Below are 230,729 nucleotides of genomic sequence, written 5' to 3'. Positions count from 1 at the left end.
GCACCCACACCTGATAGCAGCACAGCAAAGCCTCCCTTCACAGCCACATTCCCACTGACCCATCGCTGCTGAATGCAGATAAAACACTGCAGAACAAGGAGGGGGAAATCAGGTTTCTTCTGGGTTATTCACATCAGTAAAAGAGCAAAAAAGACACAAGGGAAGAGGAAGGAATTCTCTGACCCAGGCACATCTCTGCCCCCCAAAAAATCAGAGTTATGCCAAAGCTGCCTGCCTGGCACTGCACAGCCTCTGCTCCTCTCCATTGCCCGTGATGTTAGCAGGAGTTAACATCCCTTAACTCACAGCTTTCCACATTCTGACTTTACATCTAACGTTAATGTTATTTAAACGTCACCTTTTTTTTTTTTCCTCTCTGTGAATTTCGTGATGAGTTTCTTATTTCCCACCATTTTTTAAAGGAATAGTTTATTAAGAAAAGCTGAGTGCACCCCCAGCCCGTCTCCTGGAACAGCACTGATGAATAAAAACCCCCCTCACAGGAGACAGTTTTATTCTGTTGATCGGAAGTCTGCCAGCCCAATTTATGATTGGACATAAGATCTCCAAATCTGGATTTATGTGTTGTAGTATAACGACAGGTCAATGAGATTAAAACTATGTTCATGAGAGAGCTGTGAGGCAATTTGAGTTTCATGGTTCTGTGGTGATTGGGCATTCAGTCTAAGAAAACCTGCCTTAATAAAACACTCCCAGGCCTGGGAACAATCTGCACATTATTCATTATTGCAGCCTCCCCAGCACCCCCTCACCATAAAGGCAGAGCAGGGAGAGCAGCTCTCCCCCTCCTCCCGTGCAGATGAAGCCATCAGGGAGATGGTGCCACTGATAACAAATGGGCTGAATTAACAATAGGAACACTTTTCTTCCTTATCATATGGTTCACATAATCAAAACAGGGCAGGGGAGTGGGAGGGGAGAGGAGAGGAGAGGAAAAGTCTCAGCCTCTCAAAAGTCTCCTCCTCCAGCTGAAAAATACAGGGAGGAAAGGCAGCAGCTCCTGATCCCATCCAGAGAACTCCCCTGCCTTCAAGTTCCTGTTTATTGAAGAAGCATCACCCTGCAGACCTTGGGCTGAGAGGAGCCTTAGCAGGTCCCTGGAATTGCACAGGTCACCTGGACAGAGCAAACCTCAGGTCACTCACCTGGAGAGAGCAAACTTCAGGTCACCTGGACAGGGCAAACCTGTGGAGTCAGAGCCAGTCCCAGAGCCAAACATCCCAGGCTGGGGCTGTCAAATGGGGTTTTTCTCTTCAGGACGTTTCATTCTTCATCAATGCTTCTTTTCTTCACCAGCCTAATAGAGATTTGAACTGAAAAGAGATCACAGGGTGCAGTGTGCTGGCAGGAAAGTGCTCCATGCTTTGCTCCCATGTGGGCTCTGTCTAAATAAAGCAGCTCCTCGTGCTCCTTTCCCCAGGCGAGTACAAGGGCCAAATTCCCCTTGGCCTGAGGATCCCCGATCCCAGCACACCTGGTAACTGCTGAAGGTGCTCAGCACTTCTGAATATCGAGCACAAACACTGAAAACCCAGAGCAGGAGCACAAGGGATGCAAGAGCAGCAGCCCAAGGACAAAGGAAGGACGTGGAGAAAAGAGCCTGGGAAAGGACAGGGCCCAGAGGAGGCACTGGGGGCTGATATTTGTGCTGTTCTTTGACTGTTCCAGTCGTTCTGCACCAAAGCAGGGAGCCCTGAGCACCTCCAGAGCTGCTGCTGAAGGGGCCAGAAATGTTTGTGGAGCAAACCCATCTGAGCTAGGCACAGAGATTCCAGGACGCTCCTGTTCCATCCTTGTTTCAGCTGCTCTGCTGTCAGGCAGGGCACGGGGCCAGTGCAAGCTCCCAGTGCCTCAGCTCCAGGGGGGGACTGGCTGCAGAATCCACACAAATAAAAGGAGAAGGGAAAAGCGCCGGCAGCACCAATCTGATTACAGAGTCATTTATTTTCTGGTCGTTAATAATTTGTGCAATAAAAGATTGCGTGCCTTTCTGAGTTAGTAGGAGTTATTGGCATGAATTTCCCTCCACACTGGTGTGAGTCTGTGCTTGGAACATAAATTATTAGTTTCTTATCGCACTCCTCCTCATTTTTCATGCTGCCACAGCCAGATCGCCAGGAGCCAACCCCTCAGCCTCGCTCTTATTTTATGTTGCACGGCAAAGGCAGCAAAGACTGCTTTTCCATCTTTAATTACCCAGCTCCCTCCTGCCTCCCTCCCTCCCTCCCAGTGCCCCCACCTGGGCTGGGCTGTGGCTCCTGTGACATTTGCCACGAGGTTTTTTTGGTACAAATTCCCTTCTTTTTTTTTTTTTTTTTTTTTTTTTATGACAGCAGCCAGAGCAAGGCAATGACAGCCCCAGCACCCTGCCAGCTCCTGTCACGGAGCTGCTTGGAAGCAAATTGCATGTGTGGATCTGTGAGGATAAAAGGAGGCTGGAACTCAGACCATCCTGGAAAGAGGAGGAGGGAAGTCCTGGCAGGGAGTCAGGCCCTACACAAGATGGTTGTGGCTCCAGGGGAAGATTGAGAAGTTTGAGGCCAGGCTGGAGCTGTGGCAATGCTTGGGCTTTCTCTTCCTGAGCAGGTGAATGGTCAGAACCCTGCCCTGTAAAACACACACTTCACATCTCCAGAGTATTTGAAGTTCAGCGAGGGAAACACACAAACAATTAAAACTCGTTGAAAAACCTGCTTGTCCCCCTGACCCACAGCACTGAAATGCTGATTAATGATGCTGATTAATGATGCTGATTGCCCTGTGAGGTGCAGCAGCTTGCACAGAAACCACCCCAAAACCTTTGCCACACGTCAGCCTCGCCGTGCTCTCCCCTCAATGTCCCCTCCGGGAACATCTGCACCCACATCTGCCTCCCTTGGAGGGAGCCCTGGCAGACTGGGGTGACAGAGCACATCTGCAGCTGCAGGGCAGGCCAGGAGAAGGAAGCAGGAGCTGCAGCTTTGCCTGCCCTGCCTTCAAAGAGGAAGCTGAGGGAGCAGCACCATTCCCTGGACCCACTTTCCCCAGCTCTGCCACTCCAGGCACTCTCTGCTCGTGGCCAAAGCCCTGGGAATGCTCAGGGCACCCCTGGCCACAAATGGCACAAGGAACGTTCCCCATTCCGAGGGGATTTACAAACACAAATTCCCAGGACTGAGATCGTGGCTGGAAGCAGACACTGAAGGAAAGGTTGAGCAGGAAGGGACCTGGCAGCAGAAAGACCCAGGAGGAAATGGAACCACCAGGCTCAAACCCAGATCAGCTGAGAAGGGACCCGAGATCAGCATTTAGAACATTGGTCCCAAAATCAGACAAAATTTATTCTAACTCCTTGGGATGGGCAAATGCCTGTCCTTGGAAAGGAAAATACAGAAAAGAAAAAAGGAAACAAACTTAACTGAAATCTTAGGCTTTCATCAGGCCCCCAGATGAAACATTTGATGCATTGGAGGACAGTCCCCAAACACATCTTCACTCTTCCTGTGATCCAACAGTTCCAAGATATTTATCGCTGCTTTTTCCACTTCCCAGGAGAACTCTCTTTATCACAACCGATTCCACATTTGTTTTGCTGCCATCAACACCTGCCAGGGCCACGCTTTCTACAGAATGAGTTGGAATTGTGCCACGGGCAGGTTTTGTCAATCAGGGTCTCCACGTTGGGGATCCCCACCTGGGGGCAATTCCACACCCTCCCAACCCCTCCAGCCCATTCCTTACATTTGGTATTTGTCTCCAGCATTTCCCGAAGGGGAATTGTTCCCCCCATTTCTAAACATTTTCACGAAGCCCTTCCTGCAGAGCTGCCACCCCTTGGGGTAAAGGCTCTCTCTTAATCTCTGTGGCGACTGCACAACGAAAACAGGGGGAAGAAATAACTATAAAATCCATGCTATAGACACATAACATTTCCAGGTGTGTCTTTGGTAGGGTGTGGGAATCCACGGGGAGACAAAACAATACGGTATTGTACTTCCCGTGTGCGGCTCTGCATCACAGGGACTTTGTGAGTAATCCGATTATCTCCTCTCCGGAATCAAAACAGCGAGGGAGAGAGGTTTTTCCCTAATCCTAGCGCCATCTCTGGGAACGCTTCATCGTGCAGAATTACTTTCACAGCGGGGACGGGAATTAGGAGAGAATTTTCCTGTTTCCCGACATGAGCAGCTATGGTAGCTCTCGCCCCACCACGTTTCCCTCCCCACCCCCGGCCTGGGCGGCATCCCGGGGACAGGGCGGCATCCCGAAATCGGGGTGGCATCCCGGGGTCGGGACAGCATCGTGGGGACAGGGCGGCATCCCGGAGCCCCCTCGGAGCCATCCAGGGGTCGGGGCAGCATCCAGGAGCCCCCCCGGAGCCATCCCGGATTCCCCCCGGATCCTCCCCAGAGCCATCCCGGGGGCAGTGCAGCATCCCGGATCCCCCCCCCCGGATTCCCCCCGGAGCCATCCCAGAACCACCCTGGAGCCATCCCGGGGTCGGGGCAGCATCCAGGAGCCCCCCCGGATCCCCCCCGGAGCCATCCCGGATTCCCCCCCGGATTCCCCCCGGATCCATCCCGGATTCCCCCCGGATCCCCCCCGGAGCCATCCCGGAGCCGTCCCGGCGGGATGCGGGCCGGCCGGGCTGGCTCAGCCCCGGGGGCTCGGCCGGGGGCCGGCCCGGGCTGGCGCCTCTCGGTCCCCCCGGGCGCTGCCGCCGCCGCCGCCGCGGTCGGAGCGGCCCCGCCGGCGGAGCGGAGCCGCCGCCACGGCTCAATTAACGCGGCTGCGGCCCCGCCCGCCCCGCTGAGCTCCGCTCCAACGCCCCCGCCAGCCCCCAGGGGCCCGGGGGGACTGCGAAAACACAGCCGTGCCGAAATAACACGGCCCTGCCAAAAAAATACAGCTCTGCCGAAAAAACACGGCCGGCTGCGAGGCGGGCAGCACGGCGGGGTGCGAGAAAACGAGCACCGGGTACCGAACCCATCCTGGGGAAATGAGAACCGGGGACAGCCCGCATGGAACGGATCCATCCTGGGAAAAATGTGCCAGTCTGGAGAACCGGGCAGATCCCTCGGTACCGAACCCATCCTGGGGAAATGAGAACCGGGCACAGCCCCCGGTACCGAACCCATCCTGGGGAAATGAGAACCGGGTACAGCCCCGGGTACCGAACCCATCCTCGGGAAATGAGAACCGGGCACAGCCCGCATGGAACGGATCCATCCTGGGAAAAATGTTCCAGTCTGGAGAACCGGGCAGATCCCTCGGTACCGAACCAATCCTCGGAGAAATGAGAACCGAGCAAAGCCCCTCAGATACCGAACTCACCGTCAGGGAAATGTGCCAGTCTGGAGAACCGGGCACAGCCCCTCAGATACCGAACCCATCCTGGGGGAAATGGGCACCGGGCACAGCCCCCGGTACCGAACCCACTCTCGGGAAATGTTCCAGGCTGAAGAACAGAGCAAAGCCCCGCGGGTACCAAAGCCACCCTCAGGAAAAGTTTCCAGGAGAGCCCCAGGTAATTTTACCTGGGCACATCCCTGCCAAAGCAGCTGAATAAAAGGAGACAATGAGAGAAGTGTGGAGAATTTCAGTCCCAGAAGCCAGCAGGGAGCAAGAGTCCTGACAGCACTTCCAAAGTGTGGCCTTGCAGAGCTTTCTCAGCAGATTTGGGAGAGACAGGGGAGAAGAATTTGATTTTTATCAGGAAAGTTCTGTCAGTACAAGGCCTGAAAGGATGCAGCTCAGCCATCGTGATGGGCTCTTTCTCCAGTGCAGTTCTAGGCTTCAGTTACACTGGCAGAGTCACTGAGGAAAGCTCTTAAGTAAACAGGGTTGTTTTCTGATCTAAAAGGGAAATTAATTGTCTTAGAGGCATTTTTGTGGGCCCTCAGCAGACGTGATTTAACTAACATTATGTTGGTCATAGGTACAGAGAACTCAGCAGAAGTCTCTGTTCAAGCCTTTGTGCCATCTGTGCTTTGTTTCAGGCAAGAAAATCCTGAGGAACTTTTTTTTTTTTCTGATTCTAGAAAAATGCTGGGATGCAGCTCCCACTGGGAGAAAAATGGCAGAGCTCAGAGCCCTCAGGAACAATTGCTCCCTAAGAAACTCCACCAGGAATTATAACCTGGGGTGAAGGGGGTGGGAGGAGTGGGAGAGGCCCAAGATGATGTGAGAAATAATCTTTTAAAGAGAGAGATGGGAAGCAGAGAGTGGCTCCTCAGATGAGTTCTGAATTCAAGTCTCGGCATTTTCAGTGCCACGTTATAAACCCTTGAAACACGAAATTTAAGGATGTTTTATCAATTAGAGGGACTACCCTTTGTGCTCATCATTTTTACAGGATTGCAAATGCTTCTAATCCCTTCTCCTGGAGTCTCAGAGGAAAATCCCTGAGGATTTCATCTGCTCACCATTCCTTCTTGGAAAACCCAAATTTCAAAGTTAATGCTGTCATTTCGATGTCTTTTGGTACCTCCTGTCCACCAAACCACCGAGTTATTCTTTCCTATTTGTCCAAGGCTGTGGCATCAATAAGAACTGAAATGTCATTGTCTGTGGGGACATTTCCTTGCCACCAAACAAACCCTGGGAAATTCCCTCCAGGAAAACCTCACAGGGCAGGTTTCCCCCAGTGTTTACCCAGAATATTTACTGAGGCAGTGTTTAAGAAAGGCCTGTTATTCTGCACGGGGCAGGGCCACATCTCCACTTCCCAATCCCACAAACCCAGAGCAGCAGGAGTTTAGGGAATATTTCACTCAGCTGCAGCCCCAGAGCTGCAAGGGCTCCCCAGGATTTGAATTCCTCCTCCACTTTTGTGCAGGCAGAAAATGGAAATGAAGGAACTGCTCTACTGCTTTGGCAGGCAATTCAGCTTTTTTTTTTTTTTTTTTTTCTTTTTTTCTTGCATCCCAACAATTAATTTGCATTATTACAACTGCAGGAAAAGCTGCAGTTGCAAATCCCTGCTGCTGTGGGGAAGCTGGGGAGGACTCTGGCCTGGGGCAAGGCTCTGTTCTAACCTGGCCTGGAGTCTCACAGCACAGCCAGGGTGTGAGAGGAGCTCCAGAGCTGCTGCCTCCTCCCTGCCCCTGCACAGAGAAACAAGAGGAGAAAAAAAAAAAAATTCTTTGCATGGGATCTCCTCCCCATTGCAGCTGTATGGGGTTAAGATTCCAGCCCAGGGCCCCATAAGGGATTGTGTGGGGTTCCCCCAGAGCTGCTTTCCTGGCAGGGCTGCACTCAGGTTCCCTGCACAGGGACAGAAATGAGGGGGGGAAAAGCCTTTACAGGAAAGGGATGAGTGTGTAGGCTCCTCATCAGTAATTCCATTAGGGATTATTAAATCTCCTACCCCTAAATAAGGTCAGAGGGTTGTTTTTTTTTTCTGTTCCCAGTGTATCCCTCTGCTGCAGGCAGCAGCACAAAGGTTCTTTGGGTGTTACCTGAATTTCCTTTCTTTTCAGCAAAGCAGCTCCTCAAAATAAAGCAAATTCCCAACTTTGTGTTCTGCAAAGCACCAGAGCGTGAAGTGATCAGGAGGAAAGCTGGAATTTCGTGTATGCAGTAATAGACACTGCAGCAGGTGCATAATGGGATTGTGAGCTGGAGTCAATGCTGCAAACAGCAAACAGGGTTTGGGGGTGAAATCTGGAATTCTTCAGCAAAGGAGAAGTTTCTTTTTTTTTAATTTTCCCTGCCAGTGGCACTGCCCAGACCTGTGTTCCAAAGGAAATACCACACACTCCCAAATGGATCTGGCCTCCCAAATTCACTGCCTCTCTCCAGTTTTCCACTCTGAGTTTTGAATTTATTTTTTTTTTTTTGTATGCACCAAGGGTGCTTCCACAGAGAGAAACCCCCTCCCAGGGAAATGGGGGTGTTATTGCTGTTCCCTGGGGTTTGTTGTGGCAGAACAGCTTTGGGTGGTGCAGGTGGACACCGTGCTCTGAAAATAACCCAGCTGGTACCAGCTCTGCCCTGCCACATCCCAAACAGGTAATTCTGAGAATTTCAGCTTCACCATCTGCCCCTCTGACAGCCAAATTCAGTTCCTGGGCACATTAAGAGTTATCCCATATGTTGAGGGATACCAGATCAATTTAAGGTGTGATTTTAAGCGACTGAGAAAGAATTCTCATTTCAAACCAGGCTCTTTCCAGTTTGACTTCTATCAGAGTTCCAAATGAAACTGGGAGAGGAAGCTGGCACACCTCCACTTCCAAATGGACTTTGCCTCATTCATTTAATTACTGAGCCAGTCACAAAGCCAGGGCAGTGCAGAACTCGGGTTTTTCAGGCTAAAACCCAGAGGTTTAACACAAACCCCCAGTGAACACCAGGGCATTCCCTGCCCCTCCTTTATCCCAACCATGAGGAGCACTCACAAAGCTCAGCTCCCAGGCTGGAAAACAGAGAATATTTCTGCTGCTGCCAGCTCTGCCAGGAGCAGTGCTGGCATTCCGTGCACCCCATCCCCTCCCAGGAAGGAAAACAAGCTGAGCATTCCCATCCCTGGAGCTGGGGTGAAATGTCAGCCTCAGCAAGGGCACAGCAAGGATGCTCCATGCCCAGCACGCCTCCCAAGAAGGAGAGAGGCAATGCAGGAAGGGAGGAAAGGGGACAGGGAAGCAAATAAATAAGGACAATGCACAATTTATGAAGACAAGAAGGTAGTAAGTGCTACTCACCCGGAGTGTAAATTGGTATTGATGTCACAGCACAGCCCAGCCAAAAAATAATGATGATGATAATTTAGGGCTTGCACTATATCTCACTCAAGGCACAGTCCTACCCAACAGCAACTCTCACCCTGCCACTTTCCTCCCCTTCCCTATTCATTGGTGTCCTCCTAAATCAAATACACTCGATGTTGATTTGATTATATTTCCTTCCTTTCTTTCCCATCCATTGCTCACTCCTCTCCGTGGGTGTCTCAGGGATGTTCTGGTCCCCAGCAGGGGCAGAGGAACAAACCTGTCCTGAGGCCAGAGCAGAGAGGATGCTCAGGCTGGGGAGGATTCCTCCCTCATCTTTCATCTCTCCTCGTTCCTGCCTCAGCTCCTGGCTCCCCTCTCCTGCCTGCCCAGGTTTATGGCCCTGCCTGACTTCCCTCCTGTAACATTTTACTGCTCTCTTATGGGCCCTCGGGGGCCTCATTTCCACAAGTGCTGTTTTTGCTGTAGTTAAGCCTAATTCACTGGGCTCCAGTTTGCTCTCAGCTCCCAGGCTCCCTTCTCCTGCACAGAATGTTTCCTGCAGATTCCTGGAGATTTTAATATTATTAATTTTTTAAGTATAACCCTCTTTTAGGTGTTTCAAAGCCTGAATTAAATCCTCCCCCTCCATACAGCACGAGTTTTCCTGTTTCTCCTGGGTGTCCCTGGCCCCCCATAAGGGCTGGGGGACCTGGAGAAGGGATCTGGGATCTGCTCTCATCATCCATTTGCTGTTGTGTGGGAATGGCAGAGCAGTCCTGGGAGCCAGGTGAGTCCCTGTGTGTGCCTCCAGTGCAGCTCCTCAAATGTTTGGCTGTATTCTTTCTTTTTTTTTTTTTTTTTTTCTTTTTTACATTTATTTTCACTTTTTTTTCATTAGGGAATTAATATTTTCTTTGTCATTTACACTTATTTCTTCCCTAAAGCCCTGTGTGGGTTCTCTGTGACAATTAGAGACCCTCCTGTCCAGACACAGCTAAGCACACACAGATAATACAAATTAATAAATGATTCATTTCAATAAATCCCCCTAACCAAGGCTCACTTTCCAGTTCTGCTTTCTCCCACTGCTCCAGCTCCACCTGGGGCTGGGATTTATTTTGTTCATGGACCAGTTTTCACACCAAACCACAACCCATGTCCTTCTCTACTGTGCCTGAGCCCAAAGCACAGAGTCACCTGAGGAGGGGCAGAGGGGACACAAATAACCTGGCCACAGCCAGGGCACACGTGGGGCTGTGGTGCTGGGGAAGATGAAAATGGAAAACCTTAGAAATGTGATTGCCTGGCAAAAGATTTTGAGGAAATGGAAACTATGAGGGAGATTGAAATGAAAGCCATCTTTGAGATACCAAACCTCAGTTACTGAACTAGAAAACAAGAGTATGGCCAGCATAAAATAATCCCCTCTGGATTGAACAATCCCCTCTGCCTGCACACAGGTCCAAAGGGCAGAGAAGACCCTACCAGCTTGGTAAAGAGGGTCCAAAGGGCAGTTTTTAGGGTTTAAAGAGTAACACAGTCTGGTAATGTAATGATTCTTACAGGCTGTGTGTAAATGCTATGGGATTTGTATCTTGTATTAGATTGGTGAGTGAAAATTAGAATATTCAGCACAGGAGAAGATTGATTGTATTGTAACAGCAACCTCGCCCTCTCACCACTCTTTCCCCTCTGATGCTCTTACTTTCACTCTTACTTCTCACCTCTCACCCCTTGTTCTCTCTTTACTTTTTTCCTCTTGCCCTCCTGCTCTCACAGCCTGCTCTGAGCTGGGGCTGGCAGCTCCAGGCAGGGCCCTTTCACCCAGGCCCTTGGCAATAAAGCACAAATTCCAAAACCTGGCTTTAGAGATCTCTCCTATGGAATAAAGCACAAATTCCAAAACCTGGCTTTAAAAATCTCTCCTATGGAATAAAGCACAAATTCCAAAACCTGGTTTTAGAAATCTCTCCATCAGTCCCAACAGTCCAGACCAGCAGCTCCTCCACTGTGGAGAGCAAAGTTTTCCTCTGTGGGGTGACCTGGCTGGGGTTTGTGCCCAAAAGAAAATGCCTGAAGAAATCAAGAGAGTTCCAGACTCTGTTTAACTCTGCTCCAGTAAACTGTTGAGCATCAGCTTAATCCCAAATAGCTCCATAACAGTGCCAATTACCTGGGAAAGGAAACATGAATTTGTAAATAATGCTGTCTCCTGCCATTCTCTGGTATTTTACAGGATCAGGAGCTTATTGCCAGCGTTTATTAGATTTGCCAGCCTATTGCAAGAGATAAATAGGTGTTTGTAGCTTCCCCCTATTTTCTCTGAGAGATAAATTGTGGCACAGAGAAATTAAATGAGCTGCCCGAGGTCATACAATGAACAGTTTGGGAACTGCATCACTGGACCAAATCTTTTCTCCTCATTTCTGTGTTTCTGAAAGGCAAACCCCTCAGGAATTGGGCACACACTGCCAAATGATCTCCCAAAATTACCAGTACTGGCACAGCTCCACTCCTACAGAAGCTGGGAGCAGAATCAGACCAATTGTTATCTTAAGTGGTAACAAACAAAACTAAACCCAGAAATGAAAAACCAATATCAAGCATCTGGGGGTCGGAGCAGAGGAGGAGCTCAGGGTGCTGAGATCCTGATCTGGGCAAGGGGGCTGCACAGAAATAACATCCCTTGGGTCCACCTTGTTTTTATCCTTTTTTTACTAAAAAAGGTTTTTATTCTTTTTTACTAAATCGTCTCCTTTGGCAACAATGGCCACCAGCAGCCCTCAGAGCCAGCTCCAGCTGGTGCAGGCAGGAGGGGACCAACCCAGCAGAAATTCCTGCAAAGCTGCCACAGAAACCACACCGAGTGTATTTACAGTTCAAAACGATGCCACTGCACGTTCCTGCTCAGTGGGGAAAACTCCAGCTCCTGACTCCTTCATCGAAGGCTGCCAGGTGCTCTGGTGGCAGCTCCCGGTGGGATCTGGGCACTCAGATCCAGCTCCAGAGCTCCAGAGCATCAATTGCAGGCAGAGCCCTGTCCTGCCATGCAGCCAGCACTGCTGCAGGTGGGTAAACCCCACCCAGCCGGAGCCCAGCACCCAAACCCCCGTGCTTCCACACTTTTTTTTTTTTTTCCTTGGAAAAAGTGGGATTTGTTCCATCATTCCTGCAGGCAGCAAGCACGCCAGGCATTGCACAACACTGTGGGGACTGGGATTGGTACAAGTGACTGCCCCTCTCCTCGGGGAGCTCAGCTCACTGACTCCACCAGACCTATTTATGTGAGCAATAATTACTGCTCTGAAGGAGGGATTAAATCTCCAGCTATTAGACTCTAAAGTAAAAGCCCAAATGACAGACACTAATCTCTTCAGGGTATAAAAGTAGTTTTTAGCTGTGCATTAACTGGCTGTGTGGCATCACCCACAGTCCCTGTTCTGTGCTCAGTGTGTGCCCTGTGTGCTGCCAGAGCCCAGCCAGCAGCCCCAGGGACAGCAGGAGCCATCCCATTATCCCATCATCCCATTTATCCCATCCCATCCCATCCCATCCCATCCCATCCCATCCCATCCCATCCCATCCCTGCCATGGGGACACCTCCCACTCTTCCTGGTGCTCCAGTCCCAAAAGATTTGGAGTCAAAGGGACCTGAAGTCCCATCCCATTATCCCATCCCATCCCAATCCCAACCCATTGTTCCCATCCCATCCCATCCCATCCCATTTATCCCATCCCATCCCATCCCATCCCAATCCCATCCCATTTATCCCATCCCATTTATCCCATTCCATCCCATTTATCCCATCCCTTTTTTCCATCTTCTCCCAAGCCAGATCACCCCTCCCTGATGGGAGAAAGGCAATGAGGGAACTCACCCCTGCCTGGTGTCTCAGGGGGATTTGTTGATATCTTATTCCTGCAAAACTGATCAAGAAGTTGAGCAGTTCCTGGCTGTGAAATAAGGAGGAAGAGGAGGGGTTTGTGCAGTGCTGGTGCTGGCTGAGGAGCTGGGCATCTTCCATGGATCTGTGTCTGCAGCAGCAGCTCCAGGTGACAATTCCTGAGGTTCAGTATTGAAAATTGAGCTGCAGAAAGAATCAGTGCCAGGTACCCGACTGCTGCAACCCTGAATCCTGCCCCAGGAGCTTCAGCTGGGAGGGAGGATTTCCCTGCCCTGCCTTTTCAATATTCCAATATTCCAAGGCCCTTTTATTCCAGGCTGTTCCCACCAAATTCCTTCCCAGACATAAACAACTTAATTTGTCCTTGCTCAAACACCAGTGAGGAGAATTGAGCTGTGCTGGAGGCAGATTTATCACAGGGAATCTCTTGCCACCAGCACCTGAGCTGAGCAATTATATTTTTAATAATAACTTACACATAATGGCTCAATAGGCAGAATTGAGCATTGATGTTTTTCCATGCCAACCTGCAAATTACTGCATTATGACCCTCACACCGTGTCTCCAATTTTTTATGATCAGACTTTTCCCCCCTCTTTGCCACACTCTGCTGATGCAGATGGGGATTCAGGAGGGCTGGGTGAGCTTTTAACCACGCTATTGATGAAAATATTTCTGATTGCCTATTAATAGAACCTCTCTGCTGCCTCCTCCCCAAAGGCTGGTTGCTGCTGGTGCTAACATGACAACACTCAAAACTCAGTGATTACTTGAAAATTACAGGTTTGGATGAGAACTCTGTTTCACTCAAGGATGTTTCACACCACAATGATTTAAAAAGAGCTGGGGTTTGTGACTGATCAGTGCTCTTAATTTTCCACTTATTTTGCAGCTGCCTCTTGGAATAATTGGGGGTTGCAGGGCAGGCACATGGAGAAGGAGGGGATAAACCCCACCTGGCCTTGGTAGCAGAGACTAAATTAAACAGAAAGAAAGGAGAGAGAGAGAGAGAAAAGAAGCAAGAAAAGGAAAAACACTGAGATTAACTTTGGCCCCCATAAAGGAGCAGCTTTAGGAACCCTCGACTTCCATCTGTGTCAGGAATGAGCTGCACCTTCTGACCCACTGTTGGTATTTTTCATTCTGGAGAAGTTAACAACAAAACCAAAATAAAGCCCCCTCTGGCATTCTCAGCTCAGCTTCAAGGAATGGGATCCAGACAAACCGCTGGAGGGAAGGAAGGCTTTTGGATTCTGCATTTTATTTTATTAGGTGCAAGTGAGTTATTTTGATTATGTTGGCAAGAAGTGGGAAGAAAAAATCCTTATGGCAGCAGCTCTGTCCCCTCTCTACCCACATGTGCACCCCAGCACCACAGCCACAGGATCTGGCCAGCAAAGGCTCACAGAGGCCAACCTCCACTGTGCATTTGGGAGGCAGAAAAACCTCTTTAATAAAAAAAAAAAAAAAAAAAAAATAAAATTTAAATCAAAGCATGAAGGCAGGGAAAGGAAGGGGAGGAGCAAATCCCCCCAGTTTGGGGCATTGCCCTCGGGGTTTGGCATGAATAAATGAATGAAGGAATGAAGGAATGAATGGCTGGCATTCTTTCCAGGCTGCCCCTGGAGCTCAGGGTGTGTGGTGGGGAGGGGAGTGATGGGCAGGGGGCTCCAGGGACATCAGAGCTGCTGCCCCCAGCCCGGCCCTGCCCTGCCAGGGGGACCTGGGCTCGTTCTGGGGCTGCCACTGGAGCTTGGGGTGAAGCCTGAGTGTAATTCCTCTGCTCATCACATCCCTGGTGCTCCTGCACCTTCCAGGGGGAGCAGGGAAATGGGAGCTCAGCCACCCCAGCACTTCCCAATGCGTGCAGCAGAGTTCGAGTCATTGAAATTTTAATTTCTGCAAAGATCTCGAAGATCTGCCTCACTGCCTGCATGGGAATGCTGCGTGCAGGAATATATCGATATCAAAGGCTGATCCCAATGGGAAGTGATTAAAATGGATGGAGAAGATCAGAGGCAGCCTTGCCAGGCTGAATGCCAGCAGCACCAAACACGGGAAGTTAAAAGTGATGCTTTGACTTCCCCATCCAAAGGGCATCCAGGGCCAGGGAGGATGGACACGCTGGTGCTGCCCACAAGGGTTTCCTGTCTTATTTTCCAAAGGATTTTAGAAGCTTTTTATTCCTTACATTCTCAAGACTGCTCTTACTTCAGGAACCACATCGGCAGCATCTCCCTCCTTTCCCTGACAGGGAAGCAGAAAAGAACAAAACCATTTCTCCACGGTGAAACCAGTGATTGGAAACTTTCAGGTAAGAACTCATCAGCATCTGCCTCCCCTCCCAGCAGCACTGAGACAGCTCAGATGGCTTTGGGACCTTGCAGAGAGCCAGAAACTCGGGGGACCCTTCCCTTCCCCGAGATCCTGTTCTTGATACAAACCTCGGCAGAGGAGCACAAAACCTGAGCCTAGAACGGGTATGGAAAAAACACAGCTTGGGGAGGAGAAGTGTCCCCACAGAACCCTCCAGAGGGTCCCAAATTCACATAACCAGCAGCCTGAAGGGTGGCTGTGAAGCAGGGCCCTGCCCCAGATGTTCAGCACATCAGGCAGGGCCTGCAGGCTCCCACCCAGAGCTCTGAGCACAGATCTTGTAGGAGCCTGACAGAGAGATGGAGATTTCAGCCAGCTCCTAAAATGCATATTGATATATCTATAGATACATATTAAAATATATATTTGTTGCATAGATGAAGTTCCAGCAGCTGAGGGCCGTGGCTGAGCCCAGAGCTGCTGGCTGTGGACAAGCTGTGAAGCCCAATGGGTGAAGCTGTGAAGCTGAAGCCCAATTCTATTCAAGTTACAATGCATTATAAACTTTTCATTACAGAGCATCTTAATAGATAGTTACCAATGAACATCAGACACAACACCTTTTACATTGACCTATAACCCATCCAAACTGCTAAAATTGCCATATGATGTCAGTGACTAGCCAATCATCAGAGTTAGTAGTCACATGTTAAACTTTGGGACTTGTTCTGCAGTGGAAATTTCTGAGATCTTTTCTCTACTTCCAACATTGGCTTTCTTGTTTGCCTGTGAAAATCCTTTTGTTTGGTAAAAACATCTTTTGTTTAAGGTGGATTTATCCTTTGCTCTAAGCCATAAAAGCCCCTTCCACCTCACTTTGCTCTTTGCCTTCTCATTACCCAGTCACACTGGCCCAGCAATTCTTTTCTTCTATATCCAAACTTGCTTTCATTCCTATAAAACCTTTTGTAGATCTGCAAAGCTCCTTTATTAAATTCTCATCCTTCCCAACAAGACCTGATCTCCCAGGCAGAGCTGTGAGCCCAGCCCAGCCCAGCCGAGCTGCAGGATGAGCCCCTGGAGCAGAGCAGAGCAGAGCAGAGCAGAGCCCCTTCACCTGGGCCAGCAGTGCAGAGGGAAGGCAGCAGGTTCTCAGCTCCCCTTGCTGGATGCTGGGAAGGGTTGCAGCAGGAGGAACAGCAATAGCTGGAATTCCTCAGGCTTCACCCGAGCCTACCTGCCCACAAAGAGAGGTTTGCGTTAAATATCCCTTGGCAGGTGGAATGGAGTGATGGAACAGGCACATCACACCTCCAGTGCATCCACAGCACAAACCTTCCCACCTTCAGCCCCGAGATCAGGGCGGATTTAACAAAGAGCTGAGCCTTTCCCTGCAGCGTCTGGGATCTGGGAGACTCCTCCAGAGCCTGACCCTTGGCTCTGAGCCCTGGCAGCAGAGCCGCCCCCACCTGATCTCACCTGTCGGGACAGGGAGCCGAGCACTCACCTGCTGTGTGAGCTCTGGGGCAAAGCATTGACCGGCAGGTGCAGGTCAGCGAGCTGGGCTGGAAAAGCACTCGGAATAAACCCCGACATTGCAGAGACTTTGGGAAACAGAGCAGGGATTTCCAAGGGACCGAAACTCCCAGCACTGCTGGGTGACTCAGGTGACAGAGGGACATCCCTGCAGCACTGCTGGGTGTCTCAGGTGACAAAGGGACACCCCTGCAGCACTGCTGGGTGTCTCGGAGCCTCTCGGGGCACAGGCTGTGCCCCCGGCTGGGCACAAAGGGTGAGGAGGTGACAGTGACACCCGGCTGCTCTCAGCACTGCGGCAGGAAATGGAAACATCGCTTTGGTGGCAGGAGGGGGGGACAGGGAGGGAGCTCCGGGTGTCCCCACCCTGAGCTGTGAACAGCTCACACCCTCCCTGCAGGGCTGCTGCTCAAAGCTCTGCTTTCTGGCTCGGGTGTAAACGAGCCATTAATTAATTAATTCCCTTCATTCCCTGAGTGGAGCCGCTCAGCCTTTGGCTCCCGTGCGCTCCCATCCTTTTCCACGATCTGGAGCTGCAGGAAGAGAACACAAAGTCCCAGCAAAGTTCCAGACCTGCCCTGTTTCACCTCCCTGGATGGTGCCTGAAAGCTCCCGGCTGGAGATTGACACCGCTGCTTCCTGCGGCTCCCCAAAATGAGCCGGACCGGCCGCGCTGAGCGACTCAGTCCTGGCCGACCTCGGAATGAACGCAGTGTCCGAGCATTGAACAGATCCCGTGTCCCACTGACATCACCCACGAGGCTGGGACATGACTGCACACCCGGAGCTGGCTGAAGGGATTTAATGAGTGTTTGCTTGGGTGTTTTAATGTCCATGCTCTCATCTTATTGCTCACAGCCATGCTTGGGTACATTTTAATTAGCTTATTACTTTTTATCTCAAAATACCTGCCTGAAAGAATAAAAATGTCTCAAAAACATGCACAAGCTTTTCAAAATCCCCAATGATTAAACTCCATGTTGCTCCCGAATTTTATGCTCGGGAATTTTATCGTGGTTATATTTCCTTTAGATTCATAGTTGCTTTCTGATCTGATTAATTCCCTTTCTTTCTTTCTGAATACTCAGGGAATCGTTGCATGTCCAAATGCTCTGGGTTCTTCCTGACAGCCACTGATTTATTTTGATCCCTGCCATTTATTACAGCAGAAAAGCTGAGAAAAGTGAGAGGGCTCCTCAGGTATGTTCAGCTGGGACTCCTGGCCATGCCCTGCACAGCCTGGCTGGGAAAATGGGGCTGTCCAAGGGCTAAAGCTGCAGAATTGCTCCCAGGACCGTGGCACAAGGAGCTCTGCTGGGCACTGGGAGGGACTGAGGGATACAGGGATGGGATCTGCAAACAGGATCTCCATCCCTCAGCAAAGCCATCCAAGCTGGACTCATTATATCCCCATCATATCCCATCATATCCCATCATATCCCCATCATATCCCATCTTCTCTGCCCCCGGGAAAGCCTGAAGACAGAAAACAAAACAAACCGATACAAAAAAAAAAAAAAAAAAAAAAAAAAAAAAAAAAAAAAAGAACAGAAAGGAACCAAGAAAGGCGTCAGCGACCACAAAAAGAGGAGCAGGAGGGTGGGGGAGCTCCTCGGTGACTCAGGGCTGTTTGAACTTGGAGCTCTCACATTCCTGACACAGGCCTTGGCTCCAGGGCTGAGAGCAGCTGCAGCCGTGTTTGGGTGGGATTGCTTCCACGCACGATTTCATCACAACCGCCCTGCTCTGTGCTGCCCCACCCTGATGTGATTCCCCATTCCAGCCCCGTTTCAGTGCAGCTGTGTCCCAGCAGGACCCCACACAAAATCCCTACAAAATCCCTACAAAATCCCTACAAAATCCCTTCTCCCACACGGGAGCAGCTCTCCCCACAGCTCCAGGGACAGTGGGGACGTGGGGAGGTGCAGCATGAGGATTCAGCCAGGATATCGAGAAATGCTTCCCAACAATTCCCAGCACTCGAATGAAGGAAAATCCAACTTCTCCATTAAATAAATGAGAGTTCATTCCAGGTAATGCCTATGGAACAAGTTGTGAACACCACGTCCTGTCAGTGCTTTTTGCTAATAGTGGCCAGCAATTAGCCCAAGCCATTCAGTCTGCATTTGGAGGTGGATTTTCCCTCGGGATCTGTATTTCTCAGGGATTACAGGCTGGGAGCCACACTCTGCCTCAGCATCAACCCCACAAGCAGCTCATGTGAGTGGCCCCAGGTCAGAAATGGGTAATTCAGGCACAGGGAGGAGAAACAAGAAGCCAACTCTGCTCCAGCAATGCTGCTCTGAGATGCTTCATCTCCCTCCTGAGCTCCTGCAGGGCTCATCCCTCCTGCCTAAGGCACAGGGAGGGTTAATCATTGAAGAATGGGATGCTCTAAGACAGTTCCCAAAGTCTGGTTAGCACTTTCTGTCCCTGGTGCCTTTAGGGAAAGCTGATAGAAGGAAATGTGGGGATGTCAGAGAGGAGAGAAGGGAGCACCCGAGGGAGCCCGGCAGTGTGGGGCAGTGAACCAGGAAAGGAAAGGAGCTCAGGGGGGCGTTTTGCAGGCTGCTGATCCTGGGGCTCCTGCCCTGCTCTGTTTTGCACTCACAGCCCCGACACTCTCGTTTTCAATCACAGACTTTGCCTCTTTCCCCCAGCCCTCCCTGGGGACCACTCTCAGCCAGGGCTGGGGCAGCCCCAGCTATCACCAAAGCAGACTTGTGGCTGCTGCCTGCCTTTCTCAGTATTTCCCTCCTTCAGAGGCATCCTCTGTTCAGAGAAACCCCCCGTGCCCTCCCACGCTCCTGCCACCACCATCTGCTTCTGCTTTGCACCATGACGTGCTTCCTCTGGGCTTCATTTGCTTTTTTTAGCCAAACCTGAGAGAGGCAGTGAAATCCCCTGTTTGCTTTGGGGATGAAGCTCCCACTCACCCCCCCCCAAACATTCTGCCTGCATCTGTTGGGGAGGTTTTATGTGGTGGGTTAGGGGAAGGTTGAGTTTTCATTTTGTTTTTGGTTTTTTTTTCCTCCCGTGAAGTTCATAAACGGGTTCCTCACAGCATGTGCTGAGATGATGAAAGGCTTTAGGAGGCTGTTGATTCTGACAGCCATTACCAGGTGGTGATCACAGGGGCTGAGAGGGAGGGAGGACAGGGACACAGAGCACCTGGCAGCCAGGTCACCCTGTGCCTCAGTGTCCCCAGGGGCCTGGCTTCTGGCAGGGCTTTGTACACCCAGCCCTCCAGGGATGCAAAATTCCCGTGCTGCTCACACCCTGAGCGCTCCGAGGCTGAAGGACACCCCGGGAGCGATGATCCCTTTTCTTTAGCAGAGGGATGAAGGAGAGTGAAGCCCCAGAGCCTGTCCCAGACTATGGCAGCGAACAGGACCCAGCCCTGCAGAGACCCCTCCCCTCGGGAGAAACCCTCACACAGCACAGGTGACTGCACCAGGAGCCACCTGCAGCAGCAGCAGCGATCCCGCAGGCACTGCCTTCCTGCAGGGGGAAATGCAGAATTCCTGCACGGGGAAATGCGGGATTCCTGCAGAAAGGGAAATGTGGGACTCCTGCAGATGGAAATACAGAATTCCTGCAGGGGGAAATTCGGGATTCCTGCAGATAGAAATACAGAATTCCTGCAGATGGAAATACAGAATTCCTGCAGGGGGAAATGCGGGATTCCTGCACGGGGAAATGCAGAATTCCTGCAGAAAGGGAAATGCGGGACTCCTGCAAAGAGGGATTCAGGATTCCTGCACGGGGAAATGCGGGATTCCTGCAGATGGAAATACAGAATTCCTGCAGATGGAAATACAGAATTCCTGCAGATGGAAATACAGAATTCCTGCAGCCTTCCTCACCTGGCGATTGGTTTCATCATTTCCAGCGAGCTTCTCAAACTTCACCTGGTCACAGCACCGTGCCAGGCGTGTGCCTGTGCTGCACAGCCCATTAATCCTCTTTGCTCCAGACTTGATTAAATTTAACATTAGGTTTGGATGAGTAATTTCATCCTGCGACACAATTCAAGGTGATAGATGAGACCACAAGCAGGTGATAACCCAGGCTTGTCCCTCCTGCCAAAGCAGAGCTGGCCAAGACAAGGAGATTTAGTGCTGCTCCAGAGTGGGGCTTCCACTGGGAAGGGCCAAGGAATGAGGATTTCAAGTGGCACGGGAGGCCTGGCAGGAGGAAGGGGCAGGGGCTGGGCTGGAAGGGTTGCAGAGACTCGGATGCTGTGAGAGAGGAGAAGTCAGCAAAGAGTTAAAATGTAAAAAGAAGGAGCAGGGAAGTCTGGAGGAGAGCCTGGAGAGAAGAGCAGGATGCACATATTGGGGATTCCAGTTCAGAGAGGCAGAATAATTCCCCCAGCAGCCAGGGTGGCTGCAGGGCAGGGCTCTGTGCAGGCTGAGGAGCTGCACGGGACAAGGGGTTAATGAGAAAGGACGAGAGAACAGCACAAATAAAATCAGAAATGACATTCTGGCCAACAGAGCATCTCCAGGCTGGGGAAAAACCCAGAGACCTCGCTGGGTTCTATTTTCTGTCCTGCCTGGGGATGAGCTCCGGGCTGAAACTTCACCTTTAATCTCATTTGAGCAGAGCTGCAGTGCCAGGGTTTATCCAAAAGGCTCTGGATGAACCCACAGACCCCAAACAAGGGCAGCAGCTCATCCTTGGGTGCAGCTCAGGCACCTGCCCACAACCCTTCCAAAGAGAAGTCGCTGATAGGAAATGCTCGATTCCATCTCCAGCTCTCCCAGAGAATTCCTGGGTGACCTCGGCAGGGTCCCGAATTGCTCTGTGCCTCAGTTCTCCACCCATAACAAAGAGATCATTAAATAGCCATGAAATCACAGTGAAAGTTAATTAATTCAGCGTTCACGAGGTCCTGGAACACGAAGGGGACGGCAGAGCACATCTGACCAGAAATGTCCCAGGCACAGGAGCTCGTCCATCCACACACACCAGGGCTCCCAGAGGCAGCAGCCACGTTAATTAACCCTGGGCCCAGGTAATTAGGTAATTAGCCTGGGTGAAGTTGCCTCTCTGTTTGGTCAGGATGAGCTCACTCGGAGGGAGATCCCTGCTGGAAAATGCAGATATTCCAGGGGCACCCAGAGCTGGCTCCAGCAGAGATTCCTGCTGCAGCTGCAGGGCAGAGCTTGGTTGCTCCTCTCCAAGAGAAATCTGCAGGGGTTTGTGTTCCTGGTTGGTGCAGGCACGGGGTATTCACTTATCCCAGTTCATAGGAATTAAAATTGTAGGAAAAAACACGGGAGTGTTGCAGAATTGATTCAAGGGGCACAACTTGGAGATGCAGTAACCACGGGACTGATTTTTTTTTTTTTTCTTTTAGGTCCTTTTAGATCCTTACTCATAAGAGAAAAGAGAAATGAAGAAAGGGGGTTGTTGTGAATTCAAAACCATCCCATTAATTACTGAGCCACTCTGGACACTGCAACAGGAGGCTGGGATTCCAGGGAGGTCGAATGAAATCAGGACAGTCCAGACCAAAAAAAACCAAAATTCCCTCAGCATCCTTGAGAAAGACAATTGTCCCCTTAATATGAAATTTGAAATGTAACCCGTGTCATTAGAGTTTCAAACAGGAAATTGGAGTTGCTAGGAAGGAAATATAAGAAGAAATGCACTTACAATAGAGGTTCTCTGAAGCCCAAAGGACACCTCAATAACAGCGAGGAGGGTGTGGGAAGGATTGGGAGCCCTGGGTGCCTCTAAAAGGAGTTTTAATAATCCAGCACTGCCCATCCAGGAAGGCTGCCCCAGGGGAAGCAGCTCCCTGCTGAACGAGGAGCTGCTTCAGATTCTGTAGGAACCACACAAACCCAAGAAATTCACCCTGGAATTTTCCAGAGGAGTGGATTCAACCCTTGCACACCCAACCAGAAGAGGTGAGGCTGCTCAGGGCAGTGTTTGGGCTTGGCTCACCTGCCTGGGCTTATGGGAGCTCAGTGGAATTCCAAAATCCCAATAATCAGGGAAGCAGCACTGGGCAGTGCTGGCAGGAGCAATGCCCCCAGTGAAGGGTGGGATGTGTCCTTTGTCTCCTTCCTCATTTTCTTCCCATGGACAGAGTTGTCCAGATGGAAGAGAATGGTGTGAATTCCACCTTCCCCGAGGGAAAACACACCTCAGCTGCTGTCAGCACTTGTGATTTATAACCAAAGCCTTTGGGTATTTAGTGGGTTTCTCAAAGCCTGCACTCCTGGAGTCAAGTGCTCGTGTCTGAGACCTGCATCTTCCTCACTCTCAAGGAGAGTCCCTGGCCTTTGAGTTTATAGAAAAAAAATTTGAAAGCTGAACTGTTAAATTGTCAAAGTAAAGGAGTAAAACAGCAGAACAACATAAACAAAGTGGAAGGAAACATTCCTCCAAATGTCTGGGTTTAATTTTCCTGACTTTCATGCCAACCTCCAGGTTTTGGGTGCCTGACTCCTGAATTTTGGAGCACTTCCAGTTGACAGCACAACAGCCTGGCATAGACATCAGTATAACCCAGTCCAGCAGCTGCCAAAAATGACAGGGAATATTCATATTCCTTTTCTTGCTTTTTCTGAAGAGCAGAAGGGAAAGACAAGAATAAAGAAATGGACTCCAGGGATGCAGGAAATGCAGGGGTTGAAGTGGGAACCTTCTCTCCAGGTGGAGGCTGCATGCTCCATCATTTGGTGCTGTAGAGCAGCATTTTGGAGGGCTGCACTGGCTGGGGGCTTTTTTTTTTTTTTTTTTTCAGAAGGAAATATTGACAGTGCCTGTCAGCAACTTCCCAGAGGGGTGCAGTGTCAGAGCACATTAGCCTATTGGAAACGAAAAACCAGATGCAGAGTCTGAGGCCTGGGAGCAGCAAAGCTTCAGCAGCAGCCCAGGCTCTGTGCATGCTAATTCACTTTAAAGGAACACTCCTCCTCTGCTTTTCAGCAAACAGATGTGGGTTTTTGGTTTTTTTCCCCTTTTAGCTCTTTGTAAGAGTAGTTTGGAAATAAATACACAGAGATTTTTTGGGCCAGATTCACCCTGTTCTTTAGATTACAAAGGACTGAGAAACATTGAAATGAAGGAAGTGCCTGACTCCTTTTGGCCTTAGGGGGTTGTTCAGCATGTAGGAATATTTCCACATTGCTGGCCCATCCTCTCATGTATCAGCCATATAGAGAAGTGTCTGGATTTTCCTCCAAAAGCAAAATCTGGGAGAAGTCCCAGAAGGCAGGAAAGGATCTGCAGTGTTTGCCACTCCTCCCATCACAGACAGGACATCACATCCCCTCAGTCTGACCAGGACTCACAGATAATCTGCATTTCTCACCCTGGAAGGGCCCCCTGGAACCGAGTTCCCCTAAATAAAGCCACAGAGAAGCTTCTCCTCAATTTCAGATTCTCCCCACCCAGCTTGTGCTGCTGTTTGACCTCACTCACACACAGCTCTCCTGGCCACGAGGTTTTCAAGGTGTTCAAATCCCTCCATCCTTGCAGCAACGTCCCACCCACTGCCCCCATTCCATCCTCAGCATTTTCCTGCACAAATCCGATTTCCCCACGGCCCAGCACTGCCAAGGAAGGAGGGTGGGGATGTTTTGCCAGCTTTGCTTCCTTCCCCTGTGCCTCCTGCTGCTCCTGCTGTCCTGCAGTGATGGATGGCTATTGGTTCTGGCTTCATCCCACAGAGAGATCTGTCACCTCATGCCAGGGAGAGGTGACAGCAAATCCATCAGCATGGAGACAACACTCACTGGCAGATTGCTTTCAAGGCCACTGGGGGCTGGATTCTTCTTTGCCTCCCACCTCCCTGGTTCCTCTCCTGCCCTGTTTTACTCAGGTCTCAGTAAATCTTCATTTGAACAAACCCACTTGACCCCTATGCACAATGTGGGTTGCACACCCAAGCTACACCAGCTTTGAATTAGTGTGTTACTGTCTTGCCTGAAAGGAAAAGAAACAAAAAGGGAAAGAAGGAGTTTTCCAGAGTCTGGGTTCAGATTCTACCCTGAGTCCCCAGGGTTTATCCAGTCCAAAGCATTGTTTGACCCAGAGGGGAGCTTTGGTCCAGTGGCAGCTTCTGCTCAGGGCAGTCTGAAGGATGGGAATGCAGAGCAGGCAGCAAAGGAGGACCCTGGAAATGAAAGCACAGCTGACAGAAATGCAGAGAAATGTTCCTCCATCCCACCCAGCACCTGCCTTGTTCAGCCTCTGGAACACTGCACTGAGTGCAGGACAGGAGCACCCCAGGGTTCAGCCTCTGCCTCCCTCTCTGCTGCTCTCACCTGAGCTCTGGCTGCCCCAGGCTTCCCCCCCAGCACAGGAATTTTATCCTCCTGGAGGTGCAAGACTTTATCAGCTGATTCTTGTTTGTGATCTCCCCACAGAAAGCCTTAACAAATCATTAATCCCAGCCTCATCCACTCCCCCCTCTCCCAAACCCCTTGAGGTGGTTATTGCCCGTGTGACAGTGGCACTGAGTGACAACCTGGCCTCTCCTGGCTCCCCTGGTGCAGGTGGGACCGAGCTTGTCCAAAATTCTGCACCCCTGAGGGCAGCCAGCAGCACCAGCATTAACGAAGAGCAGCTTTGCTCTGCCTGCTTGCAAAGGGAGGGACATCCCTGGTGACCTGGAACTGACAAAGTGGCACAGGGGACAGTCTGGAGGCAGCAGTGTCCCCTGGACACCAACAAACCCCTCCGGGTTTGACACTGGCAGAGGGTGAGTGCTGCAATGGGCACAGAGCATCCCCCTGCACATCTGCTCCCTGCACAGCTCCTGCCCTGCTCCCCGGGGATGTGGCTGGGCTGAAAACACCTCAGGGCAGCCCGGGGGAGCTGCAGAAAACCCTGCAGGCTCCAGGCCAGGGCCAGCACACGGAGAGGCTGCACAAGCCCGTGCTGGGTCATTTCTGGAGCTCTGCAGCTTCCAGCCACAGAACCTTGGAGCAGAACCCCAGAGCCTGCTGCTCCCTCCAAGGGGCTCTGCTGCAGCACTGCAAACTTCCTGCAAAGTCAACTGCTTTGGCATTTTAATATTTTAAGTGCTGACCTCTCATCGATTCTGCTCAGTCTTTTAAATCTTTAATTTACTTACTTCTTCGGGTTTTTAAACCTTGCCTGCAATTGCAGCTAATTAAAAAGCTCATTAGTTGGCATCCTGAGCTGATTCCCTGGGCTTTATGTACTGTGCAGTTTGCCTCCCGAGCTTGAACCATGGCTGGGACTGCTCAGCTTGTTTCCCACCTCCCCAGCTTTATGAGGTGTTCCATATTTTGGAAGCCTGTTCCCCTTTCCCCTGATTTTGTTTTAAAACCACCACTTGGTGCAGCCTGCAGGAAACTCAGAGCCATTCTGGCTGTGACACAGTAGCTGTGTCACAAATTTATTTATTTATAGCTGACCTTCCCCATCGTGCAGAGCCAAGGCCTCCCCAAAGTTGCAGCCCCTTTTAAAAGGGGAATTGTGTGCAGACAACAAACATCCCAAACAGATTCATTCCCATCCTTACATGCAGGGTTTGCCTTCAGCCCAAACGTGCTCTTTACATGCCCACTAGGAAATTCCATCCTCCTCAAAGACAAACACCCAGGGACTGACAAAATGATCTCACACACCCCATTCATAGACCCTACAATACAATTTCTAGAGTAAAACACCAAAATACATTTCTGAAGTAGACACGGGGTCACATTCATGTCTCCCATCCATAAAAGTTTCCTCCTAAACTCAGTTTAGGGATGGGAGCTTCAAAGCCATTAAACATTTTCCTGGAGTAGCACTGATAAAACCACAGCCTGGGCCAATTCTGGTGCAAATCTTGCCAGGAGATGTAAGATTTGGGAGCAGTCAAATTCACACCTTAAACTCTGATGTGTCCACTCAACACATCAGGGAACTTCTCCTCAAACCCACACTATTAACCCCATTTTTATCTGGAAGACACAAATGCAAATACCAATTTTCATTCCAGTCTGTGCTGCCATGGCCACGTCTCTCTGCCTGCCCTCACTTCCCCAAATCCCTGCTCCCTTTTTTCCCCCAGCCCTTTGCAGCTTGTCACAGCCAGCCTCTGTCAGGGCACTCTCATGGCAGCAGGGCCCCAAATGGAAGCTGGAATATGGAGCTGCTCCCTCACAAATTCCCCTTCTCCTCCCCTCCCTTTCCTTGTCACCATCTGCCTGCTCTGCCTTCCAGCAGCTCTGCTCCCTGCCTGGGGCAGCTCCTGCTTTTAGCTGTGCTGGGGAGCCCAAAACGTGGTTCCAGAGCCTGTTGCAGGCAAGGTTTGCACGATGAAGTCGCAGAGGAAGCCGTGATTACACAGCAGGGGTTTGGGGGCTGCCCCCAGCCCCAGGGATGTGTTCAAGCCCCGCTGGGAGGGTCCAGGCTCCTGCTGCCCCTGCCTGCCAGGAGAGCCAGCAGGGCTGGCAGGAGCAGGGAGCAGAGCTAGGCTGGGGCACAGACGGCTGGGATTGCCTTTGGCAGCAGCTCAGCCCTCGTGTTTTCATTCCACAAGGTCAAAAAACCAAAGCCTCCTCTGCTCTGGGGTTGGTCGTGCCTACAGAAACAGGAGAGGATTTCAGAGCTGGCAAACCCCAGGTTCCCCACACACCCCCCACACATCCCCTGCCTTCCCAGCTCGCTGCCTTGTGACCAGAAATATCTAAAATAGCCACCTTCTCCTTCCCTAATCCCTGCCTTGCTTTTAGCACTGGAAATAGAATAAAGTAAAGCCAAACAGACCAAGTCTATCCTCAGAGCAGCCCAGCATAGTCCAGCCAAGGATTCTGGCAATGGGAAAGGCAAGCCCAGACAGGCTGGAGCAAAGGGAGGGGATGCTCAGGTGAGACAACAGCCAGAGAACACAAAACTGCCCTCCAAAGGATGCCAGAATGGAAGTGGGCAGGCAGTGAACAGCAGCACCTGGATCACAGTGTAAACACCAGGAAATGTCAGAGTGGGGTTTGGTTCTAGAGGATCATGATGATCTAGAGGATCTCCTGCCTTGTGTGTCCTCTTAGCGACCCTACAACCCCACAGAGTCCAGCGTCCCACATCTTGGAGTGCCCTGGCAGAGCTCCCCTCACCTTCACCCATGCCCGGTTTTGGTACCTACAGGTGCCTCCCCCAGCCTGGTACCCCCTCTCTGAGGGTCCAAAGCAGGACAGGGCTGGTGCAAGGACACCCCTGGGGCTGCCTCCCCTTTGCTGCAGTTGGAGGTGCTGCTCTGGACTGAGAACCACAGGAAGAGAAGGAGTGCAGGAGCTGGGGGAGGGAGGGAGGGAGGGGAGGCTGGAGTCACGGAAAGCTGAGTGGATTCCCAGCAATGAAACGCAGGATCCGTCAGGAGACAAGGGAGGAAGCCAGGGTGGGAAGAGCAGAAAGCACAGCTCAGGGCTGAGCTGGCTCTGGCTGAGGGAGCCAGGGCAGCACATCAGGCTGGAAGCACATGATGTTTGTCAGAGCCTGGGCTGGAGCAGCAGAAGATGTTACGGGTCAGGACTGAGGTCTCTGGCAAAGCCCAGCAGCTCACCAGGGACACGAGTTAACCCAGGGCTCCTTCACGTGTTCTCTGGCCACAGCCACGCTGCTGAGCCTCTTGGTCCCCTCATCAGCAACAGCAGCCCTGTCTCTTGTTTTCCAGGAGAGAAAAAAAAAATCCCTGGAAACTCTTTCCCCTGTGGAAAGGAGAAGGAGGGGACCTCAGTGACCATCCCAGCACAGGGACACAGCTCTGCCTGCTGAGGCTGCTGGGGCCAGGGGACAGAGGGTCCAATTTCAGAGCCTGTCCCCACTTCGGCGCCTTCCAGGCTGCCCCAGGCGCAGTTCAGATTCCTGCGGGTGACACATGGCCCTGGAGCGTGGCCAGGGCACACAGGAGTGGCTCGGGGGGGAGCAGGTGCCACCATCCCTCCCCAGCCTCCTGCACACCCAGCCAGCCTTCCTAAAACAGAGCCCTCCTGCTTCCAAAAGCAGCTGGAGCCGGGGGGTCTTTCCAAATCTGTTTTATTGCCTGCAGAGGTCAGGGAGGGAGCTGCTCCCACTGCTGAGCTCTGGCACCTCAGCCTGTCTCTTCTGCTCCAGTAATTCCCAGCTGCTGGCACACGGACAGGGACAAGGCAGGGCAGCAGATGCTGGCTGGGTCACAGGGCAGGGAGGGGACAGCAGCTTCCAGCCCTGGGATCTGGGATCTGGTGTGTCAGGATGTAAAAATCAGGCTGCCCTTTATCCTAAGCCAGGACTCTCAGTGCCCCGAGATGCTCCAGCCTTGCTGTTCTAGACTTTGCTGCTTCAAAGCATGTCAGACTTTGGAACAGGCACTAAATCTGTCAGACAAGCAGTAAGGACAGGCAAAACCCAATCCAGGCCAGCCTGTACCATCCACAGGCTGTGCACTGGTCCTGGAAGGCTACAGAAAATCAACAGGGGCCAGCAAGAGGAGTGAACAAACAGCAGAGAAACCCCAAAACCTGAGAGCTGCCTCCTCCCCTGCCCCTTTAGCTGCACACTCTCAGTGATCCTCAGCCAGTACATTTATTCCTGCCTTTCCAGTGCAGTTCCCATTGCTGCTGTGTTAAAACACAGTTTATTTCTGGCTGGAGACCTCGGTGCAGCCTCCCCTCCTGGCCCTGCAGATGAGCCAGGGATGGGCTCTGCCCTCAGAGCAGAACAAGCCACACTCAGAAGGGGCAGGGGAGAGGCAAGAAGAGTTCTCAGAGGTTTGATGCCTCAAAGCATGGCTGGCCCTCGTGCTCAGCCCTTCTGGCAAGGCTGGGGGGAGTGAGTCACTGCCGGGGCTGGAGGGGCTCGGAGCTTCAGGCACCCCCTGGAATGGCCTGGAGCAGGGACAGCTCTGCCCAGGGAGCAGCCAGCACTCCGTTCCTGTTTGTGTCCCACATGAATCACTCCCAGCAGCTGTGGCTGTGGCTCACTGTGCTCCTCATGTGCTTTCTATTAGCTGGGAAAACAAGGCAGGCTGCTCCAGCCCCGGGACTTTGGTTTGTGGCAGTGGGGAGAGCAGAAGGGAGAGCCTGGGAATCCCAGCTGGGCTTTCCCCTGCACACAGGTGCTGTGGGTGGGAGTGGACACCCCTCCCAGGCTCCCTGGGGTGCCCTTGACCCCCCTTTCCACACCATTTTCTTCTCCATTCAGCTTTCCAAATACAACTCCTGGGCGTGTTCTGTAGTCAGACTGACTCCCACAGACACAGCTATTCCTCAAAAGCCAAACCCTTTGCCTGGCAGAGCAGGAGTATTTTATTCATTTCAAGGATTATTTTATTGAAGGCACAACCCAGAGGGAACCTTCCCATTCGAAAGCCACAGGAATTACCAACAGCACTGATGGGGGCAGAGCAGGGAGTGAGGATCCTCAGAAGAGCCTGGGGATAAAATCCCACCCAAATTCGATGGAAAATCCCAGCCCCTGAGTGACTCTGGGGAGCTGTGCCTCAGTTTCACCCCTCCTGCTCAGCTGGGGTCACCTGGGGGGACAGAGCAGCTCTAAAAGCTCTGTGGTGTGCTCAGAGGAAAGGAGCTCCAGACAAGCAGAAGTGTGGCTATTGATGGAGAGCACAAAGGGAGCAGCCCCCCCTCCTGCCTGGGTCACTCCCTGTTGGAAAAATGCTGGGCTTGTGCTTTCCACCTCAGCCAAAAATAATCAGCGAGCTGCAGGGGGTAGAGGGCCTGGGGAGGGAGAGAGAATTTCTCTTCTCAGGCTGCCAAAGTGGAGAGGCCGCAGCACATAATGAGAAATGCATTCCTTCCCCGTGCCTTCCCTCCTCCTGCAGCCACCTCTTCACAGAAAATCCGTGTGGGTCTGCTCCAAAAGCCACAGGAGTGTGCAGCCCAAGCCAGGGGTTCTCTGCTTCCCTTTGAGACGAGGAGTCTCCAGACTAAAATAGGATTTTTAGCTTTGTCCCCATCGCAGCCCAGCCTGGGGCAGTGGGGAGCAGGAGTGCCTGACAGACTCCCCGTGCTGGGGATAACTCGGGACACAATGAACAAAAGTTCATTGTCAGCACAGTCCCGGTGCTTTCACTGCTGAACAAAGCCCGGCTGAGTCAGAGCACAGCCAAGGTGTGGCCTTCAGCACATTCCTGCTTCCAGCCTCCCTTTTCCAGGAGATGTTCCCAGGGCTGCTGAGCTGGGTTTGCCTGGACCAGTGGAGTTTCCCCCTGCTGACCCTTGGCTGTGACCATCACCTTCCTCCTTTGGCTGTCACCATCACCTTCCTCCTTTGGCCGTGACCATCACCTTCCTCCTTTGGCTGTCACCATCACCTCCCTCCCTTGGCTGTCACCATCACCTTCCTCCCTTTGGCCGTGACCATCACCTTCCTCCCCGGGCTGCTCAGCAGAGGATGCTCAGGACAGAGGCGCAGAGCTCAGAATCGCTCTCTGCCTGCAGTCCTGGGCTGTCGAGGCTCGGGCTGGGCTGTCGGGCTGCAGGATGCGGGGCACAGGAAGCCTGAAGGGCTCGGGGTTAATTGTCGGTGCCAGCGCTGGCCCCGGGGAGTGGCGGCACAGCAGCCGAGCCCTTCCCCGGCGGCGGGCGAGCTTTGCCATTTCCTTGGCTCCAATTCTTGCTCCTGTTTCCCTCCTCAGCGTCTGCTGCGGCTCCAGCTGCCTCAGCAGGTACGGGCTCATTAAGGAGCAATTAGCTCGCAGCCTAATTGGGCAGCAGAATGGCTAATGAGCGCGGCCGTGGCTGTGTGTGCCCTCATTATGCCGCGCTCACCGGGGGTGATGCTGAACTCCTGTCCCATTTCCGTCAGCGCCGGCCTCAAAGCTGCCACTGCTCCCGAGCCGATGGCTTCTCCTCTCTCCTTCCTCTGGAAAAAGCCTGGAAAAGCTTCCCTCACCCCTGCCCTGCACTGTCACATCCTCCCCCTCTCCTCTGCCTCCTGCTCCTTCACTCAGGTCTCTCCCCTCTGTGTTCATGTTTGTGACTCACAAACCTTTCGCTCTTCACATAAATATTTATATTGTCACCTGCACAGCAGGCTGAGACCCCTGCAGAGGAACACGGGCTGTCTCACCTGCCTGAGGTGTGCAAACATCTCCAGCCCAGCACAGAACCCTCCAGAGGAATCCTGGCACCCAACCGGGCTCTGGTGGAAGGAGGGCAAGGTCAAATCAGTCACAAATCTTCAGGAGTCCTGAGTGAATTCCAGCTGCAAATCACACGAGCCTTTTTTGATGTGCTCTGCTTTAGGTTCTCAGTGCAGGAGTCACCAGTGGCAGGATTTTAACAGGGCACAGTTCAGTTAACCAGCACAGCTCTAGAATGTATTTTTTCCTTCCAGCATCTGGATTCAGAGACCTCTTGTGAAAAGTAGCACATGACCCTTAATGAGAGTCAGGGTTGGTTTTTTCCTTGTTTTGGCTTTTTAAAATATTATTTTGATTTTGAATTTTTTTTGTTTCTAGGTTAAGTCTTGTCCAGCTGCTGGACTCTGGATAATCCAAGTCATATTACCAAGAAATATTTCACAGCTCTACCTGCTGCAGCAAAGAACCGTGTTCCCTCCAGGATTGATTATTCCAACTTCCTGCTGCTCCTGATAAGCCTTTCCAGTGGCTGCTGCTGGTTTTAACCATGGCTTCTTCTGCCTCCAGGGTGCTTTCTTATATTAGATTATCTCAACATATCACACCCACTTTTTAGCCGCTTCACTGCCTCTCTGTTAAGCACCAAAATGATTTTTAACCACTCTTTTGCCCTAGAAGGATTTGTCTGACCTTGTTCTACTCCAGGAGCAGTTGCCCTCCTGGGTGCTCCGTGTTTTACACATCTGGAGAAAAGAAAGAATGGGTCAAAACCCCTTTTTTAAACACTGAGGGGTTTTGGTTTTTTTAGGCCAAAGCATCTCAACATTGCTTCATCCTTGCCTAAGCTGTTGGTAACCAGGCTAAAATCCAGCACACCTCTCATTTAGGACACAAGAGCAAACTGCTGCCACCATGGCTCCCCAAAATTATGTTAAAGCCCCTCGGAATCTTTTCCACTGAAGATCTCAGAGCATTTAACAACCCTTAGTGCAAACTTCATGGCAGCCTCAGGTCTGCAGAAGAGGAGCTGGGGCACTGAGAAAGGCTGAGCCAGCAGTGGCACAGAAACCTCCTCATAAAAACACTCTGTGCACTGAACCATCAGCAAACCTGCAGCCGAGGCTTTAAAGGGCTCCTTTAATGAATGGAACAAATGCTGGAGCACAAGGCAGTTTGGGAAGCTCCTCACGTCTCTTCCCCACCATGTGCTGAATCCCTTCCTGGCTATTGGGAAAAGAGAAGCACAGTCATGTGCATGGGATTGATTTCCCACAAGTCCAGGGCTGCATAATCCCAGGCATTCCAGTGGGGCAGGCAGCAAATGGATTATTGTGTGCATTTCTGGCAGCCTTGCCTTCACTCTGGGCTCCCCACAGCGTTTCCTTCTAAAAAAAAAACTCCTCCTGCACAGCCCTGTTTGGATCTGTGGGCTCACCCACCTACTCCTGCTAATATTTTATTTATTGCACCCTCACCCTGACAAGCGAGCTGCCTCCCCAGTGCTGCTGATCGGGCTGGGTGTCCCTCCAGGGGCTGGGTTTGGGTGTCCCTCCAGGGTCTGGGTGTCCCTCCAGGGTCTGGGTGTCTCTCCAGGGTCTGGGTGTCTCTCAGTGCCAGTCACAGGCAGCATTCCGTGCCCACCTGGGCTGCCCAGAGACCTCAGCATTGAACTGATGGGTTTTACCCACAAGTCCAGGTACCAGCAGAATCATTCCTGCATTTCACGGGATAACAACAGGCTGGCCAAGCCCATATATTGACATGGAAAAAGCAATACAAAGGAAGAGACCTGAGGGGAATTGTTCCTCTTCCCTCCCTCTGGTCTGATTCCAAACGCTGGTTACTGGCTCAGGTTGAACCTTGTTGATCTTGAATTCATCTCTCTGCCTTTCAAACTGGCCAGAAGTTTCCCCAGCTGAAATTGCAGACTTTGGGGTTCCTTTTCGGGCCAATTCGTGGCTGCTTCTCTTTTTTGTGTCTTTGAACCAAAGTGGAGATGAGGTGAAGCTGTGAATGTAGAAGGGGGAGCTAAACAATGTTTGGGGGCCTGGCAGGAAAAGTGAAATGAAAGGGCAGTTCTGGAAGCAAGAACGATGGAGTGCAGTCCAAGGAAATGTCTCCAGAAAATCAGCAGTAAATCTTGTTCACTGCATATAAGAAATCAATATTGCCATTGGATCAGGGACATCAGGAACTGCAGAAAGGAGTTTCAGAAAAGTGTTTACAGTACAGGAGAGCTCAGAAAAGTGAGCAGAGAGCTGCACTTCACCCAGTGAACTCAGTCATTACAAGGAATTAACAGCAGCCATTTCTCAGCCATTAAAAAAGACAAGAAGAGCTTGGCCATCCCTGCCTGTGGATACAGGCAAGGCAGCTCAGAGGAGGCCATTCTCTGATGTTTTTATATATGGATACACGAAGAGGATATTCGAGTAGGCTCATTTCCAGGGCAAGAAATACAATTTAACCAGAAGCTGTGCATGGAAGCCGGTGGCAGCTCAGGCAGAGCTCTGACACCTGGCTGGGGACAACGTGAAAGCCACAGGAGGTTCTCTCAGCAGTGCTGCCCCATTCCACATCCCTTTCATCTGGGCTCTGGGCTGATTTCAGCCTGGCTGGGATTCATTTGGTCACCACAGGCTTTACCAACACACTCAGCAGCTCCTGACACGGCCAGGGAACTTGGCTGAGCTGCCACCCACAGCTGCTGAGCACAGAGGGGCTGGAGGATTTGGGATGGTGTTTGCTGTGCCAACATCCAGGCTGGGGTTGGGACTGAAAGATCTCAGCAGGGAGTTGCTGGTGTTTGTGACCACATCAGGTCCCCACAGTGTCACCAGGGTGACGTGTTTGGGGCAGCACAAAGCCCCCACAGCCCTCTCTGAACTCTCCCGTCCTGTTCTTGCAATGCAGCAGAGCCCAGCCCTGCCTGCCCAACACTGACAAGGCCATTGATCACCTCAGCGTGACAAATGTCACCTCCAGGACAGGCACTGGCAGCCAATCTGGCAGCTGCCCTCTCAGGGGCTGGCACAGCCCAGCCAAGGAAAAAGAGACCCAGAAGAAAACTCCTTGTGCCACCTCCCAGCTGCTGGGCGGTGTGGAAGGACAGGGCTGCCCATAGCTGGGGTGGTTTTATTAAATATTATTGCGTGCCTTGTGTATTTTTCAAGTTCACGAGCGGAGGCCACCTAAAAGGAACAAACAGTGGCAGTGCAGCTGCCGGGTGTTTATATCCCTGTGTCCATAGAAGGCGTCCCAGGCTCTGCTCGGGGGGAGGGAGGGACAGGACAGCGCTGTCACACCGTGTCACACACGGCCACACAGCTGCCAGCAGCCCCCACCGCAATTCCCAGCCCCAATTCCCTCGGGATGGAAATGTGAACACACACACACACACACACACAGAGCAGAAACCCTCAAAGGTTCTGCCGGCCCCCCAGGCAAAGTCAGACAGAACTGGGACCATTCTGCACGGCCAGGTAAAGCCAAAAGGTGCCCACACCCAGGAGGGGGAAAAGAGGAGGAAGCAGATGGGAAGTTCTGGCGCAGGAATTTTTATTTACAAACCCAAAGAAGCCCAAGGAAAGCCGCAGCCCCGCAGCGCTGTGTGGGAGCAGGTGCCCCGATCCCAGCGGGCTCTCCCCCGCTATGAGGATCCCCGAATTTCTCTGTCTGTGGAAGTTTCTGCTTTCCTGGGGCTCCCGGGCAGGACTCGGCTGCTCCAGGCTTGAATTCCTTTTCCACGAGAATCTGCTGCCATCCTGTGGCAAATCCTGCGATGGCACCTGGGCCTTCACGGGCACAGGGACAGCCCTGGATAGCCCCGGAGATGGGAGGGAGCCCCTCAGTCCCCCATGGCCAGTGCCAGGGTCAGTGCCATGGTCAGTGTCCAGGTCAGTGCCCCATGGCCAGTGCCCCATGGTCAGTGCCCAGGTCAGTGCCCCATGGCCAGTGCCCCATGGCCAGTGCCCCATGGTCAGTGTCCAGGTCAGTGTCCAGGTCAGTGCTATGGTCAGTGCCGTGGTCAGTGCCCCATGGTCAATGCCCCATGGTCAGTGCCGTGGTCAGTGCCGTGGTCGGTGCCCCATGGTCAGTGCCCCATGGTCAGTGCCCAGGTCAGTGCCCCATGGTCAGTGCCCCATGGTCAGTGCCCAGGTCAGTGCCCACTCTCCAGTCACACCGGGAGTTGTTCAGCTCCAGCCTGCTCAATCCCTGGGGACCGTGTCCCCTGTCACTCCCTGTCCTTCCTCTCCTGCCTCTCTCCCCCAGGGTGGGCAGGGACTGTCCTTGCCCAGGGCCAGCTCCCAGTAGCCAGAGGCCTCCTAAAATCAGCTTTGCCAAGCCCCTGCAGCCCAGCTGGGCACAGGAATGCACGCCAGGGCCATCAGCCAACAGCTCGTGTTTACTTATTTGCACTCTTGTAAATAAAAATCAGCCAGACAAGCCCTGGGGGCCCGGGCAGACACGGAGTGCCTGTTCTGCAGTGCCCAGGGCTGGGTTTGGCACGGGCAAAAACGCACTGGGGATCTTGCAGGAGCACTGGCAGTGTGTTAGACTGCTGATTAGAAAGGAGGAATCCCACAGCAGGGCTCTGAGGACAGAGCCTGTTGAACATTCCTCAGCCACTCAAAGATGTCTTTGTGAGAGAGAGAGAGAGGCCGGATCCGTTACCGAGGCTCGGACAGAACAAGCGCTAATGGGAGAAGGACGAGCCCAGATCTTTGCTTTACAAATGTCACAGCGCAGGCTCGGCTGCCCCCCTGTGCTGTCCCCGAGAGCAGGAGTGTCACCGTGGCACAAAGGAGCTCTTGTCACACAGATCTCACCTGCAGGGGGGCTCCTGTGACGTGGCTCTCTCCACCTCTCCAGGTAAATCCAGCGGGGCTGGCACAGGTCAGGAGCAGGAGGGATCAGCCCTGGAGAGGCTCCAGCGTCCTCCCCCAGCTGCACAGCACGGAGCTACAGGAGAGAACAGAAGGTGTAAAATAACCCAGCAGCCAAGGTTCAAACCACACCGAAATTATGGCACTGCAATTGCAAATCCTGGAGCCATTAGGATTCGAGGCCCTCAAAACCCTTTATTAAGTTCTCTTCCAGCTCTATTGCATAAATAGTGGACATCCATCTGTTCGAAGCTCCTTTGAAAGAACAAAACTGTGATTTAGAGCCAGTAAGGAGCTTTCCCTCTGTTCTGCACACAGGGAAGCCAAGGTGCAGCAGCAGCAGCCCTGGGAGTGGTGACAGAACCCAAGTGCACCTGGACAGATTGGCAGAGGCATCGCCCAGCCCTGGGGGACAGATTTATCCCTCAATGGGCCATTAAGTAATTTGTCACGAATGCCAAACTGCTACTGGAGAGAAATAAAAGCCTGGAGTTTCCGGCAGGATTACACAGCCCAGCTCCACGGGCACAGCAGCTTGAATTGCCATCAACACCTGCCCGGGCCCGTTAGCCTCTGGCTGCCAGGACACATCCAGCTTACCCCAAACTGAAGCTCGAGTCAAAAGGAAATGAAATACTGGAATATAAAACCCCGCTCATGGGTGGTGCTGGCAGGAGATGCACAAGCAGTATTCACATTTTAATGTGGAATATAAAATATGTAAAAAAAGTTGTGTTTTGTAGTTTGGTGTGGCCTCTCTTACCTGCTCTCCCTTTTCAGCAGCAGGAGGGGTTAGAGGATGTCAAGCTGACTTTGTCCAAGATGCACAGGCTGCTGTTTGTGCACTCGGGTGACTCAGAAAATCTCTGTTTGTGTCCGGGACTTGGTGTTGAACTCCTTTACTCCTTTTGTCCCAGGCTCAGGGAGAAGCACCGGGAGCTCTGTCCTATTTCCTTGTGTCCCTCAATTGATGCACTTTGCTTCTTCCCACCCTCAAGACCCCAAATTTTAACTCCTCCCAACCAGACCTACACGGTTCCTCCTCCTTTACCTCCCACTTTCTCACTCCACCTGACACACCTGCTTGAAAAACAAACACGGTCCTGTCAGCCCAGAATAATACATTTCAAATAAGCATATAAAAGACCTTTCATTGACATGAATAAATTGATTGGGACCATTACTTTGTAGCTGCTTCGCACAGAAAAAAGCCTCTCAAAGGCAGCCCGAGGCAGGGCAGCAACATTTACATTTAGATGAAGGCATTTCTGTCACAACACCTCCCAACAGTTTCTGGCCCCGGGTACTGTCTCTAGAAGAAATCAGTGAAGCCAAGGAGCTTGGCTTTAAATAACATAAAAGGAAAAGGGGGAATTTGTTTCTGCAATCCACTGAACGTTGTAGTCTGGAATCACAGGATGTGCAGCAGAGGAATGTGAAAGCAGAGTGGTGACACCACAGTGTGTTCCTTCACTCCTGAGCGTCCTCTGGCACTTCTTCAAACACTGCTGCTGATGTGTTTTATTTAAAACACTGCTGCTGATGTGTTTTATTTAAAACGCTGCTGCTGATGTGTTTTATTTAAAACGCTGCTGCTGATGTGTTTTATTTAAAACGCTGCTGCTGATGTCCATTGTATTTGCCACTCCATAAAGAGCATTAAGCTGTGAAGGAATGAACTAGAGAGAAGGACAGAAGTGACAGGTGGATGACACTAAAACAATCCAAGTCAGAGGAAGGAAAATCCCACCAAGGGTGTTTTGAAGGCTCCAATTCAGCCACGTTTACCAGGGCAGGAGCAGCGGGGTCCTTGTAGCTGCCCAGAATTTGTAACTGGGGCTCTGCAAGGCCAGAGAAATCCCCATCCTCCAGATCTGACTCATAGTCTGTTCCAGCAGAACCAGGACCCCAGGCAAAGTGAAATACAACTCCACTGGCATCACACCGAGCTCTTTCCCAAGGCCAGCCCATCAATTTATCTGTAATTTCTCTCCCAAGCACTTGTTCCCCGGGCAGGGAGCTCAGCCTCACAAGCAGCACCTCTGCAGAGAACGATCCTTCCTGCTGACATTGCCACAGGTAAGGACACGGCACAAATATTTAAAGAGCTGACAAATGGTGGGATGGAATTGCAGCAGCATTCAGAAACTGGAAAGACACAACAAAGTCACCCAGAGTAAAAGAACAAGCAACAGGAGCAATCATTTCAATCTTTGCACATCTTTGACAGCTGCACCCCTGAGCTACCCAAGGGTGCCTTGGTGCTTGGGAAAGCACATTACTGCATTAATATTAATAAACAGCAAAGTCATTTGTGCTTACCATGAAGCTGGGCTTGCTTTAATGTCCTAAAATTTACAAACTCTGACTTTAAAACCCTGAAATAAAACAGCAATCAAACCCTGCCCTGGATGTGACTCCTACCTGCCACGTGGCCTCCACTCATTAAATGCTCTTTTTTATGGTGTCTTTTCCTGAGTCTTCCCCATGACTCATCTGACCAGAAAATGGACAGATCAATATTTATTGTGAAGATTCACCTGTGAGGCCTAAGGAAGACATGCTCATGGTGTGTCAGAAACCTGCTCTGCACCAACATTCAGGTGCCACAGGTGACCATTCTAGAATTCACTTTTGTGAAAACCTCTTTCATGCAGATTAATTTTTTTTTTTTTTTGCCAGATTCCTTCACTGGATATTTCTCTAGGGAGAAAGGGGGAAAGCATAGCTGAATTTGCAGGGGCCAAGTTACCACTTCTACAGAGATCAGCACTTGCAAAGAACAAAAAAAAATAACCTGGCTAAATTGTCCACATGGGATCTGTGGTTTGCATTATGTTGCTTTTTATCTTTTGCTCCGGTTTGGTTTTGCAAAGTCAACAGCAGGAAAAAAAAAAATCCAACTTTAATTAAAGAGGGACACGAGCAGATTGCAAAGGCTGGGCTTAGAAATGCAGGGTCCTCCCAAAGGCTCTCTCCTCCCTCAGATGCTGCTTCTGATGGCTGAGAAAGCACCCAAAGGACAGGGCAGCCTGAGCCCACTTGAGTCCCACACTGAGCACGAGGAATTAAAAAAGAAATGTCAAAATAAATAGCACAGGCTCGGAAAAAGCACTTTCAGAAGCTATTTCCAGCAGACAAGAGCTGACCTTCCTCTCATAAAATGCCACGGGGTATAAACAGAGCAGCCTGTGATGCCATTTGTCACGAAGCCCTGTCTGCCTGCCCCGGGCTCACTCCAACAACAGGACACTCCTCACCGTGCTCAGAGCCACAATTTCCCCGAGCTGCAGCCAAAACATCCATTTCTTTGATAGACGATGATCACAGGGCAGAAGCAGAGCAAGGAGGAGCCTTCCCACCTCCCTCCTGAGCAAAGGTTTGCTGTGCACGGCTCTCTGTGCCAGCCCGAGTTTGGGAGATGCTGATCCTCACCCAGTCCCGAGCACTCAGCAGTCACAGCCACCACAGGGCACACAAATGTCACTTGATGGAACTCAAAAGGCAAATTTCAGCCTTTCAGAAGGCAATGGGCACACAGTGGCATCTCCCTCTCTGCCATTACCCCTCTGGAAGGCTTCTCTTGCCAGCTCTGGGTCAGTTGTGTTCAAGTGGCACAAACAAAACATCCCTGAGGAAAAACAATTCCCAAAAATGAGGGAATACACGGTGTATTATACTGAAAACTGAGCAACAGAGCAGCAATGTGACACAAGGATGCAGAACTGGACATCACGTTGGTGTTTTTGTACTGTGCATTAAAAACAAAATTATCTCAAAGAGGGAGAATATAAAGGCAAGGAGAGACAGTTTTGAATTGAACCAGGCAAGGTGGCCAAGGCAGCACCCCACATGATCCCAGGTGAAAGCAGCTCCTCTCCCACTAACAACAATCAAGAGACACATTTCACTTGCAGGCAAAACCTGGCTGCTGTAGTGTAGCTTGGTTTTATTTATGTCCACAAATATTTCAAAAAAATTACAAAATACTCAAATGGAGAGAACACAGAAGTCACGATTTCTGGGTTTCTACTCTGTTTACACTGTGTTATCCCATGGCAAACTACTCATATATACATTAAGCTTCAAGATATATATAAATGTAGCAGTCAGAATGTACACTCTGCTTTAACGGTGCAGTGAAACAAGCTCAACCATGACGACATAGAACAAGAGAGACGTTTCAAAAACACTAAAGCAAAATTTAAAAATAAACTTTCGGAACAGAGGAAAAAGAAGAGAGATTTCTTGAAACAAAATCAAAAGGTCTGGGTTGTTTTTTTTTTTTTTTTAACATGGCATCGAACACCGAGATGGCTTCAGAAGCCACTGCAGGTAAAGTTGTAGTTAATCACTGGGCTAAAATAATTTCAGTGCTTATTTGCTGAATGATGTGAACAAAAAAGCTCCCATAAATTATCAGAATGCTCTTCTGGGAAAAATAAAAAAAAAATGAACAGCTTTAGCACAGACTGCAACTTCAGCTGAAAAACAAAGACCACAGAGAGGGCCACTGGAGGGAATTAGCTTTTCATTTTTCTGAAGAACTATGGCTGAACAACAGCAAGGGAAGGGTCAGAAGAAACAGCTGAAGTGGCTGAACTCTCCTCAACTCCCCAATTCCACATGGTAAAACAAAAGGAGGGGAGAGATTGAACTGAAATGTGCCTGATGAGACTTTTAAAGCAAACTGAGGCACCCTCTGCTGAGCAGGCCCATCCTCCTGGCTGCTCAGCTGTGAGCAAAAACCATCCCTGTTCCACAAGGAAACCTCCTCACCCCATCACTGCCCACACCCACGGAGCAGGACATCACCCCCCTGGATTCTGGACTGACTCGTGATTCCCCAACCTCAGAAAACACAACCTTCACCCAGAATTAAACACAGCACGGCTGACTGAACCCCCCAGCAGGGCTTCAGCACTGGCAAATCTGCAGTGGAGCACAGGAAAAAGGGAAAAATCTGCTGAAAAATCAAATCCCCCGCTCTCCCCTTGCCTTGGAGCAGCCAGAACATTTTGAACTGTGAATCGTCTGCCAGCAGCTCCGGGCTGAGCAGCAGGAGGTGGACGAGCACTGAGCCTGCAGCAGATTAACTACAACTTCAGTACAGTCCTAGGACACAACCATCACACTGAACAGGCTACAACAGCAGAGAGAGCACTCGTGAGTGGAGAGAGAGAGAGAATGGGGGAGTTGTGCACCAGCAGGAAAAAAAAAAATGACCAGCACGTTCAGATGTCCATTGGTCACGTCACCCTCTGCTCCAGCAAAGAAAAACTGTGGCAAAACTGGGGAACCAAACTTTCCAAATCTGCCTCGTAAGCAGAGGTGTGTCCATCAATGCTCACCGTGGATTCCTCTGCTCTCCCCAGGCTGGTGGGAAGGAGCAGACAGGAGTGACCCTGCAGGGAGGCACCCAATGTCACTGCCCATGGGTCCTGCTCATCCCACAGCCCTGAGGGACAACCACGAGCAGCAATTGAACAGTTTTTGCTTATAAAACCCCAAATTTAAACAGTCAAAGAGAAAAAACAGGCTGGTCTTTGCAACATGACTTAATGAACGACCAAGTTGCCAAGTCCACTTTTCTGAAGAACTTATCGAACAGGAGAAGCACGTCCCCACAGAGCTGTGGCTGCACTGGTCTGAGCCATGGAACAGCTTTAAAAAGAGATTTTTTTAAAGAACAGATTATTTCTCTGAACTTTCTGCCCAAAGTCTAAACCCAATGGAGCTAGATTAAGTTTCAAAAGGTCACAGGAACGAAGTGTTTTATGGCCACACTGAAAATGAACCGTTGAAGGTGGCATCAAAAGGGCCAGCGGGGTCCAAGGGACATCTGAGCTGCTGAGAAACCCAAATCAACAAAACCAGCTGCAGAACAGAGAGATGGAACACGAACAAAAACCCCCAAACAACCAAACCAACCAAAAAACCAAGAACAGAAACAGTCATTTGCAACATTATCCCTGCAAATCCCTTTAATGCTTATTGTTGATATCAAACCAAATTTCAAGCTTTTACCCATTTGAAATTATTGATACTCATCATTCCCTTTAATTAAAGGGATAATTATATATATATATTTTATTAAAAAATCAACTCTGTATTCTGTCAATACCAGGTAGGAATTCACAATTTGTGATGTTACTGAAAATCAAGATAAACGTTTCTGGAGTTTGTTTTGTTTTGTTTCTCCCCTCTACCCAAAAAAAGTTATTTACAGACTTAAAAAGCCATGCTGCAGAACTGAGCTCTCTTTAAAATTATGAAGATTTCCTACAATGTATTAAAATAAAAGTAGATTTTTTTATTATTATAGCACTTGGATTCAGAGCTTGTTATGTCACCTACTTGCAATCCTTGTTTTTTTTTTTTTTTAATTACCTATAGATGCATTGAGTGTCCCTTCACGCACAGTGACTTGTGTTGTGAACCTGATTCTAGCACCTACTGAAAACAAACTAGTAAGAAAAGAAAAGAAAAGGAAAAAAAAACCAACAAAAAAAAAAAAAACAAGATTGCAGGAAGTTCTCTGAATATTCCACACAGTCCTGTATTTCCAATAGGCTTCTGAATACGTTTTCATGCAGGGAGACCCACACCAGTCTTGAGAAATCTTCTCTACAAATGAACACTATGCTGATAAGTCTCTACTTGTTGGGTGGTTGCTTCTGTTTTAAATATATAAAGAAATCTTTATAAGATATTCTTTTCCTTTTGTAGCTCTTCTTGTATGTAAAAATGTTCCACTCCTTCCCAAGGACTGGGGTTTCCATAGCCAGCGTTACAAATAAATAATTTATTACAACTGTTTGTCGCCTTCTTTTTTCAGTCGACTGCAAAGAGAAAGAAAACTCATTTTAACACGACAGAAGAGGTGTCAGACACAGAAAAAAAAGCAGGGGCTGGAGGCTGTGAGCTCTGAGCACCACCCAGGGCACTGTCCCAGCACAGGGCATCCCCACACGTGGGCACGGTCACCAGGGCCAGCTGTGCAGATGGCACACGTGGCAGTGTCTGGTGTCACACAGGCAGCCCACAGAGCCCCTCCAGGGTCACCCCCACAGAGCATTCCCGGGAGAAACTGGGAATTCCTGCAGGCACTCTCAGCCTGCACTGCTGGACCCTGCTGGCACACACTGCAACTGCCCCCTGCCCTCAGTCACGCCTGAGGATTTAATGAATTCCTCCCCTGCTCTCCTCCACAAAACCCTGCCCACCCTCCTCTGCTCTTCTCAAGGAAGAGAAAGACATGTGGAAGCAGCAACTGCACTGAATATCCCAATGAAAACCCCAATCAGAGGGGATTCTGCCACAGGAGAGTCAACTACTCTCATCTTGTGCCAGAAATTTGGACCTCACTGCCCACCTGCCCAGACCAGCACCTGTAACTGCATCAGGGCTCAGTACACAGCAAGAGAGCCGAAAATTCAGAGGATAAAAGCAAGAACGTGGAGAAGTATGATGGAATTCCCAAAAGGCTTCTTTGCAGTCTCACCTGTAGTAATCTTCCTGACTGGGTAGGTGCCCACCGTGCATGTGAGGGTGCCCGTGCAGCCACTGCTGCTCCATTGCCAGTCTTTGCAGCTCTGCCGACTGGGCGTGCATGGCCTGCAGCTGGTGGGCTGCTGACATGGGAGGTGGAATGGCTCCAGGCAGATCCCGAGGGTAAGGAGTTCCTGGGGGACAGGGATCACTTTTACACTCTTTGTTCGCTTCTTGTTCATCCCAACAAACCATCACAACCACCCCAAGTCACAGCTCAGCTCCCCACAGTGAGAAATGCTGAAGGCCACAGGAAAAGATGGCATTTCAGATCAAAGCCAACCCTTGCAAAGGACCATAAAATGCTCTCACCAAAGACTGGATGTCGGAGCATTTCATGCTCGTGAGGTGGCTGCCCTAGCAATGGGTTGGGGATGGTCCCAGGTGGGTAGGGAAAACGCGCCAGGTGGGGTCCAGCTGCTAAAGGATCCACCAGTGGATGGACAGGTCCTGCTGAGCCTGGGAGAGAAGGAGACAAAGCGTCCATCAGCTGCCTGGGGACTGCAGAGAACCACCAGGAAAAGGAACACAGAGCCAGAACACTTCCCTCAGCTGCTGCACAAAATGTGGGGTCACTGTACCCTCTGTTCACGCCCACTCTAAGGAGACACTGGGGCTCTAACAGCCTTGAGCACCAGTGGGGCCACCTGGAGCAAGAACCACCCAAGAGCCCCTCAGCGTGTTTGCAGCTGGCAGAGCACAAAGCCAAATTACCTCTCCAACACACACAGAGACCTGGCAGTGAACTGACTTGGCTGTGTCTGCACCAGCCTCTCTCCGGACTGGGAGGGACAAGGCACAAATCATGTTTTAGTTCAGAACAAGCACCTGGGGAGCATCCACACTCACCTGCACAGAGGTGCTCAGTGACTGACTCACCTGGCAACAGAATCCTTGTACAGACACGGCCTACATCAAATTTCCTCTGCTGTCAGGGGGTTTGCAAACCTGCCTGCAACTGAGCCCATCTGTGCTTTCTGCAGTGAGCCTCAGCAGCTGCAGGAATGCTGATACATCCAGCACTGCCATCTTCTACCTGCAGCTCCCCAGCCCTCAAGACTCTCACAGCACCCTGCTGCTTTCCTTGCTGTACAATCTGGCCTCTGCAACAGCACTCACTCCCAACAGTGGGCCAGCACATTTCATGGACACTGCTCCAGGGCAAACAATGCTGCATTTGCTTGCACAAACACTGCATTAGTAGCTGGACACCCAGACCCTGCATTTTAAGTACTCTGACTTTCCACCCCACCTCAGTTGGCAGCTGCAGCACCTGGTGCCTGGCTTGCCACGTTCTCTCCAATCTGTCACCAGAAAATGTGAAAATTTCTGCTAAGTGCCTCATCTCCAAGACTCCGGACCTCTATAGCAGTAACCACGTATCGTGCTTCAGAAATGGGCAAGGCACAGATTCATTTCTGAGACTATTCATTATTACATTTTTACATTAAGGCGCTGCTCTAGGACAGCAGGACTTTAAAAAACCAACCCACAACAAACACAGCGAGAGTCTGAAGGAAGATCACTGTGATGTTACCATCCTGCGTCACTCCCACAAAAACTGCATTTCAGTTACCACAACCTCACACAGCACAGAACCACAACATGCACATGAAGAGAGGGATTTTGCTATTTTGAGTTCCAGGCTCAGAGAGGGCCCGTTCCGAGCCGCTCCCTACGGAAACTCCCGGGGCTCACCTTGGTGTAGGGGGTCCTGCTGGTGTAGGTGTAGATGTGAGTGTATGTGTGAGTGTTGGTGGTGGTGGGGGGTGACGTTGAACATCTGCAGCCGCGCCAGGGGGTCGTTGGTGAGCGAGGCCATGCGCTCGGCGTGGATGCGCTCGGCCGCCAGCCTGTCCGGGTAGCTCATCTCCGGCCGCAGCTGCGGCCCCGCCAGCGCCAGTCTCTCCCTCTCCAGAGGGTTCAGGCCCGGGTGGAAGGAGGCGAAGGGGTGAGGCCCCGCCGTGGGTGGGATAGTCAGTGCCCCGTGGCGGGCGAAATGCTCCATGGGGTTGGTGGCCGGGTGCAGCGCGTCCAGCTCCGGCGGCTTCACCTCGAAGCCGGGCTTCATGCGCTCGCGCAGCTCCCGCTCGCGGATCTCGCGCTCGCGGATCTCGCGCTCGCGCAGCTCCCGCTCGCGGATGGCGGGGTCCACGTTGTAGAGGCCGGGCATGTGGTAGGCCAGCAGCGGGTCCGTGGGGTTCAGGGGCACGAAGAACGGGTGGTTGCGGTTGGTCGGGGACATGACGTGCGGCCGCGCGTACTCGCTCAGCGTCCGTAGCGCCGGCGTGTCCGGCCCGATGTACGGGGGCACGGCCGCGATGGTGGTCGGGGGGGGCTCGAAGGATGGCCTCATGTGGGCTGGCCCGCTGAGCTGCGACTCGCCCAGGCGGCCCTCGTGGGAGGAGCTGGACACCTTCTGCTGCACACAACGGGAGAGAAGCTCAGGTCAGCACACAATGGCTGAGAGCACCTCACACACACACACACACAAACACCTCCCGTCTGTCCCCAGCCCCTTTTCCAGGAGACAGCACTCGTGTGCCTGCACAGCAGTGCAAGGGACACAAAGGCATTCAAGGGACACAAAGGCATTCACTGCATCTGCACTGTGCCCTCCTACTGCAAGGTAAATGCCAACACTTGGCCTAGTTCTGCCCAGCTGCTCTGGCTTCCCACAGAACCAGACCAGGGGCAGAAACTCTCCATTTGCTTTAAGAAGACAACCCCAGGCAGGTCAGGAGGCGCTCAGAGCGGGCTGGATTTCAGTCCGTACACACAGCTCCATGCTCAGAGACCCCTGACAGGATTAAACTGCTCCAGGGGATCTGCATTTTGCAGTAACCATCCAGGTCAGATCCAGCCATCAATTCCCTTCCCCAGCTCCCAGCCAGAACTGCACCTACCGCAGCTCTTTCCGCTTCTCTCTCACGCTCACGCTCCCTCTCTCTTTCCTTCTCTTTTTCTTTTTCTCTTTCCCTCTCTTCCCTGGCTTTCTGCTCCGCTTCCCTTTTGGCCTTTTCAATGGCCTCTTCTCTCTTCTTGGCCAGTTTGGATCCTGCCAGAGGCATGAAGTACAGGTCTGCCCTGGAGCACGAATTGTAGCCACGGTCCAGGTGCTTATAGAACCTGAAAGGAACAAAAGAGAAAGAGCTCAGCCCTGGGAAAGGTGCAATGGTGTGGGACTTGAGAGCTGTACGTCCAAACTAAAAAAATATCATTCTACGCTTGGACCAAACATTACCAGCTTCCCAGAAAGCCAGGAGAAAATTAAGTGTACCACAGAGAGTGGAGTATAAAAACAGGGAAAGCAGAGCACTGATAAAGCTCCGTACCTGGCTGACTGGCTGGCGTGACTGGGGATATCCACCACCGTGGGCTCTGGGGATGGGCTCCGGGGTGGGGGTGGAGGGCTCTCCGGCTCCTCAGCCTCATCTGGGACCTCCTCCTTGATCTGGATGGGTGGCAGCGTGCAGGCTGTCACCACGGGCACTGTCCCACTAGAAGCGGCTGACGTGGAGATGGGGGTCTGCAGAGGGATGCCAGGCACGGTGGGCGGCGTGGAAGTGGAGGGGCACGAAGGAGGCGTGATGGAAGGGGGACCCCCGGGCACAAAGGGGTGCTGAGAGAAGGGAGGCTGGGAGGAAACCTGATGGAGTCCAGAGGGGGGGTGAGCGGCAGGAGGAGGAAGGCTCTGGCTCTGGGTCAGAACGGGAGGCTGGGCTTGCGAGGACTGCAGCGGTTGGCTCTGAGGCATCAGCTGCAGGGGAGGAGGGTGTGCAGATGGAGGGTGGTGAGTGGAGAGCGAGCTCAGAGGCTTCAGAGCGGGCGGAGGAGGCAAGTTGGAGTTCATGGAGAAGGGAGACGGCCCAGAGAGATGGGGAGGGTGCTTGTGGGCTGGAGCCGTGGGCAGCTGCGGGATGGGGGTGGTCGGGGGAGGTTTGATGTGAGGCATGGCCATGGGGGCGGGGGGCAGCGGCTGCTCACGGGGAGGCTGCGCCGGCTGCAGCGAGGTGGAGCTGGGCAGGACGGGCTGCGTCACCTGCAGCCCCGAGTGCGAGTGGGACGGGGCTTGTGTCTGGAGGGGCACCTGAGACTGAGCTGCCGGGGCGGGCAGGGAGAAGGGCTGGGCAGGCCCGGCGTGGGGCAGCAGCGGCTGGGCCGGCAGGCTGTGAGGGGCGGGCTGGGCCTGGCCGTGCAGCGAGGGCTGAGCGTGGGGCTGCGCCGGGGCCGGCGGGGGCTGGCTCTGCGGCACGCTCAGCGGCTGCAGGGGAGGGTGAGGGGACGGGAGCCTCTGCGGGTGCAGCGCCGGGGCCTGCTGGATGTGCGAGTGGGGAGCGGGGGGCGCGGGGGGCTGCGCCTGCCCCGAGGGCTGCGACACCGGCGGGGACGCCTGGGCCGGGGCCGGGGCCGCGCTGGACGCGGGCGGCAGCGCCGGCAGCGGGGCCGGCACCGCAGCCGTGGGAGCGGCGGCCGGGGCAGAGCCGCTGCTCGGGGCCTGCAGCACCTGCGGCTGCGCCTGCAGCACTTGCTGCTGAGCAGAGGAATCCGAGTCGCTCTCATTGTCCTGGGGGCTGGGGATGCTGGGGGACGTGCTGCGGTTGTCCTGGTCGATGTCCTTGGGGTCGCTGCTCCCCTCGTCGTTGACGCTGCGGCTGTCGGAGCTCTCGCCTTCGCCCTCTCCCTCCGAGGGGGAGTTGGGCCTGCTGATCTCCTGTGGGGAGAGCAACGGTGACCACTGTGCCCGGGAAAGCACAGCAGGACATTGCCGGTGTGCCACGGCACGGGCGCTGTCACACGTGCTGTGCCGACACAGGCACGGTACCCTCTGAACATCACAGGAACACAAACACCCAAAGCAAGTGCAAAGCCAGCAGAACCAGGATCCTTCCACAGCGCCCAGGGGCAATAGGAACAAACTGAGATACAGGAGGGGTCCTGCTGAACATAGCAGAACACTTCTTCACTATGAGGGTGACCAGCAATGGAAAAGATTTGTCTTGTGACAACTCCACTGGTTGTCCTCCAACTTACCACAAAAGACAAAATACCCAAATTTAAATTCTAAAAAAATGAAGGAAAGGAGTTGAGGTCAATCCAGTGTACTCGTATATGGTTGATATTAATATTAAAACAAAGAAAAGCCCCAACTTCTGGACTTACCCCGTATCCCTGCACTGTTTGCAGCAGAAGGAACACATTATAACATTGGTCGCTTTCCAGCCACAGATTAAGCTACAATTTGCTGTGGCTTAAGCTGATTTAATGTTTCTCAGTTTGTTACCAGATTTGCACCCCCTCCCCACCTCAAACCATTCTCCTAAGAGGAAATACTCCTCTGTGGGACTCACTTGAGTTTTGGACTTTTTGGCATTGGACCTGTCAGGCTCCTCCGTGTCGGATGCTGCCTTTTCCCGCTGCCTCTTGGAGTTCTTGAGAGGAGAAGACACCTCTTCTTTTATCTTCTGCCACAAAGGAAGCAGAACACAACAGTTACCAGCGGTGCAAATGCAAAACTGAGTTTAGACCAGTGCCACCCTACTTAACACAAATTAAGGAGCAGCACAACTCGGGAGTTGACACAGTATTTAAGAGCAATCCAATACACATCAAACTAGCAGGAAAAAGGCAGAGTGCATAAAGCATTCCTCACATGAAGGGATATTTTTAACAGAGGTGGGCAGGACCAAATCCATCAGGAACTCAGAGCAGATCAACTGGCCCAGGTTACCCTTCTAACAGAGACCAGTTATGAAGTGGTGCAAGATGCAGCCAGAATTTCTGCAGGAGACAGGATAAGCCTCCTCCTGCTACATGAAAGTCTTGCTCTACTCTTGATATTTTGAGAGGAATATTTTTAGATCCCCTCAAATACAGGGCCAACAGTGAATAGCTATTCTGAGATTACTACCTTCTCCCATGGCCTGGAAAAGCTCTGTGTATCACGTAATTACCTAACTTTAAATTCTGCCAAGTTTTCAGTTTTATAATGTGAAAACTTGCTCCATACTCATTTTGACTTCTTTTTTGTAATATTTATTTTTAACTTGCTACTTCTCAATTCACACTGCTTAATGGTAAGCCTTCCCTGCTTCATGTGGCTTTGTTTCTTTAGAACTCTCTTGGAAAGGCACTTAATTCATCTGAACAGACTCAGCTGTCAGCTTGCTCTGAACAATCAAGCAAATACACCTCCAGAAAAACAGTAACAGAAGCAGACTCAATTACTAAATGCTCATACTCTTTTGTAAACAAAGATTAAGTACTACTTACAAAAAATCCCCAAAACTGTCTACTTGTCTTAAATACAGCATTTCTGTTCTGCATTACTCCCCTGAGCTTAATGCTTTCATTTGCATCCGAAATAGAGGGATTACTTTCTTGTGAGAGCACAAAGGTTATGTGGGGCCACTGGAGTGGTTTGGTCACCCCCATCCCTGCCTGGCCAGGCACGGAGCAGCTCTGAGCTGCTCCACACTCCAGCTCCACACTCACAGGGTGATCCCAGGTCATGCAGAGATTGCCTGGCCTCCTGTACCTGAACAGAGGGCAGGAGAGTCCAGAGGAAAGGGGAAAGGGAAGGGGAAAGGGGGTGGAGGAAAGGGAAGGGGAAGGGGAAAAGGGGAAGGGCTCACCTTGGTGGATTTCTTCACAGACTCGGCCTTGCTGTCGTTGCTGGAGGTGCTGGCGGCGCTGGGCGAGTTGCGGCCGCTGGAGCGCACGTCCTCGGCGATGGGGGAGGCGCGGCCATCGGGGCTGGCTGCCTGCTTCTTCCTGCCACTGCGTAGGGTCGACATCTGGGGCACAGAAACACAGCCAGCTCAGCCCCGGGCAGCCCCTCAGAGCGCTCTGCCTGGGCAGGGGCATGGAGGAAACACCCTGGGCAGAGCCTGGCAGCAGAAACCTGCAGCGTTTCACCTCGGTCCACTTCTGCCTCCACAGCTCAACTGGACTCACTTGGAAAAGGAGGGAAAGCCCTCATCTGTCTGCTCACCAGCATTAAGTGCTGATTATTTAATTAGCAGCGTCTGTTAGAAATGGCGTTTAGGAAGATGCTCCAATACACAGCACACACACAAGGGTGCATGAGGCAGGAGAGGACCCCCATGTTCCATTAAACATACTCCATCTGTTGGCAGTCAAGGCCAAGGTCTAAACCCTCAGTTCCAGCGTGCTCCTGCTATGCAGTAAGGGATCAGTAGAGGACATTTCAATAATTAATGCTGTTTCCCTGCCATTTTTGGCATTTTTCTGGAGGACTGGCTACCAAAAAAGCAATGGAGCCAACACTCCCAAAGAGTGGAGCCTCACAAGGTATTCAGAATCAATGGTCCCATCATTCTGTTCAGGGAGACAGAGAGGGGAGGGCAAGGAAAGAAATCTGTCTGCTGCTTTCTTTCAGCCAAACCCAACTCCAAAATAAATCACCCAGAGCTGCTGTCAGAGCCCTCACAAGTGCCACACTCCCAGGAAGGCTCCTGCTGCCCCACCTGAGTAACAACTCAGAGCACAGAGGCAAAGCACAGCTCTCTGTAGGGAAGAGACTTTAACTCCAGTAACATGAGGAGCCCACAAGAACAGCGTCTAATGTTTTTAAACTCCTCCCAAGGGCGTAGCTGTGACAGGATGCAGCTGGAAGGAGGACGTGCACTAGCACAGGATCTGTCATGCACTGCCAATGCCCCCTTACGATGACAACTCACTGCCAGTCATTACAGAGAAATAACACAGCTTGCAGGGACATCCCATCTCCTGTTTGCAGAGAAAGCCTCAGCAAAGCAGGAGCAGGCACAGCCCATGGCAAAGCAGCCAGGTCAGGGCTCTGGCTCCTTTCACCCTGCATTCCAGAGGGTGAAACCCACCGAGCCTCGACTCCGCCGTGTCCTCATGCTATGCTTCCCACTGAGGCCATCGTCTTCCTCTTTCACAGGCTTGAACATAAAGGGAGGGGGGTCCACGGGCTTCTCGATGGGTGGCAGCTCCCCGTACTTCTTGAAGTGGATGCGGCAGTCCGTGCACAGCAGGATGTTCTCCCGGCCGCCGTGGTGCCAGTCCTTGGAGGCTTGGGGCAGGGAAAGCAACAGCTCAGCAACTCACACAGCACCCCAGCCCCAGCACAAACACAGGGAATTGGTAAAAAAAGGGGTACAGCTTCAAAAACAGCTGCTTTTCTATGGGTAACGAAGTTGGAGAAGTTTCTGGAGAAGTCTGTCCCAGTGCACATCCTCAATATTCAATTTACAAACCGTGGTTGTTTGCTTAAGAAAGTACAGCTTTGAGGTACAGAAAAAAACCTTATCTGCTCTACCTGGGAGCTAACAAGCAGCTGTTGTTCTCCAAAGCTGTGGTTTCTGCAAGAGAAGTGAGCTCTGAACTTCTTATTTCCTTCCCCACTCTGGGGCTCCCCGTCCCATCTGCAAATGCCCCAACCTGAGGCGACCTTCAGGAACAGCCCCAGGAACGGGGCTGAGGCACAGGAGATTTGCTGCAGCATCAGGAGGTTTTGTGTGTGACAGCCACAGCCCAACACTGATTCATTATGTCACAAATTGATTACATAGATTATGGATTATGCAGATTTATTCCTGTCTGAATGTCTACCTCAGGGTTCTCCTTTGTCACCGCAGTATTAATTTGCAATGGCAAAGCCTGATTAACTCTGTTAGGAACGCTGCATATTTGAGCTGCTTCACCCCCACACTGCTGTGAACAGCTGCCCCAGCACAGGAGCTGCTCCTGCTGGCTGCACCCACGGCCCAGGCAGCAGCAGAGGGGAGAAACCAGCAGGGACTGGGACGTACTGGTGGTGAAGCAGTGGCGGCAGGCGTAGCCCTTCAGCTCCTGCTCGCTGTCCTCGCTGTCAAAGTCATCTTCACTGGCCGAGCTCAGGTCCACTGAGGGTGGGAGAAAGAGGAAAATGGAAAATAAACACTCAGCAGGGTTTTCTAATTCCTCCTACTTGGCTAAAAGAAGCATTAAGTAAAAGAGATCGTGCCTCCCCACGCCCACCCTGCCTTGCATTACCATTAATTCTGATTTTTCAAACTGACCAAAACCAGACCTCATCACTCTGCCAGGTTAAAGGAGGATTCCAGGAATGTGCCAACCTGGAACCTCTGATTCTTCTGGTTCATTTCCAGGTAAATTGTCATTCAAATACAATCCGTGGTGAGTTCAAGAGGCTGTGTTCCAAACCCACAGTTTTCAAGAGAAAAGGGGCTTATCTCTAGAATCTGGTCAAATTTAAAATCAAATATTCTATATTTAAAACCTACAAATCCCATGAACAGGTCCTGTAGTGGCTTTTCTGGTTTTTATTTTGTTACCCAGCAGCAGAGGTGTTTGTGGGTAGAGGAATCAATGCTTACATACAATGGACCTGTTGGAAAAATATTTTGTGATTCTTTTGGATGGGAAGCACTAAAGGATAACATCAACTTTCCTGTCCTTACTGCAGGGCTCCAAGTTACAACCTGTGGCAAACTCACACTGCAAAATGTCATGTTTTGAAGAAGAGACTATACAAAAGGTCCCCTTCCTTTGTGGTAAACTGGCTGATTACCCATCTGTGAGCTCAAAAGCAGCATCTAAACCACTGAAAATATGCAGACATCACAAAAACTGTATTTTACCTTCTTCTAAACACCTCAGGAATAAATATTTCCCTTTTGAGAGCACTGCATTTTTCTAGCCTCGCCACTATAAATTCACAACATAACAGGGCTATAATTTGGCACAAGCAGGAAGCCCTCTGGCTTCTTCTGTTCCAATCTTTAATTAGCAGAGAAGTCCTTGATACAGGAACAGTGTTTTTCTAAAGGCTCCAAGAGGATGTTTTGTACATGCAGGTTACAGTTTATGGATTAAAGCTCACAGATTCTCCAGCACTTGCCATCAGCATTTGTCAGCAACTCGTTACCCTTCAAATTAACACAGGGTTACATTTAATAGCTGCCACTGCTGTAATTCCTACATTAATACTTGCAGGTGTTCAAACCCTGACTGCAGAGCTGACCCCAGGCTAGCACTTGCTTTCTTTTGCTAAGTGAATTTTTATTTTCATCCTGCAGTCAGATCCATAAGGATGGGTCCTCCCAGCCACAGCTCTCTCATGCTGAGTATTTTGGACTGGGCTGTGGAGTCCAGACCCTTACAGAGATCAGCAGTAAATCCTACCAGCTCAGCAGGGAAAAGCTCCCAGCCCTTTCCTGCCCTCTCCCTTCTGCCCTGGACAGAATTCTGTGTCCTGCCTGCTCACCACATCCTCCACCTGCCCACGTTCATTTTTACATCTGCCAATCTGCCTTCCACAGCCCCTTTTCTCTGAGGCACGTGGGTTTAGAATGATTTAAATCTCCCAGGTTTAAACCTTTCCCCACGGCCAAAGGTTTCTATCCCTGCATGGTCCCTGTGCAGTGCAGCACAGCACTGCTCTGGGGAACTGCTCTTGCCTCTGACACTTCTGCTCCAGGCAGGGCCAGTGCTCCTCCAAGACTGCCTGAGACAGTGCTGGCTGCAGCACAAGGCAGGGGACACCCAGAAGGATGGAAGGGATTTCCTCCCAAAGCCAGGGAGAACCTCCTTCCTTCTTTCTGTGCTTCCCAATTCCCACTGCTGGAATAAGCCTGGAGAAAATACAACACAACACCAAGAAAAAGAGCAGGGAAATCCAACCCCAGGGCAGCATTTCCATCCTTACAGGATGCTTTCATGCTCAAGGACTGGGTGATCAAAGCCACCTCCCACATTCCAGCAGAAACGGAGCAGGGACAGAGAAGGAACTGCCCGAACTCCATTCCCTTGTGTCCCCTGCGAGGTGCAGCATCCCTGGTGCTGCCTGTCCTGAGCAGAGCCGTGCCCGGCGCGGGGCTGCACTCACAGAACTCGCTGGAAGGGGGCCGGGAGGGGGTGTTGACCGGGGTGGAGGCCGTGCGGGTTTTGATCCTGCGGAACACGGCCTGGCGCCGGTGCCGCCGGTGCGCTCGAGAGCTCGCTGCCTCGGGGGTCTTCTTCCAGTAGTAATAGAAGGTGATCAGCTCTCCCTGCAAACACACAACACGCGCTGTTAGACACCGTGCAAACATCACTTGTCAGCTGTCGGCCTCCCCTGCCTCTCTGGGGGCACGCAGGGATTTTTTCCAGGAAGAATCATGATGTGTTTCAGCTGGAAATAAAGAACTATTTAGGGTAAACACACAAAAAAAAAATATTATTTTTAAATTGCTGTTGCAGAGGAGGAAAACAAGTAAATAAATGCTTTTTTACTCCTTCCCTAGGAAAGAAAAAGGTTGGGAAGCACAAGGCTCCACCTGGAGCTTCAGAAGAGGGTGCCCTTGTGTCACTGTCAGCATCCCCTGCTGCCTCTGCCCCTCTGCTCTGCTGAGCTCTGACAACCACCCAAACCTGTCACAGCTCCTGCTGTGCATGGAGAGAACACAGCTACAGCCACCCAAACCTGTCACAGCTCCTGCTGTGCACACACAGAACACAGCTACAGCCACCCAAACCTGTCACAGCTCCTGCTGTGCACACACAGAACACAGCTACAGCCACCCAAACCTGTCACAGCTCCTGCTGTGCATGGAGAGAACACAGCTACAGCCACCCAAACCTGTCACAGCTCCTGCTGTGCACGGAGAGAACACAGCTACAGCCACCCAAACCTGCCACAGCTCCTGCTGTGCACACACAGAACACAGCTACAGCCACCCAAACCTGCCACAGCTCCTGCTCTGCCCAAACAGCCTCTGCCTTTTTGTCAACTACATTCCACAGACAGGTATTGTTGAATATTCCTGTGTAAGGAGCTGAAAGTTTGAGTAAAAACATGTTCAACAACAAGTCTATAACCAGAACACAACCCTACCACACTAAATCGTGTTTTAATTTGAATATATATACCCACATCTAAATTAATTAAGCAGTTAAAAGAGCACACCTAGAGAAATGAGTGATAATTTCACAGCATAATGAATCTGGCTTACATTCAGGAAGTGCAGCAGCTGCCATTCAAACCTCGGATGCAGTGCTGAACCAAAGAACAGCATGTGGTTTTAATCTCTTTTCTCTTACTTTGAAACCCCATCATTTCCTGGCGACTCGTCTGCCTCTAAGGTAAAAGGTGTTGTTGCTTTCAAGTTGCAAGAGAAAAACGGAGAAGTTCTAACCAGCCCCTTGAAAAAAATCAACATCAGAACAAACATACCTGAATTGCCCACAAAAAGGGTTTCTTTGAACTGTGTTTTATTGATCAAATAACCTCAGCCTGCTGTCTCCGTGGGGAAATCCTGCAGCCCCTGCTCCGGGCAGAGCAGGAGTTAACTCCAATAACGACCCTGCCTGAATCCAAACCCTCCCCAGGGCCCCAAACTAGCAATTACAGCCACAACCAATACCTGCACCACTGAAACACTCCGAAGACAAAGGGAGGATGTTGTTCTAGACATTAACCGCTGACATTTAAGACACTTAAGAATTTTACCAGTGCTTAATTCAAAAATAGAAACCCCAGAAGAAAGAACAGGACCACAACGGTGATTTCTGGCAACAGGCAGAACAGATCATTTTAAATCTGTGCTGCCACAGCCTGGGATGATGCTACTGATGATGGACCTGAACTATGTTTGTGTGTTATATATTAAAATAACGTATGTTCAGAGTGATGGTTGGTGAGGAGGAGCAAATGGGCAAAACGTTACCTACAATTCTTGATTCTGAAGGACAAAAGCCCTACTAAAATATTAAAAGTGTGTTTTCTGCAGAGAATCTGAACCTGGCTGCTGATGAGCACACAAACCACAGCAAACTGGGCAGAACAGGAGTTCTGAGCTCAGCACCCTGCTCTGCTCCCTGCACGTGTTTGCTTTAGAAACACCACTTCCCTGAGCCCATGAAGTGGGCTCAAAGTCCACCCAGGCCAGCTCTCTGTCCACTTGGGGATGTGCCTGTGCCAGGAGCCAGCCTGGGCTCTGCAGGGAGGCTTTTGCAATGCTCTGCACAGGCAGAAAGTCCCTGGCAAATGAAACCGGTCATTTTTTACCTATAAATTCATTTGTATCAAATCTGAGGTGTCAGCACCAAGCAGCAAGTCAGTAAATCCCATGTCTTTATGTCAGTGAATTAATGTGTCCTCTGACACATGGCAACAGCAGAGAACAAACCAATCTGTTCTCTTCCCACCATAAAATAGGGAATGGGAACCTATTAGAGCTCCATTTACACATTGCAAAGCCATCAGGTCCCAAGGGAAGTTTAACAACTTATACATGCAGATCATAAACCTAACTTTAAAAAAGAAATGGTGGGTATTTATAGAAAATGCCAACCCCATGACCACAATGCTTCCCCCCCCTGAGACTTGCTCAGAACTGCACACGGATAAAGATGAAGTCAAAGTCTATTTATTCAACAACCAGTTTTACCCCAGCTACGGTATCTGGACAGATTTAAAGGACTAAAGAATATTCTGTACTTCCAGTTCACGGTCAGACTGCACAAGTGCAGCACTCAGGGAAGGGCTGTGGGAAAAAGAGACAAATCAGAGGGGAGCACACCCAGCCTTACACAGGTACCCCAGTCAAGAATTCCATGGCAGATCTGCTCACCCTGGCTCCCCAGGACGCCACTGCCTGCCCGAGGGATAAACTGCTGGATGGCTCCAGCCTGGCAGGATCTCACCCACCATCCTGGTGCTGCATGGGTGGCACAAGCTGCAGCACAAAGGACTAAGTCAGGCAAGCTTTGGTTCCCCAAACAGGCAGCAAAAACAGCTTCCAGCCTCACTGCAAGGAAGTCAAATGAGCTTTAATCAAACATGCACAGAGTGTGCTGCTGAAAGCCAGGGCACATAAATTCAGGAACAAAAGCTGCTGCAGAAATCAATAGCCTCCTGAAACATTAACACAGGCCAGCATTGATCAAAGGCCCTGGGACAAAAGGCTGCCTTGCAAATTAGCTGCTGGTTTTGCTTGCAAGCAAACACAGAGGCATGAGCTGGGACATGAATGGCCTGTAATGATCATTTTGCTCCCGGTGATCTCACCTCACCTCACCACAAGGTCTCGCAGTCAGCACATCCCACATCCCCGGTGTGGAGCTGGGGAGGGCTGGGGCAGCTGCTCCAAAGCTTTTTTTTTGTGGCTACCAGACCATCCTCGGGGCCAGCCCTGCCCTGCCCGCCTGCAGACACCCTGTCCTTCTCCTCTGGGGGCTCTGTGTGAATTGCCACAACACCCAAAAAAGCCAAGTGAAAGCAGCCTGGGCCACCCCTGAGTGATGCCCCTCGAAGGAGATGTGATTTATTCCTTAATTAGCAAGGGTGGAACCCCCAGGGTGACCGCACTGTGCCACATCCACGGAAGATCTGTTCATGCCCTCCCAAAGCAACTCCAAGACCCAACTTTTCCTTTTCCACCGGTCAGGGGAGAAGATTCCTTTCCCTTCCAGGATTCTTCCCTTGCTTCACTCAATACACCACCACCTCTGTTCTCCTGCACACACAGCCCCGTGTTTCCCTGTTAACACCTGATTCACTGTCCCAAACACACCTAAAGCAAAATGAGAAGCATTATTCATCGGGCTTTTCTTCAGGCCACATTTCCCTGAGAACACCAACATTCCCAAGTTTCACAAGGCAGAGGGGATTATGCTCCTCACTAAAAACACCAGTTCAGCTTTCCCCAATTCTGAAATACACCCCCAGCTCACGACTCGAGTCTCCTGCCTCCTCCTACCCAAGGCCATTTCACCCCACGCTGTAAGTGCATATAAAAAAGTCACACTTCATCTCCTTTTAGCTCCATTCTGCAGATTATTTGTGCAGAGGAAGCTGTGGCTGACATCCCTCTTGCAGGAGCTCGCAGAGGGGAGGTTTCTCTGCAATTCCCAGCTCTCACCTGCCCAAGCCAGCCCTGCTGCTCCAGCAGGGGACTGTCCTTGCCAGGGGCACTTGTCCCACTCCTTTCACTCTCCCCTGGTGTTCTTCCAGCCCAATCCTTCCCCCAGGCACATCACCCCCACCGGAGCAGCCTCTCTACCTGCATGCCCTCAGCAAGCCCTGCTTTCCTACTTCTTATCAGCAGTTTTTAAATGTAAAATGCACAGCCTGAGCTGTGCCCCGTGTTGGTGTTTAGTCCTGCCCTGGGTAAACAAAGGATTAAGGCTGGGTGTGCATCCCTGGCCAGGAAGGTTCTGACAGCCCTGCAGAGCAGAGCTCCTGTGCAGGCCCATCACACACACACACACATCAACTTCCCTTCAAGTATCTGTTAGGGTATAACACAGTGAGCAAACACAATAATTGCTGTTTAATTTCCCCAGAGCCGAGCTCTGCCAGGGAAAAAAAAAAATATCATGGGGGAGGGGAATAGCTTTGCAGTAATGAAAGAGAAAAGGTAAATGACAGCACTCCTCAATGGCTGTAAGCAGCCACGGCAGAGCAGAGGGGAACAGATTGTCCAGCTGTGGCCTTAATGAATTCACAATCTTTCTGGAATGCTTCAAGATTTTATTAAGTCAACTCAATTTAGCTAATACTCTTGTAAAGTCCTGCAGTGAAAACAGTGTCCAGTGCTTCCCTCTTCCACTGGATCCCCTGGCACAGGCTGGGCCCCAGCATGTGCTGCAGGGCAGGATCAGAACACGGGTTTGGATCATCAGAGTGAGGAACACAGCAGCAGTGCAGATAAAACTGACAACATCCATCCCTTCCATCACACCCCAAAGCTGCAAACACAAGGGGCTGCCCAGGGCACGGGTGGAATCACCATCCCAAACAGGTGTGTGGCACTTGGGGACACGGTTCAGTGTCACCACGGCAGGGCTGGGTTAAAGCCTGGACTCCATCCTGGAGGGCTCGTCCAGCCTTAACGATTCTATGGCTGGTTCTTCTTATGAATTCACACCCAGAGAGAGCAAAGGAGGAAATCCTGCCTTGGTCTGAACAAGCTGAAGGACTGAAAACACAGCAGGGCCCAGAGGAGCAGCTGGGTGCAGCTCCACGAGTTGAACTTGGCCATTTTTCCAGTGTGGAGCTCGGGCTCGGTGCCTCTGCCAGCCATGACAAATAGGTTTGCACATGCTCTAATTAAGCAGTAAGTCTCAGCAGCTTGTTCAGTAGCACTGATTAATGTCCACCTTGGGTGCACAGGAATCCTGCATATTCGAACACATTACTGAGGTTTTAAGAGAGGCTTTTAAAAATCAAGCAATATTTTACTTAACACTACAAAAAAACCCATTAAAAATTGTGGGATGCTCTCTAAGGAATCCCCTGCAGGTCTCAGCTCTCTGGCAGATTTTACAAGTGCAGCCATTTTACCTTGCAGCTCCTCTGGCCATTTGTTATCTCCTGGATGGCAGCACAGCCCTGTCCCCATGGCCCCTGCTAAGAACTCCAGCTCCAATTTTGGGAGGTTGGCTGCCCCCCACTGCTTCCCTGCTCTGCACACGCCAAGGTTAAGCTCTCTGCTTTCAGGTTTTTTTTATTTGAAACTCCTGGCAAACAGGCTGGGCAAGTGGGAATCCAAAGAGGAGACAGGTGTGTAACAAACCCAGGCTGACTCTTTGGGTTTTATACTGTCAATTTACTCCCAACACAGCAACAGCCACAGAATTTCCTGGGAACCCAGCCGAGGCTCCATCTGCATCTTCTGGATTTCATTTTGTTGTGGAAAAAAACCTGCAGTCAGACAGAGCTTTATGTTTTCTAATTGTTTGTGCTGAATGAGTTCTGGTACCCTGCTCAGCCCTCCACTCACCAGGGGAACAGGGAGCTCCTCTCTCCTCTCTCCTACAAATGAAGATTCTGTCTGAAGAGCTGCCACAGGTCCTGAGAGAGCTGGGGCACTCCTGGGAGTGCTAAAATAAACTTGGAACCTGAAGATTTCACTCCCAAGTTCCTGAAGCAGTGAGGAGAATAGAACAACTTCACTGTGCATGTCCACCCAGGTCACACTTCTGTAACTGCCCCAGGAGAACGAATCTGCCCTTAACAACTCCCAATTCTTCCACATAATGGGTGAGTAATGGAACCACTGTCAGAGGACACAGTCAGTGCAGGGACTGCAAAGTCGGGGGGAAAAAAGGAAAGGAATACATGAGCTGGATGTAAATAATCTCTCCTTCAAAACAAACATTATCTGCAGTAACACAGCAACACTCAACCACTGTACAGCATCTTCCATTTGATGACAAAGTCAATGAAGTTTCACAAATCAAGTCCCAGCAAATCCTTTTGAAGTTTCTTGGTGTGGGGCAACAGAGAGACAGAAGATTTATAAACTGGCCGAGATCAATCCTGAGTGGGAAGGACGATTGTGCCAATTACCCTCAACTCAGTGAGCAGCTCCAGCACTGAGAGCCTCTGAAATTGCTCCAGAGTTCCAGCCCAGGCCTACTGGACAGCCTTAGCCATCCTTGTAAAGCACAGCACTGCCTGACTGCTCAACACTCCCTTTCCTTCTGCCCTCAACACAAGCTGCTCTTTCTTACAGCTGATAGCCCTGCTCCCCTCCTGCCTGAATGGCTTCAGCAAACCACAGAGAAATCGAAATTATCCCAAAAAAAAACCAGCAGTAACTTCTCTCTGTGCCACATCCAACTCACCATTTCCATGCAGTTTATTTGTTCATCTTTTCCAGTGTTTGTAATTAAGGTTGCACAAACTGGCAGCAAATAAGATAATTAACATTTTATGGACTTAGCCTTGCTATCAGCTCTACTCAATTCTTTTTCCCCTCCATTTTTAGGGATTTAAGTACCAGCTTTAACAGTTCTGCAAAACAAATGCAAAGCACACTGGGGCATTGTTTTAAAGCTCAGCCCCAGTTAAAAGCTGCTGCCCCTCTCTGCATAAGGCCAGAATGGAAAGAAAGCTTTTGTAATTAAGGCTTCTTCCTCCAGAGACTCCTCTTTGTTAATCAACAGAGTTCCCAATCCCCACAGGAACTCACAGGCTGTTGGCTGCATCCATTATTAATTATTAGAGCCTGTCTTTAGCAGTGGCAGTGGTGGCTCCCCAGGCCTGTGACACTGCCAGGGTCACCAGGAATGTCCCAGGGGCATCTCTGGAGCTGGAGCCACCCGGGGTTATCAAAACAGGGACAGTTCAGGACCTCAGCCTTATACAACATTTGCTGAGTATTTATTTTCCACTCGGCTTTCCCTTTGCATTATCAATGTTTTGATGCTGGTACAATGAGAGTTTAGCAGCACAAAACCCAGAACACGATTGGCTCAATGGAGGTGCCAATTATCCCTTTAACTGCACTCTCTTTTTTTGCACCAGCTCGAGAAAATTAATTCTTGATTGGGTATTGCTGGAGTTCAGGTTGTGGAACAAAACCCCAATCCCCTGCTGCTGGCCACCTTTCCCAGAGCCTAAAACCATCCCATTTTCACTCTCTAAAGCCAAGGTACCCTGGTTCCTGTGGGGGTGTGCCAGGGAGAAGCCAGCCATGAAGCCATAAAGCACTTCCAACCACCACACTCCATCCTGTAAACATTTTTCTATTTATCTGCCCTTCATTACATGCACAATCTTATTATCTCTGCACATCCTCAAAGCGACAGCCGTCAGGGTCACCCTATAAAATATACATGGGCAATGTTACATCTAATGACTGGAGCAGGCAGGGAAATGAAGGATGGGAGGAGTGGAAAACCGCAGGATGTTTGAAAGGGATCATCAGTTATATCTGTGCATTTCCTGAGGTGATAATTGAATGACAGTGGCTGGGAGGAAAATCCATTTTTGAGCCTCGGAAAGGACTGTTAAGAAAGAAGAGTTTTTTTGTGCTGGCAGCATGTAATGGCTGCCAGGAAATGGGAACAGCTCCTTCAGCCACAGCAGCTCCTCTGCTCCACGGATTTTACACAGGGGCTGGGAACCAGATCCACGACAATCAGCTACTCAAGCCAATAAAAAAATATCGACGGATTTTGGTCATTTCATCTGCCACCCACACTGCCTGTTGTGGTTTGCATGTCAGCTTTAATTAATTTAAGTGAAAGGCCAATTTGTGCATGTGCATGAGAAAGGGACACTCTGAACACAAGGACAGAGCATTGTCTACTTTCATAATTCCTGTTTAAACAAAGTATTAAAAATTTAATTCTGCTATTCAGCAGGGAACTTAATCCCCCCCTGCATCTCAGGAAGGTGTACAGATGCTCATTTGTTTCCCAACAACTGAAATTAGGCTGGTAATTACAAAGAAAGTTTTACTACTTCAAAAATATTTTCATTATTTCATCATGCCAGTTGTACAGATAGAATCAAAACCGTATTTAGTTATTTATTTAAACTTTATTTTTGAAACTATATTTACCTTTCCTGAGCTATAACTGTGGAGTGTTTTTTGCTGCTAGGTGACCACTTCCCAACAATCCTTCCAGTTGTTATTTCAACCAAACCATTCCCAGGAAGTGTGACCTGGGATCAATGCTCTCATCAGTGCAGCCCTGCAGAAGAAGCCCCAGAGGCAGAGCAGCACTGCAGAGCTCAGGGAATCCCCCCTGCCCAGCTGGAAATGACTGCTCCTCCCCAGGTTCAGTTAGAACACATTCTATTATTACATTATTTTTACAGTTTTATTATTTTTACATTATTATTATTATTACATTGTATTATTTGCATTACCAGGTACTGCACGCTGAGAAGACAACATACCCACAAAACCAAGGAAACAAACAAAAAACACAGAACCTCAAATTTTGATCTGATTTTCAATAGGGCAAGGAGAGCTGAGAGGTGAGCAAGAATTAGCCACTTGTTCCTCCAATGTCACACCCTGTAACTGCTTTTATTTAAATAGAGAAATGAGGATTGAAGGTCCACTTGGTCCTGTGACACAGTGCAACTGTGCCAGCAGCAGCACTGTTTGAACTCCTGATGTGTCTGACCACTGACCTGCATTCCACACTTCATGCACCAGATGTTTTAGGTTTTCCAAACACATCTGTGCTGAATCACACAAAGCCTGGCTTGTCAAATGTACACACTCCCCTCCCTGACACAGCTTCCTCCTCTCCGAGCTCGTGACCCACGGGGGAGCTGCTGGGGTTTAAGAGTTTATTACAAACACAGCAGCAATCAGAAAATACTGACAATTATGTACAGGAGACAAGCTCTGTAAAATTATCCTCACTGCTAATGAGGAATGGGAAGATTTAATCCCCTACAAACAACAATTTTAGAAGTCTTCACACCTGGTAATTCCATGGTGAAAACTATCAACCCCTCTGATTCCACGCTGAGGACAGACAGAATGTGACCTCTTAATAAAAATCACTAGCACAGGATGTCCCACATGTGAAGAGGCCAGATGGAGGAAGAATCCTGTCCACTTTACACCTGGAAAGCATCAACTGAACTCAGACAAAGCAGCAGCTTATCACTGTAAACTCCAAAACTCAGCCAGGGCACAGAGGGTGAGGGAGGACGGGCTCCTGCCCCGAGTCCTGCACAAAGCAAGCACAACCTCCCAGCACTGCCATTAAACCCTGATTTTAAACAGACCCTGCTCCTCTCAGATCTGGGCCCTCAACAGCTGTTTTCCTTTTACTGCTCTCCAAGAACAGCTCCCTAAACCAGTAGATTTTCTAGATTAAGTGTGGAAGGTTGAGGGGTATTTCAGTGTTTTCCTGTTTATCAGAGCAATATAAGAACAGAGGAATATTGAAGCAGGACATCAAGCAACCCCCCACCCCCAAACCACAAAGAACTGCCACGTAAGCTGCTTATCCCTCAGTTATTGTTGCTTCCCTCCAGTCTCAAATTCTTTCTGTCAGGAAAAATCCTTAGCAAGCAAAATGTAACTAGAAGACAAAGCTAAGAGTTGTAAAGCAGCATTAGGAAGAGCAATTCATTGTAGCTCACTATAATACCTATACAGTGAGCTCAGAAGTGAAAGAAATTACCAATTCTTTCCAGTTCTGTTCCGCCCTGGTGTCCCCAGCAAACATTAATCCAAGCTGCTCCCTCGGAACAGGAATTTGATCCCCAGCATCAGGGGGAAGGCAAAAAGGCAGCAGGAATTCAGGGCACGGCTCAGGGCTCTGAATCCTGAGGTTGTGCAAATGGAACTGCAGCTCAGGCCAGACCCCATTCCTCACACAAGCCCTGGCAGCTCAGGAATTGTGTGCTGTGACAGCCAGCCTGTGCCAGCAGCCTTGGGGACAGGGACAGCCACAGGCAGGAGGTGACACCACTGAGCCCCTGTCCCACTAAGGGAGCTTGAATTCAACACAGCACTGAGCTGCAGAAATCAAAGGAGAAGCCTCAGAACAGGGAACTCCAAACCAACGGGAAGGGAGATGTTCCATCAGTTCTTGGCCTCCTCCTGTGGGACACAGCAAAGCTGCCTGGTTGATGTTTCTACTTGTGTGGCTCTTGGAAGGACAAACTGTTATTAACTGATAAGCTACAGCCACAGAGTTTCTGAAAGTGTTGAAATATTAATCTGCAAACAAAACTGCACACAGAAACATCCTGCCAGCCAAAATCCCCCACTGCATCTCTCTCTTTAAACTTTATTTTTCTGAAACAGGTTTACCTCCCCTGCAAACAAACCAACCATCCTGTGGTTCTAGACAAAGTACAACAACATTCATCTATCAGAAAGTTTCATTTCATTCTGGATTTCATCGACTAAAGCAAATATCACACAATAATAAATTCTTCAGAAAGATGCAGAGACCCAGAGGCACAAGTGAATGCTGCAAAAAAGCCTGACATGGATGCTCAGGGTGCTGCTTTGGCTGCCACGTGTATGTATGGAAACTGGAGTGACAGAAGTGGGTTTGGGGGGGACACTTGGTGATTTCCCCTTGTGGCTGAGGAAGATTTCCATTTGTGAAACAAGAGCAGTGTTTGACACGGTGCCTGGCTCAGTCAATGACCAGAGGCACAAGGAGCATTTCCTGCAGACATGAATGAACACTTTTACCTTCTGTGAGGGGTCTGTCTGTGCTGCCCCATCACACCCACCCTGCAGGAACAGCCTCAGAAGGTGACACTGTGTGACAAACCTCCCTGGGAACCCCCAGCTCCTGTCTCCTGCCTTTCCCCACCCATCCTGGATCTCCCCAAAGCTTCTCCTAAGCTGGTTCTAACCCTCCACAAACCCCCAGTTTCACAACCTTAGGAAAAAACAGACTCAAGATGCCAGTTCCTGTTTAATTACAAACACATCCAAGCTGCCACAACCAAGGCCCAGATCCTGCAAAAAACAGGGATTTGAGACATTGCACAACTCTGGAAAAGAAACCCTGTGCCATGTGAAAGACACACCACAAAAGCTATTTTCTCCTTAAGAAAACCCACTTTACTCTGCTTCATCTGCCCACATGTAAGCACAGGGGATGTTCAGAGTGTCTTGTGTATCATTCCATAAATAATTCCAACTCTCCTGCTTTCCCCCCTCATTAAACTCATCACAGTAACACTGTCAGGACACAGAATCTGGTTTTGGTCCATCCTTGCAGGTGCTGTTTGTAAGGAAAACAAGCAATTCCTCTAATTCTTTCTCTTGCTCAGGCCTCACTGTGAAATCAGTCTGGAACTCAGCCCATTCCCATAGGAAGTGAGGATAACCAGGATTCCCTGTGTCCACAGGACAAAAAGTGACATCTTTGGGAGGGAATGAAACAAAAGCTGCAAACTCAGACACATGTTTTCATGCAAATGGTATTAATGATAAAACTAAAAGGGAAAACACTAAAAATTATGCACTAAAACCCTGAGATCTGAGTGGAATTTTTCCCACAGTGTTATTTCTCACAGCAGCACTGCCACCTCTTTAAAATGTCCCATGAATCTTTCATACACAAACACACTCCAGAGGCTCCACAAACACCTGACAGGCAGCTCAGGCATGTAAGGATTCTTACAGTGCTTGTTTTCCTGCATGTAAAATAAAAATACTCGCACCCAGCACAAGCAGTGCCTGGGAATTCCAGGCCTTTCCCAGCCCAGTGCAGGGAATGGGATTTTGCTGGGATGAGAATCCTTCCCCTGGAGCTTCACAAGAGCGCTGGGGCATCAGTGACAGCAGAGCTGAGCAGCATCCCAAGGAGAAAAGAGGAATTTGGGAGAGCAGAGCAATCCAGGAATCCTCACTCCAACCTATCCATACACAACACTGGAGAGAAGAGCAGGGAGCAATTCCTGTGATGTTTGTGTCAATCCTGACGAGGCTGAGCTCAGGGGTACAGGAGGGAAACACTGCAAACCCTTCAGGGAGATGGGTATGGTGGAGCTACACGTGAAGCTAGGCAAATACCAAAACATTAAAAGTAGAGTAGGAGATGAGGGAGCACTCACAAAGAAACATCCCTTGCAAATAAACACCAAACAAAAAAACCCCAACAAACCTGCAGCTAATACAAATGATTTCCTCACATCAATCACAGCAGTTACCTCGAGCAGGAAAACACCCAATAACCAAAGCTAAACAGGCAGGAGTTCCCACAGCACCCATGAAAACTCAAGTTTTCAAAACCACATTAAAAGTGGAAGAAAAAAAAAGCCTGTAAGTGAGTATCACACATAAGTGAATTAAAACAGCCGAGCTCTTGGAGTGGCTGTGTGCTTATTTTGGTGGATTTCATCCTCCAAAGCCCTGGTCCTTGCTGAGCTCCACCCCTGCCCAGCAGGCTCCCCCCAGGAGAGCCCCAAAGCAGCAGGACAGGTTTGTGCTGCTCGTGTTCCCCTAATCCATCACACACGTGCTACTGCAGAGTGGGCTCCTAATTGAAACCACTCCACTTTGTCACACACACCAACAAAGCCCTGGCTCTGCTTCCTCAGCAGCTTCAGGAAAACCTGCAGGCCCTGGGCCCAGAGCAGGTGTGGGGCTCAGGTGAGCTCAGCTCCTCCTGCAGGAGGGCTCTGAACCCCCTAAGGAATTCATTCCTGGGTGCACACTGGCTCTCCTCAAAGGTGCACGACCTGCAGCTTTCCTTTCCCTATATATATATATATATATATCCCATGCCAAAAGATCCCTGGGGAGCAGGGGAGTGGAGCTGCCAGAGCCCAGCAGGCTCGGAGGGAGCCTCATCAACATTTTAATTATGATGGAGACAGGGCAGAACAGCACAGAGGCAACAAAGCACTGGCAGCAGCTCCCTGACTTCATTCCTCACCTCCCTGCTGCCCTTTCCAAACCCTGCTATGACTCAGAGTGGAAATCCCTTCTCCCTCCTCACATCAAGGTGACCTTGGGAGGCTGGGGATGAATGACCTCAGGGAGCTGCCTGGCCCAGGTGTCCCCAGCCCTGTCCTACCTGGGGACACCCATTCACACCCTGCAGGTCTCCTTAAGGGTCAGGCAAAGCAGATCCATCAGCGTCCATCCTGATTTCCACGAGCTGTTTGCCTGCTCCAACTGCAGGGACTGCCCCTCCTCAGGAGCTGTCCTGCTGCCAACACAGCGACCTTACAGCTCCAGACTGATGGAACAGAGTATTTGGGAATTCAGTTTGGGAATTAAGAGAGGGCTCTTCTCACCACTGGAGGACAGAGGATGCATTGCTGCAGAAATGTCTGAAAAATCAGAACTTCTAATTCCTAAAATATGAAGCCCGTGCTAATCTGGGTTTGGGTTGGGGGTTTTTTGTTGTTGTTGCTGATTTGTTTTGGGGTTTTCCTCTCATTTTGACGTGACCTTTATGGAACTGGCAAACTCAGACTGAGCAGAGCACCAGAAATGCTGTTTATCCACAGCCTGCAGGACTCCATCCACCATTTCAGCTCAGGGATGACAACTAAAGCAGTCAAACATAATGCCAAACTCAGTCTCAAACATTTCCCATACCTTTGCTACATAAGTTCCCTTGAAAAGGTCAAAGCAGAACTTCAGCAACTCCAAGAAATCTGAAACCTTAAGGCTGGTTTGGCACAGACATAAAGACCAAAGCCAGCCATGCCGAGGTGAGTCAGGCATCTGTTACGTGTTCCTTAATTGCTGCAGCAATGCAAACTTGTGCAGTTGCAATGTGTAAATGCCAGCAGGGCAGAGCTGTGACTCAGGACTGTAAACAGGGGCCGAGGGCTGTAAAGGAGTCACTGGATGAGGTGGGAACAGGGAGGATTTTCACTGACACAGCAGCAGCCCCTGGATTTGTTTCAGCAGCTCTGTTCACGTGCTCCGTGGAAAAAGAGCCCAAGAGAGGGGCAGTGGGGCCATTCCCAAGCACAGCCACTCTCAATGTCTGTGCTTCTCTGCAGCAGCCGTGCTCCTGGTCAATAAAACCTTCCCGAAGTAAATGCAGCATTTCCAAATATCTCCTGGCCAGTGCTGGGTTACAACTCTCTGGTTACTCACATCAAGACTTCCCTCCTCCGTCATCCTTTAGCTGAAAATCATCTGCATCATCTTTGAGGTCTTACAAGTTTCAGACACACAGATTTGTCTGAAACAAAACCATTATGAACCTTAATATAGGATAAATAGGTGGCAGATAGGAAGGGGAGTTTTATGTCCACAGTGAGCAGACAATTTCTTTTCAGAAGCTCTAAAAGCAATGTTTTTTCTGAAGCCAGGCAACAACAACAAGAAAAAAAAAATCTCTGCCATCAAATGGCACAGAGTAAGAACACGAAGTGGAATTGTTAAATCAATACAACTTTAGCACAGCACTGGGGGAGGCAGGCCTTTGTCCCTGTCACTTCTCCACAGCAAGGTGAAGGTCCAGTTACACAACCCAAAGCTGCTCCACAGCCTGGAGCTCCTTTAGCAGTGGGGATCAGGGAAAATGAGACTTTCTGTATGCTCCTTCAGAGCCCAGACTGAGCAAGGTTTATGGCAAATATTTTTAATCAGATCTTAACGGGCCCAAACCAAACCCCTCCCATTTCTGTCCATTCCGTTCTCCCAGTTTCTGAGCCATTTTCCATCCCAGCTGTATTCCTGCAATGCCATGAAGGAATCCATGTAGGAAGTGTTGTCTGTGTGACAGAAAACTGCAGAGGAGCCAGACAAGCTCCAGGGAAGCACAACAACCACAGGTGAAGAACCCTGCCCAGGCAAAACAACAACTTACTGCACTAAGTAAATTCACCCTCAACCCTAAAAGCAGAAAAGAAAATTCAGAAAGGGAAAATAACAGATGGAAAGTAGCAGACTGCAGGAACAGGGCAAGGAGAGAGAAAAGGGTTGGGTTTATAGCTTAGTGGGGTTTCTTTTGGTTTTACTTTGGCTTGTTTGTTGGGGAGGTGGCATGATTTATTTCTCCAGTTCCCTCTCATTGCCACTGAGTAATGAAAGACTTGAGCTTTGGCAAAGATCCCCTCCTTAGCCATAAAAATAAAAAAGAGCTGTAATTAAACTTACCAGAAACAAAGCTAATCAAACTCAACAGTAACAAAGGGCAACAGAAACACGTTCACTGTATCAGATCTTCCTTGCTGGCCCAAAGCCCAGAGTTTTCATTACATTTTTTTCCTTCCCCCCAATTTCACAACAGCATTAACCAGCCCTGGCCCAGGATGCCTCAGCTTTACAAACTCTATTTGTAGGAGATCAGCTTTTCATGATCCAAAAACCCAGCATGTGGAAAGTGTTAAGTCTTTCATGTAGCAGAGGAGGTTCTTAAAACTTCTACTGTTCAACTCAGAAATCTTGGAGCTTCACAGCCCATTAGAGGTTTGTGAACCACAGAGAAGGGCAGAGTTAGCAAAATAAATCAAGAGTTCCTGTGGGATGTCCTGGTGCTTTACACAAGAGGCACAAAGCAGGCTCCGGGTTAAACACCAGGGAGGACTTCTCAGATTGCAGGAGCAGAGAGCTGCTTTACAACCTGGAATGTGCTCTCCTCTCTTTGAAGGCTCTGGAGGCATCCTACAAAATAACTCCATTTGTGTCAGGGGCACAGCAAGGGAAAAGGGAGCCCACAAAAGGGGAAGGGGGAGATCAGCTCAACTGTTCCACCCAAGAACAAACCATTCCACCGTGGCAATAAAAGCACTTCCCTGCACCTTCTCCATGCCAGGGCTCTTCTTGCTGTACAGGAGTTTGGTGGGGTAAAACAAACAATATTCCTGCCAATGTTCCTCATCCCAGGTGACCAGAGTCAGGAAAGATTTCCCAACCACCACGACTGTCAGCAGCTGGCATTTTGTCATCGTTCTTGTAACGCTTTGTTTGTTTCTTAAGACTCCAAGTTCTCAAATACAGCAATTACTCTGAGAGCAGCTCCTTCACTTACACCTCCCCAGCTCCTAAGCTCACAAAGTTTGCAAAGAAAAGGGCAATCAAATTTAGCCTTGAAAGATGTGAATCAGGAGGAGACACACCTGTCAACATTCTGGGATTTAAAAAGGAAATGCAAGAAGCAGGAGGTTTTCTATGGAATCTGCTTTGATCACTCAGGGCTGCTGTGACATCACCTGCATCCTCTTCAGAACGTGAAGAAGAAAGGGAAGGAGGGAGGGCTGGATTTCTGTCCTGCTGGATTTCTGTCCTGCTGGACTCCTGACTCCAGGGAAAAGGCACAAACACCACAAATGGGGGATTCCTCATGGGCAGGAGTAGGAAACCCAAAGCCTGAGCATTTCACAGCTTTTCAACACACCAGGAGACATTAATGCACCCTTGGCAGGGAAAGGAACCCCTCCATGTCCCATATATCCATAAATCCACCTTGGTGCAGGTGTGCAGGGCTCTGGCTGACACTCACAGCCCTCCTGGCACCCTGCACAACAGCAATCCTCCCTTCCCTGGGCTGGGAGAGAACAGGAGCTCACCCACAACGACATCACCAGCACCTTTCTGTCCTGACAACCTCAATTCTGCCACACTCCTGAGCGTTTTTCCTTCACATGCAGAATGGAAAGGGAAAACAAAGCAGAAGCCAATGCAGCAGATTTCAGTGTGTGATGTTAAATGTTTCTTATGCTTACAGAGCCAGTTCTACCCACAAACTGCTTCACCTCCCCTATGGCACAGCCTCGATCCTAACTCCCCATTCTCACTTTATTCCCCCATCTCTGTAACTCCTGGGAGTCTTCCTTGGCACGAAAAAAAAGCAGAAAAAAACCCCAAACTCAGTAATCAAGCACTGCTTCTTTTTTACAGCTGGTTGGAAACAAAACTGACAAAATGAGTGCATCTGTCTCCTGGAGTTGTTATTGTCTTTTCTCCCAGATCCAGCAGCACATCACAGGATATTCAGGAGTGACTGATGTGCTCGGGGGCTGCCCTGGAGCCAGGGGAAGGCAGTGGGTGCTGTTCTTACAGGGCCATCAGGGGTTAAGGGGGTGATGAGTGAGCCCAGAGATCTCCTGTGCAAGAACAAAGCTCATCCCATGCTCTGTGGCAGCAAGGCACGCTCAAAATCCACTTTATTTATTCTCTCTCTATTTATTCTCTCTATTTTTTTCTCCTAGTGCACAATCCTTTGCCCCAACACAAGCCAGGCACAATTCCCTGCTCTGCCCAACTCCTCTGACTCCCCTGGAACACGGCTCACAACAAGTCCAAGCTGTTTGTATTTATTTACTCCTTGAACTCCAAAATTCAAAGCAAACTGCTGCAGTAGCTCTTGAAACTGTAATCTCTGTCTCACACACTGTAAATACACACAGTGAGCAGCACTCACAGGATTACCTGGAGAGTATTTCTCTCCTAAGCCATTCCAAAAGCCAGTCCCCAGGCAGGATTATACAGATCCATTTCTTCCAGGACTTACCCAGATTTTAAAACATTAGCACTGTTCTGGGACAGGATGTCCCACAAACAGCACTGCTGCTTAAATGCCTGGTTTATTTTTGCCTTTCTGAAAGCCATTTTCAAGTTTTAAAGCACATCTTCAGTCAGTGACTGCATGGGGAACAAACACCAGGAAGGGTTTGATGCATGGCAGCCGTGGAAAAAGAGTCTCGCCAGGCTGGGACACCCAACCACGGAAATAAACTGCACAAATCCTTTACCAGACACCTATTTTATGTACCTGCAATTCTCAGGACCTCAGGGTTGATGTCTGAGTATTTGATACAATCTGACAACTGCCAGGGAAGAAGAAAAGCTGCTGGTTTTTCTCAGAGGGAAAGAAAATAGAGAATAAATACACAGCTGTTGATGATGAACAAAAGCATTTTAACCAGAGTCACACATACCCTTCAGCACAGATGCAAAAGAGAATTCACAATAGGAAAATAAACAAACCGAAATTCCTTAGGATGGTGATAATAAACAGAAAGTAAGGAAAATGCAGTAGGACAGAACTCTGAGGAGCAGCATTGTGTTCTCTCAGTTGCTGAGGAAGGCTCAGACAATATTGTATCAATTACCCAAATAATCTTGGCTTGTATCTTTGTCTACAGACTTTTCCCTACAAAGCAGAAACTGTCCTTTCTGGCTCCCTGACAGAACTCAATGCAATTGCCTAATGGCCTCTTTTACTTGCAACAATATTTTACTCCTACCTAGCTCTAAACCTTCAGAGAAAAATAAACAATGAGATCCAATCTTGTAATGTAAAATAATAAAAAAAAAAAAAAAAAGCCACTGGAGTGCAGAGCTGATTTATTGCCCATGCTGAAGTCAATTCTAGAGTCCAGCTGGCACAGTGAACACACCTTCTGCTTTTATGCTCTCCATCTAAGAGGGTTTCTTAGGAAGGAAGTCAAATAAGCAGCTCATTTTTTGAGCTGATGACGCTGTAAATTACCTTTGGAATACAAAAGTAAAATGATACAATTGAAAAATAATCCTCTTATTCTCTTGAGAGAACGCTTAAGAGATTTAAAACAAGAACAATAAAAACAAAGCACATTTTAGGTACTTTCTTTCTTTGGTTTTGCTCGTTTCAGCTGGAATGGAGACAGGCATGTTTGGGAAAGGCTATTTTGGTCTTTGGAAGCTGGAGCCAGTGATTAATCAATCATTAATCAACGAGCACACACGGGGCACAGGCCAGGTGAAAGGGCTGCTCAGAGCCAGGCATGATGCACCTCCAGGACATGGGAATTCACAGCATCCACTCAGGGAACTGCAACTAAAGGAGCACAGGTATGAACCATGGACTGGGGCCCAAGTGCTCACCTCAACACCTGCAGCCCCTTTTGGAGATGAAGAAAGACACCATGGTGTGTGTGAGTTAAACCTTTATGTCTCTTTAAAGACCTTTCCAAACCTCCTGGTTTATTATCCAATAAAGTTATGACATTTGCAATAGGTTTAACAGTTAAACTTTTGAAAACAAACCAGATCACAGTGAACACATACACTGAACATCCCTCTGCAAACAGCCTTCAGCTCAGAGCCACTTAAATTCAGGAATATCTCCATCTGAGCTCAGCATTTCATTACATTCCTTGGCTTTCCCTCCCCTGCTCCTGGTGAGCCTGGCTGGGAGCTGCCTCACCTTGAACATGAATGCACTGCTCTTCCTCCCTCAGCTCAGACAGCCACGCTCACAAAAACAGGAAAAAAAAAACAAAAAACAAACCAACAAAACAGGCAGCACGTTCCCTCCAGAAGAGTTTGTTATGCAAATGATTCGGTGGTTTCACTCACACAGGAAAAGCAACTGCTGCCTCTGCCCCTTCCTCGAACTGGACTGAAGCCCAGCAGGAGATTTGCTGGGACTGAAGTCCCAGCCCATCATTTGGAATCGTTTGGGAAATGTGAAGCTCCCAAGGCCCTGTGTGAACAAGAGCAAAGCCCCGAGCCTGCAATGGCCACGCTCTGGAGGCAGCAGCAGCAGCGAGCAGCATGAAATGAGAAGAAGCAGTGGCTGTTTATGTTGGCAGTCGCTTCAAACTCTAATGGAAAATTTCAGCTCTGACTGCATCCAGCCTAGAACAAGTTATTAAAGAAAAAGGTTCAGCTTTCAAACAGAAAAGGCTTCCACAGCTTGTCCCTCTCTGAACGCTCCCGCAGCAAAGACAAGGCAGGAAATAATAATATGCCTCGACTGCACTGTATTAATATTCCATCATTAGGGGAATATGGCCTCAAATAAACCAGATTTCCTTGGGGAGAGCAGAGCAGGGATAAAACCCACGCCACAGCCACAATGCAGCTCCTGCTACAAACAAGGCTCACCGCTAAATGCAAATATTAAAAAGCCAGTGTAGGGCTAAGTAATCACTTTATACCAACAGACCAAGAGATATTCATCTAATTATCCCCCTCCTTTGATCAAAGGCACTCTGCTATTTGAACAATTGTGTCGAGGGAGCAGCTCTACCTTTCAGATGCTCAGGAGAGCCTTGCACAAATATTCCTGGGGCTGCTGGCTGCCAGCAGGAGTGACATGGGGAGGGCTCCGTCTGTCCTCACAGGGGACACACACCTTGCCAGCCCACACATATGGTAACTGCACTGACCTTTCAGCTACTACACATTTGCACTATATTTAAGAGCTACTCAGGAAGCCAATATTGTGTATTATGTAACACAAGATTAAGCATTAATGAGGCAAGAATAAAATTGTTTATCTAAACCCCAATCTAAAATTAAACAGAAGTTTATGCTGAAAGCTCACACTGCACTCGTTTTGCCTCCTAACACTAACAGAGCACAGCTTATTTAGTCTCTGAGCTAAGTCCCAGCAGCATTTAATTTGAAGAGGAAGATTTTACTATCAGAAGAGAGACCATTTTTCCTGAAGAAATGATGCATATTTAGTTCTTATGTGCATAAATACAACACACTGCAGGTATTTCAGTGTTAGGAAACAGCCAATATTCCTAACTCCTGTTTACTCTGTGCTTTAGAGCTAAATAAAGGAGCATCCACCCAGAGGCAAGATCTTTCGATTGCACTCTGTCATCCCTTGCTCAGCAGCCAAACCAAAAATCACACACACCACGGATACCTATGTGCTCAACAGGGAAATTCAACCCAAAATTAGCCTGCAGTCTGCGTGCCTGCACAAAGATCCACTGTCCTGCTGGCAGGAGGAGAGAGGGGCACGGGGGCCGTGGATGCCCAGCATCTGTCCTGGGGGGACACAGGAGCCTCTGCAGAGCCCCACAGCATCCCCAGAGCTGCCAGCCCAGCTCCACAACGACCCACAGTGCTCAGGTCCATCCCCAGGAGGGACGAGGGGGCTCTAAAATCTCCGTTCAGCTGCAGCAAAGGGCACGACAGTCTGGCAGGATTACAGGACGTGAACCTAGGGAAGGCTGCCAAGGGACAGGCACACACATCCCCAGCTCTGGGGGCTGGAGTCCCACTGCTCAGACAACAGCCCTGCCCCAAAGCAGGCTGCAGGAACCCCAGCCACGGGGAAACAATCCAGTTCTTGCTGGAGCCGTGGCCTTGAATAGCTCAAACAAACTGCAAGTGCAGCCTGAGGCTCCCAGAAGCTCCCAGAAGTTTGTGAGAGAGCAGGAGCCAGCTCTGGAACCCAGCAAGGTGACACCAGGACTTGGCAGGAGCAGGAGCTCCCCTCCATCCCCTGTTTCTATTTACCTCCTGTGTAGCCAACACAGAGTAACCCTGTTCCCAAGAACACAGAAAGGCAATCCCCAGCCTTGGAGGCATGCAAGTACCTTTATCTCGGGCCTATCACAATGCTGGTGCTTCTAAAACTCTCAAATTCAAGTAGCTCAGTGTAATCATGTCAAGAATTCAGAGCAGAATGTTAAATACTCGGAAAATCCTGTATTATCACCAAGTTTTAGCAAATTATCACAAAATGGGTGGATGGCAGGGGAATAAAACCACATTTAAAGCCAAACCAGATAGTTAAGAAAACTGTTGCCAGCTGTGCACCTTTCATTCTCACAACATGGGAATTTAAATGAAAGTGATTATTGAAAACCGTTCGTGCCACTGAAATGCCTCCAAAATTTACTCCTTGCCATGCAGAGGAATCAGAAATGCTGCTAAGCAGGAACCAAAGGAGAGCTGGGCAGCTCATCAGCTGTGCCAGGGGAACGAAGGGGAAACCACCCAGGGAAGATAAAAGGGAAAAAGCTACATGGAAATAGAGGAGAACTGCATTTCAGACAGTTCACTGGAAACCCAAGGAAGTTTCAGAAGTTTTATTTAAAAATCTCATGGCTCATCTGCACAGAGGCACTCTTCCTCCAGAGTACGAGCAGGTTAGCACTGATCCAACATTAAAGCAGCACATTCCTTGATCCATTGCAGTTCTTTACTCCCACGTCCACCGGGAACATGGAAATAAACTGGAAATGCGAAATAAACCAGCGGAGTGAAGACCCAAACAAACACACCTTAGATATGGAATAAACATTCTCTTTCACCGAGCTCTTTTCTCGAGGATTACTCATTTAGAAGAAGTAATTTAAAAATTGTTGGAAAACTATGTTAAACTAGTTTAAGCCCACATTAATAAATCCAGGGTTTTCTCCAAAGATATTGCACACTAACTACGGAGGGGAAAAAAAGCCAAGGCACAACTCAAATAGGACATTCCTTAACACACTTGTGAAAGCTCAGTACAGCATGGCCTGATTCTCATCTCTCACCACGGCCACTTTACACCTTTCCAAAGAAAAGAAATAAAATGTCACGTTCACCTCCACAGCCTGACTTTCTGCACAGCAGCCCCAGCTTGATTTAACATAAAATAGGCCTGGTCTCTACAAGAATTCTGAATTTCTGCTGCATTCCTTTTCTTCCACGGTTTCCATGTCCCAGCCATAGGCTTTAAGGAGACATCAGGGAGAATTTTCCCCCAGTGAAGGGTCTAGGAAAGGACACATTTTACAGAAATCATGGTAATAAGGAGATTTAACTTTTAAGTGGGGATTGCAGAGGCAAAACCCCCTGGGTCCCTTCCCCACAATTTTCAGTGACCAGGAAGGAAAACTCTTAATAAATCAGATGTCCAAACTCCAAGAGTGCCCCTGACACATCTTTAAGTACCTGGAAGTTGCTTTAATGTCCATATAACAACTTTTTTGGAGTTTCACTGATGTAAATATGGAAGCTGAACAGGAGAATAAAGCCTTTTTCTGGTGTTTCTGGAATTGCTACAGGGTTACTCCACACTGCAATAGAAAAATGGCAGGCAAAGTATCTGAAATTATTCTGGTGATGAAAAAATGCAGACAAATTAATCCCCAGCCTTGTCATTTACATTACTCATTATTCCACTTTAAGGAACAGAAGCAAAACCGGACAGTCAAATATTTACTGCAGCCTTTATGCTGCAATGTCTTTCTACAGCAAAAGGGCTGTAAATTTGGGCTGAAAAAGGTTGGGAATTAAAGAAAGCAGAAGTGAGGCCTGTGGGCAAAAATAGGAAGCGGAGATTATAAACAACCCGTTGTAGGTCAAAGGTTATTTGTAGATCAGTTACCACAGGGGCTAAAAAAAACCCCTGAGCCCAAACCCATCAACACGATACTTCCCACAGCTCAGACTTAATATTTAGTCTTCTCTGTAGTAAAAAATGAGACCTAACGAAACAAAAATATAACACTTGAAAGAAGAGACCTTGTGTGAGGTTTAACACCACCTGCCAAACTTTTACAAAAACCCTAAGCCCGATATCCAAGCTCCAGTGTAAGAAGTTAAGCAGCACAACCGGGGCAGGCACCTGCCCCCAGCTCTCCACTTTTCAGGGTTTATTCTTTTCTTCCCCCCTGCGAAATATTTTTCTCCATCACAACCACCCCCATTTCATATTTAAAATCTAAATTTCAGGTTATAAAAACACAATATACTATATATTACTTGCTGTAATTCAAACTCAGAAGAGGACTTTTGCCCCTCAGCAACTTCACCATCAGCAGAATTCTCTTCTAGCAGCAAACACTGATCTGCTCTAAATCCATTTCAGGAGATATTGTGGAGGAAAGGCACGATGTGTGCTAGGTTTGTCAGATGCTGATAAGATCCATGCTATTCCAGCATTCCTTCCCAGCTGTCACCTTTCCAGCACTGGGCCTCCACGCCTCAAAATCCCACAGAATCCTCGAGTCCACCAACACTTGAGCAGTAATTTTTTGAGTTTCCTTTCTCAGAATGACTGAACTTGTAATTGTCTCATCCTCCCCTTCCTTTTTAACTCACACAGTGTTACTATTTACCACCCAAAGATTTGTGCTATCACAGCACTGTCTCACAAGAACCTTCTGGAGGAGAATGGAATCATCCTACAGAAACTGAGAGGTTTTTTAAATATTATTACAGCAATGCTCTTCCCCCAGTGCACATCCAGACTCCACACCTACAAAAGTCTAAAACGCTCTGCGATGCTTTAAATCAGTGTTTTCCATACCACTAATACACTGCTAGAAAATAGCCCAACTCCATTTTCATGGAGTAAATCCACTGTAAATCCAGAACAAAAACGAAACCACTTTCCCAAAGCCTCGGGGCACTTAAAGGACACCTGCAGGACACAAACCGAGGCTGTTCTGAGACAAATGAAGAAGTGTCCGGGCTCCCGAGGCGTCCCAGAGCCTGTCTCCTCTGCAGGAGTGCCCCAGTGCTCCGTGCCCGTGTCCCCGGAGCCCTGCCGGCAATTTGGGGGGCAATATCGGGTTATTGAAGGGTTACATAACCCTGGGCAGCTCAGAGATCGCGGATCCATCCCCACACACGAGTTTAGGGCAGGGGAAGGGTTAAGCAGAGCCCGGCACCGTGCGGGTCACGGCACAGCGCACCTCGGGCTGCCCGACCCCATCTGATCTGCTTTTGGTTTAGGTTTTCTTTAATTAATTACCCGACGCCACTCGAGCCCGACCGTGTGACACCAAGTGTATTATCCCGTCATAATGTCAGAATTTAAAATTAGATTCGGTCTCCATAAATACACTTCAGCCAGGCTCAGTGGCTCCGTCCAGCCATGACGATTATTTTTATGTAACATCTTTCGATACCCCGAGACCTAAAAACTGCACTAAAAATCAGCAGCTGCCTTGTGGATTTCTCTTCCGTTTATCTGAGGAGAATTCGGGGCAAAAAGCAAAGAGTTTCGCAAGATCAAACAGCGAAGCAGCGAGAGGAAAAGCGAATTACATAAAGTCCGAATGTACTTACGGTCTCCTTATTGGGAAGCAACTCCTTTCGGATTCTGAAGAAGTTCTTGCCGTACTGCCTCAACCCCTTAATAAACCGCTTCTGTGATAAAAGATAACAAAAACAGCGTGTCAGCAGCAGCAAAAAAAAAAAGTAAAAAAAAAAAAAAAAAAAAAGATTAAAAAATCCCCCAAACGGCTGCTGTGAATCGGCAGCGGAGCCGAGCGGCGCCGGGAGCCCGAGGTCTGCCGGGGAAGCGAACGCACCTACACGGCTGCGAACGGGGGAAAAGGCTGGGGAAAGGCACCGAAAAACCCCCAAACGCATCCCCCTTCCACGTCCGGATAATAATAATGCTCCAACTCGCAGCGTTCCGAGCTCCAGGACAGCCGGTGCCGGGGCCGGAGCCGCTCGGGGCCGGGGCAATGCGCAGCGCCGGGCTCGGGGCGCCGGGCAGGTGCGGCAGGGGTTAAAGCTCGCAGCCCCCGCGTTCCTCGGCGGGGCCGGGGGCCGTGCAGGCGGCGGGGGCCGGGCAAGGCAGCGGGGGCCGAGCGGAGCCGAGCCCCGGAGCAGCCGCGCAGGGCCGGGCGGAGGCGGCGGCGGCGGCGGCGCCCAGCGTGTGATGGCGGCGGGGCTGGGCGGCTCCGCGGGGCGCGCCGCAAAAGGCGGCCTGGATCGCCGGCCCCCCTCAGCCGCGGGCCCGGGCCCGGCCCCGGCCCCTGCCCCGCCGCCTCCTCCGCCCGCCGGGCTCGGCCCTCGGCCCCGACACCGCCCCCGGCAGCTCCGGGCTCCGGCGCTGCTCCTCAGCAGCTCCTCAGCGGCGCCGGCACCGCTCGCTCCTCGCTCCTCTGCTCGTTCTCGTCCTCTCCCCGCCGCCTTCCCTCGCTCCAGCCGCGGCCGGCGAGCACCAGAACCTGCCCTTCACCATCCCCTTCACCATCCCCTCCACCATCCCCTTCACCATCCCCACCGCGAACCAGCACCGGGAGATTTAAGGCTAAAAAAACAAAGTGCCTCTCTCTGCAAGGGACGTTCTAGAGAAGGACTTCTTCCTTTCCGATGAACACCAAAATAAATTTTTTTTTTTTTTTCCTTGCCTATCAACACCGTACATGGGTATAAACAACGAGCAAATAGCAGATTTCTGCCTGCAAAACCGGTAGGGGATGTTGAGTATTGTGGGCCCTACTATTCCAGGGAAAGGAGGGAAATGAGAATTCGTAATTACCTAAAAAGAAACAAGCGAAAAAAAAAGGCCTTCTCCTTTCCTATAAACACTGTGTACAGGTATAAGCAACGAGTAAATAATAAATTCTGTCTACAAAAAAGATAATGGATGCTGAGTACTTGGGCCCTGCTATTCCAGGGAAGGGAGGGAGATGAGATTTTATAATTCCCTAAAGAGAAGTGAGCCTCAAGTTGGCTTAATCTATTTTGGATCACATCTTTTTGCAAACATCTGCTGGAAGGAGGTGGGCAGTGATCAGAGTTCCATGTTGTGAAGGGCAGGAGGACTCCCAGAGAGGTTAAATTCATAAATTCGCTGCTCAAACAGAGCTCTGAGCACCCCAGCAGCTCCCACCACCACCCTGGGTGTGAAGGAAGAGCCTCTCTGGAATCCCCTGCTCACATCCTGCAGGTTTGCTCCCACTGGGATCTGTCCTATCCTCACCTAACCCTGACCCTCAAAACCAGCAAGACTGCAGAGCTGGCCAGGAACGTGCCCGGGGGCACGGAGAGGAGAATTAAGCACAGGTTGTAAAGGCTTGGAGATGACAGTCCCTTCCAGTGTGTGATTTACTCTCACCCACCTGCTCCTTCCAAACCAGCCAACACAACAGCCGGGGTTTAAGGGGTGCCTGAGCTCCCAAACATGGAGAATTTTATTGAGAGCAAGGTACCAGCCCCCAGACACAGGAAAACTCACCCAAGTACCTGCAGAGCAGGACAGTGAGTGCCCACAGAGTACAGATTGTCCCTAATGCACTCACATAGTCATTTTTACCAGGTGAATTTTCCCCAGGAATTCTCATTATGCTGGGGTGGGTCACTCCCCTGGTACCAGACCTCTCTGGCCGGTGTTCTGGGCAAGAGAAGGTGGCAGCAACAGTGACAAACACAGCCCAACACCACTCCCAACATCCCAATTCCCCCTGTGCAGGAATTCACAAAGGATGGAAAGGAGAAACACCGACAGCAGGCAATGCAAAGGGAACTGCAGGATGCTCTCAGTCCCTGCTCTGCCTCCCGGGCTGGTTCAGAGGGACACTGCCTGTGCAGCATCACTTCACAGCACACACAGCTAAAGGTGACTGAAAAAGCTGTGGGGAATAAGGAGAAACCAGAGCTGGAACACTGCAGCCAATGATGGAACAGCTCAGGAAATAGGAGAGCTCAATCTAAACGAGAACACCCAATTCCTATTCCTTATTTTGCCCAAGACTTACTATGGTGCTCTTGAATTCTTAGGGAAACGTTTAATTTATCTTTTAAGACTCCTTTTAACCAAACTGTGTTATATTTGGTTTGGGTTGTGACTCAACTCTATTAATAAAACCTATGACAAACTGTTTTCCTTTTGACCCCATGGCATGTCAGAAGTCCCTCCTGGAAATGCAAGCCTAGCACAGAGCCCATCTGAATAACAGAATTACAGGGCCCTTGGAATGCTGTTCCAAATTTCCAAGTAGGAATGAAGTCAATCCTTCTGGTCAGTTCTGCTGTCACCTTTACTGATGTACAGAACTATCCCAGGGCCACTGAGGCACTGTGAGATACCCAACTACAAAGGAGCTCTGTGCCTCTTGGAAAGGTGAGAGAGAGACACTTCTTAATCTACAAATAACAACAAAGCACACAAAAAATAATTTCAGAAACTCGGGCAGAAATTCTAAAGCTTAACAATACTTTTTAAAAAACCATTTTCAGATTTTCCTTCCTATTCTGGTCTTCCATTAATTCAGCATCATGCCCCATTCTCCCTGCAGCAAGAACAGCTACTCCTTTTCTCCAAGCCAAGCCCAACAGAGACCTCAAAATGGCTTTAAAAATAAAAGAAGAAATAGCTGCACACCAAATCAGAGGTGACCTGTTGCTCCCCAGTGTCTCACAAAGCAGACTGCCTGACACTGATTGAATTTGCTCTCCCCTGCACAAATGACATGCACCAAATTCCACGTCCCTGTGTCAGTGCTGCAGGAGCTGCTGCACTGCTCACAGGAGGCACCTGAGAGCAACAGCTGCCAAGCTCCAACAGCCTCAAACACAGGGCTGGGGGAATAACGAGGCTCAGACCTATGGAGAAGTTCGGGTAAGAAGTGCAAGTGGCTCTGGAGCACAATGGTTTCATTTTTACAAGTACATAATTTGGATTTTTAGGACAAACATTTCAATTTTACCACTTCTGTTCAACTTTAAAAGATTGCTTATGACAGGATTCTGTCAGCATTATTGTTTGTGCTCTCACTGAAGACAAACTGTGCCACAATTTAGAAAGTGCTGTGGATAATGAGTGCTGTGAAGCAGCTTTAGGAAATCCCACGGCTTGTGGGGCTCTCGGTGCTGACAGACACGGTTCTGTTTTATGGAGTGGTTTCCATGGCTATTGACCAGCCCCAGCACGAGGCCTCCTAATACCATCTGATAATTTGATGAAATGCATTAGATGCTGCAGCATCCTGCGTGTACACAGGGAGCTATAAATAACCCGGGCAGAACAAGGAACAAGCATGTTAATGTTTGCCTGTGTGTTACTTGCAGGTCCCATATTTTATCCCGAGGAACAAATCTCCTGACAAGATACACAAAGCCATTCTGCTGTGCCTGACACAGCTCAGCTGGCACGTTTGTCACGGGGCTGGCAGTGCCAGTGCAGAGCTCAGGGTTTCCATTATGCCCAGATTACAGCCTGGCAGCAGGGACTGGCTGCTGCAAACCCTGCACCCCGTGTTTCACTGCCAGCTGAGCTCCCCCAGTGCTTCTCCACCCCAAAAAACCCCAAATAAAGCTGAGGCTGAATGCCTGCACCCAGAACATCCACTGCAAAAAACAACCACCAACCTGTTTAATAATCCATTTCCAACTGAAGATTTCCAATGAAAACCTTCAGAAAGGCAGCACAACTCTGATGAACCTGCAAATTCATCACTGCTACTCATGTGTCTCTTCTGATGTGCTGCAATTGAGTTCAGATCTAATGTGTTTTCTCTAAGAAATTCCATGTGCTGTTCTATTCCCTCCCTACAATTTCCACCTGGTTAATGAGTGAAGAGCATTGTGTAATGCAAAACATTTACAGACACACAGGGCCTCTTTCTCAGTCCGGGAAATAAGGATTGTATTTCTTAACTTTTCTAATAAAAAATAAAATCAAAGCACCTCTTTAGCCTATGTCCAAGAACAGCAAGTTCTTCTCTCAACCTTTTCTTTAATTCTAAGCAAACAAAATGGGAGATTTTGCTATTATGAAAGCAATAGGTTTAGTGCATGTCTGGAAAGGCCCAAGATTTTCCAGGCAGATGCCAATGGAAGTTGTCACCACCTTCCACATTTAATACATATTTGAAAGCTTTATAATAAACATAGTAGGAAAATTTATGGAGTTTTCATAGTTAACAGCAGATAAACACTAAATACATGAAAGCATCTTTACTTCTCCATCTTCACAAGCTGCAAAACTTCTGTTCAGTGCGCAGCACATTCAGAGATATTTGAAAATAAAATCATGTTTTCACTCAAAGACACAGAAAACCAAAATATTTTGGTGTTGTTCATTAGACACCACTCTGTATTACAAGGCATGGATGTTCCCACTGGAAATTCCAAGCCCCTGAGCAGAGTGCAGCCCTGGTCACCCAGACGTGACATAAACCTTACACTCCCTCCCCGGGCCATCTGCCCGTGAGATCAAGTGTCCTCTCCAAACAAACTGACAAGGAATCCATCAGCTGAAAGCCTTCAAGGTGCCCAACAATTTGCTCTCTCCCTCCCAACTGCATCGCTTTGTCTTCCTGAAAAACGATCCTGAAAAACGAGAGCCTCAGCCCCCAAGTGTGGGGGGGGGACTGAACCCAAAGCTTTGGGGCAGAGGAACCTCCCAGCCCCAGCTCTGAGATCCCACAGCAGAGCCACGAGCAGCCTCCCTCGAGGGGATGCCAAAAGATCCTGCCACGATAATGACCCCCCTTCCACCGAGCTGCTTTTGTTGGGAACAATGGAGCTCCCATGGTACCTCTGGCTGGCTGGAAATATTGGTATTAAGTGAGCGTGAGCACAGCTGTGTGTAAATGACATATATAAACAGATTAGATTTGTGTATTTATACTGGATGCAAACACATTAATAGCACATTTGCATACCCAGTTGGCTAAATGAGATTGCATGCAGAGCAGGATTACTGGTTACAAACACATTTATTTAGAATTTTCAATAAAGTATTTATATTGCCATTCAGGAGGTCAGAGTGGATTCATCATCCTTTTTCTCCTCTTTGCCTCCTCACACACACACAAATGCTCTTGTCAACGTGCCAGCCTGGGAAAAGGGCTCCAGCCAGCACAGGGAGCTCAACTGAGCTGCTCAACCCCAAGGCTGCCCCACTTTCCTCCCGTTTATTTTACTGCACGTGATGTTCCAAGGGGCTGAGAGCTCTCCTGGTGACCACAGCATGAGCCACTACCCAAATTTCAGTCTGCAGAACTCCTCTTCCCCTCCTCTGTTTAATGCCAGGGATCAATGCAAGAGTCTGCATGAAAGGCAACATGATATTGAAGGTGACACAACAGCTCTCAGACATTTCCAGAGCTGCAGGAGAATTCAGCTCTTCCTTCACCCCGGGCCTGGAGCTGTCAGGGTGTTGCTAACCTTTTGTACTGACCCCAGCTGTATTTTCCCACCAGGATTTTTACCAGAGCTATTTTTATAAAGAAAAAGATTACAGGTTCATCCCAAGCACCAGGCAAAGCTTTGATTCCCATTCTGTACCTGTGTCTGTGGGGGAGTCTCGATGGGAAAGAGAAAACAAAACAGCAAAAAAATAAATAATAATTTTTAAAAATCGATTCTGTCTAAACGTGGAGCCTTTCTGTGAGCTCTAATTGCACCCTGATGATCCGCTCTGGGTGCTCTCACTGCACATCCTGGATCAAATGCTCCCAAGCCCCCAGTTCCAGGCAGTTCCAGTTAAAAGCTCCAGTCCTGCCCCGGGGTCCTGCCCAGCCCTGCCGATAAATCATCGATAAATCACCAATAAATCATCGATAAAACACCAATAAATCATCGATAAATCATCCCCGACCTGCCGAGGAGGCTCCAGGAGGCACTGGGTTGCCAGGCAACCTGTGCAGGAGGGATGCAGGGATGGATGGATGGATGGATGCAGGGAGGGAGAATCCCACAGCCATCCCAGAGATCACCCAGTGATCCCAGATATCCCCCAGAGACCCCACAGCCATCCCAGAGATCCCACAGTGTGATCACACCGAGTGTGGCAGCAGAAATGTGATTCCCCACTCGATATAAAATCAGAAACCTGACCCGAGCCCAGCAGCTGCTGCTGGGTCAAACCCTGCCTGGGCACTAAAGCAGCAGCAGGAGAAAAGGAAACTTGACTTTGCTTTCCTGCAGCTCTGGAAGGTGTTGGATCAACAGCCTCGACTCTGGAAGAAAACTCCTGGATTACTGCAGGCATTACCAGCCTGCTGAGGTCACTGATGGTCCCAGGCTTCAGCAGACGTGAACCCTCTCCTGCAATTCCTACTAAAACCAGAGTGGGAAGAGCAGCCATTCCCTTTCCAATGCAGGAGCATCTTCCAAAGGGAGCAACAAGTCCTGGGCCTGCCCTCCCTGACAATAAAGAACTTTCTGTTTATCCAACATTCTCTGTCTCCTGCAATCAACAGTTTCTCAGTGTCGCAAAGCCAAAATGATTTGAGTATGTTTTTTACAGAAATTATTTTGTAGAGGTGCCTTTTAAGAGTTAAACAGAACGAAGGTCTGGCACATTTGTGACCCAGAAAAGCAAAACAATGTGCTGCTGACAAGAGACAACAGAAAGCTTTTGATTATACTTCAGATTGCCTTTTTTGTACACAAAGAGATTCATTTCTGGTTATTTTAAACTGCTGTTAAAATGCTAATATACAAAAAGTCTTCTTGTACATCAAAACCAAAGAGCAAGTAAAAAGAAAGAGCTGGACATGTTCCTTTTCAAGGACTACCTGAAATACCTCGTGTGATCCTTCAAGGCTCAAACACAGCATTTCCAGTGCTGTTCCCTGCTACAGAAACGTTGCTCCCTTGGGATTTCAACTATTATTGTCAATTATTCTGGAGACAGTTTCTGTTGTCAAACAGGGATTTTTATGCAAATGGCAGAAGGAAACAAATAAAAGCACTTCAAGAGCCCCCAGACTTTGGAGCTCTTGAACAAATCCAAGAAAAAAAGAGACAAAATGGAAATGATCCCTCTGGAGAGGCAGGGATTTCTGTAGGTGCCTTCCCAGGTAAATCATTAACAGAGGGGCTGTGACTGCAGCGATGCCCAGGCTGGAATTCAGGCACTCAGATACAAATTCCAGTTTTTGACCCTTGCCAAAATGACACCAGGCAACCTCTGGAAACTCCCTAAATTCCTCTCAGAGTCTGCCACTGCCTGCAGTGGAGTGAAGAGACCTGAGCATGCAAATCTGGATGGAATAAACACTGGTGATGACAAAATCAAATTCCAGATGTGAGAGACACATCCTCAGTGAGGGGGGAGAATGGGGCCAGTTGTGAAAAAGGGACCACAAATAAGAGAGGAAATGATGGAAGATCTGAAAATGAAGGACCAGAAAGGCAGCTGTAACAAAGGTGAACGCTGCAAGGGAAAAAGGAAACCTTGAAGGTGGATTTTAGGGGAGGGGGGCAGGGGGAGGTGGTGCTCAGACTGTGGAATTACCTCCCCAGACACGTAGAACTGGACAATACCTCCCACAGCAGACAAATGAAATATGCACCCTAATAAACCAGAGGTGCCCTCTTTGCCTTCCCCAATTTGTGGCAAATGGGATGTTTGATTTGAGCACTGAAGTTATTCCAGAGCAGTGGAGGGGAATGTGCTGCCGTGTCATTTATCAGCTCCTCTAAATGCATAAGGCCTGGCTGATCAATCTCCCCACGCTGCCTAAAAGCCACATAAATAAATCTGAGGGATGCACGGAGGGCTGGGGGGAGCAGGGGACAACAAAAGGATGGGGAAACCCACGAGCAGGGGAGGAATTGAGAGGCACAACCACAAAACCTTCACCACAAAAACAGTCACGACCACGAGGCACAAAAGCACAAAAAGAGCACCGGGCAGGAGCAGCAGGTTTTAAATGCAGCCCCCTGGGCAGAGATCAGCACGTGTGAGACAGCACAGAACTGGGGAAAGCACAGAGGAGCTGCTGTGCCTTCAGCTGGGCCAGCCACAGCTTCAGGGGAAAGCTCCAGTGGCCAGGGATGGACCCCAAATTCCTTCCAGGGGGGCATTTCCATTCCCAAACCTGAGTTTCCTTTCCTTTTCCTGAGTTTCAGCTCATGGGAAACCCCTCATGCTGGCCCTGGGAGCAGCACCACAAACGAACCTCTGCAGCTGCAGCAGAACTCAGAGAATCCTGCAACACCCCAGGCTGGAAGGGACCCACAGGAGCACTGATCCAACCCCCAGGCCTGGCCAGGACACCCCAACAATCCCTGGGGAGCTTCCAGTGCCCACCACCCTCTGCAGGGTGTGGAGTTTCCCCCTGGATCCAGTCCTCAGTGCTGTCAAAATTCCTTCCGTGGCACCATCACCATTAGCTCGACTGGCACTGCTCTCCTTGTAACTCATTAGGGATCTGGGATGGATGCAGAAAATGATGAATATTTAGTCCCTATTCATCTACTACAGAAGCAGCCTATTATCAAACAAGTGACACCTTTACAAACTTAAATTAAATAATGGCTCCCGTGGAGGATTCTGAGCCCCTGACAGGATGGCAAGTGATTTAAGTAACATAAAGCTGAGCAACTGGTGATGGATCACGGCTCTGCACTCACTGTTACAGCCTGTAATAGAACAAATGATCATTTTTCAGCCTAATTGAATGTGGCCGCCCTGCTCGTACACTGAAGAGACAAAGCTTGATAATTTGCTTCATTAAAATGCATTTTTATGTCATCGGAAAGATTAAAAAAAAAATTGGTTCTGTTGATAGGGGAGATTAGAAAAATAAAATTTATCATGCAAACAGCACTTGCAAATGAGGTGTATTTTGGCATTCATAGTGCTTATGTTGTGCAAGAAAGATAAGCCCTGAGCACTAAAGCACACAGAGCAGCCACATTGTGACAGTAATCAACATTTCTTCAATAGGAATTATGTCACTACACCCATTTGAAGAGCATTTTGTCATTTGCTGCTGCAATGGCCACTGGGCCAGACAAAATAATTCCCAGCTAAGCTGTTGGGCAGAACACTGAGAATCCGGGGGCACTCAGGAAGTTTGGGGGTTTGGGGCTGTCAGCCTCTGTGTTCAAACAAAGAATCAAAGTCAAGATTCAGACAGAGGACCCAAACTACCAGGGAAAAAAAAAAACATTCAAAAATCAAATATCAGCTTGTCAAGTTGCAGACAATGCTGTCATCTGCCTGCACTTTGTTTTAGGAATTGGGGTGTTTGTGTTTGTAAAGCAATCTTGTTAGGAACAGCAAACTGCCATTTAGACAGCAAACAACTCCTCCAAAATAAAACAGACATTTGCCATGTCAAGTAATCCATTCTTGGGCTCTGTGAGTTTAATAAAGTGTAATTCCAACATAAGCATTGGAAAAGGAGACACTTTTACCTATATCAAGCTGGACCAAGCCAAAATCACTTGGAAAGAAACTGCAGATTTCTATCATACACCAAAACCAGAAAAATATCACAGCACCTCATTATTTATGCCTCTATTTCAACTGCACTTTCAGCACAAGCCCCAGAGGTGAGTTACAATCCCTCCCTGGTTCTCTGGCACTAAGCTCAGAAAATCCCCAATTGTGATGATCCCTGCACTCCCCAGCTGCTCTCCAGAATGCCATGACTCAGTTTCCTTTTGCAGAGGACAGGATACAGCAGGAGCTTATATTTAACCCAGATTCCGGATCCCTGAGCAGATAAAATCTGGATAAAAGGTCAGGGTGGTGCAGCAGGAGCTGGGACCCTGGGGCTGTTCTGTGCCCAGCACAGGGCACCAGCTCTGCCCACAGCCCCTGTTTGTAAACCCAGACCGCTGGGAGGAAAAATGTAAAAAAAAAAAGAAACAAACCCCTCACATCCCCCAGCACTCATTCCTGTTTTGAAATGCTCACACGGGGATGATGGAGAGCACCAGGATGTGCCACTGAGCTCCATTTTTTAGATGCCCTTGAAAACGAGATGAAAAATGCACTTCTGACAATCAAGCTCTGCTGTGTGTTTGTTCATCTCCCGAGCTGCAGATCCCTTCCCTTGGAGCTCTGCAAACAAACCAGCAGCTCCTGAAGGCACCTGGGGATGCTCTGCTTTGTGCTGGAGCTGGGCTTGGAGCTTCTCCTCCATCCCACACAGGAACAGCTCCTCAGCTGTGGCTCCAGCCAGGAAAAGGAGCTGTGCTGTTGTTTTTTTGGGATCAGCAGCACTGTAAGTGCTTAATAAATAAAAATATTCCAGAGAGACAGAGGAGCAAGAAGCACGTGGCAGTTCAACAAACCCCAAAATGATATTGTTAAGGAAATAGCAACTTGTCTGGCAGCTGGGCAAAGATCAGCATCAGGGAAAGCAGAGAAATCACCCACTCTAAAGCCAAGGTCACTGACAGGATTTACAGATTTATCCCTGAAGAGCCTTTGCTGAACATGAAATGCTGAAATAATTTTTTTTTTTAATCTCTCCCCCCCGCCCCTTTGGGCTCCCTCATTTGCTGGAGGCTTTTAAAATTCATTCCTTTTCACAGCTGGTTAAACAATGGAATCTTTTGGCAAACTAAAAGGACAGAATTGATTGCCCTACACAAACTTTTCTGCACGTATAATTGATTTTTAATTCACTGCCTTATTTCCAAAAGGACTCGACAATAAACTCGGTGCTGTATGTGCAGTATTGATCCCCCCCAACAAGGGCTCGGATCAAAGACTGATGCAAGTTAATCACAAACAAAAGATTGTTATCTTTCATCTAGGAACCTGTGTTTAAACCAAATTCCCCTTTTTCAGCTGTAATACACCTTGTATTTTCCAGCTGTACTGCACCTCAGCATTTTGTAAACCTGCCAGCTACTCAGTAACTATAATTTTATGCAACCTTTAAATAACAACTTTTTCCCCCAAGCAGAATAATTTCATCCTTCACTGGGCACTTTTGACTGTGAGGGCTGATGGTTCTTTTCCACTCTGAGCTCTTAGAGTAAGACACAGACAAGGCCTTCCCACACGTGCTTAGACTAAAATCTTATTTATTCCTAAAACACAGCTCCTGCAAGGCCACAGCAACCTGACTTTGGTGGATTTGTATCTCAGTGCTCAGCTAAGTTTCAACTCTTACTGATTTTCACATTTGTAAACGTGGCTGGATCACTAAATTCCAGAAAATGTTCATTTAGTGGGACTGCCACGGCACTGGGGAGCTGCAATGTTTATTTTTTGTGGGTAAAACAATGACACTGAGCAGTGAGTGCTGCCTTAACCTTCCAAGCCCACTCCAGGAGTCAGCCCAGCTTTTCCAATACCCCTTGAGGATTTTTTTCCACTCGACCATTCCAGAGGCTCTGTTTCAATCTGGCTCTGAATTCCATTTTCTATAGCTGCCACATAAACAGTAAATAAAATTCATGGTATTTTTGCCCCAGTAAGCAGCTCTGTCTCCCAGCACATCTGAAGAGCCCTGCTTTCAAAGGAGAACACGAGAACAATGTTTTCATGAGCACACACTCCAAAAAGGGTGGATGAGACATCTGAGGAGGATTCCAGGCAAAGAAGCCAAGCAAATAAAGCTGTGGGTTTTGCATAAGTAATTCCTGACCTGCCACACTGGATTACAAACACTCGATCAGGAAAGTCCTTTGCTGTATCTTGTCCTTTCTGCAACAAAGATCTCCACTTGGATTCTGTGATGAACGAGTTTCAGCTGAAGCCAGGTGTGGATATTTTAAAATTTATGAACTTGTAAATGGATGTACACGGCCAATTAGGATTTAGCAGCAAGCAGGATTAACTACCCTGCAGGTAAATTGAGGAGGTTGTTTGAATGGAGGTTGTTTACCTCAAGTGCTTGACATCCAGAGCAATGTAAAATATTTAAAAGGCAGAATTATTTCCAGATAAAAGGCAGTTATCAGGGATGTCACAGGGTGGCATTGACAGCTCTGCACAGGTGAAAGAACTTTCCTGAGAACATTTCCTTTAGAGAAGTGTAGAGAAAAGGGAGGAACTGCCCAGTGAAGAATGTTCAAGCACTGCTTCACCCAAACCCCCTTCAACTTCGGAAGACACAGCCCCGAGTTCCAAAGGTGCCTCAATTAAACCTCACCAGTTCTTCATCATCAACATCTGAATGCTAATGAGGAGCAGAGCTCCATGCAGGAGAGCATCCCAGTGCAATAAACTGCAGCAGAGCAGCAGCAAACTCTGCCTGCAGCAAGCATGCATAAATAAACAGAATTAATAACTACCCGAGTGTGGACGGGTGACTTAATCTGTTTCGATTAGATGCAGCTCAGCCCCAGGCCTTTGTGGTATTTAAAATGTGTTCATCATGTTTAATTAAAAACCTAATAAACTGCAGGTTCCTTTAGTTCTGATTCGGATTTCTCCCTCCTGTAAGCCCTATTGATTTCGTTCTCAGAACTTTTGATAAAGAGAGAAAAAAACCAAAAGCAGATTCTGAATGAAGAGATAAAAATGTGAGCTGGAGCTGGGGCTGTTGGGTGAGGAGCAGACAGGACCAGCTCCTCTCCTTCCACATTTCCAGCTCATGAACCACTCCAGAACAGAAAACCTTTCCTCTTGGTCACCACAACTAGAGATGATCACTGATTTATACCCTGCATAAATCACACATCTCTGATAGTTATTGATCTGGAATGGGAGCTCCTTTTGGGACCTGGAGCAAGTGCAGGGTCAGAATTGCTCTGAACATCCCTGAGGCATAAAAGCCATTTTGCAGGGAAGATTTTTGTCCTGAGACACGTGGAAATGTTATCATTTGTCGTGGGAGATGTTCCCACTGGAAGCACAGCAGGGAATGGGGATGTTCAGCTCAAGCTCAGCTCAAGTTCCTGACCTGGCTCCAGATTTGGCATCTGTGGAAAGGACCCAGCTCCATCACCAGGGCAAGCCCCAGAGGAAACAGAGGCACTGCCAAACTCATCTCATGGCTCCAAACTCCCCTCCCTCAGCAGCTCCAGAGATTTCCAGGTGGAGAAGGACAGAGCAGCACCATTGCATCCCAGGGGGAAATTTCTGCCTGCCTGCATCCAAAATCCCACACCTGGCCAACACTTAAAGGGGCATTTTCTGAGGTGCAGAGCAGAACTCGCTGCTCTGACATCCTGGGCCGGGTTTGAGAGGAGATTTAAACCTGCAGGAGTTGCATTAAACCCAACTTTGCTCCCCAAATCCCCTCCTGCCTTCAGCAAAGTGCAGCCCCTGAGCCCCAGGTGATGCTGCTGCAGGTTGGTGTGTGCTCAGAACTGGCCTCAGTCAGGCATTAAATGTGACAATTGCTGCAACTTGCCCACAAAAGTGAATTTGTGAGCATTCACAAGAGAAACGCAGCCCTGCCCATCAGATGTGTGCTGGAAATGGATGTTGCCAGGTGGGGAAGGAGCCCTCACAAACAGGAAACAGCTGCTCAGAGCTGCTCACAGCAGTGCAGGAGCCCTCTCACAGACAGTGTGCAAGGCTGCCTCTCACTCTGAGCCTCTGAATTTACATGCTGGGACAAAAAAAAAAAAAAAAAAAAAAAAAGGTTTAAAAATAGCCACAGGTTCAGAGACACGAGGGAGACAATGAAACTCAGTCTTCATATTTACACAGCCCCCGTGTAACTCAATCAGTGGCCAATTTTATCCTCTGTTTAATTCCATCTAAACATCTGCAACCACATCAGCAGCAGGAAAAATAACACAGCTCCCATGCTTTGTTTTAATCAGGTCTGACACTGCCAAGCAGCTCCTACCCCACAGTTTGGACACAGGCAGAGCTGTTCTAATGGGAAACAAAGGCTTTGTCTTTGGGCAGCTGAGAGTTCACCAAAAAAAAGATTTAAACATGGTGCTATTATTATTATTATTATTTTTCAGGTTAACTAACCAAAGCTCTGTATCAGGTGTGGGATCTGCTCATTTATCCAATTGCAAAACTTAAATTGAACTATTTAAATTGAAATAAACCACATTTGTTGGGCTGCAAGAGAAGATTAATGACAAGCCCAGCCCAAATAAAGCCAGGGATTGGACCTGGGTCTCCATTTCCCTCAGAACTCTCTGGGATCATCACCCACCACATCACTGGGGGCTCCATCCTTTGCCACCTGAGATGGAGGGGACACACACAGGGAATGCTGCCACCACAATTTCATTGTTTTGGCCACACTTAGGGTTTGACACCTGAGTGTTTTCTGACCAGCACTTCACTGCAGAATCCCCATGCAGCTTTAGCAGAATCAGAGTTCTCCTCAGTTCCCCAAAATGCCCCAAAATGCAGCACAGCTGCTTCAGGCTGGAGCTGTGTCTGAGCTCAGGGACCAAGAGGCTCTGAGGCTGTGCAGGTGGAGCTTTGCTGGCTATAAATAAGAGCACAGTTTGATCTTTGGCTCTGCCCAGGCTGGAGGGCTGCCAAATGTTTCTGGAAACTTGGATGGAGCAGAACAAGAACAAATATGATAAAATGAGCTGGGGCTGACAATGATTTATAGAGCCAGTGATCATTACTCTGTGCTCACAGGCTGCACTTCTGCAGTAATGCTTCACTTTTCAATAAACTTTGTTTTTTCCATTGGTAAGGCTCAATCCTCTCTCGTTTACCACGGGTGCATCATCAAAACCCCTGAGTGCAGCAGCTCCAGCTCAGGGCAGCTGATGGAAAAAAAAATGAGGAGAGGGGGAGAAAAAAAAAGCTACAGAGGGAGAAAAAGAGAGGGGCTGGAACAATTCAGCCCTGGATGAGTGCAGAGAGCACAGCCTGGAACAATCTCAACCCAAACTCAGCAAACACAGGGCAGAGCACTCAGGATTTGCTGCAGCACTCAGTCCCTGCACAAATCTCCCTTTTTGGGACAAGGGAAGTGCAGAAGTGATCGAGGAGAGCCAGTCCCAGCTCTGCCCGTGCCCTGGATCCTCCCTCCCTCCATCCCTGCCCCAGGCAGCCACAAAAGTTCTTTGTTGGGCTGGAACCAGCCCCAGCCCTCCTGCAGGAAACTTTAAATGAGGAGAGAGCAGAGCACACTGCAAGAACTCCCTGAAAGCCTTGCAGAGAACCTACAGCTTAAAAAAAACCTCCCCAGCCATTGCCTGAATAATTAAAACCATTAAGAGATCATGGAAGTTTCCCCCATTCATCAGTTCTAACACCAATGCCAGATTTATTAGCAGCTTAACAAGATCACATTTTTATTTGTTTACTTCTTTAAATACTTCACCAATTAACCAGCTTAAAAATTGACCCATTCAAGGCAAGAGGACAAAAATCACCAAACTTTTCTCCTGCCACTTTTCCATGAGTGATTCTGTCATGCACTGGATTGGGTTTTTTTCATTTCTATACCCATGCATGTGTATTTTCATTTACACACCTGCCCTCATAAAGATAACCTCTTCAGGAAAAAAAGACAACAACATAAAAAAGCAAGAGCAGCAACATGAACCATAAAGGCTGGAGGAGATAAATCATTTCCTACCACTTCATCTTCAGTCCAACACTTCTCAATCAGCTTTGGCACAGGTTTCTTCACCAAACGCTGCAGGGCTTTTCCAGCATCGTAGTTACTTTCATGTAGCTGAAAAATAAAGAAGACAAACAGATCATTCAAAGGAATTAGCAGTGATCTGATATTGGAGGGGAAAATAAAAAAAAACAACACTACAGGGAACCACAGGAGATGTTCTCTGCCTAATTATTTTTACTGTTGATGTATGAAGTGAAATTTAAACAACCTGAAGGGTAACTGAGGTTTTATCAATCAGTAGAAGCAGCACTGAACCAAGCAGGATCCCCTTTCCTTCCTAAACCTGTCCCAGGAAATGTTTAAACCAAAGTCATGCTGCTCCCTTCTACTCACAGAGCTCAATGTGATGTCAGCCATGATAAAATAGAAATTAATACATGATGGGTCAGACTTCACACAAATTGGCTCCAATCTCCTGTAGTCAGCAGGAACAGATCTGAACTGCTGAAGGTGCTCTTCCCCTCCACCAGCTTACTGGGGCATTCATTAGGTTGGAATACTTAGGGGAATTTTAAAGGAGAAAGAAAAAAAAAAAAAATGTACTTCTAAAAATAAAAGGTCACTCCTGGGCCCAGACCTCTGCTGTTACCTGCAGTGTGTTTTTGGAACAAACAGAAATGGTTCTTAACTGGCAGCCAGAACTTTTTTTTTTTCCCCTCACCAACAACTAAAACAACAACACAAAGAGGGTTTGTGCAGTGAAATGAGTGCTCCAACAACAGGTGGACGAGGAAGAAAACCAAGCCACAGTGGTTTGCTGTGAAACTGGAGCTTTTATTTGGCACCTTGAGGGAGGCCACAGGTATTGGCTGCAGTAATTAATTAATTAATTAATTAATTAGCAGGGGAAGCAAAGACATCAATGCTCCAACTCTGGCTGTCACTGCCAGGGTGGGCACAGCTCCTGCACTGCCCCAGGGTCCTGGGGATACACAGAAACCTCAGCCCCCTGAGCTCAGCCTGCACCAAAACTGCCTGAAAAAAATAAAAAAAATAAAAAACCACTCAAAAAATAGTTCTAAGGCTCCCCTGGTATGCAATGCCCACTTACAGGCATGAAAATAAGATGTTGCCTTTTCTGCTGGGTACACATTAATTTTCCTCCCTGTTTGCACTCCAGCACTGGGAACAAATCCATCTCAAAGGAAAAAAAAAAGCACTGTTTGTTTTGCCAGCTCACCTTGCAAATGCCTCTTTTCTGTGCATGCCACTACCTAGAAGATTTTTCACTCAGGAGATGTGACAGTGCTGAGGAGAATGGTTCTGCTGCTCCCCTCCCCTCCCTGCTCCCTCCCACAACACGGGGGATGCCAAAATTCTCTTTGTAACTTGGAGGGCATCTTTATTTTGCCTCAAGGACAACTCGTGTTTTTCCCTGGCAGCCCCATTGCCCAAGCAGCTCAATCTGCAAGAAAAATAAACCAGACAAGCCCAGAAAGAACAGCCTGGGCTGACAGGCAACCAGGAAAAGGAAAAGTTTACAGGTCAGCAAGGCTGCCCCAGATCAGCAACAATAATAATATGGGCATTAACTTCTGAGCAAGGAATTACATTAATAACAATCCCAACCCCATCAGCACAGATGGCACAGAAGAGCCACAGAACACAGAAGACCCCTGTGAAAATATGATACAGGCTTAGAGTCTCCTGAAAAATGTTAATTTTAGCAGGTGGCAGTGGAAAAAAAATGTTTTATAAATGCCAGGAGTAGAATAATGCAGCAGAAAGGAAAAATATTTTCTCTAAGTGCTGGAGTTAAATTTTTGTGTTGCAGTCTGGTTCATTCTCTGCTTTTTACTTGCAGCCATTTAGTATTCCTGAGCACTTTATTGGCAAGATTCAAATGTATAAATAACAGCTAATGATGACTGCCTCTGGTTTCATTAACTTCTGCTTGAACTTCTCCAGGTATTTCTATCAACACTGCATCATTGTCCAGGCAGCCAGAGAATCTCCATTTTTAGCATTAACTCTGCATCCAGATTTGGCACCACTGTGAGATTTGATCTGTCAACAACTGCAACAAAGGCAACCACCACAAATGGACCATAAACCAGAAAATCCAGCAACTTCTGCATCACTGGGCAGGACTAAAGGAGAATTCTGGATGTGCACAGGCCCAAAAACCTCCTTTACTTTGCTATTTAAAAAAGCCAGGTGCCAGGGAAGGGATTTCACCACCAATCTGCACAATCCCACAAGGTTCCAGCTCCTGGTGCAGCCCCTGAGCAGAGCTGCCATTTGTGTCTGGGTGATGCTGCAAATAAATTCTCCTTTGGCATGGCTCAGCTGTCAGGCACCTCCAGTCTGTAATGAACCCATGAATTACATCTTGCAGCTCTGACATCTCTGGGCTTGCTCATCAAAATATTGTTCTTCAATTGTAATTTATAACTTAATTTAAATGTCCCTTTCCTGTGACCTTTTTAGAGCAGAGTGCCATTACATCTGGCAGCTCCTGCTCCAGCAAGGCTTCCTTGGGCAATTACAGCCATTATGCTGTGCCTTGAAAAGCCCAGCTCAGTGAGGCTGCAGCCAGGGCTCAGCATTAAATAATTGCACTCCATTAAGAACACTGAGATCCCAGAGCCTTTTTCTCCAAGGAAAAATTGCTGCTATCTCATGGGAGTTTTACTGGATTGCTTCAAAACCACTGAGTCCCAGCCTGGCTGGGGTTGGATGTTAAAGCAGAAGGGATTGCTCAGCCAAAGCCACTTTCCTGGGGCTGCAGCATGTCCAGCACTGATGGGACAGCACTGGAATTCCAGAGCTCCCCAGGCTTCCATTTGTCCTGGACAAATCACATCCCAAAATGAGGGAAAAGGAAAAAAGAAACAGCAAAGGAGGAGCAGGATGGGGATTATGAGCAGCTCCATCCTTGGGTGTGATAACTCCAACCCAACACCTCACTGAGCACAAAATGCAATTCAGGTCACTTCCTTCAGCAGCAGAGCTGACACATTCCAGGGGCTGTGGATATTCTGTATAGCTATGGACATCTTGCCCTACTGTGAAATCAGAATATTTCCTTTTCATTTTCATCAACCATTTCTAAAACCCAGCAAGACAAGAGCCCCAAGTGCCCTTTAGGGTACAATTTGGGTATCAGCAAAATCAAACCAAAAAAACCCCACAACTTCCATCTCCTTTCCCCAGTTCTAATCTATTTTAAGCATCTGAAGAGCTGGTTATGAAGATTCCAAAGCCTGATATTTGTGATGCAGCCACTTTGCACTGGCATTGCCAGGGAGCTGCCAAAACAGCCCAAAACAAAAACCAAAACAGCTGTGGGGCCATACAGGCATGGCCAGTGCTCCACACAGAGCCAACGACCTGCTAAACTTCTAAACTTAGGACAGCACTTTAAAAACACCTTTCAAAAACCAGGAGGATTCTGCACAGCCCCTCAATCCCAGCACTTGGGTTTGGCCCTTTTCTCCCTGCCTGTAGGAGCGAGGATGAGGATGAGGAGGAGGATGAGGATGGATGAAGTTGCAGGTGGCAGATTTGTCTCCTGCACTGAGGTGGCTCCAGGCCTGGGCAGGGACCTGGCCCTGCCTCGTGTGAACCAGGACAGAGCTGCTCATTAACATCATCCACAAGCACAACCAGTCGTAAGGAGAAATGCTAACATGTATTTAAATAATTTTTTTTTATGCTTTCAACCTTGTCTGTAGTTAATGAACAAGAAAATCTGGTCTAAGGGGCAAGTTAAAACAGGGAGTAATTTGTCTGGGTGACATCTTAGTTAGAAGTGAATTTCCTTGCACTGAGATTAGCCTGTCATGTTTGTCACTCATAATGACACGTTCCCATGCAGCAGAGCCATGAGAAGGCACAACAACACTATTAGTAAAGAGAGATTTACACAATATTAGCATATCATTGTTGGGGCTCTCCTCCATGGAGCTGATTTTTCACCTCGTGAGGGTAAACCAGGAGTGGCTGGCTCTGATTTCCCCAGCAAAACCACGAAGCCAAGCTCAGAAATTCCATTTTCCACACGGACTTTGCACCCTGCCCGCCCCAGGGGCTGTTCCAGGCTTTGCTGCTGCACACAACTCCAGGCAAGGCTGACCTCTGGGAACGAATTCCTCCTCTGCAGCCCTGCCAAAGCTGAGCACAAAGCAGGGAATGAAGTCCTGGCATCTCTGGGAACAGCCCTGCAGAACCTCTGACCAGCAGGCACAGGGATAAACCAGAGGGATAAAACAGGTCATGACTTTGTGGCTTTGCACTGGTATGGACACAGAAAGGATCTCAAACCACATCTGATGCTAAATCAGAGTTTGGAGGGCAAAGAGGAGGGAAGGAACTACTCCAAAATCCCCCCCAGCTCTTCCTCCTCAGCACTGCCAGCAGCAGCAAGGTTTGTACTCAATATTCACCTGGTTCCATCCTTCCCTGGATTATCACAGAGCAGGATGAACTTTCTGGGATCATTTTTTCACCATTATTATGGTGAAACACTTGAAGGGGTTCTGTGTCCTCCTCCACCCATCAGGAGGGCAGCAAACTCCAAATGGAAACTTTTTTTTTTTTTTTCTTTCCTAAAGGTTACAAATGTGGCAGCAAGCCCCAAGAGCCAAACAAAAGAAGAGGAGCTGGAATTCACCTGGAATGCTGAGTGAATCATTTCAGTGAGCTCAGATATAAATACATGTATGTGATGTCTGTGTGTTGCATTGTGCCTTCCATGATCTTCATTTCTATCTGGCATAATTAACAATAAATCATTCTGGGGGCTTACAGCACCTGTTATTACATAAATAAAACAGCAGCAAAGCAGCTTGTCAAGACTGATTTATGTGAAGTGCTACCCTGAAGTTTATTGGATTTCCATAATAAGAAATCATACCACACCATTTTCTTTTACATTCATCTTCTGGGTTGCATATGATAATTTCTAAACAAAGACACAACTTAGTGCAGGTTAAGAGGCTCACAAATCATTTATCAGATAAATCTGATCTCTTTTAAATAGGTGGTGAAATGAAAGATAAAAAAGGTGCCATTTTGTCAGGACAACAGGTGACCTATCTGAACTGTTTAAAGTCAAAAAAAGCAGGGTCTCAAGAAATGAGTCAAAGTTTCTTAAAATATCCCTGACAGAATTATTATTTATAAGGAGACTCTTTTCTAGAAAAAGTCAAAGTGGACAAGGAAAGCATTTTCTAAAACAGACATGCACTAGAAACACAAAGAGAAAAAAAAAAAAAAAAACAGAGAACAAAACCAAAATATTTTGGGATTAATCTAATTTCAGAAGCAAGAACTCTACAAGTGCAACTGCAGATTCCTCAGGCTGCCAAGCGATTAAAGGGAGTAATTAAAGTAGATAGAGAAGCAGTGAAGTTAAATGAATTTTCTGCATTAAGCTATTATTATAGATAAGGGGAAAGAAATTCCAGTTCCAAAACCTCTTTAATGATTCCTGACCTTAACAGAAATTTGAGTCTCTGAGAAGGAAATCAGGGAACAACTGAGCCAAGTGCAGGGTGGGGAGGCCCCAGAGCCAGGGGGGCTCCATGCCCAGGGAAAGGAGCACAATTTGAATTCCAGCTACAACCCCAGACTAGCTGGGCTCAGTGGAAACCCCACGAGCCAGCTCAGGGGCAAATCCCAGTTCCAGCTGACCTGAGCAGCTCCCCAAAAATCCTCACTGGGCTCACCTTTGAGGCACCAGCCACGAGCTCCCCACTCAACCTCTGCAGCTCAGAGCTTTGGGAATCGCTTGGTATTTGAGAGGAAAACATGGGCCAAGAAAGGTAACCCCCAAAATCTGCTTTACACACTGAGCCTCTGATGCTCCAGGAGCCCCAGGAGGGGCAGGAAGGCTCCAGGAGCCCCAGGAAGGATCCAGGAGCTCCAGGATAGGCAGGAAGGCTCCAGGAAGGATCCAGGAAGGATCCAGGAGCTCCAGGAGCCCCAGGAGGGGCAGGAAGGCTCCAGGAAGGGCAGGAGGGGCAGGAAGGCTCCAGGAGCTCCAGGAGGAACAGGAAGGCTCCAGGAAGGCTCCAGGAGCCCCAGGAGGGGCAGGAAGGCTCCAGGAACCCCAGGAGGGGCAGGAAGGCTCCAGGAAGGCTCCAGGAAGGCTCCAGGAGGGGCAGGAAGGGCAGGAAGGCTCCTCCCCAAGGAGTCACTTACTGTGTTGAGGGCGTTGAGGGTGGTGTCGTCCCGGGAGGCAGCCACACATCCATCCTCCGTGGATCCCCCATCACACATCCCTGCAAAGGCTGCCATGCTCCTGCAGAGCCAGGGGAAAGGGGTCAATTCCTCAGCTCTCACAGTGCACCACACAAATACCGTATTTACACCTTACATCAGGAATTTCAGGGCTGTGAGGCACTGTGGATCAAATAAGGCAGCACCAAACTGCAAAGCTGAGTCACCCCAGCACACAGAATAAATCCAGCATTAAAATCCAATCTAATTTGCTTTCATCAGCTGAAAGTCTGCACTGCCAAAGGAGCAGAGCACGATCAGGATTACAGAAGCTGAAACCTGCACACAGCAGAGACAGCAAACTTCGTGCTGTCACCTTGGTTTTGTTATGTCAGAAAACTGACTGAAACTGCAGATTCCCCAGGCTCTGAACTCCTGCAAGCTACAAGTAATTTACTGAGACTCTGAATTACTGTGAAGCCCACCAGAGGAACCCACCAGGGAAGAACTGAAATGCAAACTGGAGCTCCCAAGGGGATTCCCTGCAGGGATCCTGGGCTGTCCCAGCCCTGCACCCAGAGCAGCTCCTCGCTCCCCACCCATGCCACAGCACACTGCTGCCTCTGCACTTCACCTCCAGAGCCACACCTGATGGCAGGGGGGCTGTGCTGGCCCAAATCTGAGCCTTGTGCTCTCAAACTGAACAGCTCAGCTGCTGCCAGGGGCACCCACAGCATCCCGGAGGGAAGGAGGGGCTGGAGCCAACACCACCCTGCCCATCCCATCCCACTGATCCCATCCCATCCCATCCCATCCCACTGATCCCATCCCATCCCATCCCATCCCATCCCATCCCCTCCCCTCCCCTGCAGCCCCCAGGCAGTGCAGGACGCTGGCTGAGCTCACCTGGCTGCCCTGAGGTACATGAGCAGGTCGCAGTCGTTGACTCCTGGCATCCACACGAGCTCCTCGTGCTGTGTCACCGTGTCCCCGTCCGGGGAAGGGAACGGCTGCAGCTCGGGCAGCTTGGCCTGGAAAACGAGGTCACACACACATGGCACAAGTTCTGAGGGCAGCACGACAGCTCTGCAGAACGGTGGAATTCTCTGGTAGGTGGAAGATGCTCAGACAGCAGTGGTGGAGGGATTTGTTCCACGTTTCAGAGCTCTGAGGATGCTGAGGCATCCAGCCCCAACCCATCCCCTCCATCCAGCATTCCTCCCCCAGCAGGGCAGGGATTTTCCTGATGATTTTTCAGGGCTAACACCACCTCAGCCAGGGGAGCCCTTCTGCACACAGCAGCAGCAGAGATGGAAAGGAAAAGCATTTGGTTCTGCACAGCCCCAGCCTGGGGAGTGCAGAGCTCAGGGACAATTCCCCCAGACACTGCAGCTGCTTTTGTGCCAGGGATGCTGATCCAAATTCTGCTGCCAGGCTGGAGCCCTCACAGAGCACTCTCACATGCAGGAAGGCAGCAAGGTATTTAGCAGATGTGTCCCTTCTGAAATCAGCAAGAAACTCCACACATCTGACACCAAATTTAACATTAAATGCTCAGTAAATCATAGAACTCTAAAGAGAAACAAAGACATTTCCTGAAAGGGAGATAGCTCAGCGAAATGAACACTGCCTCTAAATAAGTATTACACTCTATCCAGAGACCCAATTAGCATCTTTAGTCATCTCCTGCTCTGAGATGAGATAGCTGAGAGCCTCTTCAGAAACAGCTTTTAAGCCCTATAATTACCTCCTATACTCACAACGCTAAACGTATTTGAGAGGCAACATTTATACATAACCAGTAATTACAAGTCACAGGTTCAGATGTCTTTCATGTTCTGCTCTTTAATCTGTACTTTATTTTACTTCTTGCCTGGGAAAATGGATATGTCATTGAACTTCTCTTCTGGCAAGGGATAAGCCAGCACTGGGATTTCTGGGAGGGAGAGGCACTCCAGCACCCAGGGGGGGCTGCACAATCCCATGCCCATCCTCCTGCACCCTTGGAACGTTCCCCATGACTGCAGGTACCCCCAGGAGCAGCCTCCTCTTCAGCACAGCATCACTGAGGTGATGGAGAAAAGCTCCAAGGTGTTCAAGCCCAAGCTCAGACCCAATCCCCACCTTGTCTCCAAACCTCCCTGGCTGGTGTTTGTAGCAGAAATTGTCCCAGGAGAACGTTGAGCAGAGCCCCACTGTGCTCCCCTGGGAGGAGAATTCTCAGGATTCTGCAATCCCACAGAATATTTGTCTCCTCTGGTGTCCCTGCTGCTGTGGGCATCTGTGCACTGAGGAAAGCCCAACCCAACAGCCCTGACACCTGTGACGTGCACAGGTGAGGGAAAACCAAAGCACCTGAGCCATCAGGAACCCCTGGGGAACCTCTGGATTCTGCTGCTCGCTCAGGGGGTGTCAGTGATGACATTTGTCACAAACGAGGATGAGGGAGGGAACAATGGAAGTCTAAAATGTGAAGCAAGCAAGAATTAACAGTATTCTAAACCAAAGGACCTTCTTCCTCCTTTTTATTCCCCATCCATAAATGCACGTGGTAATTATACCTTAGAGCACGGTGACTAATGCCTGCCAAAATATTAGATGACAATTTGAGATGAAAGTTGTTTTGAAGGTATCATTTACAGTACTCTTGTTATGACTACTGAAAAGAACACTACAGGTTTAATTGCCAAGGACTTCTTTCCTCTGAAGGCAAAACATCCTCAAGAATGTGACATCAGGTTCCATAAATATTTACTTTCACTGGTTCTTAAACGAGATTTTTAAGAGGGTCTGAATGAATATTCATCACTTGGATGCAAAACTCCAGCACTTGGACACTACAAAGTCAATTCCTCAGGAAAAGGAGAGGCCTCAGCTCCCAGTGACAGATCTGGCCCTATGAACCAGAGCAAGCTGTATGTTAATACTCTTTAAGAACAGATTATTTCCAATGCCTATGAAGGATTTCTCTCAAATTAGAATTAACATACCAGGAACATCTAGAGTCTTAACCTTATCCTGCTTCCCAGTGCATGAACATACTCAGCAGCCTCCTCAATTTCTGTTTTAACAATCCAAATGACTTAAAGCACTTCTTTAACTTCCAGCAGTCGCTCACATCCCCTCAATCTTATTCAAGAATTAACCCCACAGCACTTCTGCCACCGAAAATCATTAACATATCAACATGTGACACAGAAAAATCTCAGTAACTGAGCTAAGGAATACTAAAGAACTCCCTAAAATCATCTAAGGATGATTCTGAAAACCCTCACTGTATCTGAACACATTTTAAACAACTGTCATCTGCACAGAGCAAGAGGCAAAAGCATCTCTGGATACTGAACACAAACAAAAGCCCTTACCTGGTGGCTGGGTCCAACTCTGATTTCACCCTGGGTACTGTTTAGCCTCCTAAGATGCAAACAAAAAAGCAGCAGTGAGAAAGAATTGCAATTAATGAAATGCAGGGTCATATTCTCTTTTGTCATTGCATTTCCAATGCAAATGGAGCAGAAGCAGAAATTACACATTATTCAGAAAACAAGAGGGGATGTGCTCAGGTGTGATGAGTAACCTGGTCTGTGGAAGGTGTCCCTTGGCAGGGGCTGGGACAACAAATCTGAGCCAAAAGCCTCCTGAAAACAATGAGAACACGTCAAAAATATTTTCCCTCAATGCACATTTCTGCAAGACAACCTGACGCTGTTTTGTTGTTTTCAGGTTATGCAAGGAAATGACTGAACTAGGAAATCAATTTCCTATTTACAAAGTTATCCACTAAATAGCAGGTGTCAGAATTCTTCCCTGTGAGGAGCAAAGGGGAAGCTGACAACAGAAGGTGCTGATGCTCTTCCTTTCCCTGCCAGAATTGATTTTAAGGCCGTGCACATCCCTACCCATGAGTGCAAGGTTCCTGAGCAGGGCTGAACCCTGGGCTGCTTTCAGCTCAGACAGGGAGAACCAAACTCCCAATTTCTGCAGCTGCACCACACTGAATGTGAGCAACAAGACATTTAAGAGCCAAGGCTGGAACATCCTGTAATTAATTGTAAAGTTAAAAGCAAAGTTTGGGGATGGGACCTCAGCTCCCAACTCGTTCTATGGGAAGGAACTCAGTGGGGCTCTCCAACCCTTCCTCCTGAAACGTGGACAGGAATATTTCTGTGTGTCTTTCCATCACCCAGCCACCATTTCCTGGGAATTTTCACACCTCAATCCCCTCCACCAAAAGGTGAGGGCTGGGCTGAGCTGCTGTGCAGGTTGTTCACATCCCACCTGGATTTTAACAGGGCACAAAAGCCCCTGGCTCCTCAAGGACACACAATTCCTGCTGCTTCCACATCCCCAGGAATGGGTTTCAAATGGAAAGAAAAATTCTTGCTATGGAAACTAAAATGCACTGCAGATTTGAAGCTAAATCATATTGGTGAGAGCAATTACAATGAGAATGGAATGGCATCCTGTGTTTATTCGATGGGAAAGGGAAAAAAGGAGCCAACACTGTATATGAAATGTGACACAAAAGAAACTGCTGTAACAAAGCAGTATCCATAGCAACAACAACTTAATATTTCAGTCCTCCTCAGCTGCAGTGGATTAAATATAATGACAAGATGTTCCCTTTGAAAAGTAACCTGCTGCCATGGCAACGTTGTGTTCTGCAAAGTAAACAGGGGCTGGTCAGAAAGGAGCTGGGAGCCAGCGCTGGAATATCAAAAAGGCAGAGGCAGAGCAGGGCAAACAGCAGAGCCTGACCCACAGAGCTCAGAGCTCCAGCAGCAGCAGCAGCATCCTCCTCTCCTGCTGGACCACAGGGGATGGGGCAGGCCCAGGGCCAAAGGCAGCAGCCCTGAGAAAAAACAGCTCAGAGGTGAGGATGGGCAGGGATGGGGCACAGCTCCCATTCCCCAGGTTGGGAAGGGAAGGAGGAGAGAGGGAGGAAGGGCTGGCACAGAAATTCCTGCACAAATTTCCAATATAGGAATGAGCTTCACCTTCACTTTCTGTTTGTCACTCACAGGGTCCCAGGGCTGGCACAGCTGGCAGCTCTGTCCATGGACAAGGTGCCACAAAGGACTGGGACAACCTGGGCTGCCCCAAAGCACAGCAGAACAGCTCTGGGTTCAACCTGGGCTCAGGATTGTGTTACAGGATGCCCAGGAATGGGAATTCACAGCAAAATCCTCTTGGAGGCAATGGCCAAAGGCTCCTGGGGGTCTGTGCCCAGCCCTGTGTGCCAGCCATGCCTGGCTGCTGTGTCCTGCTGTGCTCACCCTGCCCTCAGTGCTGCTCTCCCCTCTGGGCTCTCTGCCACCCAGCAGCACCTCAAAACTCATGGAGATAACTCAGAGCTGCCATTAAGTTTAAAAAAAAAAACAACCCAAAAAAAACCCAACAACCCACAACAAACCCCAGAACAAAACCAGAACCCGAACTGCAATTCTGTGCTACCCAACATAACCAGCCTGGGCACCAGCATCCCTGACTCTGCACATTGAGGGATCCCCAATTAAATCACAGGGATGCTTCAGCACAAGAAGGGTTTTAAACCAACCACTCCACTCGGCCACAAACCTCCTCTCAAACAGCATTTCTGACTCTCTTTGGGGCAACCCAAGAAGGTTTTTCAAAGCAAACTTGTTAAAAGCCACGCCTGGTGTGACATGGGCACATCAGGGACACAAACTCCACGTGCAGATGAAGTTTCTGCCATCCCACTGAGGTGCCCCCAGCCTGGAATGCTGGGGCTGCAGCAGGCTCAGGGCATGGAATTGGCACCACAGGTGGCACCAGGACAGGGATTCCTGTGCTCTCAGCCATCCCCGTGTGAGGACAGGTCATTGCCTAAGGAAATGTCCAAAAACAGCTGGAAAGGTCATTATTTCTATATAAATATAAATATATAATAATATAGAACCTATATTAAATAGATATAAATTTAATAAAGATTAAAAGAGGAAAGGCACAACTTAAAGCCAGGATATCAAAGGGTTTGGGCTGTATGTTTGTTTTTCAATAAACAACAACAAGCTGGAGCACTGAACAATGACTGATGAGAGCTGGGGTTGTGTGTGAAGCCTGGGACCAACACCAGTGGCTTTACTGAATAAAACCAAGCCTATAGATGTGTTATGGGATAATTATAAACTGCAGTCATACACTTAGCACTGATTAACCAGCCATTATTCATCACCCACATCCACTGAGAGTGTGGCACAGCAAAGCAATCCCTAGGTATTTGTGATTTCTGTGAAATTAATAGAAACTCCCAAGAAAAGCTTTTTAAAAAAAAACCCTTTAATTCAAATAGTTCAATACCCAAGATGAAAGACCCCTGCTCTTCAGAGGCAGTTCCAAAAACATCTGGCAAGGATCATTTTGTTCCAGCTCCAGAGGGACAAAACAGGGGAGAACAAAATGACTCCACTCCAACTTCAGCAGATTAAAAACCAGTTTATCAGGGCCTGAAAGTGACTGGCACTGCAGCCAAGAGCATCTGTTTATGGTCACTGTTGGGAGGCAGGAAACTGAGCCAAGGGGATCCTTAATTTTAACCCAAAATTATCTTTTGCATGTGACACTCAAACACTGCACACTTCAAAATACAAAAGGGACAAACACGTTCAGGCCACTCAGCCTTTAACCAAAAAAATCCTACAACTACCTCAAACCTGAGTAAAATACCTCAGAGGAACAAGTCCCCTGAATTCACCTGTGCCTTAAACCTTCATTCTTTAAGTCAGATTTTAAATTTCATTTTATAGAAATGAAATAATGCTCAGAAAATACTCTTGCCCCTTGTATGCTTAAGCTTCATTTAAAACCTCTTGCAACTGTGTGTTGTAATAATTTTTTTTTTAATTTTACAATTAAAAAAATAAAAAAGAAGCAATTTTGTCTTCTGGGTAAAAAATCCAACCTGTATTTCAGGCAAATGAGCTTATAAGGGAATTTTCTCAGTTCTTGCTCACCCCAAAGCAGGAATGAATAAACGTGTCCCAACACCTGCACCTCCAGAGCAAGCTGCAGCCTGCCCCTGGCTGCAGGGAACGACTGCAGCCTGCTGCTGCTTGCAGCAGGAAGTTCTTGCACAAGCTTGAGTCAGGAAAAGCTTTTTTCAAGATAAAGTTGTTTCTTCATCATGTTATTTAAAAAAAAAAAAAGCCTATGGAGAGTCCTCAGTGTTGTCCCCTCCCCAAAAGGTGGGATGGAGGTGACAATAATTCAGCCAAGTTACTGCAAAGGAAGGAATGTTCTCTCTACACAGCAATTATCTGTGTGGGGAATATTTTGCTGGCAGGTGCATGGAGCACCTCTCTAACCCCTGTTTAGCACCATAAGTTAAAAAAAAAAAAAAAATCCACTGGGAACCATTGCCTAGTGCAAAGGTTTTTATCTGGTTCCATGAGATTGTAATAGAAGCAGAATGCTGTTGACATGGTGAGTGAATGTGTAGATGAATCCAGCAGGGACTGAAGCTGTTCCATGTTTGTCCTGCACAGTTCTGAAAGGACCAGCAGTGCCTTTGCACAGAGAGCTCCAGCACAGCCCCAGCCCCTGGGCAGCAGCACTGCAGGGACCCTTCCCAAAAAGCTGCAGCAGATCCCAGGCACTGATCAACCCGTGGGGCTCTGAACTCCCCTGGCAACACAAATCTGAGTTCCCTGAACAGGCAGCAGCAAGGGCTCGTGTCAGAGGTGAATAAGCCTGAAGAATGGGAAGCAGGAAAGGAGCTGGAAGGAATCCCCAGTTCCACCATGCACCTGGAAACAAGCTCTAATTAAAACAAATTACATCCTAAAGAATTGGAAGGAAGGGGAAAGAGGTAATCTTACTGATTTATGCCTGGAAAAAAAAAAAAAAAAGCTGAAATGAAGGCAGAACAAAGGGAAGGGACTATTCCTCATCCAAAGGACAAGATCCAAGCACTTCCCACGCTGGATCTGCAATTTCTCCCAGCTGTTTGCAGTGCCATTCACTCACCAGAGCACCCAGCCAGGACAGAACTGTCCCTGAGGAGCAGGACAGTGCAGGGGCACTGCCAGCCCTGCTGCCACCCAGCCTCGCCTTGGGCTGCCTTCTGTGGGCTCTGGGGGAGCAGGGACGTTGGGCTTCTATTTGTGGTGTTTGTTTTTATTTTTAAACCCAAGTGTACAGCCTCGAGCAGCCACACACAGACCTGAGGAGCTGCTTGGTTATGAACTGGCTGCCCAAGGCCTTCTCTCCTGCCTGGCAGTGAACATTTCAAACCAGGACAAAAGCTGCCATATCCCCGTGCTCCTGAACAGCACTGATGGATTCCTGCACACACTCGAGGAGCTCCTTTATTAGGAATAAGAATGTGTGCAAAGCTCAGCCCCTGGAGGCTCCTCTCTAAGCTGTGGGGTGACCCAGCCAGGCTGAGGCTCAGGGGAATTGAGCTCTGCCATCATGAGCAGGGCTTTGCTTCAGCCCATGGCAAGAGTGACCACAGGAATTTGTGTTCTTGACTTTCCTTATACTCTGCAGGTATAAAAGGAAATGGTTGTGGAATGACCCTTGGGGTAGGATACAGGCAGGGATGTGGCAGTGACATGGGCAGAATCCTGCACGTTTATTCCTCACTCATTCCTCAGCTTCTGACAACAATCACAGGCTGGCTTGTGTTGGAAAGGACCCTAAAAATCATCCAGTGCCACCCCTGCCATGGCAGGGACACCTCCCAGTGTCCCAAACCCTGATGTCCAGCCTGGCCTTGGGCTCTGCCAGGGATCCAGGGGCAGGGCACCCTGTGCCAGCCCTGCCCACCCTCATGGGGAGGGATTTCCTCCTGCCTTCTCCTCCAAATCTCTGCTCTGTCAGTCTGAAGCTGCTCCCCTCGTCTGTCACTCTGTGCCCACGTGAGAAGTCACTGTCCCTCCTGTCCCCAAGCCCCAGTGCCACGCTGGGGTGTCACAGGAGAGTGACAGTGTGTGCAGGGCTAAGGGCCACCCTCCTGCTGCCAGTGCCACAGGTGTCACTGTGAGCAGCACACCCAGTCCTGGCCCCTGTCAACCCAAAACACTGCCCAGCCCCACAGCCCCGGGGGACAGGGGACAGGGGACAGGTCAGCTCTGCAGGACAGGGCAGGACAGCACAGGGACAGAGCCCTGGGAGTGAGACCAGGCTGCACAACACCCAGCTGTCCCCAGAGCCACGACATGTCACAGTGACACTGCTGCCTGTGACACAGATAACAAACATCCAGTGACACAGGGGACACCCAGTGACACAGGGGACACCCAGTGACACTGCTGCCTGTGACAGGTGACACCCAGTGACACTGCTGCCTGTGCCACAGGTAACAAACACCCAGTGACACAGGGGACACCCAGTGACACTGCTGCCTGTGCCACAGGTGACACCCAGCTGCCATCCTAGCCCCTGACATGTCACAGTGACACTGCTGCCTGTGCCACAGGCACCTCAGAGCCCAAACCCTGCACTTTACTCCATCAGCTGCTGAGCCCCAGTGATGCCTGCACAGCTGTCCCCGAGCTGCTGTCCTGCATGGGACAGCAGTGCTGCAGCTCAGCTGCACCTCTGTGAGCTGCATGGGACACCTGCTCACACCTGGGCAGTGTCAGCGGGGTCAGAGCCCTCCATCACCACCTGCATCACAGCCAGGGCTGTGCTGTGCTGCTGTCACCTCTCCCTGCTGTCACCTCTCCCTGCTGTCACCTCTCCCTGCTGTCACCTCTCCCCGACATGCCGCTCTCCTCTCTGCTGCAGCTGCATGCACACACAGCTGCACTGGAGCCCCAGACATGCCCCAAACGCTGCCGGCTGCCCGTGCCCCCCTGGCAGTGCCCTCCTGCCCTGCAGCAAACGCTGCCAGCGCTGTCTGGAACATGCAACAGCCACGGAACGAGCTCAGCAACGCTGCCCGAGGCACGAAGGGCAGCAGAAGGCGCCGTGCTCTGGGGGAGGCCGGAGTGATGCAGCCTACCTGCAGGGGCTGAAGGGATCATCCATGGCTGTGGCAGTGCCCGAGGGCTGGGCTGGATCGCGGAGCCCTGTCCTGCCGCCCCAAACTCTGCCTTTTCCACTCCACCAACTCAAAATGGAGGCACATGCGGGCTGCGAGACCTCGGCGAGCCTGCACTGAGCTTGTGCTGTGACCTAAGCCCGCACGCAGAACGCACAAACTTCGCCCTCGGACCGGCGGCACTGAGCATGTGCTGTGACCCTCCCTCCTTCCTCCTCCTCCTCCTTCTTCCTCCTCCTCCTCCCTCCCTCCCTCCTTCCTCCTCCGGAGCGGCACCGCCGCCGCTGCTCCGCGCACAAATACGGGGATCTGCTATTTATAAATACAGCCCGGATCTGCCAGTAAATACACCGGGATCATTAATAAATACAGCCCGGATCATTAATAAATACAGCCCGGATCTGCTGATAAATACACCGGGATCATTAATAAATACAGCCGGGATCTGCTGATAAATACACCGGGATCATTAACAAATACAGCCCGGATCATTAATAAATACAGCCCGGATCATTAATAAATACAGCCGGGATCTGCTGATAAATACACCGGGATCATTAATAAATACAACCCGGATCTGCTAGTAAATACACCGGGATCATTAATAAATACAGCCCGGATCATTAATAAATACAGCCGGGATCCGCTAATAAATACACCAGGATCATTAATAAATATAGCCGGGATCATTAATAAATACAGCCAGGGATCTTTAATAAATACAACCAGGATCTGCTAGTAAATACAGACAAGATCCGCTAATAAATACAGCCGGAGATCATTAATAAATACAGCCGGGATCATTAATAAAGACAGCCGGGATCCACTAATAAATACAGCCGGAGATCATTAATAAATACAGCCGGGATCCACTAATAAATACAGCCGGAGATCATTAATAAATACAGCCGGGATCCGCTAATAAATACAGCCGGGATCATTAATAAATACAGCCGGGATCCACTAATAAATACAGCCAGGGATCATTAATAAATACAGCCGGGGATCATTAATAAATACAGCCGGGATCCACTAATAAATACAGCGGGGATCATTAATAAATACAACCGGGATCCACTAATAAATACAGCCGGGATCCACTAATAAATACAGCCGGGGATCATTAATAAATACAGCGGGGATCATTAATAAATACAGCCGTGATCATTAATAAATTCAGCAGAGATCCATTAATAAAGCATTTTTACATTAATAAATCCAAGATCCATCCTGTCGGTGCTGCAGTGCAGGCAGCATTTAAGGAATATGATTCTCCTATGCAGCAGGTGTGAACACACCTGAGCACACCTGAACACACCTGAGCACAACTGAACACACCTGAGCACACCTGAGCACAACTGAGCCCTGACTCAGTGCCTGAACTCCTGCCCCCTGCATTTATTGGGTAATTCCAAACATGCCCTTAGGTACCCATGTATTTATCCCTCTATTTATCCCATTTATTCATCCCTCTGTTTTCCACCTCCTCCATCTACCATGAGGATAAAGAAGGATAAAAAGCTCCCCAAATATTTTATTCTGAGTAACCAAAACCCATCAGGCCCCAGAACAATCCTTCATTTTCTTGCACAATAATCCAGTGAGGAATGTGCATTGTGGCACAGGTGGATACACAATTTCCTTATAGTTTATTCTCTGTTACCCTCCTTGGGAACCTTCACCACCAGCCTGGCTCCTGCAGGAACGTTTATAAAAATTGAAATGTTCAGTAAATCGAGTGCTCCAGCTCCTGGGGCTCTGCTGAAAGGATCTAAAGCCATTCCCTAAGACACAGGACAGCCCAACACTCACTCAGTTCACAACATCCCCCAACAAAAACCCTCCAGAAGATCAAAAACCAAGCAAAAGCAAACCTTGTGCAACCAAAACACAAACACTTCCCCAAATACCCATTCTGAGATTAACCCAAGCCTGGAATGTTGGGCATTGTTTATTTTTACAACACCAAACAACGTTGGGGAGGAGGAATTCTGATCCACGAAACTCTTTGTACAATAATACCTGGTTATTTCTAATTCCAAGCAAAAATCCAACAGCTTTTTAATCTATGTGTATTCAGAGATGTCAGAGAAAACTTTACAGCATCTTTATTTGATATTTATCAGAGCAGGGCTGGCTGGGAAGATGCCACCACTGGCACCAGGGGTTTGGCATTTCTGCATCCTGCAGGAGAGCTGGGGATGCTCCCCAGGTCCTCACAGGACACCAGAGCACAAAAACAACCACTGGAGGTGGCACTGGCACTCCTGTCAGGGGAATTAGCACTGTCAGAGCAGCCACTCCTCTGAAGACAGACACAAAATTAATTATTTTCAAGTCCTTGACATAAAATGATTTTTTTTTTTCCAGCTGGCAGTGCTGAGATGCATCCTCCAGTCTGGAGAGGCAGGAGCACACAGCAGCTCTGCTTTCATTAACTCAGCTCAAGGTGACAACACTCAGCCCCTGCCCTCTAGATCAGCTCAGGGTTTTATTTCACAACCAGAGTTTTCTCAGGGATGTGACAATTCCTGACACAGCGTCTGTAAAAACCCAGCCTGAAGTGCAAAAGTTATTCCAAAAGGTCCAGGCTGACCAATTCCAGAGCAGAGAATGGAACACCAGGACCAGGGCTGATATTCCTGAGAATCACAAGTTTCAAACAGCACAGAAAGCACAAAAAAAAAAAACAAACCCAAAAGAGAAAGGACAAAAAAAAAACCTTTCCCTGAGCTCTGAGTCCTCCAACAACAAAAGGGCCTCATCCTGCACATCCCCCCCAGTGCTGGGGATGTTTCTGCAGTCTGGGTTTTTTTGAAATTATTTTGCAAAGACAAACACACAAAAATAGCTTCATTGCAAACACATAAAGACACTAAATATAAATATAAATCTAGATAAATGTAACTCTATAAATAGACTCCCACATCTGAGAGTCCTGAGAAAGTTTCTGAGCATCTTGTGCTGAGCCCAGAACCCCTGGGACAGAAAAGCCCCTGGCACACACAGCCCCCAGCTCAGGATTGTTGGGTCCCAGGTGGATCCCACCCCTCATTTTGGGGTCAGTTTCCCACACTTTGGGGTCACTGCAGCTTCCAGAACCTTCTTCTGCAACACCATCACTTCCAAACAACAGCACTGCTTTAGGAAAGCAGAGCAAGTGAAGATAAAACTCCAAGGTCCTGCCTGAAATGTTCCTGAAATTTTCCCTTCCCAAAGCAAAGGAAATCCGGCAGCAGAAATTCCCAGCCTCGTGCATCAGCACAAACACAGGTCAGGAATCACCAAAAACCTTCCTCCAGCTCCTCTCTCTGAACCTCCCTCATTCCAGGACAAAATACAGCCTTGAAGAGGTGGAATTAGGAAAAGAAAAAAACCAAAAACCAAAAATCCTGGCTGCAACCAAATGAAGAAAAAGCGACTTTGCAGAGCTGGCCAGTGTGAGTAATTAGCTGATCATTAAGTGCTCTTTCTGCTTTGTCACCTCAGCGATCCTCCCAGGCTCAGCCATTCTCTAATAGCTGCAAGAATTAACAGCTGCACCTACCCAGAAAATGGGTTTAAAACCCCACCGACAGCAACGACAAAAAAATGTCATTTCACAGGAGAAATCATCCCTTAGGCACCAAGACTCCAGCCCAAAATTCACGGAGGCAGTGACAAACATCGGGGGGACACCATGAAAACCTCACCAGCCTTGCCCTGGAGCACTGCCCCAAAGAAAACACATTTTAAATGTTTGAATTTGGGATGTTCCCAGGGCTCAGCACCATCCACAAGAGACTCCCAGGGAATGGGAAATGCCCGAGTGGGGCAGTTTCAGTCTCCTCACAAACACAGATTGAGACATTTCAGAGCAAGCACAGGAAGCTCAGAAAAAAAAAAGGAAATTTCATCATCAATACCCACACAGGGAGCTCCTTCCTGACAGGGCTGGCAGATTCAGATCTGCATCAGAAACAGAAAATCCACCACGGAACAATTGGAATATTTATTATTTATATGCTTATCTAACCCTCACCCCAAATGAGACTTTTCTCCACAACATCTCTGGAAATCAAAGCCCAGAGCTGATTGTGTTCTGCACTGAAAGAACAATTCCAGTGGGCACAGGCCAAATTATTCACCTTCCATTGGAGTGCTCACAGAAATATCCCCCCTCAACAGCAAAATCCTCAGGCTGGAACTTGTGAGGAATTTTCTGTGTTAGAAAATCCCATAAATGGGGAAAGTGTCACGGTGGGACCCAAAAATTAACAAAGCTACAGCCTGGACTGAGCTTCCCAAACAGAGCTGAGCAAAGCTGGCTGGACACAAACATGAACTGATTCCCAAAAAAGCTCTTTCTGTACCTCTCATTTGTTCAAAGCATAAACATTATTATTATTATTATTATTATTATTATTATTATTATTATTATTATTATTATTAGGCATTCCTGATATGGGACCTTGGACGATTATTTACACATGAAAGCAAGAATTTCCACACTTAAAAGCTTTCCATTTGATTTCTTAGAAGTATCTCAATTTCAACCTTGCTGACTAGAATATGCAAAATGGTTTTTAGAAATATTTTCAGGGATGTAGATTCAGCCAACAAGACACCCAAGAATTCCTGCTAAAGTTTGCAAGCTTTAAAAAACTTTCCATATTTCCAAGAAGCAGCACATTAATTACCCAGAGATGCACCCAGGTATTCAGGACTCAGTGCACAATTTTATTTTCTGCTCTTGTTTTTTTTTTTTCTGGATGAGCACACACTCACAAAGATGCAGCTCCTCCCTTGCATCCCTCCCACCCAGCCAGGATTTTAACCTTTCTTCCCTTGAGTCATTTTCCTAGAATTAAGGTTGGAAAAGACCCCCAGGATGATCAAGTCCAACCTTTGAGTGAACCCCAGCTCGGGTCAGTGGTGGAGTGGAATTTAAAAGCCATTTTCACTTACCTTGTCTCTGGATTGTAGCCCAGGATGTAGAAAAATGAATCCACTCGTGCCTTGAACTCTCTAGCAGCAAATATGTCAGAGAAATGAGAGATGTTGCACTTCCCTCTGAAGGAAAGAAAGAGCAGAAAATGGCATTAGAATTCCAGCTCGAGTAACAGCTACTTTAATTAAAGTGCCACTGCAATCTGGGTAGAAGCCACAGGCATCCCTGCTCTCATAAATGTCCCAAACATCATAAATACAAGGCTGATTTAACAAAAATCCACGTGGCTTCTTCCCACGGTGGAAAGGGAAGGAAATGCAGTTCCATTTGCATTCCTACAAACATTCATTAATTCTCTTCAGCCAGCACAGTCCTGAGGAACCCAAATTTAATCAGCCCAACATCAAGAGCTCCAAATGCAATCCTGACAATCTCCAAGTTGCAAAGCCCTGTCACAGTTACACCTTCCAAAATTCTACTATCCACATGGCTGAAGTCAGCTTTCTATTTAGGAAGCCAAATAAAACTTCAGTTTAATAAAAGCTCCAAATGAAAAGCAAAGCTGGGGTGCTTTTAGCAAGTGTGCAATCCAAATTCCAAGCAGACAGAAGTTTCTTCCTTTTATTTTCATACCTGAGAGAGTAAAACACACAAAGACTTATTACAGAAAATGAGAAAAAAAAGAGATCTGAGGATTTATTAGCTTGTTCTAGCCCAGATTGCTAATAATTTCTTTAATACAGCTGGCTGATGAAGTCATTACCCTGAAGATGAGCATTAACACTGACTGTGAGGATTTGATTCTCATTTCCTGCAGCCTTTGCTGGGCTGTGGGTGCTGCTGGAGCTCCCTCAGTCCCACAGCCCAGTTTGCTGAATGTGAGCAGGGAAATGAGCCAGGGCTGGGCCTTTTATCCAAACCTGAGCCACTGCAGTGACCACTAACACACATCATTCTCTTTTTCAGACTGCCAGGCTCTAAGACAGATCTCATCTCTCCTCACTGCTCTCTCCTGAACAGTTACAAACAGTTCTAAGTCTGTTATACCAGGCTGCTCAGGGGCTTCTTGCACACTGCTGGAGGCTTGCAGTCCTGCTGGAAATGAATTCAAAGTGCTGCAGGCACCAGCACAGAGAGAGGAAGGAGGAATCTTTGTTTTCCTGCAGGGATGCTGCTGGGCAGCCTGGGCACAGAAATGCCCACTGGCATCTGCCCCTGGGGAATTCTGCACCCATGGACCAGGGCACTGAGGAGGCTGAAACACTCAGCTCACTCCTCTTCCTCATCTTTCCAGAGTAAAAAAAAAAAAAAACAAAAAAAAAAACCCTGCCAGAAGGCTCAGAGAGCCCTGGCCTGGACAGGAGCTCTCACAAAACTGCTGCTGCAGGGCAGGGAAACAGCCTGGGAGGAATAAAAGGAATAAAAGTCATGGAGGGGGAATAAAAGTCATGGAGGGGGAATACAAAAATCATAGAGGGGGAATAAAAAGTCATGGAAGGGGAATAAAGTCGGGGCTGTTTTGGGAGTGGAGGCTGCAGAGCTGCCCCTGTGCCTGCCCTGCCCGTGCCCTCCTGGCAGACCAAAGCAGCCCTGGGCACTGGCCAGGTCCTGGCAGGTTGTAAAGGACGAGCAGCAAGGTCTGAGAGCCCCACACAGACCCCAAGCCCAGCCCTGCTCACTAACATTGATTTATTTGCTCCCTGGAACCTGATGCTGATTGCCAAGTCGAGTCATTCAGAGAGACAGAAAACAAGCAGGGGGGTTTGTTTTGATATTTCACGTTAAATTCACGTTTTAAAAGTATTCTGGGAAAAGAGTTTTATCTTCCTTTCAAGAATTCACCTGGCAGCTAATGAGCATTTTCCAGAGAAGCTGCATTATCTCTCTGGATGGCAGCAGCACATGCTGCTCACAGCACTTGTGCATTTCACCAGCAAGATTTACCAGAGAGGAAAAAAGCACATCATGTTTACTGCACACTTCCACTGAGATCTACAACTGCCCTCTAGTTAAATTTTTCCACTGCTTAGAGCACAATGTTGGTAGTTACAATCACTGGTTTTATTCCCCAGTTTGTGTCCAGAGCCTTTTGTTTGCAGAGGGCAGAGAAATAATCTCATATTATAATAAATTAGAATTTCATGTTAACCTTTCATGCATCACGACACATTCTGCCTCCCCCACGTTCTCTGCAAGAACACCACGTGCAATTATCCTTCTGCTCATCTTGTGCACTCACAGGTTATTTTTCAAGTCTGTTCGGCACACACATATATCCCATTTTTATCTTTCTGTTTCTATCTTTTCTTTAAAGGGGAAAAAAAATAACAGAAAGGATGGGGAAGGGGAGTTAGAACAGTCCCAGGGAAAACTGCAGCAATTTCCAGCCTGGCTCCATCAGGACACCCAAACTCCTGATTGAAAAGTGGACTCAGCAGAGGCACTGTGGGATTCCAGGAGCTCCTGGCACATCTCTGGAATGCTCTGAGTTTATAAGAAAGGTTTAATATGTAAATCAAAGACTTCCCCCTGCCAGAACAGAAGCCAGTTTGTCTTGAAGTAAGTGGCTTCAGCAAAGTGACTCTGAACAAAAAAATGTCTCCAGATGGCTCTGGTGAAACACCATCTGAGCACCATTATCAGGGAGATTATTCAATTTGCATCCTGACAATATCCATGCATGTTTGGCATGCTGAAAATCAGCTGACAAATCATGCCTTGCTGCTGGGATGTGAAAACATTGGAAGTGAGGGTGGATCTCCCTCAGCCCTGTCAGGGCTGGGCAGCTCAGCCAAAATCCTGGAGGGTGGAAGAGCAGCAGCCCCAGAGCAGGGACAACACCTGGGCCACTCCCTCCTGGGCAGGGACATTCTCCTCAGCTCTGGCCTGAGCTGTGACCACGGAGAACGCTCAGAAAAAGCCTTTAATGCAATTTAATGCAATTTAATGCAATTTAATGCAATTTAATGCAATTTAATGCAATTTAATGCAATTTAATGCAATTTATTGCAATTTAACCAGGGCAGTGCTGCAGGAGGTGCCACTGCTGACAGGGAGATCAGGGCAGTGCTGCTGCAGGAACCAGCAATGGCCTGAGCTGGCACTGATGGGAAACAACAACTGCTGAGCAGCAGGGAGGGACTGGGATGTAGAGGAGATCAATGGGATGGAGAGGAGATCAATGGGATGGAGAGGAGACCACTGGGATGGAGAGGAGATCAATGGGATGGAGAGGAGAACACTGGGATGGAGAGGAGAACACTGGGATGGAGAGGAGAACACTGGGATGGAGAGGACACCACTGGGATGGAGAGGAGATCAATGGGATGGAGAGGAGAACACTGGGATGGAGAGGAGAACACTGGGATGGAGAGGAGAACACTGGGATGGAGAGGACACCACTGGGATGGAGAGGAGACTGCACAACTGCAGCTCCCTGCTGGAGCAGAGCACAGAGCACAGTGATCACTGCAGGGGAGGAGGAGGAGGACACAGCTGGGCTGGGGCTGAGTGACCCCCAGACACCTCTGTGCCCCCAAAACCCCAGACACCTCTGTGCCCCCAAAACCCCAGACACCTCTGTCCCCCAGAGCCCCAAAACCTCTGTCCCCCCAGGCTGTTCCCCAGCCCCAAACACTCTGTCCCAGCCCCAGGCTGTCCCCAGGCTGTCCCCAGCCCCAGGCTGTCCCCAGGCTGTCCCCAGGCTGTCCCCAGCCCGTCCTGACCTCAGGGCAGCAGCGTGGTACGTGTCCACGTAGTCGGAGATGAAAAGCTCCCGGTTCTTGATCACCGGGTCTGTGATCACCAGCTCCCGTCCCGAATCTGCCAGGGACAAAAACCACAAACACAGCCCAGTCAGTCACAGCAGCTGGGCCAGCACTGCCAGCCCTGGCAGCTCACAGTGTCCCTGGCACCGTCCCTGGCACCTCACAGCTCTGGGATGCTCCTCAGGTGCACACCCCGAGGTGACAAACACGATGTCCCTGTGCTCAGTGGGGATGGGATGCAAGAATTAACGTGTGGGAACAACAGACCGATCCTTAGCCAACAATTCTCCCGGGATTTTCAAAGGGAAAAAGCTTTTAAGGGCACTGGGTGTCACATCTGGAGCACTGGGTGTCACATCTGGGGCACTGGGTGTCACATCTGGGGCACCCACTCCCAGGAAATCCAAGGGAATGGATTTGTTCTGGTTCCCAGCATAAGGCATTGGCTCCTGTGCATATTTAAAATATAAAAATATTTAATGTCAAGTCTTCAACAAGATCCTGACACTGTAACTGCCTAGTGCTCTGGCTTTGAGGTAAATATTGATATTCACATTCAAACATGGAAAATTCTGAGTGTTAACAAAGAACTGGAAGACAACTTTTTCCATGACTTTTTTCTTTGAGGAAGACACAAAAATACTTCTCCACACACAGGAGACTGCATAAAAAAAGCGGCCATGCTATCAAAAATACTTTTTGACACTGTGCCTGTAATCTCATTGTTAGAAGTTTCAAATAAATTAGTAATAGAAATGTAAGATTCGTGGTGCTTTTGCTAAAAGCACACACAAAATGTCCTTTAAAAGGGGAATGTGTGCTCAACTTTGTTCTGTCAGGCACCAGAAAGTTGCTGCGTTCCACATTTCAATCATCAACTTTTATCATCACAGTTCACCTTGGAGTATCTTCAGAATTTTTAACAGTTGCCTCAAGGAAATTTCCTGGTAAGAACAGCAGCAAATGTTATGTCTTCCCTGGAGGCAGGAGATAAATGACACTGGGATATGTACTAAAGTTTCTTCTGCTTCTGTGCAACCCAAGATCACACTTGGTTTTGCAAAGAGAAAAGGGGAAACTCAGCTCCAAGTGCTTCATCTCCATCCCTCACTGCAGCATTAATCAGTGAATATTCATGTGTGTAAGCATGGCTGGAAAAGACACAGCTCTCATGGCAGAACCACAAAAACCAGAGCAGACCCCCAATTTCTGCAGATAATTTGGTGCTCAGTTTGTTATCAGTCCAGTGTCCAGGGTTATTTTGCTTTTCTATCCTCTCTCAAGGAGAGGAAAAAAATTACAAAAAAAAATATATTCTTGCTGCTGTTGTCATTAATTATTATGAATACAGCCCAGCACTCCCAGCACACCTGGAATGCCCCTGGATTGCAGGGACAGGACACAACAGGGACAGCAGGCAGGTAAGAAACCAGCAGCCCTTCTCTAACAGCAGGGCCTGGCTCCACAGCCCTGGGCACAACTGGCCTGGCTCTGTTAGAACTGGGATTAGGGACACAGAGAAGGACAGGGCCCACTCACTGTCCTGGCTCTGTAAAAACTGGGATTAGGGACAGGAGCAGGGCAGGGCTGGCTCTGCAGAACCCACTCACTGTTCTGGCTCTGTAAAAACTGGGATCAGGGGCTGTCACTCATTTTTCTGGCTCAGTTAGAACTGGGATCAGGGGCACAGAAGGGCAGGGCTGGCTCTGCAGAACCCACTCACTGTTCTGGCTCAGTCAGAACTGGGATCAGGGGCTGTCACTCACCCCTGGCTCAGTCAGAACTGGGATCAGGGGCTGTCACTCACCCCTGGCTCAGTCAGAACTGGGATCAGGGGCTGTCACTCACCGTTCTCGTTGTGCCTATCCTGCACCAGGTGCTGGTACACGGAGTCGGGCACCTCGGACTGGCGGTAGTACCACTTCACATTCATCAGCAGATGGTCCCTCTTGCTCTGAAAGAAAACAACGCTGGCTGTTAGTGGCAGGGAAATCAGCCCCCAGCCCCACAGCAGCACCCCAGGGCAGAGCCAGAGGCAGGGAAGCATTTCTGCAGGGCTGGGGATTGATTCCCAGCCCAGACAAAGGCAGGGAGAAGCTCCTGCATCACCCTGCACTTGTGACTCTCTGCATCTCACCAGCAAACCCCACTCGTGTTAATTAACCCAAGCGAAGGGGCAGGGATCAGAAAAGGATTGCAATTTTTGGCTTCGTGCAGTCTGCTAATTTCCACAAATAAGAAGTATTTATGGCCAAACATGCAAAAAAGAATAGCCACAGTAACACCATTCAGTGCAACCATTCTGAGCAGTGGAAACCAAGAGATAATAGATTTTCTTCCCCCCAAGGACAGATGGATCCAGACATAATCATAGATGTTCTTTATTACACAAAAGAATAGGATACTGCACTTCAATCACAATAATTACAGGCTCTGACTGCTCATCAACCTCACTGCAAAATTTACACAAATCTCTCTTCCCCAAATGCTCTTTTTGCATTGAAGCCCCAGCCACCAATTTGTTCCTTCTTAGAAGGAAACCAAAGCATAAACAGCACTTACAGAGAATTTTTAGATCAAGTCACTACAGACTGCTCAGTTTATCCCCAAACCCCTTGGTCTGCAATTCTTCCTCTGCTCCAAAACACTTGAAGAAACAAAGGCCTGAAGGGAAAGGAACATTCCTCTGCCATGAGACAACTGCAGCTTGTTTCCTTCTGTAATCCCTGTCTAAGATTGCTCCTAAACCATCTCCAATTCCGAATTAAACCAAGTTACTGGGCTGGGGTTTCCTCTCCGGGCTGTCAGAGCTTTTCTGCTGAATAAACAACACCCAGACGTTGCTGGGGAAGGTTTTGTGCTGAGCAGAGCCCGTGTAATTCCAGCACACCACTGCCAGTGGCAGCATTGTGCCAGGAAAGCTGGGACTGAGCCACTGCCACATCCCCATCCCAAACCCGACCGGGGCTCTGCAAATGACACATCCCCGACCAAAGCTCCTCTAATGCACTGGAAAAAAAAAAAAAAATATCAAAAGGACAACGGGGGAGAGGCGGCTCTGATTTCTGCTGCCTGCTGTTCAAAAATTGGGCTTGCAGGCTCGTGTGTGCACCAGAGCTTTTATGAGCAGTCTCTCTGAATTCTGAAGACAAAAAAAGTCCAAGTAAATAATCTGTTACCCTCTCGCTAAGAGCTCATAAATTCTATTTATTTATGATGGGAAACATCAAGCCAGCGTTTCTCTGCAAATTCTCTTTGTGTTTCTCAGTGAGAGCACAAACCCCTCGTTCTTTTGTTACACAAACAAGAGAGGATGCTCGGAGAGAAACCATTCACACACACACAGGGACAGTTCACAACAAGCATCAGTGCTCTGCTTCTCAGGGGTTGTGCCCCGCAGATTTCCCAAATAACAGAATCCCACTGCAAAGGAAGCACATGGAACCCCCAGAGAGGAATGCAAAATCCAGGCTGGAATTTGGGGGGTTCAAAGTGAGCTCTTCCCCCTGCTGCCATCCACCCCAGCCTCTCCCACCTCCCAAAAAAAAACCCTTCGGGTCCTTCAAGCAAAGTAAAAAGAAGTTTTTGCTGATTGTCACAACTCCTGGAAGCTCGAACACCCCATGAGCACTAAAACCTGGAATAGCAGGGACTGCACAAGAGCTGATCAGGAATATCCACACACGATGCCAAGAGTTTCCAGGGCTCTGCAGAGTTTTATCAGCTCATCACCCAAAAATGAGATTAAACATCAGGGTGGCACTGGTGGCACGGACAGGGCACAACTGCAAAGCAAAGGGGAAGAGAGAGGGTTCCCTGACAGCCAGAAATTGCTTTTCTTTCACCTCAGAAAACAAAAATTTTGTGTCTTTTAAAGCTATGGGGAAAACACATGAAGTTAAAGAGTTATAACCAAAACAGGTGAGATATATATACATAAATATATATATATGTGTATGTATAGAGTTATAACCAAAACAGGTGAGATATATATATATATAAATATATATATGTGTGTATGCATAGAGCTATAACCAAAACAGGTAAGAGATATAAATATATATATTTTTTTAATATATATATGTGTGTGTGTGTACAGAGCTATAACAAAACAGGTGAGATATATACATATACATATATATATATATATAAAAATAGATATATGTGTGTATGTATAGAGTTATAACCAAAACACATCCAACCCAAACGTGCTGCATTTCTCAGACAAGCCAAGGTCTGCCCCCACCTCCCAGGTTTTTAACTCCTAACACCTGAATTCTGTCCCAGAGGCATTTTCAGTGATGCAGAAATGAGAAGACAAACGGGGCCAATGTAAAGATCAGAGCCATTCTCAGCCTGTCCCCATTTGGATTTGGAATGCTGTCTTTGGAATGGCTAAAGCAGCCACAAAAATATCATTTCCAATGACATGTGCAAGAACTGTTTACAGGAAAATCGGTGACAATGAAGCACTCGGGGCTGGCTTGGTTGGCTTGTGGGTTCTGCATTTCTTTGGTTTTGTTGTTTTTGGTTTTTTTTTTTGTCCAATTCATTTAACAGCTGCACCCTGACAACTCCTTTTCTGTGCCCACTCTCCCACACAGACGATTTTTGTGGGGTTTAACCTGAAGCTTCGATCTTGCTAAAAATACAAAACGTCTGTCAGAGTCTCCCTTTTCACATTTACATCCCTCATGGCACAGAAATTCCTAGACATGCTATTTTGTCAGCCAACTTCCTAAAGACGTGTGTCATTTATAAAGCAGACTACACTCCGAGGTGTCAAGGCGCCAACTTCTGTGGCAGACTATTTATTTTCAAACCATGTGCACACAAAAGAAGTGTCCCCTACCTCCTAAAGTGTGACTTTCCTTTTTTTTTTTTTCCTTTTTTTACACCTTTACATCTGAAAAGCTGCAGACTGTCACATGCCAAATCCAGGCTTGCAGAAACTGCAGCCATGGCAAGAGCTTGAAATTTCAAGTCAGCTTAAAACGATTCCCTGTGCTACAAAACCACATTCTCCCCTTTAATGAAAATATTGTCTTTTGCTGCAGCACTCACCAAGTGCTCATTTGGGGGTTTTGTTCTCGCTGACATTTTGGGTTTTGTTCCTTTTAAACAGCATGAATCAGTTTTGGACATTGAACAAGAATTAGATGGGATCTGTAAATGGATTAAAGCATCTCAGTTCACAAGCATCTGCTCGACTTCTATTTCAAATGAGCCTCTGCCTTAAAGGGGAGAAAATAATGCTGCAAGTTCTCTTCAAAAAAAAAAAAGCAGCAATGTCCTGATTTCCACAGCACTTGTGACAATTCCCTGGGACACACTTCAGACCAGAGCTAAGCTCAGCCCAAACCAGATCTCAGGGAGTGCAGGGAGGAGCCAAACTGTGCAAAGCTGCACACACGTCCTGCAGATCCTCCCCGAGGGATTTCAGCCCTGCCCTTCACTCCCTGCCCTATTTAGATCCACGTTTAAACCACAGCGAGCTTTGGGAACGAGTGCCAAGGGCTGGAGATGACAGATGGGAACGCTGGAGTCAGGGAACAGCAGCAATTCCAGAGAAAAAAAAACAGCAAAAAGGGACAAGGAAAGAAGAGGAACAGAAGAGGAACAGGAACAGGAACAGAACCAGGAACAGGAACAGAACCAGGAACAGAACCAGGAACAGGAACAGAAACAGGAACAGAAACAGGAACAGAAACAGGAACAGAAACAGGAACAGAAGAGGAACAGAACCAGGAACAGAACCAGGAACAGAACCAGGAACAGAAACAGGAACAGAAACAGGAACAGAAACAGGAACAGGAACAGAAACAGGAACAGAAGAGGAACAGAAGAGGAATGGAAACAGGAACAGAGCAGGAAAAGAACAGGAACATGAACAGAAGAGGAACAGGAACAGAACATCTTCCCTTTCCAATGTGTTTTCCACCACAAAACCTCACCCCTGCTGTAGAATATTCTTTACACTCAGTCAATTCTGACATTTGCCAATAGTCAAAGGAAAAGAAAGGAAAAGAAAGGAAAAGAAAGGAAAAGAAAGGAAAAGAAAGGAAAAGAAAGGAAAAGAAAGGAAAAGAAAGGAAAAGAAAGGAAAAGAAAGGAAAAGAAAGACTACTCAGATTCACTGTGGAGGGGAAAAAAAAAACAGAGAGGAGACACAAATGCACCCATCTGGAAATCATGAGCTAAAGAAATACAGCAAGGATTATTTCTCTTCCCTCTCCACAACAGCACGTGGAATTTCACGTTCTCAGGTATCTTTTTCTAGGCTGTTTGCTAATTAATTAAGAAAACTGATCAGCTGTTTGTAAGCCAAGCAAACCCAGCCTGGAAATGCAGAGGTTATTACTACAAATGAATGTTATTTTTGCAGCTTGATTATTTAATTCAGACGCCTGCATAGCAACACATAATTACTCCTTGCAAACAGAGCAGCATTGTCAGTGTTCAGCAAGAACCACAAACGTGAAATAAAAGCAATAAGGTGGCCACACGCAGATTAATCCTGTGTGCCCCTGCCCCGAGCAGCCCAGGCAGGGCTGTGCTCTCACCCTGAGCCTGCAGCCTCCAAAGCTGCTGCTCTTATCTAATGACTGCTCCATCTACAAGGGCTTTTCTAATAAAACACGCCTGCATGGCTTATCTGGGCACACGAGGCAGGGCACAAAGCAGGGCTGATTGAGCACAGTAATGGCAGGCAGGAAATGAGAAGCCTTGGGAAAGCCTGGATAATCGATCAGCAGATCCACTCAAGTGTGAGCTGAGCTGGGAATAAACTGCCTGGGGTATCAAATATTGCTGTTTCCAGGGTAAAGGCCCATTTCTGTGATCTATGCAGGCCACGGCATAATTTATTGACAAAACAATATCGGATTTTTTCACAACGCCTCGTGCCTGACATTTTCTGACTGTTTACAGCGAGAATTCTTCTCGTGTCCTTTTTTTATTCACAAATAAAAACTCCTTTTGGAATTCACAGAGTCACCTCAGCACGCTGGAAATTAATTCAGCCTGGCATAGGAACAACTGTGAGATGCAGAACACTGCTCACACTCACCTTGCCCTGAGCTGCAGCCTCTCCCAGGTGCACAGAGCCCTGCACACCTGCAGGGACACACCTGCCATGGGATGCACACTCCTGTTCTCACACTCTGCCCCACAGGAGGGTTTTTCTACATCTCTGCTGTTGCTTCTATAAAATGGGAAGCAGCACCGTCTGCAGACAGCACAAAGAATCTTTTGTGGCTTTGTTTCTCACAGAAGGGCAGGGGAAGGCACAGAGCCCCACCTGAGCCTGCCCCCAGGTGTCAAACTGCACCTTTAAAAGGAGCCCCAAAGCAGTTTTATATCACAGCACATCACCTGCAGGGCTGCTCGGGCATGGGAGGCCACGGCCCCAAAGCCCAGCAGCCACCAGGGCTGGATCCTCCCCCAGAGCACGGCAGGAGCCCTGCACGGAATGAATGCTCAGCACATGCCATATGCTGTCTCCCAGTGTGGGTGGTTGGCATCAGAGCTGCCAGACTTGCTCAAAAACACAGCCCTGAGCTCGGCAGAGCTGCTGCAGCACAGCTCTGGGGGAGCACAGCCTGTTCTGCTGGGGCACACCACGCAGGGCTGCACATGGGAGCACAATCCTGGGGATGCCTTGAGGTTTAGCTTTTGTGTTTTCCAGATTCTGCACTGCATTGGTGTGTGGTGTCAACTCCACACAAAGTGTTCCAAGTTCTCCTCCCAGCTCAGGCACACAGAACAATCCTTTCCCAGCCCCACAACCAAGGACATCCCTACAGCTCCAGCCCCAAAAAGTGCAAACAGCAACGACTGGAGGAGAGAATCTGGGAGGGTTGGACTGCAGAACCTGGAGCTGGGATTGAACAACGAACCCCAATGTGGGAATGGAACAAAACTGATCAAAGTGTGAATTCCTGACCCATTGTCCATCCTGGGTGCAGCCTTGGCTGGGCTCTTGCACTGCCCAAGATGAATCCTTGAAAAGCCTTTTAATAAATCCCAATTTATTCCTATTAATAAATCCCTGCTTTATTCCTTTAGCTCTGCCCAGCCTCTGCTCCAGGGAGCCTCTCCAGACATCAGTGACAGCTCTGGAGCAGGGACACATCCACCAGGAAATGCAATAAAATGCCACAAACAGCTCTCAAAGGCTGCCTGAGCCTCGGTGAACCCAGCAGTGATTTCACCTCACCAGGAGCCAGCACTGGAATTCCTTGGGCTTCAACCACTCTGCAGTTCTAAGGCAAAGCTCAACAAATCCAGCACGTTTTGGCAAAAGCTGACTGATATGGAACAAGTGTCACCTAACAGCCCTTTATTTTATTTAGTGTCACTCATCTGTCTCACCTTGAACACAGCCCCAGCCAGGGTTTTAAAGGAGAAAAAGAACATTTTTCATTTCAGGCAATCACGGTGAGAGATGTCTGTATTTAAAATAAACTGAACTATTTATTCCATCAACTCCCCAGCTTTACCAGAAACAAAGCTGCTCACTGTGCTGAGAACCAGCAAGTCACCTGTTTCCATTTAAGTGAAATACACTTAAGCACAAAATACCCTTTAAAATTCACTGCCATCCTAAACGACAAAAGATAATTTCATCTTGTTAAAAAAAAAAAGCAGTTATGCTTAAAAACTCACTGGCTTAAAATAAAACTATGATAAGATCTTCCATGAAGGTTATGGGTCATTGCTTACTACCTCATTTAATCCCTTTGTGGGCTCTTTCTGCTCTGTTTCCTTTTTTCCCACCCACATCTCCACGTTACATGTGCCTCTCTCGAGGGCATTACACTGCACCCAGCTGGGCAGGGAAACCCTCTTTGATAAATATATATTTCATATAAATATCTATTTCAAATCTGGATTTCATCTCAATCCCCAGATCCCAGGTGAGGCTGTGGAGGAGCCACATCTCTGCTGCTCCTGCACAAATATCCCAAAACGAGACAGAGTCATTAATGGGCTGTAATTAAAACCACTGAGAGAGAGAAAACAACAAGCACAATTTCTGAGCACACCAGCCCTGCCTCTCCCAGCCCCAGTGTGATCACAGATTTACAGATTTACAGATTTTGCCTTTCCACAGCAGCACATTTGGAGGGAGCTGACCCAGAAGTGACAGGGACCCTCCTGAGCATCTCCCCCCAGCCGGGCTCAGCACAGCACACGAGCAGCAGCTAATGGGATCACAAATGCATTTAACTGATCATTGAATGGATGCTCCAGTAATTAAATTCCATTAAGGTTTTTTTAGCATTATGCCAAAGAAGTGCAGCACTGAAATGAAGATATGTTCAGGCCCCGCCTGACATTTGCCATTAAATGTCATTTATAGCACAGAGCTCAGATCTAATTGCAGAGCAGCAGCAGCCACAGTATTTATCACTTCTACTAAAACAAGCAGCACTCAGCAGTGGGGCTACTCGAAGCCATCATACACAGTTTAAATAGATTTCTCACCTTTTAAATATCAAGAGGCCACATTTTCTTTACCCTCTCGCTGAGGGCTTTACCTTTGAACAAAGACACACCAAGAGCTGCAGGATAAAACAATCAGCAGAGTTTGCTCTGCAAACCCAGCCCAGAGTTTGAACAGGCACTGCCTGCTAAAATATCACCTCGTGGGCAGGGGGATTTTATAACAGCAAAAATTAAAGCACCTTTGCCAACAGGCTGGGGTTGGAAATTGTAAAAAGAAAAGGAAAATGCACTGATCGGCCAGATGCTGTGATTTGGCTGCTTCACCACAAAAGCAAACGCTGTTCCTGTGAGGAAACAAAGTGTGTTTGGAAAAGAAATGCCTGGAAAGTGAATGTTTCCTTGTGCAGCTCCCCAGAGGATGTCATTTATTTACAAAATGGTCACTTACTGAAATGTTTACATCTTCTCAGAAACTGCCCCAACATGTGTTATTGACCAGCTGATGTTTCCAACCAGAGCAAAATCAGCTTTTCACCCAGAACTCACACGAGGGGGCTGAGCAAACAGGACCAGACACAGCCTCAACAAAAAAACCCTGCCAGTAATTAATGGGCAACACCCTGAGCAGCTCATCAAGAAAACAGAGCAGCAACCTTAAAAAATGTCGATTTGCAGAAGCCACGACTGTATCTCACCACACAGGGAATTTAAAATACAGATTGGTGCTGGCTGCCCTGGTATCAATAGCTAAATTAGCAACACTGGGCTTCAGAGTTTTTCTTTGTATTTATATGTAAATCAGTACTAAATAAACATACCCCAAACCAGCTCCACAGGCTGCAATCTAATCTAAACTTAAAGATTGGAAAGATGCTCTCCATTCATCTGGAAATAGCCAGATATTGAAAACACTAAAATCAGAAATAACTACACTGAGAATAAAGGGGATGCAGTTACCTGCCAGAAGAGAAAGAAATCTCAAAGGAAAAGTTGGGAGAGAGATACAAAGAAAAAAAAAACAAAAACACTTTTCTTGGGTGCTGGAAGTGTGAACATACAGACAACTGAGATGGTCCAAAACCAAAGCAGTTCTGAGATAAAGAAATGTGGTTTTTAAACCTCTAGCACGTGCCATGGCCACCATGTGCACTCTGGTTTGAATTACAGTGAGCACAGCCAGCCAAGCTAATGCACAATCCCAAAGTTAATCATTTGTCTTGGGCCATATAATCACCACAGCATTACAACTTCAACAAATGAAGCCACTAATAACTTCTATTAAAGAAGTCAAGGTGTTAATTCACTCCCAGGACCAGCAGCAGAGAGCTCTCAGTCCTCGTGCAGAACTGAAATTAATTTCCTCCATTACTGGAGGCACTGGATGGAACCCAGCAGTGCCAGATGCAGAGGCTCTGAATCCTCCAGCCATGGCAAGGAGGGATTTGTGGGCACAGGGATTGATTTATTTACCCCAGGGAATCACCTCTGTACAGACCCCTGGGAACAGGAGGATTCTCTGTGCCTCCATCACCATAAATGCACAAACTGGCAGAGAACCTTAAGAGAACAGAAAAATGACTAAAAGTTATTCAGGGAATTTGTATAAAACTCGGTTTGATGGTTCAGAGACAGCTCGTGGTTTACATCAGCTTCCTCTCACCAAAGACAATCTTCTCACTAAGTTGTGTCCAACACTTCCATGAACTTGGCTCTTCAAAGTGCTGAGAGGAGCCCGGCTTTGGGGAAATGGAATTTCAGAGATTGTGTAATCACAGGAGGAGCTCTGCCTGTCCCTGACACTCGAGTTTAGGGGAGAAGCCAGCTCAGCTCAATCCTGAGTCCCAGATCTCTGCTGCCTGTGCCATCCCTGGGAACCCGACCCCAAAAGCCCCGGAGCTCCCTGAGTGCTCAGGACCTCGGAAAAGTGAAATCAAATATTCATGGCCTGGCACAGGCACCAGTGACAAATCCAAAGCCATTTCCTGGCACTTGAACCGGTGTAAACTGCAGCACTCGTCCTACAAGTGCCTCCCAATGAGCACATGATAAATTAATCTGTAATAAAACGCAGTATTAGCTCGAATTTCAATATTTACTGTGCCTGTTTCAAACACAGCCACGCTCCAGATGTGCTCCCAGCTGTTTGTTCTGCTGGCCCAATGTCTTTAGTAACAAACAGCCCCTCGGTTTAATCACCTCCAGATCAGAGATTCGTGATGAGATTTCAGCACAGTTCATGGAATTTTGCTGAAGTTTTCAGCTGAAAGGCCCAAACCAGCTCAGAACTCCAGGAATTCTGAGGGTGCAGCAATGCCCACAAAGCCACACCTGAAATCAGGATCCACTTTTTGGGTATTTCCTCACAAATCTGCCCCAAGGGAGGGGAGCTCTGGATCCTGGATTCCCAGCACAGGGAATTCCTGGAATACCAACATGGGAAAACACCACAACAGCCCAGAACAGGAAAACTGGCAGCAAATGGCAGCTCCCCTGCTGGAAAACACCTTTCCCAATGCTCTCAGCCACAGCAAAAAACATCCCAGGGAACACCTTCCTGCAGATTCCCTGCAGCCCTGTCTGAAATTCCACATTCTGCAGCTTCTGCCTCGCAGGGTCCTGGGGTTCACACATATCAAAGCACCCAATTGCCTTTGCTTTCTTTTTTTTTTTTTTTTTTTTTAAACACGAGGAATATGAAAGCACACGCTGAAGCTGGTCCTTGTTAGCAGCCCCATTTTCATCTCTTTAAACTCAAAGAGAGCAATTCCCTTGAAAACTGTCACAGCATTTTCCCAATCCATAAAGAGGAAGTTCAACAGCCTCAGGTCACTCAGGGAGACACAAAGCATAAATTATGTCTTTTCTATTCCACAGCACTGAAACATACAGATTCTTTTATCTTACTTATTTGATTCTCTCTATAAACTGAACGTTTTCGATGTGTTTGTAGTTTTAAAAGGATGTTTTACAAATAAAAGGGGAGCACTTTGTTGTTGACACAGCGTTCCTTCCATGGGGTGTATTAATATCACATCCAGGTGGAAGGACAAGAATTGCTTCACACAACGACAGAACTTTGGGTTTCCCCAAAGGAAAAACTCTATTTGAAGTTTAAGAGTTGCTCAGCACAAGTTTGTTGGTTTTAATAATTTCGCATCACTTTTAACCTTAAAATGTGCCAAGAAACAACTGAAGGGAATATGATTTAAAAACCCCAGAAGTTCTGCTTCGAAAGCAGAGCAGGATGCTTGTCCTACTAATTTAATTAAAAAGTTATTTTCCTTTCAAATACTCTCTAATGGCCCAAAACGAACTGAGGCTGCTTTAAAAATCAATCACTTTAATCAAAATTACAAGTCCAAATTCTCCATGGATTAGTGTTCAGTGAGTGCAGCGTCAAAAATGCAGATCCATCACATCCCTGAGAGTGCAGGGCAGGCACCAGCACAGCCCCATCCCCAGAGGTGACACCAGGTCCTGCAGGGGACAAAACCCAGCCTGAGAGCATCTGCAGCTCTGCCAGACACAAGGTGGAGCTGACTCGAAGCGTTTTCCTGAGTGGCTCCATCAGTCCCTGCTGAATAAAAGGGAAATTCTGCCTTTCCTGCCACTCAGCACACAACAGGTACTCAAAAAAAGGAGATTTTGCCTTTCCTGCCACTCAGCACAGAACAGGTACTCAAAAAAAAGGAGATTTTGCCTTTCCTGCCACTCAGGCACAGAACAGGTATTTCAAAAAAAAGGAGATTTTGCCTTTCCTGTCACTCAGGCACAGAACAGGTACTCAAAAAAAAGGAGATTTTGCCTTTCCTGCCACTCAGCACACAACAGGTTCAGAGAGATCCAGACCCTTTTCCCCTCCCTGTCCCTCTCAGCCTGCTGGAGACCTTTCCCAGGATTTTATGACCTGTCACAAGCCCCTGTGGCCCAGTGTGGTCCCAAACCTCACCTGGAGGAGAAGGAAGCCCTGCCCTGCTCAGGTCACCCTGCAGGGCTGGACTGGGGGGCTCGGGGTGTCCCCAAAGCCTGCTCTGAGCCCTTCAGTGCCACGGGAGCACGAAAAGCATCACCTGGAGCCCAAAGAGCAACCCCTGAGGGATGGACACCCACACTGGCACCCAGTGGCCACGCTGACATTTCACATTCCACAAGGAAAACCTTCCAAAAGCAACAAAAACACATTTGTCTGATGAATTCTCTGCAGCAGCTCGCCAAGCATAGCAGTGTGGCTTTGGAGGCTGAGCAGAGACACCAGAAATCTGACAGTGCTCAAGTACCCCCAAATGACCAGAGAGAAAATTTCGACTTCAATAATCCTAAAGGTCAGAAGCATTATTAAACATGACAGATGCTCTCACTATTCAACACCAGAGGACATGGCTACATTTATTCTTACTCCATTTTCTCTTGCTACATAAAACCCAGCTAATGTACAATTTGATACTTTTTTTTTTTTTCCCCCTAAAAGCTAGAGATAACATTTTTTTTCTCCATATTTTCCAGCTGGCACACAATGATTTATTTAGCACTCAATTATCTCAGCACAGGTGTAGGAAACAGGTTTACATCAGGAAAGGGGGAGGAAACAAGGCAAGAAAAAGGTAAAATAAAAAGCTGAACGTGGTGAAGACCACACTGCCATGACAAAGGGCTTGATGAAATTATAAATATGGGCAAGTGCAAAGCTCAGGCAGCAGAGGATGCTCCACAGCTCTGCCAGCCCAGGAGCCTTTCCTGGGGGAATCATCCCCCAACAGCCTCCAGTGCTCCTGTGCCAACAAACCAGCCACAAAAATTCCAACTGCTGCATGCCAAGTGGGGCAGGAACAAACAGGCAATCACATTAAAATGGAGAAAAAAAAAAATCAAAACAAACCCCCTGTGGATTATTCCGTGGGGTTTTTTTTTGTTTGTTTGTTTGTTTTGGTGTTTTGTGTGTTTGTTTGGGGTTTGTTTTTTTAATGCAGCCCCTAAGTTGTAAGGTCTGGATTGCAATTGCAAAGATCAAGGCCATATGGAAGGAATGGAGGCAGAGCTGGATTCCAGCCCTCAAAAACACAGATATAGCCTTAACTTCCAGCTGTTTAATCCTCCCTCTGAACAATGCTGCCATCTGCTTCAAACCTCCAAATGTGAGCACTCTGCCTCTCCAAAAGCCATGATGTAATTGTGACATAACATTGCAGCTCTGTAGGAATTCATTCTGTTCCACTGGTGCATTACACTGTCAAGGCCACTCAGAAGAACAACCCCAAAACCCCACAAAAAAACGTTAAATTTTCGTTAATTGATAAAATGATGGCACTGATGGAATTACAGATCTCAGCCAGGTCTGAACACAGCGTGTCCACACAGCCCTGAGCACCTTGGGAATGCAAAATGTGCTGGTTTAGCTGCCTCAGAATGGATGGCTGCTGCTCCTGCCTCCCTTCACAACATGTACAACAAAATAAAAAAAATGCTGCTCTATATTTCAGCCGAGTCCAGTGAAACTCCAGCCCCCATAAATCCACAGAGCAGCCTCATGCCTCTTCCCCCAGTTCTGAATCTCACCTGAGAGACACTGCAAATCCCCTGCTAATTTAACAGCCAGAAAGCAGCACTTAGAGAACAGCCTGCCATACAAAAAGAATTTATTTGTACACAGATGTGACAAGCCCAAGCCTCACTGTGCAGCACAGCTTAGGATCTGTGGGAGAATTCAAAGTGGCATCTGGGTAATAGCAACCAAAAAAAAAAAACAAAAAAAACCAGAAATACACAGGGAAGCATTGTAAAAAGGAGGGGAATTATCAAAATGGATTCATATGCATCTGGAATTATTTGAATACAAAACGCCCAGCAAATCTCCCTGCGCTGCTGACAAATCACCAGCTGAGGTAAATCCCAGATAATGAAACATTGTAAGGAAAGCTCTATTTAATAATTTAGCCCCTGTCAAGGAGTTTGTATTGATTCTCGTTTCCAGCACAGGCAGAGAATGTTATCTGCAGCCTCCCGGCTCAGTGACAGCATCGGTGGATTTTAATCACGGAGCCATGCAATCCTTAACCTGGCACCTCTGCTTCCCCGTGTCCCCACCTGCCACCCCCCGTGTCCCCACCTGCCACCCCACCCCACGCGTGTCCCACGGCAGCGCCTCCATCTCTTACACATCAAAACCGGCCTCGTTTTTTTTTGTTTTTTTTTTTTTTTTCAATAATTCAGCGCTCCTTCAAACGTCTCATTTATCGGGCTCTAATTATGAACAGGGCTGCTCTTGTCCCTTAATGGCCGAGGGAGCTGTGCTGAGGCAGAGCTGAGCAGCATTTCCAGAGCCTGGCTTGGTTAGGCTGGACCTTAAATCCCACCCAGCCACTCCAACCTCACCCTGAAAAGGTTTAGCACTGATTTGGAGCAAGAAGAAAATCTTTTTTTTTTTTTTTTTTTTTTTTTTTTTTTTTTTTTTCTTTTCTTGGCCGTAGAAAGAGTGATGAATCTGGAGAAGCAGGAAGGAAAAAAAAAAAAAAATCCGCATTAATCAGCATTTTTTTCCACACCAAAAAGGAAAGGTCACGCTGCCTCGGAACCGGCCAGGAAAAATTTGCCACAAATTAATTCAGCTGCAGTTCAGGAACAGAACATCAATTCATCTGCAAACAGAATGAGGCTTTTAAATACATAAATGCTTGTGGCTACAGAAACCTCACCCAGATATTTGCATGCAAAAAACCCCCAGCTCCTGTAACAGTGCAGAGAATAACAGATGTAAATTTAACACGGTTGCTAAAATGCAAGGCCACATGCAGGAGGAATGCAAAGGAGAGGAAGCATCAACTGCAGAATTTAGAAAAACAAATTTCTTTTGATTTTTTTTTTCCCCCCCGCTCCTTTATTCCAGGTGAGATGCAATACTTTCCATTTTCTAATCCTTTGGATCAGAGCAAAGCGATCCCAGAGGCCCAGGCAGCCAAGGTCATCATACCCAGATTTTCTATTACAGGGCACTAGCAGCATTTCACAACTGTCTTTTTATGCACTTCTGCCTTTCCATCCAGACTATAAATTGTTACAAGGCCCTGGGGCAATCCAGCTGTGCACTCCATTCAAATCAGCCTTCAAGGAGAAAAGCTCCACACTCAAGATGCTTCAATCAAGTAAACACACAGGCACAAAGGGCAACTGCACCACAATTAACAACGTTTCCTTTTGTAGGGCAAATTCAGCGTTTTTCTGCTCTAAAGTTTCCCTCTGATGCTCCGATTCAGAGTGTGGCCATTAGCATTTTAAATGTGACACCAAATTAAGTCAGGATGTGCGAGAAAGCACAAACATGCTGCTGGAATCCATCTGCTGGTCGGCTTCTGGGTCCCTCTGGACACAGGAAAAAAAAAAAAAAAAAAACCTTCAAAAGGCAATTTGGAGTCATTTATCCAAGCTGGAAATTGGCACCAGCAAAGGCCTGAAGGCAGGACGAGGGGCAGGACTGCTGTGTTTGTAGGGATGTACAAATGAGTGGAATTGCACAAATTAATAGAATTGTACAAATGAGTGGAATTGTACAAACGACTGGAATTGTACAAATGAATGGAATTGTATAAATGAGTGGAATTGTACAAATGAGTGGAATTGTACAAATGAGTGGAATTGTACAAATGAGTGGAATTGTACAAATGAGTGGAATTGTACAAATGAGTGGAATTGTACAAACGAATAAAATTGCACAAATGAATAGAATTGCATAAATTAATAGAATGGTACAAACGAATGGAATTGTACAAATGAATGGAATTGTACAAATTAATAGAATTGTACAAATTAATAGAATTGTACAAACGAGCTCCTCACCCCCTGCCTTCTGCTTTTCTGTGCTCCACTTCTCCCTTCACTCCCATTGCTGTCCCAGAGAAAAATGTCAATCAGCTCCTTGGATGAGTCCCAGTGCTCCTGTCCCTGTGCAGGAATGTTCTTTCCTTCTTTCCTTCCCTCCTCCCTCCCTCCCAGCTCACACTGATGCTCCAGGGTCATTTCCAAACCTGCACAAACCTTCCCTAACGTTTGAGCTCAGGTAAATCCCACCCTGTGCTTCCTGCCTTGCTCCCAAAACACCAAAATCCAGTCAACTTCTCCCACTTGTGATCTCTGCAGGCACACAAAGCCCCTTCCCACAGCCACGGCTCTGCACTACTTTTGATATTTAAATTGAGCCTTAATCAAAGCTGGGTACGCAGGGGTTTAGAGGCACTACATAATTAATATATTCATATCTGAAATGTAATTACTGCTGTTGCTTCACGTGTTTAAAACCAACAGCTGGCTATTTAAGGTGAGGAAGACAATTTCACTGAGATAAAACAATCTGAGAAAAAACACTGCAGGGTTTTTGGTTTGTTTTTTTTTGGGCTTCACCAGGGACACCTCAAGAGCCTGGGACAAATTTTCCCTGGCTGAGCTCTGTGCAGAGAGCTTTGCTGAGATTCTGCTGCATTCACGAGGATTTTCCTGTTGGATTTCCCATCACAGCTCTCCCTAAAGCAGGGAGGATTCATTAGATATTAATTTATATACCTGGGGAGGTGTGGGGTTATAAAATGTCCCTTAACCCACTGGGTGCACACAGGAACTGAATTTCTGCACTTTTATTGGATTTTCTCACACAAGTCACTCAGCTAAGTTTTAATTGTGTGTTTTCATCAGGCAGAAGTAATCACAATCAACATTTTAATTAAGATAAAGAGAATGGACAGAATTTAAGGACTTGTTAACCACAAACAAAAAGATCAAAGCAAATTTCACTGTTTGTAATTCTTTGTATTACATTCAGTGTAAACTACAAAAGAAACACATTAAATACTACTATTTAATAAAAAAAAAACCCTTTAGCTCTGAAGCCATGCCCTCAGCCTGAAGAAAATACAAATCTGTTTCTTCAAATGGCCTGATCTGAAAAGAAATTCAGTGACAATTTCCACTTACAAAACACAGCACTCTGCAATTAAAAGATTTTTTTTTAATAACTAGTTTTCTTCTGGGGGGCAGTGGGGTGGTGGAAGGAAGCAGCAGAAAATGCTGGGCTGTGAATGGCAAACAGGACAGGCTGAGCAGATCCTTTGCTATTTCCTCCAAAAATTCCAGCTACCAGTGCCAGAAACTCAGCAGATCAAAGTGATTTTGGCCAGGTTTGATTAATTCTTAGCAGAGCTCAGAGCCCACAACAACAGGACAAGCAACTGCAGCCAGGCTGAAGGACAAGAAACGAGCGAAGATTAGATCAATTCGGGGAAAAATCGACATATTTGGATTATTCCCAGCTCCTCTCTGCAGAACTGGACACAATTCCCAGCTCATTTCCCCTCCTGTGCAATGGAAGGCTCAGCCAGCCCTGCTCTGATCCACGTATTTGTAGCACCAAAGAGGATTTTCAGGAATATTTTTGTCAAGCCTGGAGATTTTTTTTAAAACATTTGCCTGGTGCCAAATGCAAATGAAGGAGAAGCGTGCTTCCCTAAATTCCTGATGAACAGGAAATGTGGAATTCTGACAGCAGCAGGCTGCTGTGGGAACAACTGCACTGTTAAAAATGCATTGGTGCTATTGCAGAATGAAGGGAAAAGCTGCAGATTGACATCCAGGAGACAATTCCTGATGTCAACAACCTGAATGTTTTTCTCACAGAAAAAAAAAAAATAAAAAAGAATCAGAGAAACTTATGTTTTTTTAATGCACCGAAGCATTAACTGCTTCCATTTTATTGACTTGCCTGTGTAATTTAAAGCCCAAGTTGTAAGATTGTTCTGGAATAAAAAACCCCACAGCAAGCAAACCCTGAATGCCATGGTAAGGATCCCATTTTTGGTGTCAAACACCATTTTCCTCCTTCTTAAAGCTGCTCAACAGGCAGTGCCAGGAGAGGATTAAAGCCACATTACCCTGCCCCTTTACAGGCTTTCTCCACCTTCCAGCTTCCCAGTTCTATTTTGCTGTTTCCTTTTTTTTTTAAACAAAAACAACATTTTTAAAGCAAGCTGCATAGCACAGGCTTAAACTGGGGAAAGAAATGCACCCCCAAGGGAAAAACGAGGTTAGAAAATTGCTTTAAAGCCAATCATGACCTTGCATAATCCAGATTTCCAGGAGACCACTTGAAGCCAAGCACTGCCCTGACACAGGAGGGAGAGCAAACATTGAGTATCAGCAATGAAGGAGAAGGAGCTGATAACCAATAAAAACATGTAAGGCAAAAGAGAAAACTCAAGATTTAATCATTGCTTCACCACAGTTTGTTCCTAATCAAAGTCCTTAAGAATAATCTGGTCTTGAATCCTGAAAGAGGATCGTATTAATCCAAAGAAAATGAATTAGCACCAAAAAGAGATTAATAAAATGTTCTGGGACACAGGCAGCACAAAATAACCCAATCAGTAAAGGAAAAAAAAATCCTCTCGTGCCCTTTTTTAAAATACAGACAACTATGTCATACTCTTGTGAGAGACAACAGCAATTTCACTTTTAAAACCTTTTAAGTTCAATAATTCAAAGAGGTGAAACAAACAAAGAAAAGCATTTATGGATATCACACCTTCTCACCTGACCTGCCACCCCATCCTTCCATGAGCAGAAAAAGCAGCTGCACTTTTAGCAGCCAACACTCAAACCTTTCAGTGCTGGAGGGCAAAAATAAATCAGTGGATTCCCAGAAATCTCCTCCAAGTTCTGCAAAATTCCAAACAAAACCCAAACCATCACAAGCAACAAAAGAGCACGAGAGCTCCTGGAAATTATTCTGTGTTTTTCTATCTTTGATTCCTCCCTTCCCAACAGAGCTGCTCTGGGGAGGAACAGGAACCCCCAGTGACCCAGGGCCAGCAAAGGCATCCTGCTTTTGCAGGGGGAGGAAACCAGGGCTGGGATAAACCCAGGGATGGGACAAACCCAGGGCTGGGATAAAATCAGGAATGGGATAAACCAGGAATGGGATAAACCCAGGGATGGGATAAACCAGGGCTGGGATAAACGAGGGATGGGACAAAATCAGGAATGGGATAAACCAGGGATGGGACAAACCCAGGGCTGGGATAAAATCAGGAATGGGATAAACCAGGGCTGGGATAAAATCAGGAATGGGATAAACCAGGAATGGGATAAACCAGGGCTGGGACAAACCCAGGGATGGGACAAAAATCAGGGATGGGACAAACCCAGGGCTGGGTTTATCCCAGGGCTGGCACAAGCCCACACTGCACAGGGCTCAGCACTGCACAGGAACCTGATGTTCCACACATCCTCCTCCTCCTCCTCCTCCCTCTGGACACACATCTGCTCTGCTGCCATGTCATTTCTATTTAAACAACTTGTCTCTGTGGGAAAAGCCTGATGCTGGTGTGAGCAGGACAGGAATCACTCCCCAGAGCATCTCTCAGTTCTTTGCCACCAACTGCTGCTGCTGCTGGTGCCCCTCAGCAGCCCTGGGTCACCCCAGCAGGTCCTGGGACAGCAGCAGAGCTCGGGGGGCTCTCACTGGGATAAAATCCAGCTTTTCCAGCAGCAGGAACACCCCCATGGCACAGCAGTCACACTGTCACACCCTCAGTGCTCCTTCCCCAAAAACACCCCAGACCATCAGGAGCTTGCTGGAAGAGATTTTGGGGGATGTCACCGATCCTGCAGGGAAAGGCACCTGCAGGAAGTTGGGGAGCAGTGGCAGAGCAGAAAGGACACAATAATTGAAATGTCCCTTGTTGCTGACAGTGCCCCTAAGGCATCAATCATTTCACTTCTCAATTCCACAAAAGTATTTCCACGAATCTCTGAAAGCTTGAAGGGATCTGGGACCACACAAATGGTAAACACGAGAGGATAAAATGTTATCCATGGCAGTTTTCAACTCGGTTAAAGTGGATTGATCAAACCACTGAACAGCTCACGTGGCCTCCCCTAAGGCATCATTTGGGTTTTTTAAAAAAGAAACCCAGAGAGCTCCTGCAGCTGCCCCTGGAGCCTGGGACCAGCTCTGCTGCCCTGCCCAGTTCATCCCAGCACAACCAGCAGAGCCCAGAGCAGGAGCAGCCTCTGCCTCACACAGGATTCCTCCAGAGACTTTTCCCAGCAAAGCTCCCTCCCCTGAGTGAGGAGCTCAGGGCTGCTGCTGCTGAAGTGCAATTGCTCTTCAGGAAGGGAAAAGAGCTGCTCCTCTCATATAATTTTTAATAGGACTGATTCATCTTAATGTCAAGAGAAAGTTGTGATGGAAGGATAAACTCATGCATCACAGAACAGCACTTCACCTGCCAGAACTGCTGAACTGCAGGGAGCAGGCAGAGAAAACAACTCCAAGTCACCAAGTGCAGACACTGGAGTACAAAGCTGCTCTGAAATTATATTTATTATTTATTAAACGATATTTAACACCTGCTTGTGCAACAGTGGGGCTGCATCAGGCTGGGAGAGATCCCGAATGCTGAACCAGACAAACTGCCAGACTTGTTACAATCAGTTTCAGTTCAGCAAGAAACATAAAACCACCCAGTTGTGATTTCAGATCTTACTGGAAACAGCAAATTAAAGCCCAGTTTATCTGAAGAATGAAACTCAGTGGTACTTTAGTCTCACCCTGCAGGATGGTGCACAAGTGGATCCCAGCATTGGCTGGGTCATGTTTAACTCCCTCTCACTTGTTTAAAATCTAAGTTTATGTTAATGTTTTTATCAGGAAAACACCCCCATCAATTCCTGTCCCCAGGCTGCACCTAGAACCAGGAGAAGCATAAGGTAAGGCTCACACACCCAGCCAAAAACTTGTATTTTGTGACAACCAACATGAAAATGTATTTAATTAGTAGGCGACATTTCAAAGCTGTTGACTTTAACTTTCCTGCTTCACTTGACATATTTAGCTGAAGGCAAAACAAGGCTGTTTTCCTGTTGGTATCTCACACTAGAAGAGAAATCAAGTGTCCTTTCCACTGCTCATCTTCCCTTTCCCCCAACAGGAAAATCAACAGCCACACACACACACACACACAGGGGATTTATTTTTGCTGGTATAATCAGCATCAAGAGGTTTTTTTGGTTTTGTCATTTCTACGAGTTCCTTTCATGCATTATGTCAGTAAGAAAAATTAAATTAACAGAGAAATTCGAGAACTCTGAGCAGGCAAAAGTAAACACAGAACAGAGACTCGGTTTCCATGCCAAAAATGATGCAAAACTGCCAGCAGCCCTCGTGCCAAGTCCTTTGCGTGCTGAAAACATGAGTAAAGAGAAACCACTTCAAACCCATCTAAAGGTACTAAAGCTGCAATTCACTTCCCCACAGCCCTGCAGAGAGCCTGAAGGTGTGCTCCAGTCCAAGCTGACAAGAGGCTCCAGCTTTTGTTCCTCTCCTGAGCAATTAATGCAGCTCAGCAGGAGCTCAGTGCCCAGAACCATCCCTCTGGAATTGCAGGCAGAGCCAGAAGCAGCTGCTGGTGGGCAGGAGAGGCTGAGCCCACTGCCAGAACTGCAAACTACAAATCCAATGAATCCCTGAAAAAATGGAGAGGAGGAAGGGGAGGAAGGAGGGAACAAAGCCACCAGGGCCAGGCACCACCAGGGACATGAGCACCCAGGAAAGTGTCTGTGCTGTAGCTCACAAAATAATTGCAAAAGCTTGGAAGGAAGGTTTATTCTGATAGCAACAGCCTGTGGTGATCTATGTCTGTAAACAATACATTGATAAGCAGAGTTTATTATGTGCTCAGGACTTCAATAAAGCAATAATGAGCAGCAGCAATAGCAAATTCCCAGAAGTTCCCAAATCTCCTGCTCACACACCTGTGGCAGGTGCCAAAGGAGCCCCTGAGCCCTGCCTGGGAGCAGCTGAACCTTTCAGGGCTGCAGTCACACAGGAAGGGGCAAACACGGGCCCTGCTCGGGTCCCTGGCTTTTCACTGCCAAAGAATGAAGCCCTGAGGGCACCTTCAATGTTATTTTCTATTTTTCCTGATTAAACCTTGGTCTGGTGTCCCTTCAGCTGAGATGCAGAGGCTGCCACAAGCCAGCCCTCATCCCAGAGCTGTGCTGGAGAGAGGGCACAGCCCAAATTGATCTTCCCAGGAAAAATTTAACTTCCTGAGCCACGGTTTCCTGCCAAGAGCAGACTCCAAGTTCCCCTTTCTGTTCAGGGATCACCGTGAGAGCTGCCCCAAACACAGAGCTGGGCTTTTATAAAAACCAGCTCCCATTTCAGAGGGTAAAGATTCACCCACCAGGAGCTGCAGGATGGGATCCAGGCTGAGAAATTTCCCCCCCCTTCTGGAGCCTGGGGCAGGGGAAAGGAGATGATGGGAGAAGGTTCCTTACCAGTTTGAAGTCTTGAATGCTGCAGATGAAATAGGGAGTGTTCGGCCGCCGACTTTCGATATAAACGCAATCTTTGAAAAAACAAGATTTTACAATAATGGGCATTAACTTCTGTGCCTCCAAGAAAGAACATTCAAAACAGGATAAATTCAAAATACAGCTTAAACTTTGAAAGCACCACCATTTCATTTGCATAACGTGTAATTTATTCTGAGGGTGATCTAAAAATAGAAACTATTTATGATGATAAATAAGGGAATTAACTGCATAAAAATGAACTTTGATTTGAATAGACATTTTGCTAGAAAAACAAAAAGAAAATAATTTAAAGACCGCTCTGGATTGAGTTAATAACAATGACCAGGTCACAGCCTATGAACCAGACCAAAATAAGAGAGGAAAGTAATCAGATTTTTCGTGGTCAGCTTGCCATTAAGAACTGAGCACTAACATATTTTCTCTTCTAATTGTGAAGAAAACCAAGGCAACCAATCATAGATGAAACCCAGTAAACTTAAATTAGATTTACCTCAGGGAAGGCCTGCGCTTTCTCGAATTACATTTGACAAGACAGAAACACAGTAATTATTTCTGTTTGCTTTTGACAACTGGGCTCTCCAAGGCTGCTGGAACATAAGGTCTGCTGGATTCAAAACAGTCTTGGCAATAACTACAACAAAAGCAGTGCCCTCGGAATGAAAACATGGCAGGGATGGCAGAGCAGTGCCTGATTAATGATGCTGACCTTGGAACTCTGCAAACTCACACACGGGCTTGCTAAACACAAAGATGCCAGCCCCAAAGCCAAGCAAATATTTAAAGGACAGTGCTGGTGTCCCCTCTCACACCCAGATAAGGAACTGCTGCTCAAAACACAGCAGAGACAACAAACACTGTCCTAGGAGGGATCTCCCAGGAGCTTTTTTTGGATTTCTACAGAAAACCTCCAAAATCTGACTTTGGTGAGACACATTTCAAAGCACAGCTCCATTTGATCCCGTTTATTTGGAAGCTCCAGCGATTTCACCACATCCCAGAACTCCTGCAGGCCTGGTTATCCCACATTTCCTTGGCTTTTCCTGGCACTTGGACAAGCCTGCAGCCACTCCATCAGCTGAGCCACCCATTCCCATCCTGCTCCCTGCAGGAGCTTTTTGGGGATTCTGTGTGTGTGAAAAGCTGTGAGGTTTCAGACACACACAACACCACAACTTGCAAGATTTTTTATTTTTTTTTTTTCTTTTTCCCCCTCTGTATCTTGCCTGTGCAAGCCTCATTTTGCAGAGTTTTATCAGGCAGCAGCAGAACAAACCCCAGAGCATCCCTGTGAAATGGCTGGCACACAGTGAGGGGATGTGGCATCTCCGATGGATAAATGCATTGGAGGGAGGCACTGCTGGCTGCCTGCCAAGCCCTAAAACAATGATGACATCCACTTACAAGTCTCCAAAGCACGAGAGAGGCCAGGCAGATAAGAAAAACAAGTTTATCCAGGTGCACAGCAATGTTGTGGATGATAGAAACTCCAAAGACGCCCCCCAGAAAAGGAGAATATTTACAGGTGCACTCACAGCAACCACTCAGAAAGAGCATAAAGAGCAATTCCTTCCATCTACCAGAAATCCAAGCAGCTTCCACGGGGACCCAAGAAAAGGAAAAACTGCATTATCAGTTTTTTAATAAGCAACAAACCTGCAGAGGTGAGATTTATGGCACTGGAAGCTGCAGAACAGCCCCTTCCCCATCCTGGAATGTGCCATTGTACCTTCTCTCCACTGAGCACACACTTCTGGAACAATTTCAGCTCTCTCTGGCTGCACAGAGCTCCTGCACAGCCTTACACAACTTCAGTCAAGTGTAATTGAATTTCTTTGACTGAAGGACAGCCATCCTCACACGTCCCCATTTACCAGGAAACAAGAGCAAGGATGAAGGCAGCAAGCACAGGGGAAATGGGTGAGCTGCAAACTCCCCCTCTGCCTTTCCCCACAGGTAACATCCCTGTGGCAGCTGCCAAGGACAAGTTCAACATCTGATGTGTTAAATCACAGAGCTCAGCAGTGACAGACCAGCAAATGCTCGGAAAGGACAGAAAATTAACAAAAATAAAAAAACGAAAGGGCTTTCCATAAGCTTTGCAAAGCAGAGGAAGGAAATGCTGAGCCCCCTGCACTGAGTGGATTCCCTGCCTGGCTGCAGCCATGAGTGCATTGCTCACTTCCCTATTTCGTGTAAAATGTCCCACTGGAGATGAAGCATTTCCCCAACACATGGTACAGAGTCATTCTGCCTTTGGGCTTGTGATATTCACCAGATGTGCCCTAGTTCTGAAGGGTTACATTAATATTCCCACACTAAAAGCTGCTTTTAAAATTAGAGCTTCAGTGCATGGACATGAAAAATTCTCTTGGAAAAACACCCCAACCAGCTCCATTTTCTGAACCCTCAGCAGCTCAAATGCTGCAGTGTTTGTAGTACCCATCCTGACAATTAAAATCCTTTCATGTTTCACCTAATGAGTCAACACTTCCATCATCCCAGGGAAAAGCCCTGGGCTCTCTGCACAGCACCACACTTCCAACAGGGAAGGTATTCCTGGAAAGCCTTTGTCAAGGAATTATCCACAACCCCTGCCCTGTGTTTCACCAGGCACAAGCTCACTCTGCATGTGTGTACAGACATGGAGAAACCCTGAATTCCAGCACTGGGACCAGCAACCGAAGGATATTTACACTCCTGAATTAAGGAATATTTACATTCCTCCATGCTGCTGCCTGGAATTAAAAGGCTGGATGGTGCCAGTGCCCTGTGCCAGCCCCTGAGCTGGCAATGCTGGACCCTCCCCCAGAAACTGCCCTGAGCCAGGGGCAGTGGGAAGCCCAGGACCCTCCCAGTTAAAGAGCAGTGAGATGGGACTGGGGCAGGTCCAGCAGTCACCCACCATCCCTGCAGCCTGAAATCTGAACTTGCCTGCATTCCAAGTGCAGGAAAACTGCCAAACCCTGGCAAAAACAAAGGTCAGCAGTGGGGACAGAGCTGCAGCAGCAGCAGCAGCAGCAATCCCTGTGGCAGCAGGGCTCAGTGACAAACACACAGAGCAGGGCTGGCAGTGCCAAACACGTGCTCTGGACTCCAGCAATATTCCCACTGACAGGTAGGGAGCTGAGCACTTGCCTCTCTTCCCCCATATGGCTGACAACAAACAAATTGCCAGTCTGATCTTTTAGTGTCACTTCCTGCTGAGCACATTTCAAGCAACGCTGCTGGCTCCTTGTCAGGGAACGACGAGCTCGAGCCCTGCTCTGCAATAAATGGTTCAACCAATTTACTGTGCTCATTTGAAGCTCACAGGAGTATTCCCAGTGCCTGGACTATAGTTCTTATTTGGCAAATGATTTTATTATAAACTGGTATCATAGTGAATCCATTTTCTTTAAGGGGTTCTGCTGCTGTTTAATGGACTGTCAGTATAATTTAGATTTCATCTATTTAAACCCATTCAAGCCTGGCTCCTGATTGTACAATAAATGGAACATATTTCTATTCAACAAAATTAATGACAGCTAATTGTACTCTGCAGTTCCCAATTTCATAAAAGCAACTGTTCTGCAGCTCAGGCCCCCAGCTACATCATTTCCCACACCAATTATTTTCCTGCACTTTTCAAGCATGTCCACAACACTGCACAGCTCTCCTTGTAAGCAGCACTCACACATCCCTGGTTAACAGGTCTGCTACAAAGCAAACAGGTTTTTACACCAAGTTGTGTCACCAGAAATGTCACCCTGCAAGCAAAGACACCGTGGCTGCTCGTGCCAGGGGCTCCCCCTGCCTTGGAGTTGTTTTTTTTTTTTTCAATTAAACACATGAAAAGGGAGGAGGGGTGGGAACAAGAATCCAGGCTGATAAAAGAAATTAATTAAATAACCAGTTAGTCTGAAACTCCTCCTCCAGCACCAGATAAGCTTTGCTACACACATTGCCACTTCTAACAGGATTTTTTCTGGCCCTTTAGAGCTACAGAAAACTTTTGCTGCAGGTGCCACACCTGCCCCCAGTGCTTGATATTCCACCAAATCCCCGTGGAGCCACTGCCTCCCAAAGCTCTTCACGGGCAATGTGGGAGACACAAGGGACAAAGCACCAGAAATGCACCACAGGACCTCATTTATTTATTTTAAACAGCCTCAAGCACGCCAAGAGAGCTTGGACAACTCTGCTACTCCCAAGCCCATCACAAACACCAAGTTTGTGAATATCCTTAACCCCTGTCCCTCTGCTGTCCTCATGAATTAAAGTGGAGCACAGCACAGCCCCTCACCACCACACGGATGGGCTTCATTTGTGCATCCTCAATATTAAAATGACAGCCACTCCCATTTCCCTGCTAACTGAGCCATCCCTTCACCTCCCTGACCAGGAGCCCATCCCATCAGCTGCACGTGCAGCCCTGAACACACACGTCCAGAGGAGGAAAATGAAATTTGTCACTTGACACAGGAGCATTTTGAGGATTTCCAGCACTGCAGCCCCAGAGCCTGTGGGGATGCAAACCCTGAGCCTCACTCCTGCCTGCCAGCCTGAGAGCTGCAAACACCCACTGAAAAAAAAAAAAAAAAAAAAAAATCACCTTCATGTTTCACAATCTCCTGAAAGGAAAAGCCTTTTCCTATTTGTGAGCAGCTCTGAGAAGCCCTTCCTAGAGAACACAGCAGGGCAGCAGCTGTGAAGCTGAGCTTACAGAAGTGTGTTTATATTTGGATTCAGCACTGGTGGGGCACCTTTCCTCCTGCATTTTCAAGCCTAATGATGAGGTCGGGATGGAAAACTAATGGTGAATGCACATCCCCAGAGGCACACACACCCAGCCCTGGGCACCCCCAGCCCCTCTGAGCTGCTCTCTGTGATTTATCCAGAGCCAAACAAAGCCAGAGGAATCCATTTGCCAGCTCAACCTTGATCTGCACTTAAGGCTCCATCTGTCAGCCTCAGCAGCTGCCCTGGACACAGCAGTGCCTTCCCTGCTAGAAGGAAATGGGAACTCAGAAAATGTCTTTTTTTATCCAGTCTGGCTCCTGCTCACTGTTTGTATTAACAACAGGGACAAAAGTTCCCTCTGTGCAGCAGGGGCTGATCTGGGCTCTGGTGCAGAATTGATTATTTTCCATGCTCAGAATTATTCAGCTGCTCACCTGATGTGTGAAATCCAGCCCTGTCCCCAAGGCCACTGAGGAATTCCAGCCCTGGGATGTGCCCAGCTCCAGCCCCAGGCTGGCCCTGCCCTGTGCTCACTTCAACAGCCCCACAGAAAACCCTGCTGTGATGTTCTCATGCCCTTTGTTAACTTCCTGACACGTTTTAAGAATCACCCACTAACCCAGGCCTCCAACATTTTTCCTTCTTTTCATTACTAAAGGAAGAATAGGCAGAGAATTCATTTGTTTCCATTGAAACCAAAGTTTGGAAGATAATGTTTTTGCTAAGTTTTCCTCACCACCATTCACATATGGAGAAAAGTTGAAAACAGTGGTGGAAGTGTGAAAAACAAGGGGACTTTTACAACCACACGAAGCAGCACAGCTCCTAAGGTTAATTCTATTTACAGCAGCTGAAAGTCTGTCACTGAATTATTTCAACAACCTCCTATCACAATGGTAACAGACTTTCAAAAGAAGAGGAAAATACAGATTGCACTGCTCCAGGAGACATGCTCATATCAACTATGGAACTTCTGAGGGAAGAGAAGATCACACGTGGAAAAATACACATCACAAACCTGGGCACCCCACACAACAGCCAAGGCAAAGACCCCCTAAAATTACAATGAACAGCTGAAAGAATCCTTTCCTTGCCTTTCTTCCTTCTGCCCAGCCAACAAATTAAAATTAAAACCTCCCAGAAAATAATGAACTTCCCTCTTTCCAGCTTCAGCAGCCCAAAATACACTTCCCAGAACTTCAAAGCTTATAGAAAAAAAAAATCCAGTTTGAATGATGTGTATTTTTATATCGAATTCTTGCATGGCCACTTTTCCCAGCACCTGCAGTCCCACACCTCAGTTCCCCCTGCTCCATGTGTGACAAACATTCCCTGCAGGAACGATTCATTCCAGCACCATCTCCCCCTGCCCCAGCTCCTGATGTGCTGCTTGTACAGCCCCTGATGGCACTGCACAAACAGATCCTCAGAAATCCTTTTAATTCCTGCACATCCTTCCAAATGTTCCTGTGTAGGCAAAGCAAACAACACTGTCCCCATGGCCAGGTGACAGTCACCTGTTCAAACCTGCTCACACTTCACCCAGAGCTCCAGGTGCCACCACAGCAGCCCCAGTGCCATGGCTTTAATGCAGTAACAGCCCTTCCTGAGGTGGATTTTGGTAAAAAAACAGGGGCATAGAAGGGATCAGTCTGCTTGGGAAATGGAAGGAAAATCAGCATTAAATGATCCAACTGAAATGCAAGAGGAGGAAAAAAAAAACAAAAAACGAAACAACTCAGTCTTAACACAACTCTCATTGTCATCTCCCTATGCTAAGGAAGCCTAAAGCAAATTTGAGTATACACTGTGAAACAAAAATTAATTCTACTCCAACAGGCATTCTGACAACAGCAAGGTGAGAACTGCAGGGGAAAAAATAAAAAAAAAAAAAAAAAAAAAAAGAAGGAAAACCCCAGAGATTAGATTTGAGAGGAAATGGGAGGGAGGTTGTGGAAACTGAGAGGACAGATGGGGAACTGGGCCAACAAGCTTTTAGGATAGGCCTGTGTGATTTCCAGCAAAGTAGAGAAGATTAATTGCACAGTGTTGTCTAAGCCCTACTCAATTCCTTTTAATACATTATTTAAAGCTGTGCACGCATTCATTATATCTATGCAAATTAATAAGAGCAATATTTACATGGTAACAATACAGTGAAACCTTTCACTTGAAAAAAACTCAATGATCCTGATTATCTGTTTATTTACAGTTTATTTGCTATTACTCCAATACAGCTGCTGAGCTTAGCACAGGAAAAAAAAAAAAAAAAACAGAATTAAGTGCTGGATTAAGTACTCTACAGCAATGGGGTAAACACAGAATGAGACTTTAACCAAGAAATGCAGACCTTGAACTTTCGTCCATAGCAGATGAGAACATTTAAGAGAAAGAATCAAATGATTGGAAAGGATTTCCTTTCCTTAAAGGCCAGATGATGCAAGATGAATACAGCTATCCCCTCTGCACACACCTTTAATTTTTCATCTTTCTAATCCTTGCTGTGTCTCATTAATTTAAACTCTCTAATTCCTCTTAAAATGAATGTAATTTTCACCCTTAGCCACACAAACTGTACATAAGGAGCTGGAAGAGCTCCTTCTGGAATGGATGCTCACATTGGTTTACAACACCTCCAGCACTGGGATGTGCATTCAAGATCTTGCTCCTGATTAGAAATTACCTTTAAAATCAAATTTTGAAATATATTCAGTGAAGGTTTCAGCCGTGCTCAGGTCCCTCCAGAGCTGAGCTCATGTTTGCTCTCATCACTCTGAGCAGTTTCCAAGATGAGTTTTGTAAGAGCACAAAGAGCCAACACAACAGGAAAGTTCCAATGCCAGGGTACATCTCTTATGCTGATTAGTTTTAACAAAATGTAAAATTCAATGAGCAGAGGTTTAAGCGACAGAACAGTCAGAAAATATCCCCATTATCACAAACACTGTGGGCTTTCCTTGCTCCTTCCCTGGACAACCTCCTCCAGATCAGCCACAGCCACTGCTCCATCCTTCCACAAGACAAAACTGAGACCACAAACTGATTTCCCATTTTCATTTTAAGCAAACTCTTTTTGCAATAAAGCCAGTGTATCACATTGTACTCCTGGGCCCACACAACAGCTGTTCTCAACAGATTCTGAATTATTTTTCATCCTCTGACACTGAAAATAAGATTGCCACCAAAGCTGACGCTTCTGCAGGCTCCCAGTTGCCGCTGCTCAAAAACAAATATTACTCAGCCACGAGCCCTGACACCACGGCAAGAACAGCTCCTTTGCAGTGATGGATGAAATGAGTGGAAATTGAAGCTGAAGCATTTCAAGAGAGAAGCTGTTTTGACTAATGCTGGTGGAGCCAAGTGAAGAACAGACTGCTCGAGGCTCCCGTGGAAGGAGGAGGAGGAGGAGGATGGAAGGAGCAGCTCCCACCTGGACGTGCAGCTGCTCGTGCCCCCACACCCAGCACGAGCACTCTGAGCACTCCCAGCCACTCAAACTTGGATTCAGCACTTGGACCATTCCCATCTGACCTCGGGAGATTGGTGCAGCTGAGCCGAGCAGCTCCTGGCAAGGCACAAGGGATGTGACCTCAGTGCTCCCAGTCTGAGCCATCTCTGTCACTGCACCACAGCAACATCAACCTGCCAGCACCTCGGGGCACAGCAGCCAAACACAGCCACAGCCTGGGCGGGAACAAACTCCAGCAGCGCCTCTGAAGGGCTGTGCAGACTGACTGGGAAGTCTGTACCCAAAAATGGGAGCTGGGTAATCTCATTTGAGTGCAGCTTGAGGAAAACATTCCCTGGCAGCAGCCACAGGTTAGACCTTGAAACCTTATGGGAGACCCTAAAAACTCCCTGTGAACTGGGCAGTAGTTGAGAGGCACATCCAGAGCACACTGCAAGCTCCTGGTGCTGTCCCCAAAACACCCCTGACTGCAGCACTGCCCTAGAGCTGGGCTGAAATCAGAAATCAGTGGAAGAGCAGCTCTGAGATCCTCAATCCCCTGGGTTCCATCCCACAGAGCACAGCAGCAGAGCTCCTCAGAAAAGCTTCCCAGAAAGGCTGAAGATGTCTCCACATCCCCCCAGCTCAGAGTCTTGCTCCAAAGTGGGAGTGAAGCATTTAATGCATTATCCAATTTAGCTTCCAAACTCCCAGGGACAGAGATTCCATATGATACACTGATAATTAATGCAGCACAAAGCAAAGGGTGGCTCTTCTCCAAAGGGGAGCTCAGTTCATTCCCACAAATCAGACACCACGAGATAGAGCCAGAAACTTTCACTGCACACCCACATTTGTCTGCAAGTGGAAAGGACAGGGATCAGCCCAGCAATAGGGAAAGGACAGGGATCAGCCCAGCAATGGGGAAAGGACAGGGATCAGCCCAGCAATGGGGAAAGGACAGGGATCAGCCCAGCAATGGGGAAAGGACAGGGACCAGCCCAGCAATAGGGAAAGGACAGGGATCAGCCCAGCCATGGGGAAAGGACAGGGATCAGCCCAGCAATGGGGAAAGGACAGGGATCACCCCAGCTGCCAGGAGCACTCTGTGCTGGCTGCACAACTCCGGGGCACAAGGACTTCCAGAGGAAACCCAAAGCCAGGTTTCCTTCCCCAAACCCAGAGCTCCTTGTCCCCAAACCCAGAGCTCCTTGTCCCCAAACCCAGAGCTCCTTGTCCCCAAACCCAGAGCTCCTTGTCCCCCAAACCCAGAGCTCCTTTTCCCCAAACCCAGAGCTCCTTTTCCCCAAACCCAGAGCTCCTTTTCCCCCAAACCCAGAGCTCCTTTTCCCCAAACCCAGAGCTCCTTTTCCCCCAAACCCAGAGCTCCTTTTCCCCAAACCCAGAGCTCCTTTTCCCCAAACCCAGAGCTCCTTTTCCCCCAAACCCAGAGCTCCTTTTCCCCAAACCCAGAGCTCCTTCTCCCCAAACCCAGAGCTCCTTTTCCCCCAAACCCAGAGCTCCTTCTCCCCAAACCCAGAGCTCCTTTTCCCCCAACCCAGAGCTCCTTCTCCCCAAGCCCAGAGCTCCTTTTCCCCAAACCCAGAGCTCCTTTTCCCCAAACCCAGAGCTCCTTTTCCCCCAAACCCAGAGCTCCTTTCCCCCAAGCCCAGTCTCACCTCCAGGCCTGTACACCACATCATCCTCGGTGATGAAGGACGTGATCTCGCCGTTGTCGGTTCTCTCGTAGCGCGATTTCTTCTTGGGCGGTTTCTTCTTGCTCTTCTTGCTCGACTCCTCGGTGGTGGCACTGTTGTTGTCGTTGTCCTCGTCCTCGCTGTGCTCGCTCTCCGCGTAGTTCTTGGCGCCTCCCTCCAGGGTGCAGCTGCGCCGGGGCCGGGAGCTCTCGCCCTCCCGAGCCTTGTCCCGCTTGTCCCGCTCCTTGTCCCGGTCCCTGTCCCTGTCCTTGTCTTTGTCTTTGTCCTTGTCCGCTGTCATGATTCGCCACGTGCCTTCTTCTGTCCTCTCACGGCTGGGCCTCCGTGAAAGGTAGACAGTGAGCCTGGGCTTCAGTCTTCTGAATTTCTCACTCAAAGCCAGGAAAAATTCAACCACTCCAACAACCCCAGCGTTTTAAAAAGGTTCTTCAAGAGGCGAGGGGAGAGAAAGAAGGAAAAAGTCCGTGTTAGTATTCCAAATTCTTTCAATTCCTAAAGATAAAAATTAAAACCGAATAAACCCCCACATCCTAAAGCAATTCAGTGTGGAAAGCACAAGCAGTAAAATACAAAGCAGCCTTTTGAAGACTTCATAGAAATGGTAACTTCAGTGTCTGGAAATGTTTGAAGCTACCTCCATCCTCAAAAAAATTCTTCAGTTCACTGCAGAAATGTAATAACTCCTTGGAAGGGGAGTGCTCACCGAGAACAGATATCACTTTATACCTGCAGCTAACAGGGAGCATGCCAGTGCTAAAAACAAAACCCATCAAACATTTAAGAGAGGACAAGTGCAAAGAGGAAGAGTCTCCAGCTTTTATCTGGAGGCAAATGAGGCAGCTCAGCAAATGGCTGCATTGTTTGACATGCCACCACCACTCACAAAGGCTGCCCTACAAAGCTGGTACAGGGGAAGGGATGCCATCTGCCACTTCCAGGGCAATCTGTTAGCAAGTCCTGCCCCTACCCTGCTTTTCCAAAAATAGAGCTAACCTGTAATCCACAGATTACAGGAATTAATTAATTGAAACCAAACCAAACCACAGTAGTTAAAACTGCACTAATGAAATCTGCTTTTCCATATAGAAAAACAGGACCTTTCATGAAAGGAGGGTATTTCAAAAAGGAAGCATTCAACTCACAAAGATATATTACCTTTTTTTTTTTTCCCCCTAATTCACCAATAATGCTGAATTTGCCCACATCCAACTCCTAAGTTTCCAGGAAGCTACAACGTGGTGCAACTCAAAATCAGCCCACGGTGCAGAATGTCTGAAAGGCAGGACCTGAGAGCATCGATTGTTCATGCATTAAGCTTTTGAAACCACATCAGAGAAGGGAAAAAGGCTGGTTTGATTTTTGAGAAGTCAGCTGAGGAGTCCCTGATGCCCTGGAAATTCCTGCAGCCCTACAGGAACCTCAGCCCTCAGGATTCCTGCTCCCCCAGCAGGGGCACACACACAAATTCAATTCTTTAGCTGCTGCAGTGGAGCAGTGCCTGGGGTGTCTCAGCATCTCCCGAGGGAGGAAATGATGCCGTGTGCTGTGTCCTGGCAGCTCTGCCAAAGCCAGGGGATGTGACGGGAGAGCAGCACAGCGAACCTGTCAGTGCCAGCCAACGGTGACAGCAGCGCCTGCAGGGATTCTGAAAGGAACATCCTCGATTTCCAGAGGTGAGGGAATTCCCCAGCAGCAAAGCTTGGGTTTTGTTGTTTGTTTTTTTTTTCTATTGCTGTTCATCCAAAGCTCACTTCAGTGAAAGGATCACAGCCCTCTCTGGCACAACTGCAGCACAAACACCTGCCTTTGACCGGCAAGTGCAAAATGTCCCATTTTTCTTCTTTAAATCACTTCCAATTCAAAAAATCCCCATCAGTCACCATTTCATTATTGAGGATGGGTAGTAAAAGACAGAAAAAAGCAGGTTTGAAACCTGCCAGCTCCAGGGTTTCTCCTTGAAGCCTCAGGATGAAAAGCTAAGAAGGTGCCAACCACCCCACACCTCCAAACTTAGAAGTCAAAACGATTTTAAAGTTCCTGTCTTAAGGACAAATAAAAAAGTTGATTAGTAACTGAAAGATAATGCATCCATATTTATTTTAGCTGCATCTGAAACACTCTGAGCTCCATCTCATATTGTCTAAGTCTCAAGGAGCCAGAGCTGTGCAGGCTGCTCCCTGCTAAACTTCAACTTGAAAGTGAATTTCAAGTGAACAACTGTAAAGTTGTGGATTCTGTCCTGGGGCAAACCCAGTGACCTCCGGGTGGGTAAAGCACAAAATCCCAGCCCAAATCAGCCCCCCTGGCCCTGCTGTGCCACCCCCAGCCCCAGGGGTGACTCTGGGACCTGCTGGACCCCAGCTGTGCCCACAACTGCAGGGTTAAATCCTCACCATCCCCTCTCATCAGATTCAAACAAAGTACTTCGGTGTTTTGATTACAAGCCAAATTATTGTGGGGAAATTTTTTTTTTCCTGGGTTTATTTTCTTTGCACAACACAACTCTGCATAGAGGAGTAACACTGAATAAACAAACACCGTGTTCAGATTATTTCATTTACTGGAGGGCTGTGCAAGAATCAGTGTGTGCCACACTTTGTCTGCTCATCTGTGAAATTTCCACTCAGATGGCCACCTTCCTCCCAGCTCCCATTACAGGGGGATCCCAGAAAAAATAATTTTCACAGCCATTGCTTTCTTATGTAAATATATCACATTTCCAAGATTATTTCACTCCAAATACTCAACTTCAAAGATTTTGCAGGATTAAACGAACATCACCATGAAGCACTGACTACTTTTATTTAAGAATAAAGCAGCTCCATAACTTTCAGAGTAGCTGCAGCAGGAAAAAAAAAAAAAAAAAAAAAAACACCACATCTCACACATTCCTTCCTCACCCACTGTGGAACAGGAAGCTGCTACAAACTCCACGTGCTGCCTGATCACTCCTCAGCAAAATGTGAGCACTGTGAAAACTCATCTGCTGATTCAACATCACTCACCACTTCCAGCTGCCGAGTGGGCTCGGCACTTGTGCCACTCTCTGTGCAATTAGCAACGAATGTGGGACCCAAAAAACACCAGCACAGAAATTCCAAAAGCACTGGGAGCCTTTTTCTCACGTCAAACACAGATGTTGGACTCGGGATGAGGGCAGACACCCTGAACATCTGCAGGGGGTTTGGTAAATTCTGTGCAGGGCAGCACAGACAAACACCCTGAACATCTGCAGAGGTTTTTGGCAAGCTCTGTGCCTCGGGTTCTGGTCACTTTTCCCTGGCAGTTGCTCTTTTTCTCTGCACAAACCCCACCAAAGCAGCTGCTTGTGTCAATTCTGCTCCAGCAAAGCCATTCCCAGCAGCACAGCACCATCACTGCTCGTTCCACAGGGAATTCACCCCAGGAAGAAACCCTGTAAGCTAAAAGGGGAACAATCACTTGACAATAGCTCAGTGTGCCGTACAAAGGAGTGGGAGAATCCTCCCATCCATTATTTGTTCAAAGCAAGTTGAAAAACCTGAGGAAAAATGTTAACTTCACTGCACTCACACTCCAAGACCTTTGTGTTGTTATTTTTTCACTCCAGCCTCAGGATATGGCCATTTCTCCAGGTAAGTTTATTACATGCACTCTGGGATAACTTTCTTTATCTCCACCCACTCTGCTATCACACTTGCAAGGTCTTTTTTATCTTAAATTGTTTAGAGATCAAACATGAGCCAAAAATGTGTTTGCAGAGTTACTCACTAAAGTCTGCTTTGTAGCAGAAAATGCAGGCACTGACAACTTGCCATGTATTCAAAGGTTGGTATTCCTGTTAAAATGCTCAGGTCTCCAGTGATGAGGAAATGAAAATCTCCCAGCAGGATTTTGGAGAAATCCAACAGGCACGATTAACCTTTAACTTCATCTGATAATCTAAAGTGCACAAGTTCATAATCATTATTTTCAACAGATCATTACCCCATATTCACCTGGTTCAGTTTATTTCCCCCCCCCCCCACCCCAGCATTTTAAATCTAGTTCAAATTAAAGTTTCAACCTTTTTAACAGCCACAAAACCCTTCTCACACTGGAGAGGAGGCCACTGCTACCCCCACAGGTTACCTGCTCCACAGAGTTTTTGTGTCTGTGCACCTGGAAACCCCTGTCAGAGCAAAAGGCACACAGAGCACCACTCTGCACATTAAGCACTTAAACCTCTTAACCAGAATTAAAGAGTCAGGTTTTAAAGATAATGTGAAAGCAAGTCCACCAGAAATGCTAGAGACTGGAACAGGAAGGCATCTGAGAATGCAGGGCAACTAAAAATATGGAGAAGAGCTCCCTTTTCTTATTTAAGCTAAACAGATAAATCTTTTAACAAGATTTGTTTGGTCATGTGTTACCAGTCTCAATAAACACAACAGGACCATTCTTCTGTAAGCTTTTAGTCTCATATTGCCAGATAAAAAGGCACTGTTTTCAGCAAATGCCAGATTAAAGGAACTATGTGCTGCCACTGCTAGAGTTCCTGCCACAGAGCTTTTCTAATTTTGATGTCAAGGAAAAATTTTAACTCAGTTTAAGTGCAAGAGATTAAAACTAAAAAAAAAAAAAAAAAAAAAAGTAACAAAGAAAACAGCCCATAAAGGTTTCCCCGTGTATTTATAAGGTTTTAAGAACTGCTTTAAGAAAAAACTTGGAGACCATTTGTGAAAAATAACCCCGATAAGTCAAACATGAAGGCAAGGAAATCCCAGCTGCCAGAGAGAGAAGAGCTGAACTGCAGGAATCCAGGAGCTCAGAGCAGAGGAGTTTCCACACAGCCCACCCTGATAAAACTCATTTACTGCAGGGGAGCCACACACCTTTAACCTCCAGCCTTCAGCAAACACTGGCAACATCTGGGAGCAACTTTCTCCCAAATTCTTTCCCTATCGCCTGCTTGCCATGGAAAATATGAGCTGCAGATATTCAGAGGGACCGAGTGTATTAAGGATTCTATGCAGGAGATCCCTCGGAATATTCCCCATTCCCAGGCTCCATCCATCATCTCCAACTGCCAGGCACTGTGCTCCTGGCATCAACATCCAGCAGCTGCACACAGGGCAAATTCTGAGACACCAGCAGAGGAGGGCAGAAAAAAGGGGAAAAAAGAAAAAAAGGGAAAAAAGAAAAAAAGGGGGGAAAAGTAAGGAAAAAGAAAAAGGGGGGAAAAGTAAGAAAAAGGGGGGGAAAGTAAGAAAAATGGAATAAAAATAAGGAAAAAAGAGAAAAGGAACACAGTAAGAGTTTTACCCCACTAATCTTGGGCAGTTTTTCACTGTTGGGGTGAGATTTTACTAAAGACATTCAACCCAGCTTTGAAAATGCAGATCCTGCTGGGTTCACCTAGAGAATTTTCCAAGCAGCCACCCCAGCCAGAGGCAGAGCACAGGCACTCAGAACCTTCTCCCCATACCATCAATGGCTCAGGGGGTAAAAATGTTCATTTTCCTCCTCTGTTCTGTGCCCATCCTGCTGCCCAGTGGGTGTTGAAGGGGTCCCAGTGCCTGTTCTGGAGTCTCAGGGGACAAGTCTGGCACTCTCCTGGGAAGAAGATTTGCTTAAAGTCTTAAAAAAGCTCTTAGGAGTCTCTCCAGTGATTTATGGGCCTCTTATCAGTTGTCTCCCTTATCTCCTTCCGTGGTGCTTGGAGTTTATAGCACGAACACAGCCCTGGTCACTGTGAGTTACATTTTTACAGCCCACAGCCCTGCAAGTCCATGGAATTCGAGTGTTTTTGTTCACTCTGAGCTGCCCCGTGCCCACCATCCCTGCAGATGCAGGGACAGGCAGCCCTGGCTCCATCAGGAGCTGGGAGGTCACTGCCACTGCAGGGCAGGAACACAATTCCAGGTGTTTCCCATGACAGGCTGTGACCTTTCCTTCCCCTCTGCTGTTTACCCAACTTGACCTGAGCAAAGCAAACAGGAGATCTCACATTTCTGAGCCAGACCTCACTCCCTGTGCCCTGAACATTCCAGCCACTCTCACACAGCCCTGCCTGGGCGCTGCTCTGAAATTGCAGGGGCTGTGTGACACACCAGATATGCAGGCTGACAGCTCACAGAAAACCATAAATCTCTCTCTTCAACACAACCCTGATGCTACACGACTCAAAGGAACAGGGCAAGAGCGGCAAAGCGAGATTTAACATGGCAAAAACATCCCTGCATTTATGGAGAGAAGTGACAGGTTATTTGGCACCGCTTCAGAGTCACATTTGCAAGGGGAAATTGCCAAGGAAATACCAGGCAATCGTGAGGATTTTTAAGGATTGGCCAGACAAAGTAACGTTTCCCTTTGTGTTCTTCTAATGGGCACAGGGAGGACAAGTGGAACAACTTTCTATTTGTGACAGCTCAGAAATTCACTAAGGACTGAGTGCGAAATTCTGCAAGAGTCAGCTTTGAGCACAGAGCAGACTGAAGGGCTGGGCATGAGATTTGGAATGAAAATATCAGCTCCAGCCTCCTCCAAAAATGGATGGGCAATTTATGCACCACATCCACAACAGTGGTGTGACACCACCTGCTCTTTGACAGTTTTACACCCAGGTTCCTGTAAAAGTAATGTCATCCCAAATAAGGCACATTCCCTCCACACTGGTACAAGAGCAGCAGCATAAAAAAATCAATTCAATCTTAGAAAGTTTCTGCACTGCCAAAATTAGCAGATAAATTAGCTACACTCTCTATTCTGTTACTGTGTACCATTTCTATTCCATTACCTGAGGACTGCCTGCACACTCACAGAGAGCTGAGCTGTTGTGACACAACACAACACCCAGGGCAGCCTCTCCCAAACCCCTTTTCCCCATCACACCCCCCCAGGAGCTCCAGGATGCTCTGGAGGGGAGCTCAGATGCTGCAGAGCCAGGAGAGAGCACAGCCCTCCACATCCCACTGCACTGATCCGTGCCATTAAGTGCCTGCTCAGAGCTCCTCTTGTCATTTCAAAAGCTGCTTTAATGGCCTCTATAGTCATAACACATGGGAGCAAACAGACAATAAATATGAAGCCGTGTATTTACCCTTCTCTGAAGTCATTCAGGCTTAATGTAAATGATTACCACAACACAGGGCTGAGTAATGCAGAGCAGCCATCCCATCACACCATTAAAAACCAGAACTTTTAAAAATGACCATATAATGTAGGATAACTCCCTCCTATAATGCAGGATTAACTCCCTTGTTAGGGGAGAACAGGCCCACAGGACCTGCAGAAGCTGCTGTTAAAACAAGAACAATTATCTGGGGAACCTGAAGTCATTTGGAGCCATGAAAACATCTGCATTATGAGGTTGCTTAACAACATTTAAAACAGAAGAAAAAAAATAAAAAAAAAGAAGTTGAACAAAAATTTGTTGTTATGTACAGCAGTCTATTTTGAACAGATAAACAGACTTTGAGAAGCAACAAGGGTAAACCCTGAAAACATGCATATGGACTTTCTGACAGGCAAGTCTGTGGCAAAAAAAAAAAGAGAAGTCTGCAGCACTGTTACTAAAATAGGTGAAATAAAAACATTCCAAAGTGCTGTAAATTCAGATCTGGGAAATACCAACAAAGAAATCAAAGCATAAAGAGAAATTCCTGGCACACAGTAACAGCCAAGCTAATGGTAACAGGAAAGAATCCTCGCATGGAACACAACCACGTGTCCCTCTCACAACAGCCCTGCTTTTATGGGATGCCTGATTATCAAAGCCACCAGTACATCACACCCTTGGCTGCCTCTAGGTCACTCATTTTAAGACCAAAAAAATGAATTCTGCACAATACTGACCACATTCACTGGTGTGTGTTTATAGAACATCGCTGCTTTGCAAGTGCAACTCATCTCCAACTCTCCTCTCAACTAATTCCAGTTTCCATTCCAAATTTTATTTTGGTGCCTCTAGCTCTGGGACATGTCTACAAATATCTACCAAAGTGTCCCTCCCTGCATGTTTTTCTCCACTGGATATTCCACTTTTAAATGGCTCGACACCCAGCTGTCCCCTCTCTCTCTCTCGTCCTGCAGAAAGCTTCAAACTATAGTTATTTAAATCACCTAAAAGAGAACTAGATCGGGTTATTTTTGGAAAACCCCTTTGGGCAGGAAAGGCAAAACCTCTGGTGTTCAGCCACATGAGCTGTTTTATTTAACTCCAGACACGGTTGTGCATCTGAGCTTCTCAAAAGGGAAGAGTAACTGCAGGGTGGGCTCCCACCATGAGCTGCCTGACCAGACACTCCCAGGGAAACGTGCCCATAATTAAAGCAATTTCTCTCGAAAGAAAGCAGCACCCTGAGATTTAGAGACTATCTGTTAGACTGACTAAAGCTGTGCCACTTAAGTGCTCCATAAAATTCCCTAAGAGTGGAAACAAAGAAATGCTGCTCCTTCACTCAAAGGCTGGAGCATGGTACAAGGTTATCAGGATGAGCAAGAGACATTAAGAGGACATTTTTCCTTGTCCACTGTTTTAAACCACTTTATGCATAAGCATGAAGACAGATGATATTTCTGTCTGGAGAAACTGCCTTTAATTTCAGACATTGGTCTCATTTTCTCTGAGGAGCGGCTTATTTCGGTTAATGACAGAGCAGACGTCAGAGTTTCCTTCCCTGCTGTAATCAGGAGATTAAGTGTGCTTATTCATGTGTGAAATGCAGGCCTGAGCCCTGTCTCACATTAGAGCCTGGCTGCAGCCAGCCCAGAATGCCTAAAACTGAGATGGATTCAATTACAGCTCGCTTCCTTTATTGCACTCACAGAAAACACTCATAAATACCCGGTATTTAAAGCACTAAAACCTCGCCGGTGCAAGGCTGACCTTTGATCTTTAATCTCCGGCTGCACGAGCAGGTTCTGCCACGAGGCAGCAGGAAAATGATTTGAAAAGCAAACAGGACACGATCCTGTGCAAGAAGGAATAAAGCACAAAGTTGTGAGACAAAGGAGCGCTGAGTAAAATCGAGTTTGTGTGCAGCAGTCCCGCACAAGGGCTCCAAAGACGCGTTAAAAGGGATCTGCAAAGAGGGGCTGCGTTTCAAGGGGATCACATGAGCTCCTGCATGACCTTAAGTGAGAGAAACCAAAGCTGTCAATGGCAGCCTTTGACTTCCAATGTATTTTCACCCCAGAACAGCATCTCGGGCTCTCAGCCATCCCCACTGCCCCAGGTGAACTTCCCAAAGCTCCAAACCCCACAAATTCCACATTTCCCAGTGCCCCAGGGCCATCCGATGGCTCCTCACTGCACAGACTTTCACAGGTTTTTCCCTGAAGTCTGGTTCACTTTTCTGGAAGTCAGAGAGGTTCCTTTCAAATAAAAGAAGAGTTTCAAAGACAACTGTCAAATTCACCTTCTCTGCAGCCAGGTCATTGCTCCTGGGCAAAAACCAACGCAGCTCCTGAGTAGATTTTAAGCACTAATTTTTTAAAAAAGCACCAGCTCTCAGCTCTGACACAACGGGTGTTTCAACTCTATAAAATTCTGTTCACAGAGCAATATCTGTGCTACAGAGTGACCCCATCAGTGCCCACCTGAAAGGGGCTTCACCACCAGCCCCATCTTCCACGAGAAAAGGAAAAAAAAAATTATTAAGAAATGCTCCGAGTGATTAATCCAGCTTCTAATGTACACCAAGAGGAAATACATAACACTGCATGAAATAACTTGTGGCTGTGGTCACGCTTCAGACATTAATATCATTTCTACTGGCAGGGCTCTGAGCTGGAGTGTGACTCAGGCAGGATCTGCTGTGGCAGCCTGAGCTGCATCCCTGCATTCGGGCTGAGCTTTCAGCTGCTGGGAACAAGGCTGCAGAGCAACACCTTAAACCACTAAGCACAGAATTAACCAGTGCAAATGAGCACTGAGCTACACGTGGAATGTGGGGGCCTCGTTCACACCTCGGCACCAGCAGAAGCCAGGACGTGGCAGAGGTGCTGTGGCACCAAGTTTGGGTTTGTGGACTTGTACACACGAAATAGAATAGAATAAAAAAACAAAAAAAAAAAAGGAAAACCTTCCCAGCTTTCATCGTACTCCATGGCATGCAAATGAAGATCACACAAGCCATGTCTCATACTGAAAACACCTTCCAAATGGAGGTTATCTTCCCGAAATGAAGCAGTATGAAACTCCTGACTCCATTTTCAAGGTGAAGCTTTAAGGTTAGACGCCACTAGCTGCTCTGAAACAACACTAAATGTTTAATAAAGCAACCTGCAGTCTATAGTGGACGAGACAGCAGACTGAGCAGAGCACCATAATCTGTTCAGATCAGCGTTTGATCCATCCCTGACCAAGGAAAAGTCTTTATTCCCTTCTTTATTCCCACAATAACAAACTGGGGTTACCATATCTCCTTGTTCTTTTCAAATGAAAACCTGTGATCCCTCAGCAACCAAAGACAGCAAAACAAATTACATGATTTATTAGGGACCTGATGCACTGAAATTTTCCTTGTAAAAGCTCAGCTTTGAAGACTCTTGGCTGTGAAGTTTCCATCGTTGGAGCAGCAATGTGAGCAGGGAGCAGCTGAAGGAGCAGCAGTGAGAAGGATGTCCTGTCAGGCAGTGCTTTCTGAAACACTAACCTCATCACGAGCTGACTTAAGAGCTACTTCCAAAATACTACACAGGAAAATTCACTAGGTGCCAGTTGCCCAAGCAACTGGGACCTAATTAAATCCAGGCAGCACTTGAGGGATTAGGCTGTTTTCTCCTGCCGTCCTCCAGCCTCTCCCCTGAGATAACACACACAGCTATGCTCAGATTTATTACTTGCTGACTGCTTCTCACATATGCTGATCTGGCCTTTGAATCACAATGAACTTTGCTAGAAGTGACATTTCCAAACTGTTTTCAAAGTTATGCGCTCTTTTTTTTTATTCAAAACGTGAAATAAAAAGTAATGTAGAGCATTTTAGGATCTAATGGTATTGATAAGACCGAGAAAAAAGAAACTCTTAGAAGGGTATTTCACAAGCCCAATAGCCAAGTGAGAAACTTTTCATTATTTCCCACTAGTGCTGCGTGCATTATTTCTTTATTGCTTCCCAGACAGGCATAACTCCACACATGCTGCTAAGAGTTTAAAAAAAACCAAAACCTTCCCATAAAAGCCTTTTTGGAGAGGGGACAAAAAAACCCCCACCAAACCGAAACCTCCAGAAAACAACATCAAAGCAAAAACCCCAAACAAAGCAAAAACCACAGCAACAGTCTAAGAAAAAATCCCTATATAAATCTAGACAAGAAAAAAACCCCTAACATAACCACTATCCTCCTCCCTCACACATTATGCTTCAAAACAAAAATAAACCGAAGTTGTCACGAGCACCACTTAGGCTGGAAGAGGCAGGAAAAGTTTCAACCCTCTCCTAAAGATAACCAGAAGGAAGTTTTTGTTATTTATTTTATTCCTCATCTCCCCAGGGCTGAAGCACTTGTTTATCTGCCCAAGAAGAAGAGGCAGAACACTTGAAATTTCCATGGCAGGGCTGTCCCATGAGAGCAAAATGCTCGCTGCACATCCCAGTGAGGGTTCCACAGAGCAGGACAAAAACCCTCAGAATTTTATTAACCTGACACACAGAGCTGATAACTCATCCCCAGCAGCTCTCTCCACTTCAGCTGAGATGTGCACTGAGCAAAGATTTCCCAGTCAGGAACTCTGTCATGCTCCTGAAATCCAAACCCACTGGCAAGTCCCCCACGAGTGAACAGAACAAGAATTTTATTTATTTACCTTTGGCATCTCGGATGCCACAGCAAGCCCTGAGAGGAGAAGGACCCAGCCAAAAGCAAGGATTCAATCAAGTTTTGTGCCAAAGCAGAACTTTATACAGCAGCGTTTGTTAAAAAAAGCCGAAGTCTAAAGTTCAGCGTGTTTAGCTGCATTCCCATTTCTATTGCTGATTACACAGAGCCGTGTGCTCCAAAATCCCCCAGGAACTGCATTCAGCAACTCCATGGAGGTTGTGCATCTTCCCATGGCAAATAGAGCCTCAAAGACATGGGACAAACCTGACATGGAACACGAGGGGCTCATGAATTCCAGTGAAACCACCAACCCCAAGGTGAATCACTTTGATTTCAAATCACAGCTATGTTTATTATTCACATTCTTGTAGTCACAAACTACAACAATTCGAACCACACATCTCATTTTTGCACAAAGACCAAAACTTAATTTGTTTTTAATCTTAAAAACTTCACGGCAGCATTGAGTTACAAACTGAGCATCGTGACTGGATTTTTCCAAACACCACCTTTGCTTAGGGCAGCACAGAAACACCAGGAGGTGAAGTTGTAAAAGCCCTGCTCAGCTCTTCCAGGAAAGGAGGAAAGAATCCTTTCCATTGAACCCAGAACACTTCACCCCCTCACCGATTCCTTCCAGTGGAAAGACAACAAACCCAAGGTGAAAATAAAATACTGTCAGGATCTGAAAAACCTCCCGGAAACCCCGCACAAACAGATGGCACAATTTGGGTTTGAAATGCTGCTCAGCATTTCCAGCTGCAAGTGGCAAATACCGAACATGCTCTGAATGTGCAAATGATGAGATCAACACAAAGGGGACAATGCAATTCCTGCTCAAGACAGGCAGCCACAACGTTCAAACAGCCTGCACCCCGTTTTCATACACTGCTCATAATTGTTTTATTGCACCGGCAAAGGGCAATTGCCTTCCCAACAATCTGATAACCCTGGGCTGCTCTGAACTCTTAAATACCAGTTTTTAACTACAAGCCCGGGCTGGGGCTCCAATTTTAAGCCAGTTACAGCAGTCTGATACTGAACACACAGAAAAAATGAGTTCTGAATCACATACTCTCACCCATCAGCACACAAGACACCAAAGAACATTCAATTATTAAGCAGGAACTGCCAGATATATATATATAAAATCCATTCCCAGCTCTAATCTCGAAGGAATAGCTTTATTACCAGGAAATGGAAATCTGATTTTTGGCTTCTTTGTTAGATTTCAATAGGAAATGGAGCAAATACAGTGTGTTTTGACTGCTTGGAAGAATAAATTCTGTAGGGATCTGTTACTATGTCAAACTCAGGAAAAAAAAGTCCCCAACCTTAAGTGCTTGAATTGTATTGACTCATATGATGGCTCAGTCATTTCCACACTCGTGATCTCCCTGCTCACTGGGGCTGCTTGTGCTCATCAGGCACCGAGCAAACCCAGGAAACTTCTCAACAGCACAAACCACAGCTGAGCTCCCAGCTTCAGTTTGTGCCTGGGTTAAAAAAAAAAAAAAATAAAAAAACCTGCTGTGAGCAAGATCAGAAATGCACTGAACTCCCCACAGTGAGGACAAAACACCTCGGACTGCAGATGCTGCTGGAACACTTACAGCCTATTAGCAAAATTTCAGTTTTATTTCAAAAAAACCCAAGCCATTTTGATCTCTACAAATTAGCAAATTCACAAAGGAAACGTTGCCAAAACCAAGGCATTTCTTCTTGCTAGTCTCAAGAAAATTCAAATCAGCACTTAAGATAAAATATATTTCATGTACAAAATTGGTGTTACAGAAGCAGCAATTATCTACACCAAAATTGGTTGCTTTCAGTGAAAGGTTTACCTAATCACAGCTTTTTCCAGTCAGCTCATTTAAAAGAAGGGAAAAATAAGGAATGAAAAACCTGCAAGTATCAAACTTTTAGGCCCCAATACTAACACATTCCAGATTTGTTATTTCACACTGCATTGTCATCTTATGAAAATGAAAGTGATATCCATTCACAGAAGACTAATTAAACCAAGTTTCCTTTCAAAATTTGCTATTCCTTCCCAAGAGAAGAGCACAGCTACATCGTTACTGCTGAATTTACAGCCTCCACTTCTTTTGTACTTCTGCTAACATTAGAAAATGCCTGAATTCCAAACACACCAATTACACAAAAAAAAACCATGATGAGAAAATCTACACATCACAATCAAATCCTATCTATTCCACTGGTAAAACATTTATCCAATTACCAAGCCCTTTTCTTGGATAAACTTGACACAAATGTTTCCCAGGGAAGGCCAGCTTGTTTTAATCATTTACATTTTTCAACACTATTTGTTCTCACTTCGTATCCAAAGGTCAGAACTCAAACCACTACCCCAGGCAAACTCTGGAATAAATACTATTTTTGTCCACTCTTCTGGAAAGAGTTTCACTTCTGCTAAGAAAGCTCAAGTATAAAAACCAGATTTCCTTCTGATTCATTTCAAGATGCCTGACGTTATTTTTCATGAAGTTGTCTGATAGCGAGTATTTTATGGGTCCTCTTTATTTATCTGGGAGTGTTACATCATTAAAGGCCTTTCCAGTCTTTAGTAATAGAGAAATTTGTCCTGTGTTCTGAAATACTGGAGAATGAGCCAAACAAGGAGCAAGGCTAAGCAAGGTCCAGTTGACACGAGTTTGAATTATGCCAGCTGCAATTCCAGCTCCCCTGACACAGCCCTCCTTCCCCAGTGCCCCTTCTGACATGGTTTTATACATATTAATAAAGATTTGCACGTTAATCTGCCTGTTAGGAGCTGCTGATTACTGCAGGAAAAAGTCTCCCCACTGCACTCAGCGTTTGTATCCAGTCCCAGCAGAGCATCAGGGTGCCTGCTGCTCAGGACCACGCTGGTTTGGAAACCATTCCTCGTTTTATTTACATTTAAAACGCAAAATAGAACTACTCAGTGCTCTCATGTGTCATTTACTGAGTCTGGCACTTCAAATAGACACGGTTGAAGCGAAAATAAAAGTTACTTTAAAGCAGGGATAGGTATCTTGGCCAAAACATTCCAGCCCACAAAAACTGAAAGACTCGTTGACCTGTCCCAGGTGTGAGCCAGCCCAGGAAAGGAGTGAGAGCTGCTCTGCACCTCCAGCAGCACAGTCCACTGAATTTCTGCTGCTCCTGCCCCATTCCCTGACCCTCGGCTCTGGAGACAAATCCCAGCCACTCTCACTGAGAGCCAGCTCTAAGCTCAGCTCAGAGCTGGGATTTGTTGAACCGGACGTGCCTGGCTGGGGCCAGCAGCAGCCAAAGGCCAGCTCCACTCCGGGGTAGCCACCAGCCAGGGTGACACAGCCAGGGTGACAACACCACCAGCCAGGGTGACAACACCACCAGCCAGGGTGACACAGCCACACAGCCAGGGTGACACAACCACCAGCCAGGGTGACACAGCCACACAGCCAGGGTGACACAGCCAGGGTGACAACACCACCAGCCAGGGTGACACAGCCAGGGTGACACAACCACCAGCCAGGGTGACACAGCCACACAGCCAGGGTGACACAGCCACACAGCCAGGGTGACACAGCCAGGGTGACAACACCACCAGCCAGGGTGACACAGCCACAACAGCCAGGGTGACACAGCCAGGGTGACACAACCACACAGCCAGGGTGACACAGCCAGGGTGACACAGCCACACAGCCAGGGTGACACAGCCACACAGCCAGGGTGACAACACCATCAGCCAGGGTGACACAGCCACAACAGCCAGGGTGACACAGCCACACAGCCAGGGTGACACAGCCACACAGCCAGGGTGACACAGCCACACAGCCAGGGTGACAACACCACCAGCCAGGGTGACACAGCCAGGGTGACAACACCACCAGCCAGGGTGACACAGCCACAACAGCCAGGGTGACACAGCCAGGGTGACAACACCACCAGCCAGGGTGACACAGCCCCCAGCCAGGACCTTGGGGCCCACTGGTGTGTCTGAGCCCAGCCTAAAGCTCAGCCTTCATGTGAAAATCACCCAGCACGTGTCAAGCTCAACACCTGCACCTATTTCTGCACCTTCACAGCTGATTCTTTTTACCAGCCACGTAAATCAACAAGTTACAGAAATGCTGCTCTGCACTGTTGTAACACTGAACAGTGTGTGCCTTCTAATCCAGCACACACCCTATCAGCAGAACCTCTCAACATCTCCTGAAGAAGTCCCAGAAAAAAGGAACAATTAACATGTGCACACTGACCCAAACCTCAGAGCCGGCTCTACAATTAAAGAATTAAATACCAGGCAATGTAGATATTACTCCTGACTACTCTGAAGCAGAACAATGGGTAGCATAAACCCCCTCCAACCAAAAGACAGGGAGGTTTAGGATTAGTTCAGTGCTAAACAGCTTATTTCCTTCCCCACACACTAAAATCAAACCCAGGTTCTCTGGCAGTGAGCTGTTAACACACATCAGGAGACAAAGCCCCATCTTTGCCACCTTTATACACAAACAAAAGTAAGCAAAGAGGGCTTGAGAGGCACATCAAGGGATTCTCTACAACTTGTAGTAAAATTGCAAAGACAGGCGATGCGTTCTGACAGAACAGCTGTACACATCATTATGTTAATTAAAATTAAAGTCTCATCTACTTAGCATACAAGCAATTCACTGAACCTTAGTGACAAAAGGAAGGAACCATTTCCTCAAAGGGACATAATCACACACAAGTGAACAAGCTGTCTGCTTACACTGAAGGCCACAGCAGAAAGGAGACAGAAAAGTATTCAAGAAAGAGTCCTGGCTATTTTAAGCAAAACAAAGCACTATCAACTCTAAAACACACACAAAGGAAGTGGTCGGATAGATTACGTCAGCCCTCGCCTCAATTCATAAATCCTAACCACAAAACAAGACGAATTCTGAACTGCCTCTCTCTGGAATCCTGTTTAAAGCCAATACACGCAGTTTAGGTCTTAAAATACGCTCTCGAACAACACTCGCTGATGCATCACTTTCAAACAGCAACCGGGGGGTGAAAAAAGATTGTGTAATCCAAGTGAATTCTATCGTGCTGCCAGATCAAATAACATTTCGAGAAGTGCCTGCCAAGCACCCAGCCTGCCAGAGCACAATGAGCACTCAAGTGCTCGGGACTTAAAACCACCTTTCACTGGTCCCAGAGATCTTTATAAAATAGTTTCAACACTACCAAATCACAGGGTTGGAAAAACAAATAAAAGCTTTTATAAATGCTGCTCCTGCAGCATTCTCAGCTTGCTGTCAGGCATCTCGAGCGTCTGTCTGGTGATAGTCACTGGGCACAAGGATCCAAAAACTGCCTGTAAGAACAAAAACCGAGAAAAATGTGCAGTGGGTTGCACGTCTGGAACTAATTGCCTGCAGATTAACGGCTTTACATGGCAATGGTTGTGTCTGTGGGCTCTGAAATCCAGCTGACTTTAAACTGCCTTCCCAGAAGAAACATATCTGTGGAGCATCTCTAACTGCACTTCACTAGGTTTCCATTCGCCACTCGCTTCTACTTCATGCCCAACATTAACGTTAAGTTTAAAACAACAAAGAAAGGAATTAAGTGGCCTTGTCAAGCGCCATTTCCACTCCCCGACAATTAAAGCAGCCCCATATGGCTGCAAGGAGCCATCCAGGCACACAATGCCCCATGCAGGGCAAAGCCACATGGACTCCGACCAGCTTAAAACCAATTGCAAAACAAAGCAGAGCGGGTTTCTTCCTCAGGAAACAAAGTGGCCGAGCAGGTCTCCTGTCATTATCCTAAAACACCATTAAACATCGTTAAAAAAGTTACACCACACACTGTCCCAATTAGCGCTTCAAAGGCATTCCATTGTACCGAGCGTAATGAAAAAGTGCTTTCTTCCAGGATAAGGAAAATGCAATCCTTATCTCCTTATCTCATTTGCTTTTAAAAAACAGAATTAAACACAGCAGTCCGGTTACCCGAACTGTTTATATTTAGAACAGGGAGGTAAAGCATTTGTTATGGAAAAAAAAAGAAAACAAACAAACAGAAACAAAACAGAACCAAGAACAACCCCGCAGCCTTTAGAGCGTTCAGAACTTCCCAGGCCAATAAAAACCTACCCACGCCTCACCTACCAAGTCGATCCAACTTTTTCTGGGGGGGGGAAAAAAAAAAAAAATTACCAAAAAAACCCAAAAAATCTGGAGCAACCCAAAGCGGAAAAGAGAATTAAGCCAAGCCTTTCCTCCATCCAGGCAGTTCTCGTTGGCCAGGTAACAATTAGTCAACTTGCAGAGCAGCCTTAATTCTCCTCGTGGGAATACAAGTTGTAAAGCGGCGAAGTCGCAAAAATCCACGGGCTCGGGGGGCTCCGGAGGACACGGGAGGGCACGGGGGGCTCCTGGGGCACGGGGGACTCGGGGGGATCGGGGGGCTCCGGGAACTCGGGGGGACTCGGGGGGACTCGGAGGTCTCGGGGGGCTCCTGGGGGTCGGGGGTCTCGGGGGGGAACTCACCGCGGCTCCGGCTCCGGCCGAGCCCCCAGCCCTGCCCCGCTCCGGCCCCGCTGCCGGCGGCGGAGCCCGGCGGGAGGAGCGGCAGGAGGAGGAGGAGGAGGAGGAAAGAAGAAGGAGGAGGAGGAGGAGGAGGAGGGCTCCGGGAAGGGCAGGCACGGAGGAAGCGGGGCCGGCAGGCGCAGCTGCTGAACAAAAGGAGGCCCCTCCAGCGCCGAGCAGCTGCGGCCGGAGCGGAGCGGAGCGTCCCGGCCCCACGCACCGGCACCGGCCCCGGCCCCGGCCCCGGCCCCGCTCCGCCTCCCCCGGAACCGGCAGCGCCGTGATTGATGGCAGCGCTGCCACAGCGAGGAATGGCACGGGCAGAGGCGAGCCCGAGCATCCCCCGGGAGCGCACGGCCGGCTGCGTGGGGAAATGCGGGGCTGGGGGACAGCCCTGCCCGCCCACGGACACGTCCCGAAGCACTCGGCTCTGCCGGCTTCAATTCGTGAGCCATTTTGTTCAAAAATCCTGCCTGCCTTCCCCCCACCCCCCCCCCCCCCCCCCCATCAGGAGTAGAAATTCATCTGCTCAGCCGAACACGTTCCTTTTAATTGCATCTAATTGGATTTTTTAAATAAAGAATGAATATTTATCTTACTGTGCATCTCCACGCAAACGTGTAACTCATCTCCCAGTGTCTGCTTGTCTTGTTCCTCAACACCACAACCATGACCTTTCTGTTGTTAGTTCCGAGTTAATTTCAGAGCAAAGCTCTGCTATTTCCCTTGCAGAATTACATGCAAAACAAGTCATCTATGTAATCCATTACCTTGGGGCAATGTACACTTTATCCCTGCCGAGCAAATCCATTTCCTAGCTGTACAGTAATATTTTACCTATAAAACAAATATGGGAGTACACCACCTCCGAGCTAGTTTTACAAAGCCATGTTTAAAAAAAAAAAAAAAAGAGGAAAAAATGATAATCACTAAGGTTCACAGACCCGGTTAATTAGAGCAACACCCTCAAGTACTGCCTGCCAACTTCATCTTTCCAGAGGCTGCTAATTATTTGTAGTTGTGTATCTTCCCACTGTTTATCCATGCCCATTTCTACCATTTTCATACTAGAGCCCAGGAGTCCTTCAGCAGACAAGGATCTAAGTTTGAAATGTATTCTGTACTTTCTAGAAATAGCTCCCTAAAACCACGCAGCCAGCCGGAGCAGCTGATTAATTCCGAGGCGCCCTGGCTGTGTCGCAGGGCTGCTGTGATCAATACAAATCCAGGGTGCTGCAGGCACGAGCTGCACTCCTGCAATATTCATGGTCCGACAGCTCCAGAAGCCCAGGCTGCCTTGGCCAGGGCAGCTCTGTATGTGACCGAGTGGCCGTGTGAGAGATGCAGAGCTGAAATCCAACCCTCGAGTCAGCACAAAGCCACCACGCTGCCTTTATCCCCCTCCATTTCCCAATCAAACACCTGGCAGATTGGAGCAGGGAACTGACTGCTCCAGAGTGTATTTAAATCAGCATTTACTCCTAATGACTTCCAAAAGAGCTTTCCAGCAGGAAGTTAATTCAGGCCAGGTTTCATCATTTGAAAAATACCCTGTTTGATGGGTTTGATGGGTTTGATGGGTATGTTCTTGTCTAAAAACACCTTATCCCTCTAGGGCAGGTGACCCAGCCAGCTTGGATCTGAATCCCTAAAGTCAGTATACACCGGAAAAATGCACTCAGATAACAACAATCATTTAAAAATGTATCTTTGTATCCCATTAGGATGGAAGTTGTTCAAACAGTGCAGAGCACAGCATCTGGCAGTCTGAGCACAGCAACAGAACTGGAGACTATTCCTGAATCTCAGACACTGTCTTGCAAATCCAACACAAACCAACTTCCGAATTCAGCAGTGTGGGAGATGGCAGAGAAATCATCTCAAGTCCCATCTGTTTGTATACAGCATTCTGGAGATCCTTGAATGAGCAGAACAGCCACAGCACTCAATCACCGACATCAGAGACAACTCAACTTTCACTAATTGGCTTTCCTCAGAGATATGGAGATCTGCCCCCATTTCAGAGACTAAAATAAAAAACATGCACAGGGTACAGCCTCAAGCTCCATTTTGCAATGGAGACTTTTTATCTTGTCTTTTGAAAATGGACTAGAAAAGATCTTTTCTCGGTCATGAAAGACACCTTTGCTAACCACAGCATTATAAACTTACAACAGCATTTCTTTTTGTGTCCCTTCTCACAGCTGGGTATCTGAAAAAGGGGGGGAAATGGGAGTTACACATTCACAAAGCCCATCAAGACGAGGCAAAATCTACTTCCACATGGGTCAGGAAAATACCCTGGAAAGAGGAGACCTTGAGTGGAGGTTCCCTGAATGGCCAGGCTTGGAAGCACTGCCCAGAAACCTCTCTGTGTTTGGTCCAGGGTGCATCAGCCCTCTGGTGTTGCACAATGAAACAAAGCTCGGCTCCACCGCCTGCAAAATCCATCCCAGCTTTCTTGGCAGGCTCCATTTATCAAAACAAGCCTGTCATGTCGAGTACCATTAACAGATAATGAACTGAGACAAGGGATGCAGTTACAAGCAAAGCACTCCGCATGCTACAGGCCTGAGCACACAGCCAAGGGAGCTGATATTTACTATAAACATCATAATTAAATAGAACACCTAGCTGAAGAAACACTGAGGTCGTGGCAATAAACAACAACAGAAGCTGGAAATCTGAAGAAATAAGGCTTGTGACTTGCTGTCAGTAATTCCTGACGCTGCACATCCAGCCCTGCACACCTTCCCTTCTCGCAGCTCAAATCTGGGAAGCACCTGTTAACTCCCAGCTTTGGGCTTTCAGCGCTTCCCCCGAATCCTGTAACACTTTGTATCCTGTACCCACGCACTTCAGCTCATGAAAGATTGAGCACTGAGAAGTGACAGACAGTGTATCTTCAAAGGGCTGGAAAATGTGCTGCTTTCCAGACACACGCCTCATAACAAACGCGAATAATTCATAACTTCGCACGAGCCCGACCCTATTGGAAGAATATTAAACACAGACACACAAATTGGAGGAATATTAAATAAAGATGTAATCCCTCCAGGACACAAGACCTATCAATCAGCAGCACTCCCCACTTGTGACAGAACGAGCCGTGGAGCACACATAAACATTGCACCCGCTGGAAAAACTGCTCCAAAGGAGCAATTCCGGCTCTCCCAGGTACCAAACACTTGGAACACAAACTAACCGTAAACAGCCGTAATGAGATTATACAGATTAAATGGGTACATTAAGTTGTTGGGGTTTTTTTTAAGAGATGCTCACAACAAAGAGGTGTCACTTGGAAGCAGCTCCCTCGGACTCCGAGCTCGCCCGTGCAGTTTTTAAAGCAGGTTGGAGAACACTGCTGGCTCGCACGGACTGAGCACAAAGCCTTAAAAACTCCTTTTAACAACACGTGGAGATGTGAACCTGACAAGTGTTTCCTAAAAGCCGATCCAACACAACTTCCCAGCTTAGGCAAGCAGGGAGTCTAACACTAACCCCCTGCTAAGCTGGACCTATTTTTAAAAGGGGGCTTAACACTGTCTTTAGAGCTCCACGTAAATGAAGCTCTCCCCTCGGATCTGGCCTTGGGCAGGGGAGCAGGTTCATGGAGAACAAACGAACAGCTTCATGTTGTCCCAGCAGTGTTTTCCTTGTGTGTCATCAGCTGCAGAGCTCATCACAACTTTCCCAGTCTCTGTCAGTGGTGTAACCCCAGCCAAAACCCCCACGGTACCTCCAGTAAAACAAAAACCTGGCACAGAGGCAGCTTAAGCTGAAAGTGAGCTGGAGAATTCCAGGGGCCACCTGGAGATCTCTCAGCAGAGGACAGGGATGGCTGCCTGGGCTGCCAGCAGGAAAGGTCACCTCCCTCAGCAGCAGCACTGAGTGTCTCTAACCCATTTCTGATTGTTTGCACTTGGACATCAAAGCACCCTAGCTCTATCTAAACACAAAACCTTTGGTCAGGTGAGAGGTGAGGCTCTGTTCCTGTGTAAATAATGCTCTTTTCTTGGCACAAACACAGCGAGAGGAACCGATACCCAGCTCTTGACAAGGCATTGCTGATCTCTACACAGCGATTTCTTCAAATCCTCTCGCAGCAGGACAAGCCGTGCCTGCACTGGCAGATCTGTGAGCGCCCACAGGAAAGCTGCTCTGAGCTCTCCCGAGCCAGGCCGGGCTCCAGGTACAGCAGGGAGCTTCTCCAAGCAGCCTGGGACAGGAAACTCAGGGCAATGCTGCCCCAGCACAACCCAAAGGCCATGTGGGTGCTGCAGTGCCAGCCCAGGGGGGCTGAGAACCCTGCTCAGCCACAGCCCCTCCTGCTGCACCACATTCACACACCCAGCACTGCTTACAAACCTGCCTGCCAAGGATTATTTTCATTTACACTCTAACTGCTGGAGTCGGGATGAGCCATTTCCTTGCCTCTCAAATCCCCAAAAGGAACCTGTACCCTTTACAGACCATGGACCTTAAGAGGCTTGGCTTTTTCTGCTAGGTTAGATTTTGTTTTGTTGGGGTGAGGTTTCCCCTGTTAAACTGAATTACCAACACTATCACACATTTTATGGCTTAAGAACTGTTTCTCCTTCCCAGTACTTACGTGGTGCTCAGGATATTCCAGGTGACCTCTGGCCAAGCTCTGAGTCCTCTCAGGTCACTGTTAAACCCTAGCACCACACCAAGGCTGGGGACAGAGAGCCCTCCCAGGCACAGAACAGTCTGAGCAACTCCAGCCTCTTCTTAACGACCCCTGGGCCCCAGAATTGCAGGCAATGCCTTTCTGTAACTGTCACCAGCAACTGCCACCAACTGTCCCTGTGCCAGCAGCCCCAGTGCCAGCCCAGGTCACACCTCTGAGCAAACCCCAGCTCACCAGACAGGCACGGACCTCAAACAATGCACGAACACAAACCAAACCTCCCAAAGAAATAAACCCCAGATCGTTCCCAGTACCTGAGCTGCTTTCTGCTGCTCAGTACAATGCCTTGTTAGGGGGTAAAAGCTGCCTCAGATCCCCCTCAACCTTGACCCAAAACTGCCACTGGCACAGGCAGAGCATCCCTCAGGACAGGGACAGGCACTCCAAGGGTACCGGGGCTGCTGAACTCCTCTGTGTGTGCTGGGAGAAATCCCCTGGGCCGTTCCTGCACTGCTGTTTCTGTCACAGCAGGAATGAAAAAGCTCCAGAGGCTCCCCCAGGGAGCTGTGAAGACCAAGGCAATTCACATGCTAACACGTGAGAAAAGCGGGGCTTTACAGGAAGGACTGGCTTAGGAAGTGTTGGGGAAAACAAACAAACCAAAAATACCAGAAAAAAACCCAAACAACAACCACAGCTCAACAAGAAAGAGCCCAGCCCTGGCAGAGTTCACTCCCAGCTGCCCAGACCATGAAATGAGGGTTCCCAGCAGAGCCCCTGCTCTCCCCTCCTGAACACCCAACCTGACCCCAAACCCCTCTAAACACCCAATCCTGCCAGGACAGAAACCCTGACCCTAAATCCTCCTGAACACCCAACTCTGTCAGGAACCCTGACCCCAAACCCTCCTGAACCCTGACCCCAAACCCTCCTGAAACCCTGACACACAGAAGGGGACACAGCAGAATTCAAACTCAATTCTGGGGCAATGATCAAAGACAGCTGCATCTCAAAGAGGGCAAAATTCAGCCAGAGGTAGAGGATGCTTTTTATGGGAAGACAGAAGGGGGGAAAAGAAATCACTTTTAATTTTTTTTTTCCTGGTACTTCTCCTCTGGTTTGTTTCCTCTTCTCTGTAGGGACCAACACTTAAATTCAAAAGTGTTTTTGTAAAAAATCCCTGCCCTGGGAAACTCCAGATTACAGAATGCTAAACTGTAAGCCAAGAATATTAAAACAAAATCCAGTGTGTCTGCCAGATTTTGTGGTACTTACGGCAACCTGTTCAGCAGCTTCTTGAATTTAACACAAAGGAATGCACACAACTCATTTTAGAGGGTATTATCTTACACAGAACAAAAAAAAAAATCCAAATATTTGTCAAGAAAGTCATTTGAAAGGAAAAATTTACATACTTGAAAATGTAACAAATGGATTAAAACAAACAAGAAGCTCTTTGTTCTCAGATGAATATAAAAAAAAAGCAAACAAAATAAAATTCTCAATAGTTAAATGTGTGTGGGATGGGTGAAGCCAAAGGAGGGAAGGAAGAACTAAGCAAATGCATCTTTTTCAGCTCTATCAAAGCAGCTGTAAAACAATGGGAGCTTGCCTGTTCTTCCCTCCAGTTTAAACTAAAAGTAACTCTGGGAATGGAAAACTTGATACCTCCATCAAGAGCCTGTGGAATGTTTAAACTATTATAGCATAAAGGCTGCTCGTACTCACGCTGGAGGAAATGACTCCCAAATGCTTCCTCTGCAATCTTCCTTCCAGAGCCAGACACATCCTTTACCAAGGGATTTTCTCTACACAGAAATTGAACTAACAGAGATGTAAAATTTGCAATGGATTTACAGCCTTTTATTGAGATCACAGAGGAGATGGGAACAGTGGCTGCAGCTCAGTTTTTGGAGCAGTAATCACTCACACATTCAAAGGCCTCTGAAAATTCAATAGTTTGTTTTTTTTTCAAGGGACAACAACCACAGGATGTGACCGTACCTATAATAACCTCTCCCTCCAGACAGGCAGATAAGCTCTAAAAACAGGAAGTTTCTTCTGTAATCTTGAAAAAATATCAACAGTCTGAAACCACACAACTGCAGTTCAGTTAGAGGAGGAAGGAACTCTTCACTTCCCAAAATCACAGGACAAGGCACTCAGTGGATGGAACCCAGGCACTGCTCCTCCACAGCTCCCCAGAACGTGGAATCCTGTAAAATTCTCAGTTTATCCCTCTCCTCTTCCCTCCACAGCTTCCAAGAGTAAGCAAACGAGACAGCTTCACTCCCACAGGAAGCATTATTATTTTAGCAGTTTGCTGGACTCGTTTTGATTTGTTTTTTCTGCAGCAGACGGGGATTTACTGGTGCAGGGCTGTGTTTCACACAGCACTCAGTCTGCAGCCACCTACACAGGAACTTTGAGTCAACTGAAAGGAAGCAGCAGATTTTTGATAGCTGCTATCAACCAATTAACAGCCAAAAAAAAGCTTTTCAAAAATTAGTTTCCCAATGTTGCTCACAGTGGAGATGAGGAGGTGGCAATAGTTAAGCAGGGCTTACACCAACTTAGCAAACACTCTCAAAAGCAAAGGATCCTGCTGTATATTTTAACATAAATCAGCTTCATGCTGCTTGTCAACACAATGCACGTTTTCCTGTCAGTATTCAACAGGAAACAACACAATCACACTGAAGGCTTAAAAATGCTTTTCTCATGGCTGTGTTCTGACTCTGAACTTCCTTCAAATTCTCAAGTAAAACACGTAATAGTCTTAACTTCATTCATGTTGCTTTCGTGTGTACTGCAGCTACTACAGGACCGTTTCAATTCAGTATTTTTAGGAAGGCTAAACCTGTAACACATCAGTTTTTCCCTTTCACACTTCCTTCAGTGGCCTATTAAAGAATTTAACATAAAAGGCATCCCAGGTGTTCTATTTAGCTTCTTGTGATATGGAGATAAAACAGCAAAAACTTCAAATGCATAAACCCCACCAGGATTAGGCAACCAAACAATTCCAAGGCATCCTAGCAGTAAGGATGTGGGAGAGGATTCTATGGAATTTCCTTGGAAGTCGTTGCAGAAAGGTGGAAAATACCCGAGTCCCATTCCCTGCCACTCAAGGCATCACATCTGGGATGGAACAACCTCCTGCAGATGGCAAAGCAAGGCCTGAAACAGCCCAGAGGGTCAATCCCACAGCACAAACATTCCTGTAAGGAAGGGTTACACACCCTGCACGGAATCCAAACAAACACTCCTGGACAAAGGAACAACAAACAGCTCGAACAGCACAGACACAGCAAAACCCCCTTGGAAGGAAAAGGGCACGAAAAAGGGCACAAGAAAGGGCACAAGAAGGGCTGTGAGCTGTGCCCAGGGTGGTGGCAGGGCTCAGCTGCAGCGTTGCCATCTAGTGTCAGCCTGCAAAGCAGAGAGGGGAACCCAGCCAGCCCTGCCAGCCAGGGCAGGAGCCCGAGCCTGCAATGAAAAATGGATTTTCAGTCCTGCCCTGAGTGATGCCAACAGCCCCAGGAGCACCGAGGGGAAACCCACGGAGCACAAAGCTCAGCAACATCCCAGGATGATGGGAATGCTGAATGTGCCCAGCTGCCAATTCCTTCATTAGCTGAGCCATGGGCTGGAGAACCACAAACCTGGCATGCAAAGGGCACAGGAACCCCACAAAAACCCCACAAAAACCCAGGATGGGCACAGGAACCCCACAAAAACTCAGAGTGGCACAGACACCCAGAGGGGCTCAGGCAGGTCGTGACCTGCAATTCCCAGAGCAAACCACGAGCACCTTCCTGGCTGTGAGTGCTGCTCCCTCCCTTTCCCAGCACTGTCTGGGTTTGGAGAGGTGAGTGACAGGAACTGCTCAATTTTCATGCTAATGTTTTATCAGAAAGAAGTATACATGTCACATCACGAGCTCATTAGCAATCCATTCCTAAGACTTGTAGTAAAGCTTGGCAGGAAACTTCCTCACGAAATGAGATCTGCTGCTTTGCTTTTTAGGATCTGAACATGCTGGGGTGGCACATCAAGAGGTAAAACCATAATTTAAAGGTTCCACTTTGTTCCAGTTTCATAGAATCACCATTAAGCAGTCACAGAACACACACCAGGTTATCCATTTCGTTCTTTATTACCTTCAGCCATCAAGTTTCAGGAGGAAAACTCTGAAATCACTTCTCTGCTGTAGCACAGGTCTGTGTAAGTTCACCTGCAGGTAAACATGCAGCTGTCCTTCCTCTCGGCTCCTTTCTCAAGGCAATCTCCCCTTTGGGGTGCCAGTAACCAGGCAGGAAATGCATTTGAAATGTATCTGAAATAAGCAGAGCTCGCTGGACAAATGAGGTCAAGAACAAGGCTGACAATCGCCTTAGATTCAGTTCTTGGAATGAGAAGACAAAGTTCCTTTCATGGCTTCCACTACAAAGAAGCCCATCATTAGACCTCATTTTTGTCAGTTCATACAAAGGCTGAAGATACAGACAAGTGGAGTTTAAAAGAGAAGCCTTTGAAACCAAATGGCTCCCAAGAATATCCCTCCACCCAGGGCACATGGAAACTTTCCTCCCTTCCCTTCCTTGGTGCAGCTGAAGGTGGAAAACACCGAGGTTTCCTCTTCAGTTCCAGACCTGGGCTGGGCTCTTTGGTTTCTTTGTGGGCTTTGCTGGTTGCTTTTGTTTTTTAAATAACCTTTAAGACATCTCTCTGTTGATTAAACCATTTTCATCCTTCAATGAGTTTGATTCCTATTAGTTCAGACTGCAGAGAAGACATTGATTTTTACCATGCTCAGGATCAAGAGAAGTAACAGCTTTTCCAATTAAACAACTGCTCACCACGTTAAGTAGAAAAATATGTCCACAGCAATAATGTGCAAGCATCCAGAGCACTCTGCAATGCCAACACCTCACACACATGCTCGTGGAAAATTTAACCTTTAACTCAGGAAAAGGAAAAACTCCATGAATTACACACAGTTCAGTTCTGGTTAACTCTGCTGATAAGGAGCTGGAGCACTGAGAGAGGCTCAGAATTACACAGAACTCATCTTCCAGCTCACAATTACCATCATGACACCACACAAATCACCACACTGGGCTCCCACCTACTAAAACAGAAATCACGACCAGAAATGGTCCAGAGGCTTCTGCTTCTCCTCTCAAATGAAGCTTTTGTACCAAACAAATCCATACAGTTCTTGTGTTACAGCCTTTCACAGAGTTGCACTGTAAATCAAATATTTTATTCCACACCCTGCAGCTATTTCCACATTTAATAACTGACATGGGAGACAAGTTTTAATCTCCATCAGGCTGAAACAATTACTGTCCTCATAACCACTCAAGTCAGAGGTAAAAATTACGAGATTTCTATTACCCAATTGCATATTCAGGGAGAAACAGCTCCATTTTTCCAGAGGAAAAAGACAAAGTACCGTCAGTGGAAAAAAAAAAAAAAAAAAAAGGGGAGCCCAAACAATGACAGTGCCCAGTTTTTAATGTGCCATGCACTCCAGGCACTCAAGGCTTTCTTTTAAACTAGAAAAGAAATTAAACAGCCCTGAGACAGAGATCTGAACAGACCTGACACTTGCAGATGCAAATATTCCCTGGCCAAAAACTCCAGCTTTAAACTTCTTTTTTTTTTTTTTTTTGGCATCAAGGAAACAATTGCCATGCTTAAAGGAAAAAAAAAAATCTATTAAAAATCTCCCTGAATTAGAGAGCTGGGAGTCCCCCTGAGCACTGGGAGCCATCAGCACCTTGAGGCTCTGCAGTGCCCAGGGAATTCCCTCCCAAGCACGTCTGGGGCAGGGTCACAGGACTGGAAAATGAAAGGAAAAGATGAAAGTGTCACACAGGCAGTTACAGCCAGCAGGAAAAAAAAAAACAAAAAAAACCAAAAAAAACCCTGTGTGGAATTTGTCTATTATTACATGTTTTACTACCAGTTATTACTGGCTGCTAGAAAGGGATATTAAAAATCACAGCAGGTCAAGACACTGCTTCTTTCTCTATTAATACATTGAGGCAAAAATGCAGTGATTCACCTCCTGTCCAAGAAAGGGAGAAAATGCCATCAAGTTTGAACCATTCATCCTTTTATTTATGCTCTGTAAAGACCTCCAAAGACACTTAAACATCCAAATTATTTAAATCAGCATGAGAACACACAAAAGGATGTTAGAGCTCACAGTGCAGGAATCCCCCCAGAGCTAAAGAATTAAGCAGCACCTTCCAGAAAAACTCTCCAGGCCAAACTAATATTCAGTGTTTGCAATAAAGTGCGAGCCCGTGTTGGGGAGGAGGGCAGAAGGGATTTTTATTGTTTTTCTTCAGCAAAACGTCACCAGCGGCTGTTGAGGAGGGGAAGGAGGCGCTGCCTTGGCTCAGAGCACCCTCTAGAGCCAACTCCTCATCCCTGACATCACTCCCTGTCCCCCTGAAATCACCAATATTTTACCTTTCTACATCGGGAAACTCAGCAGCACTTTGCCCACATCAGGGAATAAATGTATTTTCTAAATTTACACCCAGCACACGTTCACCTCTGTTCTATCCGTGTGCTGGTAACAAAATTAGACACTACCTGTGATGAAAGTACAAAGCTATTAAAAACAAGGCACTGTTTCTCACCTGGAGGAGAATTAACCACCTCATCCTAAATCAAGACTAAGCTTTGTGTTCCAAGATTTCACATGCACCTTTCACTGAAGTGAATCAAGAAGCTGCTGTTCCCAGATTTTTTATATCAGGCCGGGTATGGATTGCAGGAGCCATCCTTCAACTGCAGTTTTTAGTTATTATTTGTAAGTGAGAGATTTTAAGGCACAGGATTTCAGTTAATAAAAATCCACTTAGTTATCAAACTCTGACTAAAAGACTTTTCAACCTCAAACGAGGGTGAGTGCAGATGTATCATTAAGTTCTCACTTGCTGATTGTAAACTTTTTACTTAAAGCAGGTACCTGCAAAAGGTAACAGTGACACAAGGAAGGAGCTGTGCAGAGCCTCTCATCAGGAGCCAGTGATCAATTCAATTATCAGGGATTCATTTCTTCCAAATCCGAGCCCTTGGGAGGAGCAGAACCACAGAAAAGCCAGAGTGCAGAATTTAATGATGTTTTTTTTGGTTTTATCCCCAAATTAGGCAGACTCACAAGTGCTGACTGAGGACACAGAACAAGTTACACAACAATTGCCAGGGAGCTGTGCAGGCAATCCCAAAATAAGGGGGAAAGTTTTTCCTTCACCTTCAGGTTCCAGTCCAGGAAGGGGCAGGGGAACACCCAAGGTCAGGCTCTGCAGCTTCACTCACACACCTCAAACCTATCCTGGCTTTCAGAAAATCTGAGATTATCCTTCTAATCTGCCCTGACGAGGACATTCATCCTTCATCTGAGGGGATTCAGGAAAATCTCCTGAGGTCCTTCCTTTGGACACAGGCAGAGCTCTGAGGGCTCAAAGAACCCAGGGCTCCCTCCAAACAACCATTCCCTTAAAGTAAATCCCAGGGAAAATGAGAAGTTGAAATAAAAGTGATTTCTTTTATATTGAAACAAGTTCGACATAAGGCCAAAGAGGCAGAAGAAAATAATTTGTCTCTTCAACACAAAGTCACTGCCAGGAAAATAAAGATTTGGAAAAGGTCAGAAAAAATCTTGGCAACACAAACAGGCGGAAGCCGTGATGTACAAAAAGGATACAACACATTTCCATCACAAACTGTCTTCCTCTGAGATATTTGCTGCAAGAGAATCACAGCTTTTAAGGCCAAAATTCAGTGTCACAGGCAGCCAAGGTATCTCCCAGACTTTCTGCTCACAGAATGTGCAGTTCTGTAACACTCAGTGCAAGAAGCAATGTAAAGTTTTAAGCTCAAGCCTTCTTACAAGTTTATTTACCTTAGAACATCAACAAATAATTAACAGCAGCTAAAACCAGCATCTATGGAAAGACAAACCTAGAGCCTTTGATAGCTCCAAACCTCAATAAACTCTCCTCCAAAAGGATCAACAGCAGAAGCCATTCTATTTTAGCAGAACCTGTTCTCTCTGTAAAGCCACCCCTGCTCTGGCTCTGAACATGAGCAAACTGCTGTGCACATAAAAAAATGACCTGCAGTTCCACTGACAGATCAGTAATCTTGGTGGCTCTCACATCTTTTGCTAAAGAGCATTTTCTTCAGACCTCATTTCCCTTTCACTTGACCAAAATAGAAAGATTAAGGTAAGCCATTTACAGCTCGGGAAACGAAAACTTATTACGTGTTATTTTTAACCAGCTACACTGAACTTAAAACCATTTGCAGAAATTATGCCATGGCTTTCAGCAGCAACCTTCATACCTCCCACAGCTCAAATCTGGGCATTTTCTCCCTCCCTTATATTAATGTGTTTATCCAACCATAATTCCATTAGCATTATGTAACACGGACAATCTTCTTAGGTTATTTTATCATTGTCTCACCCAAAACTCACCCCCTGCACACACGAGCACTGACTGTGGAGCTGTGATGTCACACAGGAACTGCCACCTTCAGCTGCTGAGCAGCTCTGCCTCTATCCTCAGCCAAACCCTCTCAGAACACAACAATCTCACTGGCCAGGGCATCTTTTCCACTCACAACATTAAATTATCGCAGCACTTGTGATTCTTTCTCTAAGAAAAAAAAGAAATTTAAAAATATATTTCGTGTTTATCAACTGTCTACCCCTCCTGCACACTGAACACAGCAAATACTATTTGCAGTTGTGTCTGTAATTTGACATTAATTCCTTAATCTTCTTAAGGCAAGGCAAGCTTGTAGATCATCGTGAGGTTATTTAGAAGAGCCCATCTCAAGTGTTACATGAAATGTACATTTTATTAAGAAAATAAGTGAACTCAAGTTTAGTGTTTTGCCATTCACACACGTGCCAAACAAAGCCATGTCCTTTGGAGAGCAATGAGAAGATGCCTGTGAGCCATTGTGGAATCCTCTTTGGGGTGGCCCAGTGTCTGCTAACCAGATTTGTGTGCCTTTCCCAGTGCCCTTTCCTGACACCATTCCAACGACAGTGCCAGGCCTGGCCACAGCAGCATCTCCCACTCGTGTCCTGTCCCTCTGTGACCACCCTGGCCAGCTCCCAGTGCTGTCCCCTGCTGTGTCCTGTGTCCCCAAGCCCTGCCCCAGGCCAGGCCAGCTCCCTGCACACCAAGCACAGGCTGCTCCAAAGCCACTCCCTGGGGTGCCAAACTTCATTACTGAGAGCCAACAGGGGCTTCAGGAGGCCTTTCCAAAATACAAAAATATAAAATCAATAAAATCCCAAACCAGCACAGGGCAGTAACTGCTCTGCACCCACCACACACCATCCTCCTCCTCCTCCTCCTCCTCCTCCTCACCTACAAAGGTCTGCAGCCACACCAGTGCTGACATCCAAGTTCCAAGCCAAGGGGTTTTAGTTAAGCCAATAAAGATGAGCTTAAAAACAGCTTTAAAAAAAAAGAAATTACCTGGGCAGGGTCAGCTCCTGAACTAAGTACTGAGACTCACACTGCTGGCCTGGTGGAAGGAGGAGACCTAAACCCAGAGGGGAAGGGGCAGGAGACCCATCCTGGGCAAAGTGCTTGGATTCCACATTCCCAAAGGATTCTGAGAGAACTCCCTGGCTGGCACATTCCAAGATGGATAAAATCCAACCTGCATGCAACAGTCCAAAGCTGTGAGAACTGATGTCACTTTCTTGAAGTTTAAATTTTGTAAGCAATTTCGAATTGTGCTTAAGTTTCCAGAGTGAGATTCGCTCTGATGCAAATTCAAATATTTCACTTGTTCATACGATGGCTCCTAAAGCTGATTTTGTGAAAAACAGGATGTGAAAGAGCAGCTACAGCTACCAGCAAAGTATTTCTTGCTACTTTTACAATCACAAGGCATTTTGTAATTAAATTGCTAATGCTGCAGAACCTAGTTTTGGTCAAATCTACATCTAATTACATTCATCAATTAGCCTGTAATTGCATTTTGCTATTTTTAATTCCTAAGACTTTGCTGGGTATATTTGACAAACTGATATTCCCCGGTTTTGGTTCCTGGGATGGGGTGGATAAAAATGCCAGGCTACAAAAGAGGCTGAATGGTTTGAAATATCCCTGTGTTCTCAAACTCAGCTTACCTGGAACACAGGGGATGTTCTGCAGGGTCCAGTGGGACAGGAGGAGTGCTCACAGTGCAGCTGGAAGGGGACTCAAACACCACCTGCCACCTTCTGGTTTCGAAGCATTTCTGAATGCAGAAGTGAGCTCCTGAAACTGTTTCTCTCTGCCTCTGAAAAGCTTGTACCCAAGCGATTACTGTCATTTTCAGAGGAGATAATCTACCAAAAATAAGTGAAATCCCATTCTGAAATTTTATTTGCACTGTGAGCTCATCTAGTGGAAAGAATGACATTTCAGTACCTTTTCCTCCAAAACACCAGTGGAAGGAACACAGAGTGAGGAATACTTTGCTTCAGGGTTTTGCCTGAAGGTTCAAGATACAAACAATTACAAAAACCAAGTATGAGCTGAGTAGGAAACATTTTTTGTTGTCACGGAAAGCTGGAAGCCAAAAGCGAGCAGGAGGCAGGCATTGATCATCAACCTCCCCTCTGCAGCACAGAATTAACCAGACAACTTTTATTTCCAGTATCAAGGCACAGCTGAATCCATGAAACAAGCAGCTAAAACTTTACCAGACGTCCCCACAATGACATAACGAAAGCTGAGGGTTTGTTTCTCTGGGGAAGGGTTTTGTTTCTAAAATTAAAGATGCAGATTATCCCAGAACAAGTTATCTGCTGTTTCCCCACAAGAGTCATCAGCACTGTGATACTGCACGACTACAAACCCATAACCCATGTCAGAATCAGCACACTTAAGTTAAAATAAATAAATAAATAAATAAATAAATAAATAAATAAATAAAAGGTAATTTTAGTGAATGAGCAGAGTCTGGCACTGAATCACACCCAGATGAAATCCCTGCCATTCCCAAGGATGCATCACTCCCCAGCACACAGCAAGCTGCCCTGGTGGTGCCAACAGGATCTTACTGCAAACAAGGAATAAAATCTTCTACAGGAGCAGGGATTTCTTCTCCTCAGCCATTGCACACTTGGTCTGCTCTGCAGTGGCTCCTGAAGCACTCCTGAATCCTTCTCAGCAATTATTCCCTAGGAACAGAGCCCTAAGTTTGTCAGGAAATAAAGTTTTCAGGGATATTTATCCAAACTTCCTTCCCAACAGAGTCACGATTGCTGTTGAGATAGTGAATTACTCCGGCCACACTTCACCCACAGAAATTCTGCTTTCCCTGATGGGCCAGCAGTAATTGTAACGAGAAAAACTAATCCCACTTTAAGAACGACTTTTAATGAATTTCAGCTCTATGTGCCAATTCTGGTTAAGAACCCAATAACTTTGGTGTTGCAGCTGATTAGGATCCAACCAAGTAGGATTTGCTGCCATTTACATTTCTCAAAATGTCCTAATAAGATCAAGTGTGATCCAATACCAGCAAATGCAAGATTTTTTTTTTTTTTTTTTTCTTTTCCACCAGACACCACAAAAGAAATCTGGGTTATTACCCAAGGTAGCAAACAAGTCAGCACGCCTTCAGCTGTGGTTAGAACCGAAACTGTCAGGCCTCACTTAGCACGTAGAGCTCTGCCTTTGCATATTTCTGTGTTTGTCTCACAGCTTATTAAGTTTTGCAAACAAAAGCACTTGTGCTCTTGCCAACAGATTATCGCGTTTTATTATCGCGGATCATTCTAAAGCATCAATGTACCTACAGAAATCAAGGGCTTGAACTGCAAGTGTCTCTGGGCAATTGCAGGGGTTTTTTTTTTTCTTTGTATCAGCAGCAGGCACACAGGAGCGTTTGGAATTGCAGGATGGTGTTTTCATCTGCCATGACAGCTGAGGCTGTGTAGATACCAAACACCCAGTAAATGCAGCAAGCGTTCCTTTTAATAAACTGCCACGGGAAAAAAAAAAAAAAAAAAAAAAAAGTATGAAAAAAATGATTCAAGCTGAGGACATATTGATGGGTACAAAATCCTCGAGGCATTATGCAGCTCACACAGGCTCATGGATCAGTATTATTGCAGCAACCAGAGCCCGTCAAAGCCAATTACCCCGGGGAGAGGGGCCGGGGCTCCCGCAGCTGCCGGAGCCGGGAGGGGCAGCAGTGCCGGAGCTGTCACAGCCAATTACTGCCAATGTTTTATTTATGTCAGGATACACCTGATCAGCCAACAATAAAGCCATTTTATCAAGGGTGATTACAAAAACAGAATGCAAAATGGCAACAAGCGGCGGGGAGATCTCAGCGGCGAGCGAGGGGCATTGGGGACCCAGGGCAGGGTGGGCAGGGGGACATGGGGGTGACAAACTCTGACCCAGCTGTGCCCCCTGTCCCCAACTTTATCCCCAACCCTGTCCCCAACCCTGTCCCAAGGCTGGCATTTGCCCAGAACTCCTTTGACACACAGGGACGTGCGAGTCCGCCTACGACAATGGATTTAAGGAATTAAATTTGATATGGAAGGGAAGCAGGCAGGGGAGGGGAGGGAAGGAAGGAGGGAGGGAGGGGGGAGCAGAAAAGGCTGACACAATTTGGAGATAAGCCCACAGAACATCTTTTCTGTGCGACTCCGGCCTTTATTTCAATTGCCCAACTCAACTGACAGAAGAAAAAGGTTATCTGCAGGAAAAATATAGAATTTTTAACATTCTCCAAGGCTTGAGAACCTGCTTTGTACTTATCTGTCTTCATCTTACGATATACTACCTGCATTTTGAAGTTAAACAGATTTAAGTGGACTCAGCATCAGATCCCAAAGAAAATATTGATTTTTTTTCCCTCACAGATATATAAACTGTGTCTAGTTTTATCCACAGCAATTTCCATTACTTTCAGGAAAAGGGCATTGTCCAGAACTGCTGTGAATGAACAGATCAGCCTTTATCAGGTGAATATGCAGTGGGGAAATCCCCCTTTAAAGCAGCACTGACCTCCCAGGAGAAGCTGTATCAGCCACCGAGCTGCAAGTTGGCACTTACAGATCATTTTCTTCAATTATTTTGCTGCCTTAAGTTCCAACTGCCAACATTTCCTGTGCTCCCTGCTGGAGGATGCATCATGACCCCATTGCCAAAGCACTGCTCTGGAAATGGGATTTCCACATCACCTCTGAAACAGCCAACAAGCCCGGCTGGGCTGGACAATTCTTTTCTCAAGTATGGCCTTTTCAAGTACCTGATCTACAGCTGAAAGGTACTCCCAAGGATTTTGTCAACTTGAAAAAAAAAAAAAAAATCTATGAAGAAACAGCAAAAAGAAACTGAGAGCCCAAAGATACAGGAACTAAAAATCCCAAGACTACACACAGCACTTGAAAAGGGATCAGGACACGAGAGGATGGGGTCTGGCCTTCCCTGGCAGTCAGGGTGCCAACAATGGGCATTTGGGCCCTGAAATCAAAGAATGAAAGGAATGGCTGTTGGGTGCCAAGCTGAGCACTGGATACTCGGATTCTCCCCTCCCTTTCTCATATCAGACATGCAATATTCTTCAAAGGGTCGTTTTGTTCACAAGGCAGACACTGTGCAAGTACAGCTGCAGAATAAGGCAGCATTTTAGCACAAAAATACACTCCCTGTGTAGAGTTTTGTGTGCACTTTGATACATTTTTTAAAATAATCTGTCCTGTAGGTATTCAAAGGAGCTACACAGGTATCTGCCAATAAATTTCATCTTTATTCTTTTCTCTCCAAATGCACGCCTTTGAATTTAATCTAACTGTGCCACCATCACCCAGTGTATTTATGTGTGTGATGCTGCAAACATATTTAATCAAGGCAATATTACCCACTGGAGTGCCTGAGCTTCCCAAGTGCCCTAGAGAATGCATTTGGTTTCGATTTTAATACCTGACAGGGACACCCCACCCCTTAGAAAAAATAAAATCAGGAATCTAGCAGATCTAACAGAATATTTCACAATGGAGTTGCACAGTGTATGCACTCAATCGCTCCATTTCCCAGAAGATTCATTACAGTTACATTAGAAAGTCAAATCAGGCAATTCTGCAGTCTGGTGAAAGCTAGCATATGAAAGCAGGTTAATACAAAAGAATTTCATTTTAAATAGAGGACATTTAGGACTTTTAAAAGCAACATTATGATAAAAATTTCAGGGTGTTTATTCTGGCTTCAGAGCACGCTTTTCAAGTCTTGTTTCAATGATGGAGCTGATTTCCTAAGGAGAGAGGGAGGGGATGTTGGATCCCCAAGGTTTGCCATCTCCATTCCCCTCTGCTCCCACACGTGGCTCACACTCAGGACTGGTGTCCTTGTCCCCAGAGCAGCCAGGGCAGGGCTCAGACCAACCCCGAGCAGAAAAAACGCTCAGAGTGCATCAGTGCCAGCTCCAGAGGCTGAGAACTCCCCACCAAATCCCAGGGGCTGCCTCCCAGACAGAGGTGTCATCACCTGCAGCATCCCAGGCATTTGAAGTTTCCTGCTTACCTCACAACAGAGGTATTAGATCTAATTATTACCATTTAGAACCTTGCCTCCATCCCAGCGAGTCAAATGCAAACACTGGATGTAATTACTCACTAAACTAATAATGTAAGACCTGATTGACAGGATGGAAGAAAAAAAAAAAAATCGGTTCAAAGCAGTTTTAACTTGAGTGTAAGCTCAGCTGAATGAAGAACCAATTTCAGAGCAATTCTTTACCACGAGAAAACACACAAGTCACACACAGAGCCACCAGCAACCCCCAGAACACAGAGTGGCTGTCACAGCACCAGCTCTGGCACCATTAATGATGAACTTCATGCACCCCTGCCTATGTTTAATTTAATACAAAACCAAATGCAGTCAAAACATCTGGTGCATTATTGATGGTTACCATGATAAATGAGATTTGACATTTCACAGGAGCTCTTTAGATATTCTACTTACACCCCACCTTTAAAGTGTTTCTGATTTTCCATCTCTTTGGAAAACAAGTGTTGTGTGGAGACTGAACTGGTATTTTTGACCCCACTGTTTTAAAGGAATTGCACAGCTAATTACTGACAATTGAAGCAGCACAGACCACGTTATTGTTTTACCCTCTGCTAGCCCAAATGCTCCCGGAGCCCAAGAGAGTTTTTGTGTTGTCCCATTGGAAGGGCAGAGCTCACCAGGTGGGGACAGGGTGGTGGCACAGGGATCCTGAGGGGAGCCCTGTGCAGCCCCAGCAGGCTCCTGCAGCCCCTGCCATGGCTGGGAGAGATAAATGCAGCAACAAACGCACTGCAGGCCAAGCAAGAACTGCCTCCCTTTCATTTCTCACATCTCGACTCCAGAGCTGCACAAAAAGTTATTAAAATTAATGCAAACTATCATAACTCTGTCTTTTTATTACTGGTAATATTCCTTCTAAAATATTAGTCTCCTTGGCTGAACCAGCATGTCTTTTTGAAAATTGTCTTTGAAGATCAGAAACTCCTTAGCATAAAAAGTGAAACATGCAATCATGTTAATTTGACAAGGTAAAAGGGGGAGAAAAAAAATCACTTCAGCTTAGTATTTCTGAAAGTCAGGCTATTCTTTCATTTAAAAGAAAAAAAAAGCATTTTTCTTTCCTGCTTCCCACTCCAGTAACAGAAGTGAGGATGTAACAAAGGCTTTTGACCCTCCAAGTGTTTTAAAAACAAAACAAGTTTCAAACTTGGCAAGTGGACAAAGTAAACATCTCCATCTTACATGAAATTACTGAGTTTGAATAAATTGCTGAAGCTCAAACAACCATGGCAATCCAGGGAGTGCTCATCTCTCCTTGTTTGCATAATCAGCACCACAGATATATATATATATATATATATATATACATATATATGCACATGTAAGGAAAAGGAAAGAGCTTCAGCCCATGTGTTGTATAAACATGAAATTCCAGCTGGAATTTCTCACTCTTCCTTCCGAAGTTGAAGTGAACTGGTGGCCAAAACACCACATAATCCAGTTTCATCCAAAACAAACATGGAGCATCCCCACATTCCCAGGTTTTGTATCAAAATCCCCACAGCCCAAGAACTTCACGAGCTGCCAGAAGCATCAGAATTTTCCAATATCCAAGAGCAGCTTATGGCAACACTTTGTGCATGTGAATGTTGTATTCTCAAATCATTTGTTCCTCTCGTGTGCTCTGCAGCAGGAAATGCTCCCAGCAGCCAATCCTCAGTGCTCCCATGTTCCTGTGAGTAATCCATGGCCCCATTCCTGCTCCCAAATATTTATGGCCACCTCTGCAGTGGGGAATGGGCTCCTGATTGCAGAGCTGCACCCTGAGGATCACTGACTCCTCAGAGCCACCCCGGGGCATTCAGGGGTGCTGGCAAATCCTCCTGCTTCTCTGAGCTTGTAATTGCAGAGGTATTCCCAGGAAAACCAGGGCTTCTGCCTCTCTGCACAGGCTCAGGACAGACATCCAGGTTTTACAGACACACAGATCCACCACAAAAACACACAGAAATTCTGGGGTAGCTGTGAGTGCTGCCTCCCCGGTGCCGGTTCAAACACCCAACACCCAGCACCGACAAAACAGCATTTCCAGGAGTGCAGAGTAACCTCCTTTTCATAATTGCTCACTCCATTTTTAAAAGCATGTTCCTCTCCCTTACAGTTACAGAATGATTTCAAAAGCATGAACCCATTAGACATTTGCCTCAGTCTGCCCTCAACAATAGCCTGGAGAGATAAAACTCTCATTTGTTTCCACAGAGGCCCTATTGATTCTGCTGTCACAGAATATGACTATTCTCTCCTCATGCTGCTTTTCAGAACAGAGCATTCTGCCGTGGAGCTGCACTTTTATTGCCTTGCCTGTCTCCCACAGCAGCTCTGGAGCTGAGCTTTCTCACAGCACCACCCCTCTCCATCCCAGCAGAGCTTTCAGCAGGCAAGGCACAGATAAATCCACTTCACACACCCCAACACACAGGAGAGTGAATGCAAAGAAGCAGCCAGACTGTGGGGAACACCCAGACTCTGTGCACTGACTGCTTGCCACTATTCCAGCAGGAACATCCAGGAGTGTGGGAGCCAGGTGGAGAGGAACCACCTGTCTTACAGGAATCACCCATGGGTGGCTTGTGGTTCTTTAGAAAAACAAGGTGAGAAGGCTCATTTCTGGCAGTGCTGTAAATGGGAGAGTGTCCAGGCTGAGCCTGGGCTGTCACTGCAAAGCTGCCACGTTTTATTAGGACCAGGGAATATCGACTGCCTTCTGTCCCTGGAATGTCAATGATCCTGCAAGGGAAGTCAGGCACCGTTTCCATTTCCAGGGTAGGAAAAAGCAAGGCAATGCAATGTACAGAAATTGAAAAAAGAGCAAATTTAGCTTGCTGGTATTTGGGTCAGTATGGAGCAGTCCTGCAACATCTGCCACTGACTTCATCTCCACCACAATAAGGAATAAATAAAGACATGAGAATTCAGCACACCAAATATTTCACAGAGCTTACAGTAGGACCTAGAAACATTTTCAGTGATCCTGACCCAACTCCAATTATAATGCTGCAGCCACTAAAATGATTCTATTAACTATGGGGAAATTTCAGCTTCTCTTGTAGCTGGGAAAGCTCCTTCAGTGAATCAGAAATGCAAGTTAGCTCATGGATGTTGAGATGTTTTGGGATGGACTGAGCTCAGTCCAAGGGCTCCAGGGAGCTGCTCAGCCTCAGAGGCCACCAGTGCCAGAGTGAGAACTGTCCTGACCTGTAACCCTGCCAGGCAGCTCCTTGTCCAACTGAACTCAGAGTTTCCACTCCTACCACGATATTCCAACAGCCTTACAAATCTCCTCTTAACCTCCCCACTTTCCTAATCCCTGGCAGCACAGGAACTTTTCCCCAGCATCCTGAACAGTTTCAGTGGGATATAAGTCACACTTGAGAGCTAATACACAGTTCAAACAAGCATCAGATTGTTGCATGGTTTTCATACCAGCCCGTGTAATCCCTGGGTTCCTCACATCTGTCTTTCATTTGTGATATAATCACACATTTATTTTCCATTTTATAGTTTCATTTCATATACTGTTTACTTGATCTGGGGTCTGATCTTGCTGCAGCCAAGGGACATCATGCTCCTCCTCACCCACATAAACGTGGAGCTTACAGAGTCCTGCAGCTCTCCTGCTCACAACAGATCCATGGATTTATAGAAGAGAATTACTCCTACATTCTTCCCCCTAAACTACAAACATAAACTCTTAATACTTCACAAAAATCTAGCGGGAAAAACAACAGAAACTTGACTGGCTCTTCTATAAACGCTTAAAAACAACTGCAAAAGCTTTAAGTGTACTGGGAGGTGAGGGGGCAGAAAAGAGGTATCAATATTTAATCCACTGCTAAAAGTGTAGCATCAAAGCTGCATCAGGGTGGCATAATGTTGCAGCTGGTTCCATTTTCGTGTTCTTACATTAAGAAACCAGCTTTTCCTTTTGCATTATGTATTAAATAGTACATATTTTAGAATCTCAGAAAATCATCTCTAAGCCTTGCTAAGCCTTTATAATTGAAAAAATTGCATTTAGCATTTCACCAGCTAGACATGCATGAAATACTAAATTCAAGGACAGAGCTAATGTTAATTTCTCTGTAGTCTCCTGTGATCTACAGAGCTTCTCAAACTCACCACATCTGCAAAACAGAGCCACCAATGTAGTTCACATCCTAACTTAAAGCACACTTGCATTCTTCACGTTTGAGCGAGGGAAGTTCAGGCTTTCCATGCACACAGATTCCTTTCCTGAGAAAATTGCCACCATGTGGTGACTGGCCCGTGTGCTGGGTACTACCCTGAACATGCCTGGCTGCAGCAGCTCGAAGAAACCAAGGAGTTTGTGTCACAAAACACAGCGATGCACTTCTCACAAGCCTGGCCATGAAAATCTGGGTTTGCAGGTTGCTCCAGACAGGAGTTGTGCTCTCCCAGTTCCACAGAGCAGCCTGGGAATGGTCAGTGCTGTGTGAGCTCCCCACACCCTGGGCACCCCTGACCAGTCCCTAACACCAGGCAGGCACAAGTTGGCAGTGCCAGCCCCAGCCCGGGCACAGGCAGAGCTGCAGGAACAGAAATTGGACGTATTGTTAACAGAAGACATTTTTGGCAACCGAAGAGCAATTAACATCAGAATCTTTAATCATCTCGAGCTTGTCCACACTGCAGAGCTGGCCAGGAGGCTGTGGCAGAGCCAGGGGGGCTGTGGAGCTGGGACTGCGGCTCTGGCACAGCCCTGCCAGGAGGCACCAGCCCAGCCAGACACAAACAGCCACAAAGCAACTTCTTGGGAAAAAGGAGAGGAGAAAATATTTCGTTTACACCACATCCAGAGCAGAACAGTGCAGCACCACCGAAGGCACTGCAAGCTGGGTTTACTCAAGCCATGAACACAGTGCACACAAAAATTCAGCCCACTTTGAGATCCTCTCTCAAAGCGATAGCTCGCGTTTGCAGAGCGTGTCTGTGCAGAATCACACAATGCAAGCTTGCCCTGTTGGTTTTAACTTGCTGGGTCTGAAGCACACACAAGTGCGGCCTGGAGCTGCCCAAGCCGCCTGGCATCCATTATTAAAGCGGAGCAGATGTTTATTCCCACTGTGGCATCATTGTGGCTGCACACACAGGCACCGTTCATGGCCGGAACGGGGCCAGGCACTGCCCGTCCCGGCTCCACAATGAGCAGCATTCAGGCTCGGCACAGCTCGCTCATGGGTTTGGATAACAGCAGAGACACCCACTGTATTCTTCAGCACTGCCCGACCTATTTCACACTTCATTCGAAACAGATCTGGACGCATAAAATCATCCTAAGCACTGCATTTAAAGACATTATCTGCCTAAGCACAGGATCCCTCCAACACCTCTCCTATATTGATTACATGACCAACACAGCAAGGATTTACAAGTCCACTATAATAGAAACCATCTCCTCCAGCATCTGCTCGTCAGTTCTTTGTGCTCCTTTATCCCCTCCACGCTCTAAGTGGTTTTCCATTTTTTTAATAAAATACATTTCTGGTCACACCATTAAGAGTATCACCAGAACGTAAGAGCACCCAAAACACTGAAAACAATATTCTTCCACTCGATATTTCTAAACAACCAAACATCGCATTAAAAGAATAATAATAAAAAAGACAATCACTCTGAAATATGGCCTGGTTTTGTCAGCTAGTGTAGATTTTAAAAGTCAGATGCTTGCATTTTACTTGTCTGCCATTACGGGCAAATTAAAGCTATGAACAAATGCTGCGTAGGCAACAAATAATTCTACTAACACGCCAACAATCACTTTAATCTCTTCCACTTAACAACTCATGAACCTTTTATGAACATAATCTTCTAGAAGGTAGCTGGTAATACAAGATAATCCCAGTACAAGTTTAATTAAAAATACAAACTACATATAGCTCCATGCTTCCCAACTCTTTCAGGCTGAAGGAGCAGGAGTGGCTATTATTAATAGCTCTGTTAATCTGGCAAACTGAAGTGCACAGGAACATGCTAGAGAAGCATTCAACAGACCATTTCCCACTGAAAAAAGAGCCCTCACAAATTCTAACTTGTCTTAGCACAGCATTTAAACCCCCCCTGTTTTAAACAGCTGAACTAAAGCTTGCTTGCAGAGTTATGGATCCTACTTTTATAAAGAAAATCCAGTACAAGATTATTTATTGTCACAGGCGACAATGGAATTAATCAGAAACTAAAAATAAAAAAGCCATTTTCCTTTAGGAAACATAGAATTTGAGCCACTTGGCTGTCAGATGGAAGTCAACATAGATTTCATTTGACTGCCAAGAACCTTATTTGACTGGACATAAAAGACATTTGCTATTTTTAAACATACCTCATGTAATCATTTAACCAGAGCCCTGTAATTCAGACCGGGGAGCTCTTTCCACGTTCAAAAGCTGATCAGAGCACGGGTCTTTACAGTTCTGTTTAAGAGCTGGCTTCTTTCCAATAAATACAGTTTGCACTCCCAGCTCCCCTCATAATCATCTGCACAGCTCTTTCCCCTTCTCCTAAAGCCAGGCAGAAATATTTCCAGCTGCCTGAGAGCCTCCAGAAAGCTTTTTGTGCTTACTCTGACACAGTCACTGCCTCGAACGTGTGGCAAGCAACAACCAGCCCAGGCAGGCCAGCACTGGCCACTGCAGGGACACTCAGTGGTCACGGGTGTGTCCAGCTCCTTCTGCTCTGGGAATAAAGAAATCCAAAATTTCCCTCTGCCATGTGGTGCCAACAGCCAAACTGGCACAAACACAGAAGTGGCATCAACCTGTGCCCCAAACCTGAATCATTTTCTCACCTCAGCCACCAGCTGAGAAACTCAGCTTTACAGTTGCTCAGTCTCAGAAGGAATTCTCTTTATTACAGATGAGCAAATCCATGTCTGATGAACTCTCCTGGCACACACACACAATGAAGTGATGTGTAGGTGAGCTGTGACATTCTTTTTCAGGAGCACATTCCCCAAACCTGTAACTTTTCAGTGTTTTTTTTTTTTTTTCCGTTTTCCTTTTGGAAGAGAGTGTGAATGCTACAGTGAAAGGCACTGTCAGGGCTCTTTTTCACACCAAGAAAATAGCAAGAAATCCCATGATGGAGGAAAAAAGTGCACAAGCAAGCAAAATTAAACCTTGTGATCTAACACAGATTCCTTTAAAAGTGTTTCAGCTCTGACACTTCACTGAGAACTAAAGGCATAGCAAATATTTTTGCCTCCTACAAGAGAAAATCAAATTTTAGACACAGCTGAATGAGTTACCACTGGAGAGAAATGTGGCTTTCCTCAAGCTCGGGATCATCAAAACAGCCAGGCTATACCAAGGCTGTGTCCTTTCAGGAACACACGCCACTGATGGCAGCAGACAAATGCAATTCCCGTGGATTTCCAGCTCCTGCAGGGCTCTGCGAGGGTGCTGTGGCTCAGAGCAAGGACTTGCACATGTGGAAGGCAACCCCTTTAGATGCTGCACTCTAAGAGCATTTAGCAGCTCTCTCCTTTTAAATGATTTGATGCATTTCGCTTCCCAGGGCTACCCCCGAATGTCAGAGTCCCAGTGCACCCTTCATCTCCGAGCACTTTCTCACTAATGTGAAAGCTTCCAATTCAGGCAGTGCTCATTCCCCAGAGCACTCAAGGTTTGTTTTGATACCGGTGGCTTAAAAAAAAAACAAAAAAAACACCAAAACACAAAAAAACCAACCTAAAAATTGCACTGTGCTATAGAGACAACACTCCCAGCCCTCCCTGACAGCCAATTTATCTGCAGTCCAAATTCAGAGCTAATCAAGTCACCAGAGCAAGCACATCAGGCACGTGCCACGCTCGGGAGCTCCTCCTGACAAACATTTAACATCTGCAGTCTTCTGAAACATCAGACATTTTTCCACAGCTGCAGAAGTCAAACTGTGCTATGGATGACTGGCCCCCGAAGTCCTATTTCTGCAAGCAGGAACTGATGACCTGAGAACTGTGAACATCAAGGAACTAAGCAGGCAGCAATCTCCCAGGGATGCTTAAGCGATGCTACCCACACAGGTTCTGCCCACACAAAAATCCACTCCTTTCAAAATGTGAAGTATTTTTTGAGCCTGAGCACTGAGGACAGGGGCTGTGCTGCTGCCAAGACGTTCTTTTCAGGTACCTTTTAAGTCTGGTGTCTTTCTGTATCAACATAATGTGGAAAATGAACGCAGTGGACCTCAAAAACAAAAACTCAACTAGAGGGGAAAAAAATAAGTCACATTCAGGAAATGAGGCAAACTCATGCACGTGCCTAAGTACACTCACAAGAGAAGGAAACCCTCCTGCCCCAGCCACGCTCCCTGATAATTGTTTGAGTTTTATTTTAGAGTTTAAGGAATATTTTGGTTTTAGTTGTGACACCAACTCGCTACAGCCATCACACCACCTCTTCTCTAATCTCAGCCCAGACAGAAAGGCCACAGCAGCTCAAAACCACATCCAGGCACACAGAGAATAGACCTGGTTGGACTTCAATCAAACTTTAGATCACAGAGGGATCAGTGTTTCCTGCACTGCAAGTATTAATCTCTTCTGCCTAATTTTCCTCCCTGGAGCCCGCCCTTCCTCTCCCCAGGGAAGAGAGAACACAGATTTGATTCTTCATACACCCACTGGACCACAGACTGATTTAAAGAACCTTATTTAAATGAGGTGCAAATTATGTTCCTACTGAACTGGATTCTACAGGACATATTTTTATTAAAACCAAACACGTACACAGGAAATATCCCCCTGGCTTTCCTCAGCTTCCAGTCGGGTGACTCCACCTCTTTCCATCCCGGAATTCAACATCCAGAACTTCACCTTTGTGCACCTGAAAGTGAAATCCCAACTGCATGCAGTTTCAGGAGGTAGAGAGAAGGTTCCTCAGAGAATATTTCCAGTATTGATTGGGAAGTGCTCTCTGCAGGAACCAAGAGCCCATCAGGAAAAGAAGGGACCCCAAGGGCAGGACTCAGCCCCAGGAATGCTCAGAGCTTTCCTGCCTCATCTTTCTGCTCCACTGAAAACACAAACACGTAAACCAAGGGCAGGATTATTCCTACAAAGCTTATTTTAAAGGCAAACTTGATCCAGGACAAGAATTACTGCATTAAAGAGTTCTGAAAAACATGGAAAACGGCAAACCAGAAATTTATTCTAAAACTTTTAAGGGAAAAAAATTAATATAGCTCAAATTTGGCATCTAACAGAAGAGGCATTTAAAAAACAATAAGAATAATTTCCATTCAATACCAAGGAATTAGATATTCTCTACAGCTGCTGGTATGGCAAGATCCTCAACTACTTTGCTATGGACAAGTAATACCAAACAGATACATCAGGACACAAATAAAAAATGCAAAGATACAACATGCTGTCGCCATCTGAATTAGATTTTTAAGTAAAAGAAGAGCAAATGTCTTAAACTCAAAGGTACAGTGAGAACAGTGACATGGAACAGCTCAGTGATGTTTTGATGCAAATATACCATTATATATGTATTGATATATATATTTATGTTTTTAACACATTAACTACCTGTTTCACAATCAGTGAGAAAAGGAAACACGGTGTGTTTAACTAAGTTAAACACATTTTTAGATTAGCAGAGTAAACAGACACAGCAAATCAGCACTTTCTTATTGCCTGCCAGCTATAAAAGTCCCTGATAACAGAGCACCCTCACACCTCTTTTGTAAGCACAGGAACACAACTGCAATGAGTTACTTGGCTCAAGGTCATGCAATGAGTTTTGCCACTTTTTTTAAGTGTCTGGAGCACAATCCAAATATTGGGATACCAACATCGAAATTCTTGTCAGGAATTAACAACCTGGGATCTTCCCAGGCTCTCTTGTTGTCCGCTTGTACCCTGACCCTTTATCATCTCCAGGAATTAAACACAATATCCTCGGGATCTAACAGAGGAAACACATTCCGTTTCAAACAGAACATCACCACCAAGAGATTCAGAGAATCCCTCGCAGCCTTCACGTCCAAGAACATCCGAGAGGTTCCTCAGAACAGAACACCGAGAAGTGTGAACGAAACTTTGGGGACTCTCAAGACTTGACTAAACGTACACAGAAGTAATTACATTCCTCATCTTGCTAACTCGTACTTTGGGACAAAAGCTGTGCAAGGAGTTATTTGATGACTAATTAGCGCAGGGAAGAGCACGTTAATTGAGGCAGGGCTGCAGAGAGCAGTGACAGAGGCAGAGAACACGAGCGCAGCAGTTCCCCTGCTCACACTCCAAAGAGAAGCAGTTACACAATAAATCCCAACAATGAAGGACTGAGGCTATTCAGCATGAAGACAAGCAGGAAATAAGAATCAAATGACTTTTTCCAGCCAGAAGAATGAGCAGATATGCTGTTTACAGGCTGTTTAACAAAGCCAGCTCTGCAAGGTGAGCTGTGACAGGCACTGAGACTCGGGGAAAAACATCCTCAAACACTCACATGAATCACCAAAAAGCAGAACAGGGAGAATCTCAAAGTCTACATGGGCAGAATTATGAAAAAAAAACAACCCCAAGAGAGGTACAAAATAAACATGTTACGAGTCACATACATTCTCAGTGACCTGCTAAAGGATGTGTGAGATACAGGAACGTGTCACTGATAAATCCAGAACCTCCCTATGAACGAGTACAAATAAAAAACAACCTTCAGATTACCAGACTGTGTGCACCACTGCCTTCTCACCTACTGCCCTCCAATAGCTCAGAACTCTGATGAAGCATTCAAAGAGCAGAGCAGAAGAGAACCTGGATTCTGCCTCAGTTTTCTTCCAAGAGCAAGGTTTCACTGCTCAGCCACAGACAGGAGAGGCAAATCAAGGGGGTAAACCAGTTATTTCCTGGGGAGTCACTAGCTGGGCATTTGGCTCACAGGAATCTCGAAGTGTACAGGTAAATAGGTTTGCTGAATCATTGAGTCAAGGCTCTCATCTGAAGGGTTCATGTTGGAAGGCAAGTAACATAATTCAGTGGTTTAAGGAGCAGTCAGAGCCAGGTCTATTAAGTTTCATGAAAATGAATGACCTTAGAGACATAAATTAGATTTCCTGCATCTCACTCCTAGTTTGTAGAAATGAGGATTAAGTGTTTAAGTCTCCTGCACCGACCTCATTAGAAGATGTTTAAGGGAGACACTGCATTCCTTCCTACCCAGGCTGCCCCCTGGCACGGCAGTACCAGGTGCCAAAGGACACACAGCCACTGGGAATTGTGTTTCATCCACCCACAGCAGGAGGTGCCCTGCTGAACCTGTGCTCTTCCTTCATTCAGAGCCCATCTGAAGGTCCTGACTGTGTGACAACATTGTTTTTTGCTGGGTATTTCTCAGGGAATACAACCCTTAAAGCACAACAATTCCACGATCTACAGCGCTTTTTTCTTCCACATTCATGGCACTTTTCATGTAAACACATTCCAGTCCCTCGTGGATGCTGGCATCAGCAGACTGCTGCCATACATGCACTTGTTTAAGAAGATTCATAATCCTTAAACACATATATTTAATAGCTTTGATATTTAGCACAAAGCTGCTGATCCCCTAACACCCTATAATGCATAGTTAATTACTAACTGAATTTGCCATCTTCTTTAAACCAGGGAATAAACTGGTTACCAAAACAGTAAGCTTTGACAGAAACCATCATATTCTGGATTAATTCTGTATTTCACCACACCAAAACACTCAAGTCTAGATCATCCTGCTTTCCATTGCAATGCAACCACATAATTACTGTAGGTGCAGTCCCACCAGCTCCCTGTGATCTCAGCAGCAACAGAGAAAAGGCCTCTCTGGGCTTAGTTTTTGTTAAAATTTTAAAGATATCAGTTAAAAGGAGACCACGTGTCAGCTTGTGCAATACATGGGCGATTATGGAACAGGCAGTGCTGGAAGTGCTGAGCCAAGCTCTGAGTGCAGGGCTGAGGTCCCAGGAGTCAGAGCCACCGTGAGTGAAGTGTCCAGAGCCATTTCCTAAAGCACACACACACACAAGGGCTGCTGCAAGTCACCTGTCCTTGAGGGAAGAAAAACTGGAACCTTCCATGTCCTGCCACGGCAGAAAACACCTGCTGGCTGTCCAACACTGACTTCTGTGGGGAAAATGGTTTAAACACACACACACATTCATAGCAGACTAAAGAAAAGCTGGGGTTTCCAAAAGTTTTAACGGTGACTTCTCACTGGTAAAAAATTCTGCTCCTTACTGGTTTTATTCATTTTGAGTACATGACAAGAATGTATGTATTGTACCCCTGTGTATTTTACCAACAGTTGTAGGAGATGCCTGCTCCCAGAGCAGCTGACACTGACAATGCTTCCAAAGAGCTCCAAAAAAAAGAGGAATCTGCAGGAAGATGGGCCCAGTGCCCAATAACTTGTCTGCTTCCACCCCAAACCAGTTGGCCACATGAAAAGGACCAACATAAAGGAGACACTGCTCATCACCCAGACAGAAATATTTATTAGCACTGGATGACACAACTTCCTTTCTCTTTCTTTATCCCCTTTCCTCAGAGAAAATAAACTTCCCTAATTCACCTCAGTTCCCCCTTCCCCCCTCCCCAATTCCCTCCTTCTCTTATTTCCTGCCAGTAACTTGAAGTGCATAATGAATTTCCAACCAGCCTGCCACGACAGTCATCTCAGCAATAACCAACATTCCTGAAAGTTTTGTGCAAGCCAGCAGATGGATAGGAAAAAACTCTCTAATTAATTACATCCCCAGTAAGGCATGGCCAGACAGAAAGCAGCATTTGGGGTTTTGCTTGGCAGCCAGGAGCCTGTAGGCACAGCCATGTTATTGCCCACTCAACTGTTAGGAAGGACAGTGGAAAAAAAGAGAATTTTACTGGCAACAGCCATGGAGGGAGCAAACTTCAGGACTTACAAGCTCCTGTCTCCTCAGCAGAAACACTAAAACAGAACCTTCATCAGGAAAATAAATTTACACTCCAGCCCTCACTGCCTGTACTAGAAAAGATCACAGAACACCCATCATCATAAAAGAGAAATCCTGTTCCATATTTGAAACAGGCCAAAACTGACTCTCAGTACCAGGGATTAATAATACCACGGTAACTTTTTTTTATGACAGACAAGTAGATGAAATACATAGATTAACAAAGACCTCAAAATTAACGAGCACTCATTTCCTTCCACTTATCCTGAATCTTATAATGTGAACTGGCCTCTCATTTGTGTTCTGTAGGAAGAACAAAAGACAACCTACATCGTCAGAATGGCCCATTTTCCAGTAACTCAATCATCAAAACTTACTTTTTAACCTCTCAAATTTATGCAATACCTAAAGTGATCCACATTTTCAGAATTGCACTTCTAACATAATTAAGATGCCAAATGCAAATAGAACCCTTTCTGTCTGGAATCCAGACAAACACCAGCAGCTCTGACACAGTGCATTCCAAACACACGTTTCTAAGAATTCCAGAGGGGGGGGAAAAAAAAAAAAAAAAAAAGTGATCATTACCCCCGCTGGGCACAGAGGGAAAAGTGATGTTTGTATCCTCCTAGTTTCACTTTTCTCTAGGTCAGCCTACAATTCTGGGTGCTCAGTGAACTAACAAACATTTGCATTAAAAAACAAACCCGAAGCCCAAGCACACAACACCTATTGAGGCAGGCACAGCCGGGCTAATATTTCGATCTGTTTGTGCTTTTCAGTCCCTTCCAGGCAGCCCTTGCCCCTGTGGGCTGCGAAGGCACAAGGAGCCAGAGCAGCATTCAGATCTTGTTTGCTCCTTTGTTCCCCCATCAGCCTCTCTGAAAGGAGCAGTTGGGCACAGCCACCAACATTAGCAAAGCCTGTGTAAAACGCTGCTGGCAAACCCACAGCCAGAGCACAAAGCTGCCTTGTGGATGCTGCTCCCCCAGCACCTCTATCACTGCAAGCAGGGCACGGATTTTCTTCCCAGCAGCTTGCTGGAAAAGCCATTCCCAAAGTGCAGCTGGTGACACTCCGGTCCCTGTGCCACCCTGGCGCTCCTCCCTGTCCCAACAAACCAACTCCACTGCATTAACCTGCAAACTTCATCGCAGGCAGCTTTAAAAAAAAATAATAAAAAAAAATTAAATAAACAGGTTTCCAATCAATAGGGGGTTTGTTCTGTTATGGTTCAAAGACAGGTTTCACTGAAAAATATGCTGTATTTTAAGCCTATTGATTTAAATTTAAGCTCTGAGCTAAAATCAGAGGGTATGCATCCCTTTAAGTCAAGCACGACGATTTGTTTAGACTTCATGCAACTGAGACAACTGCAATATATAGCAAAACCAGAGTGAAAAATAGCTGAACATTAAAAATAGTTAGTCTAGCCAGGATGCCACTTAAAAGAACCCCAAATACCAGTTCATTAGAAACTTAGAGTTGGTTGTTTTGAGTTTGTTTGGGTTTTTTAATGGTTAATTCCAACCCTAACCAACCCTTTTTAATTTATGTCCTTGCTCCCTCATTTCAAGATCACATAATAACTAATTGTTTTCCAATTGTCATTATTTTTCCAGCTAGAAACGAAGCACAATTCGGGCACTGTTCACACAGCAAGAGCAGAGTGTAACCTGGCACTGAGGCTCCCAGGCTCCTTCCAGCAGCCCCAGTGAGGTCAGAGCTGCCCTGGGGCAGTCCCAGGGTGTGAACAGCCCTGCTGGGAGGACAAGGCACCTTCTGCAGGGCCATTCCCCTCCACAAAACCCCCCCCCGATAAATTCTGTGTGCTCCTGCACACCTGGCTCTCCTCCCTGTCCCAAAAGTGAAATAAATTCTTTATGGGCGAAACAAGCACCCGGCGTGGCTTCAACAGAAAGATGCATTTTGGAGCTGTGAGAATAAATTTACAGATTGGGTGTTATTTTAAAAAGTCAGTTCTTAAACCACAATATCAAAATGCCCTTTTCCTCACCTAAACTGCAATCAGGGTTAACAATTACAGGATCACAGAATCTCCTGAGCTGGAAGGGACCCACGAGGATCAGTCCAGCTCTCAGCCCTGCACAGACACCCCAAAATCCCAGCCTGGGCATCCCTGGGATCTGTGTCCAAATGTTCCTGCAGCTCTGGCAGCCTCGGGGCTGTGCCCATTCCCTGGGGAGCCTGGGCAGTGCCAGCACCCTCGGGAGGAAAAACCTTTCCCTAAAATCCAAGCTGACTGTCTCCTGGCACAGCTTCAAAGATCACAAACACCACATCTCTCCAAACCCAGGAATGCTGTCACTCACTCACCCCTTGCTGTGGCAGCTCTGAATCTGCACCAAGGTAAAACAAATCCCTGGATGCAGAGAAATCATTACTTGCTAAGCCACCAGGAATGACTGCTGAGGGCAGGCCTGTCCCTCCTGGTCCCACTCACCTTTTCTGCCCAGGAAATGCTCTCTGTTTGGCACAGGAGCACCAGGAGCTTTGTCCAGGGGCAGAGTTACCCATCCCAGTCCCTGCACAGTACAAATCCACACGGCACAGGAATGCCAGAGCCACGGAGAGGCAGCACAAGTGTTCCACTGCACCTCTCTGAACTCACAGCACGGCAGTCATGCACACAATAGCCACAGTCTGTGGCCACACCAAAGCTGGGAGCGGGACAAAAATACTCAAAAAGTGTCCTCGACCCAGAGGCAACCATCACATTTTATTCAGGTAAGACAAATGAAGTCATCTACCCCAATTACACACTGAAGTCAGCTAAAGAGTCAAAACCAAAGCTCAGAAACCTCATGATTAAACGATGACAGTCACTGTTTCCTGTTTTCCAAAGGATCCAGCACACTGGCAACTTCAGCCCAACAACAACGTGATTTTTCACTCCCTTCTGCACACCTCAGCATCACCAGCCAGCCAACCGAGATTTTACCATAGCTCACCAGCCTAACAACCCAAAATCTCACCCCTTGAGCAGCAGTTGCTCTTTTACACCCTCAGCACCAGCAGAGCCCTGTGAGGAGGAAGGGGCTGCACTCAGTGATGCTGTGGGTCCCCTCCAGCCCCAGACACGCTACAATTCTACAGCTGCTCTGGGTCTTTTCACAGATGCTGCTGGAAAAACAAAAGCCTGAAACAATCACCAGGAAGGGAAACCGTGTATACACTGAAATCAACCTCTGCACTTCCTCTTGCTTTTGTCATCCCAAGGCTTTCATGTGACGTGTCCTGCCCTGACAGCAGTTTCCCCTGCACACGCAGCTCCGGAGCAAACCCCAAGGCGGCACAGGGCTCCATGGGGCAGGACAGGAATGGCACAGGGCTCCATGGGGCAGGACAGGGCTCCGAGGGGTGGCACAGGAACATCACAGGGCTGTTCCTACTCCCAGGAGGGGGACAGGGCTCCACGGGGCAGGACAGGGCTCTGAGGAGCAGCACAAGGCTCCCAGGAATAGCACAGGGCTCCATGGGGCAGGATGGGGCTCCCAGGAGAAGCTCGGGGATCCCGGGGGAAGCTCGGGGATCCCGGGGGAAGCTGCCTGCGTTCCCTGCCCGGTGAGGTGGCCGTGCAGGAGGTGCAGGGCACCAAAGTTGCTCGGTTTCAGTGCAGGGCACTTCCGAGCCTCGCCTCACCTCGCGTGCTCCCGCTCCGTTCACTCCGCGCTCAGCAGAGCGCACTCGCGGTGCTCGGGCGCCCTTCAGCTGCTCCTTCAGCGCTCTCCTCCTCCTCCTCCTCCTCCCAGGCACCCAAAGGCCATCCTGGGCAAGCAGCGAAGGGACAGGAATCCTCGCTGGGGTTTTATCTGTCCCTGCTCCGCCGAAAAAGGCGCCGTGCGAGAGAGCGGAGTCCCGGAGGCGGCGAGCGCACAAGAACAATGAGCTCCCAGCCCGGGCATTGTGTGCAGCCACCTCCTGCTCCTGCCTCCAGACCGCGGCCACAAACCCCCAAAATCGCTCCCGGGCCACGCCAGGCACGGACACCGACCCCCTCCGTCATCTGTGGGGCAAACTGGCAGGAAAAGCAGGAGGAGACGTCTTTACCAGAAGTGCTTTTATTATCATAGAAACGTTTCCACGCCTCTTAACCACCATGGATTTCTCAATTCTAAGGGAGCTGGGTATTAAAAAAAAAAAAAAAAAAAAAAAAAAAAAAAAGAAAAGAAAACCCCCAAAATGTTCGCCCGGCAATACCAGAACAACAACAAAAAACGCACACTGCACATTATTCAAAAATTTGACGAGTGCCTTTCACAACCAAGAACTACTTCTTTTGACACAGTGTTCATTTTTATCTGGTTAAACCCCACATTTTCGAACCGGCACACTACCTGAATTGCCACTTCAGATCTGTTCTGAGAAAGCATTTTTACTGAATTCTAACAGGATGAACAAGTGCATGAGGCTCCTCAATTCAGCTGCACTGGTGCACAGACAAAATAACACCTTTGATTTCAATAACTGGCCAATGTAAGCCAGGAGTAAACAGCCATCAGACAGCAGCCTGCTGACTGCATAAAAACCTCCTGAGCTCCTCATCACCAAGAACGCTGCTGCTTCGAGGAAAAACTCAACATAAGAACTCAGCAAACCAAAATAACTGCAAGCAGCCTGTAAAAATAAATCTAAGGGCAGAGACACCTCAACAACGAATCATATTGTTTTCTTCCCAGCAATTTCTTGAGCGACTAGTCACTTTCAGCAATGAAGCCTCTAATGTTGTCTGCCTCCTACTACTTTTCTGATCCTGGGCATCCTCTTTTCACGCTTGAGAAAGATACATGGGAACAAAACAAAACACACGAAAGAAAAAAAAAAAAAGAAGAAAGAGAAAACCCCACCCCTTTCTATGCTACTGAAAATGTTATGATTAAATCAATTAGCATAAAATCTTCATTTCAGGATTCCATACATGAAAGCAAGTGTGCCTTTTAAACGGCTAAGTCGTTCTCCCGTGTGCGTGCATTTAAATCATATATAAGTCGTACACCCCCTTTATTTGGATGATTAACAAGTTAAGCCTTTTCCCGAGCACATTATTCCTATGGAGCATCAGGCAAACACGACAGACGAGCAGTAAAATAAAGACATAAATAAAGAGACGCGGCTAAAACAAACAAATCACCCCCAAATACACACACACACACACACAGAGAACCCAGCCCCGGCAGGCACAACTCCGCCGAGGCGCTCGGTGCCCCCACGGGAGATCCCCGCGGAGCTCGGCTCCCTCCCCGCGCTCCCCGGGGGCGGCCGCGGCCTCTCCCCGCCACCGCGGCCCACCCACCTCGGCGGGCTCTACACCATCCGCGGCGGCTCCGGGGCGCTGCCGGGACAAAGCGGCGGCGGCGGCGGCGGCGGCAGCGGCGGCGCGGGGGGGGGGAAGCGAGCGGCGGGGACCCCGCGCGGTGCCTCAGCAGCGGCAGCCCAGGGGCATCTTCCCGGGGAACAAGGAGGGGACGGAGGAGGAGGAGGAGGAGGAGGAGGAGGAGGAGGAGGAGGAGGAGGAGGAGCGGCCGGTCCCGCGCTGCCCCCGCCCGCCCCTGCCCTCGCGCACGCACGCACCGCGGGCACCCAGCAACGCCGCCGGCCGCGCGCCCCGCCAGTATCGCCGCTCGCCATTGGCTGCCGCGCCGCGCCGCGTGACCCGGCGGGCGGCACCGGCCAATGGCAGCGCGGGATGGAGGGGATTTAAACCGAGGGGAGGCGGGGGCGGCGCCCGGCACAAAGGCGGCCGTGAGGGAGGGGCGGCTCGGCCCCGCCGCGCTTCCCCCTGCCCCATCCCTTTCTTCCCTTCCTTCTCTGCCTTTCTCCGCTTCTTCTCCTGGTTCTGCGGGCCGCTCTCATGATCGCTGGCCCGAGCGCCACGGGGGTTGTTTTAAGGTGTCTTTGTCCCCCCCGCTGCTCCCAACCCGTGCATGCCCCGGTATCGTGGAATCACAACATCGGGGAGGTCAGAAAAGACCTCTGGGATTATCGAGTCCAATTTAGCACCCATGCCCACCTTGTCCCCAGCCCAGAGCAGAGTGCCACATCCAGCCGTTCCTTAGACACCTCCGGGGATGGAGACTCCAAACCTCCCCGGGCAGCCCCTGCCGGTGTCTGACCACCCTTACAGTGAGGAAATCCTTTGTGAATTTCCAAAGCTCCAACCTGCCAACACTGACCTTCCAGAGGCCTGACCTCAGCCTTCCCTGGAGCGGCTGAAGGCAGAAATGGGCAGAAATTGACAAAAACACTGAATGGTTTGGCTTGGAGGGACCTTAAAGCCCATCCTGTTCCCACAGCTTCCACTCTGGGATGTTCTCAGGGATGGGGTGACCCCCGTGCCAAGGCTGGTCTGGGATGTTCTCAGGGTTGGGGTGACCCCCGTGCCCAGGGCTGGTCTGGGATGTTCTCAGGGATGGGGTGACCCCAGTGCCAAGGCTGGTCTGGGATGTTCTCAGGGATGGGGTGACCCCAGTGCCCAGGGCTGGTCTGGGATGTTCTCAGGGATGGGGTGACCCCAGTGCCAAGGCTGGTCTGGGATGTTCTCAGGGATGGGGTGACCCCAGTGCCAAGGCTGGTCTGGGATGTTCTCAGGGATGGGGTGACCCCAGTGCCAAGGCTGGTGCCAGGGCAGAGCAGCCCTGCTGTGGCCAGGTCCCTCTGTCCTGGATGTGTCGTGTTTGCCCCGAGCTGTCTCATTCTCATGAATCAGTGAACAGTTATCAGCCCTATGATGTGTTTGAAGTGTCTTCAATGGCAGGCGAGGTACAGAATTTTATGGCTCTGTCAGAAGCTCCAGCCCATCAGCCCTCTGAGGTTCACACTCTGTATCAGTCACATTAAACTGCTGTTACTGGCCCTGCACTGAATGTTCAGATTATGCATAAGTGCTTTGCTGGATAAACAGCTGATGCTGCTTCTTGCTGCTCTGTGCAGCGAGGAAGTTGACACAACAGCAGAATTCCAAATTACTGAGTAGCAATTAATAAAATACTTGGTCACTTAGGAGATTTTTTTAAGCTTCTTCATCTGGGAGCTATCACATATTTAGACAAGATAACATGAAGGTACCAGAGCTGAAAATAGAGGAAACTTGTTATTTAACATTAACCTCACCTCTCCTCCACAGGCCAGCAAAATAAATCACATGGCTGTAAAGAAAGTCACACATTCTTCCCGGGGATCTGAGCATTTTCATGTGGAATTATATCTTCCTTGTGAAAAGGCACTCGGATATGTCAGGGCAGATTTTGCCCTCAATTACACTGGTGTAACCCCAAGTGTTTGCTGTCTCTGTAAACTGTCTCCGTGGTCGATTCCAGTGGTGCTGCAGAGATAAGTTTGAGGCTGTTATTGCCTTCAGCAGGGGGAAGTGGGAACTGTTCTCACTGAGAACAGTTCCCTCACAAGGAGATCTGAGCTCTGCACATCACAGCAATTCAGTTCTCTGCCCTGAACATACAGGACAAATTTATCCCCAGCATAACTTCGGGGACATTACCACCAGAGGGTGAGACACAGAGCTGATTGTGTTCTAATAACTAATTTAGATAAGTGTCTGGAAATGCACATCAGTTCAGTGTCTGACACAGCCATCTCAGAGCTACACTTAGGCTGTCCTTGATAGAGCCCAATTCCATCTCCCCTATTTTCTGCACTAATTACAATTTCATGTTCCTTGGCCTCTGGATGTCTGCACTAAAATCTCCATGAACTGCCACGATGGCAGGTTTGTTTTTCCCAGTCACTCTCTCTGTGATGGGGAAATTCTCCACAGCAGCCTCTGTCCCTTTCTCTTCCTCTTTCCTCTCCTCTGCCCTGGTGATGGAGTTGCCACAAAGGATTAGAAATGTTTTTAAACAAACCCAAACATTCTTTGGGAGAATAGCCTCATAAATAAGTGTATAATGTGTGTGCCACCAGGGGTGGCACTGGATGGGCTTTGAGGTCCTTCCCAACCCAAGCCACTCTGGGATTCTGTTGTATAATAAACATCTGTGTACCCCCCAAAATCCTTCCCAGCCAATCCTCACACACGAGCAAGTGATCCAGTTATGAGTTTGGTTCATAGCCAGGGGATTGCTGCAGGAACAGCACTTGAAGCTGCTGCTTTTTTTGGGTTGTCTTTTTTTTTTTTTTTGGCAAAGATGCAGCTGTCCCTGTGGACAATAACAAACAAAGCCACAGAGCTTGTCCCATAATCTTGTCCCAGCTAAAGCCACGGGGTTTAGTTAACAGCAGGAAGATCAAGGAACACCCCAATGCTGCTGAGGGAGACCTTTGTTCCTCTGTGTGTCACTGCACATTTTGGTGGTTCACATCCAAGTGGAGAGAGGTCGCTGGTGGGATGAGTGGGCACGTTCTGTGTTCTGTGTGTAAAATATCTGATGTTCATGCAGACTGGCCCTGCGAGATCCTGGCGGGTCTGTGGCAAGGCAAAGTCTGAACCTCTGCGTGTTTTGTGCCTCCCAGCCCTGCCGGGAGGTGGGAACTGCTGACACAGAAAACCCAATTGGCCAAATCACAGAGACACCTGAATTCCTGCGTGCCACAAGGGGTTAATGCTCCCATTCCTGCTCCTTCCCCCGGCTGTTTGTGGAGATGTGAGCAGCAGAGTTCCTGCTGAGTGTTCTGGCTCTGGAACACCCCTGGCCCCCCATCTCTCACACCCTCCGGGGGGTTTTGCCCTGCTTTGTCTTTTTGGGGCTCTCAGTCACAGAGTTCAGCTCTTCTGGGCACCTCCCAGATCCACTGAGGCAAGGAAACGTCAGGAACTTCAAATTATTACAATTATTGTGTTGTTGTTGTTTTTGTTGTGGTCGTCACAGAACATCACACCCTGTCTCACCTGTTACCATCCCACCTCCTTCATTTCAGGGGAACAAAACCAAACAGTGGCAAAATTCCACTGGGTTGTTCTTTCTCCCTTTGCCAAACCCTGCACCTATTTTATCTGATATCCATATGGCAGTGCATGTGGTGTATTTAACTTTTTAAAATTATCTCTTTACAAGTCTGGTTTAACCTGGCTCTTTTTAAAATAACTGACACTGTGCCAACTGATTGAAACAAAAATCTCCAAGAAAAAAATCTAACTAGGAGCTATGAAGTCAAAACACACCAATACTGAGAATTTTGTGAACACCATTTCAGCCCAACTTGTTAAAATAATGGAGGGTTTTTTTTTAATTCTCCAGTCATGAAATTACAAACCAGTCCTTGACCATGACAGATGAGTCAGGTTGTAACCTCAGCAATGCAGTAAAAACTCAGCTCTAATGAAACAGGCAAATGTCAATACAGCGATTAGCTCGGGAGATAATATTCTGAGAGGCTTTTACAGATGACCTAACTCCACTCACAAAAAAGGATTATATTCTTTCTTTCCCTTTGTCATCTCTGAATACCAGCCCTTTAGCTGAAAACTGTTTGCTTTGGGGGGTTTTCTGCTTTGTTTTGTTTACTGTAGAAATCTCAGGAATTTAAAATCTCATTTCCACAGATATTAGCAGAGAATTTTTTGGAAGGCTCATCCCACTTGGAGGCCGAGGCTCTGGATATGTGTGGACTCCTCCAGGACACAGAGATCTCTGTCTAGAAGTGGCTGGATGGGTTGCAATGAAAGCAGAAGTCATGGAAATGAGATTTAAATCAGTCTGGGCATTTTCACACACACACACACACACACTGGAGGGAGCAGCAAACGCCAGGGGCTCAGCAGAGCCCAGTGCTATTCCCTGCTCTGATGCAACTTCCCCCAGGCTGGAGGAACGAGTTCCCAGCAGGACAGGCTGGGCTGGCAGGTGACCATGGCACAGCCACTCCTGCTGGCCCGTGGGCAGAGGGAGAAGCTCCTGGCGATTGCCAGGGGCTGGGAAGGAGCCCGGGGGGCCCAGGGACACCCAGCCCCAGCTCGGGGGCTCCCTGCAGGTCCTTGAACATCCTCAAACACATCCTCTGCCATCTGAAAGTGTCTTGTCTCTCTGTGCTGCCTCAGTCCTTCTGTTCTGCTGGGGAGTTTTGAATGGGTCACAGAATCATTAAGGTGGAAAAGCCCTCTGACATCACCCAGTCCAAGCATTAACCCTGCCCAGTGCACCACCAAACCACCTCCCTACACACCTCCCAAATACCCCAGGAATTTCTGTTTCCTGTGTGACCATTCTCAGGTTTCTAACACACAGCACATAAAACTACAAAATTCCTGGGTTTAATATTTGGAATATATTTTAAAACATCCCAGAAATGTAAAATGTTATAAATTAGTTTCCTCATTAAATTAAAAAAAATTTAAAACCTTTTTATCTTTTAAAGGTTTTCAATTTCCCTGACTCAGACCATTTCCTAGTGGCTTCTGCATAATGAATATTAGCAGAGGTTGGCTTACCACAGTGTCTGGTGAGACTCATTTATCAAAGCCCAGGATGTGCGCCGTGCAAAGGGAAAAAAATCCCATTGAAAGGGAACAAAAAAAATTTCAGCCCTAACAATCGCTCCTCTCATTTTTGTAAACTTGGGCATGTTCCAGTGCATGTGGAGAGGGGACAAAATGGCATCTGCAGAACATGAAACGTGTCTAACGAGAGATTTGTGCACCTTGAAAGGCACCAGTGCTGGAGCTCCAAATGACTAATGAGTCTTTCCTCAGGAGTGGGATTAATTGCATCACCCCTGGATGCTCAGCTCTGTATCCTGCTTACACCTAGGGACAGGCACAGGAACCCATTCTGGGATTTACATACCAGATAAAACCTGCTAAACAAATTAAATAGAGCTAACTTGCTTTCAACCCCAAACAGCTGCTGGATTGTTCCAACATCACAAACTGCCAGCAGCCCTTTGAAGCAGGGAGGTGGAAAAGGGATCCAAGCACCGGAGGATTTGGGGTGATTTTTTGTTGTGTTTTTTGGTACCTTTTCACTTTCAAGCCCCCCAGCCTCGTGTGTGAGCAGCCGCTGGGCACTGAGTCCGTGCACATTCACTCACACAAACACTGGGGCACACACACAAATCTCGGGGCTTTTCCATCTCCTTTCCACCATGGACAGGGAGAAGGGGCCTTGTGCAGATCCACTGGGGATCTCACAGCTCAAAGGTATTTTCAATGGCTTTAAACTGCTGGGCTTTGGTAAAGGGAATTCACTGTCAGCCACAAGCACATGCACAGAGCTGCCTCATTTCTACATTCCTTACAGTTAATATCAATTGATTGCTCATAATCAATTATTGACCGAGTGCTCACAATAGAAGCAGATGTAAAACCAATTGAATCTGACATGCAGGGGAGGGAGAGTGGCCCCAAACAGGGGCTGTTTGCCAGGTGTGGCCTGGTGCTCTCTGCTTGTTCAAAGGTTTGCTCTGCTATTGCTGAGCCTCTCCTGCTAACGTGGGACACCCCAGCCGGGCATTTGTGCATCCCCCCTGTAAATCCACCACTCCTCCTCCAGTGCAGGAAGCACTAAATGGATTTACAAGCTTCCCTTCTCGTCCTAAGCGACTTCTCTTTGAGCTGTTACAAATGACCAAAGCATTCAAGGCAGAGATGGATTGATTTCGGATTTGCATTTTTGTCCTTCCCCCAGCAAATTGCTCCTGCGGGAGGAGGTGCCTGGCTCCCACCTCCCCCTTGTAGCTGCTCTTTCCCCGCTGGAGCATCACTGCAGCCTTTGATGGCACCTCTGAATGGACTTCTCTGAAGGGAGAGAAAACAGAGCCACAGCAATGGGAACATTTCCATTTCAAGCACCATCTCCTTTTCCCCCTCAGCACTTGTTATCTTCAAAGCACTGTACAAAACCGACTGAGGAACCCCCCCCCACCGCCCTGGGAAGTGTCACCCATCCCTGGGGACAGGTGAGACGAGTGAGCAGCAGGGAAATGACACAACACAGCCGAGGTCTGGGTGCTCCAACCTGCGGCTCCCCCGTGGGGCCTCTCTCCACTGCCGAGCTTTGTTCTTTACATCCTTCACCCTGAGCCGCTGGGCAGGAGCAGTTCAGGGTTTGTTCAGCAGCACAGACCTGCCTGCCCTGCTGGGAACATCCACCTCTCCTGTCTGCGGGCTGACAGCACCTGGGAACATCTGCCTTGGGTTTCCCTGGCAGCACCTGTGCTGCCCTGGGACTGCTCCAGCCCCGGTGCTTTCCCGGCTCATTTTCCAGGGAATTCTACACCCTGTGCCCATCACAGGCACCCCCGGTCCCCTCCTGGTGACACCGTGGCTGTGACAGCCCCAGTGTCCCCAAGGGGACACTGACCCGGGGATGCTCCTGCAGACACGGCTGTCACCGAGGTGTCAGCTTGCCTGGCCTTTGTCCAAGGGGTTATTTTGCAGAATTAGCCCGGATTCTTCCTCTCTTCTGTAATTTAAGCCTGTAACTGGCACCTGGATGATTAAATTGTGTTTCCAGACAGAGCTGTGCCTGTGCCTCGTGCTTCAGGCCCGAGATTTCACCACACACTCACTTCAAGTGTGGCTCAAGGAAGTCACCTGGGCCTTGTGATTATAAAAAATAAACTATGAGGAAGAAAATAATCTGTCATTTTTATCATCTGACTTCTTTATTTAACCCTCAATTTCTTCCTCCATTCCTCAGTTCTCTTCCTTGTTTTTTTGTGGGATTTTTCCTTCGTTTTTTACCTCCAGGTTTTCCTAGCAGGTCTGCAGCTGGTTTGGCTTTGTTTCTTCTCCTTGTTCCCCTTCTCCACACCCTACACTTCCAGTCTCAGAGTGTCTATCCACGGACCACAAAACACATGCAGAGTGCATTTCCTCTGGGTGTCTCTCCCTGCAGAAAGGACCAGACCTGGCTCCCCAGGATGGGGCAGCTCCATCTCCATCTCCATCTTCATCTCCAGCACAGCCCTGCTGACCCGGGGGCAGCTGCAGGGAGAGGCCCCGTTCCCAGTGCTCAGAGGAGCCAGGTTCCTGCGTTCTCACACCCACCCACAGCTGCTATCTGCAGGGAAATCATTTCACCCTGCAACACAAATGAAGGGCAGTAAAAGCTTCCCAAGGGAGGGGTGGCCTGGCACGGGCTCTTGCAGTGCTGCTGTGAAAGGGAGGGTGAGGCCACAGCCCCAGAGCTGCTGGGGACAGGCAGGGCTGGCTCTGAGCCCTGTCCCAGTGGCACTGCCACCCTCAGCGTCCTGGCAGAGCTCAGCCCCAGCCTCGGCTGCTGGGAGGGAAGGTCAGGAGTGATGTTCTCACTCCCACCAGGGGCTCATGTCTGGCAGGAAAACCAAATGTTGAATCATCTGATTTCTCAAGATCACTGAGGGATGGCAACATCCCTTCCTGTCCAGAGCAAACTCACTGGGGCAGTGCCTGTACAGGACCTAGAAACCAACATGAGGAAATCAGTGCTGACAGCAGTCTGGGCTAAAGGCAGAAAAGCCACCCCTACACAGCTGCAAACAGAGCCGGGGTAAGGGAGAGCTTTCCCACTGCACTCCTTTGCATCCTTCCATTATAAATCCTGTTCCTGAACAGCTCCCAAAGCAGCACCTGCCTCTCCCCTCTGCCCATCACTCACCACAGCTCTGCTTTTAAGCCTGGCTGCTATTCTCAGAGCAGCCTCCCAGCTCGTGTTTGCTAAGCTGATGCCTCCTCTGCTCCAAGGAGTGCCATCCCTGCAAATTATTGCAGTAATAAAGCCACTGGCTGTGCCACATTTGCTGTCTGTTATAAAGCACAGCCTTTCGAGTCCAACTCCGTGGGGACAGCACAGAAAGGTGAGGAGCTGTGCAGCGGGAGCTGAGCCCTGATTAAGGAGCAGACACAGCTCCCCCCCCTCCAGCTCTGCAGGTTTAGGTCTTGATTTTCAGCAATCAAATCTTGTTCCCTATTCACTTATTCCCCTCACTCCAAACACACACAGCGTTACCAATCATTCACTTTTCTCTAACACGCTTAAAATTCTTATCTACAAACCCCAGCCCCACGTTCCAGCACTTCCCCACTCGGGGCTCTTTTCTTCCTTTGCAAGTGACTCCTTTCAACGCTGCAGCCTCATTAGGGAGAGCCTGAATCCGCTGCAGCTGGAAGCCCCTTGCTGCTCTGGCCCAAATACTCTGAGATTTAACTTGAAAGCTTTATGTGAGGGGTTTGATGGGACAGGTGAGCACAGCATCTGCCACGGCGGGATTGATGGCCGGTGCAGGAGGAACACACGGTTCAATGGCACTGACTCCAGCTCCGGGCTGTACAGCCCAAGCAATGTTCCAGCCCTGCCATTTCCTGGTTATTTTAAGGCACACACACCTGGTAATTGACCTGTAACTGTTCTCTCCACCTTGCTCTGACAAGGTGTGAACGATAATGAATTCATGCCCGGCTCCATTTGCAGTGTTAACCAGCACAAGTGGAAGGGGCTTTTGTGAGAGCTGGGACTGAGCTTTTCCTCTGAACAGGAAGCTCTGAGCAGGATTCCAGCCTGGCTTTTCCCCACATTGATGTGGCACCGCAGCCCAGGTGCCAGGCCCTGCTCCTGTCACTCATTTCATCACAGCCTCGCTGCCCTTCGGGGTTTGGTCAATTTATGGCAACCACTGACCTGATTTTCCAGCTCCTTTTGCTTTCTGATGCTCATTAAAAGAAAAGCACCAGGTGGAAGTAGAGGCCCAGGTAAGGGGTTGAGCATTTTGGACTTCATTTACTGAAGGGGCAGGTGAGGAACAGCCCTACTCGTGCTCCTGAACACAGCTCTGCTAAAAAGCTTCCTAAACCATTCTGCACATAGTGGAAGCTGCCTCTTTGAGAGAAGAAAAATCCCTTGATAGGATTTGTGTGTAATTAGCTCGTTTATTCATTTAACAGGTCTAATTCAGAGATCAGCTAAGTGTGAAAAGTGCAGTGGGCTTCAAATCTGCCAGGGAGTGCAACCAGCTCAGAGCAAGGCCAGGAGAAAGGACAAATGTGGGAGAGACGAGGCCCTGGCGCAGGGCTGAGCTGGGGCTGGTAAATTTGGTATTTATAGCAAAGCTCTTCTTAAGAGGAGCCTGACAAAGGAGATAAATCTCCTAAGGAAACACAGGTGCCCAGGGACGGTTATTTCCTTGTTATTCCCACACTAGAACTGAGAATATTCTTTAAAGGAGCTGGTGACCGTGGCCTGCAGCAGCGCTGGCTGTAACATCCCCACCCCGGTGATTTAAAATGTTCAAAGATACAAAATTGATTTGTGGTCGTGCGGTGCAAGGCCCAGCGCGGCCACCGGGGGGCAGTGCTGGGCACAGCCAGAAAGCCGAGCAGCGGCAAAGTCATTAACGGAATGGGAAATGAGCAAATTAACGCTTTTCTTACAAATCTGCCACCACGGCAAAACAGCCACGAGCAGCCACAACTGCCCTAGACATCCTCTCGCTCAGCTGTGCGTGAATTTGTTTTTTCCTGTCTGGGAATGGACTGAGGTCACAAGTCTGCTCCCCGTGACAGTGCCCACAGTAACAGCACCACGGTGGGGACAGAGACACCAAAAATTCTTTGTTAAACCCTGGGAAAAAGGACAAGATGAGCCCTAAGGTCCCTTCCAGCCCCAACCATTCGACGACGCAGAGGCAGCAATCCCTGCTCCTCAGACCTCTCCAAGTAACTCCAAGCCACACACGTTGTTGAGTTGTTTGATGCTTTTATTTATCACATGTAAAAACACTACTGTCTCTATCTGCAGGTACCTCTTGCTGCACTGCAAATCACACAGCTCCAAACGTTGAAGATCAGACAGGCAGAGAAGGGAACTAAAGTGTTTATGCCCAGAATCACAATGTCATGACCCCTGAGGGTGTTAAATACACAGAACACCCCCAGGGGCTGTTCTACAGAAGCAGCAGAGCATTACAATGAACAGACCAGAGCTGGTGAGAACACGGGGTGAAGGGATCATCGAGGGGATAAGAGGACCTGCAGACTGGTCTCCTTCAGCTGCCCTTATCTTTCTAGTACAGGTAAATTGTGATCTAAGTCAATGACTAGTGCTGAACCACAACGGGGGACTCTTCCAGACTTAGTTGACACGAGGGTTCCTGAAGTTCCTCCCAGCAAAGCGAGCCTTGCTGCCGAGCTCCTCCTCAATTCTGATGAAGGACAGAGAGCACTGGGTGTCAGCAGCCAGCAGAGAAGCCCTGGCCCAGCACAGCCACGGGCCTCACACTGAACACCTGGCCCTGAAACACCTGGCCCATGTGGCCCTGCAGGTCCTACAGTGCCAAGGCAGCTCCCACCAAGGCCCTGCACAGGGGGCAGTGCCACACACCTGACATGACACAACCCAAACATTTGAGATGCTTGCCCAGGGAACTGCCTCCTGCACAGAGGACAAGGTCCCAGCCCAGCACCACAGGATGCCTGCTGGGATCTGCTCTGGACCTCACCCACCCAGCTCCTCCTCAGCCTGCAGCCACCTGCACCCACAAGCACCTCTGCCAGGGCATGTCCTGCAGCTGCAGGGGCTTCTGAGGACAAAGCCCAAGCTGTGCCCCCAAAGCAGCAGCAGAAGGGATGGGTGGATGCCCTTCCCCAGTCCCAGGCTCACCTCAGCAGCTGGTTGTACTTGGCCAGACGCTCAGATCGGCACGGGGCACCAGTTTTGATCTGAGAGGGAAATCACAGAGTTGGTGAAGAACTCCAAGTGCCAACACTCAACTTGTTCAGAGTAACAAGCATCATCTCAAGCTCTGTTTGGGCATCAAGCTCAGTATCTACACGTGCAAACACAACAGGTCTTGGGAGCAGTAGATGTTGTTCATTTGCTATCAGCTGCAGGACCAGGAAACCCCAGCACAGCCACTGGAGCTGGGACCTTTGACATTACTGGTTAAAGGTGAGTTTGCACAAGATAAAGTGTTCCCTTGTCACAGTCCATTAACAAATCAGTTCCCTGCAGACACAGCAAATCTGCACCTCTGGTGCAGTGCACCATGGCTTTGAATTCACCACCAAATTATCCCCTCAAGCAAAGAGCCCAAGAGCAGCAGCTGCAGATACCAACCTGGCCAGTGCAGAGCCCCACGACCAGGTCAGCAATGAAGGTGTCCTCTGTCTCTCCAGAACGGTGGCTCACCATCACTCCCCAGCCATTGGACTGGGCCAGCTTGCAGCTGCAAGAGTTCAAGAGAAGCAGCTCAACACCATGCCCTGTGCCCAGCAGCCTTTGCTCCAGGACTGCCCCTGGGACAGGCCAGGGCCACAGCACAGGGTGATCAGGAGCTGCTGTCACAGACACTCAGAGCCTGGGAAGTTATTCAGGGCACCCATGTGACAACAGGACCATGAAGGTACAGGTTTAATTGTCAATGTCTTCTCCCAATTAATAACATATTAGTTAATAACATATTAGTTAATAACTGCTCTCCCTTCACAGATACCCCATCAGATCTCCGTGTTAATCTCCCCCAGTTAAACCAGCCCCACCCCGGTCCAGAGGGACAGAACTTACGCCTGCAGGGACTCTGTCACAGAGCCAATCTGGTTGACCTTGAGGAGGAGGCAGTTGCAGGCCTTCTCCTCCACAGCCTTGGCAATTCTCTTGGGGTTGGTCACAGTCAGATCATCACCAACCACCTGGATGTTGACACTGCCAGTGAACTTCTTCCAGGCACCCCAGTCATCCTGGTCAAAGGGGTCTTCAATGGACACCACTGCAAGGACACAGCAGCTTCAGGACAGTGCCAGCACAAAGCTCTCGTCTGGATGAGTGGTACCAAAGTGCTGCACACAAGTGCCACCCACTTCCCAGAACATTCCTGAGACCCCAGAGGCTGAGAAAGGCAGGAGCTCTCAGTGTCTCCTGTAAGAGGGGCTGGACTCCAACTCCCTCCTTCAGCAAACCCCAATTCACCACCACTGCTGTGCTGCTCACTGTGAGCAACTTACCAGGGTAGTTCTTGACAAAGCCCTTGTACAGGTCAGCCAGCTGGTCAGGAGAGATGTGTCTGCTGGGATCATCGGGGGATTTGAAGTCCAGGTCGTACTTCCCATCCCGGTAGAACTCTGAGGCAGCCACGTCCATGCCAATGACCACCTTGTCCGTGTAGCCAGCCTTGGCAATGGCTGTCTTCAGCAGCTCCAGAGCTGCAACACACACAGCAGTCAACCCCAAAGCTCCTCATTCCCCAACAGCACCACCCTCCCTTGCAAACAAACCTCCCTTACCCCTTCTGAGAGCCCAAAGGAAAAGGTTCTTAAATTCTCCCACTCCTGAACTGACTGGAACAAGATATTACTTTAATACTGCTTTTAGCTTGTAATACCCTTGAGACACCATTATGGGATTCCTAATCTCTTCAAGCAGGACTACATGTCAGCCTGGAAAGCTTAATGCTAGATGATACCACATCCTCTTTCAAGTTTATGCATGTGGGCAGGAAGCAGGGCCTGCACTCTAATCCCTTTTAGCTCCAGAGCAGGTGATGACCATGGAAGTGGTGAGCATCCAAACCCTGACAGCCAGGAGATGGAGCCTGCCTCTGGAGGCCCCTCTTGGCATTACCTGTGCTCCACGTGCACATTTATCTGCACTGGAGGGGACAGAGCCACTCAGTACAAGGCTTTGGACACTGCCCACTGTGCTCTTGTTTGGCAGAGTCCCAGCAACCCCTGAGCTGCAGGGGAGCAGCTGGGATCAGCCAGGCTGTTTGCAGCAGGAAGCTTAGATCAAGTGTTTTTCTTTTGTTGTTGGGTTCTTTTTTTGTGGGTTTGGCTGTGTTTTGTAAGATGCTAATGTAGCACAAACTGCAAAAGCAGCTGCTGCCAGCAACAAAAAATTCCTTGGAATGTGATTGTCATTCAAGGTCATCTTCACTGATGTCTGCAAGGGTACAGAGCCAGCAGAGCTGCCTGTGACACTGGGACTCAGAAATGACACAGCTGGTGGTGTCCATCTTCAAAAGAGGCAGTGCAGTTCAGCATCCCCTCCACAACAACACAACCAACAGCTGTAAGGTAAAAAGAACTGAACTGAGCTCGTGTTCTACTGCCCAGTTAGAGCTCCATTCCTGGAGAGGCAGAGAAAGCTCCTCTGGTACCATTTCTGCAGGAACAGATATTTTGCTTCCCACAGACAAACTGCCTCTCCCACAGGTTCCTGAACAGAATTGTTTGGCCATGGAAGCAGCAACTGCCTCAGTTTCCCAGGCAAGCCCTGGTGCCCTCCCACACACAACCAGGCAGAGCACAAACTGTTTTCCCTCTGTCTGCAGAAAAACAACTCCACTGATCTCTGACTGTTGACTTCTGGAACACCTGCAGTGCACAGATGTTCCCACATCACTTTTCCAATGGGAGGGCACAAGGTTCCCTTAGGCTGCTACAGGAATGAGGCACTGAAGTAAAAACCATCCTGTCAAACTGCATAAGCTGATGCCCAAGGGAATACCTGAGCACATCAGTAGGGCACGTTTGGATGTCTGTCAGGGTAAGACACAGAGCAAAGACACAGCAGGAAGTTCCACACCTTTGATCCTATTGATCCTGCTTGTCTCTGATATTGGGCAGGCTATCAGTTCATTCCCCAGCTATCAGTTCCCTCTCCTCCCACACTTGGCTCGTTCTTACCCTCTTTGTTCTCCAGGATGTTGGGGGCAAAGCCACCCTCATCCCCCACGTTGGTGGCATCCTTGCCATACTTCTCCTTGATGACATTCTTGAGGTTGTGGTACACCTCTGCCCCGACACGCATGGCGTCCTTGAAGCTGTCTGCCCCCACGGGCAGGATCATGAACTCCTGCATGGCCAGCTTGTTCCCAGCATGGGAGCCTCCATTGATCACGTTGAAAGCCTTGGAGGAACCAGGAAAAGCCAGGTTGGAACAGCCCTTAGGTTCACACTCCTCATTCTCTAGAGCTTGAGCCAAGAGCACCAGGAAAAAGTGACACCAAGGCCCCAGCCTGCCCCACCCAGGGACTCACAGGAACTGGGAGAATGACTTCTGGGTTTCCAGCAAGGTCAGCGATGTGCCGGTACAGGGGAACTCCCTTCTCAGCAGCACCAGCTTTGCACACGGCCAGAGACACACCCAGGATGGCATTGGCACCAAATTTGGCTGAAATAGGAAGAAACTGCTTAGAGAAGTGTCTTTATAAAAAGAGACTGAGCAATAGCAGCCCATGGTTTGAATGATGGCAGTGCACAGCACAAGGCCATACCCTGGCTGCTGGTTCTGGTAAACAGAATTCTATTGACCCATCCCCATCTTCACCCCTCACTCACATTTGTTCTCTGTCCCATCCATTTCCAGCATCAGCTTGTCAATCTTTTCTTGCTCCACAACGTTCACATTCTGCAGGGAGAAGCAACCACAACATTGTTTGACACCAAGCACAGGTGCACAAACCCTCACCCCCTCACCAGGGCACTGACACCAGCACTTGCTCAAGGGCAGCTTGCAGGAGCTGAGCAGAGCAGCTCCTGTCCTTGTCACACAGCAGCAGCCCAAGGCTGACAGCTGAGCTGGATGTGCCACCACTTTACCCATCATCACTTCGTTCTGCACCTGCCTTTGCAGGCAGGGCTTAGTGCCCACAAAGCACAAAGGAATCTCATTCAAGCAGACTTTTCCAGATCCCCTCAGATTCCCTTCCAAATGAGCCTGCTTGGATAAAGCCCAGCCCCTCTTTGAAGCAGAAATCAGTTTGTGTCCCAGCTGCACAAGGCAGCTCCCAGGGGCTGAGGTGTTCCTGCTCACCACAACACCTGGCTGCTGGAGAATGTCTCATTACATGTTAGATTTGCACTCATTAAGTAAATTAAGTAAAACCATTGCTGTAGTGAGTTTGTTGACATGCACTCCAACACACAGGCTCACACCCCCAGAGGATGGGTTGGACACTGCCTGGCTGTGGGACATGTTAAGAGAAGACAGATTGCTCCTACCTTGCTAATCAGTGCAGGTGCAATCGTTTTATTGACGTGCTCAACAGCTTTTGAGACACCTGGAAGGAACAAGCAAATCAGACACTGGTCAACACACAGGTTATGCAGGGGTTAGTAGGGGATCTCAGGAACATCCAGGAAAATCACCTCATGCTATCCCAGCCCCAGTCCAAGCTGAGCTTATGGCCAGGTGTGAACACTGAGAGGCCCTGGCTGGACTGGGAGGTGCATGAAGGGTGCATTGGCAAGGAATTGCCCAGGAATGCCAGGTTAGTCTGCCAGGCCATGCACTGGAGAGACTCATCCGAGTGCCAGGGCTGCACTGGGAGCACATCCATTACCTGTGTGCACAGTGCTGTGGCCAGGAACTCGTTAACATATTTAACAGCTCTGGAGACACCTGACAGAAGCGAAACGGACACCAGAGTCAAGGCACAGGTGAAGACTCCCGGGCAGCCCCACAGCAATGCAGGACAGGACAGAGGCAGCAGGAGCCTGGCACTGAGCAGGGAACTGGACACAAAAGGCTCAAAGAGCACAGGAAGCTGAGCAAGGCTCTGGCACTATTCTGTAACACTGCCACAGCATCACCTATTTACTGTGCAGTGTTTAAAGACTCCCAAAAACCTAAGCTTCAGAATGATGAATGTAACTGACTGCATCCTAAACAATATTAATTGGTTTTTCAGATGGTCTAAGTCTGCAGACCTCTATTACAAAAGGCCTACCAGCTATCTGCAACTCATTGGATGATTATTTTTTCATAACTTGTTATTTCCCAGCTGACAAAGCCCTTCAGCTACAGCCTGTTAACTACAGTCTAATTAAACGCCATTAAGAACTGCCCATAGGATCAGACTTAACAGGTCTAAGCACACACACATTTAGCACAGTGAGGTAAATACACATTTATTCTTTGCAAGAAAAAGCGCCCTGGGTAAACAGCATAAGAGTCTCAGGTTTTTGGGACATTCATCCAGGCATTTATTCTCTGTTGAGGTATTAACAACCATGAATCTTCTAAGACAAGGCTCTACAAGTTGAATTCAGTAGCTATCTACTTTAATTACTCTTTCATAATAGGCAAAAAATATTTCAGCTTCTTTTCACCTGACTGGCAGGAAAGTTTGAAAATAATTGTCTCTTCCAGCCAAAAGTCAAATGATTGCTTACACTTCAAAGGCATCACCAATGCTTTTAGAGCAGCAAGTTAAGAAGGAGCCCTGACTGTCCAAGCTCTCAGAACAATCACAAATACTACTGGGATATTTATCAGGTAATGACATCTTGTCTGCAGCTATTCATTCTCACCCATACTTGCTCCCAAGCCAGCCTGGTGACTGCTGGGTTCAGCTTCTTTTCAGAATGCACAACCAGTCTCCAGACAAGTAAAATATTACACCACTAACACAGACTTAAGTATCCTGGCTACCTGTAATGGCAGGCAAAAAGCCAGAGTGGCTGTAGCTGTTGTGGGGTCTGAACTAGAGACCCTTCCAGGACTACCAGTGCCCATTGACAGTGGACAGCAGCTGGCATAAAAGGTCAGGTTCAGGATTTAACAGGCTGGGATCTAAGTCTGCAGTGTCAGAGCTGAGAGATCCAAGAGTTCTGAGAAAAGTGGGGCTATGAAAAGATCTTGTGACTGAGTGCAGGATGGCCAAGGCTTTTGGAGCTGGCAGCTGAGATGCTCTTACACCACTGCTAAATCACTCTGCCACACAGCAGCACTCAGGGCAGGAGGAGCAGGGTAATAAAGTACACCTGGACACATTGTACCAGAGACATTGGCACCTGGCTGGGTGTGCCCAGCTCCACACACCCCCCTGTGCAGGTGCCCTGCCCTGCAGCAACACTGCTGGAGGCAGTCACCCTGCAGGTGGTGCCCAGGAAACCAAGCCAGCCAGCTCTGCTGTGCTGCCCCAGCTCACAGCTCCCAGCCCACGCCTGGCAGGCACTGCTGTCACTCCTGTCTGTCCCCTCTGCCCCTGCTCAGCTCCAGGCTTGTGCAGAACACACACAGTGGCTCAGGAGCCCAGCACAGGCAGTGGCAGCCGTGCCCCAGGGCACTCCGGGGGCCCAGGCCCGGCTTTACCTTTGCCCATGTAGCGTGTCTTGTCATTGTCACGGAGCTCCAGAGCCTCATAGATTCCAGTTGAGGCACCGCTGGGAACAGCAGCTCTGAACAGACCTGATCACAACAGGAAAAACAAAAAAAAAAACACCTTGTCACATCAAACCCACAAAACATCCTCCAGCCAGACACCACCCCAGCCTGCCACACACATCCAGCCCTGGAGCTGGGAGAGAATCTCCAATCACATTCACAGTGATCCCACAAGGGCTTTCTGCTCATTTACAGCATCACCCCCACACTGATCAAACTGACTCCTCCTCCTGCACTGTGCATTCCCAGAGTTAAGAAAGGCATCCATTCCCCTTCCAAAAACATGGCTTCATTCACTGGAGCTGCTTTTGTGCCCAGGCAAGGCAAGCTCTTACATTCTTCCAGCACATGGCAGAAAAAGGACAATTAGGAGACTTATTTTGTTAACAGGAGTTCTGAGCTCTTCTGACAACAGCAGAGCCACTCAGACAGCCCATTCCTTCCTTCAGCCAAGGATGCTGGACTTGGAGCAAATCTGCACATTGGAACCTGCTCTGCTTGGGGTTCAAGATGCCAACTTCAGCCTCCAGCCTTTCCCTTATCCCACTAAATCAAAGAGCTTAGTGGGGGCAGTCTCATTAAGTGACTGCATTAATCTTTTGAGGCAGAAAGATCAGCTCTTTAGTCAGTGTATTACAGCCATTGTGTTTGCTCATTCCACCAAATCACATTGGTATGAGTTTGCACAATGCTTTTGTCAGATCCTATCAGATGTGGGATGAACGACCTAACAAACCAAGGGAAAGTCCTACAATAATTAAAAATATAGAATGTTACATGTGAAAGCCCAATTAGACAAGTTCTTTAGTCATGCCCGAGTACTTAGGCAGAGAAACCATTACCCAAAATTCAACTGTGCAGCAGAAGACTGTGTCATTACAGACAGCCACTGCAGACAAATGAAGAATTCAACTTCAAGTGTACTCCTACAGAGTGTGGGGAGCACTGACAACCAGGGCCATTAGCAGCTGCTGGAGGACAGGAACAAAGGCTCAGAAATTCCAGGTGCTATCCCAGTTTATGCTGGGGCAAGGGGAGGAGGACAGGTTTGGAAAATCCTTGCACTGACCACGCCAGGAACTCAGCAAACTCATCCAACAGAATGAGGCAGAGGCTTTTCCTGCAAGTCTTACAGACAAGTTCCAACAAGTTTTATGTGTGGAGGAAGAAGTCAGCACACTTCCACTGCTAGAACAGGACGGGCTGTAAACTTCTGACTGCCTGGAGCTCTATCAGATCTAAACCAGGGATGAGCAGCTGCAGCTGAGGACTCACCTTTGTTGGTGTAGAGGTCAACCTCAACTGTGGGGTTCCCACGGGAGTCAAAGATTTCACGGGCGTGGATCTTGGTAATAGACATTTTCAGTACCTGAAAAGAGGAGCTTGGAATGACACATGGAATGGTTTGGGCTGGAAGGGACCCCACACCCTGCCATGGGCAGTGACACCTTCCACCAGACCAGGGCCTGGAACATTCTCAGGGATGGGGCAGTCACAGCTGCTCTGGGCAAGTTCTTCCAGCATCCCATGACTTTTATTACATTAAAAAAAAAAAAAAAAAATCACTTCCTTATGTGCAAGGGACCTCTTGATGTTTCCAAGTGACTTGAACTGCAGTATCATCAGACCCCAGACAGAACAGCAGGAGCAGATGACAAATCTAAAGGAACAGCACCTCACCATGTCAGAGCAGCAGAGAGATCCCAAAACAGCAACTCTGCTATCAGTGAAGAGTTCCTTTTGATAAGAGACCAGAGTGCTCTTAGTATGCACAGCAGCTGCTCAGAGCCAAACGGAACCAGTGATGAAAGAGAAGCACTCACAGCTCTCATTAAAAGCTTGCACTAATGGTTACACCGTGTTGAGCATTTACAGGAAGTTTTTCCTCTTAACTTCTCATCTTAAAAGGAATAAAAATCCCCCTAATCTTTTGGATACTTTATTTTTTCTCTTCTCACATTTATCCACTTCCAGCAAGGGAATTCTTATGTAAGCCCAGCTACATTTTAGAAATCAAGTCATACTCATGCCTGTGAGCCACAGACTGGCACCAAACCCAGCCCATCTGCACAGAAGAAAGCTCAGCCTCAGGAGCAGAACTATCTGGAAGCTGTTTTTTTGGCAAGCCAATGTGGGTGGCAACCCTGTTTACAGAAATGGTCATGAATCCTTCCACAGTTACTGCAAAGTTAAAAAAACATGACCTTAGAAATAAATGCTGCTGCTGGTTCAGTCTGAGGGGGTAGCTGCACACACTCCCTCCTCCCCCACAGCAAACTCTGCCCTCCCCAGGTCAAAAGCACAGGCAGCCTCTGCTGTCCCCCCTTGGCTTTTAAGTGTCCCTTCCAGCTGTCCTGCCCCTGCATGTTGTCTAAGATTTCAGTCAGACCCCCACACTGACACATGATATGACTAAAATATGAAACAACTTCTTCAAGCTGACCTTCATGCTGCCACTACTTAGCTTCAATCACTGAACACACGAGCTAGAAATAAATCCCTGCAACTCTGCTTATCAGTCCCACCCACACCAACACTTGGCTCTCTGCAGATGCCCTGAGCAATGGCTAACAGGAAGAATGCCCACTTATCCAAAAAGGGCTTTCAGACTGGCACCTGCTAAACCTTACTTTCATTTCCACAACCTTGGCTGTGCCACAAAACTTGAGGTGTC

At 47.8% G+C, this 230,729-nt stretch overlaps 2 protein-coding genes across 5 annotated transcripts in view; both read right to left on the bottom strand.

Annotated features, from left to right (window-relative positions):
- Positions 1-40,341: 40,341 nt before the first annotated feature.
- RERE (arginine-glutamic acid dipeptide repeats) lies at positions 40,342-210,461 on the bottom strand. Of its 4 annotated transcripts, none has more exons than XM_014885765.2 (22): positions 210,319-210,461; positions 154,408-154,872; positions 144,523-144,593; positions 122,602-122,707; positions 120,712-120,808; positions 117,004-117,108; positions 105,413-105,461; positions 102,954-103,078; positions 102,030-102,129; positions 95,835-95,933; positions 79,939-80,019; positions 54,843-55,005; positions 52,765-52,857; positions 51,826-52,025; positions 50,599-50,760; positions 49,315-49,428; positions 47,299-48,677; positions 46,870-47,092; positions 45,662-46,385; positions 44,276-44,422; positions 43,917-44,097; positions 40,342-43,254 (listed from the first exon to the last, which is right to left on the bottom strand). In XM_014885765.2, exons 2-22 carry the CDS (start codon positions 154,724-154,726, stop codon positions 43,221-43,223), a joined length of 4,572 nt encoding a protein of 1,523 aa, XP_014741251.1. In that variant the 5' UTR covers positions 154,727-154,872; positions 210,319-210,461; the 3' UTR covers positions 40,342-43,220. The 4 variants fall into 4 exon arrangements, with proteins under 4 accessions (XP_014741251.1, XP_014741254.1, XP_088035051.1 ...); XM_014885768.2 differs by having other exon boundaries at positions 45,662-46,382; XM_088178925.1 differs by having other exon boundaries at positions 49,315-49,425.
- Positions 210,462-220,631: 10,170 nt separating this feature from the next.
- Positions 220,632-230,729, bottom strand: part of ENO1 (enolase 1) — a 12,329-nt gene continuing 2,231 nt past the window's right edge. Inside the window, exons 2-12 of the mRNA XM_014885784.2 lie at positions 229,331-229,424; positions 227,984-228,079; positions 225,889-225,947; positions 225,226-225,295; positions 224,925-225,058; positions 224,572-224,794; positions 222,892-223,089; positions 222,455-222,656; positions 222,008-222,116; positions 221,552-221,610; positions 220,632-221,093 (exon numbers count right to left, since the gene is read on the bottom strand). Coding sequence (XP_014741270.2) covers positions 221,024-221,093; positions 221,552-221,610; positions 222,008-222,116; positions 222,455-222,656; positions 222,892-223,089; positions 224,572-224,794; positions 224,925-225,058; positions 225,226-225,295; positions 225,889-225,947; positions 227,984-228,079; positions 229,331-229,424 — 1,314 coding nt within the window. The 3' untranslated portion in view covers positions 220,632-221,023. The remainder of the gene's footprint in view (positions 221,094-221,551; positions 221,611-222,007; positions 222,117-222,454; positions 222,657-222,891; positions 223,090-224,571; positions 224,795-224,924; positions 225,059-225,225; positions 225,296-225,888; positions 225,948-227,983; positions 228,080-229,330; positions 229,425-230,729) is intronic.

Source organism: Sturnus vulgaris, chromosome 25, assembly GCF_052056855.1.
Source record: "Sturnus vulgaris isolate bStuVul1 chromosome 25, bStuVul1.hap1, whole genome shotgun sequence".
Taxonomy (NCBI): Eukaryota; Metazoa; Chordata; class Aves; order Passeriformes; family Sturnidae; genus Sturnus; species Sturnus vulgaris.
The sequence above is the reverse complement of the archived record's forward strand: the minus strand, read 5'-3'. Positions and strand labels throughout refer to the sequence as shown.

Bases quoted from the DNA above. Each gene is read 5' to 3' on its own strand.
- RERE (XM_014885765.2), bottom strand. From the start codon at position 154,726: ATGACAGCGGACAAGGACAAAGACAAAGACAAGGACAGGGACAGGGAC. The intron at 52,858-54,842 runs GTGAGTGCAGCC...TCCCACCCTCAG, and splicing joins GCCCCCTTCCAGCGAGTTCT to TGGACCTGAGCTCGGCCAGT. The intron at 52,026-52,764 runs GTACGTCCCAGT...CCCTGCCCCAAG, and splicing joins CCGCCACTGCTTCACCACCA to CCTCCAAGGACTGGCACCAC.